The sequence below is a fragment of the Microcaecilia unicolor genome, chromosome 10, assembly GCF_901765095.1.
Source record: "Microcaecilia unicolor chromosome 10, aMicUni1.1, whole genome shotgun sequence".
NCBI lineage: Eukaryota > Metazoa > Chordata > Amphibia > Gymnophiona > Siphonopidae > Microcaecilia > Microcaecilia unicolor.
In genome coordinates, this window is record NC_044040.1 from 64,329,833 (window position 1) to 64,618,190 (window position 288,358).

The 288,358-nt window shown below is 40.9% G+C and overlaps 1 protein-coding gene across 3 annotated transcripts; it reads left to right on the top strand.

The window, feature by feature from the left end:
- Positions 1-7,995: 7,995 nt before the first annotated feature.
- NRCAM (neuronal cell adhesion molecule) lies at positions 7,996-239,988 on the top strand. Of its 3 annotated transcripts, XM_030215841.1 has the most exons (31): positions 7,996-8,062; positions 45,982-46,172; positions 49,469-49,495; positions 57,234-57,339; positions 60,434-60,630; positions 63,761-63,883; positions 86,149-86,319; positions 88,266-88,322; positions 95,181-95,292; positions 98,754-98,938; positions 101,333-101,464; positions 107,856-107,999; positions 111,339-111,450; positions 116,639-116,805; positions 116,897-117,044; positions 124,042-124,166; positions 134,843-134,944; positions 137,525-137,722; positions 138,668-138,738; positions 145,082-145,307; positions 153,656-153,771; positions 165,392-165,599; positions 165,701-165,823; positions 169,101-169,277; positions 171,969-172,004; positions 201,079-201,132; positions 203,928-204,044; positions 207,478-207,630; positions 221,891-222,022; positions 223,500-223,578; positions 238,781-239,988. In XM_030215841.1, exons 2-31 carry the CDS (start codon positions 46,079-46,081, stop codon positions 239,016-239,018), a joined length of 3,930 nt encoding a protein of 1,309 aa, XP_030071701.1. In that variant the 5' UTR covers positions 7,996-8,062; positions 45,982-46,078; the 3' UTR covers positions 239,019-239,988. The 3 variants fall into 3 exon arrangements, with proteins under 3 accessions (XP_030071701.1, XP_030071702.1, XP_030071703.1); XM_030215842.1 differs by lacking the exons at positions 7,996-8,062; positions 88,266-88,322; positions 171,969-172,004; positions 201,079-201,132 and having other exon boundaries at positions 45,996-46,172; XM_030215843.1 differs by lacking the exons at positions 7,996-8,062; positions 88,266-88,322; positions 171,969-172,004; ... (1 more) ...; positions 203,928-204,044; positions 207,478-207,630 and having other exon boundaries at positions 45,996-46,172.
- Positions 239,989-288,358: the final 48,370 nt, after the last annotated feature.

Sequence of the window (288,358 nt, forward strand, 5' to 3'; positions counted from 1 at the left end):
TTCCAAGTTAGCTGTTGAACATGGGAATTAGCATGTGCTAACAGCAAGGGTCTGTGCTGTTAGGTCATTTCAGCATTAAACGGTTAACACAAATTAGGAACTAGGCCCCTAAGAGAAAAATGAGACAGGGTTTATGTCTGACTATAAGTGAGGAACACTATGAGAACTTGTCTGGGGTATCAAAGAAACTAGAGCTAAGCTCATCCGGTTCAAAGCATGTAAGTATTTGTATTAGACCCCAAAGAAAATGCATGAAGTATAGCAGGAACCTGCTGGAGCTATCAGCCAGAATCTCAATCTTTCAGTCATCCATTATACTGTTTCTCAGACTTTTAATTAGTAAGAAACCTCTTACTTTTGAAAGTTGTAATAAAAATACAAAGCTTTTGTTAAGTATTCTCCTGATCCCATCCATCTCTCACTCCATCTTCTGCCCTTCATCCCCTAACCCCTTGTCTTCTGTATCCTCTGCCCAGCATCCCCGTGACCCTATTGCTCCTTTTAACTGTGTGTACCATGTACTAACTGCAGTGTGCAGTTCATGCCCATTTTCTGACTAGAACCCATTTAGTCCTCATTCTCTAATGGGGTATGCATGTAGAGGGTAATTCTGTAACAGAGTGCCAGCCACGAGATAAGTAACTGTTTCCAGCTCTTTCTTATAGAATCTACAGATGTCTGTTGCACCAGTTTTTTCAATGCTTCCTGTAAACCATCTTGTCCATAATCCACTGTCTTGGGCTGCCACTATCTATCACTCATCATTAGGGTTTAAATTCACCTCTATTTAACTATTCATGTATCCAGTGTTGATCCATTGGAATAACAATTTGTATTTCCCCACTGTACTTATGCATTTCCTATTTGTTGTTTTTCCCCTGCTGATGCAATTCCTTGAAGAGTTTTTTTCCCCCTCTTCCTTCACAAAATCTGTTCCTTCCCTTTTGGCACTGATGGATTTTCACCCATTCCTTCTACTCGTCAGAATGCTTGTCCAAGTTTAATGATGGAACTGAATTCTAGAAGTTTTCTTTCATATTTTAACACTTTTTGTGCATTGGTATCTGATGATGCTATTAGGTAAGCCTGGAGGCCTAAGTGTAATCTATTTCTGAGACCCATTCCTCCTTCAGATCTAGGAATGTACAATCCAGGCCTACACTGATTCTTATAGATGACTTCATGGGCATGGAGGAGTTTTCTTGTTTGTACATCTAATTTTTCTTTTAAGAAGGTTGTCTACAATACCAAAGCTATATGAAAGTGCAGGAAGATCAGTTGATTAACAGCCTGTGTCTTATACCGTAAAGTTAATACACTCTTAAATACCGATTTTAATCTCCTATAATATTCTTTACTGATTTTATTTTTCTCTCTGGGTTTTCTGCTTGATAGTTGTTCCTTCCTGCACTTCTGTGTATTTATATACACCTTTCCTGTTCAAGCTCCTTTATCTCATAGTCATCAGTTAATATTTCTTCCACTTGTTGATTTGAATATATTTATCTTTAATTACAAAAACTTTTAAATAAGCTAAACATTTTATACAAATACATGAAATGAATACACAATACATTCCCACATGACTCTTTAGAAAAGCTTATGTTAAGAAGAGAATCACCACACAAACAACATTCTCTAATAACCATCTTGCATAAAACACCATGTGGCGATCTCTCCATTTGAATTTCTACCACCTACTGCTTTACCCAAGTTGTCTACATTTATAATATCCATGAGTACATAAGTAATGCCACACTGGGAAAAGATCAAGGGTCCATCGAGCCCAGCATCCTGTCCACGACAGCAGCCAATCCAGGCCAAGGGCACCTGGCAAGCTTCCCAAACGTACAAACATTCTATACATGTTATTCCTGGAATTGTGGATTTTTCCCAAGTCCATTTAGTAGTGGTTTATGAAGCCAGAAAGTCTTTCCTCTCAAATGCATTACATTCAGTTCATGGTGAAAATAATTTCACTGCATGAGCAACTTCGAATACAAAATATGTGGGTAGATCTTGAAAACTGAAAGTCTAAAGTAGTAACCCAACTGTTAATACAATCTTTCCTAAAAATCCCCTTGATGATAACTAATGAGCAAGGTGTCCTTCCGACTCAGCTAGAATTCATGAATTAAAACATCTTGCGCTCAAATTATAGTCTCTGAAATGTAACATCTGGATTATTGGCATCTTTTGAAGTAAGGCTAAACCCATAACCCAAGGAATTAATAAGAGTACTCAGTGGATAAAGTGCCAAACAAAACAGATGCGGGGACAAAGAGTCTCTATGACATATGCCTCGCTTAATCTTGATGTTAGGAATGATAAATTGTCCATCTGCCTACTGCAGGTTGAGTGTGGTTTGCCACATTTTCATGGTAAACTTGATGTATTCAATCAATTTGGGGTTGATTTTATAAAATTCAAGGCAATTTATTATCCAGAATGCGGGACACTATCAAAGGCTTTCTTATAGTCAATCTATACTATACTAAGATTTCTGTTTTTCTTAGCACTGGTCATGATGACTTTATTCAGCATTAACTGGTCTTTTGTTCCATATGCTTCTCTTACTGTGTAGGGTTCTCTGTGTTTATCCTACGTATTTTTTAATTCTGTCACTTTCATATCCTCAATGGTGTGCTATAAATGCAGAGAAGACTTGTAATCCTCCATTATATGGGGATTACTGAGTGGTGTGGATCTTTCCCTGGAGTGACTGGGGAGAGCATGTGGGATGTCCCTGGGTGGGAGGGGAGCCCTGCCCAAGGGGTGTGTTTATGGAATAACTTGCATAGAAAAAATGGTTCTAGTTTATGATTGCTAGTAGAAGTGGAGTTTGAAGGTAATAAAATTTTCTGTTTGTTTATACACATGGTCTTTGGTTGCCTTCACCCCCGCCAGGTCTCTAGGAGGAGAGAGGGTATCCTGGAGATGGCAGAATAAACTGAGGCTGAAATAAGGAGGAGTTCCTACCCTTAAAAGAAATGACATTAAGGGTGAAAAGAACTGTAGGTGGGAAAGGGGAACCCAGCCTGGGAACTGGAGTTGGAGCAGGGGAAGCCTGTTTAAGGCCAGGGTGTACTCCAGAGAGATACATCGCTAGAAGGAGGACAGACAGAGGTCTGATCCTGAGGGAAACCGATGGTGAACAAAGACATCAGGAACAGCCTTGGACTATAAAGCCCGAAGGGATGGATGTTGGACTGGAAGAGCTGTATATTTGTACATAATTCTGGATTTTTATGAGGAATTGTTTAATAGTAGATAAGACTGTACCAAATAGTCTTGGCTGGAATTGAAAAAAAGAAAGTAACCGTTTAAGCCAAATGCTGACTATATATAAAGAGTTTTGAAGTTTAGATTTACTGTAGTTATAGAGTTCAGTAAAGTGTTGCAAAGAAATTACAAATTCTTGGTGTGTTGAGAGAGAGAGCACTACTCCTGGACTGCTGAGGGGTACTCATTATTAAGCTCAGCTTAACATCCTATGGCCTATGTGCCCAAGCTTGAATCCAGACTGGATAAGCTGTGAGGAGTGAGTTGAAAAAGGAGTAAAATGTGTTTCTGTTTGTGATGACCTGGGTCTATCGGACAGAACTGAGCTGGTCAGTGAAACCCGGATTACACATTTCTAGTTTGTTTAAGTCATCATTCTAGCTTTTTACAAAATGTCTTCTCATTATTTCTCTGGTATTATTATTTCAACAAGCACAGATAAGATCCCATTTTCTGCATCAGTTTTTAATTGTCATGCTCATTGCTCTCAACTAATTATATTCAGTCGTGTTCACACATTCCAAACACTTGTTGTGGATTTTCTAGTTCCTATATCCATAGGCATATCAATGTTTGCAGCTAGGAATATGTTCATTTTTTAAATGCTATACTGAGGTTGTCTCTGATTAAAATAATGATCTCATCAATGGAATCGAGATTGTCTCTGATTAAAATAATGATCTGAACAAAGGAATCTTTTACAAAGCAGCCATTCTTAACTTATAAAGCTAGCCACAATCAATCTCTTCTGTATTCACCACAGAATAAAGGGGGAACTCTTAAAAAAAAAAACCCCAAATTATAAACCATAAAGGGCCTCATGCATAAAGGTGTGAAGTGACTATGTAAAACTGCGCTTGTGTGAAAATGGTAGAAAACTTACAAAAATACCAAATTTCAGGCATTTTCTACTAATTTTCGCTTAAAATGCACTTCTGCATGGTCACTTCATAAAATATGTTTGCAGTAGTAAACTGTCAAGTGAAATCTGCTTCACATGAAAGTTTATTTGAAATTAGTCATTAATGAGTTTTTGCTTTTATTTTCCCAAAATTATGGAAACACACACACACACACACACACACACACACACACACAATACCTCTGGAGGTGTAGCTATTATTTTTAAAGCTAAATTTAAAAAAAGAGGACCTTTGCACTCCAGTGGCAAGATTTAAAAAGTCTGTTGGCCTGAATTGGAGGACCTCTGAGCTACTCCTAGGAAGCCTTTTATCCCAGGTGATCTAGGGGCTTTCACAACTTTCCCACCAGCCCTGATGTAGGGTACCAGTTAATTTTGAAAGGGTTCCCTTGGACCTATATTTCCTGGGGAGACCAAACACCTCTCGTGTCAGGTCTCTCTTCATCTCAATGTGAGCCACAAATACATGCAGACTAACTCAAAATAACCTGTTCCTTAGCTGGGCTCTAGTATATTGAAAATGTGACCATACCATGCATCTATGGTTATAATCCACTAATAAGTTAAATGATTAACTGGCTTTCTTGAAACAATTATATAACCTTTGGATGCATGGCTAGAAACAAAAACATTAACTTGTTTATTCAATATCACAATTCCTCATATGCAGCCATAAAAGAATCTTTTAGGGTGGCCAGTGTTCACATGGAGCTCCTTGTATTATTGACCAGAAAGAAGAGAGAGAATTTTCAGTTTTCAGTTTTGGCACAGTATAAGTAATCATAAGAACAAAATATAAGAAAGCCAATGGACTGCATTACGGGCTTATAGCACATTTAGTTATGTTTAAACGAAAGAAATCTGCATGAAACAAAATATTTATTTTTATTTTGACTTATAAAACCATTTGTCTGTGAAACTTGCTCAAAAACAGAATAATCCATTTCTATATCTAGAATGTAACCTTCTACAAAACAGATGAAGATGTAATTCCTTGAGCCCCAATAAAAGGAGTATTTAATTTTACTTCCATTTAATTTCAATATGTTCAATATATTCCATCATCTTTATAACACTAGGCTTCCCAAGGCAGATTACAACAACAATTAAGATGAACCCTTCAGGAAACAGCATATCCTCACTGAAATTTGACCATCTGTATTGTATAGAAAAATGATCACAAAATACAGAGTTCATTTTCTACCAGCCAGAATAATTTTTAAGCTGTTTTAGTATTATTCAATTTTTATTTCATATAATGGCTAGATAGGCTTACCCTGTCCCCTGTTGTCATCCAACCTCCTTGGCTGATACCGTCTCTTGTACTCAATCTAATTTCCTTGTTCCATCCTTCAAACCTGCTTTTCTTTAGCGCCACTTGCAGCGATAACAGGCTGCCTGAGACAGCGCCACCGAATGCTTCCCTCTGTCGCATCCCACCCTCATGTACACAAAAGTTGTGTCAGAGAAGCAGGGCAGAAGGAATCATCTGATGCTGGCTCAAGCACCCTGTGATCGCTGCAGGGTAGGGCCGCTAAGAAAGCAGGTTTCGGGGACCGAGGGGGAGACTCATAGACTCAGTTAAACTGTTAAATAATTACGGCGCTTATCTACTTTAACCAAGCTAGTGCAATACAAGAATGTAGATGTTTGTGCAGGAATAGACAACTATAATGTGTTATTTTGTTAGGGGAAAGTCTTATATAGTCACCGGGGCACTCTTTTATATTGTTTCTCTCACCGATAAGATGAACCCCTGCAGGTGACAGTTTTAATCATAGACAAAAAACCCTTCCTTCCTAAGTGTGTGGTGGCAATCCAAGTGTTTGTTTTTTGTCATTTTATGACTTTTTTTTACCATTTTTTGATTTTACTGCTGAATACTGCGTACTTATTGTGCGATTACTCACACACTCAAAACGTCAATCTACTGACAATGACTGGCTTAAGATAATCACTTATCTGGGTGTTCCAGTGTACATGCAAGTCTCTGAGCCCCGACAGGTGCCTGTTTCACTTTTCGAGCTTTGTCAAGGGATATACCTCAGCACCGGATCTGTTGAAAAAAAGACGCCTGTCAGCTGTTTCACTGGCTATGTCGTACCAGCACAATCTATCATCATCATGGCTCAGATAGTTTCAACCTCCTTCTCAGTACACCGCCACACTCGACTGATGGCAGCGGCGTCTTATCAACAATAACAGGACCGGAAGTGCCTCACATCTCCTAGCACTTCCAGATTCAGATTGTGTTCACATAAAACATCCCCAGTGCAAGTATGTATTCATCCCCCTGGGTTCCGAGGTACCTAAATCATAGATCCAGAAGGTTTATTGTTGCAATAGTTTTTCTGTTGCGATCACAACCCCTAGTGGAGGGGACAATGTTATCAATCACCATACATCTTAAGTCGCTCACTGTATGTTTGTACCGTATGCAGTTTTTAAAAAGTCAGAGATAACGCCAATCTGTGTGGCCTTCCAAAGGATGGTACTTTCCAAACTGATTCAGAATTGCAAAATAAGATATTAAACTGTTGATTTGTCAAAAAGGACAAACCATTTCCCTGCACACCTCCTGATACCACAAGAATACAGACAAGCTAAAAGTACTGTGTGGTCAACTATGTCAAAAGCAGCTGAAACCTTTAACATCACTGAAAGCATCTGACCACAATAATCAACATGATGACAAAGAGAAACTAGCAATCAAACCAATATGTTTTTAGTACTTATATTTACCCTTTCGAAAACCACACTGAAAATCATCTAGCAACCCATGAAGTCACTCCTTAAGTTTACTTCTGCATCTGGTGTCATGATTATTGCAGTTGTCCCAGTCTTGCCACATCTGAGTAAGTGGAACCGACGTTTCAGCCGTCGTGCTGTGGCTTTCTTGAAGGACGACACGGCATGATGTCTAATACATCAGTTCCACTTACTCAGACATAGCAAGACCTGGACAACTTCCAACAATCATTTGAGATTTTATTGGATAATCTGTGAGAGCAAACTTGCCAAAATGACATCTCTCCAGCATGGAGAGGAGATGTCCACCCAGGTTAACAATAGAAATCAAAGAAAATAAAACATGGAAAAGAAAATAAGATGATACCTTTTTTATTGGAAATAAGCAAATGTGCTAGCTGACAGTGTATAAGCACATTTGCTTATTTCCGATCTGGCAAAGAAGGGCAACCTTCGAAAGCTAATCAAGAAATGTATTAAGTTATGTCCAATAAAAAAGGTATCATCTTATTTTCTTTTCCATGTTTTATTTTGTTTGATTTCTATTGATAACCTTAAGAATGGACTAACACGGCTACCACACTCCTCCACCCAGGTTAACTAATTCTAGATTGTTTGAGCAAATATCTCAACATTCTGTAGAAGATGAACTTCAGCAAAGTGCACAGGATTTATCATATTTGAAGTTGAAGGCACGTAGAGTTTGTTGAACCTTTGCTTTTGTCCAAACATTGCCCAGATTTAGCAGTAAAAGTTGCCTTATAGTAGTTTTTGTCCTGAAGCAAACATATAAATATGGTCCAGCATCTCATGATTTATTAGGACAAAAAAAACTTACTAGAAAATAATTTTTACTCATGTACCACATGGCATGTTCTGATATTGCATCTTTTGGAAGTATTCAGACAGAACATGAGATTGTCCTAGCCTTCTGCAATTTCTGTTTTATGCCTATATCTATAAAATAACATTGTCCATAGCTATGCGATTATGAGACCTGTTTACACTTTTTTTTTCTTATTGCATTTCAGCTCTGTAGAGGGCATTCAACAACAAAAGACTAGGAAACGAAAGTGGACCAGCCAGGCTCCGGAAATTGCATAGCAAAAGGTACTTTTATTTATTTGTCATTACCATCACCGGGAAATAGAATTTTCTGCCATAAGATATCCAGATCACATTGTATTAGGAGCATGAGTTGCTGTATTAGTGACCTACAGTATCTGCACTTTAAAACATTAAAAACCAAGTAGTTTGAGATTAAGCCTTTGAATTTAAAATAGTGACTTCCAGTATTTGTCCGATAGTTCACTTCAAATCCAATGAAAGAGAAAATGCAGGGACTGATTCTCTTTGTTGGGAAGATACACATAAAAATATCCCTGCAATGCTCAAAGCGTGAGGAAAGCAGAAAGTGACTGCAAAGCACAACACTGAAAGACTGAACAAATGTTCCCCTGAGGAAACTGAATACAAAGGACTAAAGGAAAGTGGAAAAACAAAAAAGTGTAACAGCAAATAACATTTTGTACTAAGCACAGACTACTTCAAAAAGGGCACTTGTCAATCAGTGGGTGCTTCAGTCCCATGGTTCAGGTCACAAAGTTAAAAAGTCTCTTTGGAGTCCAAAACTTTAGCTTTCATTTAGTTCTCTGCCCCCTTTATTTGTGCTTGACATATCTGACTGTCTGAGACTGGAAACAGCCTTTTTAACTTTCTGCCATCGCTTGTGAATAAGTTATCTGTGAAGGAATGGATGATTTGTGTGGAGAAAATCATATTTTGAGGTTACGAGGACAGTATTTGGCACTATATCAGATTAGAAGATTTCTATCAGCTTTTGCTTAAGGGCGGAGGTGGCAGTTCAGGCATTTCATTGTTCTACTTGAGCATTTCTTTGATTTTTTTCCTGTTTTAAGAAATGTACCATACATTAAAAGAAGTGAAAATATGGGATGCAGTGAGAGTGGAAGGTTTTGAACACAGATCCCAACTTTGGCTGTTTCGCCAAATGGCTGCTTCAGGAGCTAAAATAAACACATCAGTGTGAAAACATGTTTGACAGGGAAAGACTACAATTGAGCCAGATCTGGTTCATGCCTGAGTGGTCAGTTAGGGCATCTAGATAAAAATTTGCTTCTCTTCTGCCCTGGACCTTTTTTTCTGTTCTATTATTGCAGAAAAACGTCCAGATTGTAAGCCCGTCCAAGTTCCAGCCAAAACTCGCTTCCAACATGCCCCCATGCTATTTGGATGCACTCACGCTGCCATTTGGAAAATCACGATTTACCCATTTTTGCAAGAAAAATGTCCAACTGGGGCTTAGCGCCACTTTTGAGACGCTCTTGAAAATGAGCACCACAGATGGCAACTTAATCTTAGTGCCCAGATGCTGGTATAGAATTAATGCCTGGTGTATTACATCTTGGCACTTTAACTTGTGGCATCCAGTTATAGCATTGTCTCCTATATGAAGAGAGAGATTATATAAGATTGAGAAAATATGGTTATTTTACTATAAATTCCATTCTGGAAAGGTGTCTATATTATAACATTGAAGAATATATGTTCAAGTAAGTGGTAGATGGGGATGGGGAGAGAGATCTTGGGGTGATAGTATCTGAGGATCTGAAGGCGACGAAACAGTGTGACAAGGCGGTGGCCTTAGCCAGAAGGTTGCTAGGCTGTATAGAGAGAGGTGTGACCAGCAGAAGAAAAGAGGTGTTGATGCCCCTGTATAAGTCGTTGGTGAGGCCCCACCTAGAGTATTGTGTTCAGTTCTGGAGGCCGTACCTTGGTAAGGATGTAAAAAAAATGGAAGCGGTGCAAAGAAAAGCTACGAGAATGGTATTTATTTATTGCATTTGTACCCCACATTATCCCACCTTTTTGCAGGCTCAATGTGGCTTACAGAGTGTTGTTATGATGTAGTCATTACAAGATCTTAAATACAATCGATGATAGGCTGAGGGATCTTAAGTACAATTGATAATAGGCTGAAGGTAAAAGGGGATTTAGATGGAAAGGTGGTAGGTAAGGTAGTGTGAGAGTTGTTTTTTGGTGCACATGAGTGGTTTAAGGAATGATTTGTTTCATTGAGGATTGCTTTTGTAGGCTTTGTTGAAGAGATGTGTCTTCAAAGATTTGCGAAAGTTGGTTAGATTATCCGTGGTTTTCAGGACCATGGGTAATGCGTTCCATATTTGTGTGCTTCTGTACGCAAAAGTAGTGGCATATGACTGTTTGTATTTAATTCCTTTACATCTGGGGAAGTTCAGGTTGAGGAATTTGCGGGCCGATCTTTTGGCGTTTCTGGGTGGTAGGTCCACTAGATTTAACATACATAGTGGGGCGTCTGTGTGGATGATTTTGTGAACGGTTGTGCAAATCTTGAACTCAATTCGTTCTTTCAGCGGGAGCCAGTGCAGTTTCTATCTTAGGGGCTTCGCACTATCATATTTAGTTTTTCCAAAAATGAGTCTGGCTGCGGTGTTCTGGGCTGTTTGGAGTTTTTTAATGGTCTGTTCTTTGCAGCCTGCGTACAGAGTGTTACAGTAGTCCAAGTGACTTATCACTAATGACTGTACTAGGGTGCGGAAGATGTTTCTTGGGAAAAAAGGTTTTATTCTTTTGAGTTTCCACATCGAGTAGAACATTTTTTTCATTGTATTTTTCACGTGGGTATCGAGTGTGAGGTTTCGATCAATGGTGACTCCAAGAATTTTGAGATTTTCTGAAATAGGAAGTGTGCAGTATGGTGTGGTTATAGTGGGGTAGTTGTTTGTGTTATATTGGGAAGTGAGGACTAGACATTGAGATTTTCTGCGTTAAGTTTTAACTGGAAAGAGTCCGCCCAAGAGTGCAAGTCCGCGGGAGGTGGTGGAGATGAAAACGGTAGCGGAATTCAAGCATGCGTGGGATAAACATAAAGGAATCCTGTGCAGAAGGAATGGATCCTCAGAAGCTTAGCCGAGATTGGGAGGTGGGGCTGGTGTTTGGGTGGTGGGGCTAGTTCTGGCAAGACTTCTACGGTCTGTGTCCTGAAAATGGCAGATACAAATCAAGGTAAGGTATACACAAGAAGTAGCACATATGAGTTTATCTTGTTGGGCAGGCTAGATGGACCATGCAGGTCTTTTTCTGCCGTCATCTACTATGTTACTATCCAGCTTATAATTGAAAGAGAAAAACGCCTATATTTCGACCCAAATTGGTATAATGGAAAGCCGATTTTGGGCGTTTCCAACTGCACTCCGTCGCGGAAACGAATAAAGTTGATGGGGACGTGTCGGAGGCGGGACTGGGGCGTGGTTATTAGCCGAGGAGTGATGGGCGTCTGTCGCTGATAATCGAAAAAAAAGGCATTTTTACCGCGATTTTGGGTCACTTTTTTTGGACCCTTTTTTTCATGAACAAGTCCCAAAAAAGTGCCCCAACTGCCCAGATGACCACTGGAGGGAATCGGAGTTGACGTCCCCGGACTCCCCCAGTGGTCACTAACCCCCTCCCACCAAAACCCCCCCCCCCCCCCACTTTAAAAACTTTTTTCCCAGCCTGTATGCCAGCCTCAAATGCCGTACCCACCTCCATGACAGCAGAATGTGTTCGATCCTCTCACAGCCTTTCCCTGGGTCAGATGTGGCTCTCGGGTGCACTACAGGTCACATCAGCATTGCATTGTGGTGGGTGTAGGGTATTGGGCTCCGTGATTTCATTGGCTTGTGTTACAGTCTCACGATGTTGGTAGTTGGTAGTTGGTAGGCTCTTCTCCCATGGTGCTTTTCCCCCCTGCCTACTGGGTCAGAGTGTGCCCTGTTGTGTTTCCTGTTGTAGTCCATGCGGTAGTGGCCATTTTTGTAAGCCAGTTTTAGTTCCCTTTCCTGTGTTAGCCACGTTAGACAACTTAGTTCTTAGCTTGAATGTGGCTGAAAGAGGGCATTGTACAGCACTCTGCCAGCTCTGACCTACTGCTCATCTCAGTACCAGGGAGACTCATTGCCAGTGGGGCACAACCTCTGACCTGCAGTTAACTGTAAGTAAGCGTGCTTATTCCAATTAAGGACGTTTTCGGAGAGATTAGTCTTCAGGTGTCAACTGGTGTGCCAGTGTTATACAGCAGCAACAAGTCCTAGAGGCCTGCGTGTATGCAGGTCCCTGGAGCACTTTTAGTGGGTACCGCAGTGCAGTTCAGCCAGGTGGACCCAGGCCCATCCCCCCTACCTGTAACACGTGCTGGTAAATGGAAGGCCTCCAAAACCCACTGTACCCACATGTAGGTGCCCCCTTCACCCCTAAGAGCTATGGTAGTGTTCTACATTTGTAGATAGTGGGTTTTGGGGGAGGGGGGTTGGGCGCTCAGCACCCGTGGTAAGGGAGCTATGCATGTGGCAGCTTTTTATGAAGTCCACCGCACTGACCTAGGGTGCCCAGTTGGTGTCCTGACATATCAGGGGGGCCAGTGTACTACGAATCCTGGCCCCTCCCACGACCAAATGGCTCGGATTAGGACATTTTTGAGCTGGACGTTTTTAGTTTCCATTATTGCTAAAAAAAACAAACGCCCAGCTCAAAAATGTCCATTTTTTCGAAAATACGGTTTGGCCCGCCCCTTCACGGACCCGTTCTCGGAGATAAAACTCCCATGGAGATAGGCGTTTGCGATCGATTATGCCCCTCCACGTTAAGTAAGTGGTAGATCTTCTTTTAACTTTAGTCAGCAGGGAAAAAAAAGTATCTCAGTAGTAAATGCAGCTTACGTTTCATTTAGTACCAAGATATTTTTTTCATGCTGACAATTACAAGGCCTATTTATGGAATTACAATAATTCACACGCATGTTAACAGTCCTTACTTGTAAACAGGTACTGATGCAAGGGGTAATGGTGGGGAGACACTCAGTGTTCATCAATGGAATGAAGACACAAAAAAACAAGGGAGACTGAAAATAAGTGGAAATTGTTTAGAAGAAAACTAAAAGGATCAATTGCCAGGGTCAAAAATTTGTATTGAGCATGAACATTATATAAATATAAAAGGACTATATTGGAAGATCAGATAAAATATATTCCATGTATCAAAAAAGTTTGATTAAAGGCCAAACAGCCAGCATGTTCTAATGGTAAGCTGAAAGAGGTAGTAAAAGCCAAAAGAGCATCTTTCAGATAATGGAAGTAGACTCTAGTGAAGAAAACTCAATGTATTGTTTTTTCTTCACAACACAACAAGTCAATTCCCAAAGCACTGGTTACTCCTGATTATACCCTCCCAGGAACCTTTGCTAGTGCCCTTTGAGAAACGGGCCTTTTTTACTAGTTAGAAATAAAGATCCTCATCATCCCCTTCCTATCTTTCTTTTTCATGGGTGGCACAAAATCCTCCCAATCTGCTGTTTATTATCTTGGAGTTATAGTTCACTCCTTTTGCCTTCATTCCTTGTATCTGCTTCTTTTTCCTCATTTTGGGGCCCTTTTACTAAGCCACGTTAGAGCTACTGCACAGGTAGTGTGTGCCAAATCGCTGGGGTAACACGGGCGCCGGGTGGTAGTTCTGAAGTTGGCATGCGCAGTTTCCCATGGTAGAAAATAATTTTATATTTTCTACTAAAGGAGAGGGGGGTTGTTTCCCAGCAGTGATCAGCAGCGTGGCCACATTGCCGCATGAGTAGCGTGTGAGCACTTACTGCCTTCTAAGTAGGTGGAGGTAAGGACTCAGGCAGCAAATAGCTGTAGGTTAATTTTAATACTAGCGCATGATCAGTTACTGCCCCATTTAAAAAAAGCCTTTTTCCCGCCGTGGTAAAAAATGGCCCAGGGTGTGCTAATTTCATACTCCAAAACTAGCGCAGGCCACTTTTTTACCGTGGCTTAGTAAAAGGGCCCCTTTATTAATTATTCTGTACTTTTTAAAATAGTTGATCTAGCAGTAGTCAAGGATAACGGGGGAGGAAAAGAACAGATCCCCCCATAATCTTTCAAGCTTTGCTCATTGGATTACAAAAACAACATCCCAAAAGTTGCTAGGAGGACAGGAAAACTTGCTGCTTATTTAGCTGTTTTGGCTGGACCACATCCAAGTGCTGTCCCGTACATGAGGTTGGCTGCACTCTTAATTTAACCATTACCCTTTCCTTGATTATAGTATTATTATACCATAACACTGAAATTGTGCTCTTCTCAGGAATAAACTTAGGAGTTGCCAAGGTCTAAAATGCTGAAAAGAACTCAGTGTGAGAAAAGCTCACAAAAACAAAAGGTCAATAATTGACATTAAAGAGGGCTAGGGGAGTGATCTGTGTACAATTTGGGGACAGTTTCTTTTCACAAAAGATAGTTTAAATGTGGAGAGGTTCCCAAAAGCTACAAAGGTTGCAGTCAGTATGTATCTTATTTAAGGATGATATTGGGAACCTTCTTGAAGGAAGAATGAGATATATATTAACTAAATTCTCTTGGATAGGTTTTCTAAGCTGAGATAGAGATTCACGATGATGCATAGGCTCATTTGTATTAATCCTGGGAAAAACACAATCCTCTTTTGGGAGAATGAAATCCAAGGGTTAATGAGGGGCAAGTTTTCTAGGTCATATGGTTTTATTCTGTTTGTTAAAAGTTCTTGTGTTCCCAACAATGGCCATTTACTTATGGATGAGAAGATAGGTAAAGGGCTATTTTGGAAGCTAAACACTGGAGCTAATCAGTATTTCCAAGGGAGATGTTGAAGAGGATTGCCACTGGGTGGGACACAGTATTATATTACATGGGCCATAGATCATTCATTTAGGGGTGGCAATGAAGAAATGAAGTTGACAGAATTCCCTATTATTTAAGGATGCATTGCCATTGATCTTTCTACCCCGTCTACTCGGCACATTGACAGATGCTTTGATATACTTTCAGTATTTCTAAGTCTCATGTGTAGAGTGGTTGCCATAGAGAGCTCCGGAAACCTTATTACTGAGGTATTCATGCGTAAGTCACCAATTTCCAATCTTTATTGTCTCCAGACCTTTATGTTGGAGCATCTATTAAAAATAAAATTCATCATTTCAGATTTCAGGCCTGTCATAGTGGGGGTAATCTTATAAAAATAGGTGCTAACATATACATGCCAGTTACCCATGTAAATATTTAGAATACCAGCATATATGTGTATGAATATATATATATATATATATATATATATATATATATATATATATATATATAAATGTTAAAAAAATGACTGAGTGCTATTCTTATCTTAGTGTGTATTTTACAGGTAGGTATGTACACAGGTGGATTCTGGGTGGGACTCACACTTAGATACATAAAATAAAATACTATAAGTTATGTGTGTATCTCTGGCATTTAGATATGAACACTTATACCAAGTGGCTGGCATAAGTGCATTCACCTAACTGCATCAGTACATATACACATGTGGGAGGGGCCTTTTTACAAAAGGGCATTAAGCCCTTAAAACACCTTAGTTCTCATTAACAGGCTACCACAGAATGCATGAAACGTTTTGCAATAATTTGCTTGTTTCTACGCTCTAATCCTTGAGTTACCGATTTTTTTAGAAATCTATTTTAGAGGGGACATGGCAAAGGTGGAGAATGTTATACGGCTAGCGTGTTACGATTAGTACACACCTAGCACAGAGCTAATTAATGTGAGACATTAATTTTTTACAAGTACTGCACACTAATGAGAATAACAGCACATGATCTACAATTAAAACAAAAGAAAATGCCCTAAAAATGCTTGGTTCAGTCTGGGTTTAGAGCATAGGAAAGTCCCATGCTAATCTGTGCTAGCCCAGATTTTACCACAGCTTAGTAAATCGACCCCATGGTTAGGCACCTACTTTCCTTTATAGAATAGGCACCTGACTGTAGATGAACTGTTAAAGATTTATCCCCAATATGGGTCTTCAGTATTTACAAGATTAAATACAGGTAGAGGAGCTCCATCACAAGCTGGGATGGAATTCTATAACTGGCACTAAAAATTTGGAAAAAATATTGCCACTAAACACAATTCTGTAAAGGATGCACGTTCTTTATAGAATCACACTTATTGCTGATTCCTGTGCCTAACTTTAGGTGCCAGACTTACACCTGTTGAAACCTGATGTAAATCAGGGGCGTAGCCAGACAACAGATTTTGGGTGGGCCTAGGCAAGAAGTGGGTGGGCACCCAAGTGTTCTCTGCCCCTCCCCCCCCAACCACCACCAAAATAATATCTCAACTGACGAGAAAACGCTTCTTTCCACCTTGGCAGGCTGCAGCAGGCATGTGCTGAAAAATGAGCATGCTCAGGTGCCGGTATCGTGGAGAGTAGCACTTTTGTTACCATCAGGGGGTAAGTCTTCAGCTGGCCAAGCTTGGGATCCCCACCAGCTACCGCTAAACATGTGCTACTGTTGGGTGGGCCCGAGCCCTAAATAGTGGGCCCACCTGTGGCTACGCCACTGATGTAAATACTTTCATCCTAGTTAGGCATGCTGAGGCTGTATTCTATAATTACATGTGCAACTTTCTGGAATGCCTCTGACAAGCCCATAGCCACCACCCTTTTGAGTTACACGCTAGTAAAGTTAAGCGCCGTGCCTTGTACAATAGCACGAAATAGATAAAAGCGCACATTTTAATGAGTGCCAATTAAGTTCAATAATCAGTTTTTAGCATCCAATTATTGACAGTTGCCCCAGATTCTATATAGTGCGCCTAGAGATTCATGCCCAAATCCAAGCATATTCTATAACATGCATAACTTAATTGGCTTAACAAACCAATCAGCGTTGATAACTGCTCTTAAGCAATAAGAGCACTAGTTGGCAATAATTACAATTTACATGCATAAGTCACTAACTCATGGGAATTGACTGAGCTTTAATCTATTTTGTACATTTCTATTGAAGTAAAGAGTTAGAAATATTGTTTTCTTAATTTAAAAATTTTCATATAATAAAAACCTATTTGATTATCTGATAAACATGATCAAATGCATCCCCATTCATTTCTGCAGTGGAGTTACCTCGTCTATAATCTCCATCTCTTCTGTAGATGACCGATGGCACAGGCAGTAGCACAGTGAGAAATAAATGAACTGGGCCTTATGAAAATTCCAAGTGAAAAATATTATAGGAAGAATTTATAAATAGTAAACCTTATTTTTTAAAACTGGTAACAAATGAGTGCTAGCCTAACAAACAGCTTGAGGTAATAAAACCTTGCTCAGCTAAATTAACAGCTTTATATTGTAAACGTCTAAAAATGAAAATTGTTTTCATCCAAACCTTGTTAGTTTCTATGAACGACAGCTGCACATGTTATCTGACTTCATCTGGTGCATTCTGCACAGTGTACAAAAGTCATTTTAAAAGGTCAGCTCCCATAGCAACTATAATAAAAGTCTTATCGATCATCTGTCATTCTGTTCCTACACAGTTGTAAAACAGAAAATGTTTGCCTTATAAAATCATTGTGGATCAAGTAAATATTTGTTAAAATCGCTTCAAATGTAGACGGTATCAGAAGTTAATGAACCTGTAGATTCAAAATCATAGCAAAAATGTAGGCCCCACATCTTCAATTCTGGACATCTGTAGGATGAAGAAGCTTTTGGGTCTTTTACAAAGGTGTGCTAGCATTTTTAGTGTGCGCTAAACACTAGAGACACCCATAAAAATATATGAGTGTCTCTAGTGTTTAATAAACGCTTAATTTTAGCACGCATTAAAACCACTAGCATACCTTTGTAAAAAAAAGACCCCTTTGTGAGTTATTTTATGATTCCATGTGGAGACTGGCCAGAGCTGTGTATCAAGGTTTGTAATATATACGAGGCTATTCTGTTTTCTACTTTCATCACAACTCGGGCATTCGGCACACACTCAGACGTATCAACCCCCGCCCCCTTCAATACCACACTACAAGCCGTATCTTCGATAGAATTGGATTTATTTTGGCCGCAGCCAGGAACATCAAAATTGTTACAACTTAAACAAATTACATTACATCTTCTACTAATCATTATGCCAGCATGCATTTCTACCCGGGTACACAGCTTCTACACGTAGTTGCATATTCTGGGCCACAGGCCAAGCCGTACCAAGCCCCTGTGGCCCCCTGTGCTGTTTTCCAAGCATCCAACGTCACTTGGTGTCTCCCGTTGAAGGAGGCACCTACCACATTTGCAAAATGACGTTCTAGGCCTCCCGGCCGCCCAAGCCAGGAGACAAGCTGTATACACGTTGTTTCCCGTTGAAGGAGGCACCTACCACATTTACAAAATGACGTTCTAGGCCTCCCAGCCGCCCAAGCAAGGAGACAAGCTGTATACACATTGTTTCCTTATAACAAGGCTGCTCACATGCAAGCCTACCATTTGCATCAACTTGATAATTTTCCACACAACTCTTTCTGCAGCAGTAGTTACCCCAAAATTCAAAAGGACTTCCTGTGCAGTTCAAATTCCTCTCTCCTCCTCCCTTGTTCCTCCCCTTCTTTCCTGCCCCCTCCCCTTGCTACCCCTTGTTTCCCTCCCACTACTACCTCTGCTCTCTAGCTAGGCCCTCCCTGTACCCTCCCCCACACTTCTGTCTTCGCTGGCCTTCAGCCCGGTTGTGGTCGGCCCCCTTTTAATGGGTGTGCCTGGTTCTTTCTTCTGCTCACAGTTAAGATTACTTTAAATTATCTTCTTTCTTGGATCACAAGCCTCAACATTGCTGGATGCAATCCACCTTTTCTTTTAAATCTGTCGAAAATATACTACTACTTTTGGAACTGGATAGGCAGCGTTTCTAGTCAGGCAGACAGTTATGTTTTCATCACTTGTTCTTTTTTTTTTTTTTTTTTTTTTTTTTTTTACAGTTTTAGTAAAACTGAGCTAGTATTTCCCTTACACAAACCATAATAAGAAAACAGTGAAAAGAGCACAAATATATCAGCAGTCTGATTTTCGAAGATTGCATCTATTTATTCTTCTTCTTCAGAAGGTCTGCTAATGAGAACAAAGGGGTAATGAGTTTTATGCATTGGAAAGTAGAGAAGGGATTTGGAGAACACAATTGTTTCTTGTAAATAAATGATCTGACTTGCATTTTGTATTTTACAAAAATATCACTGTACTAAACCAAGCATTAGTATTCTCAAATGCACTACCACGTTTTGTTGCTTGAAACTACTTAGGTTACGTGTATTTCTTATTTAGGGGGCAACTGCAAAGCTGTGATACAATAATGTGTTTTACTGCAGCAGTATTTACCATGGGAGTCATCAACCTGCAGTGCTGGTACTTGCTGCTATAAATACATATTTGCATTGCTGAAGCCAGGAACACATGATGTTCCTGGCTATAGTAAAGCAGACAGTGGACCTCAAGTCAGGACTGTTTAAGGGTTTGATAGTGGAATACATTATCCCACTCATCCCCCTGCTGTCCTCCACACCAGATCTCCCCATTCTCCCACCTTATAATACTCAAATCTTCACCTTCCTCCAGAATCTTCTGGCACTCAAAGTTCCATCTCCCTGAACCCCCAAAATGCTGAAAGATCAACCCCCCTACCCCATCCTCCCTCAACACCTTTCGGGAGTTTTCCTTGTGGTGTTTGTGTGTTGGGGGGCAGGGTGTGATTTCCAGTCTTCCTGAAGTGTGATGGTGAAATCCCTCCAACCTTTTCCCTTACCCAACCCCTTTATTTTCTTTTCTCAGATTGTTTTGGCCAAATACTTTTTGATGATTAGCCAAATTAAAGTGGTCCCGCGTTTAAATTTAACTCCCAACCTACCTTGCTGCATAAGTGCTTCTTTAATTATCCTTCCCACCCACCATGCTTAACTAGATGTGAAAAGACATCCAGCTGGGAGTTGGAAGCTGTTTCTCAGATGTATATCTGTTTCGTGATAACATGAAAAAATCTCTCAACCATTCCATGGATGTGTTTCCTCATATGAACACACACAGTGGAAAGTGACTTCTCAATAAGGGGAAAATGTCTCATCAATCTGTGACAAAGGAATAATTGTTCATATGCACACAGCACAAAAAGTAATCATTGACAACCCCCCCCCCCCCAAAAAAAAAATATATACAGTATATATTTTTTTAAATATCTTTTTTATGAATTTAAACAAAAATAAACTTCTCTGACTTTATGGTGATTACTGTGTTCCATAAACAACTTATCTTTGACGCGCTGTCCAGTTATGTGCAAAGTGGTGTACCCCAGCTTGCAAAATAGATGAATATGTGGTCACCCTGGAGATCAGCATCGGAATCCAAATTGGCAATGATGATGCTTGGTGATATTCTTGCAGTACTGCTACATGGGTAGTACTGTCACAGTACCACCAGGGGGTCATCAGTACCATTTGGGATTCTGGTGCTGACCTCCAGGGTGAGTCCTGGAGGGAAGGGGGTGAGGGAGAGTAGACCAGATAAAGGGCAAGGTTTTGTAGGCAGGGGATGTGGTTTTACAGGAATGGGCAGGGTTAGCATGTCAGGGAGGCTGGGTTGTTGGGGGGAAGGTGTTTTTCCTGTGATCGGAGGGAGGCGGGGGACTTATAGTTTGGATAGGATGTCTGTGTGGCCAGTCTACTAGGAACGGTGGCCCCCTCCAGACATCTCAATAGCTAGTTGTTGGATGTTTTTCTTGTGGACATTTTATTTTCCAAAATGGTCCCCAAAGAAAAATGCACTAAGCACAAAACTTCTTAAAAAAAAAAAAGGTAACTTTCAAACCAAAAAGTTGTTTTTCAGGTTTGAAAATGGCTATATTCACCACTTGATTTATGGACATTTCCAGAAAAACATCCAAAATTAGACATAGTCGTTTTATCGGCAATGCCCCTCCATACTAGGAAGCACGGAGAAGCAGTCATCTAATACACATATAATACCTACAAACTCAGTACAATACAAATGAGACTCCTTATTAGGCAAAACATTAGAACATTTATATAACAGATAAACACATGGTGTTAGTGCAATACAATGATGTAACAAAGAGAGGGAACCAAGTACAAAAAGACCAAACAAAAAAGAAGAGCACAAAGGGCCTTTAAAAATGGGAAGGAACACAGTTTTTTCATTAAAATAATCCTTTAATGGTGAACTTTGATTGAACAAAACAAAACACTAAGACCTGCTGTCAAAAAAATGACTAATAGCCAAATAATGCAATAGCGGAAAAAGCCTCAAAAAGCTTCTGGGTCTTGAATTGACTTAAAGAAGCTATAACGGGTCAAAGGACCTCACTTTCATCACAGGCATAAAAAACCTGATTGAAGCCTCCTTTGTCATTGGTGTGACCCCTGACGCAGGTGCGGCAGCACCGAAACACAGCCCGTGTCGGGTCTTTCTTCAATCAAAGTTCACCATTAAAGGATTATTTTAATGAAAAAAACTGTGTTCCTTCCCGTTTTTAAAGGCCCTTTGTGCTCTTCTTTTTTGTTAGTGCAATACAATGAAACATCTTAATAAGCAGCCTTTAGTTTCAAGGTGTGTGGCAAGCTGGTCCAGATGTGGAGTGAGCAGATAGTCAGTCACCACATGTATTAAAAGTTTGGGAGACAAGCCAGTCTTTCACCTGTTTCTTAAAGTAGAATATTCTTGAGTTAGGCATAGCCCCTCCAGTAGTGAGTTCCAGAGTGTGAGGCTACTCCTGAGAGAGCTCATTTTTGGGTATCCCATCCTGCAATTCCTTCTGATGTGTAGCGATATTGATGCTCCTTTTAATTTTAGTCTGTTATTTGTTTTTCTTCTGTACTTTGACTAGATTGTAAGCTTCAAGAAGCAGGGACCATATCTTATATGTTTCTGTAAAGTACTGTATACACCTTGTATCACTCTACAAATGATGACAGCAATACTGTGATTAACAAATTGAAGTAGGAAGGTTTTTGGAGGAAAACATGATAGTAATACCAGTTCTAACTGGAGCAATACTGCTTAGACTCCTGAAACTGTTTAAATTTAAAAAAAAGTAGAGGCATATTTTCAAAACGCTTTTACAAAGTTACAAAGAGGGGCATTTTCAAAAGAAACATCTAAATCAGAATTTGGAAGTTTTACAAAGATGTCCAAATTCCAAACTAGGAAAGAAGGTCATTTTCGAAAAGATGGACATCTATCTTTTGTGTTCGAAAATACAATGGACGTTCTGTGATTTGGATGTCCTTTTTTTGGTCCATTTTCGAACAAAAGACATCCAAAATGGAGGAGGAGTGGCTTAATGGTTAGTGGCTTTGATCCTGGCAAAATGGATTCAAGTCTCACTGCTGCTCCTTGCAACTTTGGGCAAGTCAAATGCACAAGGGGCATTTTTGGATATGACATCTAAGTTTGAATTTGGATGTTTTTTGTAGAATAGTGGAAAAGTGACATCCCAGGAAAGCAATAGGGCATCCTTGGGGGCACTGCAGTGGACTTTATAAAATGCTCCCAGGTTCACATCTCACCATTGCTCCCTTACCTTGTCTGCTGAACCACCCAAAACCTACTACCCCCAACTGTACACCACTACCATAGCCCTTATAGGTGAAAGGAGCACCAATATGTGGGTACATTGGGTTTCTGGTGGGTTTTGGAGGGCTCACAGTTTTCTCCACAAGTGTAACATGTAGGGAAAGGTAGAAGCCAGTGTCCACCTGTCTACAGTGCACTGCACCACTACTAGACTACTCCAGGGATCTGCTTGCTATTCTAATTGACCTGAGTATAACATCTGAGGCTGGCAAGTAATATTTTTTTAATCACATTTTTTTGGGGGTGGGAGGGGGATACTGACCACTGACGGAGTAAGGGGAGGTGATTCCCAAGTCCCTCCAGTGGTCATCTGGTCATTTGGGGCACCTCTTGTGTGGAGTAGAGGAGTAGCCTAGTGGTTAGTACAGCAGACTTTGATCCTGGGGAAGTGGGCTCAATTCCCACTGCAGCTGTTTGCTATAAAAACAGGTCTAGCTCAAAATGTCTAAGATTAGTCTTGGACGTCTTTGTTTTGTTCCATTATTGCTGAAAGACTTCTATGTCTTAGGAACGCCCAAGTACTGCCTTGAACGCATGCCCCTGGCATGCCCACTTGAGATTTGGACGTCCTTCTGATAGACATCAGAGAAAGACGTCCTAAAAGAGGTTTTGATAATACTGATTTGGACGTTTCTGTGAGATAAACGTCCAAATGCTGACGTCACTTTTTGGACGTTTTTCTCTTTTGAAAATGAGCCTGATAGTAACCTATGCAACTTTGTAAGTCATAGGGGCTCTTTTACTAAGTGGCGGTAAGCCAACCACGGGCTTACCTTGCACCAGTCTGGAGCTACCGCCAACCCAATGTGGGTGCTGGCGGTATTTCCACCCCCAGTGATCAGCATTTCTAGCGCTAGCAGAATTATTCAAAAAATATTTCTGAATGGTGTTACCCAGTGGTAATTGGGCAGCATTGTATGGGAGCCCTTACCGCTACCTCAGTACTTCCCCCACATGGCCATGTGTTAAGAGCAATCTTACCGCATGGTCATGTCTTTTTTTTTTTTTTTTGGCCTTTTTACTTATTGTAGTAAAAAGGGCCTCAGCACATGGCAAAAACAGTTCTTGCCGCTAGCAAAGGGCCCTTTTTACTGCAACTTTGAAAATGAGCCCCATAATCTCATCAGTATTGCAAAGACACTACCCTGCTTGGAACAGCATATGTCTTGTGCTGATACCACTATGATTATCAGGTCCTTGGACATTGGCTGTAATGTGCCACATATGCAGTCATACTACTATCATTATTACCATCATTATTGTCAGGGCCGTGCCTAGGGTCTCTGGCGCCCCCTGCAGACTATCAGTTGGCACGTGCGCACGCGCGCACACCCTCCCCAGACCTGCCTGGCTCCAAGGTACGTGAAGAGCTGGGCAGTGCCAAAGAGCCAAGCGCTGCTCCCCCAAGCTGCCTTCTGGGGCGTGATGGAGGAAATGGCTGGGTTTGGCCTGAGCCTCCTCCGCTCTATCTCCGATTCCCTGGCGCTTTAAATTTACCTCTCTCCGCCTCCGGCTCTGACGTCTGCGCAGCATCAGTGAAAGCGCTGCCTGTCTGACGTCTCTCCACCAGCCTTCCCTTCGCTCTTTCGTTCCCTCTGTGTCCCGCCTTCTTCTGACATCATTTCCTTGAGGGTGGGACACAGAGGGAACAAACGAATGAAGGGAAGGCTGGTGGAGAGACGTCAGGCAGTGCTTTCACTGACGCTGCGCAGACGTCGGAGGCGGAGCGAGGTAAATTTAAAGTGCTGGGGAATCGGGGATGGAGCGGAGGAGTAATTAAAAAAAATACAGCTCGACAGTGCGGCGTCCTTGAAAGCAGGCGCCCCCCCTGCGGCGCTTACCGTGCTTACTGTGTTGGCACGGCCCTGATTATTATTATTCCGGTCAATAATCAAAGCAAGTTAACTGTCCAGAAATGGCTCCTGGCTGTTTAAATTGCACGTCCCATTCTAACTGGTGTTTTTCAGTGGCACTTAACTGGTTAGCACAGTTGAAAATAACCGGTTAGTGCTAAAGTGCAAACCAGCTGTTTTAAGAGTGTTCCGGGAGTGGAGACGACATTTGACCCAGTTAAGTGTTGGAGTTTTGCACTTATCCAGCCAGGTTAACTGCATAAATAGGGCTGCATAAAAGTCAGTCCTATGTTTATGTGATAACCCATAACTGGTTAAGTGCTGAATATTGCTCTTTGGCCATAAGTTTAGCCAGCTCCCCAAACCCAGAAATTGGTGCCTGGACATGGCCCGGCATTGAATTTCTGGGTTCAGCACCAGCAGTAGTTACCAAAATGCTGATTGCTGCCAGCAGAATATCGGGCCATTGTTAATACTACTACTACTACTAATAATAATAATAATAATTTCCTCTTCAATTTGCATCATGATAGCAATTAATGGTAGCACACTCCACAATAAATATATCTCTACAAATACAAACTATTGCACTGTAGATTCCCATTAAGAGACTTGGCAGTAGTATTTTATTTGTACCTTTTCTATTTGTGCGTAGTCTTTATGTAATATCAGTTCAGTAAACAAACCTGTATGAAATGTAAAAACCAGGTTCTAATTTTTCCATTTGTGTATAATACATCCTAATAAAGGTTTGAAACGGTGCTCTTTAGTTCAGTGCCCATTGATTATATTTTAAAATATCTTTCTAAATATTATTCTAATAGTTAATGAATGTACTTTTTGTTATAGGTTTTCCAAAAGTAAGCCAACGTTTATAGCTAGGCTTTGTAATGTTGTTTGTCTGGCACAGGGAAACCTATTATACAGTAGCTAAATGTCTTTTTGTATTTGACATGGTCTTATAGTTCTGCAGACCATTCCTGCTTTACCAAATAGATGATGGCTTCAGCAGTTTGCAAAGCATCGTGGAGCCGCTGGAAGAATGAATAATGAGAACTTACAGTGTGGGAGAGACTAAACAGAGAACAGATTTAAATATTGACACTAGCTTCTGCAATGAAACATTTCATGCAGTTTTATTGTCTTTTAAGCTTTATTATTCAGGGGTAGGATTATAAGTCTTTCTGCACGCAAAGCAGCATTTTACACTCGAAGGCAACAATAAAATTGTCCAGCTCGACTGTGAAAAAGAATATCTACTAGCAGCCTCTTGCCATAAATGCGTTTATCTGGAATGAACCAAAATGTTCCTGGAGGTGGAGTTGTGACTTAGACTCATAATTTTTTTTTTTTTTTTTGGGGGGGGGGGGGGGGGGGGGGTTGCCGGGTTCATGAAGCCTGGATTGGCCACTGTCAGAGACAGGATGCTGGGCTTGATGGACCTTTGGTCTTTTCCCAGTATGGCGGTGCTTATGTACTTATGTAAATATGCAAAAGTGTATAATATTAGGGAGATGTGCAGGGCACTATCTGGGTATGTTTCTAAGTTTTGGGCTATTTGATTTGTTTTTAATATATTTATATAAATCTTTTTACACATAAAACTATTTTTATATGCATGAATCGACATTAAGCAACATGTTTACTGTTACTTTTGAGTTATAAGATTTTTTGCTGTGATTTGTTTCAATAAAGATAATGTTCCAAAAAAATAAATAAAGTGCAGTTTCTGCAGGACTTTTGTGCGTGGCCTCCGCTAATGACTACTGTGTGCTAAAGACAGCCAGTGTGCTAAAAATTCTATGCTAAGTGCTTAGCATGGGATAGGGCGGGGACAAGGCAGAGATTGGGCGTGGGCTGCACATTGCAATTGGAGCATGGAAATTAACATGCACTGTCACTTATGCAGTTAGTGCAGTTACATTAATGCTTCCTCAAGGCATTAATCACAAATATGCTTAACTAGGGGGTAACTCCATAACACTGCACCTATATTTAGGCATCTATTCTATGAAGGAAAGTAGATACATAAGTATTGCCATACTGGGAAAGACCAAAGGTCCATCAAGCCCAGCATCCTATTTCCAACAGTGGCCAATCCAGATCACAAATACCTGGCAAGATCCCAAAAAAGTACAAAGCATTTTATACTGCTTATCCCAGAAATAGTGGATTTTCCCCAAGTCCAATTTAATAATGGTCTGTGGACTTTTCCTTTGGGAAGCCGTCCAAACCTTTTTTAAACTCCGCTAAGCTAACCGCCTTTACCACATTCTCTGGCAACGAATTCCTGAGTTTAATTACAGGTTGAGTGAAGAAAGAATTTCTCCAATTTGTTTTAAATTTACTACATTGTAGCTTCATCGCATGCCCCCTAGTCCTAGTATTTTTGGAAAGCGTAAACAGATGTTTCACATCTACCTGTTCAACTCCACTCATTATTTTATAGACCTCTATCATATCTCCCCTCAGCTGCCTTTTCTCCAAGCTGAAGAGCCCTAGCCACTTTAGCCTTTCCTCATAGGGAAGTCATCCCATCCCCTTTATCATTTTCGTCGCCCTTCTCTGCACCTTTTCTAATTCCACTATATCTTTTTTGAGGTGCATCACTTTGCACTTGCTCACATTAAACATCATCTGCCATTTAGATGCCCAGTCTCCCATTCTCGTAAGGTCCTTTTGTAATTTTTCACAATCCTCCCGTGATTTAACAACCTTGAATAACTTCGTGTCATCAGCAAATTTAATTACCTCACTAGTTACTCCCATCTCTAGGTCATTTATAAATATGTTAAAAAGCAGCGGTCTGAGCACAGAGCCCTGGGGAACCCCACTAACTACCCTTCTTCATTGAGAATACTGACCATTTAACCCTACTCTCTGTTTTCTATCTTTTAACCAGTTTTTAATCCACAATAGAACAGTATCTCCTATCCCATGACTCTCCAATTTCCTCTGGAGTCTTCCATGAGGTACTTTGTCAAACACCTTCTGAAAATCCAGATACAGAATATCAACCAGCTCACCTTTACCCACATGTTTGTTCACCCCTTCAAAGAAATGTAGTAGATTGGTGAGATAAGATTTTCTTTCACTAAATCCATGTTGACTTTGTCTCATTACTCCATGCTTTTGAATATGCTCTGTAATTTTGTTCTTAATAATAGTCTCTACCATTTTGCCCGGTACTGACGTCAGACTCGCCGGTCTATAATTTCCTGGATCTCCTCTGGAACCTTTTAAAAAAATCGGCGTTACATTGGCCACCCTCCAATCTTCTAGTACCACGCTCGATTTTAAGGATAAATTACATATTTCTAACAATAGCTCCGCAAGCTCATTTTTCAGTTCTATCATTACTCTGGGATGAATACCATCTGGTCCAGGAGATTTGCTGCTCTTCAGTTTGTTAGAACTGCCCCATTACATCCTCCAGGTTTACAGAGAATTCATTACTGTGCTGGTAAAATATGGTCAAGGCAAAATCTTAATGTGCTTTAGTAAACAGGACCCAAATGTACATACCTGGTATATAGAAACAGTTGGGGCGTTTCAGCAAGCCTCAGAGCAGGTATACTGTACATACGTGACAATAAGTCAAAATTTAGGCTGAAAAATGCTTTAAAAAACAGGGTCAACTTATTTATGGGTAACACACATAGCACTACAAAAATGAAAGGTAATACCCCCCTCGCACCCCTTGCACTCTTGTCAGTGGCAGAGAGCTCTCTGCCATCTCAATTCTCCCCTCTCCCCACCCCCTCACACACACAGCCACTGCTGCAATGTGCCTTCAAATCTCTACTTCCATATAGTATCAAACCTCTGCTTCCATACAGCATCGACACTGCAAATGGTACAGCCATGCCCTCTGAGATTTGCTCTGGAGTGCACCTTCTGACTTGTCCTGCCCATGCGGCTACAGAAAGTAGAGTCAGAGGGCATTCTCTGGAGCAGATCGTAGGAAACCAAGCTATACTGCTGCAATGCTGGTGCTGTAAGAAAGCAGAGGTTTTGAAGGTACACAGTGGGTGGAAAGCTCAACAGGGCCAACGGAAAAAAAGACATGTTTGGAGGGTGCAGCAGACGGGGCATGGTGGATCTATTGTGGTGGGATGTGAGTGAGGCAGAGTGAAGGACATGCTGACTCTGGTGAGTGTGAGTGAGGCAGGGAGAAGAACCTGTGTGTGTGTATCATTCTTTCCTTTGTTTATGGTCTCAATCTATACACGGGTCTCAACAATTTTGGCCATTTTTAGTCCCAAGACTGCTCTCACTTTATAGTCAAGTACATTTGGTAATTGCATGGACATCTCCTGAAGTTGGATTTTGTGTTGGCAGACATCCAAAACAATTCCTTTTATAAAACAGCCATTACTTACATGAGTTCTTCCACACAATAAAATTATTCAACAAAAAGGATAAAATGTCCTCAAGGTTATGAAGCCAACAACAAGCAATGAGTGAGGAAAGAAGTTCAGGGAGAATATTTCTGAAACGTATTCTCTTTGGACAACTTATTTTTTCCTCACTCATTGCTTGCTGTAATAAAATCACCCTCTTTCCTCCTAATTGTATAAGCTTGCATGTATAATATTATGCTTAGCTTGCAAAATTATATAGAATACTAACATTTATGCACATAACTGCCTAGACTTAGGCATGTCCATTTGTGCCAGCTATTGAGCTAGTCTATGTGTTTGCACCTAAAGTTAGGTGTGTAAATACAGACTTATGCTAGTATTCTATAGCGGGTAAGAGCAGGATGCAGGCATGGCAGATGCGGATGAGTGGCTGGCTGTAATGTTTATTGTGCGGGCTGGTGTTGTGAGCAAGCTGTCATGACTGCCAATAAGTGCAGCCATGCTAAAGGCCACCTCATGAGATAGTGTTAGGTTCAGTCATGCTACTGACAGTCCAAAAGTATGACTCTCACCCCCTGATCTGATCCTCCAAGGACGTCTCCACCTCCAAGGAAACCCTCAGCACAATCCCCCCCCCCCCCCCCAGTATAGACTCCATCACCAAGCATAGACTCTGCCCATTAAGCAGACCACCCCAGCACAAACCCTACCCATCTCTCCACCTGCCTCCCATGGGACATACCTGATGGTCAACCTGGTAGTCAAGTGGGGGGTGGTTCCGTTCCATTCCTGCCTTGGGGCTGCATTGGATTCAAAATGGCCCTGATGACCCCTAGCACTAGTCTCATGGTACTACCATTAGGAGCGGCTCTTTAATAAAAGGGCCTCTTACAGCACAAAGATTTTGTGAAATGAGTGCTACTACTGTATTTGTTGTGTATAAAAATGATCTTCCTTAGTTAGAGTTGTGATAGCTTACCTTTGGAAATATATTGACCTGTCCATAAACAGTGACCTTTTTTGTGTCTCTGTGGGGGAAGTTTTAGAAAGCTTGTGGCCTTTTCCTTTGTGATAACTTGAGCGAGTTAGGATAGCTAAAAATAAGAGCAGTGATTGGGAACCTATTTAAGGTTTGAACAACAAATTGACAAGAATGAGTGGTAGTACATTTCAATTGTATTTGGTGGGTTGCATTCCTTGAGTACTCATAAACGTTAATAGTGTTACTTTGTGTAATTGTTTAAAACTATTGTACTGTGTTGACTTTGTAATAGAAACAAATTTCTGGAAACAAAACTTGCTCTGAGATCTTGCTATTGCTTGGAGCTTTTTTAGATTGGGCTGTATAAAATGATTGATTTCATGGTGTCCTAGTCTTCTTCATTGACCTTCACTGAAACAAGCAGACTTGGGAACTTTGGATTTTTCTACTTAATGATATGCTTTTAGGGAAGGATGTGGGGCAAGGGAGGGACAAGTTGGTACACATGATAGCAGAAATCGTGTAAGACATGATGCACCTTTTTTGCAGATATTTACATTAGCATCTACATCAACTTCCCAAACCTGCCCTGGGGGACCCCATGACCAGTTGAGTTTTCAGGATATCCACAATGAATATGGATGAGAGAAACTTGAACATATTTTAAACCTAGTGTATGCACATTTATCTCTTGCATATTGATTGTGGATTTCCTGAAAACGCGACTGGCCATGGGGTCCCCGAGATAGGTTTCAGAAGCCCTGATCTACTGGTGTACTTGAATTCCAATGCTTCACGTCCTAGATTTTTCCCCAACTTCTGGCCATCTTCTCCCCCTTCTCTCCTCTTGTCAACTTCTCTAGATCTGCGTGTGCCCCCAGCTTTTTCTCTCTGTCCCCCTGCCCTTCCCATCTCTTGTTTATTCCTACCCATTTTCCCTCTTTTTTTTTTTTAATTTAGAAAGCAAAAATGCAGGTGTGTAAAAAAGGGAGGGTCAGTTTCCTTCACTCATTGCCATGACAGCCACATACAAAGCTGCAGGGAGGGATAGAGATCATTGCTGAGTTATCCCAGGTATGAGAGAAGCTTCTTCATTTCTTGTATAAAGTAACAAACCATAAAATTGTTCTGCTTTGCCACCTTCTGATTACTCATCCACATCTCCCCATTTCACCTATCCCTCCCCCCCCAACCTTGACACTGTCATTGAAATGCCTTTCATGTTTCATCATAAATATTTTGATTTTGTCATGTTTTGCTCATAACCTGTAGAAGAAGGCTGTGCCTTTGAAAGCTTCTCAGGAAATTTATTGTTTGCCAGATAAAATGGCATTACCTTATGTTTCTTTCCTTTCTTTTATTTCTATTATTATTTCTTATTTTTATTTCTATTTATTTTTTTCCTTTAGTAATGTCAGGACACTATCACATTGTTTTTCTTTCGTTTTATTTTTATCTGTAATTTCTACATACAGTCAAATTATTTCCCTCAACCCCAATGATTTCTTCCCTCTAACCCAGTAATTAATCTGCCTGTTCATTTTCATTAGTTACTTTCTAATTTCTCACCTGCACCCCTTCTCTCTAGCTTCAGTGATTGTCTTCCCATGGTTATTTATTTGTCCTCCCTCCAGTGTAAATTTCTCTTCCTCTCTCCAAATGATTAAATTCTCTCTTCCCTACCATAATAATTAGAATCCGTCTTTCCAGATGATTTTTTTCATACCTAACCAATGATTTATGTTTTTCTCCCTGGCCAATGATTTATTTATTTATCTCCTTCTCTCTCGTGTATATGACTAATTGTTAATTCCTTTTTTTGCCATTTATTTTCTACTTTGAGCAGCTGGTCAAGGTATTTCCCTTCTCAACAGTAGTTAATTTCTCTCTTATGCATGGCTTTTTTTCTACTCTGCAATTGATTCTCCCTTTGTAGATTTCTACTCTTTGCAACTCCTTTTGTGGACAATTTCTGGTTCACCCCCCCCCCCCCCCCCCCGGTTTGCAGTGATTTAATTCTTCTGTATCCGTATCCATAGATTATATTTTTTTAACCTCTCTTTCCAAACTGAATTCTTCCCCTCTCTGAACCTTCACCTACTGGTAATTACTTTCTCCCATGCTTCTTGTGTTTCTTATCTTACCTATATCTTACTATCCCAGTAATTTTTCCTTATTTTCTTAGCATCACACTGGATTTTCATAGAATCTTTCTTTTTCAGCAAGGCCTGAGTATGTAATTTCCTAGATCTTTTAACAGCCTTCTCAACAGGGGTAGGATGTACCTAGGTTCTGCAATGTCTCCTTCCGGCGCTCAAACTGGATATTCAATGCTGGCCCATATCCGGTGACCGGCATTGAATATTCGGTTTCACTTTTGACCGCAGCAACTTAACCGGTTAAGCTGATATTCAATACTTAGAAATTAAAAAATAGGCCTGCTATTTATACAGCATTGGAAATCCACCACATCCACAAGGTGGTTCACTGGGATACTGCTGCATAAATTTTCTCCTATCTGAACTTTACAGCCAGCAATGAGATGAGTAACTATTTCTAGCTGATCCTTAAATAATTTTCTTTTGCCTGTTTATCAATTTTTTTTCTATGCTAGCTTGGAATCAACTTGTCCATAATCCACTGTCCTAGGTTGCAAATTCTCATCCTTAGGTTCCAGTTCACATTTCTTTTACTATTTATGTGTCCAGTTTTGGAGTAACACTTGTATTTCCAACTGTATTTGTAAATTTGCAACTTGCTTTCCCTTGTTTGGTGGTCAAATTCTTTGAAGAGTTTTTTTTTTTTTATTATTTTATTTTAATTTTTTAATCTAGTTTTGCAAATTCTGTTCCTATGCATTCTGTCTATTCATTGGAATGCTTCTCCAAATCTGATGACAGAGCCAGTCTCTGGATGTTTGCTTTGATACTGCAACAATTTTGGGTATTTGAGTCTGTTGATGCTGGAGGCCTCTAACAATGGCTCTATACATATAAAGCATTTCTCTGAGGCTCATTTCTGTGTCTGAGCATACACTGGTTCTTACAAATTACCTCAAGGGCATGGAGGGGTTTTCTTGTTTGCACATCAGTTTTTCAAGTTCTTCTGAGGTTAGTTTACAGTTCCAAAGCTGTATGAGAGAATGGGGATTGTAAGTTGATTAATTGCGTGTATCTTATTCCATGGTGTTCATTTCATCTCAGTATTGATTTTATTCTCCTGTAGTATTCTATGCTGGACTTTGTGATTTGTGCTATATTGTGGCTCTTTCTTTTTCTCATAGATGTTTATTTGCACCTTACTGTTCAAGTTCCTTTTTGTCAAAGTCATCAATCAGAAAGATGTTTTCAGGTTTTCTGAACTTTCCCCTAAGGAAAGTTTCCTTTGCACATTTGCCAAGGCCAAAATTCATCTTGATGTCATTGGAAAAGCTTTCACCATACAGATTTGGACCACTAAGGGGGGGCATTTATTAAGGTGCAGTAAAGGTTGGTCTTTTATCGCATCTTAATTTCCCATCAGAGTGACTAACTTATAGTAGTTTAGTATCATAAGTTAGTCATTCTTGCAGCATATGACCAATAGCAGCCCAGAGCATCGAGTAGTAAGCCTCAGCCTGATGCTCCAGGTTGCTTCTTAAAGATGCTGGTGCAAATTGAGCAGCTACCCCCACTTCTCCTTCCCTCCCCCCAGCGGCTCCCTCTGTACATGCTTTTTCTCAATTTCTCCCCATCAATTCTCCTCTCCTGAAGATCTTATATGGTAGCTTGACCCCCTAGCATTCATATTGTGAGACTATCGCTAGAGGTCACTGTCGAGCCATGGAATAACAACATTGTTTTATTCAATTTATATATTAATGAGGTGTTTTGCATGCTTTGCAGCTCCTTATTGTGTATCCAGCAGTACCATAAATTAATGTGGGCTATAGTTTGTTGACATTTAACACCTTTTAAGGGGCATATAATGCGTGTTTGGGCTGTAAAGCACCTTAATAACTACTTCCCTAAATATTAATCTCTGGACCTATAGGGCTTCAAGTGATCTACAGGAAAGTAAATGACATTTGGATTTAATAGGCAGGGAAGGCAGAGGCTGTGTTCACATCAGGCTCCTGCAATTCAGGCTAAATAATACACTATTTATTTACTGCTCAAATTTTTACATACTTCTGCTCAGTCTCTGTTGGGGTAGCAGCCCTAAGTTTATTTCCACTTTTCTTTCCTTCACTTAGTTAATTTCATTTTTTTGTTTGGATAAAAAGTAACTTTGTCTTCCTGCACTTACCAGCAAGCAACCTTTCTCTTTGCTTGTGATCTGAGCTGTAACAACAACAACAACAACAACAACAACAACAACAACAAAAGCCTCCAGTGATCTGCATCAATTAGAAACATAGAATCATGATAGCAGATAAGGGCCAAATAGTAACCATTAGCTCCTCCTTTTCCTAAGGGATTCCACGTGCCTGTCCCATGCTTTCTTAAATTCTGACACAGTCCTCATCTCCACGACCTCCACCGGGAGGCCATTCCATGCATCCACCACCTTTTCCGTGAAATATTATTTTCTTAGATTCTTCCTAAGCCTATTTCCTCTTAACGTCATCCTATGCCTTCTCATCCCAGAGTTTTTCTTCATTTGGAAAAGGCTCAACTCCTGTGCATTAATGCCACCAAGGTATTTAAACGTCTCTACCATATCCTCTCTCGCGCCTCTCTTTCAGAGTATACATATTGAGGTCCATGAGCCTGTCCCCATATGTTTTATGACGGAGACCATTTACCAGTTTGGTAGCTGCCCTCTGGACCGACTCCATCCTGTTTATAGATGCGGTCTCCAGAATTGGTTGCAGTACTGCAAGTGGGGCCTCACCAGAGACTTATACAAGGGCACTATCACCTCTTTTTTCCTGCTAGTCATCCTTCTCCTTATACACCCAAGCTTCCTTCTGGCTTTGACTGTTACCTTTTCTACCTGCTAGGCCACCTTAAGATCTTCATCTTTAAAGTTAATGGGCCCTTTTACTAAGCTATGGTAAAAAGGGTCCTGCGCTAGCAGCGGGTCTGTTTTTGCCATGCGCTGAGGCTCTTTATACCTTATCAGGTAAAAGGACATGGCCATGTGGTAAGATTGCTCTTACCATGTGGCCATGCAAGGAGGAGCACTTACCGCCACTCATTCAGGTGGCAGAAAGGGCTCCAGCGCTGCTAGTGCCAGAAATGCTGTGTGCCGGGGTGGAACTACTGCCGGTGCCCGTGTTGAGCCGGTGGTAGCTCCAGATCGGCGTGCGGTTTGTCTGTGTTGGGCTTACCGCCGCTTAGTAAAAGGGGCCCCTTAGTGCTTTTGCACTTGTTTTATTTATTTATCTGCTTTGATGTCACTGGGTAAAGGCAGTGTATCAGGTACAATTAAAACATAAACCATTCTGTCTACAGTGATAAGGCCAAATTTTATTGTCCACTGAGTAGATTGAAAATAACTCTTCTTCTTATCTGTTTATGACCAGCTGCTCCGAGAAGCAGTCATTTATACCATAAGGCAGTGATTCCCAAACTGTGTTTAGGGGATCCTGAAGAAATTAAATTGTAGAATCTGTTTGTAGGAACATATATATGTTTACATGAATCAAGGATTTCCACAGTGTATGAAAAAATATTTCAGAGGTTCCACCATAGTAAAATGTTTGAGAATCAGTGCCCTATGGAAACATTCACCCAATCAATATTTAGGTAATTAAAATCTCCCATTATTATTATTGTGTTTTCAGTTTCAGTGCCTGTTTAATGTCTGTTAGCATTTTCCAATTTGTTTCACTATCCCAGTAAGGTGAACAGTTATATACCTGTATGTTATAGTCTTCCCTGTAATATATAGAATTTCTATCCTTGGAAATATGCATTAAGGAGGGAATTCTATTTTTAAAAAATTTAGCGCTATTCTATAAAGGGCATAAATATTATATAGAGTAACGCTTAGTGCAGATCCAGTGCCTAACTTTTGACTGTCGGACTTAGCCTGATGTAAATGCTGGTGCCTAAGTTAGGCATGCTTAGGCATTTTTCTGTAATTCAGTGCCAACTTTTCAGAATACCCCCAACATTTCCATGGCCCTTCCCCCTTTTGATATACATGCTATGGGAGTTAGGTTTATAGAATAGCATGCAGCCGGATGCACGTGCAAATTTTATTCAGCACCAATTAATATCAATAATTAGTTGTTAACACCCAATTATTGATGGTTCAGAGCTCCGTTCACTGGGTAAATCTCTCTTATCTGCACCCTTCTCCTCCACCGCTAACTCCAGACTCTGTTCCTTTTATCTAGCTGCACCATATGCCTGGAATAGACTTCCTGAGCCGGTACGTCAAGCTCCATCTCTGGCCGTCTTCAAATCTAAGCTAAAGCCCACCTTTTGATGCTGCTTTTAACTCCTAACCCTTATTCACTTGTTCAGAGCCCTTATTTTATATCCTCACCTTAATATTCCCTTATCTCTTGTTTGTCCTGTTTGTCTGTCCTAATTAGATTGTAAGCTCTGTCGAGCAGGGACTGTCTCTTCATGTTCAAGTGTACAGTGCTGCGTATGTCTAGTAGCACTATAGAAATGATAAGTAGTAGTAGTAGCTCATTATCCAATTTATTTGCGCATGCATCTTGGGAGCATGCTCAAAGTTGGATGCATAACTTTGGGTGCCATATATAGAATCTGGGGGTATATTTTTAATTGCCTCCATCAGCATTGCATGCATTGCAGATTATGTGATGGAATAAGTGTTACCAGGGACATCATGGTCTGAATATATTACACCAGTCTTGAAATGTTTACCTTGGTTGACCAATATGGGGTTGATTCAAGAAATAGCACCAAAAATTAGGTGCAGAAAATATGGGGGCTAAATGTCAATTATATACTGGCAATTGCATGCAAAATTGTCATTCTAGAATAGAGCATAAGTTAACATGTGCATATCTAACTTTAGGCATGAGCACTTATATCAAAGGTTGGTGTCAATGGTTACACCTAAAGTTGGTAGTTGTGTATGTAAGTCATAGTATTCTATAACTTACACATGCAACTGCAAGACACACCCCTGACCCATCCATATGTGCGCTCCCTCTGTAGTTGCGTGCTCTAGCATTTAGGCACTTCCCAATATTCAGTACTAGTTACCTGGTCATAATGGCTGCTGACTAGTTAAATAGCACTTAACCGGCTATCCACAGATATTCAGCAGGAGATAACTGGTTATTACCCCCCCCCCCCCCCGCACTGAATATCCCTGGTCAGCGGCTTTTGCATAGCTGGTTATGTCAGCCAATTTAACTGTCTATCCACCAGTTTTTAAATCAAGTTTTGCAGCCATATTAGGCCACATGATAACCGGCTAAGTCGGCTTAGCTGGTTTTCTTTAAACCAGCCAAAAATAAACCGGATAATCAATGCTGGTCACCGGAAATGACCCAGCATTGAATATCCAGGCTTAGAGCTGACCATGGAAGTTAGCTGGTTTAACTCCCGCGGTCTGAATAGAATAGCACCTAACTGCAAATTAGTGCCAATTAGCACCGATTAATGCCACTTAAAAGCTATTATTAGTACTTAAGGTCAATTGGTACCCAATTGTACAATTAAGTTCAGTGTGCAACTGGTACTATTCTATAACTTGCTTGCCTAAATTTGTGTGCTAGTCAGGAATTTGGGCATACAGCTCTATAGAATCTGGGGTTATATGACTTATTCAGTTGAAGAGTTTGCTATTGATTCATAGAACCCTGAATGATGCATTGTCATTAAAGTTGCAAAGAGCAAGCAATATTCATCGGCCAATTTACTACTTTGTAGCTTCATTGTGTGCTCCATAGTCCTAGTATTTTTGAAAAGAGTAAACAATTGATTTACATCTACCCACCACCCCCAGTTATAGAATTGCCCCTCTAGAATCACTGTGCCTAGAGGTTGATGACTTACCCATGGATGCTTCTTGACTGATCTGCCTAGGAATAGGTGGTTTGTGTGCAGAAGAGGTCTATTTGTGCAATTTTTCTTGGAGCAGCTTCTTCTCAGATTCTAAATGTTTTCTTAGGGGTGATTTAGATAGTTTCTTCATGCTCTTGATGACACTTAAGCATAATATTTACTACCCTTATGATCGTGGTCTAGACTGAGATGCAAGAATCATTTAGTATATGTGCTGAAGTTTTGGATTTTTTTTCCACATTTGGTGACATAGTTATATTCCACAAAGGAGGAATATAAGGCAATTATGCATGCTGTAGATCGTGCAAGTACTTTAACTTCCATAATAGAGAGGAGGAGAAGGACAGAAATGAATATTCAAAGGGTTTTTTTTCTACATGAATTTACCCGTGCAAATCCCTTTGAAAGTTAATCCCATGTCCTTTCCTTCATTGGTGCCATGCATTCAGGCTCTCCAATTTTAGTACTTCCTGCATTTCCTGTGCCATTTGTACCCACATATACCATAACAAGATTCCCAGCACTATCTGAAGACCTATAAAGGTGATGTGAAGTTTACTGGTCTTTGTACCAGGCATGCAATCCTCATGTCCACCAGCAACCAGGTTATCTATATTTCTATGGCATGGCAGTCCTATTCCTATTCTCCTGTAAAATCATCCCTGGATATGCACCCTTGATATGAAGGAATAATGCATCTCCAAGATAGCACATCTCAGCTACAGTATCACTTTCTACAATTCCAAGCTGATGTCCTTTCAGGTGACCTAATTTTCTCAAAGTAATACTGTGGCTGCCAGAATGGAGGTTGGACTCATCTACTATGTCCAATGAATATTCTCTCTGTGTCTTTCTCAACTTCTTCAGGGTCCACCAAACTAGCCCCCCGAGACGATACTTGTTCTCTGAGAGCTAGAAGTTCTTTGCACTAGATAGATAACATAGTAGGATCTGTCCTGGACTGGTAGATAATATCCACTTCCTATTTCTGCACTGTTCTTGGCATCTTCTTTATTTTTTTTTTAATAGGCAAATAATGTCTTACATGATCTTATTCCTAGCCACATCTGCTAAACTAAACAGTAATCCTGAAAATGGTGGTTGCTGAAATTATGAATGAATTGAAATGGAGAGCTTTTGGCAAGAGGCATACATTTTTTTTGCAATATCCCCCATGGGTAGGAGGCCATCTCTTGGTTACACTTGTTAATACTTAAACCTATTTAACAGTGACTGCATTTTGAAGTGCTAAGTCTCATTGCTACTGCTGTGTTTCTAACCTCTTAGCTCTCTTGCTCATTACTACCTTCTGATATGCTTTCTCTGTACTACTTTGAACTTTTGCCTCTGCCACAACAGGAGCTGTGAACGAAATCCATGATCAAAGGTTTCAATTTTGAATTGTAATTGTAGTCTTTAAGGCATGTGCTTCCCTGTGGATAGTTTAAATTTGACATACAAAATACAGATAAAGCTTTTGATAATGAAAAATCTGTCACTGATTGTGATATTGCTGAAATGAATTAATGACATTCAAATACATATCTGTATACCAATCTCAGATATAAGTATTATATGTAACCCTCTCCCTATCTTCAAGTCAGGCACCAGAGTTCTTCAGGCAGCTTGGGGGGCAAAACTGCACTTGATGTTCCCTGGGTTCTTTCCTGATGAGCGGAAACTAAGTCTTTCAAGACCCTAGATTTCTGAAATGTACTCTTGCAGCTCACAATGAAATGCACACACTGTTACACAGTAAAGTGATGTTCCAATAGGGTATTTGACACATTGGGGCCCTTTTTCTAAAGCATATTAAGTTGTTGCACTTAACAGCAACATTTAATACATAGTAAGTACAAAGGTTGCACGGAAATTGTTAGGGCATGCTCCATTACTGCATGAAAAGGCTCATTAGCATACATTAACTCCCAGATTGTATACAGCACGCGTAGAGATCCGTGCTGAAATCCAAGCAGGTTCTATTACAGAGCACATAACTTAATTGTCTTAAGCTAATTAGCGTTGATAACATCACTTAACAAGCAATAATGAGCACTAATTGGCAATAATTAGAATTTACGCACACAATTCGCTAAGCATATTCTGTAATGCACTGCACTTAACTTCTAATGTGCCTAGACAAAAAGCGGTGTGATTATGGGCGGAGACATGAGCATTTCTTGGATGTTCTGAAATTTACGTGCTTAGTTATAGAATATGGCCCTCTGCATCAAAATCTATGCGCCGAGACTTACACCATGTTTTCGTTGGTGTAAATGGATGCATGAAGATTTAGGTGCTATGGGTCCCACATAATGGGGGGAGGTTGGTCCTTCTACCCTCTGATTCCAATATCCCCTCCCTTCCACCTCCCCTGCAGAGAGTTAGATCTCCCAGCAAGTGACCCACCCCCACCCCCGTTGGCTTCCCTGGTCCTACTGTTAAGATAGTTGGTTGTATAGGGGTCCAGTGGGCAGGAGAGATGCCCACTTACTCTTGCCTCTTGTGATCCAGCCTCAAAATGGCTGTCATGACCTCTATCATTATTAGTGGGCATTGCTTCTGTCAGTTGGACCCCTATACCACCAACTATCTAAAAGGTAGGCCCAGATCTTTCTGGGCTATCTAGATTTCAGTGGGGAGAATTGGGGGGAATTAGTATTGGGAGGGTTGGGAGGGAGAAGGGACTATGCCATACCTGGAGGTTGCCTGGAGAGCTAACCAAAAATTAGTCTGCTTTTTATGCTGTTCTATATACTCAGTTAGCTATCTAGTCACTGACACTGAATATAGCTGTTGTCCATATAAGTGATGGCTCTGCCCAGACTCTGCCCCGTAATGCCCTTCTTCATCCCAGATTTCAGATGAGCAGTTAGTGCTGTTATCCAGTGGCACTACTTGGTTGGATGCCGCTGAATATCAATGAATATTCCTGTATAGGCAATTTAACCTCTCATCTCCGGTTAAGTAGCTTTGAATATTGACTCCTAAAAGTATAAACTTTTAACTGCACATCGAATTACCAGTCCAAAACTGATCCAAAAGCTGGTACTGAAATTTAAAAGCAGCACTTATCCACTTAGCTTCGGGTATTGATGTTAGTGTAAAATAAATCAATTGTAAAACTTCTCCATCATCAAGTCACACAAAGATGTTACCGTAAATTGAATCTGTCTGAAGTAGTCCAATTGTTTTTCTTGCTAGCAGCAAAATAAAGTGATGCATTTGTGTTTTCCCATAGAATTCAATAACAAAAGTTCAGTAGTCTCCTCTCTCTCTCTCTCTCTCTGAACAAATCTACCTTGATGCAGAACTGAATTGAACAATGAATATTATCTGTATACATTTTTAAAAATATCCAGGACCTTACCAAGTTTCTGCAATGGTTTTGTGTATCTCTCCTTGATCAAATTAAGAGGTTCTTTTGCTAAAGTTTAGTGCGTGCTAACTGACATTAGTGTGCGATAAGTCCCACGTGGCCAATAGATATAAAATATAGGGATACAATATTTGCAGAGAGAAAAAGGACACAAAGAATAAAAATGGTTGGTGCATTTGCTAAAGAAATAATCATAGCAAATATGTAAATGGTTTTTAGACAGGTAATAAACACACTTCATTAACTGACTTACAGTACAACTGTAGATAATCTACTTTTCAAAATTTTCCAGATTTGAGATTAACTGAGTCTGAACCCAAGTTTACTTGTCAGAAGAGTGAATATCACTCAACTACTCTAGCTGGCTTCTAAGATACATGTGAAAGTCTTTAAAGTTGTGCTGCATGAATAAAATTCCTTTGACAGATTCAACCAGCAGGAAAACAGAGAGGAGATCGGCAATGCCTTTGTCTCTCTCTTTAGCACCCCCGTGTGTCCAGACTGACTAATAGGCCAGAAATAGTTTCTCTCATTATGTGGGTAGGTATGTTGTTCATAGGCACATTAAAAAGAGGACATTTTCCTAAAAATTAAAAAAAACCTGAAGGGCATATCTGAAGAAATTCAAAAAGAGGACTTGTCCTCTTAAGAGGATGCATGGCAATCCTATAAAATAGAATGTGCCCAAAATCTGGTAATGGTCGTGTTTCAGATTATAGTAGATAGATTGCAAAATAATATTTCCATTGTGTACTGCATCATGTTAATAACATGCATCATTATATACCTTTCCACTCCTATAAACTATGAAGTAAAGGAAGTGCATTCTTAGACAAAAAGGGGCTTGAAGGAGCCCCCCCTCCCCACCTCCAATTTTTGCTGGGCTATCTCCTGTCTGTTGTCTTCCACAGGTACTTAGAACCAGTTTATGCGCTAACAGCTAGGGAGCTCCTATCCAGATTCGACTCATATAACTATAGACCAGAGAGAAATACTGGATCGTAACAATAGATTATCTTCCTTGTCACTTCCCCCCTCCAAACCTGTGGGTTCTGAATTAGATTTATTGGCATTAGAATCCAGAGATAAGGCCTGGCTGTCAGGAATGTGGGGGAAGGGAGTCACTAGTGTGTGCCTGCTCTTTCTGTGCATGAGAATCTTGCTTTGTAAAGGCTGTTTCTGGCATTCTGGAAATGAATTGTGTCCATATTACAAAGGAGTTTCTTCTATTTAATGCTTGATAATGGCTGGTCAGGGTTGAAGGTAATTTGTTTTGAAAGAAGGCATGCAATTGTAGTAGTTGTATTGTAAAAGCGGGCAGAAGATTTTTTTTTTGTGTGCTGTACACCAAGGCTAATTACAACCAAACACACAAAATATCATATTTAAAATAATACTTAATTGAAATAATATCAACTATTTTAGACTTGAAGCGGTTCAAGAAAAGCACAAGCAATATGGGAAGAGACTTGGGGGTGATATACAGATGTTTAAATACTTGAAAGATATTAATATACAAACAAATATTTTGCAATGAAAGGGAAGCAGTAAGAATTAGAGGATATGAATTGTGGTTGCTGGGGGGGGGGGGGGGGACATAGGAGTAAGGTCAGGATGTAGTGTTTCATGGAGAGGGCAGTGGATGCCTGGAATGCCCTCTCATGGGACATGGTGGAGACAAAAATATTAAATTCATAATTCAAAAAGGACTCGTATATAGAAAGAGAATGGAATCAAAGCAAAACGTAGTGCTGCTTAGACAGTCACTTTAGTAATTGGGAAATAAGGCCAGTGCCGGGCAGACGTCTACAGTCTGTGCTCCAATTATGGCTAGATACATCTGGATAGGCTGGAGTGGGCTTCAACGGCAACCCCAGTAGTTGAGAAGTATGTCTGGTGCCAGGCAGACTTCTATGATCTGTGCCATTAAAATGGCAAGGACAGATCAGGATCAAGAATATATGAGTTTATCTTATTGGGCAGACTGTGGTGGACCTTTATCTGCCATCACCTACTGTTACTATATTACTATATAACTATATAAGCAAACTATGACGCATGTGCTTATCCAGCCTGAAGCAATTCCCTGCCATAAAATGCACTTTTTGTAGTGGTAGAATAATACAGTTTGTTCAGTGCACTGGAAAGAATGTGTGTCCCACACTATGGTCTTTATGGGGTGGTGGTGGGGTTGTGGCCCCCATCTGACATTGTATTTTAGATACAGATTGTTCTGATATATCAACTCATAGCATCGCCTGAAAGCAAAAGTACTGTATGTATGCTTTGATGCGAAAGAGAAAATGAGAAGTGATATTTAGGCATTTTCGAAAGGGACATCCATGTTTCGATTTGGACATCCTTGCAAAACGTCCCGAATGAGGGGCAGGGAAACCTGTATTTTCGAAACAAGATGGACGTCCATCTTTCGTTTCAAAAATACCCGTCAGGGATGTCCAAATCCTTAAATTTGGTCATCCTTAGAGATGGACGTCCTGAGACATGGACGTTTCTGATTTCAGCGATTTTCGAAACCAAGGACATCCATCTCAGAAACGACAATTGCAAAGCCATTTGGTCGTGGGAGAAGCCAGCATTTGTAGTGCACTGGTCCCCCTGACATTCCAGGACACCAACCAGGCACCCTAGGGGGCACTGCAGTGGATTTTATAAATTGCGTCCAGGTATATAACTCCCTTACCTTGTGTGCTGAGCCCCCCAACCCCCCCAAAACCCACTACCCCCAAATGTACACCCCTACCATAGCCCTTACAGGTGACAGGGGGGCACCTAGATGTGGGTACAGTGGGTTTCTGGTGGGTTTTGGAGGGCTCGCTGTTTCCTTCACAAATGTAACAGGTGGGGGGGGGGGGGGGATGGGCCTGGGTCCACCTGTCTGGTGCACTTCCCCACTAAAACTGCTCCAGGGACCTGCATACTGCTGTCATGGACCTGAGGCTGGCATAGAGGCTGGCATAAAATATTTTTAAAGATATTTTTTGAGGGTGGGAGGGGGTTAGTGACCACTTAGGGAGTAATGGGAGGCCATCCCCGATTCTCTCCGGTGGTCATCTGGTCATTTCAGGCACCTTTTTGTGCCTTAGTCGTAAGAAAAACAGGTCGGGGTGAAAACGTCCAAGTGTTCATAAGGGACGTCCTTGTTTTTTTCGATTATGAGTCAAGGATGTCCAAGTGTTAGGCACGCCCAAGTCCAACCTTCGCAATTCCTCCGACACGCCCCCTTGAACTTTGGCCGTCCTTGCGATCGAGTGCAGTTGGGAACGTCCAAAATCGGGTTTCGATTATACCCATTTCGACGACCCTGGTAGAAGGATGTCCATCTTCCAATTTATTTTGAAAGATGGCCGTCCTCTTTTGAAAATGATCCCACTGGTGCCCTGTTAATTTTTTAGTATGCTATAATACTAGACATCCTCATATATTCCTATGGGTGTCTTTAGCATTGGCGCCTCTACAGTGCAGCTTCGTAAACAGGACCCCTAGACTTAAAGAGGGTCTACCCCCATGACAGCTCAGATCCGCCTGCACCTGCCGCTTGTGCTCTACACTAGCACCCTCCTCCCACCGACTGGATCACAACCACCTCTGGGTAAGTCTCCCGCTCTCCAGTTATCCTCAGTGATTTCTAGGTTACTGAAGCCACACTCCCAATGGTCCCACAGTTCCCAGAAAGCACTCACAGACCCAACACACAAACTGCCAGGATTCTTTATCAGTCCATACAGAGAGGCAATAAACTAAATTATTTATTGTCTTAAAAATTGAACAATGAACAAAAAATGTGCAATCTGCAGAACAATAACAAGTAACTGAAATATGGATCAATTATAACATTAACTAGACATTTGTATACTGTCTCAACAGTACCTGGGAAGATCAGGATATATAACTGTTCACAGAGCCTTAGCAAAGAGATCTGTCTCTTCTCCCGGGCTAAGACTGAAGCAACAGACAGTACTACTGGGCAATTTTTCAAACTCCAGACCAATGAGAGCCCAGTCAGCAAGTTTTAAAAGTATACTGCTGTTTGCTTCCTGCTTGTGTTAAAGAAAAAGAACATTCAGGGGCCCTTTTACTAAGCCGCATAGCCATACACGTGTCCTACGCACGTCAATTTGTTACCACCTGGCTACTGCATGGCCCGGGCTTTAATTTAGTTTTTTACGTGGAGTCATCATCATTCTACACACATAGACGATTACCACATGGTCTCCGTGTGAGACCTTACCACTAAGTCAATGGGTGGCGGTAAGGTCTCAGACCCAAAATGGACCTGCGCCAATTTTTATTTTTCTGCACGTCCATTTTCGGCAAAAATAAATAAAGGCATTTTTTACAGGGGCACTGAAAAATGGATCTGTGTGCACCAAAACACACGCCTACACTAGTGTAGCACATTTTTCAGTGCACCTTAGTAAGAGGACTCAGTTCCCTATAACAGCTTTATAGCAAAGAATCACCTCCTGCTGGCCAAATAGGAGAAATACACTTCAAGGTTTAATAAAAGCAATTTTACATTTTTAAAACACACTGTTCTGTCACACCAACGTGCATCCATTTTCAGAGACTTTACCGTCACCCATTGACTTAGCGGTAAGGACTCACGCTGTGTTGGCATTAGCGCACAGCAGCCGCTAGAGCAGCTTAGTAAACGGAGGGGGGGGGGGGTAGCTGTTTATTTGCTATCCTGTTTTATTTTCTATTTGCTATTCTATTTTAGTTCTGTTTGTCTTTTCCCCCCCTTATACCAATATGGGCAGCCTCTTGAGACCTGGAAGGCAGTTTCTAATGCATTTAATAAATAAAAAATAAACCATGATGTGGTCCTAATTTTATAGCTAATAATGGCTTAGGTAAATTCAGTTTGTAGATATGTTATTCAGGTTTTCATCACCTCTGAATGTTACATTTTGTCTATTTTTTTTCTTTCAGTATTCTCATCTGGCCTTGGATTTCTAAACAAATCCTTTTTATCAAGAGAAAAGGCAGTCTGACTGTTAGTGGGTGTAAGCTCCTGCCACTTAAGATCATGCAACCAAGGAGGATGAGCTTATCTTCAAACGGAGCTCCTTTGATTCTCCTTCTGTGCCAGGTGATCACAGGACTGGAAGTACCCCTTGATTGTAAGTGCTGATGCTTTAATTCTAGTGTGCTATATGCAGCTGGAAAGTTGTAGGATCTGGAGTCCTGATGGGAGAAGCAAGGCTAAGTTAGTAAATAAAATGCATAAAAAGTGAAAGGCAAACAGTTTAACACTTAATGGGATATTAGTAAAACAATTCTTCACAGATTTCTTCATCACATGATGGGGTCTATTCACTATGGTGCATTATCTGTTAATGAAGAATGTCACACAGTACTGTAAATGAGGTCTTCATCAGAGACTAAAAGGCCCTTTTACTAACGTGTGGTAATTTTTTTTTTTCTTACATTTACCATGCATTAGTTGCAAAATCTAACACATGGTATGTTCAAAGCCTGTGCAGTAAATGCAAGGGATGTGTCAACATCTGTGCTGCATTTACCACATGGCACTGTGTTCCCTGCAGTGCCAGATAATGCGGGCACTCCCTCAGAGCAGGTAATGCAGTGCAGGGCCAAGCATAAATAAATAATTGCAAAAAGATCTGCGGCACTTTCACTCCCCACACACAGATCACTCCCCCCCCCCCCCCATCTGATTCTCCTCCTGGTCCCCACAATCCAATCCTTCCTCAGCCTTGCTAATCCCTCCCCCCCCAACACGCCAGATCACATCCACCAACCTACTACTACTACTACTTATCATTTCTATAGCGCTACAAGTCATACGCAGCGCTGTACACCATACACAAAAAGACAGTCCCTGCTCAAAGAGCTTACAATCTAGATTACAATCTAGATAAGACAGACAGACCACTTATTCCCCCAGCGATCACCAACCTCCTCCCACCCCCCAAAAAATGTGATGAAAAACATTACTTGCCAGGCTCTGTGCCACCCTCAGATGCTACACTCAGGTCCAACCCTCCCAACAACTCCCCAGATCCCATCAGTGGATAAGCTGAGATTTGGGGCAGCTGAGGGATCGGGGGGGGGGGGGGGGGTGATGAATATGATGAGGAACATTAGGTTGGTGGATGCAATCTGGGGTGTTGAGGAGTTGGAGGCTATGATTTGGGGATACAATATGAGGTATCAGATGGAGGGATTAGGAAGTTTTATGGATGGTTTAAAAAGAAATGCAATATGTATATTGGCACATTTTAAGATAATCCTCCATGAATTGTACTTTACCAAACAAATAAGAAATCGGGCTGCTCTATGTTTTGAATATTGTATCTAAGTATGTCTGAAGAAATTAGAAACTATGTCCTAATTGAACATTAAGGTCCCTAGTTACCGTAAAGTGCAGTATAGTTTTGCAGTTATCTCATGATAATTATAAAATTAACAAGTAGTGACAGCTAAACCTCCACATTAACAGTTGGTGGCATTACTAGCATTTTAGGGTGGGCCACCATGCAGTTAACTCAGTGACAGTCATTACCACGTAATGAAGCTTGGGTTTAATTTCTTGCCTTTCTAAATCTGTGTTCAAGGCAAATTGTAAAAATCTAAAGAGAATCCACGTACGTGGAGAACTGAGTAGATCCCACGAAGCATAAAGTGAAAATAAAAAGAGGTGGGAATATAAACCAAGCTATCCAAAGAAACTGGAACCAACCAAAGTCAATTGAATATTAAGACAAAAAATGTTTATTAATTTCACATTAAAAATGACTCGACACAACGTTGTGTTTCGGCCTGGTGGCCTACATCAGGAGTCTTATGTCTAAGATAAAAATTAAAGTAAGATCATAAATTGATGATATGAAGAAATCTTAAATCTCAAGTAAAAAATCAGTTTTTTTGCAGACTGCAGTGATAGACATTTCATTTTCCAAACGGTCTTTTTCAAGACCATTTTTATGTCTTTGTCTGCAGATTTTTTACTTGAGATTTGAGATTTCTTCAGGGCACAGACCGTATAAGTCTGCCTAGCACTACCCTCGCCTCCCAACCACCAGCCCCGCCTCCCACGACCGGCTCTGCCACCTAATCTCAGCTAAGCTTTTGAGGATCCATTCCCTTGGAACAGGATTCCTTTATGTTTATCCCATGCATGTTTGAATTCCGTTACCATTTTTCTCTCCAACACCTCCCTTGGGAGAGCATTCCAAGCATCCACCACTCTCTCCGTGAAAAAATACTTCCTGACATTTTTCTTGAGTCTGCCCCCCTTCAATCTCGTATCGTGCCCTCTAGTTCTACTATATATATATATATATATATATATATATATATATATATATAATCTGGCTTATTCAAATTCATTAGGAAAATCCTGAAAACTGGAGTGGATGGGTGTCCTTAGGGACTGGAGATAGCCTAACTCTGTGGAGAAAAAAAAAGTACACAGGGCCCTTAGAGCATATTTATAAAAAATAAACATTTTTTTAGTAAACTTGAATTTTGAGTGTTACACACGTAGCTCAGTGTCATTTCCATATGATCCAGTTTCATACATATTATTATGCCTGTTTTTATTTATATACACTTTCTATGCATAGACTGTTTTCTTTCCATAACCTCAGGAAAAGTCTGCATAGTCCATATTGTAGAAATATAAAATCAGAATTCTCCTAAATTAACAGCTCAACTTTTCAATCACTAGATAATATTGTCTTCCATAAGCAGCAAGACGTTATTTTAAGGCAGTGGCTTTAGACCCAGTCCCGGGGACCTATCAACCAGTCAGGCTTTCACAATATCCACAATGAATATGCATGAGGTAAATTTGTGTATGACTGACAAAGTGCATGCAAACCTGCCTCATGCATATTCGTTGTGGATATCCTAAAAACCAAACTGACCAGGTATATCCCGAAGTCTGGCTTGAGAAGCATCATTGCAAGGAATAGTAACCTGAATTGTAGATAGTTTTTCATAGTAAAGATCTTTGTATTTATCTTCAATGTTCAAACTACTATCATGGTCTCTATATAGATTACAGATTGTGGCCAATATACAGAGGCTTTTATTGTTGATGTTTCAGATAATCTGCCAGTTCTCAATGAAAATTAAATATATTTTAAAGCCTAACATAAATACATGTTCAATGTGATGTATGATCCAAAGAATGTGACATTCTTATCCTTGTAAGAGTACATTTAATCCCCAGCGTTTACTTTGTTGTTTTATATGATCATGTGTTGCAGCATGACAGCAATGCATTCCATTAGTTCAGATTTATTTCCTGCTCAGTACCTTGTATATTTCTCTATATACATTCCTCTATATACATTTCTATAAGTCATCCAATATTTGAGATCAGATCTTCTTTGTACTAACAATCAGTTTCTTTCATCTCTGCCTATTCACCTGCTGACTTTGATAGGGGAAAAAGCAAAACTTCTTGATGAACGTAAGTTTCTGCCAATTAGGCAGTATCTCTGAAAGAGAATTTGTGTGTCTTACTGATTTTTCTTGCTAAAAGTGTCAAAAATGTGTTTGTCGTGCAGTGGAGGAGTGGCCTAGTGGTTAGGGTGGTGGACTTTGGTCCTGGGGAACTGAGGAACTGAGTTTGATTCCTGGGACAGGCAGCTCCTTGTGACTCTGGGCAAGTCACTTAACCCTCCATTGCCCGCCGCATTGAGCCTGCCATGAGTGGGAAAGCGCGGGGTACAAATGTAACACAAATAAATAAATAAATACAATGTTTAATGCATGCAGTGTGGTGAAAGAAATGTTTTTTTTTTATTTCTTTCTTTCTCATTTTAAACTTGATAAACATAAATGAGTAAAGCATCCTGTTGTTCTCTATGAAAAATATCACCTTAAGGGGGTAATTTCTGTGTGTAAACTAAACATGTGGAGAATGGTAGATATATACATATAAATAGTAGATACGATTTTACCCACTTTTATATGATGTGCATGTAGTCATAGTTTGAGCGGAAGAGGTAAGGAACTTTGATTTATTGATTGATTTACATATTTGGGGCCCAATATTCAACTGTGAGGCCAGGTTCCTCAAGGGCAGCACATACTCCCTTGCTGGGTGCTGGACCCAGCAGCAGATCAGCTGACCTTGTGGATGTGGGGTAATAGTTGTGGGTTCTGGGAGCATCTAGAGGGAGGGAGTGTGTTGAAGGTTAGGAGAGGCTGAGGTATGGGTTTTGGGAAAGCCAGCTGCCAATGATCTCCCCTCTGTCAAACCTGCGGTAGATTCTTGAATGCTGGAGGATGTAGGCATCATGGGTGCAGCCTGGGTAGTGGATACACACATCCACAGTCTCTCCCTGGGCATCACACATGACCTGCATATTCATGGAGTGATACGATTTTCTATTCCTGTAAGTGTTCTCATGTGCCCGTGGGAAGGGGGGGGCTGAGTGTGACGTATGTGCAGTCCAGTGGCATAGCCACAGGTGGGCCTGGGTGGGCCAGGGCCCACCCAACAGTAGCACACGTTTAGTGGTAGCTGGTGGGATCCCAAGCTCGGCCAGCTGAAGCCTTCCTCCTGATAGTAACGAAAATTCTACTCTCCATGATACCTGCTTATGTTCCATTTTCAGCGCATGCCTGCTGCAGAGTGCGAAGGTGGAAAGAAGTGTTTTCCCTTACCAGCTGAGATATTTTTTGGGTGGTGGTTGGGGGAGGGGGAGAACAATTGGTGCCCACCCAGTTCTTCCCTAGGCCCACCCAAAATCTGTTGTCTGGCTATGCCCCTGGTGTAGTCAATGAGGCCTGAGGGGAAGCTATTTATCGTGTAGAACTGAGCAATGTTATCCTGGAGTGCCTGGGTGGTAGGGGGAAATGTAATATAGTGTGAGGAAGGCATTGAGGGTACTGAGCAAGACAGTTGGAGATGGGCTGGGTGAGGCCTTTGTTGACTGCTAGCGCTAACTGGAAAGTACTGGTGGCAAGAAAGTCGAGGGAAGCTGTGACCTTCAGGTGGACTGGTACAGGATTATTCCTGCATGTCTTGGGCTGAAGGAGGGGTTGTAGCTAGTCACAGAGGTGCTGTATGGCAGCCTTGTCAAAGCGGTACCTAGTAGGGCATTCCTAGTCAGGAAGTGGGTCCAGGCTTGAAGACTTTCTGATAGGCATATCTCCTCCTGGGCCTCCCCTCCAAACTCTCATCTACCTCTGGCAAGGCATGAACCACCAAAGCATTCAGAACATCCATAATTAAAATGTAGGTTTCCCACCACCACAGGTGCAACCCACTGACCCCAGAAACACCACTGTGCACACCTCCACTTACTGTACCTTGTGAGACTCAGCACCAGGATCTGTACCAGCTGCACAAAAACTCACTCTCCCATTACCAACTAACAGTCCTGACACACACAACTGCAGCACTAAGCACTCACTGTCCCACCACTCTCCTCCACTACCTGCAAATGTCGTCACACACAACTGCAGCACAGAGCACAGTGACAAACTGGAGTGGACAAACAGAGGAACAATGAGAGACAGAAGAAAAGCAGGTAGGAAGATTAATGGGAGGCATGGGGTTTTGGGGACATGGTTTGTGGGGATGGGACCAGATGCAGAGGAAGGGATGGGTGTGACTGGGAAGGGGGGCTAGCAGTTGAGGAGGTGAGTCACAGAGGAGGGAAGGCAAGAAATGCAAGGGTCAAAAGGTTCAGACTGGGGCAAGCACACAAAGGTACCAAAGCACTCAGCAATTCTCCACTATTTTTCACAAATGACTACTTCCACCTCTCCACTCTCTAACTCAGCAAATCACACATGGGTCCAAAGACAGGTTTAGCCATACCCTAGATGCTTTTAAAGCAGGTCTTATTCCAGACTATTTTTTCTGCCCCCGTTATTGCAAGAAAATGTTCATTACTTAACACCGCCCATGTCACGCCCACGAAACGCCTCCCTCTAGGAATGTCGTCTTTTTGGAGACTGTTTTTTTGTTTGTTTGATTATATGTTTTAGACATTTTTCTACGAGAAATACATATATATGCCAGTAATGCCATTTTGGGGACGTTGTTTTGCTTTGAATATATGTTCCTAAGTGCAATATTCAGTACTTAACCGGCTATGAATTACATTAAGATAGGACTGACTTTTATATGGTCCTATTTATGCTGGTCGGTTAAGTTCTGAATATCAGCACATAACTGGCCAAGTTCTGATTCCATCCCTGGAACACACCCAAAATAGCTGGTTTACAGTTCAATGCTAACTGGTTATTTTCAGTGAAGCTAACTGAAGTGCCACTGAAAATGAGTGGCTAGCCCTAACAATCGATTTAACTGGCCAGGAGCCCTTTCTGGCTGGTTTAATCATGTTGAATATTGACCCCCCCCCCCCCCCTGGTTTTTAGCCCATCCTCTTCACAGTACATGGAACAGTTTATAAGATAACATACATAAACAGATTGGGCCTGATGTTCAGCCGGCTGCGAGCAGCGCATTTTCTGTTCGCCGGCGGTGGTGGATATTCAATACCGGCCATATCTGGTGACCAGCATTGAATATCCGGGTTTATTTTGGCTGCTAAAAAGTTAAGAAGATATGCCGATATTCAGCACTAACCAGTTAACTTTTTAGCAGTCAAAAATAGGCCTGCTATTTAAGCGGCCTATTTTCACCAGTCAACATAGCCAGTTAGGTGCTGAATATTCATGCCTAACAGGCTATCAGGCTTATTTTAGAAAGAGAAGGGCGCCCATCTTTCTACACAAATTGGGAGATGGGCGTCCTTCTCTCGGGGTCGCCCAAATCGGCATAATCGAAAGCCGATTTTAGGCATTCCCCAACTGCTTCCCGTCACGGGGACGACCAAAGTTCCCGGGGGCGTGTCGGAGGCATAGCGAAGGTGGGACTGGGGTGTGCCTAACAGATGAGTGTCCTCGAGAGATAATGGAGAAAAAGAAGGGCGTCCCTGATGAGCACTTGGCTGACTTTACTTGGTCCATTTTTTCTTACAACCAAGCCTCAAAAAGGTGTCCGAACTGACCAGATGACCACCAGAGGGAATCGGGGATGACCTCCCCTGACTCCCCCAGTAGTGACTAACCCCTTCCCACTCTGAAAAAAACAACTTTAAAAACTTTTTTTGCCAGCCTTAAATATCATACTCAGGTCCATCGCAGCAGTATGCAGGTCCCTGGGGGGCGGGGGGGGCAGGTGTATGTGTGTCAGTGGAGGCATAGCGAAGGCATGGACGTCCTTCTTTCAAACATTTTGGATGTCCTGAACAGCCCCCCCACAGGGACGGCCAAATTTCAAGCGAGTGGAGTGGAAGAGTGGCCTAGTGGTTAGAGCACTGGTTTTGCAATCCAGAGGTGGCCAGTTCAAATCCCACTGCTGCTACTTGTGATCCAAAATCCAAATAAATAAGGGGGTGTCAGAGGCATAGCAAAAGCATGGGCATCCTTCTCACAGAAACATCCACATTTTGGATGTCCTCAACTGCCCGTCGCAGGAACGGAGGCATTGCGAAGGCGCCTAACACTTGGACGTCCTTCACCCATACTAAAAAAAAAAAAGACGTCCCTGACAAGCACTTGACGTTTTCACCTGGACTTGTGTTTTTTTAAGGTTGTAGACGGCTATTATACACGCAGCTTGTCTGCATGTATGAAGCCGTCTTTGGCATAATGCTTGGCTGCTCTGCACTGACTTCCCCTCCTTAGGAAGGAAATTGTGTGCAAATGAGCTAACAGCGAGCAGCTCATTTGCATGCGATTTCCTTCATGCATGCCCGTTCCTTTCCGAATCGCTAAGGGATCGGTAAGGGAAGGGCTTTTTCCGTTTAGTTAGTGCATCAGTTAGTCCACTGCATTGCCCCCTAGGGTGCCTGGTTGGTGTCCTGGCATGTCAGTGGAACCAGTGCACTATGAATGCTGGCTCCTCCCATGACCAAATTAGTTGGATTTGGTCATTTTTGAGATGGGTGTCCTTGGTTTCCATTATTGCCGAAAACTGGGGATGACCATCTGTAAGGACGACCATCTCTAAGGTCGATCTAAATGTTGAGATTTGGGCGTCCCCGACTGTATTATTGAAATGAAAGATGGACGTCCATCTTGTTTCAATAACGAGTTTCCCCACCCCTTCTTGGGATCGTCCAGTGAGGACGCCCTAAGGAAACCTTGGGTGCCCCGTTCAATTATGCCCCTCCAAGACATGCAATATTGCCAATTACCCCCGGATTCTATATAGTGTGCCTACATATCCACACCAAAATCAGCGCAGATTCTACAACAATGCGTGTAACTTAAGCTAATGAGCGCAGATAGCACTTAACAAGCCAAAATGAGTACTAAATGGCACTGATTAGAATTTAGGCACACAAGTCGCTATGCGTATTCTGTAATTATATGCACTGAACTTCTAACGCATGTAAGCAAAAAGGGGCATGGTTATGGGCAGGGAAATGGACATTTCATGGGTGTTCCAAAATTTACATGCTTAGTTATAGAATATGGCCCACTGCGCCTAAATCTACGTGCTGGGATTTGCATGTTTTCTTTGGTGTAAATGGATGCACGTAGATTTAGGCGCTGAAATATCAACTAAGTGTATTCTATAATTGACAACAAATCTAAGCACTGATTATGGAATATTTTTAGTCGGCAATGATTTCAGCTCCGATTTCTTTTCTTTTTTTTTAGGTGCTGTATATAGAATCTACCCCTTAGCGGCTAGCATCTGATCGGCATATTCAGCAGGAGCTAACTGGTTATCTCCCACTGAATATCCACGGTTAACTTCTTAAACACTATTTAACCAGCCAGGAGCTGTTCTTGTCGGTTAAATGGTTTTGAATATGAGGGGGATTATATACAAATAGAACAAACGTAACATCAATTAAAATAAATTCCAGGTCTCCCTCATATGAATATGCATATGTTAAAAACTATGCCTGTCTAGGCATAGAATACATGCACAAGTTTACACTTCCTTTGGAGCAGGTGTTCATTTGTGCAAGAGAATTTCTGTGCTACTTGGGTCACTCTAGGAGCCAGTATTAAAAAGGCACATGGGATCCCTTGTTGTCTTTTTGCCATAGGCAAGAAATAATAGGTAATGTAGTTGAAAATGTTTTAGATGCCCTGTCAAAAACAGCACCTATAAAATTGCACAGTGGAATACACATTGGAAGGTAATTTTAGAAGGAGGCAGCTAGTGTAAGTACATTTTCAGTTGCCAATTTTAAGTCAGTTTTATAAGACAAATGGGTGCCTACTTCTCTTTATAAGTGGCAGAAATCATACGTATATTGCAGACATGGACATTTACTCCTTCCCTGCAGCAGGAGTAAATATCAATAACTTACAGTATTGTGTAAGCTGCCTGTGTAACATTTGGCCATGCCTATGACACACCCATGCCCCTCCGCTGTGAACATGTAATTACAGAATAGCAGTTACACAAATGCTGCTTCTCTTTAGGTGACCCTTTACGGAATGAGGGGATAATGCCTCCTATAAAATTACACTGGGGATAATATTTAGTTAGTGGTTGTCAGTGTTTTTTAAATGCTGACTGTGGCCAGCTAAATTAGGCCTGCATGTTCAATGCCGGGCCATGTGCAGGCCCTCTCACTGAATACTGGGGGCTAATTGTCCCACTGTGAGCCACAAGCTCTTATGCAGGTTCCAGCCTGTTATGCGGGCCCTGACTGAATATTGACTATTTAAAAGCTTTCTGGAGGTGGCATTAGGGAGGAGCCAGTATTTATGCAGGTGCTGACAGTATTCAGTGCTGGCACCCGCATTGCTAACTGATGGGTAGATAATCAAAAGCCCTGCACTGTTCCAAACAGCGCTCTAAAAATAACGCTGGAACAGTGCGGGGCTTTACCGCCCCTATGATCAGAGATAATAGTATGCAAATTTAAACACACTATTCTTTCTGATCATAGGGAAGAAAACTCCCTTATATGGTATGAAGCTCTGTCCAGTGCATCCCAGGATGCACTGGACAGGGCTGGGCACTGCCATTTTCGAGGCGGCGCTGATAGAAGAGGAGGGAACTTCTTCATTGGGGGGAATGGGGCCTGTTAGCCTGCAAATGAATGCTGGACAGGGCTCACCATTCCTCCCCAATGGTCTGCAAACCCTAATGCCAGCTCCGAGCACTGGTTGCTGATCATTGGGGATGAATAGGCTTAGCTAAGAGCCCTGTTTTGCATGTATTTGCCTGCTAATTGCATGCAGAGCCCAAAAGCACATTGTTTCACACGCAAGGGGGCTCTAATCATGGAGCGGTAGCAAATGCAGGTGCTAGTAAGGCGCTAACAGCCTCTAGCGCCTGCGTTTGCTTTTGATCATTGGCCCATGAAAGCTTTCTAGAGCCCTTCAAGCTCCTTCCTGCTCCCCCCCTCCAAAACAGCTGCTCCTTCTTCCCAACTCCCCTAGTCTAGATTGTCCCCCCAGTCCTGCCTTAAATCCCTGGTACTCCACTGGGGGTGATGGGGACGGGCAAATCCCACTTGTTCCTGCCCCTAGCATCTCATCTTCAAAATAGCTGCCTCGACCTCTCATGGCAGCCTCGCAGTATTATACATCTAGAATTTGTAAAATGGGATGGCTACATGTACATGTCTTCATTTATGTGTGGAAGTTGTCTTATAACCACTTCCACATGGAAGTACCAACACTTCAACATAGAAGTTGTCATGTTCATGGCACTGAGTTTTTCCACGTACATATTTGTAAAATGGCTGTTCCCACCAATGGCTGTTGTGTGGAGGCAAACACAAGTATTCCTCTTCATATCTTCATGTTCAGCAGAGACTTTTGTAAAATACTGCCAGAACTGAACATGTCCTGACCTGGATGTTTGAATGCTGATCTCGAAGGTCTATGTAAAATGGGCCTTCACAAATATACTTAAAATAAATTATTCATGTTCAGGGTTGTTTTGTGATTAGGGCTTCTTTTAATTTTGAAGTAATGGCTAAGTTTAACTATTCAGGTGTCTTGTGCAAAAGTTTGTTTGACTTCTGAAATTAACATTGAGAATTTTCAGGAAAAAAATGCAACCATGCATTTTGAGATGCAAAATTGTCTCTCTCTTTGCTTGGTGCAACTCATTTTGGTGTGCAAGTACCTTATCAACAAAATACCTGAAAAGCTCTAATTTTATTTATATATATTTTTTTATTTTTATGCACATAATGAAGTGGTGCAGCCTCCGACGATCACACACCAGTCTCCTAAAAACTACATTGTAGATCCACGAGAGAATATTGTCATCCAATGTGAAGCGAAAGGAAAACCTCCCCCCAGGTTTGTGATATCCTGCTATATGGATAATAAAGTATTTGAAATATGTGCCTTTGTGTTTCTGTGTCAAAATGCTGAATTTCTTGTATCTCGTTCTATCCACTAGTGAATTGGAATGCACTATTTCTGTAGTGGTTCCTGAAAATAAAATATGGTACACTAGTAAAAAAGGCCCGTTTCTGACACAAATGAAATGGGCGCTAGCAAAGTTTTCCTCAGATTGTGTATGTTTGAGAGAGTGTATGTGAGAGTGACTATGTGAGTGTGTCTGTGAGAGAGACAGTGTGTGTGTGAGAATGAGAGTGTGTGCGTGAGAATGAGTGTGTATGCAAGTGCGTATGTGAGACACAGTGTGAGAGTGTGTTTCACACAGATACAGTGTGTGCGAGAGAGAGAGTGTGTGTGAGACACAGACTCTGTGAGACTGAGTGTATAAGACCAAGAGAGTGTGTGAGTGACTGTGTGACACATAGAGAGTGAATGTGATACAGTGTGAGACATAGAGTGTGTGAGAGTGAGAGAGAGAGTGTGTGTGTGACAGAGATAACTCTCCCCCTCTCTCTGGTGTCAGCCCCCCCCCTCCCTCTCTCTTGTTTCAGGCCCCCCTTCTCTCTCTCTGGTGTCTGAGTGTTACTGTGCAGGACACAGAGCTCTGGCTGTGCTTCAATGAACTGACCAATCCTATGTAATAGAATGCACCTCCAACATTCTGAAGCCGAGAAACCTCGTGTGGTTGGTCACTTCTGCTTGTGACGAACCCGGAAGTACGTGATGTCAATTCAGGAGATGTGGGTTTCACCACCATGCATTTAGAACGTTGGGAGTTGTGGAGGCTTCATAGAATGTTGGAGGTGCGTTTTATATAGAGAGATGTGCACATATGCATGTAAATGCTAAAATTCCACTAAGCGCTAGTCTGTAAATATAGCGCATATTTGCAAGGGGGTATACACATGGGCAGAGTCTGCATGGGATACTCACATACACATGTAAGTTATAGAATATTGTTTTTACATGTGTATCTGACATTTAGACACCAACCCCTGATATTAATCCGGCAGTTTTATAAAACGCTGATCGTCACCAACTAAATTATTCCTGATATTCAGTTCCGGGCCATGTCCAGGTACCGGCACTGAATATTGGGGATAATTTTGGATGGCCTGGCCCACCCGGAGCTTATTTAGATCCAGTCGCTATTTAGCCGGGGCCACATAAGAGTTATGTGACCAAGGCTGACTATTGGGACAGGACTTGCATAACCTTTTTCTGTTAAATAAATAAATAAATAAATAAAAAAGCCCCCAAGCCCCATTTTGCCCCCAGTGCCAATGTCTCTTCTTTCCTCCTTCCCTCCACCCAGCCCACATCAAGACCCCCCCATCCCCCCAACTGCAAATTAAGCCCCTGGGCTTACCTACATCCCTGGTGGTCCAATGGGGTTGCCGGGGACAGGAGCGCAGTCCCTGTGCTTCTGCCCCTTGTGGTGCCTCTCTAAAATGACTGCTGCGAGAGGTCACGCCAGGTATTTTACAGAGACGCCGCAAGGGGCAGGAACAAGGGGACTGCGCTTCTGCCCCCAATGACCTCGCTGAACCACTAGGGATGTAGGTAAGCCCAGGGGAAGGGGGGAAGGAAAGAGTGGATATTGTTGGGGGGCAGGGACTTTTATTTTGTTTAAACAAAAAATTATGCGGGTGCTGGGTCGATATTGAGAGCCAGCACCTGCATAGCTAAACAGCCTTATTTAGGACAGCTCTAAATATTGCCGGCACCCACATAATCTGGGGCTCCTCCTCAGCGCCGCCCCTGATGACCACTTTTTGTTTGGGCGGTCTCAGGGGATATTCAGTGGCACTGTCTGGTTAAGTTCTGCTGAATATACCTGGTTAGGCGGTGGGAAGCTATTTAAGCAGACAAGAAAGGCACCTGCCTGCTTAAATCGCTTTGAATATTGGCCTCCATATCTAATCGATTAGGCTGGTATTCTATATAGGAAAGTAGGTGCCTTTATTCTTTATAGAATAAGTTCCGACAGGCTCCTTTTTAAAGAATTGCCACATTAATGCACTTTAGTAATTAGATCCCTTTTCGTTTTAAAGGAATATTTTCCATCTGTGAATATGTGCCGTGACCCATAATTTGTGATATACCCCTTTTTGTTTCTTCATTAAATTATATTGCAACCTGAAAAATATTTTGGTGTCACTATTCAGCTAGTGCTGTCAGAGATATGCCTGGAAATTATGTTGAGCCATGTCTGGGAGCTAGCTAAACCATAGTTGGTAAAGTGTGATATTTTATGTTCAAAACTATACACAAAAAAGAGGTAATCCCCCTGTGTAGGTATAAAATATCAAGACAAAGTAGGGAGATTTATATATCTGGCATCACAAAGAATAATAATATACACAGTTTTCAACATTTGTGAAAAAATAGAGTGTTTAAGTAGAGGAAAGGCCTCAAGAAGCCTCCAGTAAATATTTTTGTATTTTTACATTTTTTTATAATTTACTTTGGAGGACTGGACTTCTTCATCATTGGCCTTGGAACCTCTTTAAATCGCCAATTCTATCTCAAAGTAACTGTTCTTTCTCTTAGTTACGAAAACTAAGTGTGATATTTAACCAGCTATGGGGCTCTGCATAAAGACAGGGCTGACTTTTATGTGGTCCTGTTTATGCGGATACCCTGGCCAGTTAAGTACTGAATATTGGCACTTAACCAGCTAAATGCTGACTCCACCTCTGGAATGTCCCCAAAATAGCTGGTTTTGGCTTAGACACTTACCAGATATTTTCAGCAGTTAAGTGCTGCTGAAAATGACTGGTTAGCTCCAAACAGGCGATTTAACCAGCCAGTTAAATTGCCTTGAATATCTACCCATTTGTGTTCAACTCATACATATATTTTTGTTTTCTGTAATGTTTATGCATGCCTTTAAACAATTATTCTTTGATACTAATATGAATCTTAAAATATTTTTCCTGTCTGTTATTATTTCTATGAATTTTAAAAAGATAGCTAGAATCAATTTAGTTTTAATTTCTTTTAGAAATAGTCTCATCAGTTTTCTCTTTTGGGTGTATTTTGATAGCTTTTCCTGGACACGTAACGGGACTCATTTCGATATAGATAAAGATCCACAGGTAAAAATGATGTCGAACTCAGGAACGTTGGTGATAAACATAATGACCAGTGGGAAGGCAGAAGCATATGAAGGAGAATATCAGTGTACTGCAAGAAATGATCGGGGGGCAGCAGTCTCCAACAATATTGTCGTACGTCAGTCCAGTAAGTAAAGCTTGAAAATCACCACTTTCTCCTGCATCACTGAATGTATACTTCATGATGTTTCTTCCAATACACTTAGGTGCCCTTTTAGAGAGTGGCAGTAAGTCCAGTGTGTGGGAAAAATGGCCCCCCCGCCACCAGCGCAGGACCCTCTTTCCCACTGCTTGGTAAAAGGGTCCCTTAGGGGCTCATTTTCGAAGGAGAAAAACATCTAAAAAGTGGCATAAAGCATTATTTGGATGTTTTTCTCACAAAAACGTCCAAATCAGTATTTTTGAAACCTGTTTCTATGCTGTTCTTCTGTAGTGCACCCAAATCTCAAGGGGGCATGACAGGGGTATATGTGAAGGGTGGGATTTGGGCATTCCTTAGATGTTTTTCAGCCATAATGGAACAAAACAAAACTGTCCATGAGTAAAACTAAGATGTTTTGAGCTAGACCTGTTTTAATAACGAATAAGGCTCAAAGATGTGCCCTAAATGACCAGATGACCACTGGAGGGAATCAGGGGTGACCCCCCCCCAATACCCCCTCAGTGGTCACTAACCCCCTCCCACCCCCAAACAATGTGAATAAAAATATGACTTACCAGCCTCTATGAGAGCCTCAGATGTTATAGTCAGAGCTATTAGAGCAGCATGCAGGTCCCTGGAATAATGTAAGGGTCGGTGCAGTGCACTGTGGAGTGGGGGACTTGGGTCCCTTTTATCCCTCTACCTGTCGTAGTTGTGGAAACTGAGACCCTTCCCAAAGTCACCAAAACTCTACTGTACCCACATATAGGTGCCCCTTCACCCGTAAGGGCTATTGTAGTGGTGTACAGTTGGGGGTAGTGGGTTTCGGATAGATTTTGGAGGGATCAGGGGACAAGATAAGGGAGCAAAGATGAGATGTGTACCTGGGAGCATTTTTATGAAGTGCACAGAAGTGCCCTCTAGGGTGCTCCATTGCTCTCCTGTGATGTCTGAGGGACCATTCTTCTAAAAATGCTGGCTTCTCCTACATCCCAATGGCATGAATCTCTCTACATTTTGCACCTATTTTGTTTTTTTGTTTTTGAAAATTGACCAAAAATAAAAACATCCAAAGCAAAAAACCTTGTTCAAAGCAGCATTTTCGGGGAAAAAAAATAGACATTTTTTTTTCAAAAATGACCTTCTTTCTTATTTGTATTTTGGACATACAAATCGAAAATGCTCCTCTTAGGAATCAGTTCAAGAAAGGTATCTGCAAGTTAGGTGCCAAAAAACTGGGCACAATGCTAGAATTCTGTAATGGCATATTTGCATACATAGGGCCAGATTCTATATAAGGTGGCTAAAAAATCCACGGCATACACATTTCCGCCTAAGCGTTTTCTATAAGCAGCGCCTAGATTTAGGCGTGGTATATAGAATATGCTTAATTGACATCCTAGTGCCTAAAACTACGCGCCTCTATTACACTAACAAAAATGTGTCATAAATCCCTGCGCATAAATTTAGGCACATTGGGCCATATTCTATAACTATGTATGTAAATTTTGGAATGCCCTTGAAATGCCCATTTCTCCACCCAAAGCCATGCCCCTTTTCAACTGCGTGCATTAGAATTTAGGTGCAGTTCATTACAGAATATGGTTAGCGATTTGTGTGCGTAAATTTTAATTATTACCAATTAATGCTTACTATTGCTTGTTAATTGTTGTTATCAATGCTGATTAGCTTGTTAAGCCTATTAAGTTACGCACCTAGATTTTGGCACTGATCTCTTGGTGCAGTATATAGAATCCGGGGGATAATCTATTACAGAATGCTAGAGTAAGTGCACAATAATGCACCCAACTGTAGGTGAACACTTATGCCATATCTATGACTGGTGTAAATGATGGCACCTAAATTTGGAAATTATTGGACCTGTAACAGCTTACAGAAATTATTTATAATAAATAAAAATCACATTATTTTTTTTCTCCTATACTAGTATAATATTTTCAATGATGTCTGTTTATATGTGCCATGGCTGGCATAAGGGGTGTGGCTAATGTGGGTGTGGCTATAATAGGGGTGGAGCCATAAGTGGTGACCCCCCGCCCACAATGAGTACCGGCACCTTTTTTCTACAAAAAAAGCACTGGTAGTACCAATCACTGGTACTTATCTCCAACTAATTGCTAATTACATTATTCACATAACTGACCCTATTCTATAACTAGGCATGCTATTTGGTCGTGGGAGGAGCCAGCATTTGTAGTGCACTGGTCCCCCTGACATGCTAGGACACCAACTGGGCACCCTAAGGGGCACTGCAGTGGACTTCATAAATTGCTCCCAGGTACATAGCTCCCTTACCTTGTGTGCTGAGCTCCCCAAAACCCACTCCCCACAACTGTACACCACTACCATAGCCCTTATGGGTGAAGTGGGGCACCTAGATGTGGGTACAGTAGGTTTTTGGTGGGTTTTGCAGAGCTCGCTGTTTACTTCACAAATGTAACAGGTGGGGGGGGGGATGGGCCTGGGTCCGCCTGTCTGAAATGCACTGCAGTACCCACTAAAACTGCTCCAGGGACCTGCATGCGCTGTCACGGACCTGAGTATGACATCTGAGGTTGGCATAGAGGCTGGCACAACATATTTTGAAAGATGTTTTTTGAGGGTGGGAAGGGGTTAGTGACCACTGGGGGAGTAACGGGAGGTCATCTCCGATTCTCTCCGTTGGTCATCTGGTCATTTCGGGCACCTTTTTGTGCCTTAGTCGTAAGAAAAACAGATCCGGGTGAAAACGTCTAAGTGTTCATCAGGGATGTCCTTGTTTTTTTCGATTATGGGTCAAGGACGCCCAAGTGTTAGGCACGCCCAAGTCCCGCCTTCGCTACGCCTCCAACATGCCCCCTTGAACTTTGGCCGTCCTTGTGATGGAGTGCATTTGGAGACGTCCTAAATTGGGTTTTGATTATATCAATTTGGACGTCCCTGGGAGAAGGACGTCCATCTTCTGATTTATGTCAAAAAATGGACGTTCTTCTCTTTTCGAAAATGAGCCCCAAAGAGTTTTATGGTTAAGAAAAACCTAATTTAACCCGTATTTAATGAATATAATGTAAACATGTCAAATCACAATTTAAGTGTGTAAATTTCATTTTTATAGGGTCACCCTTGTGGACTAAAGAGAAACTTGAGCCTAGAATAGTTCAAGAAGGCATGCCCCTTGTGTTGCCCTGTAGGCCTCCCATTGGATTACCATCACCTATAATATTTTGGATGGATAACTGTAAGTATATATAAAACCTGTATATCAGAATCTCAGTTTTGATTGCCAATCAGTTTATCTTAAAGGAATTTTTATTCACCATATCCAGATTTAACATTTGAAGCAATTTGTTGTTTGTGTCCTGCTTACTACTTCCAGGGATTCAAAGCTACAGAAAAATACAGTAGGAATTGTAAAGATAACAGGGTAAATATTCAGCAAATGACAGTCAACATTGTTTTGGCTGCCACTAGTGTTATGCCTGGATCCATGCCTGCCCAAGGCAAGATGCCACCTGAAGCAGAGCTAAGATGCCCCCCCCCCCCCCGGACTGAGATGCTGCTCTCCACCCCATGCTGAGATGCCTCCCCCTCCTGGGCTGAGATGCTGCCCCCCTTCCTACCTCCAGCCCATTCATGGCGTTTACATTTTTCGTCACGTTCCAAACCCGGCAGCAGCAGTGATTCCCATACGCTGCCCTGCTTCGGCACCCGCCTCTTCCCTTAACTGCGTCTGCCTGAGCCTCTGACAAAACAGGAAGTTACATCAGAGAGGCAGCTGCAATAAAGGGAAGAGGTGCGTGCCAGAAGCAGAGCAGCGTATGGGAATCATGATGAAACATGTAAATGCCGCGAACAGGGTGGAGGAAAGAAGGGGGAGATTCCGCTCCCCAAAGAGTGCCGCCTGAGGTCCTCGCCTCAGGTGGCCTAATGGTTTGGCCTCCCTTGGCCTGGATATTCAATGTCAGGTTATGTCTGGGCAACCACATTTAATGTCTGGCTTTGTGCAGCTGACTGTCCCTTATCTGGTTAAGTGTGATACACTATGTATTATGTGGTCTGACTTTTCTGGCTAACTTTGGCAGTTAAGTGCTGAACATTGGCACAACCACATAATTTATTTATTTTATTTATTGGGATTTATTAACAGTCTTTATGAAGAGATTCACCTAAGGCGGTGTATAGCATGTAAATAACCAAGAATAAACATAAATAAAATAAATGAGGAAAACTTAAACAGTAAATTGAAACCTAATACTAGAACTACCGTGAAACAGTATCAAAAATATACACATTTAAGAGCACTGGAATTCAAATAACGGAGATATAATACTAATGATATACCTAATAAGCATGCATTAGAACATTCAACTAACATAGGGACCCTTTTACAGAGCGACAGTAAACGCAGTGCAGGCTTACTGCTCGGTCTTCACCGGCCCAACGCGACCGCTGGCAGTAGTCCCACCCTGAGTGTATGCCATTTCCAGGGGAAAAAGAAAACCCCCAGAAATGACTTGCGCGGCAGTAACCCGACGGTAATCGGGCATTGCCATGCGCTGCCCGGTTACTGCCAGGTTAGCGCGGGAGCCCTTATCGCCACCTCACTGGGTGGTGTTAAGGGCTCCCTGTCGCATTGATAAGAGTTCTCCCATGTGTGCCTGGGGTCTTTTTACTCACTGCAGTTAAAAGGGCCATGGCATGCGGGAAAAACGGGCCACCATCACTAGCGTAGGACCCTTTTTCCTGCAGCTTGGTAAAAAGACCCCATAGATAAGAGGCTGAAGATTTTCTACAATACAGCTTAAAGCAAACAGAGAGGGAAATACAGCATACACAGAAAGTATACAAAGAAAAAAGCACAACTGGGGCTTCAAGACTGAGACAACAAGAGTCCCATATAGCTGAGGGACCAAGAGCAGATATATGATGAGAACAAGATGTGTGGTACAGAGTCCGTTGGGATAATTTGATGGTTAGCCTAATTCAAGGCAAGTTCTTTGTATAGTTAAGCAAGAGATAAGGAATTAATCTAAGTTACAGTACAGGTAGGAACAGTGGCGTTCCTAGGGGCGCTGACACCTGGGGCGGATTGCCGATGCGCCCCGCACCCCCGGGTGCAGCGCACCCCCGGAACAGCGCAACCCCCCCCCCCCGGGGGCACACCGCTGGGGGGGGGGGGGGGGGGTGTGCCGTGTGCCTGTCGGCTCTTCGTTTCCATGCTCCCTCTGCCCCGGAACAGGAAGTAACCTGTTCCGGGGCAGAGGGAGCATGAAAATGAAGAGCTGACAGGCGCGCGGCAACCCCCCCCCCAGCGGCGTGCACCCGGGGCAGACCGCCCCCACCGCCCCCCACTTGGTACGTCACTGGGTACGAAGCTTGTCCAGGTGCAGAATGGGTATATAGTAAGTACCGACTCCACTCCTGAACCGCCCACAAAATAGCTGGCTATGGCTTTAGCAATTAGGGCTGATATTCAGTGGCACTAATGATGAAGTGCTACTGAATATCAGCAGAGAGCCCCGCAGAAGCAATTGAACCGGCCATGTGCCTCTCCTGGATGGTTAAATCACTTTGAATATCCTCAGAAGCTTAGCTGAAATTGGGTGGTGGAGCAGTTGGGGGGAAGAGGGGGTTGGTTGGGAGGCGAGGATAGGGGAGGGCAGACTTATACGGTCTGTACCAGAGCCGGTGATGGGAGGCGGGACTGGTGGTTGGGAGGCGGGTAATACTGCTGGGCAGACTTATATGGTCTGTGCCCTGAAAAGGACAGGTACAAATTCAAGGTAATGTATACACATATGAGTTTGTCTTGGGCAGACTGGATGGACCATGCAGGTCTTTTTCTGCCGTCATCTACTATGTTACTATGTTACTATGTAACCCCAACAAGTGTAGCCACACGGCCCAGCATAACTAGTGTTCTCTACATGCTTGGAACATGCTTTGAACCCATATGGGGCTGATGTTATAAGAAGCTGCCTAATTTTAGCACTAAGAATGTTCTTAAATGCTATTATATCAGTCATTTGCATGTGTAAGTAGCCACTTAAGCACATAAATGACCTCATAGAATACTGACTAGTTGAAAGTACACACGTAAGTGTCATGGTGGGTGCTTTTCACTGTGAGCGTGCACGGAGGTGGAGTGTGGGCAGAGTCTGCACTTATGTGTTTAGATTATCAAGTTCCTTAATTTATGGGCATACCTGCAGAAAGTGCATGCTAACATTTACACCAGGTCTTGAGCTAGTGCCTGAATATACACACATTCCTTCTCACATACCCTAGTATTTTGTAAAGTCAAGTAGGTGCGTATTATGCATGTGAACTAGGCACATCTTTATGAAATTACCAGCTATCCCCCAGATTCTCTATTTATGGTGCCCAACTAAATTGACTAACGAGCATTAGTGCCAATAATTGGGTGCTAATTGGCACCAATTTGAATTTGCACGCACATCTTGCTATGCGCTATTCTATAACAATGTGTGCCCAAATCCAATAGTGTGCAACCCAAGAGGGAGCGTGGCTGTGGGAAGTGCATGGACCGGTCAGGGAAGTTCCTAAAATTTGCGTGCAGTGTTATAGAATACAGGGTATGTGCGCCTAAATTGGTCGCCAGGAATTACACCTGGTCTCAATAGGTGTAAGTCCTGGCGCCCAAATTTGGGTGATGAAATCAGCACTCCATGCTAATCTATAATGCATCTTAGAACAGCATTGAGCGCCAATTTTTTCCAGCACCGATTTTTGAGTGCCATTTGCTGAATCTAGCCCTATGAGGATAATTCCATGTAGGCACCAGAGGATGCTTGATTGATGCATATTCTACAAGGGAAAGTACATAAGTAATGCCATACTGGGAAAAGACCAAAGGTCCATCGAGCCCAGCATCCTGTCCCCGACAGCGGCCAATCCAAGTCAAGGGCACCTGGCAAGCTACTCAAGCATACAAACATTTTATACATTATTCCCGAAATTGTGGATTTTTCCCAAGTCCATTTAGTAGCGGCCTATGGACTTGTCCTTTAGGAAACCATCTAACCCCTTTTTAAACTCTTCAAGCTAACCGCCTTCACTACGTTCTCCGGCAACGAATTCCAGAGTTTAATTATGCATTGGGTGAAGAAACATTTTCTCCTATTTGTTTTAAATTTACTACACTGTAGTTTCATCGCATGCCCCCTAGTCCTAGTATTTTTGGAAAGCGTGAACAGACGCTTCACATCCATCTGTTCCACTCCACTCATTAGGTGCCTATTGTCCTTTATAGAATACTAGTGTAACCATATATGTATATGCACTTAGATACAAGTACTTATGCTTGCTGTAGAGCTGGCATGTGCGTGTCTATACTCCAAAGATACGTGTTTAACTTGTAGTATTCTGTAAATTCTGGGGTTGATATTCAAAATGATTTAGCTGGCAGGAGAACAAGGACAGTGCTGGGCAGACTTCTATGGTCTATGCCCTGAAAAGGGCAAGGACAAATCAAGAAGCAACAGGACAGCCGATCTGCAAGATCCAATGTGGAAGCAAACAAATCAGATCAGTAGAATACATAGCTTAGTTGATACATATAAATCTTTATTGTAGAACTTCAAACAGCTGTATGACTGTGTGCACGCTGCCATCTTCTGGACAACGTTTTGACATCTGTGTAGCAATTGTGCTCTTTTTTAAAATCTGCTATGGTGTCCTGTTCAAAACACATAGCAGACTAGCTGGACCATACAGGTCTTTATCTGCCATCATCTACTATGTTACCATGCTTCTATGAGAGCTGCCTGCCCGGTTAAATCACTTCTGCCTGCTTATCCACTGATATTCAAACACGTAACCAAATAGTGTCACTGAATATCAGCACTAACTTCCTCTGCACTGTCTGGTTAGTGTAGGGGCAGTCTGTGGGTGGAGCTTTGGTAGACCCATTACTTAACACTGGTTAATGATGGTATTCAGCCCACTAATGGGCTAAGTAAAGAGATAAATTTAGGACATCTAAAAGGCTGTCCTTAATTTATCCGCTAAGCTAACAAGGAACTGGTCTGAATATCATCTGATGTCCAGTTAACTTCCAGATAGTCAATGCTGGAGCCCTGACATGGCGCCATATTGAATATCCAGACTCAATGGTGTCTATGGCTATCAGCGGCGTAAAAACCATTGATTGCCAAGGGCTGAATTTTTCCCTCTATGGGCTAGATTCTATATATATCGCCTTAAAATCTGTAGCCGAAAAAAAAATATGCCTGGGTGTATTCTATAAACTACGCCTTAAGTTAGTCATGCTTTATAGAACATAGTAACATAGTAGATGACGGCAGAAAAAGACCTGCATGGTCCATCCAGTCTGCCCAACAAGATAAACTCATATGTGTATACCTTACCTTGATTTGTACCTGCCTTTTTCAGGACACAGACCGTACAAGTCTGCAATCAGTATTTCCCGCCTCCCAACCACCAGTCCCACCTCCCATCACCGGCTCTGGCACAGACCGTATAAGTCTGCCCTCCACTATCCTTGCCTCCCAACCACCAACCTCTCTTCCCCCACCTGCTCCGCCACCCAATTTTGGCTAAGCTTCTGAGGATCCATATGCCTAGCACCTGCCCACGTGACTAAATTTAGTCACGGACATTTACGCCAAGTAAAACTTGGCATAAATGCCTATCCCTAAGTTAGGCGTGGAGCGGGTGTATTTTATAACAGTGTGCATAGTGGTTAGAACTGCGCATGACCTGTCCATTCCTCGCCCATGACAATGCCCCCTTTTCCAACCTGTGCCTTAGAATTTACACACATCACTTTTCAGAATACACTTAGTAAGTTGTGTGTGTAAATTCTAATTAATGCTAATTAGTGTCTAATTGTTTAAGTGGCAATTATTGGTGCTGATTGGCTTGATAATTAAGTTGCACACGCTAATCAGAATATGACTTGATTTTGTGCGCGTAACTGAAGTCACACTATAGAGTAACTGGGGTTATGTGCATAAATTTGCACCCTGTCTATGCTCTAGACAGATGCTACCCATGTGTACACCCACTTACAAATGATGCATTATTGTAGATAAGTGCATAATTATAGAATAGCACTTCGGCATGTATACACTGATATTTTAATGTTTTATGTGCATAAGTGGCACCTAAATATAGGAGCCCACATTATAGAATTACCCTGTATATCTGCACCTTTAAGCACCTGTCTAGCAGTTTATGAAATCCTAGTTAGTATAAGCCCTTTAGACCATGTTTGTTTATGGTTCAGTGGGATTTGCAGAAGGAAGCTGAGTGGTGAATTCATTCCCTGTACAACGCCTGTACTGTCATGGAAGATTCAAGTCACTGAACAGTCTTTTAGCCAGGACTTTTCAAATGCCCCTAGGAAATTCATGCAAAACAGCTTGGATACCTCTCCTCTTTTCTGAAGTTTGAGAGATAAGTTATGACCTTTGAGAACTGTGTGTAACCAATTTTCCTGGGGCACTGGGTTGATCAGGAATTCCTAAGAGATTTTATTTATCTTGAACCTAGAGTTATATAAAGTTAGTCCTTAGTTCATGGAGGTGAGGACTTCAGCTATCCACTATAACTACCCTGATTGGAATGACAGTCTACATTATTAGGCTGGCGTAGCTTAACTCCAAGACATGGAGGGGCATTTTTGAAAGGGACGTCCAAATTTTGATGAGGACATCCTTGCAAAACATCCCGATCCAGGGGCGGGGAAACCCGTATTTCTGAAACAAGATGGACGTCCACCTTTTGTTTCGATAATATGGTCAGGGACACCCAAATCCTGAAATTTGGTCATCCTTAGAGATGGTCGTCCCTAGACTTGGTCGTTTCTGATTTTCGGTGATAATGGAAACCAAGAATGTCCATCTCAAAAACGACCAAATGCAAGCCATTTGGTCATGGGAGGAGTCAGCATTTGCACTGCACTGGTCCCCCTCACATGCCAGGACACCAACCGGGCACCCTAGGGGGCACTGCAGTGGACTTCATAAATTGCTCCCAGGTACATAGCTCCCTTACTTTGTGTGCTGATCCCCCCAAAACCCCCCTAAAACCCACTACCCCAACTGTACACTACTACCTTAGCCCTCACGGGTGATGGGGGCACCTAGATGTGCATACAGTGGGTTTCTGGTGGGTTTTGGAGGGCTCGCTGTTTCCTCCACAAACGTAACAGGTAGGGGGGTATGGGCCTGGGTCCACCTGCCTGAAGTGCACTGCACCCACTAAACCTGCTCCAGGGACCTGCATACTGCTGTGATGGACCTGAGTATGACATCTGAGGCTGGCATAGAGGCTGGCAATCAATATTTTTTAAAGATATTTGTTGAGGGTGGGAGGGGGTTGGTGACTACTGGGGGAGTAAGGGGAGGTCATCCCTGATTCTCTCCAGTGGTTATCTGGTCATTTCGGGCACCTTTTTGTGCCTTGGTCGTTAGAAAAACACGACCAGGTAAGTGTTAGTCAGGGACGTCCTTGTTTCTTTCAATTATGGGTCGAGGACGTCCTAGTGTTAGGCACGCCCAAGTCCCGCCTTTGCTACGTCTCCGATATGCCCCCTTGAACTTTGGCCATCCCTGCGACGGAAAGCAGTTGGGGACATCCTAAATCGGATTTCGATTATACTGATTTGGATGACCTTATGAAGACACCAATCTTCTGATTTATGTCGAAAGATGGGCGTCCTTCTCTTTCGAAAATGAGCCCAATGGTAACTGAGAAGCAACTGTCTTAGAGCAAGTGTGGAGAAGCATTCACTGTCATTTCACCTGTGAATCTAGACTTGGATAAATATCCTCTTTTGTAGACAGTAAATAAACTTGACCTTTGTGGGAAAAGACCACAGAGTACTGCAAATATTTCACAGTATCTCAGTTTGCCCATGATAGAATTCTGTTAGACCCCCTGAGTCATTTTCTAGTAGGATTCTAAAAGAGGAGTGAAAACCCAAACACAGAGGCCTGCTCAGCTTTATTTAGTGAGGCATCTCACTGGCCCACTACACCATCTGTTTGATCTCCAGCTGTTAAGAACCAATAAACCTAAGCTCTGGACTAATATCCCTTTAAAATAGCTATGGGACTCATTTTCAAAAGAGAAAAGTGTCTAAAAAGTGGCATAAAGAAGCATTTGGATGTTTTTCTCACCAAAACGTCCAAATTGATATTTTCAAAACCCACTTTACAGATGTCTTTCTATGAAGTTTGTCTGCAATGTGTCCATATCTCAAGGGAGTGTGTTAAGGGCATGGTTTGGGTGTTCCTAACATCTGGACGTTTTTCAGCCGTAATGGAACAAAGCAAAAATATCCAGGACTAAAAGTAAGATGTTTTGAGCTAGACCTGCTTTAACGACTAAGCCATAAAAAAGTGCCCTAAATGTCCAGTGGAGGAATAAAGGATTGACCTCCTCCCACTCCCCACCCCCCAAAGATGTAAAAGAAACAGTATATACCAGCCTTTATGACAACCTCAGATGTTATAGCCAGTCCTATTAGAGCAGCAAGCAGGTCCCTGGAGTAGCTTAGCGGTTGGTGCAGTGCACTATAGAGAAGGGCACCCAGGCCCATAATCCACTCTGTTACACTTGTGATGGAAAGTGTAAACCCTGCAAAACCCACCAAAAACCTTACTGTACTCACATGTGGATGATACCTGTAGGCTTGATTTTTGTGTGTTTTTTCACTTGGCTGTTTTTTGTTGTTGTTGTTTTTAAATGGACCAAAAAGATAAACGCACAGAGCATAAAAGCATCTAGCAAGTGGCCATTTTCGTGAAAAAAAAAAAGACATTTTGCTGTTTTCAAAATGGCTGTGGGGCCCTTTTACTTAAGGGTTGGTGCGCGGCGATTGCTTTGCTGTGCACCAATCTGGAAATATCGTCACTCTACAGCAGTAGCCCAGTGGTAATTTCACCTCCAGCGCTTGCCATTTCTAGTGCTATGGAAATTATTTTCCATATTTCTACTACCGGGTTAGCGCGGAGCCCTTACCGCCACCTCAATGGGTGATGGGTCAGTGCTCCCCCTCCCCCCAAATAGCCACGTAGCAAGTGGGAACTTACTGCACAGCCATTTTTTTTTCGGTCTTTTTACCCTCTGCTGCGAAAGGGGCTCAGTGCTCGGCTGCTGCTAGCACAGGGCCACTTTTATCACAGCTTAGTAAAAGGGCCCCGATAGTTGCTATTCAAATTCTGGATGCTTTGAGCAAAACTTCCAAAGTTGGACTTAGACATCATATCAAAAATGCCCCTCCATGTAAGTTAAATCAATATTACATTTGTTTGTACAATATACAATGAGCACACTTTTAAAAAAAAGGTTATGCAACCTACCGTTGTAGGTTTCTGATAACAGAATGTCTCAACTCAGCAAGAAACCAACTGGGATTCTCAGCCCTCCAAAGAAAATCCATTAATACAGTTCTAGGAATGACTGTTTGACTCAGCATAAATTAGAAGGCTAAGAAATGATTGTGTATTGAATTGCACCAGGCTGAGATAATTGGACGAAACTTCATCACAGATACTAGTCATGAATCTCCATAATGTACTGTTATTGCTAACAACCTCAGTTTTGCAAATTCCCTGCGTCACAGAAATGGTTTGCTAACTACAGAGATTTGACACCTGCAATATGTTTTCACATACTGCAAAAATGATATTCTCGCAAGTTTACAGGCTGTTTCAATTTGCTGTGCTGAGACTGACTTAATGTGTATGCTTTTGCAAATCTTTGAATTTTACAATATAGAGATATTATTATTATTATTATTATTATTATAATATATAGCATATAACACAAAGATTTGTCTGGTATCACTGGAGAATTGAAGCTCCATCCAGCAACTTAGAAATTATCCAGGTATCTTTATAAAATATAACTTGACCCAAGTAAACTGTTTTCTGTTGTCAAATCTGAAATTTTTGTGTTTTGTGGAAATTTGTCCAGGCTTGGTGTAATGCTGCAGAAGGCTCCCACAACAATAAGGACAGCCCGATATGGCTTGTTCCAGAGTCTTGCCATTTCTATTGTCAGGTCTTGATACTTTGTTAAGTTTTCCAATTCTTTATCTTTAATTTTTATGTCTCCTGGTACCGCAATGCCAATGAAAATTATTATTATTCTTCAGTTGAACAGTACAGTTTTAGACTGATTTTTCTCCTGTAATTTGGATCCTAACCAAAGACCTAAGAATCATGGAGGTATTGCCATAATATATACAGGAAATACTTCCAAGTAGGGTGTTTTTTTTTTTTGCAAAATCAGTGGTGTCAAATCTAGTAGATTTAAAATTTCCAAATATTTGGTGAATTCCTTCAGTATAACTCCCAGAGCTCTAATTACAATTAGTATTAGAGTTGTTTTTTCTTCCATAATCTCTCAACATCAATCACCAAATCCCAATACTTTGTTATGTTATCCAGTTGTTTTTCATTAATTCTGGCATCTCCTGATATTGCCTCATCTGTGAACCATACATTTTTCTTTTCAGTAACTAATATCTTGTGTATTATGTTCAACATGTCTACCTGTTTGTATCTTAATGCAAGATGTTTTTTAATCTTTAATTTTATTTATTTTCTGTCAAGGTACAAAAGAAACCTGCTAATTTTAAAGACTTTCTAAAATTGTTTGGTCACAGTAGTGTTGGATGATAGCGAAGCCAGTTTTTCTACACAGATTCTGATGTTTGATCTTTGCGTGTTGCTTGTATTCTGTTGGGTGATTTTACTACAGACACTAATCAGATAATCTACAGTTTCATCCTTGATTTTACACAGCCGGCATTTGTTGTTGTCTGAAATATGTTCAGTTTTGGCTTTTATAGCATTTGCTTTCAGGCCCTATTCTTGAACTGCCATGATTTTTCCCTCTTTATTTTTTTTTTAATTGATTTAACCAGTGCCGTTTCCTTCAGTACTATGCAGATATTGACCATGGAGTAGTTTATTTTTCCAGGATTCCTGTTTAGTTCTTGTTGTTTTTCAAGAGCTTACTTCTTTCAATAGGCAGTGCTTCTTTACTTTTCTGGATGGAAGTATTCAGACTATGGGGCCCTTTTACTAAACTGCGTAGGTGCCTACGCGTCCAATGCACGCCAATTTGGAAATGCCGCCTGGCTACTGCGTGGCCCAGCGATAATTTAATTTTTTATACACGCCCACTACACGCGCCGGATAATATATTTTATTTTCTGGCTGGCAGCACTAACCAGACGGTAATTCGCATTGTACATACGCTGACGATTACCACCCTGTTAATGTGTGAGACATTACCGCTAAGTGAATGGGTGGCGGTAAGGTCTCAGGCCCAAAATGGACACACGCCGATTTTTCATTTTGCCACACTTCCATTTTCTGCCCCCTCCCCACAAAGCCTTTTTTGCAGGTGTGCTGAAAAATGGACCTGCGTGCGACTGATACACAAATCTACACCAGTGCAGGCCACTTTTTGGCGCATCTTAGTAAAAGGAACCTCTATGTTTTTCTTCTACAGTCTGATTTATTTGCAATAGCTCTACCTCATCTGTTTTTGGGTAACTATAATCTGTCAATACCACTTTCTGCCCAAACCCGCCTCGGCGCTAAAAAAAATTATTTTTTAGTTCCTGGGTAGTATGCGCACATCCCCAAATTACCACAGGTCACCTCAGCACACCCCAGAGTAAGCCATTTTTTGCTGCAGTAAGCACGCATTAATGCTTACCACAGTTTTGCAAAAGGGCCCCAAAGTTTTCATGATAAAAAATGACCCTTTTATTAGAAGTATATAATTCCTTCAGCCTTTTTCTTGTCAGATAATTCTTCATAAGTACATAAGTGTTGCCGTACTGGGAAAGACCAAAAGTCCATTGAGCCCAGCATCCTGTTTCCAACAGTGGCCAATCCAGGTCACAAATACCCGGCAAGATCTCAAAAATGTACAAAACACTTTATACTGCTTATCCCAGAAATAGTGGATTTTCCCCAAGTCCATTTAATAATGGTCTATGGACTTTTCCTTTAGGAAGCCGTCCAAACCTTTTTTAAACTCCGCTAAGCTAACCGCCTTTACCACATTCTCTGGCAACAAATTCCAGAGTTTAATTACACGTTGAGTGAAGAAATATTTTCTCCGATTTGTTTTAAATTTACTACATTGTAGCTTCATCGCATGCCCCCTAGTCCTAATATTTTTGGAAAGCGTGAACAGACCTCTATCATATCTACTACTACTGAGTGGAGGAGTGGCCTAGTGGTTAGGGTGGTGGACTTTGGTCCTGGGGAACTGAGGAACTGAGTTTGATTCCCACTTCAGGCACAGGCAGCTCCTTGTGACTCTGGGCAAGTCACTTAACTCTCCATTGCCCCATGTAAGCTGCATTGTGCCTGCCATGAGTGGGAAAGCGCGGGGTACAAATCCCCGATTCCCTCCGGTGGTCATCTGGTCAGTTCGGGCACCTTTTCGAGGCTTGGTCATGAAAAAAATTGGGCCAAGTAGAGTCGTAAGGGACGCCCTTCTTTTTCCATTATCAGCCGAGGACGCCCATCTTTTAACCATGCCCCTGTCCCGCCTTCAGTACACTGCTGACACACCACCCTTAAATTTTGGTGGTCCCCGCGATGGAAAGCAGTTGAGGATGCCCAAAATCGGCTTTTGATTATGCTGATTTGGGAGACCTTGAGAGAGAAGGACGCCCATCTCCCGATTTGTGTCGGAAGATGGGCATCCTTCTCTTTCGATTATGCCCCTGAAAGTCTGTGTTGGATCCATTTCTGCATATGCTTCAATAAACATACTTTACCATTATGATAAATCTGCACTGTTTTCTCCATAGCTTATTCCATTGCTTAGATGTGTGTCTATCACCTCCATTAACAGTTAACAGAGTGCATTAATTTTTAACATGTACTAACTGCTGTTTCAAAGGTACCATATAATAGATGGGAAATGGGCAGGAGCTGCATTTTACAAAAAGCCAAAAGGATGTTACTGTGCATTAACTACAATTAATGCCAACTCAAGAAATGTAGTAAGCCAAATAGTGCATTAAGAGCTGTGTATTAATTATATGGCTTCCATCCAGAATATGCTGGGAATGCCCCCAACATTTAACATAGGAAGATTTTACTTTAGCTACTACTGCACAGTAACTGTAAAAGCTTAGCTTAGTTTTTAAAATAGTGACTAAAGGGCCCTTTTTCTAAGTTGCAGTAAAAAGTGGTTTGCGGTAGTGTAGGCACGTGTATTGGGCACGCACCAGGCCAGTTTTTACCACATCTATAAAAAAATGGCTATTGTTTAATGGGATGGGAAAAGTGCCTGCGGTAAAAATGTAACCAGCGGTGCCCAAAACCAGCCTGAACCCTTAATGTCACCCAGTGATCTAGCAGTAAAGGCTCACACGCTAAGAGCATAAAACACCATAATATGACCTGGCTTTTCATCCATATTATGGACAGGCTTTAGCGTCCTGAATCAACTTTTCATCAGTTTAGGAGGGCTGGGACCACTGAGCCGCTGCCACTCATGACTCAGACAGGGTAACGAAAAAAGTAACTCCCTACAGTGTTTTTGCAGTTTTCCCAGCAACCACTTTGAATTTCAAAGAGAAATTTTGCATACTTATTTAGTATTATTATTGTTTAATATATTAAACAACATTTAATTATCTTAAGCTATGTTGATGTTACTGACATTTTAGCTTTACTACCTAGTGATTTTTACGCATTAAAAATGTTCACAGTACAATAACATCATTCAAACGATACAATTAACAAAGTGCCCTGTTTACTAAGCCGTGCTGTAGGTGCACAAAGTTTTTAGTGCATGCACTAATGCTAAAGACACCCATAGGCATATAATGGGTGTCTATTTTTAGTGCGCTCTAAAACGTTAGTGCGCCTATAGAGCGGCTTATTAAACAGGGCCCAATTTGTCAGAATTTTGCAGTCAATGTGACTGATCAAAGTGTCCACCCTCGCTTTAAGACAGGCCTTAGTCACTTTGGGAAGTTCTTAACAGACTTGGTGATGATTCCTATGGCAGGCTGTCCCAGATCATCTGCCGACACCTTGCCCATGATTGCTGTTCCAATCTGAAATACTTTAAAATAAATTTATCTGTAATATAAGTCTGTCACTGTGGCTTCATTAACAGTAAGCTGGTACCCTGTTTTTTTTTTTAATAATGGTTTTACAGTGCAAACATTTTTGAATGCAAACAAAAAAAAAACACTGGATGGTTGTGCTAAAAATTCTGTAACTTCTCCTTGTTTAAAGATAATCTCATGCCACTGAGCACGTAAACATAGTAACAAGAAATAAAGCTGTAAAATTTGACGTTGAAATTCCAAGCACTTGCTGAGAAAGCAGCAAAAAACTCTAGAGGGGTAACTTTTTTTTTTTTTTACTTCATCCAGCGGACAGTAAAGATTTTACTCCCTTTATTTTCTTCCTTAGCTCTCACTGAATCTTGTTTCTTTTATATATTTTCAGCCGCTAACTGATTATGCTACCTAGGGCACCTTTTACAAAGCCTCGATAGCGATTCCGGCACAGCAAATGCGATGTAGCCCATTCAATTCCTATGATCTTCATTGCATAAAAAAAGCCTTAAATCTTCTTTTATTTCCTTTTATAAGCTGCCTTGGTGGTTAATTTCAAAAGATAGTCTAGCAGATAATTAACTAAATTAAATAAATGTAACAGAGTACAAGCATTAAAATAGACAGGAAACTCGTTATCATTCAAAATAGGTAAATATGATTAACTTCACAATAATTCAGTGGCACCATCTAGTTGTGTTTGTATTTTGCTTCAATGGATTTGATTCACAAGAGTTAAATAATAAAGATATGTATTTGCTATTCTTGTATTGGGTACCATGAATGAATTTTTAAAATAATAGCAAAACAGTTCATTTTTGCCTTCTTTTTCCTTTCTGTTATTTACATTCATAAGTATTCATGCTGAGCAACAATTTTATGCCTGTAGAGCTGCATAATAGCTTATCTAAATTACTGCTGAGTGAATAGGCCTTCTAAGGATGGTCCGTCATATTTTAATAATGGTACTCTTAATTTATTTCCCATGTGCAAAAATCACATAAGAACATAACATGAGAATAGCCATACTAGGTCAGACCAATGATCCATCTAACCCAGTATTCTCTTTCCAACAGTGGCCAATCTAAGTCACAAGTACCTGGCAGAAACCCAAATAGTGGCAACATTCCATGCTACCAATCCCAGGGCAAACAGTGGTTTCCCCCATACCCATCTCAATAAGAGACTCTGGACTTTTCCTCCAGGAAATTGTCCAAACCTTTTTAAAACTCAGTTATGCTAACTGCTGTTACCACATTTTCTGGCAACAAGTTCCACAGCTTAACTAGTCATTGGATGAAGAAAAATATTTCCTCCCATTTGTTTTGAAAGTATTTCCAAGTAATTTCATTGAGTGTCCCCTGGTCTTTGTACTTTTTGAAAGAGCGAAAAATCAATTCACTTTTACCCATTCTACACCATTCAAGATTTTATAGACTTCAATCATATCCCCCCCTCAGCCATCAATTTTCCAAACTGAAGAGACTAACCTATTTAGCCCTTCCTTAAATGAGAGGAGTTCCATCTCCTTTATCTTTTTGTTTGTTCTTCACTAGAGTGATGATTTGTCCTGTGCTTCCCCAAATGTTCCTTGTAGGTAACTGTACACACCGCACTTCGTTCATCCTATGAAATCAAAAGCAACAGGCTCTGTGTGTTCACTTTACTAAGATTTCACTGGTACTGAGCATTTATTCTGTCTACTGCAGGCTTCAAGTATTTTTCGCCTTAGGATTCCACCCAGCTGGTAAACAAGAACATATATATTTATGATGTTGAAGTTGTGCTACTCTACAAAACATCCCCTACATAATTCTATATAGTGCACCACAAGTAGGTACCAATTAGGTGCCTAAGTTTAAGCTCTCAAATAGACGTTAAGTGCTTAAATTGGGGGGAGGGGGGATAAACTGCAGGTAGGTACTATTCTATAAGTTAGCGCCTAAGTGCTTCAGGATATAACTGCAAGGGGGCGTGCATGTGGATGGGGCATGAGTAGGTCACAATGGACCCATTTTACCAAGCTGTGGCAAAAGGAGGCCTGTGCTGGTGTCAGCGCATTTTTCACACATATTGAGGCCCCCTTTTACCACAGCTGGTAAAAGGAAATTCTCTCTTTCCTATACCAAATGGCCGTGCAGCAAGTAAAGCACTGCCACGCAACCATTTTGGGGGGGAGCCCTTACCGCCACCCATTGAGGTGGCGGTAAGGGCTCCTGTGCTAATCTGGCGGTAAACGGGCAGCACACAGCACTGCCCATTTACTTCTGGGTACACTCCGGCACTAGAAAAATAAAATGCATTTTTGTAGTGATGGAAATAACAGTGCACTAGGGGTGGGAAGTACTGCCGGGTTGCTAAGTTAGCCTGGCGGTACTTCCTGTATAGCAAGCAGTAAGCCCACGTTGGGCTTACTGCCACTTAGAAAAAGGAGCCCACACTTAGCTGCCAAACTTAGGCCCCTGTTTATTAAGGTGCGCTAGCATTTTTTGCACATGCACAAAATTAGCGCCCGCTGTGTAGGCACACGTAGAAATATTGTGGGCACCTACACAGCATGCGCTAATGGTTAGCACCTGCTAAAAATGCTAACATGCCTCTAGCACAGCTTAGTAAACATGGCCCTTAGACTATTGTAAGTTGTACAACTAGGTACCAACATTTAAGTGCCAACATTTAGACCTTCCTTTTACACGGTGTAAGTGTTGGTGTCTAAGTTGTGGCACTCAAACACCAACTTAGGCTGTATTCTATAATAGAATCTGGGTGCCCAGATGCCTTATAGAATACTATCTTAACATATAGATTTTGAACTCCTGATTGTTAGCGCCCTTTATAGAACTGTCCCCTATGGGAGAGATTGATTTTGTAAATCTTGAAAGTTTAAATAAATAAATATAGGAATCCTTTGCCATGCTAGAAAATATGATCATATAACTCGCCTTCTCATGCACTACTGCTGGCTTCTGATTCAATATTATTATTATTATTAGTTGCATTTGTGTCCCACATTTTCCCACCTATTTGCAGGCTCAATGTGGCTTACATAATGCTGTAATGGCGATTGCCATTTCCGGATTGAGAAATACAAAATGGTTGTTAAGTCAGAGTAGATTAAGCAATCAAGTGTAGCGAGTTCATTTCTGGCGTGAGAAATAGAGTGGTATTTCTAAAGAGTTCATGAGTGACAGGGAAAGTTAAGCAATCAAATGTACAGAGTTCATTCCTGGAACGAGAAGTAGAGAGGTATAACGATATATGTTATAGAATATTAGCACATACATATGTATAAGGCGCAAATATAAGGTCTAATTCCAAATTCCTACTCCTATATATAGGAATCTCCCATTATCTTTCATCCTTGATCATCCCTACATACTGGCTAGAGCTCTATGTTTTCAGAATGACGGTCGGCTGCACATTCCTCCAGTTTCCAGAGCAAGGCTAGATTCTACTCGATCTAGTGCATTCTATTATACTTCACCACTCCTCTAGAACTCTTTACTGACATATATGCACAAAGCACACACTTTAAGAAATTTAAAACTGCCTTAAAAACATATCTATTTACCATTGCCTTTGATTACCAAGAGGCAGGGAGTGCCAGCTGCAGAAAACCTGTATCTGACCTATTCTTCTCCTTTTCTGTTTTTTTTTTTCATTTTATACATTGCAAACTGCTTTGCTATTACTTAAAAGCAGTATATGGAATCTAATACACCATATACCATAAACCATTGCATATTCATGAACCACTGCACATGTATGAATAGTTCTCACATGTGTGCACTGCTGGGAAAAGAGTGTGAACTCTTTCTCAAAGTATAGAGTTAACGTGACTGGGATTTTTGTTTTATTAAATATATGTTTCTGACCTGTGGTCTGTTGATACTTGATTTCCTTCCACTCTCATGGCTGTTTCTTCCGGATTCCTTTGTGGAAGTCTTTGATTTTCTCTTTGAGTTTTTGGATGTTTGGCATATGTATGGGAATAAAGCAGATACCCTGTTGTTTAGGTTAATCTATCCCTGGTTAGGTCCAAAGTTGATTAGCTCCATTTTTGATGGTGAAGGCAATCTGTATACAGACCCTAAGAACATGGCTTCCTGTTTTCAAATTCTTTTTCAACAATTCTATTCTGAACCCCAGCCCAGAACTACTCCCCCTAAGTTTGGGCTTGATGCTTTGAGATTCCCAGACTTACTGATGCTGATTTGGATTTGTTTAATGTTCCTCTTACAGACAGCGAGATATGGGTGATGATCTGCTCCTTGGCCCAGAATAAGTCTGTGGACCCTGATGGTTACACATTGGAGTTCTGTCACTTGATGGAGTCTCAAGTGGCTCCTGTGTTGGAATCCTATTTTGATCAGGTTCTGCAGGTGGGGGATTTTCCAGGAGGCTAATGATGCATTGATTACTTTAATCCTCATACCAGGCAAAGATCCCAATTCTTTTACATCTTATAGACCAATGTCGTTATTGAATGTTGATTATAAAATTTTAGCTAAGCTTATAGCCTTTTGGCTTAGTACTATTCTGCCCTGCCTGATTCACAAATATCAGGTTGGCTTTGTCTGAGCTTGACAGCCTATTTATAATGTTAGGAAAATTCTCTCGGCTTGGGAATATGGTAATCTGCATGGCCTGGAGGCCATGGCCTTGAGTTGTGATGCTGAAAAAAACTTCAATTTGGTCTCCTGGTCTTTTCTTTTTTGGGTTCTTGATGTTTTGGGGTTTGGGAATTATTTTTTGAAGGTACTTCGAGCGCTTTATTATCATTCTACTGCTGCACTTTTGGTAAATGGTGTGGTTTTTACCTATCCACCAGGGGAACCGTCAGTGCTCTACTCTTCTCTGTTTGTCTTGTTTTTAGAACCTTTGTTGAGTAGTATTCACCAATAGCCTGGTATCCATGGGGGTTCAGCTTGGGGGCCCGGTTTTGAAAACAGTGGTGTTTGCAGACAACATCTTTATTATTTTTTTTTTTTTACTAGACCCTTGGAGTTGGTCTCAACTCTTCTTCAGCTTATTGAGGATTTTGGAGTGAAGATGGCATTCTGGCTTATTTATCATAAAATGGTGGCCATACCAATTAATGTTGCCAAGGAGGCCTTTGCTCAGGCTCATTTCCCCTTACAGTGGGGAAGTGCCTGTACCAGATATTTGGGTGTTCCGTTACCAGCTTCCTTAGATAAGTTGCATGAGGTTAATATCAAGCCCCTCATGCATTTTATCACAACATTGTTGACAAATTGGTCTTCTCTGCCTTTGTCCCTTTTGGACCGATTGGCACTTTTCCACATGGTCATTCTCCCAAAATGACTCTATGATTTCCATAATGTTCCACTGGCATTGCACAGGAGGGACAAAGTGCAGCTTCAGCTGTTGGCACAGAAGTTTTTTAGGAAAGGCAATAAAGCTAGATTTACTTATGAGCAGTGGACTTATGCACCTTGGTAGGGGGGCTTGGGTCTCCCATAACTTGACTTTTGTAATTGAGCATGTCATCTCAGGCAGATCACTGATTACTGACCTTAAATGCATCCACTCTGCAGCCCCCATTACATCTCCACTCTCATCTCTCCCTACATTCCTCCCCGTGAACTCCGCTCGCTTGACAAATCTCTCTTGTCGTCCTCCTTCTCCTCCACTGCTAACTCTAGGCTTCGCTCCTTTTCTCTCGCGTCACCTTATGCCTGGAATAGACTTCCTGGACCTATACGTCTAGCTCCATCTCTACCTGTTTTCAAATCTATGCTGAAAACCCACCTTTTCACTGCTGCTTTTAGCTCCTAGCCACAATTGCCCTCCCCTTGTCCCTTCCTCCCTTCTCACCCATTACTTCCCTCACCTGTAACTGTCTTGTTTGTCTGTATTACTTAGATTGTAAGCTCTTTTGAGCAGGGACTGTCTCTTTGTATCAGATGTTCAGCACTGCTTGTGTCTGGTAATGCTATACAAATGCTAATAATAATAATGGTTGAAGGATACTGACTACTATACTCCCCTTAGTTATGAGAAAGGGCTTATAGCCCCCCTTGTCTCCCCATTCTGTACTACATACAGCTCCAGCTATGTTGTCCAAGCCTATCAAGAGTAGTTGTCTTATTGCTCCACTGTGCAAACTTTGGGTTTGGTTATGTAAATTAAAGGAGCTGAACCTTTGAGTGACAGCTTGGTTGCCTTTGCAGGGTAGTTGCGACTTTCCTGTAGGCTTGACCAAATAGATCATTCAGTATTTGGGTGGATAAAGGGCTCCATTTGTTACAACAATGTCTTGATGATGATGATGGAAAAAATGCTCTCTTTAATCACTTGTGTACTCATTATGGGCTCTTCCCAGCAGATTCTTTTTCTTATTTACAATTGAGACGTGTTTCTTCTTTGCATACTCCTGCTTTGACAAGGGATGCAACTGAACGTGTGCAAGAGACCTTTTTATTAGGTGGTACTACCACAACATCTGTTTCCTTTTACTACAAAGTTTTAAGTGTTGATCTTCCACCTTTATCTTTTCAGAAATAGGTGGAAGCGTGGATTTGAGATTTGGCTGTTGAGGTCTCAGAGAGTTTGCTTAAGAAACTGGTGTGTAAGCCCTTAGTTAAGTTGACATCTGCCATCCATCGGGAGCAGCAATACAAATTTTTATTTCACACATAAATTTCAGTTAAGCAAGCTTTTTGGATGGGACTTGCACAAATTAGCCATTGCTTGAAATGCTCACAATCTGATGTCAGTTTGGGACATACGTTCTGGTCTTGTCCGCTTATACAACGCTTCTGGCAGGATATATCTTCTAAGTTGCATCATATTTTTTGTTTCCATTTACCTTTATAGCCTAACATTTTCTTGTTTGATGACTATGCTACCAATGCTATTAAACCCAACAAACTTAAACATACTTTATTGTTCTACTTCTTTCTCTTAGTAAGACATGCTATCATAGTGAATGGCTGAGCCAGGACACTCCTAACTTGATACAATGGCTTAATTTGATTTATGCTCTCCTGATTCTGGAATGTTACAAAGAGGGCTGGGACCACCCAAGCTGATGGAAGACATTTTAACTGATTTGGGAGCCTTTTTTGCTTGTCATGCCACACAGAGTTTGGAGTTGGACCTTGAACGGTTGATGTTGCTTGGACCCACTCTCTGGGTGTTCTTTAGATCTGGATAAGAGACCAACAGATCTAGAACTATTGTATTGCACTTGTTTTTCGGAGGAGGAAGGTTGGGGAGAGTGGGGTGGGAGGTTTTTTTTAATTTCAAAACCCAAATAATTATTCTTGTATTAGTGGTTTTCTGTGCATTTATTAAAGATGATTAAAAAATAAAAAGATAAAAACATAAACCTAAAATCACCTCAATAATATATCATAAAAGAAATATTCACATACATGACAACACAGGCACTCATATCAAACTATAATGTAGTATCCATCTTCCCTGTTCAAATCCATCAATTTAATATTTAATATTAATGTTTAATATTATCCAAAACAGGGCTATTGAAATGTTATGTTGGACAGGAGTTGTTGGGAACTAAGGCCAGTGCTGCTCAGACTTCTACAGTCTGTGTCGAGCAAATGGCAAAAGACAGATGAAGTTCAAGTGTGTATATTTTTTGTTCAGCAAAGTGCTTTTTGAATTGTCTTTTAGAAATGATAATTGTACGTTATCAGTAGTTTATATGGGATATTGCACTTCATATGGATCAATGAGGAATGCGTTGATTGGTTAACACAAAAGTTGGTGTAGCTCACTTTTATTTTCTTTATCAATATTCTGTAATCCCTATTACTATGTAAGCCACATTGAACCTGCTTTGAGTGGGAAGGCGCGGGGTACAAATGTAATAATAAATAAATAAATCTGAGGATCCATTTCACCAATAATTAGATTGGAAGGATAAGGATTTCAATTTATTATTGACTTTTCCCTTCATTTTGAGAATTTAAGGATTTGTACCACATATTTTAGGGCATTTTATAATATGGTCCTTCCTGTGCTGCCTCATTCATAGTATGGACGTTTCAGTTTGTAAAATGGATAATCATACTGGACTAGCCAGCATCTGGACATCCATTTCTGATGTATTTTGAACAGTCGGCATGTGGGCAGATGCTAATCTAAAATACATGAAAAAAATGGATGTCCATATGAGATACAGAGACTTGGAGGTCCATATTCTGAGTTGGTCATCCTTTCTAAATTGCCGCTGTTATGTGCTTGGCATGATGGCAGTTTGCCAGCCGGTGTTTAATCATGAATGACTACAACCTACATAGAGTGATGGGTGCAGCTCTGGCAGATTGGATGGACTGTGCACTTCTTTATTTGCCATCATTTACTGAGTGTGGAGGTGAAAACAACATTTGTTCTTATTTCTTTAGCATTTCAGAGATTGCCACAAAATGAAAGAGTTTCTCAAGGTCTAAATGGAGACCTCTATTTCTCCAACGTGCAAGCAGAGGACACCCGGGATGATTATATTTGTTATGCAAGATTTAATCATACCCAGACTATCCAGCAGAAGCAACCCATTTCTGTCAAAGTTTTATCAAGTAAGTACTGATTTCTTCAATTTAATATTCTCATGTCTTTTGTAAAACTCGCTTTTGATCAATAGTTTGATATTGGACTAGATAGGTTTCTAATGTGTATCACATTAAAAGTATGCAAAAATATCTTACTTACACATGTACATGACAACTTAATTATAAACATATGCACATTAAAATTCTGAATATTTTTGACATGGCCAGTTTAATAAACATTTTTTTAGTGAATACTCAGCACTGTAAGAATTTATACCCCTGTTGAAAAGCACCAGTTTGGGTTCTGTTAATTATTGCCCCAATATTCAGCAGTACTTATTCAGCTATCAACATCTGCTCTCCGGATACATGACACTGTCTGTGTCTATCTAGATAGTGCTGCTAAAATCATTACTAATTTGCCCTGGCACCGGAGAGCGATTCTATAAAGTAGCACCTCTTTTTAGGTATAGAAGGAGCCTGTTCTGTAGAGGAAAGTAGATGCTGATTTGCCTTTATATAATACAGCAGTGTAAATGCATCTGTATAATGTACCTCAGCCAGAGAGCTGGTGTAAATGCTTGCACACAAAATGCTAAAAATGTACATAAATTATAGTATTTTAAATTTATTCTTATAAATGTATGCCCTTCCCACACTCCATCCAGACTCCACACATTTAAACTATGTGCTATCGTGTTTAGGCACTGTCTTATAGAAAATTGGCCTTTCCACCTTTATGTGCACACAGACATGCACATGTACTGGTATTCTGGTCATTTACATGCATTCCTGGTGCCCAAAGGTTGACTTCCTGTTTATAGAATTATCCCCTAAATGGACATTGATGAAGCAGAGCACGGGCAGTCCCCAAAATTATCCAGATAACCCTTCTAAAGTTATCCAGTTGGCAGTCTCAAAATTATCTATATTATCCAGATAGTGGTAACACTGACCTCAATCTGGATAGCGGTTCTAAATATTCAGGGCCTGATATTCAGCAGGCAGTGATTGTCACCATCATAATCCACGGAACTTCAATGCCAGGCCATGCCCATTCTCTGGCACTGAATTTCTGGGTATATGGAGTCAGTGAAAACATAACCAGTTAAGTTTGATATTCGGCACCTAACAGGCTATGAAGAACCGTATAAAGATATGACTGCATTTTATACAGCCATGTTTATGAGATTATCTTAGCTAGTTAAGTACTAGAAATATCAGCATTTAAGTAGCTAAGTGCTGATGCTGCCCCTGGAATACCCCCAAAATAGCTGGTTTCAACTTGAGCACTAATCGGGCATTTCAGCGGCACTGTCTGATTGATTAAGTGCCACTGAAAATGCCCAGTTAGCCTCACACAGGTGATTTACATTGTTATGAATACCAGGCCCTCAGATTATATTTAAATACTGATTCTGGCATTTAAAAATATACCAACGTGGTATTTCAATTAGGGCTGTACCGAATAGTCGAATTCGATTAGATTCGGCCCCAAATAGTGTCCTGAATACGTCTTTCATCTTCAGCCAAATACTGATTTAAATTCAAATTTGAATAATCCGGGACTGTACTGTATGAAATCCTACTTAACACTTGGGGGGGGGTTGCATTTTTAGCTCACGGTAGAAATCAGCTGGCGGTAAACGCCGAGATGGACGTCTTGACGTTTACCGCCAGCTGATTTCTACCACGAGCTAAAAACGCTACCGTGTTGATCTCCTTTTATTATTTGTTATGTTAAAGCTCAATGTCCATTATTCATATTCATATTTGGCCGAATAATATTTTTCATTATTCGTATTCGGTACATCTCTAGTTTAAATATTGACCTAAGTAAGTTTAAATACCCATACTCAATAATGCCCTAACCTGGATTAGACTACACATTTTCTTTTCTGCATTCAAATTTGCCTCATTGGCAGTTAAGTGTTGTGTTCATGCATTTTTAAAAAATATTTTGTTTATTTCAGTGGATGCAGTGAATGAAACTATTGCAGCTAATTTGAGTGACATTGATTTTTATGGTGGTGAGTTCTGGTAATCAGCAGTGACTTTTCCCTTTAACTCTAGAATAAAACTAACTTAACCCTTGTAGCTACCTAACCTATAGATACTAAGCATAGTCTCTAATATAGGTGTTAGTTCTGGAGATAATATACAAGTAGGGCTTATATGCTAAAACTTTTCTTTCATTCTGTGTTTATGAGAAAATATATTATATCTTAAAATTAGGAACTAGAATTAGGAATTCAGGGGGAATTTAGGCTTGGGGTGAGGGGTAGAAGGAACCAGCTCCAATTGAAGAATCTGCAAGTGTTGGTAGCCCGAGCTGCTGAAAGATAAGTTTTCTTTCAGTTTCAAATAACTGTTTTTACGTAGATAAAATTTTTTCACATGGATAGAACTGTTGAGCATTTTGTGCAAAGACATTTAATTGAAAGCTAATTGATTCAAAATTAGGAACTTTTGAATGTTAATTGATTCAAGTTGAGGAACTAGTGTTATAATATCAACATTGAAGGTTTATTTTGGCCAATGATGAACAGAGGATTTCATAAGATCCGTTTAAGCTCTAGTAGATCGTGACAATCTAGGAGCTCTGTGAGGCCTTTTTTCCTTCAACATATAGAAATATATAGAAAGTTTATTTGGATACATTTTCATCACATGGGAAGTAATTGTTGTCTTTTATCTAGCAATTGTTTATTTCCACACCTTAAATTTAATTACATAGATGTATAACCTGTAGAAAAAAAGAAGACAATAATGACTCTGTACAGGATGTCAGTGAGACCTCACCTATAACATTGTGTCCAATAATGGTGACCATGTCTACGAAAAGATGTAGACAAGCTAGAGGTCTAGAAAAAAAATAGCTAGAATGCTTCATGAGATAGGACAGAAAGACCAACATATGTATAGTATACTCTGGAAGATAGAAGAGAAGGACATGATATGATAGAGATATTCAAATATCTCAAAATCATAAGTAGCAATCCTTTTTCAAAGGAAAGAATGTTTAAAAGAATTAGACGCAGGTGCAACATTACAAAATAGTTCTTTGTGGAAAGGGAGATGAGGTGGACATATGACGGCCTCCCAGGGGAAGTGGTGGATGTAGAGACTGTAACTTAGAGGATCCCTAGATTCAAGGAAGTGAAGGTAAAATGAGAGACAAACCAGCAATGAAACTGAGCAAACTAAATGGACTTTGTGGTCCCTTATTTCTCATCTTTTCTGGATTTCAATGTGTCTGAGTGGCCCTTTAACCAAAGTGTGTGTGTAGTATGATTACGCATATAGATATGCACCGTGTTTCAAAATAATAGGACTCCTTTTATTTTTCTGTATTACAAATGGCTGGATGTACAATTAGAAAACTTGATTAAACAAATAGGCCTATTATAGAGCTATAAAATGATCATGCAACAAATATGTAGCAAGATACGTATTCTTTGCAAATCATGACATAATTGTATGACCAGTGATAATAACAGAGTCAAGCTTATGCTGACATATGGTTGACACAATGCAATAATTAAAATGTTGAAGTAGACCTTTGAGAGCTTTTTTCTCCTTCTTATATATATTAGATTTTTAATAATGTGCTGTTAAGTTCTTCAATTGATTTTCAGCTTTGTTTTGTGATTTATATTTAGTTAGATGGATTTGAACATGAGAACAAATGAAAAGCCATACTGAGTCAGACCAATGGTCCATCTAGTCCAGTATTCTGCTTCCAAAAGTAGCCAATCCAGGTCACAAGTACGTGGCAGAAACCCATTTAGTAGCAACATTCCATGCTACTAATCCCGGGTTAGCTTTGGCTTCCCCCATTTCCATCTCAATAACAGGCTCCTTTTAGAAGATATATATAATACCCGTCAATATTCAGCCCCACCTACCAATCAATATTTGGGGGGAGAACCGTGATATCTAGTGAAATGGGGCTGGACTGGTTCCCTTTCTGCTTCTGTCCTGTTGATTTTGGCTCTGAAAATGACTCTAGTGGTAGAATCTCCCCCAGGTAAGTCCTTTATGGAATAGGGTTTACAGAGAGGTCTAGGGGGCATGGAGTGGGGTTGAGATGTAGGTGGGGCTTCCACTATGGAAAGGGGGGATGCTAAGGGGATTGGGGAGGATCGGAACCTTGAAGGTGTGGGAGGGACCCAAGGGGGGGATTGAAGGAGGGATCAGAAAAGAGAGCTCAACTGTAGGGAACGGGGATGACTGCAATGGGGACAATTAGAATGGGGGGAGGATATACTGATGAGCATGGATGGATTGGGAGGCTGGGAAGGGCAGGAGATAGGACTGGTAACCTGGAAGTTATGTGGGTGGTGGCACCCACACAGCTAAGTGGGCATAGTTAGGGTTGCCTTTTCTGCTGCCCTATCAGCCCATTTAGCTTTTTGGGCACCTGCACTGAATATTGCCAGTACCCAAATAATTGCTGGCTCCTCCCTGACTCCACCCTTGTAATGCCCCTCTCCTGCCCAGTTCCAACTTGGCCAGTTAGTGCCAATATTCCCCTCTTCTGTCCGGTTAGGTGTCGCTGAATATTGGCAACTGGCCTGCTGAGCACGAGTTGAGCCATCAGGAGCTCCTCTTACCTGCTTTAATTGTTTTGAATATCAAGCCCATAAATTATTATGGAGTGAAAACGTTTCTTAAAATGTTTCTTGAAAAACAGTGGTCACTTGGGAAACTAAAGAAAATTGATATTATAGGCAATTTTAAATACTGCCCTGATAGCGGTTGAGCCCGAAGTGCATGCACCACTAATATCATTGATGGAATTGAAGATGTGGTATTAAATCAGGAGGGCACTCTGCAGACTGACTCCATACAAAAACATTTTGAACATGCACTTTAAAATTGACAGGTAGCGTGCCAATAGTAACATAGTAAATGTCGACAGATAAAGACCTGTATGGTCCATCCAGTCTGCCCAACAGGATAAACTCATTTTACATGGTATGTGATAGTTTATATGAATACCTGAGTTTAATTTCTACTTGCCACTCTCAGAGCACAGACCATAGAAGTCTGCCCAGCATTTTTCTTGTACTAAAAGTTCTGAAGCTAACGTCGAAGCCCCTTAAAATTTACACTCCAGCTCATCCATATCTATTCAGTCACGATCAGGGCATAGACCATAGAAGTCTACCTAACACTGGTTTTGCTTCACAGTTACCGGTGTTGCCACCCAATCTCCACTAAGATTCTGTGGATTCATTCCTTCTGGACAGGATTCCTTTGCATTTATCCCAAGCATTTTTGAATTCTATTACCGTTTTCATCTCCAGCACCTCCCGCAGGAGGGCATTTCATGTATCCACCACCCTTTCTGTGAAAATTACCACCCGGTGGTAAGCTGGTGCACACTGTATCCCATGGTAGAAAATATTTTTTCTATTTTCTACCACAGGGGGTATTCCTGGTGGTAATCGGCAACCTGCCCACATTGGCACGTGCTGCTTGAGTACCGCATGTGTAGTGCATGAGCCCTTACCGCTTGGTCAATGGCTGATGGTAAGGGCTTAGGCAGTAAATAGTTGTGTGCTACGTTTAATTTTAGTGCATGGCCATTTACTGCCCTAATAAAAAAAAGCTTTTTTCCCAGCCGCAGTAAAAAATGGCCCAGTGAGCGCCCAAAACACCTGCTGACACTACCGCAGGCCAATGTTTACCATGGCTTAGTAAAAGGACCCCAGAATGTGCTCCTTGCCAATTTTTTTCCAGTACTGAGTTTTCTACACCACTTATAGAATGCCCCTCAATGTTCTTAGCATTCGTATTTATTGCTTTCATTTGTTCATATGTCATTTCAAAGTATCTTTATTATGTGAAGTTTACAAAGATAATGATCATGCTGCATATTTGTTGCATGATCATTTTATAGCTGTTTCATAAGTGTATCAAGTTTTGTTATTGTATATGCATCTGTTTATTTATTATAGAGAAAAAAATGGGTCCCATAATTTTGAAACACAGAATATATCTATGTACATACTCGTACAACAAATACACTTTAGTAGATGGCTATATACATTCAATAGAGTTATATAGTACCATATTTTTAATTTTACAGTGTAATTATATCTGTTGTTTTTTTGAATTTTGCCTTTAGTTTTACCCTGTAAGTGTAAACATACTGTATATTATCACCAGAACTAAAAAAAAAAAAGTTGCATTAATATAAAACAGCAAAAGTAAATGTAATAGTAATGTCCTGTAAATATGATCCTTCTTTGATATTGAGGATTGTATTCATTAAATGCATGTAATAAACACCAAATATAAAAATACAAAAACAAGCTGGCTTTCTACTAAAATACTTTATAGTCATTAGAGCAGTGGGACAACACCCTTTTTAATTTTCTGCTGGTCTAAATTGCTTACTGGAAACCAGCATCCAAGAATTATTTCATGTTACTCTCATCCCATCCTCCGTCATTTCCCCTGCTTTTCTAACCTCTATCCTATATTCCATCTAGCTGCTCTCATCCCTTTCCTAAATTATTGTCTGTCTGATGTTTTTCTTGCCTTCATCCTCCACCCTTTGTGTCTTCTTTATCTGTGATTCTCTTTTGCAATATTTTTCTTCTCTTTGTGTTCCACCTTCCAATTCCTTTCCTCTAGTTCATCTTCCGTACTTCCCTTTCATTCTTCTCTTTTCTCTCCATTCACCTGATTTTCCTGCACCATATATAACTTTTCTTTGGTTGATTCATCTTTCTCTGTTGATTCTTTTTTTTTTTTTAATTAACAATCTTTTCTCTCCTCCTTTTCTAATCTGATCCTATGCTCTTATATATGTAATAGCACACAGTTAGCATATCTCTAGCCACAGCTAGGAAAATTGATAGCCACACAAGCCTCAGACAGAGAAATGTTCTGCTATTATAGTTCCTTTGTCTGCAGTGGAAGCTATGTAATCGTGGCTCAACAGACTACAATAATTACAAGAACTGCTAGTTTACCAATAATTTACAGCTTGCCAATTTATCCAGGAGCTATACAGCTGGTAGTGGCTTGACTCAAAGATGATGACCTCAAGTCTTCTAAGTCAACCAATTGATTTATTTATTTATAGCATTTATATCCCACACTTTCCCACCCATGGGCAGGCTCAATGTGGCTTACATTAGTTCAAAAAGGCTAACATCAGTGTAAAGAGCCTTACATCAATCTAGTAACAAACAGGTACATTAAGGGTGAAGTAGTTGGTGAGTAATGACAGAGGGGAAGAAAGGAGAAAGGTGCAGAAGAATTCAATACGGCCGCATAACAGTAACAGTTCAGGAGTCACTAATGCAATGTGGGACTGTAGTGTAAGCTTTTCTAAATAAGGTGGTCTTCAGTGATATTCTGAAAGCCTGTTGTTCGGGAGTAGTTTTAACTGATTTCGGTAAACCATTCCACAATCGTGGGCTGATATAGGGAATAAAAGCCCTTAATATATCTGCCGCTAACTTTGAATATGCTCTATACCTGTCAGAATAGAACATTTATTAGTAATATTTTTAATTCTGCTGGTCTCAGGATTGTAAGTCTGCTTCTTACCTTTATTAGGATTGTTTAAAAAAAGGAATTAGAATAAAAATTGGATTGCTGGAACCAAAGAATCCATACATTTTCCATTCAATAGGTGGTACACTATTATTAAATAAACATTTTATTAAATTGATGGAATAATTATAAGAACACATTTTTCACAAGTAAATAATGTTTTATATGTAGTAAATGGCTCTCTTAAAATTGATTGGCAAAGTATGTGCACATATATCAACATGACAGGATGTAGTTATAAGCAAGCTTTGCATTGGCATGATCGGGAGTAGTTTTTATGAGGGAAGGGGGTGGGGAATGGATGTGGAAGTGTTATCCAGCTGGTGTGTTCGCATTAACATGAACGAACTGGATAATGCTGACTTAGGGGCCCTTTTAATAAAGCTTAGTGCAAGGTTAGTGCATGCTAACATTAGCATGCACTAAATGCTAAGAAGTCTATTATATACCTACCTATGGGCTTCTTGGCACTTCCTGAGGCAGTAAATGCTGCCATGTTAATACTAATGGAAAAATTAGGATGAAACCTTTAAAAAAGCCCTGTTTTACAGACATGTTAGAGATGGGCTTAGCTGGCAGTACAGTCCCACGTTAAAATGCGTTAAACCCATTTCTTAGTGTATCTTAGTAAAAGGACCCTTAAAGGTTTTAAGGTGCATTAGTGAATACAGTGGGCCTGATATTCAGACCGTGGGAGGCAACCTGCATAAGTGTCACGATTGGAGCTAACCCTGGGATGCAATATAGCTGGTTAGCAACTATGCACTAACTTCAAATATTTGGTGGAGATAACGGGCTATCTCCTGCTGAATATTGGCGGTTAGCCGGTTAAATAGAGCTGAATATCGGCCAGAATATGTGCTAACAAATGTATATCCCCAGCAGGTTACCTAAGTGCCAGCATAAGAATGTTTTCTTTGCATTTTGTCATAGAAAGTTTTTGTGTTGTAACCTTGTCTACCTGAAACATTTTCTGTATTAGTGGATACTTTTGCTTTTATGAACTGAGCCTGCTTCACTGATCCTAAGTGCATGAAATGGGATTTTTCTCTTTCTTATAACTATTTGAAACTTAACATGATCTTTTTAGGAACAGCTATTGTGAATGATGTGTAAGAATATAACTTTTCATGCCAATAGAAATCTGTACATTATAAACTTATAATGTTATGCATTATTGTTCATATTTTTAATTTAGATGGAAATTATATTTACTTTCAATGTTTTGAAAATGTGCTAAGTAGGACAAGGAGAAAATATTCACATTAATGGTACATTCTTGGATTTGATTTATTTTATTGTAATTTCAGACGGTCCATCAGAAAAGAGACGTCCAAGTCTTTTAACACCCACAGGTGCCACAAGTGCTAAATCGGTACTAAGAGGAAAAGTACTTTTGCTGGAATGTATAGCAGAAGGATTGTGAGTCAGTTTTGTGCTTTTATGCATGCTAATGTAGAAATGACATATATGTTATGGATTGTTAATACTAAAAAATATGAAGAAAATTTCATGTTCTGTATCATCATCCCTCCAGGAACAATTTTTGCTTAGATGAAAAAATACAGCAACTATGCACAAATGTAAAGTGGTAATGCTTCATTTGGTGTCAATTAAATATTTTACTGCTGAAAAGTTAGTACGGACATTTTTGAACATGTACACTGCTATTCCTCTGAATTCTCAGAACAATCTTGTCAGGACCATGTCACAAATTACACTGATCACTTGATCTCATGTTGCCCCCTACCACAATCTTAGGGGTCCTTTTACTAAGGTGTGCTGAAAAATGGCCTGTGGTAGTGTAGGCATGTGTTTTGGCCATGCACAGAATCATTTTTCAGTGCACAAGGTAAAACAGGAAGACATGATCAAAGTGATGGGCATGGTGAAGAAGCTTTACTGCTGTGGACTGAACGAGATGAAGGTGTTTAAGTGAGGAAAGAAGAAGAGCAGTGTATGAGGATTACAAAGACAAGGAGCATATGAGGGGGATGAAAGAAGAGAGTAGACAGCACGGATGTGCTGCTGTGCAAAGAAAGAGGAAAGTACAGCAGAGTTGATCTGAGGTGTGAAGGAGAGTTTGATGTCAAACATGACACCTAGGATTTTTATCAAGTACTTGAATGATAGAGATGACCATTGATGCAGGGTGGGTGGATTTGGAAAAATAGCCTCACATTTAGAGCTATTCTGAAAAGGAGGTTCTTTCTAAGTCAATTTGAAATGTGAGGCCAGAATTGAGGGAATTAAGAGAAGATAAAGAAGTAGAAATATGGCACAGGATTTGAATATCATCTGAGTAGCACAATGGAGTACAGGCTTGCTGCAGTGGGGCAAGAAGAGGTCACATGACATTCCATGTTTTTCTTTTGGGATCACAGAAGTGATCCATTGACTAGCTGTTTTCTGAACTAGATAGCAATAAAATATGATAGACATATGTTTACCACTAATTTTTGTTCTTTCTGGGAAAGGTTATCCCCTAAGGTATGATCTTGCCTCCTTTTTTCTATCTTCTATGTTGAGATAGTTCAATGACTTCAACCTCCTAATTCTATGTCATTAAAAATTGCATGTGCAAATTTGGGTGTATGCAACTTGAATAATCGGCTAATTATTACCAGTAATTGGCTTTTAACAAGCAATTATTGGCACTAGTTAGATTTAATTGAAATCTACGCAAGATCCATGACTAAATTTTACGCACGAGTTAAAAAAGGGGGTGTGGAAATGGGAGGGTTATGGGTGGGTCAAGGGCAGACTGGGGGCATTCCTTTAAGTTACACACGTAGTTAGAGAATAAGAGCATCCATGCCTAAATTTAGTCATGGGTATTTGCTCCACATTTTAGTTGGTGCAGCATGATTCCCAGTTGTAAGTGCTATTCTATAAACTGTCCCTAACTTTAAGCTCATTTTGTAGAATAGTGTGTGTGTGTGTGGGGGGGGGGGGGGGGGGGGGGGTTGTCACAGATTTTTTAAATGTTTACAAATTTTCCTTGTTTTTCTCTCATTCTAATTGATTTTATTTTTATTTTTGCTTTGATTTTCTTTCCTTGGCATTTTCCTTCCCCGTACCCTGAGTTAATAAACCTTAATAAACATGTGTGACTCATATTTCACCATACTGAATAAAATTTGTAAGAAAGAGTTCAAGCATGTAAACTATGACAGTTAATCAAATTGTAATTTTCAGTCTGATATATGGCACAATCTGCTCTGTGACTCTAATAGTCTTCTATCACATTTTATATCTGGAGTTTGGCAAGATGCTCCAGACTAAGTCAGAGTGGCTATGGCAAGTAATTAATCTTGAAGGGCCAGTAGTAAGGTAGGAAAGAACCAAGCAAGGCATGAAACAAGCTAAAAAAAATGTAGGAAGAGTATTAGCGTCAGGAGATAGGGTGTGAGGGGAACGGCAGACAGGAAGCAAAAAAGATTTGTATGTTTTGAGTGTCATCAATGATGAATGAATAGGACATTTCAGAACTGAATGTCACAGCTTCCAGAATTATGTTGATCATTCTTTAGAGCCCACAGGAGGATAGTTTACCACTTTTACTCTGGTGCTGTCTTCATTTTCATCTGTGTTTTATAACTTGACCAGTGAATTGAATTACTCTAAACAGTTGTAAAATATGTGTTTTTTCATCAGTAGATGTGTTTATTAAAAATTAAGTGCTGGCCTGTTGGCTAAGGGGATGACAAGGGTCTGTATAGTTGACATATAAATAAACTGAATGCCTTGGAATGGGCCTTAAAGATTAGAAAATGGTTGAGTGGAAGATGACAAAGGGTAGTGGCATTCATTTTGAGGACAAGGGTATTACCAGTGTTGTGCCACATGTGCCCTTTGTCCAGTTCTTTGTAACGTTTTGGTGAGCAATATTGTGGAAGGGATGTTTGATAATATTTGTTTCTTTGTGGATGATACCAAAATAGGTAGGTACCCTGGAAAATGTGGATAACATGAGGAGGGATGAAATAAAAGAATGATCTTGAATTTGGTAGCTAAGATTTAATGCTAAAAAGCAGGGTCATGTATTTGGGCTGTAGAAAAAGTGATGGCAAAAGCCAGTAGGATGCATAGTGCTTAGGGGGTCCTTTTACTAAGCTGTGGCAAAGGGGGGCCTGCACCATTGAGGTGCTGGTAAAGGCTCCTGTGTTAACTGGGCAGTATGCAGTGCTGCCTGATTACCACTGGGTAACCCCTTATGGAAATAGTTTTTGAGCATTTCCTCCAGCACCGGTAATGCCAAATGCTGGGGGCAGAACTACAACCGGCACCCAATCCCAATCCTAGGCAGATTTAATTGGTTTCAATTTCCTACTGTCACAGAACTAGTCTTACAGTAAGAGCTGCTTGGTTCCACAGCTCATACTGGAAGACTAGCCTGGTGGTAGCAGGAGATGACGTCCAGTGAAATGCTTCCCCTGCTGCCAACGGGGAGTTCTACAATAGGGAGGGGCATTGGTGAGAAGTCTAGAATTGCACACCATTGGATCAGCAGGGTTTGGTTTACCCTGGCTCCCATCCAACGGCTGAAATGGGGTTGGCAAAGAGATGACAAGCCACTTTTCCCTTTACCATCCCATAGTGATGACTATGTGCTTAGGGTATTTTTTTAATCAGCCAATTTAGAGAATATTAAATAAGCACATATACTGTAGGCAAATTAAGCTTGCTGTCAAGTGGAATGACACTGTAATTTTCAGGTGTTGGCAAGATGCCATTATAAAACAAGTCATTAGCTTGCATGATAATAGGTCTATTTCTATGGAAATTAGTTCATTTTATTTTAATTGGGCATGTTTATCAGCAATTTATGGACCATTTACCCTTTTTAGTTTTACTCAGTAGTTTGTTTTCTTGTTTCTAAGACCTACACCAGAGATCCACTGGAGTAAAGAGGGTGGCGAGTTACCCAGCAAGAGGACATTTTATGAAAATTTTAAGAAAACTCAGAAAATTGTTGATGTTTCAGAAGCAGACTCTGGGAAATATAAATGTACAGCAAAAAATGAAATAGGAGTCACGTACCATGTCATTACTGTTACAGTGAAAGGTAATACGTTATCAGTAAATATGTAGTCATGATCCCTTTACAGATGTGACACTTCAGTAGTAAACGGATGTGTGGTCATTCGCCCCATTCTGCGCCCAAGTTGTCATGGTCTGTTGATATTGAAAAGGATTCATCTTCCACCCTTGGACCCACCGATAGGAGAGTCATGGAAGATGTTCTTCCCATACTTAGAGGGATTGCCAAAGATGTTGATAGTAAATAATTCCTCAAATGATAAAATTGATCTTCAAATACAGTCTTAAGAATATTACCATCTAAGGGGCCCTTTTTACAAAGCTGCATTAAGCTGCACTAAAGTGTTCTGCATTAGTTTTGACATTTGCACATGCTAAGCATAGGGTATTTATCTATTTTTAAAGGTTTTTTGGGAGGGGGCATGTTAGGGGTGGAGAACGCGTATGGAAGCACCATTCAACTAGCATGTTGACATTAACGGTGTGTTAACTGGTTAACTCAGCCATAACGCAGGAGTCCTTAGCGTGTCCTAAATAGGAGGTGGTAAATGCTCCCGTGTTAATTTTTTTTTAATGCCTATGCATTATTGCTAGCATTAGTGCATGGCCAGATAGGTACAATACTTAGATTGTAAGCCCACTAGGGACAGTGAAGTACCTGCAAATAATAAATATAAACAGTTTTGATTGTACCACAGAAAGGTAGTATATCAAATTTGATTACCCTTACTCTTTCCCTTAAAAATAAAATGCCTTTTTTATGGCCATACTGGAATTAGGCCATGCCAAGTGCAATTCCTAGTGCAGCTTAGTAAAACAGCCCTCTAAATGTGAAACTCGGCTTACAAGCAAGATAACTGATTGATTGAAAATCAAGGTGCTGTGTTTCCTTGATAAGCTCCTTCTTCAAAATGTTAACAGTACAGATGATTCTGTTCTTGATCTAAAAATATGTAAGATAAAAAACAACTAAGATATAGTTAATAGTAAATTAAATAAAATATGTGGTTAATGTGTTATTTCAATTTGAAACTCATCTTTCTTTTAGACTGTCTGTGCTTCCAAGTAAGGCATTTAATGACCAGAGAATATTCTGCTCTCCAGGGATTATTGCTTAATTAACCTTATCTAATGTATGTGATTTCATAGTTGAGCTCATTTAGATATGAAAGAAAATTTTGCTAAGGGCTAAGCTGGAGATTAGCTATATTTTACAAGAATCATTTAAATAAAACATTTTCTGGGGGTAAGTGAAAAATGTTAGGGGCCCTTTTACTAAAAAGCTTTGCGTGCACTATCAGACAGTGCTGATTAAGGACCAAATTCTATAAATAGCACTGAAAAGAAAAAAACAGTGCTAAGTGTTATTCTAAAAATGGCGCGGAAAGTTAGGAACTGTTTATAGAATATGCTTTGTGCTGGGGTCGACACCTAACTTTAGACACGAGGATTTACACCAAGTAAACCGCGAAGTAAATCCTCATGTCTAAATTAGGCATGGATCCTTCTCATTCTATAACAGCATGCATAATTTGTAGGAATGTCCCTGATCTACCTATGACCCTCCCATGGCCAAGCCTCCTTTTTGGAGTCACACGTAAAATTTATGCACATATCCCCATGACTAAAAATGCATGCGTTAATTTCAATCAATGCCAATTAGTATTGATACTTGATTATTAGCACCCAATTATCAGTGGTAATTGGCTCCTTCAATTAAATTGTATGCGCAAATTGGGTGCACCCCAAATTTCCATGTGCAATTTTAAGCTCCATTTTTATGCTAAGAAGCCCGTTTTATATCTATGGGCTTCTTAGCATTGAGGGGTCCTTTTTTTAAGCTGAGGTAAAAAGTAGCCTATGGTAGTGTAGGCGTGTGTATTGGGCATTCACCGGGCCAGATTTTACCATGTCTACAAAAAAGGTGTTTTTTTAATGGAACGGGAAAAGGGCATGCAGTAAAACTGAAACTGGTGCGTGTCCAAAACCGGCCTGAGCCCTTAACGCTACCCATTGATCTAGCAGTAAGAGCTCACGCGCTACATGCGTGTTGACCGGTCGGTGCATGCCAACTTCCAATTACTGCCAGAAATGACACATGTGGGAGGAAATAAATAAATAAATCATCCAGGCGTTATGGGCACGCCAAATCTAAAATTACCACCGGGGGGGGGGGGGTTGGTAGCCTAGTGGTAGCTCGTTTAGATGGGTGCATGCGCATAGTGTCTAATGTGCTTTTGTAAAAGGGCCCCTTAGCACGCAAAACTTTAGTAAAATGGTTCCTTAGTTTGTTGAAAATTCTAATTTTTCAATGATTAAATGAATGATGGCTTTCTTATACCACATTTATCTCGAGAATACTGTACTGTATCATGGACTAAATAATATGGTTTTTAAATTTTTCTTTTCCAATATAAAGCTGCACCATACTGGATAACAGAGCCAAGGAATCGTGTGATGTCTCCAGGAGAAGATGGGGTTTTGACATGCAGAGCTCAAGGGAATCCTCCCCCCCAAATCACCTGGCTGACAAATGGGGTGGAAATAAATCGTGCGTAGAAAATCCATAATAAGCTGTTACCCTTTGGCAAGTCAGCGCTGCAACTTTTCCTATAAGTGATCTTGTTGCCTGTCTTTAGAGGCACTGTCTAAAAGGAGAAATTAAAAACAAATCTACTAAAGAAGGTGTATGTTTACTAAAGGGCATTAAGCTCTTAGGGCCTTATTCTGTAAAGGCTATGCTCCTAAATTTACACTGCTAAAATTTATGCTCTTAAATTGCAAGCATACTTTATGCTCCAAAATAAATTATGCTTGTAATTTAGGAGCATGATTTAAGCTCATATATTAGGAGTATACATTGTAGGAGCGTACATTTAGGAGCATAACCTTTACAGAATAAGGCCCTTAGTACCTCATGGTTGTGTTAAGGCATTCTTTGGTAATATTCCTGGTAGTGCGTGCACTAAGGAATATTTCTGGAACTACTTTAGCGCATGACCTGCATAAAACATGCCCTAAAAAATAGCATTAGATTTGCAGTTAGCATGCCACATTAACTCCAAATCCTATGCCTTTAGTAAATATAACCCTGAGGTTGTTAGTTGTGAGGATATGTGTGATAAAGTGTGTTGTGGCTACAGGATGGTGCCTGAGATCACAAGCTTGTCAGATTTGATAGACCAAATAAATGAATATTCTGGACCTATGCAGTAAACTTTAACATAAATATTAATGTCATTTTGTACATGCTAAAAACTAGCATACTATGGGGCATGTTTACTAAAACATGTTAAGTGTTCGCATTTACCTTCCTTTAGCAGCACACAGTAATGTGCTGTAAACACAAAGGCTTTGTGGAAATTGTTGGGAGCATAACCAGCATGTCCTTTCCAGATACTGTATGGTAACGATCCTCAATAACACATTTTAAATCTGGTTGCTATAAGCATGGATGCACTTACGCCCAAATTCTGTAGAGGTCAAGCAATTTGGGGCATGGATCTGCAATCTGCACCTAAGGTAATTAGCTAAATTGGTGATTCTCATTAATTGACCTTAACAAGCGTTAATTGGCACTAATTATCAGTTAAATGCGGGTTTGTGATCTGTGCCTAATCTATAACCTGCACACCATATTTATCTTGGCGCAGCTCCAAAAGGGGCATGGCTAAGAGAGGGCCTTGGGTGGATCAAGGTCATTCCAAGGAGTTAGGCATGGAGTTATAGAATACATCCCATTTCCAAGCATAACTGACAGTAGTTGAGCATGATCATTTACACTAGTATTTTATAAAGACTGTTCTGTACGGAATGGATTTTATGACTTTTAGCACAGGTCATCCTGGCACCTGACTTTGGGTGACCTATACAGAATCTATACCTTAGTGCTTTGTCTTGAGGAGGAGGTAAGTGAACCTACGTTAACTTCAGAATTGATAGCACACTGTACCTACCACACACTAACTGCAGTATGTTCTCCACGTTCATTCGCTGCCCATGACCACCCCCAGTTCCTACCCCAACACCACATGCTCTTAATGCGTGAATTAGCATGCACTGACATGCCACTGTAGTAGCAATTACCATACACTAATTTGCTGGTTAACTGCTTATCAAGATACAGTAAACATATTCCTATGCTAGGAATGTGTATTCTTTTGAAACATGTTTCATGCCAGTTTTGTGCATTATTAATGGTATTGCCTCTTCCCAGAAACAAAAATTAAACAAAACAAAAAAAATCCTACAAAATAACACAGGAAACTAACCAGAGCAAAATATTTACTCTGCACTCCCTTGTTCTATATGATGTGATAGTTTTCCTCTATATGTTCAGATTGCCTCCCATCATATTAATGTTAGCACTTACCCATAAGCAAATGAGGAGGTGTCATATGAAAACAAGGCTTATGCCAGGCTCATGAAAAGACATTTAACACTTGCTTCTGGTCAGATGAGCCCAATAAAGTCTTGACTTGAAAGAGCCAGTTAGGGAGAATGTTATCTTCCTAACATCAATCTGGAAGGTGCCATTATCCCTCAGTTCTTATGCCTTCTTCTTTCCTCATTCTTCCTGGTGCCATTTATAAGTTTCAGGACACCTACTGGTTCTCCTCATTTCCATCACTGACCCCCTCTACTGGAGTCACTATTCAGGTGCCCTGGCCCCATTCCTTCCTTTCCACCACTCTTTTTAGAGTTACTTGCATGCCACCCTATGCAGTCACCCACAAGATCCCAATTGATGATATAGAGGGGAGACGTCAGCCATGCTGACCTTAATTGTGATTCTGGCAGTGGCAGATGGCAGGTGATGGCAAGCAAGCTGGACCTTAAGTTTGACCATGGAGTATGTTGGGAGGGAGGAAGGGGGGCACTAGATGTGTAGCTCCTTGCAGGTGATTCTGTGGCATAGCAGGGGAAAGAGAGTGAGGGGTGCAACATACATAATAGATCTTTTATATTATTCTTAGGAGAAACCATTAGATCATGCTAGCCCCTTTATATATGTAGCTGGTGAAGGAGATGAATTCCTCATTTCTCTCCCCCCCCCCCCCCCCCCCCCATAACTAGCCATTTCACTTTAGGATAATTAGCATGGTCTGTAAACCTTTTGAGGGTTATCATTCACTTTTTTAAAGAGAACATGCTACTAAGTTCAGATTTCAGCATGCACTCAAAATCTATTACATATCATATCAAGTGTGGTTCTAATGTAAATGGAAAATTTTTATGGAGTCATAGCTAAAACTTGCAGCATGAGTTTTATTGCATCGGCTTCTCAGTAGCAATACTTCACTACATCTAAAAGGACAGCAATTCTTTCTCACCGATTTTCAATTTGTCTTTGACCTTTTCAGTGGTATAATGTAGATTGTCACCGCTTCTGTGGAGATGCAGAGTCTTGCCTTCATTCTTTATTTCTTGATGATAGTGTCTCTTCTCTTTAAGTCTTTCACACTTGCCAGATCTCTCATCTTTTATGTGTAGAATGTTATATCCTGTGTCCTCAACTGTTCTAGAAAAGGAGATGAACTACTTTTATCCCAGTCACCAAAGAAGTACATTAGTTTCCGTTCTGTAGAGCAATTACATTTACAATTATGTAGCTCATTTTCAAAATCACCCTCTACTGCTTTTGCCTAACTTTTATATAAGACGGAAGACAACACAGCAGATCAGTAGAAAATCAAAAATAGATTTTATTGATAAAAAACGTCTAAAATATCTAAAATAAAATACCCGACACAGGCCGTGTTTCGCCCAGCAGGGCTGCATCAGGGGCTATAAAACAAATGAGACAACGAATAAATCAAAGACAATAAATTAAATAACTGTCATAGTCATGTGCATAAGCCCTAGTACTTTATAAATTGTGCAAACACTCCATAGGCGTAGTTTGACTGTTTCATTTGGGGGGGCAAAGGATGGGGCGGAGCATATTAGCATATTCATTTGCATATATACATATGCAAATAAATATGCTAATATGGAGGAAGGAAGGGAAAAAGAGCTGGCTATTTTTGGGAATAACCATAATGAATATGTGTGATATATCAAGCCAGCTCTTTCTCCCTCCCTTCCTTCCTTCCTTCCTTCCTTCTTTCCTTCCTTCCTTCCTTCCTCCTTACCCAGCACTCCCTCTTCATCTCCAGTAGTATTTCCCCACCCCCTTTCCCATACCATACCAGTGTTTACCTTAGAAATGCATAGACTCTATATGTAGATCCTTCAAGAGGTAGTGTGTCATGATTTAGGCTTTACACCCTTTCTGATGTTTTGGTGCCACCTCAGTAAGGCCAACACACAATCTCTCCACTGCAAAATGCTATACACAAACTTGTGCAAAAACACACTCATATTCTTACTAAACCATAACAGCATTAATTCCAAGGACAGACTCAGCATGCAGCAATACTAGAAAAATTGAAACTTAAATGCAAAATATCACAGATGCACATTTCCAAAAGCTGACATATTCCAATTAATAAATTCTGAATAAAATACTTTTTTCTACCTTTGTTGTCTCATCATTTAGTTTTTCTATTCGCTTTGGTCCCAAGTGTCTTCTGTTTTATGCAGTGCCTTCTTTATGCAGTAGCCCTGTCCCTACCCTTCCTCGAGTTTCAGTATCTGCCCTCAACGTGTCCCTGACCCCAATCTTCATCCTGTTATTCCTGGGTTTTTTTTGCTAATTCTCCCCTCTTCCAGCACCCTCTCTTTCTATCTCCTCTCTTCTATACAGCACCCTCTCTCCCTATTTTCACTCCTCTGACCAGTATATTCTCTTTCTCTCACCCTCTTCTGTCCAGCATATCCTCCTTCCCTTACTTCAATCCAGCATCCCTCCATGTCCCCTTCCCTTCCATGTCAGCTTCTCCATTATATAATTATTTCTCCTGTGTCCAGCATATCCTCTCTTTGTCCCCATCCTCATACAATGTCTACCACCCCCCATCATTTTCTTACCGCCCCATTTCCAGCATCTCCTCTATCTTCTTACTCACCCTATGTCCAGCATCTTCCAATATCCCTTTTTCCCTCCCAGCATTGTCCCTGTATGCCCTTATCCCCTCTCTGTCCAGCATTGTCCCTTTGTATCCCTGTCTCTATGCTCCCTCAATGACCAGAATCTCGCTTCTCTGTCTCCCTGACACTCTCTTTTCTCTTCCCTTCCTCTTACCATCCATTCTCCCTTCTTCCCTCTTACCAGCTAATCCACATCTAACAATCCCTTCTCCCCCAATCCATCACCTCTTCCTCTCTGTTCATCATCCCCCCCCAAAAAAAAATATCCAGCACAGCAGACCTGCACCTCTCTCCCTCCATCCTGTAGATCCTCCTCCTGCCCTCCATTCACCCCTACCCACATGGTTCCATCACCTCGCTCCTCCCAAAGGTGCAGCTGAACAGTACCTCCATTTTTCTCACCTCCCCCCCATCCCGTTTCCAGCGTCTCTCCCTTTTCCTTCCTCCTCACTCACTTGCATTGATCGCTGCCGGTAGCGACACTGAAGCCAGCAAGCAATAACAGCAGTCTGCTTCGGACTTCCCTGCTACATGTCCTGCCTCCTCTGGTACAACTTCCTGTTCCGCATAGGCGGGACGTGTGGCAGGGAAGGCCGAGGCTCTGAGGCAGACTGTTGTAATTGCTGCAGCGCTGCTACCAACAGCCCCTGGTACTGAAGTTGAAGCGGCGAATGGGTGGCCAGCAGTAGTAAAGGCAGCAAGCAGCAGACAGGCTCGACTCTGCTTCCCTGCCCTCTCTGCGTCCCGCCCGAAAGAAAATGACATCAGAGGAAGGCGGGCCGCAGAGAGGGCAGGGAAGCGGAGTCGAGCCTGTCTGCTGCTTGCTGCTTTCACTACTGCCGGCTGCCCGTTCGCCGCTGCGGGTCGTCGTCATCATCGTTTGGGGGGGCAACGCCCCCTCGCCCCCCAAGTCTACATCCATGATACACTCAGTACATAAATGTAGGTACCAAGTTATAGAATGGGGAAAGGTTTTTAAAGAGCCTGTTTGGGCTATTTTCCTCCCCCCCCCCCAAACTAAACACATCCTTTAGAAGACCGTTTTATAACCCAGCTGACATAATAACTGCTATAAGTTCTCAACCCTACTTTTAGCTAAACAGAAGAGGGCATTTTTCAGCCAAGCCATTTTATTGAGGCACACTACTATTTACCCAGGTATGTGGCCTATGATAGCTATCCGCTTTGTGTCTGTATGAAACTGCTTGGTGTGTTTGATCCTTACATAGCGGGTTGATTGTTGATCGTGACTTGGTTCTTTTGCTTTCTGATGCAACTATAATTAGCATCAATTAATGCATGTTAAACATACTCAAAACATGTAGAACGTATTCAGTAGGCATATAATAAGATTAATGTGCTAAAGTTTGTGTGCTTTTCTAGACACTCATATGAAGGTCCACAAAAGAAACTAAAATGAGCTGATAAAATGCATAAATATGTTAGTTAACTCATGCATATGTAGCACATTGGCAATATATAAAGAGAGAAGATATTCTCAAGTACATCAACAAAGAAAATGAAAAAAGAACAACAAATGATATATCGTTTGAGTTTATTTGATTTACTGTTTACTAGAGTCTATTTTGCTTTTATTATTGTTAATAAACCAGTAACCCTTAAGTTGGAATTTCATTGGTCTTCCTCCATTTATTGTTCTTTTTTTATGCATGTCTGCAATAACAATGTCTTCTTACTTTTATCCAGATAGCAAGAGGGAAATTATCAGGCTTGTTAATCATGGTATACTCTAATAAATGACTTGAAAGTCTAACCTGAAAACCCTTTAGATTCACACAGTTTGTTAATCACCCTACCATGAAAAATCTGATTGTTTCTTGAGAGAAAGTTGCATTATGATTGAAAACATGTGGTTTTTTTTTTTTGTTTAAATATTTTTATTCTTATAGTTGCTCCCACTGATCCTAGCAGAGAAGTAGATGGAGACACAATTATATTCACGAATGTACAGGAAAGATCTAGTGCCGTCTTTCAATGCAATGCTTCTAATGAATATGGCTATTTGCTGGCAAATGCATTTGTGAATGTTTTGGGTAAGAGACAATTGTGAAATTTGTTCATATGTGAAGGGCAGTTCTATAACTGCAATGTATATTCTTCGGATACAGATCAGCTAGGATATAACTCAATTTACAAAAAATCTGCTGCAGCAAAATGACAATTATCTGTCTGCAACTAGTGAAGTGTACTGAACAGCAGGAAAAATGGCCTCATAGAGCTTCCAGATCATGAATTTATCTGTTGAAGCTAAAATGGGTCAAAACAGACCCTGCCTTCATCATTGGCCTAAAAAACCTTTTGATGTTCTCCAATTCCTGCTGGTTAGATTAGTCTCTTAGAAAATCTATGATAAATTTACAGTAATAGAGACTAATCTAACCAGCAGGAATTGGAGAACATCAAAAGGTTTTTTAGGCCAATGATGAAGGCAGGGTCTGTTTTGACCCATTTTAGCTTCAACAGATAAATTCATGATCTGGAAGCTCTTTGAGGCCGTTTTTCCTGCTGTTCAGTACACTTCACTAGTTGCAGACAGATAATTGTCATTTTGCTGCAGCAGATTTTTTGTAAATTCAGTTCTATAATTGTACATAATTAGTTAACATGCACCATATCATATGTACCTAGTGCCAAGATAATGTTGTTATGTTATAATGGACTTATAACCCGCCAACTCTCTCAATTGAGGTTCTAAATGGGATACAAAAGAATACAAATACATTTTATCAGGAATTACACGTTGTTCTGTATATGTCTTCAGCATTTTACGAAAAGAGAACTAACTTCTCAAAGAATGAATTTCACTGGGAAGATCATTCCATAACTGCACAGCAAAATAATGAGGAAAAAAGTGCTTTAAATCTAATTGGCAATTATGCACAAATGTGCATTACGTGCTATTCTGTGAAATAGTGCACGGTTGCATTAGTGCGTAACTGCGAGGGTGGGTCATAGATGTGTCTCACACATAGGTGCATAACTCACAGAATGGGGTAAGTGTGTACACCTAACTTTGAGGCCCTTTTACTAAACTGCAGTACGCACTACCGCATGCTTACCGCATCTTAACATGGTGTACCATAGGATGCGCACAGACAAAATTGCCAAATTGGTACATCCTGTGTGCTAAAAAATGTTTTATTTTTTCTTTGAGGGGGTGTGTTGGGACAGATAGTGGACATATCTGCGCTAATCAGTTAGCATGGCTACATTATCATATGCTCACTGGTTAGCACAGGATTACTGTGTGAGTCCTCACCTCACAGTAAGAGCTCACATGGTAATTTTTTTTAAATGGCTGCGTGCTAATGGCTGCATGAACACATGGCCATTAATGCAAAAAATAGAAAATTGGCCATTCTACTACTGTGGTAAAATTGGCCTTAGTGCACGGGAAAAGCCTGTGCAAGAGCATGCTAAAGTCACTTTCTACCACAGCTCAGTAAAAGGACCCCAGTGTGCACACAACTGCAGGCTATTCACACAGATGCTTTATAGAATTGGTGCTCAGTGCGTGTCTTTGGGGAGCCTAACTAGGGGGGTGCACAGTTATAGAATTGCCCCTTTTCCCCAGATTCTATATAGCGTGCCCAGAGTTCCACGCAGTTCCGCATGTAAATCTAGGCATATTCTATAACTATGCACATAGATTAATTGTTTTAACAAGCAATAACGAGCACTAATTGGCAAAAATTAAAATTTACATGCGTACATTGCTAAGCGCATTCTGTAATGTACTGCGCCTAAATTCTAATGCGTGCAGGCAAAAAGGATCATGCTTTGTGGCTTGGAAATGGGCATTTCATGGGTGTTACAAAATCTATGCACGTTGTTATAAAATACAGGCCAGTGTGTGTAAATCTACATGCATGGATTTACAACAGCTTTTCGTTGGTGTAAATGGACACACGTAGATTTAGATGCATGAACTAAGCCTAAGCATGTTCTAAATACCGGTGTTTAGAATACGCTTAGGTGTAATTGCCTAACGCGCATTAATTTTAGACACCATATATAGAATCGAGCCCTTAGTGTCTTAGGGGCCCTTTTACTAAGTCGTGTAAGTGTCTACATGCATCCAACATGCGCTGAAGTGGAGTTACCGCATGGCTCGTGCAGTAATTTCATTTGTGCATGTCCGATACGCGCAGCCGAAAAATAATTTTTATTTTCAGCTGCGCATATCGGACGTGTTCCAAGTGCCATTTGGTGAGCGTAGGTCATAACCACCCAGTTACCGTGTGAGACTTTACCGCTAGGTCAATGACTGGCGGTAAGGTCACAGATCCAAAATGGACGCGCAGCAATTTTGATTTTCCCGCACGTCCATTTTGGCAAAAATTTTAAAAAGGCCTTTTTTACAAAATTTTTAATGGATTGGTTTGCACCCAAAACCCGTGCCTACACTACCAGAAGGCAACTTAGTAAAAGGACCCCATAGTTGCTTATTAAAAGGAAATATTGGATGATGTCTGGAATTTTTTCTTATTTTGGCCATTATCTGTGCTTCTTCTGACTTCATTTTGCATACAGTTCTTATCATAAACAACTTTTTGTGTTAGAGTTCGGTTCCTTTCTCTGTTTCCAGTCAGCTCACACTAAAGACTTATTGTCTTTCATGCCAAACTGGAAATGCGCCGAGTCTGTAATAGAATAAAAAGATATTTTTTTGTAGCCAACTCCCCCACAGTGAAATCCTTACATGTCAATAGTGAATACTGAAGGGCACAGGTCTCAGTATCATGTCAAAGAAATTGAAATGGTGAAAGGCTATTCAGAAAGTTCTAGTTAAAACCAACTCCTGAATAGAATGTTCTGGTTATTTCAGTATTACATACAAAATGTTGTAAATTATTTCATGTAGCTCTAAACATAGGGCTCCCATCGGTGGGTAGCTCGTTTGCTGTCAAACCCGACTATTCAATGCCGGGCCGTATCCAGCGATCGGCATTGAATATCTAGTTTTATTTTGGCTGCTAGAAAGTTAACTGACTGTGCCGATATTCAGTGCTAACCAATTAACTTTTTAGCAGTCAAAGGTAGACTCACTGTTTAAGCAAAATCTTTGACAACTCAACATAGCTGGTTTGGCGCTGAATATCCATGCCTAACTGGCTATGTCACGCGATATAGTTGGTTAGTGGCTAGCCGCTAACTGGGATATTCAACAGGAGATAACCGGTTATCTCCTACTAAATAACCTTGGTTAGATGCTTAAATGCTATTTAACTGTCCAAGAGCCGTTCCTGGCTGATTAAATAGTTTTGAATACCAGGGGATAGAATTTAGCATCATAACAACTGTCAATATTTTTAATAGAACTTCTCTACATACCAGCTGTCAAATTTATTTGTTGTATATTTTTTTTGTAGTTGAGCCACCGAGAATTCTTACTGCTGGTAGTAAGGTGTTCCAAGTCATTGCCAATAGAGCTGCTTTGCTGTCATGTGACTTTTTTGGTTCGCCAGTACCTACTGTTGAATGGTAAATCATACCTTGTATATTGAATATGTGATTTCATATTTGCGTATATATGAGAAGAATGTCTACCGTACTTACCTTAAAAGAAAAAGGAATCCTCTGTTCACTCTGTAGAGGGCAATTTTTAACATCATTTACCTGACTAAATTGTCTGAAAATTGACTACTGTTGATAAAAACTGAAAGTATGCACAATGGTGGGCATCATGTGGACAGATGGTAGCTCTCATTGGCTCTTGCATTGTCACCACCATAGTCTGTGCCTCATCTTCACTAGTGAGGTATGAATGCCCACTGCAGGTTTGATGTGTCTCTTAATATCAAGCTGTGCCATGGATGAGGTGTTCCTGCCCATACAAACATATAAATATAGCAGCAAACAAGCATACAGCCAAATGGTTCTCACGGTGGCAACTGGCACTATAACATATGAAGAGCAATTCTATAACCTTCCACTCAGTTGGGCAGTTACCCCTGGATTATATATGGTGCTCAAAGTTGTTCGTACACATTTGGATATGCGCAATTTGAGTAACGAGCCAATTAGCACCAATAAGTGGGAGCTAACAATCAATTATTGGTGCTAATTGGCAACAATTTGGATTTATGCACCCTTCTTACTAGGCACTCTTCTTTAAGGATGCACGCATAAATCTTTTAGCGTACAACTGAAAAGAGGGCGTGGCTATGGGAGAGGCATGGCCAGGTTAGGGGCGTTCATTAAAGATGCACACACTGTTGTAGAATTTGGAGGATCTGTACATAATTTACACCCAAGGATTTACACCAGGTTTTATTTGGTGTAAATCCTTGTGCCCAAAGTTGGACACGGATCCCAGCAATACGCAGTATTCTATAACTGGCGCCCAATTCAGAGTGTCATTTATGGAATAGTGCTCAGTGCTATTTACTGAATCTAATCCCATATATGCAAATGATTAGAATGCAAGCATTTATACACATACTAGTAAAGAAGGCCCGTTTCTGACACAAATGAAACGGGCGCTAGCAAGGTTTTCCTCGGAGTGTGCATGTTTGAGAGAGTGTATGTGAGAGTGACTGTGTGTGAGAGAGAGAGTGAATGTGCGAGTGTGTTTGTGTGAGAGAGAGAGAGTGAGTCTGGCTGCGAGTGTGTCTGTGAGAGAGAGAGTGTGTGTGTGTGAGAATGAGAGTGTGTGCAAGTGTGTATGTGAGACACAGTGAGAGAGAGTGTGTTTCACACAGATACAGTGTGTGCGAGAGAGAGAGTGTGTGTGTGAGAGACACAGACTCTCTGTGAGACTGAGTGTATGAGACCAAGAGAGTGTGTGAGTGACTGTGTGACACATAGAGAGTGAATGTGATACAGTGTGAGACATAGAATGTGTGAGAGACAGTGTGTGAGAGTGAGAGAGAGAACGACGTTGACTGTGTGTGAGAGAGAGAGTGTGTGTGTGACAGAGATACCTGTCCCCCCTCTCTGGTGCCAGGCCCCCCCTCTCTCTCTGGTGTCTGTCTGAGTGTTACTGTGCAGGACGCTGAGCTCTGGCTGTGCTTCAAGGAACTGACCAATCCTATTTAATAGAATGCACCTCCAACATTCTGAAGCTGAGAAACCTCGTGTGGTTGGTCACTTCTGCTTGTGACGAACCCGGAAGTATGTGATGTCAATTCAGGAGATGGATACAGAGAGCAGGAATGCCTCAGCCATGCAGTCAGCTTCAGAATGTTGGAGGTGCGTTTTATTATATAGGATGTTTAACTTACATAGCATGTATTTGCAATGGAGACCATACACAGGGGTGGAGCATGGGTGGGACATAGGCAGGGCTCACACTTACATATATAACTAAAGAATTCTCTAACTTACACATGTCCCTGCCTTGTTTAGGTACCTGCCTCGTTTAGGTACCTACGTACACCAAAGATCTACAGCTGGTGTATGTCTGAGTGCCTAAATGTTAGATGTATCGATACTGAGTTTCTCTAGTATTCTATAACAGAACCTAGGTGCCAAGGTTATATTATAGAATGAACTCCTACCATACAGCCTCAGAGTACCTAAATGGATGAGCCCAGTTTTAGAATTGCTCCCTTATAAGAGGGCAGTTTTATAACAGGGCACTTGGTAGGAGCCTGTTCTCTAACCCCCAAATTCTATGTATGGAGCCTTAAGTTGATTAACATGCCAATCAGTGCCTATAATTGATACTTAACCAATTAGCAGCACTAATTGGCTTTAATTAGAATTTGTGTGCACAACTTTCTAGGTGTATTCTACAATGCGATGCGTGTAAATTCTCATGTGTGCCATCAAAAATGGAACATGGCCATGGACGGGTTGTGTGCATTTCAAAAAACTATGCGCACTATTTATAGAATACACTCAATCTGTGCCTAACTTAGGCACCGGTATTTAGGCCTGGTTTTAGGTGGCCTAAATGGGTGTGCCTAAATTTTAGTCGCAAGAACAGCGCATAAGCATATTCTGTAAACTACACCTAACTTTAGGCATAGTTTATAGAATCAAGCTAAATGCATGGTTTTTCAGCACCAATTTTAAGGCACCATTTATAAAATTTGGCCCTAAGGCGCCTACTTTCCTTTATAGAATACTACCCTGATCAGGTATTTAAGCACTTACTATTAAAGCATAGCACGTAATGCCAGCCATAGAGCTGGTGTGTTAGCACCTAAGTTCTGTAGACATGTGTGTAACTTACGGTATTTTATAAGTTACACATGTACATTTGAGCCCCACCCACGTGTACACCCTCCTTGCAAATATACAATATGGGGGTCTTTTACTAAGTGGCGGTAAACCGCTGGCTAAACTGTAAGTACTGCCGGGCTACCGCAGTAGTTCCCAACCCCAGCGTATGCCATTTCTGGCGCTACAAAAATTTTATTTTATTTATTTATTTTATTTTTGTAGTGCCAGTGTTTACCTGGCGGTATTCGGGCAGTGCTGTGCACTACCCAGTTACCTCTAGGTTAGCATGGGAGCCCTTAGGTGGCGGTAAGTGCTCCCCCCAAAATGGTCGCATGGCAAGTTCTTTACTTGCCGTACAGCCATTTCTTAAAAAACAAAAAAACAGCCCTTTACCCGCTATGAAAAAAAGAGGGACTTAGCCTGCGTCAAAAACACTTTTGCTGCAGCTTAGTAAAAGGACCACTATCAGGCTTATTTTCGAAAGAGAAGGGCGCTCATCTTCCGACACAAATCGGGAGAGGGGCGTCCTTCTCTCAGGGTTGCCCAAATTGGCATAATCGAAAGCCGATTTTGGGCGTCCTCAACTGCTTCCCATCATGGGGACAACCAAAGTTCACGGGGGCGTGTCGGCACTGTAATGAAGGCGAGACTGGGGCGTGATTAAGAGATGGGTGTCTTCAGCTGATAATGGAAAAAAGAAGGGTGTCCCTGATGTGAGCACTTGTTTGACTTTACTTGGTCCATTTTTTCTTGTGACCAAGCCGTGAAAAGGTACCCGAACTGACCAGATGACCACCGGAGGGAATCTGGGATGACCTCCCCTTACTCCCCCAGTGGTCACCAACCCCCTCCCACCCTAAAAAAAAAACTTAAAACTTTTTTTGCCAGCCTCTATGCCAGCCTTAAATGTTATACCTAGTTCCATGAAAGCAGTATGCAGGTCCCTGGAGCAGTTTTAGTGGGTGCAGTACACTTCAGGCAGGCACACCCAGGCCCATCCCCCCCCCCACCTGTTACACTTGTGGTGGTAAATGTGAGCTCTCCAAAACCCACCCGAAACCCACTGTACCCACATATAGGTGCCCCCTTCATCCCTTAGGGCTATGGTAGTGGTGTACAGTTGTGGGGAGTGGGTTTTGGGGGGCTCAGCACCCAAGGTAAGGGAGCTATGCACCTGGGAGCAATTTGTGAAGTCCACTGCAGTGCCTCTTAGGGTGCCCGGTTGGTGTCCTGGCATGTCAGGGGACCAGTGCACTACAAATGCTGGCTCCTCCCATGACCAAAGGGCTTGGATTTGGTCGTTTTTGAGATGGGCGTTCTCGATTTCCATTATGGCTAAAAACCGGGGACGTGGTCATGAGTGGAGAAATGAGTGTTTCATGGGCATTCAAAAATGTATGCACATAGTTTTAGAATATGACCCAGTGTGTGTAAATCTACAAGCATGGATTTACACCACATTTGTGTTGGTGTAAATGGAGACATTTAGTTTTTATGCACTGGCATATCAGCTAAGCATATATACCATGCCTAAATCTTATAGAATACTCTTAGACAGAAATGTTTTCAGCATGGATTTTTTAAGCACCATATATAGAATCTACCCTATGTGTGCAAATGTCAAACTTACCACAGGACGCCTGCGCACGTCCTGCTGTAAGCCCTTTTAAACTGTGTTAGCAGTGTGTTAGTATCTAACACAGCTTAGTAAAAGGGCCCCATAATCTGTTACATATTAATTTAAGAAATTCTTCAAAAATGACAGCCCAGATTAACAGTGGCAGTAGAGAAAACCAACAACAAAAAGAAAAAAAGGGAGAGATGTGGAATTATCCTTATTCAAAGATACCTAAATGATCAAAAGAGAACTTGAATTACTTAAAACCAGTCAGCCAGTAACACAAGATTACTATCCATGTTCCTGTAAAAATTTCTTCTGATGTGAAGAATTATAAAAAGTATATTGAGTCCCCTGATATGTAATATAATATTTAAAGGAAAAATGTAGGGAAAAAAGTAGCTCCCATAGCCAAAACAGAATTCTTTAATGCCAAAAATACTTTTCTTGACATTTCAGATTTGCGAACTGCATCTGGGGAAAAAAGTATACATTTTATATTTTGTCTACATCCAATTTTTCAAATTTTTGGTTTGCTCGTAAAATTTCAAAAATTGACCTTAGAAAATAGACTTAAAATATATACTATCCAATTATGGTATTATCTGAAGAAGAAAAAATAAAAGCAACCTTAAAGAAAAAAAAAGTCACAAATTTTTCCATCTGGGTGAAATAAAAATATTTAAAAAGGGAAATTAATGAAAATGAGTTGACGTAAGGGTAAAATAATGAATTTTATCAAATATGCACAGGACGTGATGAGCAGAATACATGTGTTGGTACTTAGCCACGATCTCTATTTAGCATATTTGAACTTTAGTTTTGTTTTTTTTTAATTATTAAACTTTTTTTTAAATAATTGAATAATGTCTTTTCATGAAGGTTTAAGGAAGCTCATGCAAGTGTTCTTCATGGAGATGAATATATTTTACATTCTAATGGGACATTGGAAATTCCTATAGTCCAAAAGGACGATAGTGGCACATACACATGTATAGTGCGGAATAAAGAAGGGAAGGCACAGAACGAGGTGCTGTTAGAAGTCAAAGGTAACCTTGAATACATTTAGAGAATTTCAATTTTAATAATATAATAATGGAGTTTGTAATTCTGTGAAATGTCTAATCTGTGAAATTTCAGATCCAACAATAATAATCAGGCAGCCAGAATACAAAGTCACACAGAGGTTTGGGAGAACTTCATTTGAGTGCAAAGTGAAGCATGATCCTACGTTACTACCCACAATTGTATGGCTGAAGGATGATGATGAGCTGCCTATCAGTGAAAGGTATTCTTCCTCTTACATGTTCCTTTTATAATTCACTGATTTAGGAGCTTGTGTAATAAAGAAAACATTAAAGTTTTTCATAGTTATTTTATGGGTGTTTTTCTTCCCATGCATGGTACTTCAAGTTTTAACCCCCAGTGTACAAAAATAATGATATATATTTACTGATAAGACCATTACAATATGCACACAATAGAAACCCTTCAGGGTCTCTACATTAACAGCCCAGAAGTTAGAACTTTTCAGTAAGTACAAACTAACTTTACACATGGTAAGGATGTGCATGTGTTGGTGCATTTTTGGTGCCCTTTTACTAAGCTTCATTGGACACTAACAAGTGCCTGACACACCAAAACTGGCCTAAATTCTGTGTTAGTTTTGCCATGTGCATGCACTAACCATGCGCTAAATAGGAAATGTCCCTTGTTTTCCCCATTCATAATTTGGACATTGCAGTTTGTAAAATGGATGTTCATGCTGGATGTTTCCAGCACATGGATGTCCATCTCACATGTACTTTAGAACATGTGAGATGGACATGTATCCTGTTCTAAAATACATATCGGATGAACATCCATTTGCGACATTCTGAATTCTCAATGGAGAAGGGTAGATAGTGGGGTTCCCCAGTGGTCTGTTCTGGGACTGCTGCTTTTTAACATATTTATAAATGATCTAGAGATGGGAGTAACTAGTGAAGTAATTAAATTTTCTGATGACACAAATTTATTCAAAGTTGTTAAATCTCAAGAGGATTGTGAAAATTTACACGAGAACCTTACGAGACTGGGAGACTGGATGTCTAAATGGCAGATGACGTTTAATGTAAGCAAGTGCAAAGTGATGCATATGGGAAAGAGGAACCCGAATTTTAGCTATGTAATGCAAGGTTCCACATTAGGAATCACCGACCAAGAAAGGGATCTAGGCATCATCGTTGATGAGACGTTGAAACCCTCTTGTCAGTGTGCTGCGGCAGCTAAGAAAGCAAATAGAAGGTTAGGTATTATTATTAGGAAATGAATGGAAAACAAAAATGAGGACATTATAATGCCTTTGTATCTGTCCATGGTGCGACCGCACCTTGAATATTGTGTTCAATTCTGGTCACCGCATCTCAAAAAAGATACAGTGGAATTAGAAAAGGTACAGAGAAGGGTGATGAAAATGATAAAGGGGATGGGATGACTTCCCTATGAGGAAATGCTGAAGCAGCTAGGGCTCTTCAACTTGGAGAAAAGATGGCTGAGGGGAGATATGATAGAGGTCTATAAAATAATGAGTGGAGTGGAATGGGTACACGTGAATCGTTTGTTTACTCTTTCCAAAAATACTAGGACTAGGGGGCATGCGTTGAAGCTACAATGTAGTAAATTTAAAATGAATCGGAGAAAAAGTTTCTTCACTCAACGTGTAATTAAACTCTGAAATTCATTGCCAGAGAATGTGGTAAAGGCGGTTAGCTTAGCAGGGTTTAAAAATGTTTGAACAGCTCCCCAAAGGAAAAGTCCATAGTCCATTATTAAAATGACTTGGGGAAAATCCACTGCTTATTTCTGGGATAATGTGTTGAACTTTTTTGGGATCTTGCTAGGTATTGTGACCTGGATTGGCCACTGTTGGAAATAGAATGCTGGGCTTGATGGACCTTTGGTCTGTCCCAGTGTGGCGATATTTATGTACTTATGACTTGGACGTCCATATTCTGAGTTGGACGTCCTTTCTAAAATGCCCCTTCACGTGTGCAAGTACCATTAATTAAATTGTGACATTGCAAGGTTTTTTTGTTTTGTTTTGTTTTTTAACATTTTGAGGCAGAAATAACAATTGTGCGATTAAGCGGAATTATACCCTTGAGTAAATCCATGGCTGACATGAACTTAAAAAAAAATCCATGCACATTTTGCAAAACTAGAAGGTGAAATTTGTTTGAATTTTCATGTAATGTGAAATACTTGTATAAAATTTGGCCCACCTAAACCATGCTTATATAATTTCCCCTGATAAAATGTTGCATTCCTGGGATCTACACATGGAAATACTGTAGTGGCGTTTTGAAAACACCAATTTCACATGTCTAGAACATATAGATATTTCTAAAATGATCTCCTAAGTGTAGGAGAGCTCACAGTATTAAAACTGGGGCCCTTTTACAAAGGTGTGGGGACTAACGTGCGGGTAGCGCATACCTAATCGCACTACCACCGCGGTAATTCCAAGTGTGGCACATGCCGAATCCTGTGGTAGAAAATTTTCTATTTTTTACCGCGGGGGGGGGGGGGGGCGATTCCGGCAGTAACCGGCAGCATGCCCATGTTGGCGCACGCTGCTTGGTTACCGCATGGGTAGCGTGTGAGCCCATACCGCTAGATCAATGGATGGCGGTAAGGGCTCAGGTCATAAATTGGTGTGCGCTAGTCTTAATATTAGTTCACGCCCATTTCCTGGCCCATTGAAAAATTGCCTTTTCCCAGCTGCAGTAAAAAATGACCCAGTGTGCGCCTAAAAGATGCGTCCACACTACCGCAGGCCACTTTTTACTGCAGCTTTGTAAAAGGACCCCACTGTGAGCAACATAACATTGGCTTAGCCTCAGAGTGAGGCTTAGTTTTGAAGTATGGGAAAGGGGGGTTGGATTTTGTAGGGGTTGGTGGGATGATAGGGTGCTAGCATCAGGAGAAGGGGGGTAGGCTTGGTGATCGGTGGGTGAGGAATGCTTTGGCGATTAGTTAGCGGAATGAAGTGATTTTTGGCAAGCTCAGGTAGAGTGTGAGGGTGGATATGGGGATGGTGAGCTACACTTATCTGTTGAATTGTTAAAAGTTTAAAGGACATCATTTGTTGTTAATATATTTTACTGTGATAAAGCTGCGGCCCTTGTTTTTTGCCACATATTGGTGTGTCAGGATTGTTATTTTTGTAATGTGTAATTGAGTTAGGTGTTTTCCATGATGAGTGTGCGAACGTCAGTATTATGTAATTATTCATTATACTAAGTGTGCATTACACTGAGGAGGTCATTAAGGCATTGACTTTTGTATTCAGTACTTCTAACATTCCCTTGTACTTCAGTTTTTGATTTATTTCATGCTATTTGTCCATATTTTTTATGAAATATGGGAAAATGTTGAAATCCACCATGTTCTGATTCCCAAAATCATCAAAAAATAGGGTGGGTTGCTTTTATGACAAATGTAATTCACTAATTGATTTGTTGTTTAATTATGTGTAAAGAAGGGGGGGCGTGTCTTAAGATGGCGGCATGCTGAGTTCTGTGAGCGCGTCTCTGCCATGGTTTTCTGAATTTACTCTTTTTTCTTCGTGACAAGATGCCCCATACCAAACGTAAGGGGATTGTAAGAGCAGCTGCCTCGACTGTTCTGACATCTTCCCCGGTACAGCAAACTATGGAGAGATACGCTACAAAACTACCTACCCTAAGCACCGAGAGGGGCTCCGCTGTCTCGGTGGGTGAAGAATCCCTGGGAGACTTGGGGCTGGAAATTTCACTCTCCCCTCCGGATCTCAATCCCCCGCCGCTCCCCGAAGCATGCCTATCCCGACGCGATCGACCTGACCCGGAAGTGGTTGGAGGTATGACGGCGTCTCGAGGAAAGGGAGAAGCAGTGCATGAGGGAGGCCCGATTCAGAGTGAGTCAACGGCTGAGCGTTTTCCTCCGATAAAACAAATAGCGGCTGTGTCACTGGAGAGCATTTGGAGTGCTCTCCAGCGGGTAGAAACGACGGTTGCCAATTCAGCGAAAGAAATAAAAGAATTAGTAAGTACAGTCGAAAATCTTTCCCTATCATTTAATGCTGCAAAACAAGAAACATTAGAGCAAATGGGTGCTCTTAAGCAAGATGTTGTTAAGTTGAAGGATATTTCAACCTCAATTGTAAAAGATAATTTATCTACACAACGCAGATTAGAACAATTAGAGAACTTTAACCGTAGGCTGAATTTAAGACTCTTGAATTTTCCGAAGGAACTGGGAATTAATCCTCAAGATGCCTTTAAAGCATATTTGCTGGAAGTTTTAAAATTTTCCCCGGAAACTATACCACCATTGAATAAGGTTTATTATATTCCAACAAAAAAATCACCTGAAATTTCTGCTGAAGCTATCCCAGATGAAAATCAAGAAGAACTTCTGAATGTATCTGAACTTTTAGATTTAACATTGAATGTGAACTCTGAAAGAACTACCTTAATAGCATCCTTTATTTTCCAACAAGATGTAGATGCGGTAATGCGTATTTACTTTAAAAAAATGCAAACTTTGTTTAGAGGTAAAAAAGTCTGGATTTATCCTGATATTACTAAACAGACTCAGGAAAGGAGGAAACTGTTTCTACTTATGCGAACAGATGTAATATCTTTAGGTGCCTCTTTTTACCTTAATTATCCATGTAAATGTGTTATTAAGTATATGAGTTTAAAATATATTTTCTACCAGCCAGAACAGCTGAAAACATTTATAAATATGAAAAAAATTGGTCAACCGCCGATCTAGATGAGATATATGGAATAATTGGATAGGTAGCATGCTAAGCATATTACTACTTTTGAGTTTTTCCTCTTTTTGTTTTAGTAGTTTTTCTAAATTAGACTAGCCCCTTGCTTTAGTGGTCTAAAGAAGAGTAAAAGATATAATTTCCTTGAATTTTTTTTTTGTTAATGGAGAATTTATCTCTGTATAAAATATACATGTCTGTATTTCCTGTTCAAATGTAACGGATTGTTTAATTTGATTTAAAATGAATAAATATATATAAAAAAAAAAAAAAAAAATTATGTGTAAAGAACATTCGAAGTCTGCCTCATAAAGATTCAGAATGTGAAATCAATTCTTATGAGTACATTTAACTTTATTTCCTCTCAAGCTACACTGCTCTAGTTTCCTGGAGTTCATTTTATAATTCATTTGCCGTAAAAGTGCTTTCTCTGAAGGGTACCCTGTCTTTTCATCGTAATATGTTAGAGATCAAATATAACAGCAATTTAAGGAGTTCTTTTACTAAACTGCTGTGTAAAGTGACCATCGTGCACACTTACATGGGTCTTTCCCATGTGCTAAAGATCATTTTTACCACAGCTGGAAAATGGTTTATTTTCCATTTTCCCAATTAATGACCATGTGCTAATGTTGCCATTAGCATACAGCCATTAACAAAAATTAGCATGTGAGCCCTTACCGCCACCCATTTTTGTAGGCGGTAAGGACTCATTTAATAATCCTGTGCTAATCAGTTAGTGTGAGGTAATGTGGCTGTACTAAATGATTTGCTCTGTCACACCCAGACATGCCCCCTCCAACAAAAATTCAGGATTTTTTTTTAAGTGCTTGGTTTGCGTGCACATTGGTATTTTTTTTAACCAGAGGATACCTCAGCACATCCCACTGTAAACCCTTTTAAGATGCTATAAGCGCACGCTAGCGCTTACTGTATCTTAGTAAAAGGACCCCTAATGGAAAATATCTTCTGAGAGAAAAATCTGCTGGGGCAATATTGTAAGACCCAGATTCTACCTAGGGTGCAGTGAGTTACGCATGTTAAATTGGTGAGTGCCCAATTTAAGCATGCAAATTAATTGATTAATGAGCCAATCAGTGCAGATAATTGGGTGATAACTAATTATCAGCACTAATTGGCCCTAATTAGAATTCACACACATATCATATTCTATAACGATCTGCATGTAAATCCTAATGCGCGTCAATATTTGGGGGCTAGGCTTTGAGGCATTAGCATATAGAATTGAGCCTAACTGTAGGCGCCCGCAATTAGGCCAACTCATAGCAAGCCTAATTGCAGGTACCTACAATTAGGTGCCGTTATGCCCAAAGCATGATCCTATGAAGGACACATACCCTGTATAAAATCGCACTAAGTGCGTTAAATTTTCATCACCAATTTTTAGGTACTATTTATAGAATTTGGCACTAAGTGGATGCCTCTTTTAGGCGCCCCAATGCTGCACAGTAAGAGCATTGGGGCACCTAATGCTGCACCAATAAGAATATCTGGGTGTCTAGATTCTGGACATATTGCAGTGCTGGATGTCCAGTCCCTTTGCAAAATTGGTGCATCCATTTCAACCTTTCAGACATCCATATGCTTTGAAAATAAGTGCCACAATGTCAGTGGGTGTGCCTAAATTGTGACGGGTAAATGCTGACTCACACTAGTATTCTATAACGGAATCTAAACACCCAGATACCATAATAGAATTTGTGCTCAATGTGCTGCATTTTGGTGCCCTTTATAGAATTGCCTCCCCCCCCCCCCCCCATTAACTCTTGTAGTTCTACCACCATTGTCTCTGTTTCATTTTTATCTGCAGGGGTGGAAACCCTCACTGGCTCTTACACAGGTGTCCACGGCAACTTTCAGATGTCGGTTTAATATTAGGCATGTGTTTTATTTCTAAGGTCCATGTGGCAGATAGCACACTCTAAAGGGTCCTTAAGGTGCACTAATGGATTTAGTGTGCACTAAATAAGATGCCCTTAGGAATATAATGGGCTTCTTATCACTTACAGCTAAATCCATTAGCACACCTTAGTAAAAGGACCCCTAAGGGAGGGAAGTTAGTGAGCTACCATTAAGATATGTTATTATTGGTAACTAAGTCTCATTGCGTAAAATGGATCTGTGCTAAAATAGCATGAGTTAGTCGTAAAATAACATAACTACACTCCTTACACTATTAATGCTAACAATTAGTAAATGGCCCTTAGATTTGACCATCTTGACTTTATGCAAATTTTAGAATATAAAATCAGTTCATAAAGAACCACATAATAATATAATACTTTCCCCAAATGTCCTGGCAGCATACTTTATTCTCTGATCTAAACGTTTTGGTGGAAAGGTCTGAGGCATTGGTCTGTTTATTGCATGAGAAGTGGTAATTCTGACTTTGGGATGGAAAAAATGTTGATAAAATCCATTCTATGCAGTGAAGAACTTTGAATGTTTTGTTTATTGACAGGTTTATTGTTGGTAAAGACCATTTGATGATCACTAACACAACGGATACAGATGAAGGCACCTATACTTGTGTAGCAAATACTTCTCTAGACAGTGTTTTTGCTAGTGCAGTGCTCACTGTTGTTGGTAAGTACATTTTTATAGAACAAAAACACAAAAAGGGTTACATTTTCTAGATGAAACAGAAGTATGTTAGAAATCCTATGACCCTAGAGAAAAATAGATGCTTTTCAGGTTTTGTTAGCGTTTGATGAATTAATGTGAAACTTGTGCAAATGATTAAAAAATTGACTTTACGAATATTTGTTCTTTTTATGCTTGAAAAAAATAATATATAGTATTTGCCATGGAGCTCATTGCATTTAAGGGCATAGTTATCAATGTGGGCTACCATTAACTTTAAAATAACACATTTTAACAGTAGCCTATTTAGGTAATGTTCCCCTTTAGAAATGTAATACCCACTTGTGGATGTCCCTGGAGTCTCCATTGGGTAGGTTCCATTGGGCCATGGAATAGTTGGTGCCTGGTGCCTCCGCCTGGGGAAGAAAGATGTTAGTGGATAGGATTTCCCTCTTTCCCCCTGAAGAAATTCAAAAAGACTGCTATGAACAAGCATTAAAAAGTTTGCTGAGAAGTATTTGTGATAATCAACTTATATAAGTCTTCTGAATGCAGGGTTCAATAAACAAACCACAAACAACCTTTGAACCCTCTTGCCAATGTGGCAGCTTTAAACAAATCTCCCTGGTCCTTTATTAAATCTTTTTATTGGAGTGGCAATATTACCTGTGTTCCCCCATACTCCATTCCTGAGTCTTTTCCCTCATGCATCCCCACCAGTTCCCCCACATCTCACCCTCCTGCTAGATATCCAACAAGGGGTTGAGTCAGTCTGGCTCGGCCAGTCTATGGTGCTGGGCTCCAAGTGCCAGTTGCACTTCCAGGAGCCTCCACCCCCTCCTCCTCCTCCTTCCAGTGCTGCTTCCAAAATGGCGGCGCCCTGCCCAGTGCATCCTGCAAATGATGGTAAAAAATGTCAGAGCTCCATACTGCTTTTCAAAGTACTACTACTAATCATTTCTATATCACTACTAGACATACTCAGCACTGTACACATTATGTGAAGGTACTTTTTTCTGTCCCTAGAGGGCTCACAATCTTAAGTTTTTATACATGGGGCAATAGAAGGTTAGGTTACTTGCCCAAGTTCACAGGAAGCTGTACAGGGAATTGAAACCAGGTTGCCAAGATCAAAGTCTGTTGCACTAACCATGAGTCTACTCCTCCACTCTCTTTAAGTGCTTTAAAACACCCTTCTGTGCATTAAAACCCCTTTCCTTTAGGAGGGGTTTTAGAAATAATACAGAACTTTTTTTAATGAGGTATGTGGCTTAACTTTAAAAGGTTGGCAGGTGGGTGGAAATTAATTAAGATGAAAGTTCATCAGAACTTTTAAATGAGAAACTTTTTAAATCAACCTTCTCCTGAATTAAAAAATGCAACACAGTGGACGGTGTCAAATATTGCTTTAAAGGGGTAATTTTACAATGTTTTTTCCCCCATGTAAAGACAGTCGTAGGCATGGAAATGACCTTTTATAAAATTGTGTACAGCCTATAATGACACATTTCTACAAATCATATTCAAGAATTCAGTTGCTAAAGACAATTCTGTAAGCTGGTGCCTAAAGTTAGGAGCCAATAGTGGGCCTATTTTATAGAAAATTAGTTCTTACGCATGTGATTGGCACCATTAATTAACAGTTACACACATAAATATTAGGTGCTATTCTATAAACAGTGCACCCATATAGTTTAGTGTTCAATTGTCAGGGTGAGTGTATATATGGATGGGACATAGGCTGTCATGGGTGTGTTGTCAAATGACACAAAAAAAGGAGAAGTGTCCCCCTAACAACAAACCACAAAACTGTAAAAAAAAAAAAAAAGTATGGGGTAAACCAATGTATTTCCAAAACAATAGGTTTATTCAAAACAGAGTTGATGCAGTCCTGCGTTTCGGCGCCAACCGCACCTGCTTCAGGAGTCAAAGAAATTTTCTCAGTCCACTGATGATTATATTAAACAGATGGCATAAAAAATCCAATGCTACAGCATTCAAATCACTGAAGAACAGGATATTGCTAAACAAAAGCGTGCCAAACATAGATCATGCCGCAGCATAGCGCGTGCTTGTCCTCTGTGGCATGCTCTGTTTGGCACACTTTCGCTTAGCGATATCCTATTCTTCAGTGATTTGTATGCTGTAGCATTGGATTTTTTATGCCATCTGTTTAATATAATCATCAGTGGACTGAGAAAATTTCTTTGACTCCTGAAGCAGGTGCGGTTGGCGCTGAAACGCAGGACTGCATTGAGTCTGTTTTTAATAAACCTACTGTTTTGGAAATACATTGATCTGTCCCCTACTTTTTTTTTCTTCTTTCTTTTTTTTGCAGTTTTGTGTTAAATGATGTACACAGGTTATGCAATGTCAGTTGTGTGCGTAGCATGGCACATTTAGACAAGCCTATTTACGCCAGTCACTGACCTGTCATATGTGGGTACACCTACCTTTTGCTGCACTGATGCAGCTTTGTAGTATTCTGTAACAGCTTAGGCATGCACTTAGGTGTCCTTTTACGAAGGTGCACTAGCATTTTTAGCACGCACTAAATGCTAGAGACGCCATAGGAATATATGGGCATCTCTAACATTTAGCACATGCATATTTAACGCTTGCGCTAGAAAAGCTAGTGCAACTTTGTAAAAGGACCCCTTAAGCCATTATAGAATTAGCACTAACCGTGCTCTTTTTTTTTTCTGCACCAATTTATAGAATTGCTGCCATATTTTATAAAATGCATGGGTACATGCATAAAATACATAAATACATCAGCCTCGGAGTAGCTATAAATTTGTGGGCTTCAATTTGCACACCATTGGGGCTGGTTCTAAGAGCCTATTTTATAAACATAATTAAGCACCTAGGTTGTGGCTTTAGACGCAGCATCCTATTATAAAATTAGCCCCAAACCCCTGGATTCTATATATGGTGCCCCGATTTGGGCACCATCCTTAGATGCACATACAATTTAATTGGCTAACAAGCTATTAGCAAGCAATAATTGACCACCAATAACCAATTATTGACAATTGGCACCAAATAGGATTTGCTCACGTATCTGGCTGTGTGCTACTCTATAACGCTTAGTGCCCAAGTTGCACGTCTTGTTACAAAATAATGGTTCAGCGCACCCAACTTGGGTGCCAGTATTTTCACCATGTTTCAGCAGGCGTAAGTCTGGCACCCAAAGTTAAAGGTGCGGGAATCAGTGCTAAGCACAATTCTGTAAAGGGCACGTGCACTTTATGGAATTGTGCATAGCGTCAATTTTTTCCAGCGCTCATTTTTGAACATTTATAGAAACCAGCCCAATGTGGGCATGCTTTTAGGGTAGTTATTGCCGCCTTTTGCATGGGAAATATAATAGCTTTCAAATCCTGGTTACCTGCTTGTCTTGCTTACTGTCTTTTTATTAAATCTTATATATTAACATTCTTTCCAGCTGCTACCCCAACTCCAGCCATCATTTACGGTAAAATAATACCAATTTCTCTTTCAAACATTTGCATGCTGCTCTGTTGTAAAACTTTAACCTTTCTGTCCATTTTTCTCAGAGTAACACCTTTGCCTGTTTTGTTGATTGTGCTTCTGTTTAGAGCTATGTAATGCTGACGTTATGATTTTATAAAACACTGGTATAAACTAGTTCAGTTAACTATAAGCTAAAAGTGTTTTATGTTAGATATTTTATAATTGACATATTTCAAATAACATTCACATACAAAGTCTCAGCTGTGGATTAGGACTTTTAGGCTTATTTTCGAAAGTAATTGCCAGCCATCTTCTGACATAAATCGGGAGATGGCCGGCGATTTTGCAAAAGCGGTGAAATCGGTATAATCGAAAGCGGCGTTTTTGACACCATTGCTACTTTCCCGTCACCGCGCCAGCAAAAGTGCAAGGGGGCATGTCGACGGCGAAGCAAAGGTGGGACATGGGCAGGCATGGGCGTGGCTACCAGATGGGCGGCTTTCACGGATAATGGAAAAAAAGCGGTGTTCATCAGTATTTCGCTGGGTTTACTTGGTCCTTTAATTTTCATGACCAAGCCTCAAAAAGGTGCCCCAATTGACCAGATGACCACCGGAGGGAATGAGGGATGACCTCCCCATACCCCCCCAGTGGTCACCAACCCCCTCCCACACTAAAAAAAATAAAAATAAAACACTTTTTTGCCAGCCTCTATGCCAGCCTCAAATGTCATACCCAGCGCCCTGACAGCAGTATGCAGGTCCCTGGAGCAGTTTTTAATGGGTGCAGTGCACTTCAGACAGGCAGACCCAGGTCCATCCCCCCCCCCCCTACCTGTTACACTTGTGGTGCTGTTGAGCCCTCCAAACCCCCCCAAAACCCACTGTACCCACATGTAGGTGCCCCCCTTCACCCATAAAGGCTATGGTAATGGTGTAGAGTTGTGGGGAGTGGGTTTTGGGGGGATTTTGGGGGGCTCAGCACCCAAGGTAAGGGAGCGATGGACCTAGGAGCTATTTGTATATATTTTTTTAATTTTTAGAAGTGCCCCCTAGGGTACCCGTTTGGTGTCCTGGCATGTCAAGGGGACCAGTGCACTACAAATGCTGGCTCCTCCCACGACCAAATGCCTTGGATTTCGCCGGGTTTGAGATGGCCGGCATTTTTTTCCATTATCACTGAAAAACAAAACCGGCGATCTCAAACCCGGCATAATCCAAGGCATTTGGCCGGGCTAAACCGTATTATCGAAAAAAAAAGATGGCCGGCCATCTTTTTCGAAAATATGGTTCCGGCCAGCTGTTGCGCCGCCACCAAAATAGATTGCCGGTGACCTATTTCACCGGCGATGTTCGATTATGCCCCTCCATGTTACATAAAAAAGCAACATAGTCTAATTGTATAATCAATATAATTTGCAGAGCAACTCGGTAATATTTATAATGGAAAATCCTGGTTTTCATGAAAAACTGTTTAAAACAAAGGTGATCCAGGAGTCTGAAAGAGTCAGAATTTTTGATTTTGCTCAAATTTGTCATCAAATTTTGAAGTGTACTCAAGGGGCATGTTTATTAATGGGCATTAGGATTTGGAGTTAATATGGATTTTAGCATGTGTTAATAACAAATTAAATGCTTTTCCTTTTGAGGGTATGTTTTAATCAGGTCGTGTGCCAGTGTAGTCATTATTGTGCAGAAACTGCTAAGATCTAATGCAGGAGCAATTTAGCCACTCCCTATGTAGGAGACATTAAGTGATTCAGTGCTAACTGAACTGTTATCTACTTACCCCTGGATTCTATATAATGTGATGCGGGTAGCATGCATTTTGTTGGGCACACACCCAATTTACGCATAAGTCAATTAGTGTTGATAATTGGCCAGTAACAACCAATTATCCACCACTAATTGGAAATAATTGGAATTTACACACTCTTCTTTTTAGGTGTATTCTAAAAAGAGGAGCATGTAAATCCAAGCAAGTGTAGCTGAAAAGGAGGTATGGCCATGGGAGGGGTGTGGGCCTGTTGGGGGTGTTACTCAAATTTATGTGTATGGTTATAGAATTTGGGAGAACTCATCTACATTTAGGCGCGGTATTTATATCAGGTTTTCAGTGGTATAAATGGCCATGCCTAAATGTAGATGTGTTCCCTGTTTATAGAATAGTGCTGTGTGTGGCCAGCGTTTCGCAAGGCTGCTTCAGGGTCTCGGTGTCACATGGGAGAATGGGCAGCACGGTTTCCCAACGTTCTTACTGTTAGGAACGCTCTTAGCATTGGGAAGCCGTGCTGTCCATTCTCCCATGTGACACCGAGACCCTGAAGCAGCCTTGCGAAACGCTGGCCACCGTCGGCTCGGCACATGAGCAGAGGAGAGTGCAGCACAGCACTAATTCGGACAACGCGGTCCAGAAGCACCAACTTGAAAGATAAGTGATGGTGCTAATTACGTTATTGTATATTGAAAGAATTGTTCATATAATTGAACAGTAGAACTGAAACATGCTACACTAGCAGGAAATACGTTACATCAGAAGGTTTTGGCCGATGATGAAGGCAGGATCCTTTGATCCGTTCTAGCTTTAACAGATATATTAAAGATCTGTAAGCTCTTTGAGGCCTTTTTCCTGTTAAACATTAGACTGTATTGCATGCAGTTTAATTATAGTCATTTTTTGGCAGCGGATTTTTGGATGTTGAATATAGATTCTAGCTTATCCGCACCCGAGTGGTATATATTTTAGTTGTTCCAAAATTTACACACACTGTTATAGAATATGCCCCTCTGTACCTAAATCTACACACTGGTATTTACACCACGTTATCCTTGATGTAAATGGATGCAGGTAGTTCTAGCACTGGGATATCAACTAAGCCACTTACAGAATACACTTAGGTGGAAATTTGTTCTGCGTGGAATTTTCAGGTGCCATTTATTGAATCTGGACCTAAGTGCTTAATGCCCTTTATTAAACATAACTCAAATGTATTTGTATGTGTCAATATTTAATATTACCATTGGAATAATGACTATTATATCACTCTTTACCTTGATTTTTGTTTTATTTTTGGTCAAGATAAAATTATTTCCATACTTTCTAGTTATTTTATTTTTTTTCTGTAGATGGGTACTGTCCTTGCCTCATGAGTAAGCTACCCCAGAATTCCCTAGAGTTTTTCTTCCCTGTAGCCTGCTGTTTTCCAAAGCAGAAAGAATCCGATGCACATTTTATGGTGGCTTAAGAAACCCCAGAAATATAGTTTGATGTCTTCTCTATTCAAAGAGAAAGTAGAGCATCTCTTAAACATGATTTGACAATTCCTTTGTAAAAAGTAAGGCATATTCCTAAATGCAAAACTGCACACTGTAGCATATAATTCCAAGATACTGGAGGACCACATGCATGTTAGGGGTCTTCTTGCATTGTAAAAACAGTGTGCTATGCAGGAAGAAAAAGGTCAAAATTCATCTAATTTGGATAACATTTGATCAGCTAAATTAAGTTGGTTGCCAGATTTAGGATTTAGTCTTGGCTACCTAACTCCCAGTTTGGTGTGCAGCATTGCTTTGACACCAGAGCATGCAGTACATTGTCAAGGCAATGCTGGATGCCAAACTGGGAGGTAGTAGGTCTGTATACATCTCCCAACTTGGCTTAGCAAGGTTTTAGGGAGCTTTTTATTGGGGGAGGGAAGTGTCAGTGTTTGATACATAGAAAATGAAAGCATTCCATAAATTCACTACCCTTTCCATGAAGAAGTATTTCCTTAGATTACTCCTGAATCTGTCCTCTTTCACTTTCATCCTCTTTTTTTGGTCTGCTCATCTTTAGTTAGCTCCTCACAAACACAGTCTTCTGAATGTAGTTCATGGCCTACCACACTTCCATTCCTATTTTGTTTTGTATTCTGCAGTCCTTCTCCCAGCCCTTCATCTGTGAACACAGAAGCAGAAATATTTGTTAAGCAATTCTACCTTATCAGCTAATGCATATTCCTTTCCTTCACCCTTGAGTCTAACAATGTCATGTTTGAACCCCCCCCCCCCCCCCATTTTAATATATTGGCTATTTTTCTTCCATTTCTTCCGTGCTTTTCTTACTCATTTATTAGTTTTTCTTTGCTTTTCCAGATATCGTTGCCTGTGTTATGTCATAAGGATATCATTGTTGTGGTATGCCATAAGGATCCACTTTCTGTAATCTCTTGAAAGTTGTGAAGGCTAACTTCTTTTTTCGTACCTCTTCAGCTACTACTTTTGAGAACCCAAGCAGCAAGTTTAGAACCTCCACTTTTGAGTGAACTCTCTCCATATCTGGCTTAATATTGAACCACACCATCTGATGGTCACTGGATGCCAGATAATTACCCACTATAACATCAGAAACACTCTTCGCATTTGTAAGCACTAAGTCCAGTATGGCCCCATTCTGTGTAAGTTGTATTGCAAACTGCTGGTACAGTTCTCCACGTATAGAATTCAGGATCTTCCTACTACTAGACAACCAAAAAAAAAAGAATACCCCAATCAACATCTGCCATATTAAAATCACCTGTTATCCTTACTCCTTGAGTATCAGAATTCTGTCGCTTTAATATTATCTTTAACACATAATACCACTGCTCCTCCCTTTCTTCCTACCCTGTCCTTCCTGAACAGATTATAGCTCTGTATAATTATATTTTAGTCATGGCTCTCCACATCTCTGTGACAGCTATTAAAATCAAGTCAGCCTCTATAATAACAGCAGTGCATTTTTTCTAGCAAAAAAGGTGCCAGGACTCAAATTCTATGCCACCCTTTATGGGTGGGATGATCACTGAGGGACCCACCTCACAATAGCCAGGCCCCCTGCAACCTATCATAGAATTTATGACAATGGAAAAGATGCTGGTACTCAGTACCCCCTCAAAAAAGCCCTGAATAACAGTCTCTATATCCAGAGCCTTATTCCCCATATTGCAGGCATTAGTGTACACTGCCTGCCCTTTCCCCCATTTCTATAGAGATGTTTCATTTACAGGGCTTTTACTTACCTGATTTTAGTTTAAAGCTATCTTCAGTAGGTTAGCCAGTCTATTGCTGAAGACAGTTCTCCCCTTCTTTGATAGATGAACACCATCTCTGCTCAGCGGGCTTTGAAAAATCATCCCATGGTCCAGGAAGCCAAAAAGCTTTTGATGACACCATCCGCACAGCCATGTATTCATTTCCAGGCTGTGAAGTTCTTTGTCTTGGACTTACCCTCAACAAGGAAGATGGATCAGAGCACCACTTGAATACCTATCTTCTTTACCCTCTCTTCAGAGCCATGAATCATTTTTTATTCTGAGAAGTATCTAGCAGTATTATGCTAAGTAGATAATAGTGAGTAGGCTAAATGAATCTCAGCAAACTCTCTGTAACATCTTGAATCTTGGCATCTGGCAGACAACACACATTCCAGAACACCATGTCCGGTTGGCAGATGAGATACCTCTGTACCCTTCAGAAGAGACTCATCAACTTCCATTAATGTTTCGCTTCCTAGTGGTTACTGATCTAGCGACTCTGGGTATTTTGGACTTCAGTTCCTCTAGTTTCTGGGATGCTCTCAGCTCCTCCTTCTTTTCCAGTGCTGCATACTGGTTCTTCTGTTTAAGGGCAGGTGAAACAGGGCATTGATCACGCAGGGTGTTGTGATCTGGTTCCAGCTGTCATCTTTCAGCACAGCTTCTTCACCTCTGGTAGTTATCTTTGGTGTCTCATGAAAGATTTCACCAATTTATTTCTTCCTGTCATGGATACTTCTAGTCCTTGCCACCTCCTCTTTCAATTTCTCCACTTCTTTCATGAGGGATTCAAGCTGGAGACATCTTGCACATGGAACCAGTCCTTCATTCTGGATCACACTTTCCATCTGAACAGAGGCAGAGTCTGTAATTGGGGCAACAGCTTTGCTGATGTGTTGTTTTCCAGCCATACTGCAGTTGCAGACGTTTTTTCACCTACCCTACCAAAGCCCCTACCTTTTCCTTAGCTATTTTGTAAATCAAGAGAAGCAGCAAGCCTCTTTATAAACAGGAAAATGTTTAATGAATTGGATGGGAAAAAAGGGAGATCATGGGATACTGTCTTTGATCCCCCCCCCCCCAAACACACACACATACATTGACATTTTTTTTTCTTTAAGTGACAAGGAAGGGTGATCATTGGGGTGGGAAGGGTTACTTCTTTGTCACATTTTGGCTGTGGGCAGGAGGAGGAAGAATCATGGGGAAAATATTGGTCCTCCCTACTATACTTTTAGATTCAGGCATAAAGGAGGGAGGATTGGAGGGAGGGGAGTCTATTTACAAGGAAGAGAGCGAGAGAGAAGCTCTATCTATTCAGATTTAGTCCTGCTATGCCACTCCCTAGATCTTCTAGTCAAGTTGGGAAGCTGGTGATGAAAATTAGATTTAGCCTCCTAATTTTCTCTTCCCTAACCTAACCCCACCTCAGGTGCATCCAGAATTCAACCAACTAAATTTAGCCATACAACCTAACTAGCTGGCTAGATCTGTTTGAAAATCCTCTTTTAAGGTTTTAAGGTGCACATGATAAAACCATTTCGCAGCATTGTGGGAAAGTTTTATCATACCCTAGGAAAAAAATATATAACATAGCATATGAAATGAGGGTTTGATGTGCATATAAAATGTTGTGTATTCTTCTTTATATCACATAGAATACACCTACAGAAATTAAACATGTTGAACTGAAGACATACAGTGAAAGTTCATCTCAGTTGTGGTCAGACTATTGTGGTGTCCATGCATTTGACTGAAATAAGCTTGTTTACTGATTGCTGCTATTTGTTTTTCTTTCTTGTTGAGATAAATGATAGTTTGTTTTTTTTTAGTTTATTGTTCATCTTCTATCCATAATATTATACAGGCCTTTTGTTTAAGACAATAAAGGTTTCTGTAACCTCATTGAAAGAAGAAACAAACATTATTATTGTTTCAATATACTGTACTGATTTGGGTTGTGAGTTCTCAGCAACATCAGTTATTAGGTTTCATTTCTGCTGCATGCAAATGACCTTGGAACCCTGTTAGTATAAATCAAGTATAAACACGTTCTGATGACTGCATCTACTCTTTATTGAAATGTGATAGTCGCCACAACTAATGCATGAATATAGCATTTATTTACAAATGTATATCTGACTTGCAGATTATCCAAATCCACCTATTGATTTAGAGCTAACTGGTCATCTTGACAGAAGTGTGCAGCTCTCATGGGTACCAGGAAGTGATAACAACAGCCCTATTACAAGTATGTTAACTTTGGTTTATTAAAACTGGATTAAACCGATAATCTAGATAATTTATATATTATTAATAAAAAAAATAATCTCAGAATGGTAGGTTGAAATTGCATTAAACATTAATCAGACCTAAGCTATTACTGCATATTAGTATTTAAATAATCACACACCCTTCATTTAACTGAAATCCCAGATTAGTTCTGCCATTTAGAAATTTCTCATCATTTTAGCATTTTCAGACCTCCGGATAAAATCAGAAAAAGATGTAGGGAACAGCCTAGCAATTCCATAGCTGACATTTCTATTTAATTTTTCAGTTTCTGTTTTTAATGTATGACCTCAGTTGTGTGTATCATTATTTTACCTTGTAGCCACAAAAAGCTGTTAACCCTGTATGAACAGTTAAAAACAGCAGATGCATTTCTATGAGTTAAGTGTAGTGTAGCATTTTGATAACTATATTAGTTCTGGAGAAAACTGAAATCTTTGTTTGTTGTGATAGTCCATTCTCCAGCCTAGTAAAGAAAAATAAAAAAGGCAAAAAGGCTGCTTACTTATGTCAGATATACAAACACAAAAGCAGACTAAAATAAAAACAAAATAAATAACAAATCTTTATTGAAAACAATACCCGACGTGGCCACGTTTCGCCCTCAGGCTGCGTCAGGGGTAAAGGTCTATGAAAAAACTGAGCAGGAAGTTCCAGTGATGACAAACTAAGTGTCAAGCCATGATGAAAGGTATATTTTTTTAAAAAAAAGGAAAATAGGGGTACATTGTGAACCCCTTTTTCATAGACCTTTACCCCTGACTCAGCCTGAGGGTGAAACGTGGCCACGTCGGGTATTGTTTTCAATAAAGATTTGTTCTTTATTTTGTTTTTATTTTTATTTTAGTCTGATTTTGTGTTTGTATATCATTCTCCAGCCTAGACATTCTGGGTCTTATGCTATAAAGGTTATGCTCCTAAATGTACGCTCCAAAATTTCGAGCGTAACCTAACAAGCACAGTATCCACCCATTTATATGTTTCTCTGTTTATTTGCAACAAAAAGAGACCCAAAACAGGGCTGTGTTTTGAGGGAAAGACCCACCTGCCTCAGGGGTCAAGGATTACAAACAGTGTCCACCCACATATAAATGGGTGGACACTGTGCTTGTAATCTTTGACCCCTGAGGCAGGCGGGTCTTCCCGCTGAAACACGGCCCCATGTCGGGTCTCTTTTTGTTGCAGATAAACAGAGGAACATATAAATGGGTGGATACTGTGCTTGTAATCCTTGACTCCTGAAGCAGGCCAGTCTTCCTGCCTAAACATGGCCCCGTGTCAGGTCTGTCTTTGGTGCTAATAAACACTCCCTGCGTTGAACCTCGTGCTGCATTCTCTACTCTTTTGCTTACTTGCTTTTCGTAGAAGTGTTTTCCTGTTTGTTTGTTGTATTTACTGCAGCCTAGTAAAATGGCCTCGAAGTTTTTTAATGGCTACATGCTAATGGCAACATTAGCACATGGCCATTTATACAAAAACACAAAAAGGTCATTTTTGCAACTGTGATAAAAATGGCCTTAGTGCATGGGAAAAACCAGCGTAAGGGCATGCTAAGGCCACTTTTGTCCCAATTTAGTAAAAGGACTCCTAAATTTTAGAAATGTTGAGCCAATTTAAAAAGTCAGAATGGAAGGGTAGAATCCATGAGAGGATAGGACCACTAACACAAATAAAAAATTCTGGATTTAAATGATTTGGACCTGTGAGCTTTGCAGCCTTAAGTTAGCTTACTACCTCAATTACTTCTGGGAGATGGAAGACAGTATTGAGATCTATGTCTGCTGAGGGGGAGTTCCAAGCTTCCTTCAACTTAGTGCTGACAGTTCTAGAAAAGCCCTAATCTAGTTCTAGAATTTGATTGTCAATAATCTGTCTGGCTATGTCCCTGGCTTTTACTAGGGCTGGTATAGATCACTGGCTATTACCTGTTTGGTGGTTAATGATGGCACCACGTTTTCTTGCTGCATTCTTTTAAACTGAGCTTCTTCAGCATATGTACATTTGATACCAATACAACAACTTCCAGTTGTCGGCTGAATCATTCCTCCAGTCATTCATCATAATCAGCAATATCTTTGCTTGATGCAAAGTGGTACTTAAAAACTTAGTCGTTGTTTACATTAGACAATCCACTTAAAGACTCTAGACAGACAAGCATGCTGGGTGCTCCTTAACCAAAAATCTCTGTGTTCTGAGCTTGGTGTCTGTAGATCATTCTCCTGAATTTTGTGCTATGCACCAGTGGTAAATGTAATGGTACATTTAGGAATGTAGGCTGAAAGAATCTCTTCCAAGGCACTCCTTGAGACCATTTGGTTGTAAATGTGATAGATTGCGCTTGTTCTGCCTTAATTGCCTCTTTAATCCCATGGTTGCTTCTAAACAAATATGTTTAATTTGATCTGTCTTCGGAAGATCACGTACCATAATTTATAACATTCATTACATATTTATTTTGCTGTTTTGGTAAATTACTATTTGCTTGGGTACTTTTGCATTGAAATTGTGAAATATAATCAAATTTATGGTTTGTTGGTAGGCTTCATCATTGAATATGAAGATGGATTGCATGAACCAGGAACATGGCACTATCAGACAGAAGTCCCTGCAACTCAGACAACAGCTGTGTTACAACTGTCCCCATATGTGAACTATTCATTCCGTGTTGTTGCTGTCAATAAGATTGGAAGAAGCAGACCTAGTGAAAGATCTGAGCAACATATGACAAAAGCAGCAAGTAAGTCAATACCACTTCTTCCAAGCAGATGCTTTTGGTCTTCAGGATGCAGATAAATACTGCAAAGTATGCAAACGTATACATGCACAAAATAAGGACCCAGCATACAATCAAGAGATTAAGGGGGTCTTTTACCAAAGTGAGGGCGCACATTTTAGCCCCCCCCCCGGCGCCGCCCCCCCAGCCATTGCCGCCCCCCGCCACCATCACCAACAACTTCAACCCCCCCCTATTGCTGACGACCCTCTCGACCCCCCCTCCCGCCGCCAACCCTCCCCCGCTGTCGCCTACCTTTGCTGGCGGGGGACCCCCAACCCCCGCCAGCCGAGGTTCTCTTCTTCCGGTGCAAGGCAGGATGTCAGACTCACAGAAACAGAAGGAAGCCTTGCGCCAGAAGAAGAGGACCTTGGCTGGCGGAGGTTGGGGGTCCCCCGCCAGCAAAGGTAGCCGACGGCGACAGCGGAGGGTTGGCGGCAGGAGAGGGGGTTGAGAGGGTCGGTGGCGGGGGGGGGGCAAAGTTGTTGTTGGTGGTGTCGGCAGCGGGGTCAACAATGGCAGGTGGGGGGGTCGGCGACACTGGGGGGGGTAAAATGTGCCCCCTCACCTCGGGCTCTGGACCCCCCTCCCACCAAAGTCTGGCTATGCCCCTGCCCCCAACCCCAATCACAGCCCCTTGATCATTGAACCTCCCATTGCCAAACCCTGTCCCTACGGTGAAGCCCTATCTCATAATCAGGGACCCCAATTCTCTCCTTCCATACTGCAGCTCCTGCCCTACCCCAGCCCCTCTTGCTGCGTGTATGGGGCAGGAGTGTTTTCCCTCTGTTCTTGCTCTGGCTGGACCCTGGGGGTATACACACGCACACACAAACACACACACACACACTCAAACTATAAACAAGACCATAATGGGATCAAACTTTAACATAAGTGTTTCATTTTTAGACCCAGATGGCAATCCATCAGGTGTTAAAGGGATAGGATCAGAACCTCACAATTTGGTGATTAGTTGGGAGGTAAGTTAACTTACTGCAATTTTTTTTTATATAACAAATAATAATACCTACAATAAAGTAAGTTATTGACATTTTCAATTGGGGGGGGGGGGGGGGGATTTAACCTTTTCTTAAACCAGCACTGTGGGCCTCTACCCAGATTTTCAGAGATGTAGGAATTTTAAAGCTGCTTCTAAATTTAAATTTTCAGCAGTATAGAGTCAGTATAGAACTGAGTTTGTTTGCGGATTAATACCGTTCAAATATCTGAAAGGTATTAATCCGCAAACAAACCTTTTCCGTAGATGGGAAGGCGGTAGAACTAGAGAACATGAAATGAGATTGAAGGGGGAGCAGACTCAAGAAATATGTCAGGAAGTATTTTTTCATGGAGAGAGTGGTGGATACTTGGAATGCCCTCCTGCGGGAGGTGGTGGAGATGAAAACGGTAACAGAATTCAAAAATGCGTGGGATAAACATAAAGGAATCCTGTTCAGAAGGAATGGATCCTCAGAAGCTTAGCGGAGATTGGGTGGCAGAGCCAGTGCTGGGAGGCGGGGCTAGTGCTGGGCAGACTTCTATGGTCTGTGCCCTGAAAATGGCAGATACAAATCAAGGTCAGGTATACAAATAAAGTAGCACATATGAATTTATCTTGTTGGGCAGACTGGATGGACCATACAGGTCTTTCTCTGCCGTCATCTACTATGTAACTATCAGGCTTATTTTTGAAAGTGATCGCCGGCGATCTTCCGACATAAATCGGGAGATGGCCGACGATCTCTCAAAAGCGGCGAAATCGGTATAATCGAAAGCTGTTTTTTTTACACCATCGCCGCTTTCTCGTCGCCAAGCCGGCAAAAGTTTGAAGGGGCATGTCAGCGCCATAGTGAAGGCGGGACATGGGCGGGCATGGGCGTGGCTACCAGATGGCCGGCTTTCGTGGATAATGGAAAAAAAAAGCGGCGTTCATCAGTATTTTGCCGGGTTTACTTGGTTCTTTTATTTTCACGACCAAGCCTCAAAAAGGTTCCCCAGCTGACCAGATGACCACCGGAGGGAATGGGGGATGACTCCCCCATACTCCCCCAGTGGTCACCAACCCCCTCCCACACTAAAAAAATAAAAACCTTTTTTGCCAGCCTGTAAGCCAGCCTCAAATGTCACACCCAGCTCCCTGACAGCAGTATGCAAGTCCCTGGTGCAGTTTTTAATGGGTGCAGTGCACTTCAGGCAGGCAGACCCAGGTCCCCCCCCCATCTGTTACACTTGTGGTGCTAATTGTTGAGCCCTCCAAACCCCCCCAAAACCCATTGTACCCACATGTAGGTGCCCCCCTTCACCCATAAGGGCTATGGCAATGGTGTAGAGTTGTGGGAAGTGGGTTTGGGGGAGATTTGGGGGGCTCAGCACCCAAGGTAAGGGAGCTATGCACCTGGGAGCTATTTGTGTATTTTAAAAAATTTTTTAGAAGTGCCCCCTAGGGTGCCCGGTTGGTGTCCTGGCATGTGAGGGGGACCAGTGCACTACAAATGCTGGCTCCTCCCATGACCAAATGCCTTTGATTTCGCTGGGTTTGAGATGGCTGGCATTTTTTTCCATTATCGCTGAAAAACAAAACCGGTCATCTCAAACCCGGCAAACTCTGGCATTTGGCCGGGCTAAACCGTATTATCGAAAAAAAAGATGGCCGGCCATCTTTTTCGATAATACAGTTCCGGCCAACTGTTGCGCCGCCGCCAAAATAGATCGCTGGCGATCTATTTCACCAGCAACGTTCGATTATGCCCCTCTATCTGTCCTACATGAATATATGGTAAACATGATAGTAGATGACTTACTGATAAACTACTATTTTTATAGGGCTAACCTGGTGGCTTAGGGGGAGTGGTGTGACCTACATTCAATTTTCAGATCACGTCTTTCCTCCCCAGGCCAATCAATACAGGTGATGCCATAAAGACATACTCACACCCCATTGTGAAGGGAGACCTAGTGGTCATACAACAACACTGAGTGGCCATATTTAAGATACGGGATTCCAAAAGAAATCAGCTGACTGTCATTGTAATGGCTGGACTAGGCGACCTAGTTGGGGGGGGGGGGGAAGGATATAAAGTATGGGCTCGATATTCAAAGCTTCTTAAATGACCAGGAGAGGCTGCTTAACTGATTAGTGCTGCTGAATATCCTTTCTAACTGGTCATCCCCTAACTGGCTAGGAAAGGGATGGACTGAGCGGAGCATGAACTTAGTTGGTTATTGGTGAATTTCAACCCACTAGCCAGCTAAGTAATCACATAAAGTTAGGACAGCAAATAAAGGGTCCTAACTTTTATGCGGTGAAGTTAACCGCACACCTGGTCTGAGTACAGGGTGGCACCAGGTTAACTTACGGGTGACCGGTGAGACACAGATATTCAATGCTGGAGATCTGCACATGGCACGGCATTGAATATCTGGGGTCAGGTCATCCCGCAGTTGAGTGGCTCAGACCCCTCTTACCACTGCAGGCCGAACATCAGGTGGTATGGGTAAATGTTCCTGGGTAGTTTCAAAATGCAGCTCAGTTTTGACTGAAAAGGAGTATAAGGAAACTGTCTTCCCTCCAACCCCCTACCAAAAAAAGAGAAAAATATATAGGTGCAAATTAAGGAAAACCTTTTTTATACAGTAGGTGCTAGATTGGTTATAATCAAACATAGCTTTAGATTTAGGGACACCGTAAAATTTACATCCTTTTCATATTAGCTGAAAAAAATATTCCTCTGAAATATCTGTGTTAAATATTGGTAAAACTGACATGTTTTTGGAAAACAATTTAAACAAATTGAATTTCCTAGTGATACTATAGGGCATATGCACAGAAAACAAGCTGTCTATGCAGCCGTTAACTGATTGGCAGGTAGAAAAATTTTCAAGTTTAGGTCTGTATGATTAACCCACACAGTTAAGTGGACAAATATCAGACCCCTGGTATTTCACTGACATTGTGAGTATCATATCTATGTTATATGATTTGTTCTTCCATGCTGTCTATTATGTTGTTATTTGTATTGTACTGATATTGTACTGACATTTATCATATTTGTTATATGATTGTTCTATAATGCTGTTAAATAGATATATTTCTAACACTATTTCATGTTAAGTCCTTTTATTAGGTTTCAATCTGCCATTTCCAAGTTTACCTCATTGATTGTATTTATGCTTATATTTGGTAATTTTACTATTGTTATGCTATTAACAAAATTGTAAGTTTTATGTTAAACTGTATCCGTTGTACACCAGCTTGGGATAATCTCTTAACAAAAGTGGTTGAACTAAATGCCAATAAAGGAGGAACACCCAGAGACACTGACCGGTGCATGTAGGCACTGAGCTGGGCGCCCTTGGACAGCTGGTGTCATCAAATGGAGGCCTTTATTCCATCTATTTCTGGCCCTACCGTGGAACGCAGGCACATGACCAAAGGGGCAGGTCCTGCCCCTTTGGCACTACTGAGGAGTGTGGGACTTTGCTCCACTCTAATGAGGAAGATAAAAGCGGGGAAACAGAATGTCTGGCACCAATTGTTGTTAAAGGACCCATGGACTTACATCTGCAAGCAGCAAAGATGCTGGATCAACTCCTATTTCTAATGTTAGTACTTTTTATCTTCTTTTAGCTAGACTTTATTTCTCCTTTCCTCTCCATATACTTACTTCTCTAGTCGTTCCATTTCCACTTGTCTCTGATTCCTGTCTTTCAACCACCCTCTAGTTCCTTATTTCCACTCAATATTCGTAGCCTACTCAGCCTCATCTACCTCCACCTCTCATCACCTCACCAACCCTGTTCCTTCACTGTCACTTATCTCCTCTGCACCTCCAGTTCCTTTCTTATATCTTAGCCCCTTAAAAAGGCTTCCATTTCCCCTTTTACTTCCCCATTTCCATCTTCTCTCTTTCTTCAAACACTTGCCCCCTTCCTTTGTATTTCACCCTCTTCATAGCCCTCTGCCTCTTTATTCTTTTTGCCCCAACATCTGTCCCTTATCCTTTCTTGTTCCCCCTCCTGTGGTGATCCACCCCCTTCTTCTCTCAATCTTACCCTCCTCCTGCAGCTCCTTCCTGCCTCCTTACTCTCAACAACATGAAAAAACAAACAAACAATGCAAGCAAAGGGCAGCTAGGTCAGCTGGCACTCAGTCCCTCCCCCACAGCAACAGAAAGTATTCATCAGAGGGGGCAGAGCTTCACAACAGCCTTTGTACCGGCTGCCCTTTATTGCAATATTTGGTTTTGTTTTGGGGGGTTTTCACAGTCCTGAGAGTCCTGGAGCAGGAAGGAGCTGTGGGAAGAGGGCTAAGAAACATTGAAACATAGAACATGAAGGCAGATAAGGGCCAAATGGCCCATCCAGTCTACCCATCCTCAGTAACCACCAGCTCTTCCTTTCCTAAGGAATCCCCTTCCCAAGGGAAGGGAGCAGACCACTGGGAGTGCAAAGGGGGTGCAACTAAGATTTTGGGGGAGGCAATTGCCCCCCCCCCCCCTGTACCCCTATAGTGAAGTCTATGGCCAACAGCCAATTACTAATGTTAATTGGTACTCATTAAAATTGGAGTGCATCTAGCTGCATGCTTTTCTATAAGGCAGGCCACCTAACTCCCATAGTGTATATCTTAAAAGAGGATGTGGCCACAGGAGGGGCATGTGCAAGTCAGGGGTATTCAGAAAAGTTACACACATAATTGTAGAATACAGGATAAGTGTACCCAACTTGGACATAGAAGAAAGTGGGATGTTTGACCACGGCAATACAAGACCTGGAGAAATGGATCTTAAAAATACTTGTTTATTGATGAAAAAAGGACTCAACACAAACATTGTGTTTCAGCAATTAGGCCTGCATCAGGAGTCTACAAAACGCATATATACAAATAAACATTGAATAAAAACAAACCTTATATAATCAAAAACTCAAATACTAGAATACTAAAAGCAATTGGTAATGGAAAATATTACAAGATAAAAACTAATAAGATATTACAATAGCCAATTTGGGCACCAGCATTTTCACCAGGTTTCAGCAGGCATATGTCTGGTGCCCTAAGTTTGGCATGGGAGTTGTGCATCCATTTATCAGTGCTATTTATAGAATCCTCACACACACCCACACACATTGTTTTTCACATTTTAAATTGTCCATTCGGGAACATAGTTTATGGATACTTTTTACACGTGTAGTTTGGGTTGAGTGTCAAGAAGAAAGTATACACCTATTTTCCTTTTGAAACTTGCAATGAATAAGGGTGGATTTCACTTTGAAACTTGCTGCCTTTTGTACCGGTAGATTGTTTACAAAAAAAAGTTACAATGCAATGAGATTTGGAAAGGCAATCCAATGCACATTGCTTATCAATCCTGCCCAAAATGTGCCCCCAGAAACATTTCACCTGATTGCAGCTAAAAATACGTATTTAGATCATCTCATATACTTTAACCATATTGAGTGAAGGCAGTTTTCAACAGCCAGTTTACTTCTCTAAATTGTTATTTTTCCATGTATATAAGTTCATTGTCCTTCCCATCCCAGCTAGTTAATGTTATACAAGTGATTTTCACAGGTCAAAAATATTCATTTATTTACTACTTATTTATTGGGATTTATAAATTGCCTTTATGAAGAGATTCACCAAGGCAGAGTACAACAGGTACAGCTTGACATAAACTATTTATATTTGTTAAAAGCATAACAATAGTAAAATGGCCAAGTGTAAGCATAAAATAAAATTAATGAGATAAACATGGATACAGGTAAGTTAAATCCCAGGAATGGCAATGATTTGAGACAGTATCAGAAATATACATATTAAAACAGCACAGTAGAACATTAATTTAACAGAAATATGACAAATGTCTGCAGAATACAAAAAATATACCATAATAGGCAGCATGGAAGAACATTCGTATAACACAGATATGATTCTCACAACAGCAGTGCAATAGAAATGAAACACCTTAATAATGAATTTTTATATGGAATCTGTATAACATGATCAGATTCTGCAGCTTCAAAGTGGCACAGTCTATGTGAGCCTAATTTGATTGAATTATTCTTAGTTTTGGAATTATTCATGTCTTTTGCTTATTTGAATTAAGGTGATATATGTGTTCCAAATGTTACTTGGCGTATTTTGATCTGGGCTTTATGTTTTTTGTAGACAAAGCAGTTATACAGATAATACAATGGAGTGTCCATACTTCACATGTTCCATATTAACGCATAATAGATTTTATTGGAAGTAAAGTATGTTCAATGTTATCACCATATGTATCTTTTTTAATAACCAAATACTGTATTTTCATTTCATTGTAGCCAATGAGAGGGTTCCTGGCCAATGGACCTGGTCTTCAATATAAAGTCAGTTGGCGTCAGAAAGATTCTGATGATGAATGGACATCTGTTATTGTTGCAAGTGTTTCTAAATATGTTGTATCTGCAACACCAACCTTTGTTCCTTATGAAATAAAAGTTCAGGCTTTGAATGATATTGGATATGCAGAAGAACCAGCAGTAGTTATTGGACATTCTGGGGAAGACTGTAAGTGTGTTACAAAGATTCAGTAATAATAGTTGGGGGGAGGGGACATGTAGAGGCTAATATTTAGCCATATAGAGAATATCTGAGATGTCTAACTTAGATGGTTTCAAAGCACATTTAGACATTCAGGACCAGATTCAATGTATGGCGCCTAAAACATTGGCACCAAAAAAAAAAAACCTCGCCTAAAGTTAGATGTGGTTTATAGAATATGTGTAGTGCCCATCCCTGAGACTAAAATTTAGGCACCACCATTTACGCCAACTAAAACCTGGGGTAAATGCACGTGCCTAAGTTAAGCGAGGATCGGGCATATTCTATAACAGTGCATGTAATTTTTCAGAATGCCCACAACCCATCCATGCCCCTCCAATGGCCATCCCCCCATTTGAGATCCGCACTCCACTTTACAGAATACACTTAAGGCCCTGTTTACTAATTCACGCTAGAGGCATGTTAACGTTGTTAGAGTGTGCTAACTGTGTAGGGGCCCACAATATTCCTATGTGTGCTTACACAACGCACGCTAATTGTGTGCACATTCTAAAAACGATAGTGCACTTTAGTAAACATGGGCCTTAGAAAGTTGCATGCATAAATTCTAATTAGTGCTGATAATTTCTTGTTAGTGGCCAATTATCAGCACTGATTGGTTTGTTAAACAAGTTGAATGCGCAAATTGGCTTTGCGGCCAATTTGCACGCACAACTTTAGTCGCCATATATATAGAATCCAGGGGTTACAGTGCAATTCTATAACAACATAGGCACTAACATTTGCATATGCATTACACACAAACATTTAGAATACTAGCATTAACATGCATACGTGCACACTTTCACGTATAAATGCTAGCATGCTACCTAAGTTGTATTCTACAAATACTTGTTTAACTTACACAGCGCATATTTGCATGGGTGCGTACACAGAAGTGAAGACTGGGAAGGACAGGTAGGACTTTCTTACAGAATTCTGTAAGTTACACACATACCTGAAGCACTTAGATGATCAAATTTGCTGATGACACAAAATTATTTGAAGTTGTTAAATCATAAGAGGATCGTGAAAAATTGCACAAAGACCTTATAAGACTGGACATCCAATTGGCACATGAAATTTAATGTGAGAACGTGCAAAATGATGCATGTAGGGGAGAGCAACCCAAAGTATAGTTACATAATGTATCATCCAGGAGAAGGGTCTAGGTGTCATCACTGATGATAACATTGAAGTCCTCAGCAAAGAAATGGAAAATACAACAGAGAATATCATTATGCTTCTATATTGCTCTATGATGGGACCACACCTTGAATATTGTATATAATTCTGGTCATTGCATCACAAAAGAGATATAGCTGAATTAGAAAAGGTACAGAGAAGGGCGACTCCCCTATGAGGAAAGGCTAAAGCAGTTCAGGCTCTTCAGCTTGGAGATGACTGATGGAAGACATGATAGTTGTTTATAAAATAATGTGTGGGCAGGAACGGGTATTCATGAATCATTTGTTCACTCTTTCCAAAAGACTCTGGGGTGCATATGATGAAGTTGCTAAGTAGTACATTTAAAACAAATTGGAGAAAATATGTCTTAACTCAATGTATAATTAAGCTCTAGAATGTGTAGTCAAAGAATGTGGTAAAAGCTGTTAACATAGCAGAATTTAAAAGGCTTGGATAAGTTCCTGGAAGAAAAGGCCATAAACTGTTATTGAAGTGGACTTGGGGACATTCACTGCTTATCCTTGGGATTAAGCAGCATGTAATCTAATACTCTCTTAGGATCCTGCCAGGTACTTGTAACCTGGTCACTGTTGGAAACAGGATACTGGGGTTGATAGACGTTTGGTATGTCCCGGTATGGCAATTCTTATCTACATATGTACAAGCTCTATGGCTGGCTAAGTGTTTGGAATTACATTCCTTTATAAAAAAAAATGAGTGCAACTAGGTATTAACAAATGATTGGGTAGTCCGAATATTTTCATTTCATTTGTTCCCTTTTTATTATTTTGAAATTTAATTTCATTCATATTATGCATTGTTTGCATATAGTGCACACTTTTCTTAAAGAGCATGTGCTACATGCACCTGCCCCCTAATTCTATAAATTTGGGCACACAATTTTGGTGAATGTGAATCACTGCTGCCAGTGACAATCTCTAGACAGAAGGACAGCACATGAAGTTAGAGGAAGAGAGATGCCGGACCAGGTCGGGGGAGGGGGGTGGAAGAAAGATGCTGGGTTGGGTGTGCATGCTCTGAAGCAGCTGGGGGAAGTACTTACAGGGCAGCAGTCTCTTCGGCTGCGGGAAATTCAGAATGTGCCACTTCCTAAAAGTTACCACCTAATGCCTCCACCTCAGTTGGCCTAATTATAGGGCTGCCCCTGCCAAGAGTTCAGATATGTCTCCATTCCTCTGTCTAATTCCTGTGCTCTTCATCCCAATGTTATGGCAGATTATTATGAATCCAGATCCTCAGCACCAAATGTGGGCAGCAGGGTGATTCTTGACTCCTCTTTGTGTACTTCAGCACAATGGACAGAGTTTACTTGTCCTGGAAAAGAGAGCATGCTATGCAAAAAAAAAAAAACTGTATCTCTAGAAAATCACATTTCAAGGAAAGTGAACTTCTTTAAACTTACTGCAGATACAGTAGGGCAGTATTGTAGCCTTACATACTACCACTTTGGCTCTGAATCCCTGCCCTACTAGCTGGATAAAGATTGTTCATTAAGATCTTGCAGAATTTCTTGTTAGGATTGTTCATCTCTCCTTATCTACAGGTATACTGTTCTATCAGCTTAAAAGGAAAAATGTCTGGCCTGTCTTGAAAAGCTTAGCTTTGGACACCTCACATCCTACCTTTTATTGACCAGTCTTATCTTCCTTTGCTTGCAATGTTTCTTAAGCATTTGGTTCTCCGTCAACTTCTGGCTTATTATGATGATCTTGTTATTCTTGATTCTCAATAACATGGCTTTCATCCATCTCATTGTGTTGTTGGATACCTTATTTAAGGGCTTGGAACCACTTGGTACAGCATTTGTTTAGTCTTTCTTGGTGTCACTGTAGTCTTTGATTCTGTTAGTCATGATATGTTGTTACATCAACTTAGTTCTATGGACTTGTGCAGAACTTTTTACTGTTGGTTGCCTTCTTCCTTGACTGATCGCCAACAGCATATTTCTTAAAGGACATTAGTATCTTCATGGCACTCTATCAAATGTGGCATACTTCAGGGCTCAGCTCTCTTGAAATTCATTCTTGATGTTTACTTACGCACTTTATGTCATGTTATTAGGGCTCATGGTCTTTTTTATAATTTTTATGGCAAAATGACATTTTATTATATGTACCTGTTGCCCTGGGGGATGGTCCTTATAGTGATCAGCTCTCTGTTGGTTTTGGTGCTGTTGTTTCTTGCTGGTTGACCATGGTCTGATGGCAAATTGTCATAAAACTAAGGCATTCTTGTGACATGAGATATAATTTTTGTTCCTCCTCCTGTTGTCCGCATAGCTGATGTGGATATTTCTATGTGTGTGGAATTCCAGCATCTTGGTGTTTTGTTGGATACATACTTACCACAGCAATCGGGAACTCTTTTCAAAAGCTGAAGATACATAGGTACTTGCAGATACCTTAGCAGAATCTGATTTCCATACTGTAGTTCAAATGTTTATTATGTCCTGTGTGAATTTAGGGAATATAGTGTTGAATGGCTTGGCTGCTTTGACACTTCACTTTGTGCAGCTGGTTCTGCATATGGTTGCACGACTTATATTGGGCATGACTCCCTCTGACCATATCACCACAGCTGTGATACAGCTTCACTGGTTGCTCATTGAGCAACGTATGTAATATATAATGGTGTTCATGTCTTGATTGTTTACTCTCACTTCTTCAGCCATACATAATGAGTCAGCTATCATGTGTATGTTCCCAGTCTACATACACTTTGGCTCCATTGGTTGATGGTAGGCTTACTTCTAACCCAGTAGTTCCCAAACCTGGTTCTGGAGACACCCCATCCAATTAGGTTTTCAGGATATCCACAATGAATATTGCATGCAAATCTCTGTCATGAATATTCATTGTGGATATCCTGAAAACCTGACTGACTGGGTGCCTCCAAACCCAGGTTTGAGAACTACTGCTCTAACCCATGCATGAGCCTTTTCTTGTTATGCACATCCCCTGTGGAACATGCTACCAGTCACATTACATAAAGCAGGTGATGGTGAAGATTTTTGTAGGTTTTTAAAGGCATATTTATTCAGAAGTACTTTTTTTGTTAGCCTTTTATTTTCTGTCTGTTTCTTCTGAGTTTCTGTATTATGTTTTTCTGGGCTTGACCCAAGGTGATTTGGCAGGCTATACACTTTGCAAATAAATAAATATAGAGGAAAATTTAAATTCAACAAAAAGATTTCTGATAATGCACTAAAGTCCACAAATTAGGGAGAAGAAACCAAATCAAAGAAAATAAAAATCAGATAAAAAAAAAGAAGGCAGACACTCGACTCCATCACTGAGGCATATCTGATGCCCCTGGGGAGCAGAAGACACATTGATCAGAGGCCAATTAGCAGCTAAAAAAAGAAGTTAATAGAGCTAGTAATGGAGTTAGTTGAAATTAGATCATAGTATATTTATACTTTATAATATATTTACAGGAGTATTTAAGAAAAAAGAGAGCTCCTAGCTGAAGCACCCCTGGGAGGAAATCTCTCTGATTCTTCTGCGGTTCTTTAGAAATATCAGGAAACTAATCTTCTAATTAAATCTTCAGATTCAAAAATAAGTCATCTCTGTGTTTGTATAATATACCTAGAAGCAATCTCTGCCAGATTTCAGTGCAAAAGAAACAACCAAAGTTTCAGATGTCATCAAATCAGCAGTAAATAGTAAATCTTGGTCAATAGTTCAACTTGCTTATAAGGTATATGCAGTATCTTGGTCAAATATTGCAGAAATATTTCCCTTGGGGATCTCAACAAGAGCTGAGGAAAATGATTTAATCTCAAATGATCTAGATTCATTTTCCAAGGCTTTAACTTTAGCTTTTAATACTATATTGTCCTTCAGCAAGAAAACATTCAAATTGTTAATAACCTTCACAATAGTGGTACAGTTTTGTTTTGTTTTTTTACAAATTGCTTCAAAGGGAAGACATCTGAAGCACAGAGTTTCAATGTATTTCCCTGCTCATTAATTTTTAAGGCCAAACCATTCATCTGTGGAACCAGAACTTGTCCCAACTCCAAGATCATTTGCCAAATAGACTCCAAAATAAACTGTGCAGGGGGAACTGGGGTAAATTACAGTTGAGGAGGAAACAAAGCAAGTAATTGACCTTGGTGTTCCAGCGAGGGAGTTCCCAAAGTTGCAGTGTCTCTATACTGACTTCAGCTCTCCCCGACATGAATCATAGACCTCCACCAACCAGAAATCCTGCTTGGCTCACTACCCCTCAGGCTGGCAGAAGGCCAGCACCAAATGTATGCATCTGCCTGGCTCCTGCTATACAAGGTCCAAGGTTCATTTATTTGATTAACTTCCTAAAGCCAAGCCATCAAAATGATGTACAATACAATAATATAAGAGGATGATTCACAGGGTTGTACAGGGGGGTCCTCAGCTCTGGACTCCAGATGATATCTAGACCAAGGCAGCTAGCAAGTACACATATCTGTGGGACAGCCGCCATCTATGTCTATTCACCACAGCTTTAAACCTGAGAGTCCCAGCATTCTACAAACTAGTCTATTGGACCAAAAACAGATGGGACTAATGTCTCCAATGGAGTGAAAATAAATGTAATTGCATTGTTTTGGATAAGCTGAAGCCATTTCAGTTGATAGAGAGGAAGGCCAGTCAACACAGAATTGTAATAAACAAGATGACTTTATTTCTATAAACTGGCATATCAGTTTAGATGTCCCAGTGCCATGTGCCTAGCGCCAATTGTGTAGCAGCATCTTGGTGCCATGATTCCATTATAAAATACTAATATAAGGTTGGCGTTGGTATGCCCATATGTAGACATGCCTTCTTATGCTATATCAATGTCAAGCAAAAGTCAGTGCACCAAGTGACACATAGTTAATAATACACATAACTGTCACTGTGAGGCACCACTTTATATAATTGCACTCTTAGGGCCTAATATTCAGACTACAAGAGTTTGCCCGGCTAATTCTCATGGTTGGCACTGAGTCTGGATATTCAATTCTGGGCCGTTACCTGCAATTAGCATTGAATATCCAGTTTATTTTTAGATGGTTTGAATTCAACTGGCCAAGCCGATATTCAGTTCTGGTCTGTTAAGTTGGAACTAGCTAAAGATAAACCACCTGTTCACATGGCCATATTTGGTCGCCAAACATAGCCAGCCAGACACTGAATATTGGCGCTGACCAGCTATGTCACATGACATAGCTGGTCATCTAGCTAGCCGCTAAGCGCTAATATTCAGCTGAGATAGCTGGCCGTCTCACTTTGAATATTCATGCTTAGCCAGCTAAGTACCATTTAACCGGCCAGGTGCCATTTCCTGGCCGGTTAAATGGTTTTGAATATGAGGGCGGGTGGGGGGGTTAGTATCTTAGTACAGTTTTAGTGAAGAACATGAAACAACTTTTGTACTAATTTGGAAATATGAGAAACAAAAGAAAGGGATGAGTCAAAAAGAACACCCCAAAATAGAACTGAATCCGTAAATTAAGTAGGGTAGCCTTGGATGCATGGCTGAAAAGGAATCCTTTTATTCCTGCAGATCCATAATGCTTTCTGCCTCTGCTCTGTCCAAATTATGCTCCTGGGAATGCTTATACACAGATCATCTACTTTAGTGTAGTTTATTGCCTCATTTTTATAAGGGGGGAGGAAAGTAAGGAGATACAAAAAGGAAAACTATATTAAACTAAAAAGGCTGTAACATGGTCAAAAAGTCCCGTCCAACCTCAAAGCTTGAATCTTAACTATGTTGAGCAGATCCTTTTATGATCTTCAAGTTTATAAAGGCTCACAACTGCTCTGGATTGTAATAGACATATTTAACCCCCAAATACTTAACAAGATATTTACAAGGATAGACCTGTAAAAATGATGCACCTAATGACAAAGCTTCCTGTCTTAAGGCCAAACAGTCATTCCTTCTTTTCTGAGTTTGTCTCATGACATCTAGTGTTAGCTTAGTTTTAATAAAAATTTGAGTTACTCCCCCTGATATTCAACTGGTGGCGGTCAGCGTTTTCTTAAACTCTGATAGTTGCAAGCTAAAGTACCTCAGAAATTCAATGTCGGGCCATGTCCGGGTACTGGCACTTAATATCAGGGGATAATTTTTTGCAGGCTGGGTGCCGGCAGTTATGCAGGCCTGGCTCAATATCAGGCTGGGCCTACATAACTTTTTGTTATGTTTATAAAAAAATTAATATAAGCCCTCTTGCCCCCCCCCCCCCCCCCTGGTGACCTGCTGCAAGAGGTTGCTGCAGCCATTTTAGACTGGCACTGCAAGGAGCAGGAGTGAGAGGGCTGTGCTCCTGCCTCCAATGACTCTTCTGGGCCACCAGGGATATAAGTAGGCCTGGGGAGAGGACCTACTTCCACAGTTGGGAGAGTGGGGTCTTCCGGGGGGGGGGGTCTTGATGCAGGCTGGGAGGAAGAGGAAGGAAAGAGGGGACATTGGGGTGAGAGGGGGCTTGGGGGCTTTTTTTAAAGGAAAAAAATGTTATGCGGGTGCCAGTCCGATATTCAGAGTTCGCATAGCTTGAGCTGTCCTAAATTAAGCTACTTAGCTATGCAGGTGCTGGCACTAAATATTGCCGGCACCCGCATAACCTGGCGCTCCTCCCTAGTGCCACCCACTTTTTAGTTGGGCGGTCTGAGGGGATTTTCAGTGGGACTCTCCAGTTAAGTGCTGCTGAAAATCCCCATTTAGGCAGCAGAAAGCAATTTAAGGGGGCAGGAGAGGCTCCTGCCTGCTTAAATCACTTTGAATATCAGCCCCACTGTGTACTGACGTTTCAGGGCATTATTGTGCAGTAAGGTAAGTATTGCTCAGTAGTGCTCACTGTTGCTCAATAGTGCACCCTATTGCTCAGTGTACCTCTCTGCTCAATAGTGCACCCTGTTGCTCAAGTGTGCACCAATCATCAGTACTGTTGACATTTCCCATTTTAATGAGTGCCCTCTGTATTAAATACATGATGATGATGGTGATGATGATGTACCCTATGTAGTTTTTTTGTTAATTGTTGGATAAATTTAGCAAGTCTTTATGGTTTGCAGTAATTCTTGTATTATGCTTACCCAAGATTTCTTACACTTAATCTTATTTAGTACCTATGGCAGCTCCAAGCAACGTACAAGTGCATGTTGTTAACAGCACATTAGTAAAAGTTCACTGGGAAGCTGTTCCACCAGCCACCATCCAAGGACATCTTCAAGGATACAGAGTATGTAGTCAAATTAATGTTTGTTGGTCCAGTAATAATTCATGCTAAATTATTCTGTTGTATTAATTTGTTTTAATGTATTAGGTTGTCCATTTAAGTATTCTGATAATCATGTTATTTTGATGATATTTAGTGATGGCAACATAAAGCAGCGGCTGCAGCCGGTTCATTGTTAGGAAGCTGCAGTGGATTCTTCTGCATACAGCTTAGATCAGTGATCTTTGCTACTTTGACAAAAGAAATCTCATTGTGAAAGTCAAGGTCATCATCAGACCACATGAACAGCACACTGGGCATGGGAGGTGCACAGCTAGCCTGATGGCTTCCCTCCCCCTCTCATGATTTACTCAGTCTCATTGCTTACATATATTTGGAGTAGCTCCTGTAAATAACTCTCTCTCTCTCAGCACATCACGTTCCTTGCCAAAATATTTTACCCAGCTCCTCTCTATTACACATACTTCTCTATCCAATCAGTCTCAGTTCCCTTTCCCACCAATCAACTATCCTGTTTCTACCCTCAACCCCTTCAGGCAGGCCTCAGTTAAGTTTTTTTAATCACCCCTATATTTCCTTCAGAGGCTTATTGACCTTTGATATAACTATTCTATTTTCATCTAGCATCAAATGACTCTTGAATTTGTACTGCATGGTGCCCTTAATTCCTTCACTACTAATTCAGTCTTGTGAGAAAATGGAGAGAGTTTGGAAAGTACACGTTTCAAAGTTACAGAGAGCTGTATGTCATGCGTAGGAAACAGAACAGTTGTTATGGATGTAGTGCCAGCAGCAGATCTCAGGACAAGCTGGTGGGAGAATGTATATGGGGGAAAAATCAGGAGACCCCACTTAGGGTCAATGGGTCCACCCTGGCCCCCAGGCCTTGCAGTGAAGAACAGTGGCTTAGATCACCAGTTATTACTGATACCATGAGAAAATTACTGTCAGTTCTGATTTTATCCCATTCATTGTGTGATCTTCTTATGTGCAGTATGTCACAATTAGGACTGTTGTAGCCTGTAAATTCCATGGTGTTACTTTGAAATTTCACACATTTGTATCACACCTTTAACATTTATTTACAGATATTTATTATACTTCAGTTACAGACAACCCTAAACCAAACTCTGTACTTTGAGCTAATTTGTGGTAATATAATAGTACAACTGTCCAGTAAAAGTTTGCTTTTATACTTCAGTTACAGACATCCCTAAACCAAACTCTGTACTTTGAGCTAATTTGTGGTAATATAATAGTACAACTGTCCAGTAAAAGTTTGCTGAGACCACAAAATTATTTCACTTGAGGCCGAAGCCAAAATACTAACCCAACTCCTAAAAGAATCGTGACCTAGAGGTACCACAAGCCATGGGGTGACTGGATTGATACCAGCAACTTACAACTCCCTATAAACTAATGGGGTCAGCACATTAGTCATGGTTAGGAACTTTCCAGAAAGGCCATAGGGACCTAGGAGGTGAGCAGCTCAAGCAACAGCCTCACTATTTTGGCAGCTGTTAAGATCATTACACAACTTGGTGGAAAACTAAGTACCCTTTTTCTTTCTAGTAGGGAAAGTGTGTTAAGTAGTTAACTTGGGAATCAGCATCTGCATGGCACAATGGGAGTTAAGGCTTGACACTATTTATAGAAGAGCACTTATTTTTAAGAAACCAAAAAGATGCCTATATGGAGCCTATTGTGTGAAGGAAAGTAGGCACCTATTTTTGTTTTATAAAGTACTAGCCTAACAGGTCAGAAACACTCCTATATTTTAGGCTCAAGCACATACATCAGTCATAGAGTTGGTATAAATATTCATACCTAGACAGCTAAACATGCAGTGGCGTTCCTAGGGGGGGGGCGGTGGGTGTGGTCTGCCCCGGGTGCACGCCGCTGTGGGGGGTGCCGTGCGCGCCTGACCTTAGTTCGTTCCATGCTCCCTCTGCCCCCCCAGCGGCGTGCACCCGGGGGGGGTTCTTGTTGGATTATTTGTAGTAAATAATTAGCAGATTTTAGTACACACAGCTTCAGCTTTAGAAATGTTAATTTCTTTCTTCATCTCTCTCTCATTCACCCCTGAATAATTCACTGCTGAGTCACTTTAAAGTTGAAGTAACAAAACATCTGTTTACTCACAGTTTGTAGTTAGATTATAATCAGACAGGCTTATATATACATATTATTATACATTTGTATTATCAGCTCTTTCCATGTGCTTAGATGGTAATGGATGCTCACACCACCATAGATCCTCTCAGGTTAGGAGAGATCATGAGCTCCATGTGCTCCATGTGCTGCATGTGCTGCATCTAATCCCCACAGGAAGTTGCATAGCTATGTGACCTCTCTAAGTAATTCACATCAGAGGTCACAGAGTAATCACAGAGAAATAATAGGTGACAGGCAATGCATGTAAAATACAATTACATTCCAACAAACCCCTTCTCATGCATAACTGTCATGCAATTATTTATTCATACAAAGTCCAAGCTTTATACGCAGATTCACAAAATGTTCTCTGGGTAACGGTTTGGTCATGATGTCAGCTGTCATCTCACTGGTGTGACAATAGTGTAGACTGATGACCCCTTCTTTCGCCAACTCTCGCACGTTGTGGTATTTCGTTGCGATGTGCTTGGTGCGTGACTGAACCTTGTCATTCTGTGACAGTCGGATGCAGCTCTGATTATCTTCCATTAACTGGATTGGTCTCTGTTCAGCTATTCCAAAATCCAGCAAAAGTTTTTCAATCCACATCAGTTCTCTGCACGCTTCCGATACAGCCACATATTCAGCTTCTGTAGAAGACAAACTCACAATACTTTGTTTATGACTGGCCCATGAAATTTGTACATTTCCATACATAAACACATATCCACTTGTGGATTTATAATCAGAATGATCCCCTGCCCAATCTGAATCACAGTAACATATTAGTTTTGGATTACTATTGGCTGAAATCTTTAATTTACAATCAATGGTACCCTTTAAATACCTTACCATCCTTTTAACTGCAGTCCAATCTGATTTGGTAGGTGAGCTGACCCTTCTGCTCAAAATTCCTACTGCATTTGCTATATCAGCCCTGTATGTGGTAGCTAGATATAAAAGCTTACCTATGACTGATCTATATTGGATGTTATCTGGTAAAGGTTCTCTTACTGTTTCATCCTTCAGAAAATCAGTGATCATGGGAGTGCTTACAACTTGGGCATCTTGCATACCTAAACTTTCAATAAGCTCATTTATTTTTTGCTTCTGGCTTAGAAGATAAGAACCATCATTTTGTTTCTCAATTTCTATACCAAGATAGTATGACACATTACCAAGTTCTTTTATCTCAACATTCTGGTTTAAACACTTTACAATGCCCTTGTACTCTTGCTCACTTTTGCTTGCAATGAGCAGATCATCAACAAAAGCTAAAATGTATGCATATTGTCCATTTGTGCACCTAGTGTACAAGCATTTATCTGCTTCACCTTGCTTAAATCCTAAATTTGTCAATATTTCATGCAATTTTTCATTCCAACATTTTGCACTTTGCTTTAATCCATAAAGACCTTTGTTTAATTTACACACTAGCTGTCTTTGTTTTGTATTTATGAAACCTGTTGGCTGTTCCATGTACAAGTCTTCAGTTATTTCTCCGTGAAGAAATGCTGTTTTCACATCAATGTGGTTGACTTGCATGCCTTTTGAGACTGCAATGCTCAGAAGTGTTCTGATTGTCGTGTGTTTCACTACAGGTGCAAACACTTCATCAAAATCTTCTCCATATTTTTGAAGATATCCCTTTGCGACTAATCTGGCTTTATACCTTTCCACTTTTCCTTGTGCATTCCTTTTTAACTTGAATACCCATTTGCATCCTATAGCTTTCTTGCCAGGAGGTAATTTTGTAAGAATCCAAGTATTATTTTTATCCAATGCATCAATTTCTTCTTGTGCAGCTTTACGCCATTCAGCAGCTTCTTCTGCTGGCATTTTCTCAATCTCATCCCATGTTAAGGGCTCTTGAGCTTCTGCTGACTTTGTTAGGTAAGACAGTCTTGGGGGTGGAACACCTTTGTTTTCCCTGGATGAGCGTCTGACAACAGGTTGGTCTGACCTTTCTGCATCCTCTAAATCTGAGAGTTCTTCTCCAATTGATTCCCCTTCTCCAACTGTACTGTCTTCTTCAATGATCCTTTCTGTGTCTGCTTCCTCTGCCTGTTCCTCGTTAGATACAGGTGAGTTGCTTTCAGACATCTGCCTTGGTATGGCATTTATATACACTGGCATGTCTATTATGGTTCTAGTTTCATATTCTGGATGATAAGGCTCATCTGGGATAATCCAGCCTTTATCAACCCTTTTGTTTTCATCAAAATATGTAACATGTCTTATGCCAACAATGCCAGTTTTCAGATTCAAAATTCTATATCCTTTGTGTCCTGGAGCATAGCCAACTAAAATGCCCCTTTCTGTTGTGGAATCCAGCTTATGCCTTCTTTGCTTTGGTACATGAGTATATGCTGTACTTCCAAATGTTCTTATGTGTGACAGGTTTGGCTTCCTACCATGCCATGTCTCATGTGGTGTGCGCTCAGCGCCTTTAGTTGGCATTCTGTTTTGTAGGTACACTGCTGTGAGAATGGCTTCCCCCCATAGTCTTTTAGGGAGATTGCTATCTGACAGCATACATCTGGTCATTTCCACAAGTGACCTAAATTTTCTCTCTGCAACAGAATTTTGCTCTGGTGTATAAGCTACTGTTGTGATATGCTGAATGCCTTCTTGTTCTAGAAATGTGCGCATGCTTTGCGAAGTGAACTCACCACCATTGTCGGTCTGAAGAACCTTTGGTTTTCTTTCAAATTTATTGCTCACCATGGCTACGTATTTCTTCAGCATGTCTGTGACTTGACTTTTCTCTTTCAGCAATAGGCCACACAATATCTAGAGAAATCATCCAAGAATATTAGCACAAATCTGTTATTTCCCAATGATGGGATATTAAACGGTCCACATAAGTCACTGTGTATTAAGTCCAGTACTTTATTACTCCTATTTCCTGTGTATGCAGGAAATGAGGGTCTCACACCTTTTTGAGTAACACAGTCTATGCATTTCTCAATTTTACCAGCATCTGCACTTATCTGAATGCCGGTGGCCAGTTGCTTACTGTAAAGATCCTGGATCACCTTAGAATCACGATGTCCCAGGCGGCGATGCCAGATTTCCAGACTACATTTACCATCATTCTTCCTTACTTGCGCCATATGTGAGGCTTCACCTGAAATGCTCAGTTTATAAACATCATTATGCATAAAAGCTTCAGCATACACTTCATCATTTTTAGAGATTGTGCACTTACTGTTTTCAAAATGAATCGCAATCCCTTCTTATCTAATGTAGATACACTAAGCATATTGCAAACTGCTTGGGGAATATACAAGACATCACTCACAGGAATTTCTTTAACTTCATTAGACACTTTGCATTTTAAGAATCCAATACCTTTTGCTTGGATCTTAGCAGTCCCTGCGTTTGCAGTTTTAAGAATACCTTCCTCTGGACACATTTCCTGAAAGAAATCCTTACAATTGGTTAAATGGCATGTGCTCCCCGAATCCAAAATCCAAGTACTTTCATTTGAATTATTATTTACCATAGTCAAAGATTTTTCTGCCATTAGAAAACCCTTGTGTTTATCTTTGTCCTTCATACATTTCCTGGTTTGAAAATTCTTTAGTTCCATTGGCTTAGGTGAGCTAGAGGGAGTGTTTTGTGTTTCCTCACACCATTTAGATACATGTCCCTCCTTTCCACATGAGTAGCAAATCAGCTTGCCCTTGGGTGGAGTTTTCCCATAGCTCCGCCTTCCTCTGTTCTTTGCCAAGAAATTTGTTTCATTTCTCTCTGACTGACTTTGAGAACACATCTCCTCAGAATCATTTATTATGCATTCCTGCCTTAGTTTTGATGTTGCCTGTTCAAAAGATTGCCCTTCAATGGCCTCATTTACAGACCTAAAAACATCAAACTTCTTTGATAGTGAGGTAAAAAGAAATGCTCTTTTCAATGCATCACACATGGGAATTCCAGAAAGTTCTAACTTTTGAAATGAAGACATAAGATGCATGATGTGATCATTACATTTACTTTTATCCCTTAATTTGGTTTCATTCAACTCTGCCAACCAAATTGGTTGCTGCTTTGCATATGTAGTTGCATACATAGTTCTCAGTTTATATAAAATGTCCTTTGGTGTATCTTTCCCTCCACTAATATGGCTTGTTTCTCTGAGAGAGCTTCCAAAAGCATGCACTTCACATAATAGTTTGCATTGTCCCATTCAGCCATATTTTCAGCTGTTCTGTCTTGGTCTAAGCATATATTTAATCTTTTTGCTCGAAGGAGACATATGAATCTTAGTTCCCACTGCCGATAATTAAACTCAGTTAATCTAGGCACCTTGAGAGAATAGAACAATGGTGAATTTCTTCCCTCAGCCATTTTCTTAGCCTTCTGTCTGCTGTGTGGGGGGAGAGAGAGACAGACTGAATCTTTCCTTTAAAACTTAAGAGAAAAAATGTGGCCTTTTTTTCTGCCTGGTAATATTTCTCTTCTTTTTCAATTCCTGGCCCTGGGCCCATAACCCTTTTGTTGGATTATTTGTAGTAAATAATTAGCAGATTTTAGTACACACAGCTTCAGCTTTAGAAATGTTAATTTCTTTCTTCATCTCTCTCTCATTCACCCCTGAATAATTCACTGCTGAGTCACTTTAAAGTTGAAGTAACAAAACATCTGTTTACTCACAGTTTGTAGTTAGATTATAATCAGACAGGCTTATATATACATATTATTATACATTTGTATTATCAGCTCTTTCCATGTGCTTAGATGGTAATGGATGCTCACACCACCATAGATCCTCTCAGGTTAGGAGAGATCATGAGCTCCATGTGCTCCATGTGCTGCATGTGCTGCATCTAATCCCCACAGGAAGTTGCATAGCTATGTGACCTCTCTAAGTAATTCACATCAGAGGTCACAGAGTAATCACAGAGAAATAATAGGTGACAGGCAATGCATGTAAAATACAATTACATTCCAACAGTTCTTTCACGGGGGGTGTCCTTTCACTGGGGGGGGGGGTCACGCTGCATCCAGGGGGGCGCTGCACCCGGGGGGCGGGGCGCATCGGCGATCCGTCCCGGGTGTCAGCCCCCCTAGGAATGCCACTGTAAACATGTGTATAAATTATAATATTCTACAATTTACACATGTATCTGTGTGCCTGCCTACAATCTGCCCAAACTTCACCCGTGTGTATTCTCGTCTTCCAAGGATGTGCCATTGTATTTAGGCACCATGTTATAGAATTGCATGTAGCTAGAATATTGGAATTTACACAGGGCATAGTCATGGGTGGGCACAGAAACACCCCACAGCGGCACACTGCTGTGGTAATTGGAGGGAATCCCCAAGTCTCGCTAGTTGAAGAACTTCCCAGAAATTCCTGTACACAGCTCGGCAGTCAGCAGCTGCATCCTGATCTGCCATCGCCAGTACTCTGTGTATTCTCATTTTTTTGTGCATGCTGCACAAAGTCCTAATGGCAGCAGCTCAGGAAGCAGCTGCTGACTGCCAAACTGCAGAGTTTCTGGGCACCTTCGGGACACATACTCAACTCCAGGATTTTCTAGAAAAAACAGCCTTCACCCAAATGAGGCAGGTTTTAGATGCTATCATAGTACCTAGTCTGCATTGCTGGGATTACTACATATATTGTGATGATCCCCTCAGCCTTCAGACCACTGTACTCCTCAGGCAACCGGGCAGCAGCCTGTGCTCCCAGTTCAGGTTTTCTCTTTTATTTGCATCCAAAATATTTCCATACTTTTAGGCAACAACACAATAAGTCAAAGCCAAAAACATAATCCAATAAACAAAAAGGTTAACTTCTATGGTTCCAAAACATTTCAGAGAAAACCTCATTAAACGATACCTTCTTGGGGTCTCACTCAGACCCCTCCGTTTCAGGCTGGGTCTTTCCCCACCTTTTCTATAAGGCGGGGCTTAGCCACAATCCTTGCTTCCAACCTGCCTTTAGGGAATACATGATCCTGGTCCATTCTGTACTTGGGGTTCTCACTACCCCGGGTTAGGTAGCCTGCTTACTCTTTCCCAGCTGGCCTGGTCCTAGGGAATACTTGACTCTTGTCTAGCTTGTACTTTGGGGTCCTCGCTGTCCCAGGTTGGGTAGCTTGTTTACGCTCTCCTAGCTGGCCAGGTCTTAGGGAGTTCCCTCCTCCCTTCTCTTCTCACATCCTCTTCCTTCCCTTCTTTTCCTGTTTGTCTGCAAAATCTTTTTCTAGAGCAGAGGACTGTCAGGTGCTTCTAGAACTTCATCCTTCTCCTCCCCCAGGGGATGACATCAACAGCCTTCTTACTTTCTAATGGAGTATAGGGCTGGACTACAATTCCCAGAAGACCTAGCCACATTCCCTATGCTCTAGCTACTGTGGAATCAGGAAGTCTATTCACTCCTACCCCACTGATCACAGACATACAACTTTCTCCTATTACACGAGCACTCCCTTGCATTTCCCAGGAAGGAATCCTTTACAAAGCATTTTCTGAGGCTCACCTGATAGACCTGGAGATTAGCTTCTCTCCCTTTCCATGGAGAGCACGTAGATCCTACACTGTGCTTGGGCAAAAGGCACACAGCCCCAGAACTTCCCACTCTTGGTCATTCTTTCCAGGTAAGAGCTTGTTTGCTGACTGTATCCTTATGGCTCCCCTCCTACTTAGTGTTGAGGTTTCCTTTAGAGATTCTGAGTGAAACCACACAGTTCCATTAAGGCAGCATCACTCCAGGTTTTGAGCTGGTGCACCCAATGCCTTCTGGGACCTGTATTAGGGCTTTTCCCCACTCTTGTGACAAGCCTTTGCTACTGCCTTGTCACAATATATACTACCATCTGGATCAGGCAAAATCAGTGCTACTCTTTTCTATCGATCTTATAGCAGCATTTGACCTTATTGACCAACCACTTTGCGGACTCTGTCAGATAGGGTTAAGAGACTCGGCTTTAGCCTGGTTCACCTCCTATCTAAAATATTATTCTTACACAGTTCAGACAAGACACAACACGTCCCTGCCTTACTCCCCAACCTCAGGAGTCCTACAAGGCTCTATACTTGCTCCCACCCTTTTCAATATATTTTTGGCACCACTACTAACCCTGTTGCAAATCATGGAACTTACAGCTTACATTTATGCGATATATTCAGGTTCAATGTACTTTAGATCCCACTGACGATACACAAATTTAGATTATAAATAACAAGCTGGCACAATTAACAGAATTGCTTCAGAATAATAAATTCATTCTCAATCCAAACAAATTGAAGACTTTTCAAGAAATCAGGATAAATCACACACCACTCCAGTTCTACTCTGTTCAGCTCCTGTTCTTCTACTGTCTATAATTCGTGTTCTGAGGGCAATTCTAGATACTACTCTTACATTCATTCCACAGATTTCAGTGGTTATCAAATGATCCTTGTTCAAACTTCATATGATTCGCTCTATCTGTCCACTGTTACCTCCCCCCTCCCCCCGGCTCTAAACACTCATACATTCTCTTGTTATCAGTCATCTGGACTATTGCAATTTGTTGTATAAAAGAATCATAGTTAAAGATTGCAAACAGATACAAGTCATTCAGAACACAGGTATCAAATTGATCACAGACAATTGCTAAATCGTTAGCTCACCTTAGTAAAAGGACCACAACATAATTAGTGTTCATATATATATATATTTATATATAAATTCCTCTCCCAAAGAGCTTTCAATCTAAGTGGGTACCTGAGGTAAAAGATATAAGGGATTAATTAAGAAACATCTCTGTGTGTAAATAGCACTAATTTTAAAAAAGACTATGCGTGAAGATCTACACAACTTACAGATTTGAAGGGGGTGTGGATAAGGTGCGGTTTGAGCAGGCTGAAAATCTAGACGTGTATTTCCCATTTTACAATGAGAGTACAGGTAGTGGCCAAAATGTTTTCACATTGGCTTTTAAACCTGCCCCAAGGCACATAAAAGTGCCAGCTTGAAGGTGCAGATGCAAAGGGTGACACCCCACAACCCCCTGATAGCACTACTTGTTCCCCACCCTCCCTCAACAACCCCAACAGCATTACATTTTCTATAGCATCCCTGCCCAAACAGTCCCCCAACAGTATCAAAGTTCCCCCCCCCCCCCACCACCAGCACCATGACCAACCCCTGCCTCTTATCAGAAGCAGGAATGATCTAAAGTTGATCCTGTTCTATTTGAGTCTGAGTTTAAAATGGCACCCTTGACCCATTAGCAGTAGTCTTGTGATAGTCTCATCTATTTTCCAATTGGCAGTAAAATGCAGATATTCTCTAGGTCTTCTAAAAAAAAATCTCTACATTTACTAAAACAAGGAAATCCATAGCAGATTTCCTTGAACCAACTTCATAATTTGCCATAGATGTAGCTTGTCCTTTAAATAATGTTTCTTGAGCTGACTTTTTAAACTCATTAGTTTTTCACAAATTTATAAAATTGAGTGGTGAAACTCTATTAAAGACATATCCATATCCCTTTTGGTAAGGTAAGTATATTTTTCTGCGTGTAGCATATTGGTTAATCTTAAAGTGAAAAAAAGTCCCTTATTCGACCATAAAAACACTGCCAAAATCCAGACCATTCGTTTTGATCAAATTACCCCCCTCCCGTTTTTGTGCTCTATTTGCTTTTTCTGTAATTTAAAATAATGTTGTGCTCCATCTTATTGGTCTCACAAGAGTACTCAAAATGGTATATAAGTATGATATATTAGTTAAAGCAATAAAATGCAATTAGGTTACTGAAATCTTTTCATCATGAGTTTTTCACAGAAGTATCCATCTGCAGTATTAATTATTTGAAACGCAGCTACAAGACTTACCTTCCTCTATGATGTTGTGATCACAGAATCCCTCCTTCTTAAATCTCTTCATTGGATCCTCATCCATCTCCTCAAACAATTCAAGCTTCTACTTGCCTACAAGTGCTTTCACATTTTAGACCCTCTATGCCTCTCCTAACGATCTTTGTTCATCAGGTTAAGCTATTCTTATTTCTTCTCTTTTCTATTGCCAACTCACAACGCTAGCTATATTCAAGCAATACATTAAATACCTCCTTTTGAAGTTTTTTTAGATTCTTAAACACTGGTTCTTCCAGATACTTTTCTCAATTTCATTCATGTTCACTGTAAAAGTTTCTGAAATCTCTGCGTTTTCTGTCTGCCTTGACTAGATTTTAAGCTCCATGGAATAGGGATTGTCTCATGTTTGTATGTCTATGTATAGTCTATAAATAATAGCAAGACAGAAATCATAAATACTTTAGAAGTAGTTCTACTCTTATTCTTTTCCAATTTCTTATGGAGCTGAGTAATATGCTTATATGATGTGTTTTCCCAACATGCGTTACAAATGTAGTTCACATTATTTTCTTTGAAAGTAGTATTGGGTTGGGGAAATAGTGCTAGAAAAACGATATCATCAGTGTTGAAAAATGTGTTTAATTGGAAGGTTTACTACTGGAAACTACATCATTCCACTAAGAACAGCAGACGACATGATGTGGAGAAAAAGATCTTGATGTTCAGTGGAAACAGGACCCATGGAATGCTGCCAGGACTGGAGCCATATAGTCATTACATGTTGAATGTGCGAGTTGTTAATGGTAAAGGAGAAGGTCCTGCTAGCCCTGATAAACCTTTCTCTACTCCCGAAGGAGGTATGTCATGGCATGCAAAGTTTCTTACAGTAAATAGCATTGTAGCTGATAGAAAACTCTGGATTACAATTTGCTTTTTTTCACTTTTTTATTATTAAAAGTTCCTAATATGCCAACATTTTTGAAGATTGGCGATCCATCGCTTGACTCATTGACTTTGGAATGGGGGCCCCCTGTCCATCCAAATGGCATTCTGACAGAATACACTTTAAAATTTCAGCCAAGTAAGTTGCAGTCTTCTTAAACTGTTTATACATGACTCTTGCATTCATTTGACATTTAAGGATTTCCTTGAGATCTCTGGTGGGGGGGGGGGGGGGGGAGGAGTTAAGAACAGTATGAAAATGCATATCTTTGCATGAATATTTTCCTTTTTTAAAATACATTTTAATAACAAATGGTTTTGATAGTTCAAAATGGAGTACCCCCCAGAAAGACACACCTTAAACTTTTTTCTCTATCGAAAACAATAGTTGGATTTTCCACCATTCATATACATTGCACGTTTATAGACAAAACCATTGTCGTTTTTCTCAGTAACTAAGAAAATGTTTATAAAATGCCAGCTGTAGGATCAAAATACTTAAATTATTTGTTTCATTTTTTTTTCTTTTATAGATGTCATTTTGTAAAACAATCTAGTTGCATTAAGAGGACCGATGTAATAAGACATTGGTAAAAATATGTGCTAAACTTTTATTTGTTATTTATATACTACCTTTCTGTGATATCATCAGTGCAGTTTACATATTGCATTTAGGACTAACCTTTTGACTACAACAATACATTTTTCTTTTATTTCTGATGTGACAAGTAAATGGGATGAATAGCACAAAATAGTTAAAAGTATACACTAAATCAGAACTAAAGTAAGAAAAATTGTGCTAAAATGGAAGTAAAATAACTTAGAACTTGATATTCAAAGTCATGTTTCTGGATAATAGCAGCCATTAGCTAGAAAATGCTTTAGTTGGTGCTGGCCATGGATATTCAGCCAATAGAGAATCCACAAAGCATGGAGAACTCAAAGAAGACCCACGGATACTTTGTTTTACATGGATATTCAGCAGCACTATGGGGCTAGAGTCACCAAATATCATTACAGGCCACCTCAGTACTATCCAGACAGTGCCAGGGAGTGACTGTATTTAGACTACTAGCTAGAAAACTACCCAGGTAAAGCCAGAAAAATTACTATCCTAACGTTACTGTATTAGCTATCCAGATAGCAGTTTGGATATCTCCACTATCTGGATAGTTGTGGCACTCCATGCTCTGCAGAAATATTCAGCACTGCTTGTCATCCATGAATAATTTATATGCTATGGCTATCATTAAAACAAGCACTGACTGTAGAGTTCAGATATGGACCCGCAAGAAGTCCATGTTAACTTCACTGGTTAGAAGTAGAAGTTGGATTAAGTGCAACCTCTAACCATTGAGTGGATGAAGGTAGGTAAGCAGGGAATAGGGAAGGGGATGGGATATGGACCCAAAGGGTAGAGATTGGTGGGCCAACCAACTTAGAGGGATGGGAGAAATGTCACAAGGAAATATGGGAAGAGTATGCATAGTAGGGGATAGGTTATAGACTGAAGGGCTCTTTTACTGAACTGTGACCTAACACGGGACTTTATCACATGGAAGTTGCAAATTTAATGTGGTACCCCCAATATTTTCCATTGGAGGTTGTGTGTTATGCATGTTAATGCGTGGCAGATGCTCCTGGTTAATACACAAGGCAGTAGGAACAGAGGAAGTCTAGACAACACTCAGGAACAATATAGTTAAAAATTAAAATTTAATTGCTTAAAATATGCATAAAATAATTGCTCCAAAATAGCATTTATAAAACAATATACAATAAAATAAATGAGTGTTCAAAATTCACTAAAATTTCAGGAATACATACTGACTAATATACAAGACTCGAAACAGCACCATGTTTCGGCATGTGACATGCCTGCCTCAGGAGTCTGACAATGGATTGTGGCAAAAAAATTTACTGTGTGTAAAAACAAAAGGGGTCTTTAAAAAGACCATGCATGTGTGCTAATGCACTATATGAAGAACAGAAGTCTCAAAAGAAGACAAATACTCTGGAATTGCGAAGTGGCAGCATTTAAAGCAACTTTATACACTGTCACTTCGCACTTCCAGAGTATTTATCTTTTTTTTAGACTTCCGTGGGACTTTTTTTGTTCGGTTACCTTCTGGTACCTTGTTGAAAAGCCAATTATTAGGGCTAATTAGCTTACTATTCCAATGAAATACATGCACAAATTGGGCACAAGCTCAAATCTGAGTGCACATTTTTAGGGCTTTGTATACAATTAGGGGATATGGACTAGATTCTATATATCATGCCTAAAATAATTGGCACCTAAGCATATTCTATAAAGTACGTCTAAATTTAGGCATGCTTTGTAGAATAAGGTTAAATTTCTGTATGGTTTATAGAATATGCTGAGCACACAGCCGCGTGACTAAATTTAGTTGCGGGCAGTTGCACCAAGTAAAATTTGGTGTACATGACGGTACCTAAATCACGCACAGACCAGGTAGATTGTATAACAATGTGCTTAGATTTTAGAAATGCCCATGGTCCGCCCATTCCATACCCTTTTATGTGACTCAGAATTTACGCATAGTTCTGCGCGTATGTTCTAATTATTGCTCATTAGTGTCAATAATTGCTTATTAAATGGCAATTCTCAGTGCTGATTGGCTTGTTAAGTAATTAAGTTGTGTGCACATGTCCAGAATATGACTGGATTTGCACACGCAACTTAAGTCACGCTATATAGAATCCGGGGTGTATGTGTTATTTCAAATGAAATAGTACCTATGGAAGAAGAGCTGCTGATCTGTGGAGCATTTTCATGGTTTTGGACAGGCATGGCTCACAGAAGGAAAGAGGATGGGCTTTGATATACCACCTTTCTGTGGTTACAGTCAAAGCAGTTTACAAATTATATACAGGTACTTATTTTGTACCTGGGACAACGAAGGGTTAAATGACTTGCCCAGAGTCACAAGGAGCTGCAGTGGGAATTGAACCTAGTAGTTTATAAGCAGTAGGAAATAAAATCAAAGGGAAAGTATATTTGTACTTTACCTTTGAAAACTGGTGAAAAGTAAAAGTGCCTGTAAATTTTGCATCTCTGCATGCACAGTATTCTTTTCTGTTTGCCGTTTTGCACTATAGTCATGTATTGATGGTTATTTTGCTTATGATTCAAGGTAGAAAATATATGTAGCATATTTTCCAACCAAAAATTTTAGTAAGTCTTAAACATGAATGTAATTAATAACAATTATCCATTGCTCAATTTTGTTATCTTTAGGCCCTCCCATTTTCACATAGACAGTGCTGCATACTTGTTTTTTCATGTTTGAATTGCAGAAATTGTGCACTATACTCCACTAGTTAGCACAAATGTTTCATCGTTGATTGTGAAAATATAGTGTTTCTGATGCCATATTATTTTCTCCTGACAGTAAATAGCACTCATGAATTAGGCCCCCTGCAGGAGATCAGAATTCCTGCGAACGAGACCAGCTTGATTTTGAGAAATTTAAACTACAGCACACGGTACAAGTTTTACTTTTATGCACATACTTCAGTGGGACCTGGAAGTCAAATAACGGAGGAATCAGTAACAATTATGGATGAAGGTAAGAGAAAGGAAATCTATACAATTAGAAATATTCATAGGCCTGATTTTCAGTCAAGGGGACCACTGTTTAAGTGCTGGCCGTGGCTCTCAACATAATACATAGTGCTATCCATTTAAGAATGTTACTGAATATGTATGGGCAGTGACCACATTAAGGCCTTTCCTTCAGCAGGGTAGACAACAAAACAGCAGATACAAAATGGAAGAATGTTCAAAAGTTTATTGATGATGTCAAATACCAGACTTATTGCCCAACACAGGCCGTGTTTCGCCCAAGAAGGGCTGCGTCAGGGGCAAAAATCTCAGAGATATCATTCATCGTAATAAATGTTATTCACATGAACCTTGAAATGCTAGGTTCTTGATAGAATAATGAGTTCTTGAAAAAACAGCGGGAAGGATGTACTAATGACGATCATCACATGCCTTTCCTCCAGTGATGATCATCATTAGTACATCCTTCCCGCTGTTTTTTCAAGAACTCATTATTCTATCAAGAACCTAGCATTTCAAGGTTCATGTGAATAACATTTATTACGATGAATGATATCTCTGAGATTTTTGCCCCTGACGCAGCCCTTCTTGGGCGAAACACGGCCTGTGTTGGGCAATAAGTCTGGTATTTGACATCATCAATAAACTTTTGAACATTCTTCCGTTTTGCATCTGCTGTTTTGTTGTCTACGTTGGAGTTTGCAGATCGCTTTCCTTCAGCAGACCTAAATTAAATGGATAGAATATCTTTTAGAAGGCACTTCTATAATGGAGCGCCACCATTTTGATACCATATTACCACAGATTTTGAGCCTATACATATGTAAGTGTCCTTATAGAATACTAGTGTCAAACTGCATTAACGTAGTCAAAAGAAACAGTAGGGCAAGCGATCCACAAGATCCAAAACAGCGGTATGGAAAGGGCAGATCACACAGGAAAAGGTCCTTTGAGAAATGCTTTATTCATGTGAGGTCTATGAAAAAGCTTGTTTCTGGCCTTGCTTTGCCCACACAAGGGCTGTGTCAGGGGCTAAAGCAACCAAGCGGTGTTTACAAACCACTTCACCTTCTTGCTGAAAAGCAGTCTGTGCCAAAAGATGGCAGCCTCACACAGCGTTTCAGTAATGCAACTAGCAGCATTAACATGTCATAATCGAGGCATGCATATTTATGACAGCTCTGTGGCTCTCATAAAAGTTATTGCCTAAATGCGACAATTACGCATGTAATGCCACAGTATTCTGTAAATTACATATGTAAATGTCAGCCCTTCCCATGCCCTCCCTTGTGAATTACTCCTAAAAATTACACACTGTCTTTGATGTGTATAAGTGTGCACCTACCTGCTTGGATGGCAGTATTCTATAAATTTGAATTCACAGAAAGCACTTAAATTTAAACAACCTATTACAGAATGAGGGTATTAGTAGCTGAATGTCACCACGAGACAGACAATTGCTGGCTCTACTTCATTCTGTACCTCTCTCTCCTTATTAAACAGGTAAGATAAAATCTGGCCATTTAACAGATAAGCAAACTGTACACCGCCTGCCAGCAGACACATACCTTACTTTGACTATCGGGACGCATATTTTTAAATCAACAAGGTCTAGTTTTTGTGTTCGTCTCTTAGTCCTATAGAACAGAAAGGAGCAAGCAGTCAATTACGAATGTTCTCTCCTTTGAACTTTACTACTACTACTACTTAACATTTTTAAAGCGCTACTAGGGTTACGCAGCGCTGTACAATTTAACATGGAAGGACAACTTTAGTCATTCATTTTTATTGGCAAAGATTGATAAGGAATTTTCAGCCTATTTGTTGTATTGGTGATTACTCTCTCTACAGGATGGAATGGTATGTAGCTACTCCAATCCCATGGAATGGGGAAATGGGCCACATTTAAGTGGTTTTGTAGGTGTTGAAATAGGGCAAGCAGCGAAAGGGAACACTGATCACTGTACAAAGTGTGTTGCTGGTGGTTTGATAAATTAAAGAAACAGTTTAGGTGCAGTCACTGTTTCTCATTGTGGTGAATAGGCATTTCCTCTCTCCTGCACCTGGAATAAGCTACAGTAAACTAATCTTGCCTTGGTGAAGGAAATGAATCACATAGCTGAAAAATGATGAAAAAAATGGACTGATTGAGTTTTGGAAAAGTGCTCTTCAATTAGGATTTGTGTGCACACTGTTCTATAACACTGGGCATCCAAATCCCATGGCGTGCAACCCAAAAGGGGATGAGGCCATGGGAGGGGCATGAGCAGATAAGGGACATCCTGAACATTTGTGCACAGTGTTTTATAGAGTACTGGGGATGCACACCCAAATTGGACTCCTTGAATTGCACCCAATATCAGCAGGTGTAAGACCTGGCACTCAAATCTGAGCCCAAGAATCAGCGCTATGCGCAATTCTATAAAGGACGCTCAGCACAGAGCAATCTTTATAGGACATCACAGAGCGACAATTTTTTTCTGGCACTGATTTTTGAGCTTCATTTATTGAATCCAGCCCTAAGTGCTTAATGTGGTTTAATAAAAAGGACCGCTTAATGTCTTGCCATCTTTTTCTAATTAATTTCATTTTGGTTGCACATCTTTGTGTTCCTAATGAAATCAATGTGCATTCTCTTCTGCTGTGTTGATCTAATTATGCAGTGTTCTTCTGTTTTCATTTTCCTTTGTGAAAGGTGGTATTCCACAACCTGCTCTAGGTGCAGGAAAAGGTAAACCAAAACTCTGCATGATTTTGTTGCATTTGACTGTTTGCAGTGTTGTGCTAGTATGCATCTGTTAATGGCAGAAGCATTGGTATGTTCATGAAAATAAAAACTTGCATTTGTACCATGCCTTTTATCTAAACAGTATCCAAACACGCACACCACGTTTAAAACATGCATGTAATAATCTCTAAGGAAGCTGGTTTACACTTTCTTTTGTAGTCTTCAGTGTAAATAACAGTTTCCTTAATAAAAGGAGAGTCGTACCACTATATTGTAAATCAGTGGCCTTCTCTTATTTTTAAGTTGATGCCACTCTGGATCTAAATGAGCTGAAGGAAAGCCACCAAATATCTTCCTATATGGGGCATCGACACTGCTGACCTGTGTTTGTCAATGACAGCCATCATCTTCAGACTTTTCGTTGGTGGTATCCTCAAGAAGGTGTGCATTTCCAAATGCATTCTCTTCATCTATTCAGAAATACCTTGTCCTTCAAGCATATGGCTCTTCCTACCATCCATAAGTACTTAAGTAACACCATACTGAGAAAAGACCAAAGGCCCATCAAGCCCAGCACCTGTCCCTGACAGCGGCCAGAAAATCAAATACTTGTTTCTAGGATAAGCAGCATAAAATCTGTTTTACTCTTTTGGTATGTTGCCAAGTACTTCTGACCTGGATTGCCCACTGTTGGAAACAGGATACTGGGCTTGATGGGCCTTTGGTCTGTCTCAGCATGGCAAGGCTCATGTTCTTATATTATGTCCTGAACTTGGTAGAGAGGCAGAGTAGCCATTGGCCCCCGGGCCTTGTATTGAACACTGCAGTAAATAGTAGATATAATTAGTCATAGAGAGTCCATGGAAAACTGAATATTGCTTTGATTTTCAAGTTTGCACTTTATTTGATATTCAGCCTTCAAAGCGATTCACATTATTACAAATAATAATAGAATTTAAATGAAGACAGAACATAAAGGAAAGATTTTGATTCTGTTGCCCTCTACTACCCACACTCTTCATTACAAGACCATAGTGGTTTTGCTATACATTTAGGAGATTTGATTAAAGTGGTGTGGTAGCTGTATTTTTAAGAAAGACTATCTAAATTAACTACCGTATAACACAAATTCTTGTGACCTAGCTTTGGTGGGTTAGGGTGGAAGGTGAGGAAGGAGACGTATGATCATCCCTGACATTTTCGACCTCTCCGACTAGGGTATGCATTTGGGGGGGGGGGGGGGTCTTTTACTAAGCTTCGGTAGCATTTTTAGCTCAAGGTAGAAATCAGCTGGAGGTAAAACCTAGATACCCATTATATTCCTATGGGTGTCTCTGCATTTACCGCCAAATGATTTCTACTGCAAGCTAAAAACGCTACCACAGTTTAGTAAAAGACCTCCTTGGTTTGGAAAATTTTATGTGCACTAATAAATCTCTGTAATTTGGAAAAAAAAATCTGAAATATTTTCCTTACACACCCCTCCTGATAGTGTATAACATGGCCACTGACTTATATTTCTTCCAAGCAACTAGGAAAATGTAAGGGTAGAAGAGACCATACATATGCAGAGAACTTAGGGATGAAAAATAGTTTCAAAAAGTGAAGAAAAATGTTGATACGACAACTCTAGTTTCCTGTATTTTATAAGTTAGTTCTGCACATTCTTTAGAAACTTACAAAAAAAAGTGACTGGTAGTTTACTGTCATGGGATTGGCTCATTTTCATGTACAAACATAGTCCACAAGCTAATCTAAGAAAATAATAGAAAGAGTTGGTGCCGGGCAGAAAGATGAGGATGTAAAGTGCATATGGAATTTTCGCCAGCTGAGTCGAGTTAGAGGACTTTGTAAGACAGACATATTCATCTATATATACTCTGAAAATGTGTCAAGCAAGAAAGAAGATTGTGGAAAGCCCCATTACAGCTACAGTCAAACTTTCAGTGAGACCTTGAAATGGAGAAGTAACTTTTTGTGCATATAGCACAGGGAAAAACTATATAACCCAAGCTAAATTTGGAAATATTTTTGGCTTCTCATAGCTGTGTCTGGATAGCACCAGAATATATATATATATATATATATATATATATATTTTTTTTTTTTTTCAGCACTCTCCTTTTCCCGTCTGTCTGAGGAAGAGAGTGGGAAATTAAATGCACCTTTCTCTGGATAGGAGATCCTGGATGTTATCAAGGCATTAAAGCTTCATAAGTCACCAGGGCCTGACTGCTTCAGTGGAGAATTTTAAAAAATTTTCAATCCTCATATAGTGGGGCTTTTACTATCTTTTATGAGCAGGCTGTTAGTGTACACGGATTCCAGCCTTAATAAGCCAGGCACTTATAACTGTGCTACCAAAGCCTGGGAAGGACCCCTGTATTCTGAATCATACAGACCTATTTTGTGACAATATTGGCCAAATGGATGTTGCTGGGGAGCAGGTGAGCTTTGTGCAAAGAAGGCATGCTGTGCTAAACGTGTGCAAGCTACTTTTAGCTATTGAACAGTGTTGCAGAACAACTACTCCAGCTTTCATCATCAGTTTTAATTCTGAGAAGGCTTTTGATAGGGTGGAGTGGTCATTCTTATTTTCTCTGCTCCAAGTCCAGCAGCTAATTGCGTCTTTCTTTTATTCACACAGGCAATAATATTGCCTCTTAGGACAGCCATAGGAGTAGCCCAAAACAAGAAAGCATTCAAAATGTGTGCTTCATTAAAATGGGCAAAATCCTTCCATTTCTGAGTGAAATATTTATGAAAGGTCACATCAGAATACAGGACAGCAAGAAACCTCCATCTTCCTCCACTTCCATCACACAAACCCCCCACCACCCAATCCACCCTGACTGGAAATGGTCCGTCACTGCTAGAACACCTAGTTCCACTGCAGTAACCAGAGGAAAAAGAGACTTGGATACAAAAACATAATCTATTCTAGAAAAAGCATTATGAACTTTGGAGAGATGTGTAAAATATTTTTCCTAAGGTTATAATACCCTCCACGTATCTACTAAGTCCAAATACCTAAGCCAGATCACTAACCCATAGTCCGAGCAAGGGTGAGCCTAGCTAGGACCTGCCGTGGAGTCTAGCTGTGGATCTAGGACAGAATTTAAATCCCCCAATAAACTCTTATGCAAATGCAGAGCCTGGAAATTTCCTATAAATTTGGCCAGCAGGGATTTAAAAAACATATGAAAAGACTCATTTGGAACATATATAGAAGCCACCACTACAGGCATAGCGTGGAGGGTACCTCTATTATAATATACCACCCATCTGGATCCTTGAGCTATCCAACCACCCTGGAGGATTCATTTAAAAATACAGCAAAATACCATCCACCCATCAGGGTGCCCAGCCCCCACCCAAACAAGCCACTAACTCACGCAAATACTAACCAACCCCCCACCACATTCCTAGACTCACCCACTCTCAATTCCATTAGTGCCCCCCGAAAAACCCCAACAACCCCCTTCCCCTAACCTTCCCCCTGCACCCACTGCTCCCAAATACACACCCCACACTCTCCTTCTACAGTCATTGCTTTATTCACCCAGCAATACTGTCCCACTCCCACGATCCAAGCACACACACATACACACATCAGTCCAATAATAAGTCCATTACTGTCCAGGGCCAGCCGTGCTAGCCACCAAGTACTGGCAAATCTCCAACATGAAAAACCAGTACATGCAACTCAAGTCCACACTCCACTCCATGGCCCTGCAGGAAAATCCGGACACTCATTCAGGAAGAAGTCAATCTGCTTGCAGAAACAAAGCTAGTCTAAGGGTCAGCAGCAGCACCAGTAGGCCACTCATCAAACCACTGCGCTACCTGCACTTGAGCCTCCTCCACCGTGACAAAAACATGAGCTTTTCCCTCATGAAACACCAGGGTAGGGTAAAGCATTGGTTTAGTGTTGCCAATTTTGTACAGATGTCAGCAAAGCGTCTCCTCTGTGCCGCCACGTGCATCGAATAATCTTGAAATAACAGAATGCACTGATTTCGGTAAACCAACTCCTTCTTAAAGCGATATGTGCACATAATGTGTTCTGTCACAACAAAGTTAAAAATGCGAGTGATCACAATACCAGACCTCATGGTGCCCTCCGTCCTCCGGCCCACGCAATACACCTGCTCAATATGTATGGGGCCTAGCTGGTCATTCTGGCAAATTTCTCTCACTGTCTTTTAAGAATTTTGGAATGCCAACAATGCGTATACTATTTCTCCTTGATCTGTTTTCCAGGTCATTTAATTTATACATTGTAACCAGGCGCCTCTCTTGTGCAGCCAGGGATAGAACAATCTCCTCTAACCACAGGCTCCCGGTACAATGAAGAAACAAATATCCACCAGTAACTTCAAACTCAAGGACATTATTCCATGCAGGTTTCTAGTACACAGTTCCAACAGCAGCATTCCCCTTAAATCCTAAGCACCTATAAGCCACCTGAAAGTGTGTGGCCAGTAGTCCCCTTTAAGCAGAACGCTCTTAGCACATGTCAGGATTCAATATAGGCTACAGTCAGCTTGAGTCTAGGCTCTTTATCCAGTGCACCATAAATATTAGTTCAATTCCAAACAGCAGCAGTCCATTCAATTCATCATCATAGTTAACTCACAAAGCAGCAGTTATACTTCTATTCTCTTCACCCTCATAATGAGCTCCATATTTTAGGGACTTCTCACACCCAAGGGATTCCCCCTGCAACAGCTTCACTAGTAGGGTCAATACTTGAGGGACTTCTTCTTACCCAAGGATTTTCAGCCTGCAAATACTTCCAAGACTTCAGTACTTTAGGGACCTCCCTGCCCAAGGGTTTTCAGCCTGCAACTGCCTCTCAGACTTCAGTACTTTAGGGACCTCCATGCACAAGGGTTTTCAGCCTGCCAATACTTCCAAGACTTTAGGGACCTCCCTGCCCAAGGGTTTTCAGCCTGCAACTGCCTCTCAAACTTCAGTACTTTAGGGACATCCCTGCCCAAGGGTTTCCAGCCTGCAACTGCTTCGCGCCTTCCTTGCTGCTCTCCCTGAACTGAACTCTGAGACTCCTTCCCAGTCCCACCTGCCTAATCAATCCCTGGCTTTTGCACTCACAACCAATCATTCTCCTTTCATTAGCTTCTCTACACACCCATACCAGCTGAGTTAAGCATGAGCCTAATGAGGAGCTCCTGCACACAGGGTTTCCTAGCTCTCTTGCCCCCTAGCAGCAGCCAATCTACACATCCTGTCAGCTTATTCCCTTGTCTTCCCCTATTGCAGCTAGAAGTCCAGTCCGGGTTCCTCATCTCACCCCCTGGCTCCTTGCCTGCAATGCCTTCTGGGACTTGTAGTTCAGACTGAAACTGCCTTAACCCAACTATCCTGGATGTGACTTTATCACAACATGCAGGTAGTTATAGCAGCCCGAAGCTTAGCCAGTACTGCTGTCACAGGTATAAATGTATCTTCCATCTCGCCCACCCTTTGTTCAACCGCTGTAATTCTGGTATTAGATTTCGCCACCAAGGACTGCAGTGTAGCATTCATAATGTCCAGTCGGGAGCCCAGAACCAAGACCACAGCATCAGTGAGCTTTTGAAGAAGGGCATCAGTCACCCTCGATGGCTCTTCTGGGACCTCTGCTATCTTAGGCTCCCCCACCACTGGGGAACTGATTTTCTCCTTGTCCTTTTTGCCGCCTTCCAAGACATATCCGCTGCAGTTTTCAGCACAAATGTGTCCACTCACTTGCACAGAAGCTCGATGTGTGGTGTAAATCCCTTAGAAATGTAGAATATCACTTGATGGATCTGGTGGGAGGTAAGCTAAGAAGCTCAGCTTAGGAGAAACTCAGCTTCCTCACTTACTACATCACATGACTCCCCTGTGTTCCTTTTTAAGACTTGTTCCTGCTGCTCTATGCAAGTTACACTCTTCTGTGTCTTTGTTAGCAGTTTTAAAGTTTATAAGGGGCTAGCAAAAGGTCACAGGGAGTTGGAATCACTAAATGTGTTGACAGTGGTGGTCCAAAGAGCATGTGGCCACTGTTTAGCACTCCTTATATTGACGTATTCAATATCTTTAGGTGCTTACCACCCTCTATAAAACCAAAGATTTGAGAAGGAGCAATCCAATCAAGGAATAGCAAAAGAGGAAAACCTAAGAATATAAGTTTCTGCATTTTTACATATTATCAAGTGCAACTTGTAGCACTGAGAAAGGTTGCTTGTTAAGTATACTGATTGAATTTACAGTGTAGGCACCCATAGGAAATGTGAGGAGAAGCAAGGTTAACCCTCTCCCCACCCTAGATTGCCCCTGCCTACATCTTCCCTTCTCTGAGCCCCTGCCCTGCTTCTCTTTTAGAGCAGCAGAAGCCAGCAAAAATGCTGGTATTGCCTGTGAGCTATCATGTGTTTACAGGCCCTGCAGCACCCAAACCCTCTCTCTTACATGGAAATCCATGTGAGGTGCAAGGTCCCACCAGATTTGCTGCAGCAGATTTACACCTATCTAGAAGACATGTAGCACTGAGGTAACAGGCTTAAATTGAGGCATGGCAGTGATAATCTAGCATCTCTGACAACTGGGTGCCAGAGGCAGTTCTGTACATTGCCTATGTCTAAATCTGGACCTGGGCAAGATATCTCAGTTTTCCAAAATCTGTGGTAGCTGGGCATTGGCTCCTCTATGAGGGACTGACAATTATAAGGTTTTTTTTGTTTCAGTAAACTGAGAGCAAGTTTCAAAGCCATTTACATGAGCAAACACTGACTTATTCTGAGTAAATTAGCATGTATGAAAACTGACCTCCTCTGAGCAGCTAAAATGTGGGATATGGAGATCACAGCATGCATGTTTTTATTTCCACTACAAAGGGTCATTGCTTTCAGCGTGATTAAGTCAGGGTGTAAAGCAGCAAACATAATTTTTGAGTGAGGCATACATTTGTGAGTGTTTTGTGTGTAGGCCATTTTTAAAAGGATATATGTGTTATTTAATCCTCATTTACTGCCTGCACAATCAACAGGTGCTGTGAATCAGAATGCTTTTAATGCATGTCCTTCACCACTGCTAATTTTTAAAGAGGAACAACACATGTTGTTCCCTTTTGAAAAGTGATTGCAATGCATGTCAGCTAGAAAGTACCTGGGCATGCTATATATAAGGCAAGCTGTTCAGAATTACTCCCTATCTTGGTTTGTGATCACAACTGACCTCATTGTTGATTGCTTTTGCCTGTTTAAAAGTCACAGTATAGGATTTGACTTATTTTTCCAAGTGTTTTTTTCAAAACCAGGTTTCAAAGGTGCATCATACTGATGATGTCAAACAATCAATGTCAGTAGCTTACTCCAAATAATCTCTAATGAGTATTTAAGGGTTTTAGAACACTATATCCCTGAGGTTTTTATTATATTTTCTTTCACATTCCTTGATATACTTTCAAATTATGACAGCTGGTGTCAAGTAATTTTGAGGAGCTGAACAATCTGATACAAATCATTTTTTCTTTTATATTGAAGAATGTATATAATAGAGGTTATATTTACTTGAAGTAAGTTAGTTGCAAATACTGTTTGAGGATAAGGAACCTTCTCAGTGTGAAAAGAGCAAATGATTTTCCTAAGTCCTTTGCACCAGTTTATGCTCCACAATCCAAACATATGTCATGTTAAAACTCTCACCATATGCTGAGTTTGCAAGCCATATGTCCAACTGTGAACTGGGTCAAAGGGAACATATTTCTAGATATTTAATGAAATGGTAATCCTGAATGCATTTGTGACATATATGATATTGAATGAGAATGGAAACTAAACAAGATTTTTAATTCAGTTCAGGAAACATGGAAGATTTAAAAAATCATAATAGGAAACCATGCCCATAGTTTTGAAAATTCATTAATTCCAGAGGCTTGGACTTCCACTAGTTGAATAGTGGGTAAATGCTTTCATTTGGAGGAATAATGTCATGGCTAGAGCAGCAGAGTTTGAATCCCTTTGACATCTTTTGTGCTACTGGGCAAGGCCTCCATTGTCTCAGATAGTAACTTCGATAGTAAGCCCTCTGGGAAATACCCTACAGTACCTGAATGTAACTCACTTAAACTGCTTAAAACGTTTGAGCTAAATCGAAATCCACTGGCTTCTTTTCTGTTTGTTGTTATAAGAGGACACTCAGTTCCTCTTTTACCAAAGCACACAAGGGGTCCTTGTGTGGTAATGCCAACAAAGCCCATTCACTTTGAATGGACTTTGTCAGCATTGCTGCGCAGGAACTGCTAGAGTAGCTTGATAAAAGAGACCCCCAGTCATCAGATTCCAATTATACTTTCTATTTTCAAGCTCCTCTTGTTACTACTAAGGGCCACCCTAGCGCCTGCTTCCTGCTCTCCATGTTCGTTCCAGCATAGAGGACCTTGAGGGAGATAGCTTGGATCTGGCTGACACTGCAATGGGTTCTATCTACAGTCTACAGCATTGCATCGTACTCCGAGTTCCATAAATTCAGTATAGCCCAGTGGCGTACCAAGGCGGTGGGGGTGGTCTGCCCCGAGTGCACGCCGCTGGGGGGGGTGGGGTGCTGCACGCGCCTGTCCTTCATTCATTCCATGCTCCCTCTGCCCCGGAACAGGTTACTTCCTGTTCTGGGGCAGAGGGAGCATGGAACGAACGAAGGACTGGTATAGCCTAACCATATGTGTGGCTTTCCCAAGTAAAACCCCAAGCACAGTATAGCAATGCAGATACTACTGAGGAGGAACAGAAAAAAAAACACCTGCCTTTTCTTTACAGACACAGAGGACCCCCATTCATGCCATAAAAAAAAAGAATATGCAGACAGAAATGTTATAATAGGACTGTAATGTCCTCTCACTGGGGGTTGATTGGTATGCATTTTAAACCAAAGTAGAGAACATCACTATGAGAAGACTCGGAACTCTTGAATAAAAATCTTGTTTAATACAGTAATTAAACAAGGAAAAATAACTTACAGTTTAGATGTGCTGGACAACAGTTTTGTTTTGCAAACTGGGAGTCTGTTCTCAACCAGCTCTCCCTCTCAAGCAAAAGAAGCTGGGAGATTTTCGGTCACACACCAAATAGCAGTTGTGTTTATACTTTATATTGGTGAAATCTTGATAGTCATAGTAACTTGAAAGGATCATACAACAAAATACAGCATAGGCAGTTTAAGTTCAAAGAGGAGATATGCTGCAGACTAACTCTTACAGACCCGATGGAGAGAGTAGGGGGGGCACCTTGCCCAGCAAGCTTAGAGAACAAAACAAGCTACTAGAAAGAGTTCCATAAGACATAGAGAACTGGACTTGTGCTCTGAAATAGCCTATTAAGGGAACTACAGGATTACAGGGATTTGTAGTCTTATTGTATATCCTATCATCTGCCTCCATGCAAATAGAGGACAGAACAAGGACACAAAACAAAATTGACAAAGGCACCTGTTTTTGCTTATTTTATAAAGACAACATCGGTGCTTATTTGCCTTTAGAAAATAAGCAAAGAGAATGCACACAAATGCAATTATACAAATTTACACCTGTCCTGAGGCAGGCATAAATTTATAAGTATCTTGTGGATAAGCACATCCCTACTATAATAAAAGGCACCTTTAACATTCTGAAGCAGACTCCGTGGCTTCAAGTGAAGGGTTCGTTAGGATCGTTAGATTCGTCGCTGTGTCACCATCTCTCTCGGCCCAGCCCTCGCGCCTCTGATAGGTCCACCGCCCTCGACGTCATCACGTTTTGACGTTGAGGGCGGAGAACCTATCTGAGGGTGGGGCCGACAGAGAGGGTTACAGAGCAACGAACATGAAGAAAAAGAACCCCTTCACTTCAGCCATGGAGTCAGCTTCACGTTGCAGGTGGGTGGCTGGAGGGGAGGGAAAGAGAGGGGGCAACTACCCTGGAACAAAGAGGGAGGGAGAGAGGGGGGGGGGGCAACGATGCTGGAACTAACTTGGAGGGGGGCCAGACGGACACAGAAACTGGGATGGATGGAGGGAGGGAGGGAGGGAGGGGGAGAGGTGGGGGAAACGACCCTGGAACAGGGTGGGTGGGAGGGAGGGACAGCGGACCCTGGAACTTGGAGGGGGGCCAGGTGGACCCAGAAACTGGGATAGAGGGAGGGAGGGGGGACCCAAAAACTGGGGGAGGGGGTGGGAGACGACCCTGGAACTGGGTGGGTGGGAGGGAGGGAGAGCGGACACTGGACCTTGCAGGGGGGGGGGCGGACCCTGAAACTGGGGGGGAGTGGGCCCCTGGCACACACTCTCATTCTCACACACACATACACTCTCTCGCACACAGTCTCACTCTCTCTGTCACACACACTCCCACATTCACTCTTGCTCTGTCACACACACTCACACATTCACTCTTTCTGTATCACATACTCACTCTCACACACACTCTGTAAAACACACACAGTCCAAGGAAAACCTTGCTAGCGCCCGTTTCCTGTCAGAAACGGGCCTTTTTTTCTAGTATTTTATAAAGCAAGCATGTATATTATAAATCCATCCTAATTTCAATGCCTTCACACAGCAAGCATATAAGTACACTTGTTCTTGGTATGCATTGTTTTAAAACATGTATGTAGCCATATAATTTTAGAAAAAATACCTTTTTGTCAAGTACAAGAAGCTTTACACCCAGAAAACACTTTCTAAACTGACCTCCATAATTTCAAGTCTACATACATTATTTTCTGAAGAAAGCCTGCCCACAGCTAAGCAGGTGCAAAAGTCTGCGGGTACTTTGTACTTGTGGCACATGCACATATGTTATTTTCTTGGAGCCTGTGAACCTAGGATTAGTGAAGCCTGTAAAGAAAAGAGCCCAATCTCTCTCTGGTACGCCACTGTAGCCACTTATTTGTAGCTTTATCAGAAAGCTCCTCCAAATGTCTTACACTATAATGACAAATAACACAATCTATAAAGTCACCAATCACATTACAACACAATAAAAATAATATATTAAAATCATCAATAAAATATCAAATTTACATTGTGATATTAAAGAACATATCAGAACATCCATCACTATCAAAACCCAAAGAAAATAACAACATATCAAAATAATACAGCACAATCTAATCATTATCATAAAACAATGAGCTCTCTCATATTGGCTCCCTGATAAATAAAACTTTGACTGTAAGAGTTACATCAGTCTTAAAATCAAAGGACATTCACCTATCATGTTCCAAATTCTTTATTAAATATTAAATGATACAACACAAAGACATAAAACAATAAATCCCATCACCAGATCAACAAAACAGAAAACAGTGCGGCAGCAATGAGAAAAAGATAAACACAGCAATACCTCACTAGTGGTTGGGTCATGTAGATGCAGTGCTTTTTTTGTAGAAAAAAAGGTGCCGGTACTCATTATGGGCGGGGTCACCACATATGGCTCCACCCCTATGATAGCCACACCCACATTAACCACACCCCCTACACCAGCCATGGCGCATATAAACAGACATCATTGAAAATATTACAGTACTATAGGAGAAAAAAAATATCGTATACCCAGTGCAAAATAAGACAGCCAATGTAAATTCTCAAATTGGACATATTACAAACACTAAAATGAAAATAAAATTATTTTTTTTCTACCTTTGTTGTCTGGTGACTGTTTTTCTTTCCATATTGGTCCCAGTCTGTGATTCTGCTTTCCTTTGTTTTCGCTTAACTCTTCTGTGCCATTTGTCATTTTTGTCTACTTTTTCTTTGCTTTCTTCAATATTTTTCAGGCTCTCTCTGTCCAGATTTAATTCATTCTTACTATCCATTCTTTAATTTCCTTCATCTACCTGTGGCTTTTCATCTTTTCCTCACCCTTGTTCTCCCCATGCCCTTCCTTTTATTCTCCAGTCTTTCTCTATTCCCCTTTTCCATCCAGCAGCTCTGCTTTCTCTCCCCTATTTCTTTCTGCATTCTTCCATCCAGCGTCTTCCCTCTTTCTCTCCCCATCTTTCCGTTTTCCCTCTCTCTCTCCCCATCCTTCCATCTGTTTTTCCCCCTCTCTCCCCATCCTTCCATCTGTTTTTCCCTCTCTCCCCAATCCTTCCATCTGTGTTTTTCCCTCTCTCTCCCCATCCTTCCATCTGTTTTCCCCTCTCTCCCCAATCCTTCCATCTGTTTTTCCCCTCTCTCTTTCCCCATCCTTCCATCTGTTTTCCCTCTCTCTCCCCATCCTTCCATCTGTTTTCTCCTCTCTCCCCAATCCTCCCTCTCTCTTTCCCAATCCTTCCATCTGTGTTTTTCCCTCTCTCCCCAATCCTTCCATCTGTTTTTCCCCTCTCTCCCCAATCCTTCCATCTGTTTTTCCCCTCTCTCCCCCCAATCCTTCCCTGTTGTTTTCCCTCTCTCTCCCCAATCCTTCCCTCTGTTGGTTTCCCTCTTTTTCTCTCTCCCCAATCCTTCCCTCTGTTGGTTTCCCTCTTTCTCTCTCCCCCCCAATCCTTCCCTCTTTCTCTCTCTCCCCAATCCTTCCCTCTGTTGGTTTCCCTCTTTCTCTCTCTCCCCAATCCTTCCCTCTGTTGGATTCCCTCGTTTTCTCTCTCCCCAATCCTTCCCTCTGTTGTTTTCCCCTCTCTCTCCCCAATCCTTCCCTGTTGTTTTCCCTCTCTCTCCCCAATCCTTCCCTCTGTTGGTTTCCCTCGTTTTCTCTCTCCCCAATCCTTCCCTCTGTTGGTTTCCCTCGTTTTCTCTCTCCCCAATCCTTCCCTCTGTTGGTTTCCCTCTTTCTCTCTCTCCACAATCCTTCCCTCTGTTGGTTTCCCTCTTTCTCTCTCTCCCCAATCCTTCCCTCTGTTGGTTTCCCTCTCCCTGCCAAGTTTCCCGCGAACGGCGCGAAGTCGCGACGCACGCGGCACCAGCCCCTATTTCCGGCCGCTGCTGCTTCTCCTGTTGAGCAGCAGCGGCCGCTACACAAAGAAAAAGTTAAAAAAAATTGAAACCTGGCTGAAACGCGGCACCCCGGCACTGTAGACAGCCATTAGGCATTGGCTGTTGCCCCGCAGCCGCTCCTCCTCTTGCCTCTACGTCACTGCCCCTGGAGGAAGACCCCGGAGGAGCGCAGTGACGTAGAGGCAAGAGGAGGAGCGGCTGCGGGGGGCAACAGCCAATGCCTAATGGCTGTCTACAGTGCCGGGGTGCCGCGTTTCAGCCAGGTTTGAAGTTTTTTTAAAATCTTTTTTTTGTGTGTAGTGGCCGCTGCTGCTCAACAGGAGAAGCAGCAGCGGCCGGAAATGGGGGTTGGCACTGCGTCCGTCACGGGGCGGGGGGGAGCAAAAAAAAAGGTGCCGGTACGCCGTACCGTTGCGTACCGGCACAAAAAAAGCACTGTGTAGATGGACCAGTCAAGTAAACACAAATGACAAAAATTAAGTGCTTTCCAAAAATGCATCAAGAGGTTTACATATGGATCAGAATGGGAGCATTTGCAAACACTTCTGAACTACGATCTCCTCAAATTTATGACTTCAAAACAATATTCCACCAAAATACAGCACTGTTGCTTTTCCAGTTGCTAAGTATTTGCTTTATTGCCAAGGAAAACAGGCGGCTTTGCTGAGGGGAAAACTGCAGAGATTTCAAAGAGGGACGCAAAATAATAAGAGTTAAGGTAGGGGGAGCGGTGCGCTTCTATCCTTCCAAACATCACATCAAAATGGAAGAAGTTGTGGACAGAAAAAAATCATATGGCCAAATGAGCCAAGGCTTAGATTACGGTGCCAGCATTGAGGAGCAGAAAGTAAATCCACTCAGTTTTTTTTCCAATTTTTGATCTGTCTCAACTAACTCATTTTGCTGGTGACCAACTTACTTGTAGACCCATCACTCTCTAGCTAAGAGAAAACCTTCAGATATTTTAGCATCAGCCTGAATATTAAGAGGGCTTATCATCAAAGCATTAGGATAATCAATAACTGTAGCAATAAGATAAATCATTTCCCCTCTCATTTGATAACTTGGTGCCTACTACTACTACTACTTAACATTTCTAGAGCGCTACTAGGGTTACGCAGCGCTGTACAATTTAACAAAGAAGGACGGTCCCTGCTCAGCTGAGCTTACAATCTAAAGGACAAAATGTCAAGTTGGTGTAGTCTAGATTTCTGAGTATAGGTGTGGTGGTTAGGTGCCGAAGGCGACATTGAAGAGGTGGGCTTTGAGCAGTGATTTGAAGATGGGCAGGGAGGGGGCTTGGCGTATGGGCTCAGGGAGTTTGTTCCACGCTTGAGGTGAGGCGAGGCAGAAAGTGCGGAGCCTGGAGATGGCGGTGGTGGAGAAGGGTACTGAAAGGAGGGATTTGTCTAGAGAGCGGAGGTTACGGATAAGAACGTAAGGGGAGATGAGGGTAGAGAGGTAAGGAGGGGCTGCAGATCGAGTGCATTTGTAGGTTAGTAGGAGAAGCTTGAACTGTATGCTGTACCTGATCGGAAGCCAGTGAAGTGACTTGAGGAGAGGGGTGATATGAGTATATCGGTCCAGGGGGAAGATAAGACGTGCAGCTGAGTTCTGAATGGACTAAAGGGGGGATAGATGGCTAAGTGGGAGGCCAGTGAGGAGTAGGTTGCAGTAGTCGAGGTAATGAGAGAGTGGATGAGAGTTTGGGTGGTGTGCTCAGAGAGGAAAGGGCGAATTTTGCTAATGTTATAGAGGAAGAAGCGACAGGTCTTGGCTATCTGCTGGATATGTGCAGAGAAGGAGAGGGAGGAGTCGAAGATGACACCGAGGTTGTGGGCAGATGAGACGGGGACGATTAGGGTGTTATCAACTGAAATAGAGAGTGGAGGGAGAGGAGAAGTGGGTTTGGGTGAGAAGACAAGAAGTTCGGTCTTGGCCATGTTCAGTTTCAGGTGGCGATTGGACATCCATGCAGCAATGTCGGATAAGCAGGCCGATACTTTGGCCTGGGTTTCCGCAGTGATGTCTGGTGTGGAGAGATAAAGTTGGGTGTCGTCGGCATAGATATGGTAGTGGAAGCCATGAGATGAGATCAGGGAGCCCAGGGAAGAGGTGTAGATTGAAAAAAGGAGGGGTCCAAGGACAGATCCCTGGGGGACTCCGACAGAGAGCGGGATAGGGGAGGAGGACGAACCATGAGAGTGCACTCTGAAGGTACGATGGGAGAGATAAGAGAAGAACCAGGAGAGGACAGAGCCCTGGAATCCAAAGGAGGACAGAGTGTCAAGAAGTAAGTTATGATTGGCAGTGTCAAAGGCAGCGGATAGGTCGAGGAGGATGAGGATGGAGTAGTGACTTTTGAATTTGGCGAGGAGTAGGTCATTGCAGACTTTAGATAGTGCCGTTTCTGTCGAGTACAGGGGGCGAAAGCCGGATTGAAGCGGATCGAGGATGGCATGAGAGGAGAGAAAATCGAGGCAACGGCTGTGGACGGCGCATTCAAGTATCTTGGAGAGGAAAGGTAGGAGGGAAATGGGGCGGTAGTTGGAGGGACAGGTAGGGTCAAGTGATGGTTTTTTGAGGAGGGGTGTGAGTACGGCATGCTTGAAGGTGTCCGGGACAGTTGCAGTGGAAAGAGAGAGGTTAAGGATATGACAGATAGGGGGGGGGGGGGGGGGATAGTAGGAGAGGTGGTTTTCAGTAAGTTGGTGGGGATGGGGTCTGAGGAACAGGTGGTGCATTTCGAGGAGGAGAGGAGATGGGCGGTTTCCTCTTCGGTGATATCAGGAAAAGAGGAGAAGGAGGCCTGGGTTGGTTGGTTGAGGGAGTGGGTAATGGGATGAAGAGGAGGGGAGGGTTTGGTGGTGAATTCAAGGTTGATCTTCTGGACCTTGTCACGGAAGTAGTCAGCCAGTGATTGAGGAGAGAGCGGGGGGGGGGGAGCGGAGGGCACTTTGAGGAGGGAATTGAGGGTGGCGAAGAGACGACGAGGGTTAGAGCTGAGGGAATTGGTCAATTGGGTGTAATAGTCCTGTTTGGAGAGGAATAGGGAGGACTGGAAGGAGGATAACATGAATTTGTAGTGAATGAAATCAGTATGGGTGCGAGATTTCCTCCATAGGCGTTCAGCCAATTGGGTGCAGGAGCGAAGGTATCGGGTGCCAGGGGTCAGCCAGGGCTGGGGATTAGTACGCCTTGTGGGGTTGGAGACAGATGGTGCAAGGGTGTCTAGAGCAGAGGAGAGAGTGGCATTGTAAGTGGAGACAGCCTTGTCAACAGACTCTGTGGACATGATGGAAGGGAGGTGATCAGAGATAATAGAGGATAAGGTGGGGGGGGGGGGGGTCAACAGCCAGGAGATTCCTGAAAGTGGTGGTTAGAGTTGGGCGGGGACTGAGGGGGAGGGTGATGAAGTGTGAATGTGATCAGGTGATGATCAGAGATAGGAAGAACTGATGTACAGAAATTGGAGGGTGAGCAGGTAGAAGAGAGAACGAGATCAAGACAGTGACCAGATTGGTGAGCAGGGGTGGTGGTGGAGCTCACCTGGAGGTTGAAGGAGGAGGTTAGAGTGAGGAATTGAGAAGCGTATGAGTTGGATGGGTTATCAGTGTGTATGTTGAAGTCACCAAGAATGAGGGATGGGGATGAGGGCTCAAGAAAAACGGAGAGCCAGGCATCGAAGTCGGTAAGGAAGGAAGGAAGGGAGGGACTTATCAGGGGGGCGGGCATCAAAGCATTAGGATAATCAATAACTGTAGCAATAAGATAAATCATTTCCCCTCTCATTTGATAACTTGGTGCCTAAATATAAGCACTGATTGCACATGTAAATTAATAGAATATGAGCACTTACACAGGTTAAGTGCTAGTGAGTGCTCAGCAGTATTGCATAAATGACACATGCAGCTCGCTTAATGGTTAAATGTAAGGGGGCATTCGTGGAATACTGTAAGTTCTGCGCTAAAAGTTTGCCACACAGGCACACACACTTATCCCTGCTATTTTATGGAATAAGTGAGAATACCCAAATATATTTATATTACTATTCTATAATGAAATGTTGTTGCTCAGATTCTATTATAAAATTAGCAACCAGCACTCAGTATCTAGGCCAGTGGCATAGCCCGGCTCAGACCCACCCAAAATTGGCACCCTTGTTATGGCTGGCTGGGATCCCTAAGCCCCACCAAATGAAGAGGTCTTCCAGCAGCCAGCTGTCCACACACTGCTGCCAAGCCTGTCTTCCCCTGCGCATGCTCAGTTTTCATGGACGTGCAAAAACTGAGGATACATGGGAGGGAGGAGACCAGCATGACAGCAGCACATGGACAGTGGTGATGACTTTAGCAAGTAGGAGAGTGACTTGTTCTGGCCACCAGAAGTCCTCTTCAGCTGGGGGGCTTGGGAATGCGTGCCAGCTCAGGTATTTATTATTTGTTGGGGATGCTGGGGCAGGGTCGGGGATGGGGACAAGGGGCAAATTGTGTGCCCACTCACTTTGGGCCTAGGCTCACCCGAAATAGCTTGTCTGGTGTTTTGCCATCTAATCATCACTAAGCTTGTTTGCTTCCATGCCTTCTATATAGGATTCCTTTGTGTTTATCTCACACATTTTTGAATTCCATCACCATTTTCATCTCCACCGCCTCCTGCGGGAGGGTATTCCAGGTATCTACTACCCTCTTCTTGAAAAAGTACTTCCTGACATTATTCCTGAGTCAGCCTCCCCCCCACACACACACACATTTCCTCTAGTTCTGCCACCTTCCTGTCTCTGGAATAGGTTTATTTTTATGTTAATACCTTTCAAATATTTGAATGTCTATATCATCTCCAGGGAATTAGCAGAATTAGCACATGCTAAATGCTGAGAAGCCATAGGTATAAAATGGGCTTCTTAGCATTTAGCGCTCACTAAGCTTTAGTAAAAGGGTCCTGGTGTTAACTGTAACATGCCACTATGCTATTAACACTGTATACTGATAATAGTTATTCAGGTACAATAAATCCATTTTCCAAAATGGGTACCTGAGGCAGTGGGAGATGTGGAGGGGCATAATCGAACGAAAACGTCTATCTCCATGGGCGTTTATCTCCGAGAACGGGTCCGTGAAGGGGCGGACCGAACCGTATTTTCGAAAAAAAATAGACGTCCATGTTTTATTCGACAATTTGTGAGCTGGGCGTTTTTGCTTTTCAGCGATAATGAAAAATGAAAGCGCCCAGCTCAAAAACGACTAAATCCAAGGCATTTGTTCGTGGGAGGGGCCAGGATTCGTAGTGCATTGGTCCCCCTCACATGCCAGGACACCAACCGGGCACCCTAGGGGGCACTTTTACAAAAACAAAAAAAAAGGTAAAAGAGCTCCCAGGTGCATAGCACCCTTCCCTTGTGCGTTGAGCCCCCCCAAATCCCCCTCAAAACCCACTGCCCACAAGTCTACACCATTACTATAGCCCTAAGGGGTGAAGGGGGGCACCTACATGTGGGTACAGTGGGTTGGGGGGGGGTTGGACGACTAAGCATTAAGCAGCACAATTGTAACAGGTAGGGGGGGATGTGCCTGAAGTCCACTGCACCCCCTAACAACTGCTCCAGGGACCTGCATACTGCTGCCAGGGAGGTGGGTATGACATTTGAGGGTGAAAATAAAAAGTTGTGAAACATCATTTTTTGTGGTGGGAGGGGGTTAGTGACCACTGGGTGAGTCAGGGGAGGTCATCCCTGATTCCCTCTGGTGGTAATCTGGTCATTTAGGGCACTTTTTGGGGCCTTATTCGTGAAAAAACAGGGTCCAGGAAAAGTGCCCTAAATTCTAGCTACAAACGCATACTTTTTTTCCATTATCGGCGAAAGGCGCCCATCTCTGTTCGGGTGATAACCATGCCCCAGTCCCGCCTTCACCACGCCTCCGACCACACCCCGTCAACTTTGTACGCTTCCGCGATGAAGTGCAGTTGAAAATGTCCAGGTTCGGCTTTCGATTATACCGTGTTATTCGTTTTTGTGAGATAAACGTCCATCTCCCGATTTAGGTCGGAACTTGGGCGTTTTTCTCGTTCGATTATAAGCAGGAAAGTATCCCTTTTACGAAAGCTCATATGCAAAATTCTGCACATCTCATTTTATACTTATGGGCCATATAGTACTTAGTGCATACTAATTTCCAATTAAAAGGGTCTCAAAGTGACACCTAAAATGTACCGAGGACAGAATTTGGTTTAAAACCTTGGTTTCTCTGGTTCTCAGCACTTTGCTCTAAGCACCAAGCTACATCTTCATTTAGAATCCCTGGTTCACAAAATCATTTACGGAGAAGCCCCAAGTTACATGACAGACTTGATTGACTTACCAATTAGAAATACATCTGAATCAACACGATCTTATCTAGCACAAACACATCATCACCTTGGAAACCAGACTGCGGAGTACCGCAAGGATCACCACTATCACCGATCCTTTTCAACCTCATGATGACCCCACTAGCCAAGTCCTTATCCATTCAAGGCCTTAACCCATTAATATATATGCTGACAACGTCACAATATATATCCCCTACAAACACGATCTGGCAGAAATCACCAATGAAATCAAGCTCAATTTGAACAACATGGACTCATGGGCAAATGCATTCCAATTAAAAGTTAACACAAAAAAACACACTGTCTCATCATCTCATCCCAATACAGCACACACAAACCCATAAACATAAGCACCCCAGGTTATACCCTTCCTATCACAGACAGCCTGAAAATCCTCGGAGTAACAATCGACCGGAACCTCTCACTAGAGAACCAAGTGAAATCTACCATAAAGAAAATGTTTCACTCAATGTGGAAACTCCAATGCGTGAAACCATTCTTCCTGAGGGAAATATTTCGCAACTTGATACAATCAATGGTACTAAGCCATGCAGACTACTGCAATGGAATTTATGCGGGTTGCAAAGAACAAATTACAAAGAAACTTCAGACCGCTCAAAACACAGCAGCCAGGCTTATATTTGGAAAAACGCGTTTTGAAAACCCCTCCGAGAAAAACTGCACTGGCTCCCAATCAAAGAATGTATTGCTTTCAAAATCTGCACCCTGGTCCATAGAATTATCTACAGCGAAGCCCCAGGATACATAACAGACCTCATAGACCTGCCAACCAGAAATACAAGATCAGCACGAACATACCTAAATCTCCATTACCCAAGCTGCAAAGGACTCAAATACAAATCAACGTATGCATCCAGCTTCTCCTATTTAAGTGCACAACTATGGAACACAATGCCAAAAATTATAAAAACAATGTATGACCACCTAAATTTCCAGAACTAAAAACGAACCTGTTCAGAAAGGCATATCCCACGACCCAACATAAGAACCTGAGTACCTGCAACACAACAAAGCCAAAGATAGTAATGGACACACTCCAACTCTCCCTATTCCTCTTTAATGTTCCCCCAATATATCTGAGAGAATCAAGGAGGAGATGATCCACCAAGGTGGATGAACACTAACTCCCATGAGAAATCAACAGATAAGGGGAAGTGGAAAGTGGACCAATGACTCCAGGGAAACGGGATACTGGTGTACAAAGTACCACTTTATTCACAGACTCGACACAGTACCGTGTTTCGGCCACAGGCTTGCTTCAGGAGTCTTAAATGATTCTGGTACTAAGAATCGATCTGGAAATAAGGATCAGTTTACAACTGACCAACAGTTAACAAACTACAAAACTTCAAGGGTCTTTCTAAAGACCATTTTACCTTCCCACTGATCCTTATTTCCTTATCTCCAGATCGGTTCTTAGTACCAGAATCATTTAAGATTCCTGAAGCAGGCCTGTGGCCGAAACACGGTACTGTGTCGAGTCTGTGAATAAAGTGGTACTTTGTACACCAGTATCCCGTTTCCCTGGAGTCATTGGTCCACTTCCCCTTATCTATCTATCTATCTATCTATCTATCTATCTATCTATCTATCTATCTATCTATCTATCTATCTATCTATCTATCTATCTATCTATCTATCTACCATACATGAACCTTATTCTACCACAATTACAACTTGTATTTGTTCATGCCACATTGAGCCTGCAAATAAGTGGGAAAATGTGGGCTACAAATGTAACAAATAAATAAATTTGCACTACCCAAGCTACAAAGGACTTAAATACAAAACAACTTATGCATCTAGTTTTTCCTACATAAGCACACAACTGTGGCATTGCCAAAAGCCTTGAAAATGACGTATGGCCACCTAAACTTCCGGAAAACACTAAAAACCAACCTTTTTAAAAAGGCATACCTTACCGATCCAACTTAAATGCCTGATCTCTGCAACACAACAAAACTAAAGAACGTAATGGACATAACACAACTCTTCCGTTGTACGATTCCCTAATGTGGCTGTGCCTCATGAACTTGATCTTACCACAGAAAAGAAACAGGTGGAAAAAACAACTTCAAGAGATCAATCCAAGGCAAGAGGTGAGATGCTCCAGAAAAACTTTATTAAGGACCCAACACGGTCCGTGTTTCGGTTTTTAAAAAAAACCTTCATCAGGGGTCTTGAATGAATTAGGAATGGTTGCCTCGTACTGACAAATTCAATATGAGATAGTGTCGGTTCTTGATCTTACCACAACATCACCCTGTATTTGTTCAAAATGGAGCCTGCAAAGGCCTCTCCGGTACTATGTAAGCCACATTGAGCCTACAAATAGGTGGGGAAATGTGGGATACAAATGTAACAAATAAATCCCAGAATTTCATTCTACTTTTAAAATCCAAATATGAAAGCAACCTTGCAAAAAACATGGTCGTGTGGTGGGGGGTCCTTTTACTAAGCTGAGTTAGATGCTAACGCACTCCTAACACAGCAAAAATGGCCTACTGTGGGTCACACTAAAGTGGTCCACATTAGTTTTGGCATCGGCATGTGCTAAGCATGTTATAATTATATTTTCTTTATTTTTTAGAGGGGGGGTGTCGGTGTCAGAGATTCGACATTCCTGCACTATCTAGTTAGTGCATCTATATTACCTTGCGCTAACTGGTTAGCACACGGTTAACGCAGGAGCTCTTACCACTTCCAAAAAAGGTGGTGGTAAGTTCTCCTGCAATAGTTTTTGTAAGTGGCCATGTGCCAATGGTAACATTAGCACATGGCTATATATTGAAAAAAATGGAAAATGTCCCTTTTTCACAGCTTCAAAAAAATGGCCTAAGAACAAGGGAAAGACTTTCTTAAGGGCGCACTAAGGCCATTTCTTACCACAGCTTAGTAAAAGAATCCTATTGTGCTTTAACTTGCAGGTCTGATTCATTGCACACGTTTCACTGCATTGATTTTGATCTGCAGTAATCAGAAGTTCACACTTGTTAAACAGATGTCAGCATCACTGATACTTTGCTCTTAATGATTCATACCCTCTTAAATTTCTCATTTTTTAAATTAAGTACATAAGCAATGCCATACTGGGAAAAGACCAAGGGTCCATCGAGCCCAGCATCCTGTCCACGACAGCGGCCAATCCAGGCCAAGGGCACCTGGCAAGCTTCCCAAACGTACAAACATTCTATACATGTTATTCCTGGAATTTTGGATTTTTCCAAGTCCGTTTAGTAGCGGTTTATGGACTTGTCCTTTAGGAAACCGTCCAACCCCTTTTTAAACTCTGCTAAGCTAACCGCCTTCACCACTTTCTCCGGCAACGAATTCCAGAGTTTAATTACACATTGGGTGAAGAAAAATTTTCTCCGATTTGTTTTAAATTTACTACACTGTAGTTTCATCGCATGCCCCCTAGTCCTAGTATTTTTGGAAAGCGTGAACAGAAGCTTCACATCCACCTGTTCCACTCCACTCATTATTTTATATACCTCTATCATGTCTCCCCTCAGCCGTCTCTTCTCCAAGCTGTATAGCCCTAGCCTCCTTAGTCTTTCTTCATAGGGAAGTCGTCCCATCCCCGCTATCATTTTAGTCGCCCTTCGCTGCACATTTTCCAATTCTACTATATCTTTCTTGAGATGCGGCGACCAGAATTGAACACAATACTCAAGGTGCGGTCGCACCATGGAGAGATACAACGGCATTATAACATCCTCACACCTGTTTTCCATACCTTTCCTAATAATACCCAACATTCTATTCGCTTTCTTAGCCGCAGCAGCATACTGAGCAGAAGGTTTCAGTGTGTTATCGACGACGACACCCAGATCCCTTTCTTGGTCCGTAACTCCTAACGTGGAACCTTGCATGACGTAGCTATAATTCGGGTTCTTTTTTCCCACATGCATCACCTTGCACTTGCTCACATTAAACATCATCTGCCATTTAGCCGCCCAGTCTCCCAGTCTTGTAAGGTCCTCTTGTAATTTTTTCACAATCCTGTCGTGATTTAACGACTTTGAATAACTTTGTGTCATCAGCAAATTTAATTACCTCGCTAGTTACTCCCATCTCTAAATCATTTATAAATATATTAAAAAGCAGTGGTCCTAGCACGGACCCTTGAGGAACCCCACTAACTACCCTTCTCCATTGTGAATACTGCCCATTTAACCCCACTCTCTGTTTCCTATCCTTCAACCAGTTTTTAATCCACAATAGGACATTTCCTCCTATCCCATGACCCTCCAATTTCCTCTGTAGCCTTTCATGAGGTACCTTGTCAAACGCCTTTTGAAAATCCAGATACACAATATCAACCGACTCCCCTTTGTCCACATGTTTGTTCACTCCTTCAAAGAATTGAAGTAAATTGGTCAGGCAAGATTTCCCCACACAAAAGCCATGCTGACTTGGTCTCAGTAATCCATGTCCTCGGATGTGCTCTGTAATTTTGTTTATCTCTTGGAATGTCGCCTTTCTTCCTTCTGAAGTGTAAAAATAATCTTCAGCACATTATAAACCTTTATAATGTGTTTTGGATCTGCCACCAGATGGCATCACAAATACATTACACTCCAAAAGTCGGAACACTTCTGAACTGCAATCTCCTCAAATTTATGGCTCTGCAAAACAGTATGCTTTCCAGTTCGGAACAATTTTCTAATGATTGATCTGGTGACTTTTTATGGGGATTTAGATTATCCTGCATTGCAACTGAACAAGAAAGAGGAAACAAAGGTATAGGATTGAGGATTTTTCAGTAACAATCAGAAAAGAAAATGAATGCTCAGGTAGCAAAATGTTCAACATTTTTTGCACAACCACAGGAGTGGAAAGAACAACAATGTCCCACGGAAAGTCTCAGGAGCAGAAAAGTGGTAAAAGAATCAGCCTGTTCAAGAAACAGACCGAGGACATCTCAATAAAATTTTATTTCAATTTGGATGTCGGTCTGTTTCTTGAAGAGCCCGATTCTGTTCTCACCCTTCACCTGCTCCAACATTTTTTACACACCATTTAAGCATATGAGGTAATGTTAGAAAGGCTTTCTGTATGTAACACTGGGCTCTACACAAGGAAAGTGGTTTATAAAATAATACATTAGATATGTGTGAGCAGTAATTCTATGCCTACTTTTAAACTTTTTTTTATTTATGTAAATATTTTGGCAGCAGAGTTGGATGACTTATATGGCAGTTTGATGTCTAGTAGTAGTACCGCAAAACTAACACCTAAGGATCACCAGTGCCATTTTGAACCTGGCCCCAGCAAGGACAGGGGCTACTAGGGATGCTCCTGCCCCAACCCTACAAGACCTCAGGGATTTTGCAAGATAGGCTGGGGAGAGGAGGCTATGGAGGTGTGAGGCAGCTTTTGGGGAAGGGAGTTTTTGGGATGGGGTGGAGTGGGGCGGGGCATTTGGGAGGTCTTCAAAGGGGAGGGATATTGATTAGGGGATACATCGAGAGGGATGATGTTGTTGGGGGTTCATCACCTGGAAAGGGGAACTTCTGTGCAGTGTAGCTAAGAAGAATTCAGAAGCATCAAGCTGCAGCTTTGTAGTCTGATGCACCTGGACTGGAAAAATAATGCCATCATTTTTCTTGGAATAATGTAGCTTTCAGTGATCACCTCATAGTAATGAGGTACTTTGTACTCTATCCCAAGGTACCTTAAATAAATGTGCATTACAGTAATATAATGCACATCATTGCCTTTTAAAGTATGTTAGGGGCAAATAATGCATGTTATGGCCATAATGTATCCTAATATCTAGTCCCCCTCCAGATATTTGATGTTTATTGATCTTATGATTCTCTCCTATTTAGGCATAGTTACTAACATGTGGCAACCTCTGTGATGCCATGGAGGAGAAAGGTCACCTGAAGGGAAAGCATCACCATGGAGAAGGGAGGAAGTGATCCTGTAGCCAGGACCTGCCCTCCAGGGGATGCAGTATCCTCTTGCACTGAGGGCATGTCTCCAGGGACTTCTGCCCAGGAGGAAAGGATTAGGATGGCCATTTTGGGAGATTTGATCATTAGACATGTTAACAGCTGGAAGACTGGTAGATGTGAGGATCTCTACGGCACTTGCCAGCCTGGCTTGCAAATAAGATTATAGACAGTACTGGGGAGGAACCTCTGCTGTCTTGGTACATCTGGGTATCAGTGACATAGAAAAATATGGGAGGGAGTTTCTGGAAGCCAAATTTAGGTTCTTAGGTAGAAAGCTGAAATCCAGAACCTCCAGGGTAGCATTTTCAAAAGTGGGTTGCATTTGCAGAAGTGCTCCCCATTTCAAAAGCAGGGTCTAAGTAACAGGCAGAGCTCTGGAATCTCAATGCATGGATGAGACAATGGTGCAGAAAGGAAGGTTTTAGATTTGTTAGGAACTGGGCAACCTTCTGGAAAGATAGAGGCTGTACCTTAACCAGGGTGGAACCAGGCTGCCAAATGGAGACAGAGCATATTTTAAGCTAGAAACTTGGGGAAGGCCGACAGTTGTTCAAAAGCGCATGGTTTGGAACAGGTTATCTTAAAAAGATGGCACCAAAACAGGGAAGATAGGGCATCTAAATAGCGAGATTGCAATAAAGGCCATAGTAGATCAGGAGGCATATTTTCAAAGCACTTAGACTTACAATGTTCCATAGTAACCTGTGGAACTTTGTAAGTCTAGGTGGTTTGAAAATGAGCCCCCAGGTGTCTTTAAATATAGAGCAAACAGATTTTAAAGACTGCAGATTATCACTGTCAACTGAACAAGTTGTAAATAGGAATAACATAGTTTGAAATGTCTATGTGCAAATGCTAGAGCCTAAGAAATAAAATAGGAGAGAATATATTGCACTAAATTAATAGATAGATAAAATAGGCATCTCTGAGGCCTGGTAGAAGAAATATAACCAATGGGACAATGTCATACCAGGGTACAAATTATATTTCAGTGATAGGGTGGACCAAATTGGTAGAGGGGTAGCACTATATGTTAGAGAGGGCTTTAAATCAATAATAAATAGACTAAATATTCTGCAGGACACAAAGCACATCTTGGAATTCCTATGGATAGAAATTCCATGTGTAGTAAGTACACATAGGAAATCCAATATGTTAGTATTTACCTTTCAAAAATGAGACTATGATAAAATGAGGAAAATGTTTAAAAGCAATTTAGAGGAGCAGCTGCAAAGGTGAACAATTTATATCATGTGTTGATATTATTCAAAAATACCACCCTGGAAGCCCAGACCAGATATATTCCATGTATTAAAAAAAGGAGGAAGGAAGGCCAAATGACAGCTGGCATAGTTAAAAAGTGAGGAGAAGGAAGCTGTTAGAGCTAAAAGAAAATCCTTCAGAAAATAGAAGAAAGATTTGACTGAAAATAACAGGAAACAGCATAAGGAATGATAAGTCAAATGCAAAGCGCTGATAAGGAAGGCAAAAAGAGACTTCGAAAAGGAGATTGTGTTGCAGGAAAAACATATAGTAAAAACTTTAATAGGAATATTAGAAGCAAGAAGCCAGTAAAAGAATCAGTTGGACCTCTAGATGACCGAGGAGTAAAAGGGAAGAAAAGGCCATAGCAGAGAGATTAAATGAATTCTTTGCTTCAGTCATCACCAAGGAAGATGTAGGGGAGATACCAATGCCAGAAATGGTATTCAATGCTGATGAGTCAGAGAAACTGAAACAAATCTCTGTAAACCTGGAAGATGTAATGAGTAATTTAACAAATTGAAGAGTAGCAAATTGCCTGGACCAGATGGTATACATCCCAGAGTACTGATAGGACTGAAAAATGAACTTGCAGGGCAATTGTTAGTAATATGTAATCTATCTATTAAATCAAACATTGTACCAGAAGATTGGAGGGTGCCCAATGTAATGCCAATTTTTTAAAAGGGTTTCAGAGGTGATCCAGGAAATTATAGCCCAGTGAGCCTGACGTCAGTGCAGGGCAAAATGGTAGAAACTATTATGAAGAACAAAATTACAGAGCATATACAAAGGCATGGATTAATGAGACAAAGTAAACATAGATTTAGTCAAGGGAAATCTTGCCTCACCAATCTACTTCATTTCTTTGAAGGGGTGAATAAACATGTGGATAAAGGTGAGCCGGGCAATGATGTGTATCTGGATTTTCAAAAGGCATTTGACAAAGGTACCTCATGAACAACTCCTGAGAAAATTAGAAAGTCATGGGATAGGAGGTAATGTCCTTTTGTGGATTAAGAACTGGTTAAAAGATACAAAACAAAGAGTAGGGTTAAATGGTCAGTATTTTCAATGGAGAAGGGTAGAGAGTGGGATTCCCCAGGGATCTGTGCTGGGACCGCTGCTTTTTAACATATTTATAAATGATCTAGAGATGACACAAGGTTATCCAAAGTTGTTAAATCACAAGAGGATTGTGAAAAATTACAGGAGGACCTTACGAGACTGGGAGACTGGGCATCTAAATGGTAGATGACATTTAATTTGCGCAAGTGCAAAGTGATGCATGTGGGAAATAGGAACCTAAATTATAGCTATGTGATGCAAGGTTCCACATTAGGAGTCACCTCCCAGGAAAAGGATCTAGGTGTCATCATTGATAATATGTTAAAATCCTCTGCGCAGCGGCGGCGGCTAATAAAGCAAATAGAACGTTAGGAATTATTAGAAAAGGAATAAAAAAAACTAAACTAACCACACCTAAAATACTGTGTGCAATTCTGGTCACCACATCTCAAAAAAGATATAGTGAAATTAGAAAAGGTACAGAAAAGGGTGAAAAAATGATAAAGGGAATGGGATGACTTCCCTATAAGGAAAGGCTAAAGCGGCTAGGGCTCTTCAGCTTGGAGAAGCGACAGCTGAAGGGAGATGATAGAGGTCTATAAAATACTGAGTAGAGTGGGTAGACGTGAATCACTTGTTTACCCTTTCCAAAAATACTAGGACTAGGGGGCATGCAATGAAGCTACTAAGTAGTAAATTTAAAATAAAGCAGAGAAAATATTTCTTCACTCAACTTATAATTAATCTCAGGAATTCATTGCCAGAGAATGTGGTGAAAAGAAGTCAACTTAGCAGGGTTTAAAAAAAGGTTTGGATAATTTCCTAAAAGAAAAGTCCATAGGCCATTATTAAGATGGACTTGGGAAAATCCACTGCTTATTTCTAAGATAAGCAGCATAAAATCTGTTTTACTCTTTTGGGATCTTGCCAGGTACTTGTGACCTGGATTGGCCACTGTTAGAAACAGAATAGTGGGCTTGATGGACCATCGGTCTCTCCCAATATGGCAACACTTATGTTCTTATGTAACATGATTATTACCTGTTGTTTTATCATCAGTCTCATTTTATGTAATGGGACCTAGTTGGTAGTGACGTGTTAATGGTATTAATGCACCCTAATACGGTAAAGAATTATAAAAAGCACTTCATTCTTAGATGAATGTTATCACTTTTCTATCCTTAGGTTATTAAAAGAATACTTTTTTCCCCTATAGTCTCGACGTTTAATAATCTGCTTGAAAAATTAAATAAGATACTTATTCTATAATATGCATTCCTGTATTAACCTGTTAACTGCTTGCCAAAAGTTTGCATGCATATGAATGTGAGTTATGCATTGAACAGGTAAGACTGTACTGTTTGTTGCCTTATGCTTAGACATCTTTTTAACTATATAAATGTTTTGTCTGCTTCTCTTTCTTCTCTAACTTTCAGAAATCTTTTTTGCAACTTCTCCTGTCATGCATATCTTCCCAACGATGTATAAGGGTACTGTGATTCTCTTTCTCATTGTAACGACTATATTAAGCAAAGTAAATATTAACTTTATATAGGGTATTATACTGTGAGGCGTATTTTCAAAGCACGTAGACCTACAAAGTTACTTAGAGGGGCATTTTCGATATGACGTCTAAATCTGACTTTGGACATTTTGCTGAAAATACCCAAAAATGAAGTAGGAAAGAATAGAAAGCAGATCTAGTGAATTAAAAGAGAAGTGGTTTATTGAAACAGGTACCTGACAAGGCCACGTTTTGCCCTCGGTTAAATATTTTGATTATATTTTTAATTGTGTTTTTCATATATGTTTATTTATTTATTTATTTTTAATTATGTTAATAAGGAGATTTATTATGTATGTTTTTATTTTGTAGTTTTTACCCCTGACACAGCCTGAGGGTGAAACGTGGCCATGTGGGGTAACTGTTTCAATAAACCACTTTTCTTTTAATTCACTAGATCTGCTTTCTGTTCTTTAATATTTTTATTTAAGCAGGCAGATTGGTGCCTCTTGTTTTGTTTTTCCAAAAAGTCAAGTAGTGCACATGGCCATTTTCGAACCTGGAAAAATAGCCATTTTCCAGACGTTTCCCCCCAGATTCTATATATCACGTTGAGATTTTCACATGGAAATCGAAGCATATTCCATATCAATGCGCATAAATTAATTGATTAACAAGCCAATCAGCACTAATTGCCAGTTAACAAGCAATTATTGAGACTAATGATCATTAATTAGAATTTATGCGCAGAACTGTCTAAGCAAATGTTAGAACGTACTGTGCGTAAATTCTAAGTCACATAGTTGAAAAGTGGGCATGGTCATGAGTGTGGAATAAGTGGGTTGTGGGTGTTTCCAAAATCTATGTGCATTGTTATAGAATACACCCGGTCTGCACCTAATTTAGGGGCCCTTTTACAGAGCAGAAGTAAGCCCAACGCGGGCTTACCATTCATTCTTTTGGGACTACCGCCGGCCCAACATGGCTGCTGGCGGTTGTCCTGCCTCGAACGTGCACCATTTCCGGGGGAAAAAGAAACCTCCCAGAAATGTCTAGCACAGCGGTAACCTGGCAGTAATTGGGTTAGCGCTGGAGCCCTTATTGCCACTTCAGTGCATGGCAGTAAGAGTTCCCTGCCGCATGGCCACGCGGTGAGAATTATCTCACCATGTGGCCATTTTTTTTTGGGGGGGGGGGGGTTTACTAGCTGCGGGGAAAAAGGACCCTGGCGCACAGTAAAAATGGCCCCCGCCACCAGCGCATGGCTCTTTTTCCTGCAGTTTAGTAAAAGGACCCCTTAGGCACTGCATGTAAACCAAGTTTTACTTGGCTAACTGCCCGTGACTAAATGTAGTCGCATGGACTGGCAATCAGCGTATTCTATGAATCACACAGAAATTTAGGCTTGTTCTATAATGTTCATCTAAATTAAGGCGCACTTTATAGAATGTGCTTAGGTGAATTTCATTTCAGCATCATATTTTTAGGCGTGATATATATAGAATCTATTCCTTTGTGCTTAGTGCATCAATCTTTCTGGACCATTTTTGAAAAAAAAAATGTCCAAGTGAAAATTGCACAAAATCAAGTCATTGGGATTTAGGAGGAGCCTGCATTCTTAGTAGACTGGCCACACAAATATTCCAGCAGAGCAGTGGACTTCACATAAAAGGTGCCAGGTACGCAGCTCACCCTTACCCCCTTATATTGTATGGTAAGCCCTCCAAACCCCACCAAAAACTTACTGTAACCAACTATACACTACTACAATAGCCCTTATGCCTGTAGGTGTCACCTATGTGTGAATAAAGTAGGTTTTTGGTGGGTTTTGGGGAACTGACACTTTCCACTACAAATGTAACAGAGTGGATTATGGATCACTTTCTCTACAGTGCACTGCACCAACCACTAGGCTACTCCAGGAACTTGCATGCAGTTCTAATAGGACTGGCTATAACATCTGAAGCTGTCACAGAGGCTGGTATATACTGTTTCACTCACATCTTTGGGGGTGGGGTGGGAGGGGGGTCGGTGACTACTGGGGGAGTAAGTGGATATCATTTTTTTTATTCATCCAGTAGTCATCTTGTCGTTTAGTGCACTGTTTTGTGGCATTATTAAAACATGTCTAGACCAAAACACCCAACTATAAGCCCTGGATGTTTTTGCTTTTTGTCCATAATGGCAGGAAAACGTCAAAGTGTTAGGCGTTCCCAAATCCCACCCTTAACATGCCCTCAGTTTGCCTCCTTGTGATTAAGATGCACTGTAGATGATCAGCATAGAAATACATCTAAAAAAGTAGATTTCAAAAATAGTAATTTGGATGTTATTGTGTGGTTTATGTCACATTTGGGACATTTACTCTTTCAAAAATGAGCCCCATAGTAACGTATGGAACTTTGTAAGTATAAGTGGTATGAAAATGAGCCCCTTAGTGACATATTTAGAGATATCTAGCATGCTCCATAGGTTTACATTTTAGATCACTGCTTTTTATATATAGTATAATTGACTATGGAACTCATTTTCAAAGCACTTAACATTTCAAAGTTCCATAAATTACTATGCAACTTTGTAAATCTAAGTGCTTTGAAAATACGCCTCTAAGCTAACACTAATGTAGCTATTAATGTACACTATAGAATCAATTAAATTATGAATAAAATGTGTCTTCCAAAATTGTTTCAATGAAAATTTAGGGTTTTATAACAGTATCCTATATGTGATTCTGACCTTACGTAGTCTCACAATTTCATTTTCTTTTTGTTGTGCCTTCAGTGCGACCACTTTATCCAAGGATCAGAAATATTACCACAGCTGAGACCTATGCAACTGTCACTTGGGATTATGAGGGACCAGATGTGAACTTATATGTTGAATATGGTGTAGCATTCAGTAAGAAGTTGCTTGTTTAAAATATTTGAAACATTAAGATGTTTTTCAAGTGGTTTTGCCCATCCAGAATAGTGCATGTGTTACACTAACATCAAGGGCTAGAATTACTGAAGTGTGTTACTGTGTGACAGTGTAATTAGGGAGTAATTCATAAATGGATGTTTAGTAGGAGCTGACATTCCTTCATATCATACTAATGCAAAAGGGTATATATATGCTTAGGTGTAAGCATTTACATCAGTCATATAGTTAGTGTGAGTATACACGCCTCTGGAGACAACTTGCAAAACCTACTGTATTCTTTAAGCTACACATGTAATTATACATCCTGCCCACACTCCAGACAAACTGCACCCATGTGAATGTTCACCTGTAAACTACACACAAAGATATGCATGTAGATACAGAATAATGCTCAGAGGCAGCCCTACTATTAGGCCACCTGAGGTAGGGGGCCTCAGGCAGCACTCTTCAGGGAGCGCCATATCCCCTCACACCGGCTGCAGTATAGCATCTCCCCCCTTCCTTTTTCAATCCCCTCCCCCAATTCTATCTTTACTTATTAAAAATTGACAGCAGCAGCCACTCCCATTGGCTGCCCTGCCACCGGCACCAGCCTCTTCTCTCTACTATGGCCCGCCTCTGCCATCTTTTAGAAAACAAAGATAGGCATGAGGAAGGGGGTTGAAGAAGGAAGGGGGGAGATGCTAGACTACGGCCGGGGGTGTGTGTGGGGGGGGGGGGCGGGGTGCCAACTCAGCTCTCGCCTCAGGTGGCAGATTGCCTTGGGTCACCCCTGATAGTGCTTAGCCAGCATTTGGGCACATATGCGCTTTTATTCTGATCATTTACTTGCATAACTGGCACATAAATGTTAGTGTCTACTTTATAGAATTACCCCTTTAGGTGCTCAGGTTAGAAGTGCTACTTAGGTTTTAGACATGCATAAATCAGCATTTAGATGCTGCTACTCAGAAGTAAATGTTGGCACAAAAGGCCATTAGCACTGGACTAGCACAAGCGTTTACCGGTACACAATGCTCAAAAGGCCTTACCATGGGAAACAACGAGCTCTGCGGACAACAATGCAAATAGCATACAAATGTAGGCAAACAAGCCCATTTCTTATCCCCCCCCCCACCCCGATGCTCAGACAACAGCACAGTCGACAAGCGCACCCTTCCCGCCGAAAACCTAATTCCAGCTCAGAGCAGGCGTTAGGGTGGCTGAAGAGCAATTTTTCATGGATACCCAGATCTGGAGAGGAGGGGAGGGGGCTCAGGATCACAAGGAAGGCACACTATTTCAGACACAGGAAAAAAAATGTCAGATTTTTGCCTGTTGTTTTGGGCCCGAAACAACATAAAAGGAATCCCTAGTTCAAGTTTGCTGACCAAGGCAAATGTGAGCCTGAGTGAGTCCACTCCTGTGAAAGACAGGACACTAGAATTGCCAATTTTATAATAGAGTTACAATATTAAAATATTTTTTTTAATGATTTCACTTTAGAGTTCGCTCCAGTCACTCCATCTCTATGCCTCGGCACAGGGGCATGCACACAAGAGCTGCTTGACACACAACTCTTGAGTGCATGTGTCAAGCACAATCCTGCACCTAAATTCCCTAATGCTCAACAATAACATGCCTATATTTGCATGTCATTAGCATTGAGCATTTGGGAGTTTTCTGACGCACTGTTCCGGCGCTGTTTCTCTGGCACTATTCAGTACAATGCTGGAGTTTTGAGCATCGGGGCATTAGAGGTTTATATTTTATAAACCGTCTAAATCTTGATTTTACAAAGCTAGGATATACACATCTAAAACAGTGCTTCCTAAACTTGGTCCTGGAGGCCCCTCAGCCAGTCAGGTTTTTAGGATAGCCACAATGAATACTCATGAGAGAGATTTGCATGCACCACACACTGCATGTAAAATCTCTCTCATGAATATTCATTGTGGATATCTTGAAAACCTGACTAGCTGGAGAGCCTCCAGGACCAGGTTTAGGAACCACTGCTCTAAAACATGCAGATGGCAAGGGGGCATGTTCTCAGTATGTTCTGGTGGGGGGGGGGGGTGGGAGGGGAGGACTAGGGTAGGCCTAAAAGATGGATTGTCCATTTCCCAAAAGATAAATGTTAGAATTATCGCCTGCTATCCAGGAGATCTAGCTTTCAGAAAAGTGCTCCTATCAAACAGTGCTCCATGGAGGCATTGGGGAAGGTTGCCCCCTTAATCCCACAGTGGTTGATTTCCCCACCTCCCACCCCCGAAAGCTAAACTAGGAAGGGATCCCAGTCTCTGATAGCTTGGAGAAAATAAATGTTTGTTTCTAAAATGGGTGACATAAATGTTTGTGTTTTTTTGCATTAATCGTTTATATTGCTACTTCTTCACATAGATGTTTCTGTGCCCATTTTGGCCCAATTCATATTTTAGATGTCTATAATTCTTAAATGGATACTCCTGCCATATGACTGGCACAGAAATGTCTATTTCACCATGTATTTTACAGCAGGTTCTGTGCTGGCAAATTCCGTTCTAAATATTAGCGGAACTTAATATCCTGACCTGGACATCTCAGTTCCAATTTAAAATACTGCTGTTAATATGCATTATTAGTAAATAAGCCCCACTGCCTACAACGGGACCTGTAGTTAGTGTGTGATAACACAGTAGTGCATTTTCATAAATCTATCCCTTGATGTTAGAGTTTCTGTTAAAAATTGAGCATGATGGAAATCTATGTGAAAGGGAAGGGTAATAAGGGAATGGGTTTGGCCGAGATGGTTAAAATGATAGGATTCTTCTGCTAGCTTAACTAATGGAGAGGCTAGTTTAACCTATGTACAGAGTCTTTGGGTTAGAAATAAAAGGTTACTGTTTCAAATTCCAAAAATGCCAGTAGGATTAATAAATGTTGGCATGTAACATGCATAGTGAATATAGATCCTTCATAGACCAAAAAGATGTTTCATTCATAATTCTTTAATATTAGAGTCAAAAGTAAAACTATAATACTTAATAAAACTAGAAGCATGGTCATTACCTTCATTAGTAATAATTGTATTAGTAATATAATTTTGCAGATGTACCTGCCTTACAGTAGAGATGTTAGTGTTAATTGGATTGTCGGAAGTCCCCTGTGCTGGCAGATATTGTTACATGTTTTTACTTTTTCTTGGAACACAGCAATTGGCCTGCTAATTGAAAGCTATCTGATCAGTTTTGGCTGTAGACTGTACCATTTTTGTATTTTATATTTGATTAAAACCCTACTCTAAGCTCACAGGTGACAGAGTAGCTGTACCTTGTCTCTCAGTTCAAAGTGTGTCCTCAGAGTTTAACCAAAAGTGCACTGTCTATGAACACCGAGAAATTAGAAATAACTGGAAACTTTCAAATTTGTTGTTTTCTTAAAATTATTTTAGGCAAAGAAGATTGGAAAAAAGAATCTGTAAATGGGTCTCGGAGCTTCTTTATATTAGAGGGTTTAACACCAGGAACAGCATATAAAGTCCGAGTTGGTATTGAGGGTGTCTCTGATTTTGTGAGTTCAGAGGAAACATTTCAGACAGGTCCAGGTGAGGCATGTTATGTAAAACAATGCAAGAAAAAAAGGGGGGTGCTCACAAATTTCACAAACAGTCAAGCAGTGTAAAACCATGATCATTTTGTCTTACAGTTTCAACTATGTTCTGTGGCAGCATTTGAATACATGCCTTTCATAGGAGCCAGCTTTGTGGGTGCCAGTGGGTACCAAGCACCCCCAATATTGAGCGAGCACCTTCATTGTGCCCAGAGGGGGGTAAATTATATTGTGTTTGTTACCCCACGTCATTTTGAAATGCTGGCACCTAGCCATTGTAACTGTATTGTGACCACTGGGGGATGAGGTTTTTTTTTTTTTTTTGGGGGGGGGGGTCATAGGAAACTGTTGGCTGCTGAATTTGTCACATTTGTGTTATCTACTCTAACAAACAGCTCTTTAACCCTGCTCCTTGGTGTGGCTGTCTGCCATGGATAATATGGACTGACTATGCACATCAATTTTTCATAGTTATTTCAGTATGCATTATAGTATAATGTGCCTCTTTAAATCATGTTGCATCATGGTTTGATTTAATATATATATTAATATATATATATTTATATATATATATATTAATATATATATTATATATATATATATATATATATTATATATATATATATAGCAAAAACAAAATGGCTGTCTATAGCTTTTGACAGAGAATCTGAATTGAAATTTTCATACATTAGTATCAGTGCTCACATACCATATGCATATAGGTCTCAAGAACTCTCCAAATTTTGTATCTAGGGGCAGGGGTAAATGCTTAATGCATATGAGATCAGCTGTGATTCATAATAAAAGGGACATTTTAAATCAACCATGGCCAACATGAATCAATATTTCTCCAATGATTTGCACATCTCTAATATTTATTTATTTATTTATTAGTGTATTTATACCCCATATTATCCCCACAATCAAGCAGGCTCAATGTGGCTTACATTAGCCAGAGAGAGAACTCTGGGCGATAACAGATACAAATGAGAATAATAGAGTAGTAGTATAAAGTCATCAACAGCCAGGCATTGGATTTCCTTAACCTGTACACTATGCTTATATTTTTTAAATATATTATCCTATATAATAATTCTCACCTCCAACGTTCTGTGCTTGGGACCGTGGCTCCTTGGCTGGAGGTGGTCTGTGAGGCAGACACGCACTGACGTCACTGACGTCAAAACAGCTGATTGCAAGGCAAGGGGAGGAGTAGGGAAACACGCGCAGCGTGTTTCCCTACTCCTCCTACTGCCTCGGAATCAGCTGTCACCCCCCCCCCCCGCACTATGACCCCCTCGAAACCCACCCCCTCCCGCGAACCTGTCGATCCCCCCCCCCCCCGCCGGAACGCCGAAAACTGCCGCCGCCGTTGTTGTACTACCTTCCCTTCCCTTCGGTTGTTCAATCATCTTCTTAGAAAGTTTAACTCCATGCGTCTGACGTCAGACGCACGGAGTTAAACTTTCTAAGATGATTCAACAACCTACGGGAAGGGAAGGTAGTACAACAACGGCGGCGGCAGTTTTCGGCGTTCCGGCGGGGGGGGGGGGATCGACAGGTTCGCGGGAGGGGGTGGGAGAAGAGGGTGGCCAACAACAGCATGGATGCGAGCGGGGGGGGGGGGGGGGAAGAGGCCGGCCCAGGCTGGCACATGGGAGAGAGAGGAGCACGGATGCGAGGGGGGGGGTCATGGAAGGGAGAGAGGGGACTTGCTGGAAAAGGATGAATGGAGGCGGCAGGGGACAGAGGAGCATGGATGGCAATGGATTGGGAGGGCAGGCCTCAGGGAGAGAGGGCAATTGCTGGATAGGGAAAATGGAGGGGCCAGGTGACAGATGAGCATGGATGGGCATGGATTGGAAGGGCAGGACTCAGGGAGAGGGGAATTGCTGGATAGGGATGAATGGAGGGGACAGATGGGCATGGATGGATATGGATTGCAGGGCAGGCCTCAGGCAGAGAGGGGAAATGCTGGATAGGGAAAAATGGAGGGGCCAGGTGACAGATGAGCATGGATGAGCATGGATTGGAAGGGCAGGACTCAGGGAGAGGGGAATTGCTGGATAGGGATGAATGGAGGGGACAGATGGGCATGGATGGATATGGATTGCAGGGCAGGCCTCAGGCAGAGAGGGGAAATGCTGGATAGGGAAAAATGGAGGGGCCAGGTGACAGATGAGCATGGATGGGCATGGATTGGAAGGGCAGGACTCAGGGAGAGGGGAATTGCTGGATAGGGATGAATGGAGGGGACAGATGGGCATGGATGGATATGGATTGCAGGGCAGGCCTCAGGCAGAGAGGGGAAATGCTGGATAGGGAAAAATGGAGGGGCCAGGTGACAGATGAGCATGGATTGGAAGGGCAGGACTCAGGGAGAGGGGAATTGCTGGATAGGGATGAATGGAGGGGACAGATGGGCATGGATGGATATGGATTGCAGGGCAGGCCTCAGGCAGAGAGGGGAAATGCTGGATAGGGAAAAATTGAGGGGCCAGGTGACAGAGGAGCATGGATGGGCATGGATTGGAAGGGCAGGACTCAGGGAGAGGGGAATTGCTGGATAGGGATGAATGGAGGGGACAGATGGGCATGGATGGATATGGATTGCAGGGCAGGCCTCAGGCAGAGAGGGGAAATGCTGGATAGGGAAAAATGGAGGGGCCAGGTGACAGAGGAGCATGGATGGGCATGGATTGGAAGGGCAGGACTCAGGGAGAGGGGAATTGCTGGATAGGGATGAATGGAGGGGACAGATGGGCATGGATGGATATGGATTGCAGGGCAGGCCTCAGGCAGAGAGGGGAATTGCTGGATAGGGATGAATGGAGGGGCCAGGTGACAGAGGAGCATGGATTGGACTCACACTTTCACTCTGACTCTCAAACAGTCACTCTCACATACACTCTCCCAAACATACACACTCCGAGGAAAACCTTGCTAGCGCCCGTTTCATTTGAGTCAGAAACGGGCCTTTTTTACTAGTATATAATAAACTACACAGTGGTTAAGGTCAGCATCAACCTTCTTTGGTTTATAGTTTAGTGCAACATTTCCTTTCCTAGGCTTTGGAGGAATGTCAGTTTCCTTATAAAAAAGTGCAAGAAAGTGTTTGTAGGTATCCCAGGAGGAAGTAACAAATTAGTCATTGACTGTGCTCAGGGTGACTTATTAGTCCATGTGAGTTAATGGTAGAAAGTTGTAGCTTTTGCTATTTGTTACTTTACTCCAGTGCCCATCACACCCAGATCTTGAGAGCTGCCAACAGGTGAGGTTTTCAGGATATCGCTCATGAATATGCATGAGTAAGATTTACACACACTAGAGGTAGTAGGCATGAAAATCTCTCGCATAATGCAATAAAGATATCCTGAAAACCTGACTCATTGGTTCCCCTTGAGGACTAAGAATGAATACCAAGTCACTACTCTTCATTTCAAGCAAAGTGTACCATGGAGTGCCACGAAGATTATACTTTTCTTGCTTAATATTATGAATTACAAAAATACAAACATGTATCAAGAAGCCCAAAATGATGATTAAAATAATGTGTTTATGAAACAGTATAGCAAAGAAAAGAAGATGCTTTATTGGAGAAGTATGGTAAGATTCTAGATTGCTTTCCACATTTTGAAATGTTTTTTTTTAATGTACATGTGTTCAAAATATTATTGAACATATTGTTAGATTTCCTGTAAGTTTTTATAAAATAAAAATATATCTGTACATTCAGTGTTGGTTTGGAAAAGGATTTTGCCACAAGGTGGTCTTGTACTAATAGATCTTCAGAAAACAAAATAGTGAGAGTAGTGTACTTGTGAATTAGTGATAGAACAGTTTACATAGCTTGGTGTGCTTATATTCTATTGCAGAGGTTGGCAACTCCGATCCTAAAGTGTTACTAGCCAGTTTGATTTTTGAGATATCTGCTCTGAATATGCATAAGATGTATTATGCTTGCATTTCCTCCATTGGATGCAAATGCATCTTATGTATATTCATTGTAAATATTCTGTAAATCACAACTGACCTATTGCAGCAGTCAAGGATCAGATTTACCTACTTGTGCTCTGTTGTGAATTTTGGCTACTTTGACGTTTTTTTCCCAGCTTTGTCAGGGAATGACCTTAATTTGCAGAAGTCTTTTCCATGCTGTGTGAAAGTCTGGCTGCTTAGAGAGGGGGATAAGAGATGGGGGTGATAGAGACCAAAGATATCTTACTAGACAGTGCCCTTGTATAATGCATGATGTTACCATTTGGACGAAAATAGTCCCTCAAGCATGATACCTGAGCACCAGACGTTTGCTTCTTAATTTGTGGTTTTCAATCAGTCTAATTAATTAGCACACTATTAGCAGCTTCGATATGCAGCCGGATTTAAAAAGCTTTGCAGCATGAAATGTTTAAAGTAAACAGGAACTGTGGTGTGAAGTTAAGTAATACACTTTAGAAATAAGACAGAGAATCCAAGAAACTGCTGGCTTTCATCTATACCTTTGTGACTATGTACTCTGTGGCATGTGCTTGTTTTCTGTCTAGTTTTACATGCTATACTTATTATGTGTGTCTTATTATATGCTAATGAAATGTTTAATACTTAACTATTTTGGATTGTTTCCAAAACATGAATTGATTCTAACAATCATGCTGGTAAAAATAATTGATATAAAATTACATGTAGCTATTACACAAGTACTTTTGTTCAGATTTGCTAATTAAAAATGCAAGCTGTTTACCCACACGTTCCTACCAGTTTGACAGTTAAAGGGCATAGTTATCAACGAGGGCTACTGTTATGTTGTTTTACCATTAACCCTAGTTATTAGTTACTAGGTCTTATTGCATAAAACGGGACCTGTGGTGAATAGCACGAGTTAAGGTTAAATAACATGTCTTAATGATAGCCTGCATTGATAAATACACCCTAAGTCTGTGTTATCACCAAGTTAAGCTGTATGTTAAAGTCCTTGTTGTGTTGTTTTGTTTTGTTTTGTTTTCCTTTCCGTAAAGGCAGCAGTGTAGAATTGTAATAATTCTACTGGTCCCTCAAAAACTACATTTTATTGGGCCAAAAATAAAAACAAAAAAACAATTTATTGTGGCTTGAAGATCACGTAGGACCCTTCCTCAGATATGATGCAACACATGAGTTATATCTGAAAAAAAGATGTGTGTGGTCTTGAAAAGTCTCTCCCCCCCCCCCCCCCCCCCCCCCCCCCCCAATATTCAAAAGCATTTAACTGCCAGGATCGCCACCTGACTGGTTAAATGTCTCATAACTGGCTATATGCAAATTTTCAATAGGACATGGCCAGCCATGACCCGCTGAAAATTCACGCCGATTTTTAAATTGAGTTTGGCAGCCATATTTGACTGCAGGAATGCCAGGCCTATCTTTGGCTGATTCAAACTTCACCGGCTAGTGCTGAATATTGGCTCGGCTGGTTATGTTTGAACCGGCCAAAAATAATATTCAACGCCTGTCAATGGAAATGGCCCGGCATTGAATATTCGGGCTCAATGCCAACTGCGGGAGTTAGCCGGGCTAACTACTGAGGTCTAAATATTGGGCTCCTATACTACATCTTTGTGTTTGTCCAATGAAAAGAATTATTACATGGCAAATTGCAAATGGCCTGCTGTATAATTTGTTATATGAATCATCATAGAAAGCACTGCACTTCACTTTGCATAGTACAGAGATATGCATTTTGTATGCACAGGTTCAAATCAGACAAAACCTTTGCAACAGAGAAATGTAGGAGAAGAATACCATGGTTTTAAATATTTTTAGAAAAAATATTCTTCATAAACCTCTTCATTTCCTCTCAGGGTAGAATTAAAGTGAGGAAACTGAAGTCCTTCTTGTGGTTTCTACTGGATTTTCACTAGCTTTTATTCATATGGGATAATTCTCTAACTAGGAGCCTCAATATAGGTACTAAAGGCTGAATTCAGTTAATGCTGCCTAAAGTTAGGCACTGAACATATCCGTGCTAAGCTAGTATTCTGTAAAGCCTTTGCAGAATACTAGCTTTGCACAGATCTCACAAGTAATGTTGGGTGCTGGATTTACACCTGCTAAAACCTGGTGTAAAGCCAGCACCCAACTTAGGCACAGATATAATATTATTCTATAACATGAAGCCTAATAATTTATTAAGATTATTAGTTCCTTACCCCTTAATTCTATAAAGTTGCACACCCAAATTTGTGACTAGTGTACAAATTTCTATGTTCAATTTATGGAATGAAGTCCGTTAATAATCATACAATGTAATAAAATAATGAAATTGATTTCTAACTTGCATTATGTAAAAATTCTAAATGGGGAACAAAAGTACATACTAATTAAAATAAAACAATACAAGTCATACAACATGAAGCATAACAACACAATCAACAATAATAATATAATTCAGTTGCACGTGCAACTTAATAATGAAATGCAAATTAGTGTTAAATTATTGTCTACAATTGGTTCTAATTGGCTTTAAATGTCACTAACTGGTACTAACCTCTGGGAACGCCCCTTGATCTACCCATCTCCCATAGCTATGCCCCTTTTGAGTTGAATGCTGTGAAGATTAGGCTCAGATGTTATAGAATAGTGCACAGGGTAAATGCACATGTAATTCTTAATTACTGCCCAATTAAGTGCCAGTCAACTCCAAATTGATTATTAGTGCCAAATTGACAAATTAGTTTATGCATGCATCTGGGATCTGCGCCTAACATTGAGCAACCTATATAGAATCTGGGGATAAGGGCACTAAAAGTTTTGTTCCCAAAATCTAGGTATACGTAAGTACATAAGTATTGCCACACTGGGACAGACAAAGGGTCCATCAAGTCCAGCATCCTGTTTCCAACAGTGGCCTATCCAGGTCACAAATACCTGGCAAGATCCCAAAAAAGTTCAATGCATTTTATGCTGCTTATCTCAGAAATAAGCAGTGTATTTTCCCCAAATCATTTTAATAATAGTCTATGGACTTTTCCTTTAGGAAGCCGTCCAAACCTTTTTTAAACCCAGCTAAGCTAACTGCTCTAACCACATTCTCCGGCAACAAATTCTAGAGTTTAATTACACGTTGAGTGAAGAAAAATTTCCCCAATTCATTTTAAATTTACTACTTTGTAGCTTCATCGCATGCCCCCTAGTCCTAGTATTTTTGGAAAGAGTAAACAAGCAATTCACATCTACCTGTTCCACTCCACTCATTATTTTATAGACCTCTATCATATCTCCCCTCAGCAGTCTTTTCTCCAAGCTGAAGAGCCCTAGATGCTTCAGCCTTTCCTCATAGGGAAGTCGTCCCATCCCCTTTAACATTTTTGTCGCCCTTCTCTGTACCTTTTCTAATTCCACTATATCGTTTTTGAGATGCGGCGACCAGAATTGAACACAGTATTTGAGGTGCAGTCACACCATGGAGCGATACAAAGGCATTATAACATCCTCATTTTTGTTTTCCATTCCATTACCCACTACCTTGAAAACTATTGACGAAATAACCAACTTTCGTAAATCTCTGAAGACACATCTCTTCAACAAGGCCTGCAAAGAGAACCCATAACCTTATTAAATCACCTCGCCAGCCCACCCAGTTATGAAAGTCTACTTTCTATACCTATCCGCCTAAATATTTTCTTCTTTCCCTTTTTTAATAGTTTTACATCACTAACTGTATCTGACATCCTGAAATGACAAAGCCATAACAAGACTCTGTAAGCCACATTGAGCCTGCAAATAGGTGGGAAAATGTGGGATACAAATGCAATAAATAAATAAAATCTATATATATAAAACTCACCCTCAACGTTCTATTGTCTGACGTCACTGAAGCCAAGGTTTGTAAGTTCGAAGCTCTGAAGCCACGAAAAACACAGTCTCGGGGCCCCGCCCTCACGTCAAACGTTATGGCGTTGAGGGCGGAGCAATTCACTCACATCGACGGCGGCCAGGGCGGCGCAATGGCGTCACTGATGACAAAGGTGCGTTGGGTGGGGGGCCAGAGTCACAAATAGATGGCGACCACGGCGGCACAATGCCGTCACTAACAACGAAGGTGCATTGGGTGGGGGGGCCAGAGGAAAGCCTTGCTAGCGCCCGTTTCATTGGCTCCAGAAACGGGCCTTTTTTTACTAGTAAATAAATAAAATTCCTAATAATACCTAACATTCTATTTGCTTTCTTAGCTGCCACAGCACAATGAGCAGAGGGTTTTAATGCATTATCAATAATGACGCCTAGATCCCTTTCTTGGACGGTGACTCCTAACGTGGAACCTTGCATTACGTAGTTATAATTCAGGTTCCTCTTTCCCACATGCATCACTTTGCACTTGCTCACATTAAACATAATCTGCCATTTAGACGCCCAGTCTCCCAGTCTCGTGATGTACTAAGTTGATATTTTTTAACAGCAAATGTGTGCACTTACCCAGGATTCTATATATCGCACTGAGATTTCTGCATTGAATCGAACCATATTCTATAACAATGCGCATAAACTAATTGGTTAACAAGCTAATCAGTGCTGACAGTTGGATGTTAACAACCAATTAGCACTAGTTGGCATTAATGAGAATTTACATGCAGAATTAAGCGTATTCTGTAACATGGTGCATGTAAATTCTAAGTCACTTAGTTGAAAAGTGGGCGTGGTCATGGGCATGGAATGGGCGAGTCCTGGACATTTCTAAAATCTATGTGCATTGTTATAGAATACACAAGCTCCACTCATAATTTAGGCATTGGGATTTACCACCTAGGTTTACTTGGCGTAACTATCCTTGACTAAATTTAGTCGCGCGGAGCAGCACTCGGCGTGTTCTATGTACCACATAGAAATTTAGGCTTATTCTATAAAGCACACTTAAATTAAGATGTACTTTATGTACTTTATAGAATATGCTTAGGCAAATTTCATTTTGGCGCCGATTTGTTAGGCATGATATATAGAACCTAGTCCTTTATGCATTATAGAATACTAGCATACATCAGCAATTAGGTACCTAAATTAGGCATCATGACATATGCTTGCTTTATGGCAGGTATAATGGGTGCACCTAAATGTTGCAGTTGACACGTAATTGACAGTATTAAATAAAGTACACACTTAAATAGTCAGATCTCCCATGACCTGCCCATATCCTTTCCATGTGAATGCCCCTTTTGCAGTTATGCACTAGAACACTTGGGGCCCCATTTACTAAGGCACACTAGTGGATTTAGCATGCGCTAATGATTAGTGCACATTAAACACTAAAACGTCCATAGGAATATAATGGGCGTCTTATTGTTTAGCATGAAAATATCCCAGAATGGAAGTTTCAATTTGAGTGGCCCCAGAAACCACCATGCGTAACATATGGAAAACCCATGTGGATGAGTAAAGTCTCCATGATTTCTCCACAGGTTCAGTTCGCCCATCCCTATAGGTTAAATTTGCCAGACTTCATTGTAAAGCTTTATTTTAATTTGGGAATGTGTGTCCTATGAAACAATGACTACAGCCATAAGTAGGTTAGCATCTTTGCACAGTTTGAGTAAGTTATTAAAATACTAATGATTGTCAGTACTGGCCAGGAGAAAATGGATTTTTCATAGCTAGACAGACTCCTGAATATCTAAGTAACCAGATTTTATCATGTTGTGTTTCTCCCTTGAATGCCTAATAGTGTGCCTGAGGTTTCAAGGAATTTCCTGAACAAGTATTCTCAGAGTGCAAACAAGTAATGCGTTTATTCTTTTTTTATTCAGACTTGCAGTTAACTGCCCTAATTTCATGCCATCTAATATTGTAACTTTCTACAGTCATGCATCTGTTTCATTAATTATACTCCTTTTAAGTGAAGTTCAGGCTTATTTTCGAAAGTGATCGTCTGCCATTTCCCAACATAAATCGGGAGATGGCTGGCAATCTCTCAAAAGCGGCGAAATCGGTATAATCGAAAGCGGCTTTTTTGACAGCATCGCTGCTTTCCCGTCGCCTCGCCGGCGAAAGTTCAAGGTGCGTGTCGGCGGCGTAGCGAAGGCGGGACATGGGCGGGCATGAGCGTGGCCATCAGATGGCCGGCTTTCGCTGATAATGGAAAAAAAGTGGCGTTAAGCAGTATTTTGTCGGGTTTACTTGGTCCTTTTATTTTCACGGCCAAGCCTCAAAAAGGTGCCCCAACTGACCAGATGACCACCGGAGGGAATGGGGGATGAGCTCCCCGTACTCCCCCAGTGGTCACCAACCCCCTCCCACACTAAAAAAATACAAATCAAAACCTTTTTTTACCAGCCTGTATGCCAGCCTCAAATGTCATACCCAGCTCTCTGAGAGCAGTATGCAAGTCCCTGGAGCAGTTTTTAATGGGTGCAGTGCACTTCAGGCAGGCAGACCCACGTCCATCCCCCCCTACCTGTTACATTTGTGGTGGTAAATGTTAAGCCTTCCAAACCCCCCCCCAACACCCACTGTACCCACATGTAGGTGCCCTCCTTCACCCATAAGTGCTATGGTAATGGTGTAGAGATGTGGGGAGTGGGTTTGGGGGGGATTTAGGGGGGCTCAGCACCCAAGGTAAGGGAGCTATGCACCTGGGAGCTTTTTTTTGTATTTTTTAAACATTTTTAGAAGTGCCCCCTAGGGTGCCCCGGTTGGTGTCCTGGCATGTCAGGGGGACCAGTGCATTACAAATGCTGGCTCCTCCCATGACCAAATGCCTTGTATTTCGCCGGGTTTGAGATGGCTGGCATTTTTTTCCATTATGGCTGAAAAACAAAACCGGCGATCTCAAACCTGGCGAACTCTGGCATTTAGCCGGGCTAAACCGTATTATCGGAAAAAAAGATGGCCGGCCATCTTTTTCGATAATACGGTTCCGCCCAGCTATTGTGCCACCGCCAAGATCTATTTCTCTGGCAACGTTCGATTATGCCCCTCCACGTGTATTTTGTGACCTTTATTGCAATAGCCACTATTGGGTTGATATTCAAAGTGATTTAACCAGTTAAATCGCCTGTTTGGGGCTAACCAGTCATTTTCAGAGGTACTTAACTAGTTAGTGCTGCTGAAACTGGAGTCAGCACCGGGCTGGTTAGGGTGCCAATATTCAGCATTTAACTAGCCAGGTTAACCGCATAGATAGGACCACATAAACGTTAGTCCAGTCTTTATGTGGTAATCTGTAGCCAGTTATATGCTGATTATCACACTTAACCAGCTATGCTTAGCTGGCTTCACGATCCCAGAAATTTAATGCCACTGCCCAGACATGGCCTGGCATGAAGTTCCAGGTTTAACACCAGCAGCAAACAGCAAAACGCTGATCGCTGGCAGCTGAATAAAGAACCCATATCTTTTTTTTGTAGTAGATCATCTAGTTGTGTGCTGAATTGATAGAAGTTATTGATATGCTGACAGTCCATGACTTCAGCCTAGAATTTCAGAATCAAAGCGGTTTAGTTTTTGTGGGTGGGGTTGGGGGAAGGAATTGATTTTTGAATATGATACGAGCGGATGTGGTCCCTCTTCACAAAAGTGGAGACAGAGAAGAAGTGGGAAACTACAGACCGGTAAGCCTCAAGTCGGTGGTAGGAAAAATAATGGAGTCGCTGAAAGAAAGGCTAGTTAACTTTCTAGAAGCCGACGGGTTACAGGACCTGAGGCAACATGGCTTTACCAAAGGAAAATCCTGCCAAACGAATCTTCTTGACTTCTTTGACTGGGTGACCAAGGAACTGGATGAAGGATGTGCGCTAGATGTAATCTACTTGGAATTCAGCAAAGCCTTTGATGCGGTCCCCCAGAGAAGACTCGTGAATAAGCTGAAAGGGTTGAACTTAGGACCGAAAGTGGTGAACTGGATAAGAAACTGGTTGACCAACAGGCAGCAGAGGGTGGTGGTAAATGGAATCCGCTCGGAGGAAAGAAAGGTGAGCAGTGGAGTTTCTCAGGGGTCGGTGCTGGGGCCTATTTTGTTTAATGTATTTGTGGGAGATATTGCTGAAGGGTTGGAAAGAAAGGTGTGCTTTTTTGCGGATGACACAAAAATAGCCAATAGAGTGGATACCCTGGAGGGAGTAGAAATGATGAGAAGGGACCTCCGAACCTTAGAAGAATGGTCGAGGACCTGGCAGTTAAAATTTAATAACTGTACAGTTAACACCAGTATAGGCTGATATCTGTTCCTAAATAATCTAAAAAAAAATATGTTATATATGCAGTGCTCAGTGTGCGTCAATGTGCCTTTAAACCAGATAGTTTGGAAACTATATTAAGCACATCAACTAATTGCCATCATCGCCCTGACCCTTCCTGACCTGCCTATATAGATAGTAGATGGACAAACTATCTTCAATACTAAAAGTCCAGTTCAGTGCTGCTTGATGTGTGCTGCTGAAATCTGTGTCTTTTGTGCTCTATACGTGCTATAAAAGGGAATAAAAACAAGAAGAGAAAATAAGATGTTTAATTTGCTTTTATAGCACATATAGAGCACAAAAGACACAGATATAGTGTAGAGTGATGCACTTGGGGTGCAGAAACCCAAAAGAGAAATACTGAACAGGAGAGGAGAAATTAGTAAGCTTGAATCAGGAGAGAGGCCTTGGGGTGTTGGTGTCTGAGGATCTGAAGGTGAAGAAACAGTGTAACAAGGCGATGGCCATGGCTAGAAGGATGCTAGGCTGCAGAGAGAGGGGCATAACCAACAGAAGAAAGGAGTTGTTGATGCCCCTCTACAAGTCATTGGTGAGGTCCCACTTGGAGTATTGTGTTCAGTTTTGGAGGCCGTATCTTGCTAAAGATGTAAAAAGACTGGAAGCAGTGCAAAGAAAAGAGGTTAGGGCTCTTCAACTTGGAAACAATGGGAGATATGATTGGGTTCTACAAAATCCTGAGTGGTGTAGAACAAGTAGAAGAAAATTGATTTTTTTACTCGTTCCAAAACTACAAAGACTAGGGGACACTTGAGGAAGTTACATGGAAATACTTTTAAAACAAATAGGAGGAAATATTTTTTCATTCAATGAATAGTTAAGCTCTGGAACTCTTTGCCAGAGGAGGTGGTGACAGCAGTTAGGGTATCTGGGTTTAAAAATGGTTTGGACAAATTCCTAGAGGAAAAGTCCATACTCTGCTATTGAGACAGAAATGGGAAGCAACTGCTTGCCCTGGGATTTGTAGTATGGAGTGTTGTCACAATTTGGGTTTCTGCCAGGTACTTGTGACCTTGTTTGGCCACTGTTTGGAAAACAGGATACTGGGGCTAGATAGACCATTGGTCTGACCCCATATGGCTACTCTTATGTTCTTATGTTCATTATTGCTTGCAGCTGTCAAAACTTAAATATTGTGACCACGACAACCTCTTGAGTACAGGGAGTGTCTAATGTCTCAGTGAAAAAGTGAAAACTAAAATCCATATAAATCATGGAGTCACAGCAGCCCGTAGAGGAGATGTATTTGATTCCAGACAAGCAAAATAGACCTCAAACAAATGGCACTAAAAAGTGCTAAGTTCAGTCACATCTCCATAGTCTTGCCAGACAGCAAAGTCCTCCTCGTATAATAATTCAGAGCAGTCACAAGGAAATCCCACACAACTTAAAACACCATATATAGGATTTGGGGGTAAAGACATTTGAGCTGTTATAGATTGATTTAACATTAGGTCATGACCATATATTGAAAAAAAAAGCCACTTAATTCTGCAGCTTAGTAAAACAACTCCTTAATTAGTGGTACTAATTTCTGAATTAAGTCAGTTTCAACTATCTAAATGCCAGAAAATCTGTTCTGTAGCTGATTTCAATTCTAAAACTTAATGTGATTGATATTAAGAAGATGACAAATTGTCAATTCCTGTTTTACAAGTAAAAACTTGAATTTAGAAGTATTTACATAGCTGGGATTTATTTGCCAACCAAATGAGTGGCAAATTATTTTAAATCATTTCTCCTTTTCATAGGACTAACTTAAAATATATTTGACAAGCTTTCAAGAGTTATCCTGTCTTCATCAAGCAGCAGCAATTATTGGTACAGTCAACCAGATTTTAGAGAAACCTTTCTTTTATATTTATGAATTTGAGATTTACATGGTTGCTTCTCTACTCAGCACCCATGATTGATAAATACCATATTTTTTATGTATTGCAGTGTATTTCTTACCACTCTTTAAGCAAGGAAAAGAAACAAATTGTAATTTTATTCCTGCATTCTGATTTTCCCTTTTCTCGTTTTATTTTGCAGCTATGGCAAGCCGACAGGTTGACATTGCCACTCAAGGATGGTTCATTGGTCTAATGTGCGCTGTGGCACTTCTTATCTTAGTCTTGCTGGTTGTTTGTTTCGTCAGAAGGAATAAAGGTGGCAAATATCCAGGTATGATGTGCATGCACTCAGGAATAAAATTAGAAATGTAAGTGGGGTTTTTTTTAAAGTTAAATCTATTTTAGTTTGATGGATTTATTATATGACTTGAAAAGAAATTTCTGTTGCCTGGACAGGTTCATACTAAGGTGCGCTAACAGATTTAGTATGCGCTAACAATTAGCATGTGCTAAATGATAAGACACCCACTATATTCCTTTGGGCATTTTGTCATTTAGCACATGCAATATCTGTTATCGAGCCTTAGTAAAAGGACCCCTAATTTACAACTGTGTCCTGAAGTGAAGGGAACCTACATAATTTTACCATTTTACAGTACTCGGGATGGCTGCCATGATTTCTTGTGATCATCTTGCATTGCTGAGGTAGTATTGCAAGATGACCACTAGGGGTCATGGTGGCCATTTTGTTTCCCTGGTGCTGTCCTAGGCAGCAGCAGAGGAGTTCAGCTGTGCTTGGGAACCACTGAGCCACCAGGGAGACCCAGGGTAGGTCCCAGGGGGAGTGGGGAAGGGTCAAGCACTTGGGAGGTGGGGCTTTATCTCATGGGGGGATGGGGGATCAGAAGCCAGTGTCACTGTCGGGAGGAGGGATGGGGGAATCTAAAGCTGGTATCACAGGACAGTATCGGCAATCCTGACAGTGTATGTTAATGATCTATTACTAGCTGTCATTGCCAGCCACTTCTTTGCCCACCCATATCACGGCCACTCTCCCGTTGTGTAGCTAATGTGGGATTCTTACCACAGTGAAGTCAGGAGACAGTAGTGTGGTCTTATGCCACTGTTCACTAAGTGGTAAACACTGCATTCACTGCTTAACACAGCTTAGAAAAGGGCCCTTATGTTTCATATATACAAGGGTAATTTTTATAACAGGGCACTAAGGTTAATAGGGCAGGGAATGTCCTATTTAAAATCTATTTTATAAAGACACATAAGCATCAAATCCTACAAAAATTGTGCATACATTTTTTAACTGTACCTGCTAACGTGGAGGAGTGGCCTAGTGGTTAGGGTGGTGGACTCTGGTCCTGAGGATCTGAGTTTGATTCCCACTTCAGGCACAGGCAGCTCCTTGTGACTCTGAGCAAGTCACTTAACCCTCCATTGCCCCAGGTACAAATAAGTACCTGTTTATAATATGTAAGCCGCATTGAGCCTGCCATGAGTGGGAAAGCGCGGGGTACAAATGTAACAAAAAAATAAATAAATAAAAAATACACCGCCTTGGGTGAATCTCTTCAAAAAGGTGGTTAATAAATCCAAATTAATTAATTAATAAACATAAATACAAGGTAAGAGGTGTATTATAAACTGATGTGTGCCACATCCATAATCTCAAACTATACTAGGCATATATAAAATGATCTTATGCTGTCTTAAATATGTGGAAACAAATATCATGCTTCTCTTAATTGGGAGGATTAAAAGGCCCTTATGTTAATCTTTCAACATTCCACTTTTAGTAAAAGAAAAAGAAGATGCACATGCTGATCCAGAAATACAGCCTATGAAGGAGGATGATGGAACTTTTGGTGAATACAGGTGAGTACCTGCCATGAACCTTCTTGTCCACTTGTAGATGGCACAATGAAGATTTGCACCCAGAGCAACTCGTTTCCTAGTTTACAGCTTTATTAAATTTATTCACATAATGCAAAAGAGCGATGTTCAGAAATATAGGGCCGAATATTCAGAAAAACACTGAGCTCCTTAATTTTATTTGATAGGATTTATTTACCCCCTTTTGAAGGAATTCACTTAAGGCAGTGTACAGTAAGAATAAATCAAACATAAACAATATACAAGTACAGCAGTAAAAATATTAAAATAGCAATACAAAGGATGACATGGTATACTACTTACAATGTCAACAATGTTGCTTTATGGGGGATATGAAAGTATAAAGCATTCACATAAAGAGTAATCAAAGTTACTGTATGAGTTTCCTCTATTCTAATGTTTTGCAAAATTTGTAGTAAATGAGTAGAATCTTTTACACATGAAGGAATTTTAACTACTTCTGACTAAATGGTAATCTAGAAACTGCGGTAAGGGCTCCAATAGAGATCTCCATCCATTTACAATCAGATGTCCTGGGGGTTCTTTTACATTTTTATGAATCTTGGGTATGAAATACAATTGAGGGACAGCTGGAAATTGTCTACTAAGATATTTATACTCTTTACTATTGATAATACCTTGTTGATTTGCTTTTTGTAATATCACATGCACCTCAACTTGAAAATCATTTGTAGGATCTTCTTCTATAGGTTGATAGAACCCAATATCTCCTAATTGTCTTTCCACTTCTCTTAAATATTGGACCTTATCTTGGACCACTGTACTACCTCCCTTGTCAGCATGGAATATCACAGAAGTCTTACCTGTTTGTAAATCTTTTAAGGCCTTCTGCCATATTTTTGGAAAATTACCTTGTATGTATTGTTTATGTTGCTCAAACCTAACTGTTGGCAACTCTAATTGGCGCCAATTATTAAATAAAATTGCACTTGCAACTGACTTTATTCTATAAATATTTTTTGTTGTTACATTTGTACCCCGCGCTTTCCCACTCATGGCAGACTCAATGCGGCTTACATGGGGCAATGGAGGGTTGTGAAATAATATCTATAGTGGCATGTACCATCGAAGGAAGATCCTTAATACTGTTATGTATATATTAACAACTACAAATTAGAAGATATGTCGAGGGGTATCCATTGAAGTTTTATGAACTGCACTATAGGGCTTCATAAAGTACAAGTGTCTATTTATTACAACAGCTGGATTGTGAAATTCTAGGGATAGAGGGATATTAATATATGGTTTTATTAGATTGGTGTGAATGAGAGGAGTGTGTGATTAAGATTGTGGAAAGGTATTTTTATGTAAATTTGAGATTTTGATACATCAAGCAGAGAGTAATACTTACTATATTGATTGATACCAGTTGTAACTAAAACAAGATATTTACTTAGTAGATGATTATATGTAGTGCATATTCATTGGGGATTACCTGAATTCTCAATCAGTTTGAGATCCTTGTTCCAAATGGTCCCTCTAGGAAAGTTTCATGGCATATACTGAGTCCCCTGTCAACTATCAGTACCCATTTCAGTGAGTAACAATTCTGTTGGCTTTCCATTTGTCTAAACATTTTATATAATTGTAATAATTTTGGGTAGTTGATTTGTCCTATCTCTTCAAGGGGATGTTGGAAACTGGATTTTTATGTAGTAATGTAATAAATCTGTTGTCTTTCCACATTTTTCTTACTGATACAAGTAAAGCCATCATCATGATGTGGGGCATCTGTGGAGACTCTTCTTACCAAAATGAAGAGAATTTATTACAGGATGGGAAGAACTCATTTTAGCTACCTGTGTGACCAGGGGACAATTATGCCTCAGGTGGACATGTGGAAGGTAACTTATAACAAGGTGCCTAAATATGGGCGTCCAATTCCTAACTGTGATCTTATTTGAGTAGTGTTGATGTAATCATTATCCACAGTGCAACCACTGGGCACTAATGCTTCTTACTTGTAATATTCTTCTGATAGTAACTATATTTTCCTTTTTTTCAGCTACAAAATGACATGTTCATGGACAGGAAAGAAGAACATGAAAATCACCCACTCCATTGTGAACAAGCAATACATTGGAGCACCCTGCTCTAGAGATACCAAGTTACTCAGTTCCTGGAGGGAGACTGCTTGGCCTGTCCTGTTTCAAACTTATATCCCAAAGCACTGTGGTATTTGTAATCCCTAATTCCATGCATTGAAATCAGTGCTGCTGGTCCCATAATGCCTCAGAATAGGATTATCGAAAATCCATGACTAATTAGAAATCTCCCTCCTAGAACTGGGCAACTTGGAAGCTCTGCTATTCTTCCCCCACAGAGTCACTGGAATAATAAAGCAGCTTTCTTATATATACCTGTTAGTATTCTGTTCCATTCTCTGGCATTGTAAATGGTGTGTGTTAAAATGAAAATGTGAATCGTAGCATAGTAACTGTGATGGTTGATAGGAAAGTATGATTGTAAGTAAAATTAGTGTTAGTTAGCTGGTGTGGTAGTTGCGTATTGGATGGTAGCTTGTTACCTAGAGTGGTGATTGTGTAGTCTCTGTGCTGTGGCATAAGTTGCTAACTTCTATATGACTATTTGATGGCGTGTACTAGTTCAGGAAGGCTTCAAAAACAGGTTTGTTTTCACTGATAAATTAGATTGGATGAAATGATGGTTACCTGGGTATTGCTTTCTTGATTGATTGAACTTGACATACCACCATTGGCATTTGCACTAAGCATAATAAATAACAACATATATAACAGAAAGACAGGACAAGGATGGAGATCGAAAGAGACATGGGGGAAAGATGGGTAACTGCAGGGGAAGGAAAGGGAAACATGTTAATGTTGCTTGAAGGCCATCTGGAATAACTAGGTTTTTAATGCTCTCTTGAATTTGGGAAAATAGGGTTCAGATCATAAGAGAGGGGAAAATAATTCCACAGAAGGGATCCCAGATAGTAGAAATCAGTATCCATAGAGATGTCTAAATGGAGATGAGAAGGGGTGGGAGTGGAGGAGTTTGGCCTAAAATGACTAAAGGCAAGGACTAAGTATGTAGGGGTTAGATTATCTGCAAGATAGACCAAAGAAGGATTATGGGGGGAGCCTTGTGAACCAGGCTAAGGGCTTTAAAGTTTAAGTGAACCAAAACAGGAAGCCAGTGTGAGATAACCAATGAGAGAAGGAGAACCCATAATAAATCAAAAGGAATGATAGACTTAACTAATCTAATTTGACAAAAGTTGAATGAGGAGGACTGGAGGATAACTCCAAGAACTTGTAGAGAGTCTTGAAAGAACTAGCGGGGAGGACATTGATAAGGGGGGAGATGGGCATAATGATCAAGAGCCAGGAAATAGATAGCCTCACATTTGGCATAGTTGAGAAATAAACCATTGTCTAAGCCAGAGTGCAACTGCCTATGCACTGCCTATGCTCAGGTATTAATGGGGAAAAAAATCTGAAGAGGAAATGGTAAATAACATTTGAACATCATCTGCATAAACTGTAGGGAATACAACATAGAGATTGGATTAGCAATGGAAGGGGAGTGAGAAAGATATTCAAAAGTGTAGAGGCCAAAATAGAACCCTGAGGAACACTGCAGTTTATATAGAAGGTAGTATGTATTATTCAGTGCAGAAAATGAGAAGAAGGGAACTATATTGGAAAGATGGGCCAGATGCTAATGACAAGAATTAACTCGCACAGGTACCCGTAACACTCTTGTGGGTGAGCATTCTTTGGGACCAGAGCACTGTATCAATGACCATGTGGTCAGATTACTATAAGGTAATTTTAAAACAATCCAGGAACATAAGACTAATGAAGTTAAGATGATAAAATACTTCAATACCAAAAAGTTAGAACATCACAAAGGTTTGGGTTTCCTATCACATTACAAACCACAAAATTATACTGTTTTGTCCCCTTCTGATCACCCATCCATCTCTTCCTGTTTCTCACTTCCCCTCCTCCTCCACCCCATCTTTGTCTTGGGATTGCTTTTTTGTTTCACTTCTGTATTCTGTTGTTGTTATCTTGTACTCATATTGTCCTGAGGAGCAGTGGCGTACCAAGGGGGGGGGGGGGCGGTGGGGGCGGTCCGCCCCAGGTGCATGCCGCTGGGGGGGGGGGGGTGCCGTGCGCCGGTCAGCTTCATTCGTTTCCATGCTCCCTCTGCTTCGGAACAGGTTACTTCCTGTTCCGGGGCAGAGGGAGCATGGAAATGAACGAAGCTGACCGGCGCGCGGCACCCCCCCCCCCCCCCACAGCAGCGTGCACCCAGGGGGGTTCTTTTGCTGGGGTGGGGGGTGTCCTTTTGCCGGGAGGGGTCATGCTGCACCCAGGGGGCGGGGCGCATCGGCGATCCGCCCCAGGTGTCAGCCCCCCTAAGAACACCACTGCTAAGGAGGAAGGTTCTGGCCTTCAAAAGCTAATCAAAAAATGTATTGAATTAGTCCAATAGAAAAAGTTATCTTATTTTCCTTTTTAAAAATTTCTATGTATTACCTTAGACATCACACGCTAACCCCCCTGTTTACTAAGGTGCGCTAGCAGCTGCCATGTGCTAATGCTAGGGTTACCATATGTCCGGATTTATCCGGGCATGTCCTCTTTTTGAGGACATGTCTGGGCAACCGGGCGGGTTTTGCCAATCTGCCTGTTTGTCCAGAAATCTGGACAAACGGGCAGATTGCTAGCCTTCCCTCCCCTTACTATTGCCCTGGTGGTCTAGTGACCTCTTCCACCTTCGGGGCAGAAAGAGCCCCCTCTTTCCTGACTGGAGCGCTGCCCTGCAAGCATCCTTTCTGTTCGTGATCTCGGTGCCGATTCAAAATGACCGCTGAGATCACGAACAGGAAGGATGCTTGCAAGGCAGCGCTCCGGGCAGGAAAGAGGGGGCTCTTTCCTGCCCCGAAGAGGTCACTAGACCACCAGGGCAGTGGTAAGGTAAGGGGAGGGGGAGTGATGGGGTGTGTGACAGGGGGGAGTGGAAAATGTAACAGGGGACGGAGCGAGGGCGTGAAAGGGGGTGGGGTGGAGCGTGAAAGGGGCGGGGCATGTGTCCTCCTTTTTGGGGGATAAAATATGGTAACCCTAGCTAATGCCAACACCGCTCATTCACTTTGAATGGACTCTGTTGGCATTGCCACGCAGCTTAGTAAACAGGGAGTAAGAATTTACTTTCTTACAAACTGCACACAGTATTCTGCTGTACTGGAGAATGCTTCACCTAGTACTTTTGAACAGCTTTTGGTCTGATGTTTTATTCCTCCCAGACCGCCTGTTGGCTGCTCTGTGCCAGAAAATATATTACTCTGAAACCCTTTGTCCTTTCTGGATCTCTCAGGTACAGTTTTAAAATTTTCTCTTTTGTGTCTATCCAAAAGGGGCCCTTTTACTAAAGCATGTTAAGCACATACCCCCAGATTGTATATAGTGTGCCTAGAGATCCGTGTCAAAATCCAAGCATATTCTATAACAACGCACGTAATTCAATTGGCTTAACAATCCAATCAGTGTTTTTAACAGCTCTTAACAAGCAATAATGAGCACTAATTGGCAATAATTAGAATTTACATGCACAATTCGCTTAGCATATTCTGTAATGAACTGTGCCTAAATTCTAATGCACACAATTCAAAAGGGGTGGGGAAATGGGTATTCCATGGGTATTCCCAAATTTACATGCATTGTTAAAGAATATGGGCCAGTGTGCATAAATCTACATACAGACATTTATGCCATGTTTTCATTGGTGTAAATGGATGCGTATGGTTTTTAGATGCTGGGATATCAACTAAGCGTATTCTATATACCGTGCCTAAATCCAAGCTCCGCTTATAGAATATGCTTAGTTGGAAATGATTTTTTAGGTGCATTATATAGAATCTGGCCCTTAATGCCCAATTTACACTGTATTAACTGCTAGCACAGAGCCACATTGATGTGCAGTATTTCACAGTTAACATGCACTAAACTAGGCATTAAGAAGGAAATTCAATAAAAAGCGCTGAAAGTTAGGCACCCAAAACTTCAGCACTAAGTGCTAGTTTATAAAGGGTGTGTGCCTTCTATAGAATAGTGTTTAGTGTGGATTCCGCACCTAACTTTTGGGCATTGGACTACACCTACTGAAACCTGGTATTAATGCCGATGCCCAAGCTAGACGCAGTCAGGCAGTATTTTGTAATTCTGCACACAACTTTTCAGAAGGTCCCCAACATGCCCAGGCCGTAACCCCTTTTGAGATATGCACCATGAGAGTTAAGTGCCATGCCTTAATGAGTTCTAATTAACATCTATAATTGGTTGTTAGCACCAAGGAGCTGCATGGGAATGAGGATTGTGGGAATTCTGAGGAACCCATGGTTTTCCTGCAGGTATGGAAGAAGTTGTTGTGGGATTCTCAAGAGAGTGTAGTCAAAATCTCTGGTGACTCCAGAATGAGGCTTGGCATGTACTGAGAGAGGCAATTGGAGCACCAGAATGAGGCTTGCAATGTATGGAGAGAGTCATTTGGAGCACCAGAATGAGGTTTGGAATGCACAGAGAGGTAGTTGGAACACCACCAAACTGAGGCTTGGAACACTCATTGGTTGAATAGTGAATACCGTCCATAAAACTACAGGAGGTTATTGGGCTTGGGAGGAAACAGAGGGCTAAAAGCAAGTAAATAATAGCATCGACTCCTGCGGGTATGGGTAAGGATGGAGGAGATTAATTTTGGGGATGGTGTGGATGGAATGGATCTTAGCAGGTATGGGTTAGATTCCATTGGGATTGGGTGGGGATGGGTGAAATTTCTGTCCCTGTGCAACTCTCTAGTTAGCACCCAATTATTGATGGTTCAGAGCTCATTATCCAATTTACTGGCATGCACTTCTCAGTAGCATGCCCAAAGTTGGGCACACAACTTTAGGTGCCATATATAGAATCCAGAGATAAGTGTTTTTTTGTGTGTTGGGGTTGTGGCATGGGTGGAAAGTGGATGTGGAATGTGTTTGGCAGTTAGCACAGTGCACTTATCTCATGCTAACTGCCTGGAGTGGAGGAGTGGCCTAGTGGTTAGGGTGGTGTACTTTGGTCCTGGGGAACTGAGGAACTGAGTTCGATTCCCACAGGCAGCTCCTTGTGACTCTGGGCAAGTCACTTAACCCTCCATTGCCCCATGTAAGCCGCATTGAGCCTGCCATGAGTGGGAAACCATGGGGAACAAATGTAACAAAAAAAAAATACAGAATGAATAGAAAAATGTAGGCAGATAAAGACCATATGGCCTATCCAGTCTGCCCATCCATGCCATCTACTCTCCCTATCACTCCTGTGTACTTGTCCTTAAACAGGAGGCACTTAGTGCTTCTGCGTTAGCCACAATCAAGCACGGTATGTTAATCTAAATGTTAATGCACTAAAAACGCTAGCCCGCCTATAACATGGCTTAGTAAACAGGGCCCTAAATTTGCAGCTACCATGCACTAAAATCCTGCCTTAGCTGAGGATTTTACCATGCTTCAATAAAAGGGCCCCTAAAATCTCATATAGTTTTCTAATGCTTTTTCATTTATTTTGCTTTTCCAAAGTCTGTTTTACAGATGTCTTTTTACAGATCTGGCTCAGAATTTCTGCTTCCCAGGCAGCGAACACCTTTCTAACATACAAGTTTCTTTTCCCCAAACAAGTTTTAAAAACTGATGTGTCCACTGGTTGACACAGCACTTACTTCTGTAGAGCTCTGGCATTGTGTCTTTGCATAGCTCAGCTCTCCCTAGTTCTGTAAACCAACCCTAGTGATTTTCTGTTGATAGCATCACTTTTTATCGGCCACAGGCTGCCCGTCTCTCTCTGTGTGTGTAGGTTCCTATGAGAAACTGCATACTACTGGGTTTGCTTAAAACTCAGAATGCTATAAAGTGCTGTTAAGTGTCTGTCTCTACTCCATTTCCATTACTGGAATATTCTGAAATCTGCTGATTGCCACTGAGGTCATCTGCAGCCTTAACTAATAATTAAACAAACAAATCCTGAAGAACAATATTCAGCAGAAGGTAACCAGGGAGGAAAGATTCCTGCCTTGTAGCGCTATAGAAATAAGTAGTAGTAGTACTAAGTTATCTCCTGCTGACCGGGTGATTCTCCTGTTTTCAGTGGCACGTAGCCAGATAAGCCACTGACAGTTTGGGGAGAGTGCTGTTGTACTATCAGTTTAGTGGCGGGGCGGTTGGGATGGAGTCAGGTTAGTGGCCGGAATTTACCTGGTCACTGCTGCTATTCAGTGGCAATATCCTGACATCTCTCTGTTAACTCAGGACTGCCAAAATGCTGTCCTGTTAACTTGGTAGCTATCCGGGTACCACCATCCCTGAGTAACTCCCAGCAGGCTGCTAACTGCCCAGATATTCAGTTCTGACATCTGGATAGGTGCTGGCACTGAGGGCCCCTTTTACCAAGCTGCGGTAAAAGACAGGGCCGCCGAGATGGGGGGGGGGGGGCACCCACCTCTTCTCTTTCTCAGACCAGTAACAAACAACACAAGCAGTCATCCTTACAGCCATAACCAGTCCACTCTTTCCCACCTCCTTAAGGATGCAGCTGGAGGCCAGAATCAACCATGTAGCCTGTTCCTTTCCAATGTAAGGGGAACCCAAATTAGTCAACATAGCACCTTTCTCTGCCTATGAGATGGGAAGGACACAAATATATGGCAGGTCCACTCCTGGAAAGGTGGGGCCCTCACAACATACTCTTCTCCAGGTGGAGAAGCTCCAGTGTATGTATTACCTTATCACCTGTGCTGCAAGAGGTTGAATACACATGGATTACTCTTTTCTTTGAAGAGTGAGGGGTGTACAAATATGACAGGATCTCATTCCTTGAGGAGCAGGGGGACCATGTGGCTTGCTCTTCACTGGTTGGATGGTAGGAGCATGGCATGATGTCACATCTTTGCTGTCTTTTGTTACTCTGCTTACACCCAGTGCACCAAGTGAAGTGCACTGTTTTAGGTGGACCCTGGTGCTGACAGCAGTGCTCCTTTCCCCCACATTTGTTATGCCCCAGAATCTCACTCATAATTTAAGCACAGATACAACCAGTAATAAGGCTGTGAACAGGAAAGGTGAATTCCGTTTTCTGTCCCAAATTTTGACTTCATTTGCTCAAAGCTTTTTGTGTACAGGCAGTTGAAAATGCAGACTAAAGTGATAATCATTTCATACATTCTTTAATTCAATATCCAGCTCATTTTCAAAAGAGATCACCGGCGATCTCCCGACACAAATCGGAAGATAGCCGGCGATCTCCTGAAACCGGCCAAACCGGTTTAATCGAAAGCCAATTTTGGCCGGCTTCAACTGCTTTCCGTCATGGAGCCGGCAAAATTTCAAAGGGGCGTGTCAGTAGGGTAGTGAAGGCAGGACGGGGGTGTGCTCACAAGATGGCCGGCTTCGCTCGATAATGGAAAAAAGGAAGCTGGCCTTGACGAGCATTTCGCCGTTTTACTTGATCCCTTTTTTTTCACGACCAAGCTTCAAAAAGGAGCCCCAACTGACCAAATGACCACCGGAGGGTATCGGGGATGACCTCCCCTTACTCCCCCAGTGGTCACTAACCCCCTCCCATCCACAAAAAAATTGAACTGCTCGTCAGGGATGTTCTAAATCAAAACTATTTTTGCTCGGCTTTTTCAGTAGTACCAGTGGGATTTGAACACCAGTACTCTAACCACTTGGCCACAGCTCCACTTATTTGGGTGTCCCTCCCTTTTGATTATGCCCCTTCAGGTCTCTCACAGTCTGTGATTGGCTGAGAGAGACTCCTGTCTGTGATTGGCTGACAGAGACCTGAAGGGGCATAATCAAAAGGGAGGGATATTCAAGTAAGTGGAGCTGTGGCCAAGTGGTTAGAGCACCGGTCTTGTAATCCAGAGGTGGCCGGTTCAAATCCCACTGGTAGTACTGAAAAAGCCTGAGCACTTGGATTTTTTTCCACTTTTTTGAAGCCGGCCATCTGTAAACCCGGCGATCTCAACATTTGAACTACATGATGAGATTTAGCCGGCCCCAACCGTATTATTGAAAGAAAAGATGGCCGGCCATCTTTTTCGATAATACGGTTGGCACCGCCCCTTTGCGGAGCTGGCCCCGAAGATGGCCGGCGCTGTTCGATTATGCCTTCTTTGTATCCATTTTGTGATGAATAGAGGACAGTGATTGGGTAAGCAGGTTGGAAATACCTGGATCTACATAGACAATCACACCAGTTGAACGGTATGAGATTTTTTTAAAGATGTAGAGAATGATTTTGGAATGATCTTTTACTGTCGATTTCCAAAATGAGCAGGATTAATTGGGAGAAGTTTGTCTGCAGTTTTGCTGTCAGAGTGTAACCATGCAGAGTATCCTGTTATACCTGTCATGTCAGGCATATCTTATTGAAAGTTTTGTTCTTCATACAGTAAATTGAATGAACCAACTTCAAATGGGTGCTTTCTTTCTTGGCATCTGCAACATTTTCTCTGGGATAATGTCTCCAAATGGGTTAGTTTTGCATATACTATGACAGCAGTGAATCTCACTTCTAAGCCAGGGTACATGGAGCATGATCTTGATCTCTTAAATTACTGCTAATGCTCACCATATTTCTTGCATCATACCAAAGAGAGCATCCTTCTGGAGTTCATAAGATATTTTGGACTAAATTCTATTAATGGTGCCTAAAAAATCATTGTCAAAAAATAGCGCATAGTTCTATTCGCATAAAAGTTAAGCACTGTTTATAGAATAGCTCTTGTCACTGGGAACCATGACTACATTTAGGCCCAACCGTTTACACTAAGAAACTTTGTAAATCACTACGCCTACATTAGGAAGGATCCCCTTTATTCTATAACAACGCACATAAATTAAAGGAATGCCCCCAATCTGCCCATGGCCACGCCCCATTTTTGGACCCACAAGTTATGTACATATGTAAATTTTAATTAAATCCAATTAGTACCAATAATTGCTTGTTAAATTTTTCAATTAGTGCTATTTGGCTTGTTATTCAATTAAATTGAACACACAAATTGGGCACGTGCTCAAATTTGCGCATGCAATTTTTAATGACTTTTATAGAAATTGGGGGATTATGTGTAGGCAACTTATCCACGTGTGTGGACATTTCTTTTAATCTACCTATGGCACCCAGCATGATGGGAAATATTTCTGTATCTTTCTCTTTTTGGTGCCATTCAATGCATCTCCAACACGAATATTCCTATATGCCTAGGCAGGCAGGAATTTTTAAATGAGTCTTTAGTGAAAAGGAAGTACCTTCTGCTACGATGGTTACACAAATAACAACTCCTGGGTTCCTAATCAGGACTTCTCGCTCCATTGGCGAATCAACACCAAGACCTTCAGAAGCACTGGAAAGAAATGAAACTTTCTGTTGCTAACAAGTTAACTGAATACTGCCTTCTATCTCCAATTCTGTGAAGCGAATGTGGCACAAATTCTCCTACTCTGTTTATGTATTCACAAAGAAGTAAGAATGGCTGAGGTGGTGATGTCATAGGGGGAGAGTTCCTCAGTTTTCTGCATGAGATGGCAGCAGTGAGGAGCCATGAATCTGAATCTGCAGAGATATACCATACCCATAGTATAAACTGGTATGGGTGTTTAATAACTGTATTGAACATACATGAGATAATGTGCATGTACCGTATTGGTAACAGCGGTTAGCGTATCTGGGTCTGCTATAGAGACAGACATGGGAAGCAACTGCTTGCCCTGGGATTTGTAGTATGGAGTGTTGCCACGATTTGTGTTTCTGCCAGGTACTTGTGACCTGGCTTGGCCACTGTTTGGAAAACAGAATACTGGGCTAGATGGACCATTGGTGTGACCTAGTATGGCTACTCTTATGGTTCTCCAATGTTTGCAAATATATACGGTACCGTCCTGAAAGCCAGACTTGTATTGTGTGCCTCAAAGACTATGTTGGGAAATACTGATATAGAAGTCTTTGGTAAGGCTAACCCCAAAATTCTATATATTGCTCCTTAATTTCTATCAGGAAATCGAAGCATATTCTATAACAGTGCACATAACAATTGTTTAACTAGCTAATCAGCACTGTTAATTGGATGTTAAGCAATTATCAGGACTGATTGACATTAACTGATATTTACACGCACAACATGCTAAGCATATTCTGCAATGCGGTGCACGTAAATTCTAAATTGCATAGTTGAAAAGGGGGTGTGGCCATGGACGGGGTGTGGGCGTTTGTGAAATATATTCACATTATTATAGAATCCACCCACTCTGCACCTAATTTAAGTGTTGGGATTTATGCCAAGTAAAACATGGCCTAAATGGATGCGACCCCAAATTTGGTCACATGGAGAATCGCTCGGCGTATTCTACATACCGTGCGGAAATTTAAAAATCTATTCTATAAAATTTAGGCATACTTTAGAGAATACACCTAGGCTTGTTTTTTTTACTGCGTGGACTTTTCAGGTGCCATATATAGAATTTAGCCCTAAGTGAACAAGCAGTCTTCACACCTAAGTATCTTAATGAGCATCTAGATTCTGACACACAGGCAATTAACTCATACACTGTCAAGCTCCATGGGGCCTCTGTACTAGCAATGTTCCTCTACAAACAATGGCAAATAGCCTTTAGCATATCAGACCCCTATCTGTAGTTATATAAGGGTTTGGAATGAGAACGTGGAACTGTGCGCCTGCCATTAATTTTTCTATTGTCAGTCACTATATTCCTGCATCACGGCATATTATTGCATTGCAATTTTTTCTATTTAAGTCAATCTGCAGATATATTCCTCTGTCTTTAAATCTTGTAAAAAAAAAAAAAGCATTCTTAAACTGCTATCAAGATATAGATTCTGCCTCTCTTCTTAGGCAATTTTTATTTGTTTCTTCTGCACACTGTTAATGGAATATGTAGGTCTCTTGAAAGGTAAGGTTTAAAACTGACAGCCTGCTCTGCATAGTATGCAAGTGACCTGCCATGCAACATTTTGCTTACTTTTATTTCTCATTTAACTAAATGCATTCTTCATGTCCAAAGAATCCAAAAGATTGAAACATTTAACAGGCTAGCTTCAGAATACAGCATAAACCTCAATGCATCTATCCATTAATGTTTGCAGTTGCTTACAGAGTACTTCCATTCTGAAGTCCAGACCATAATGTAAAACAAAAATAATCCATGCATGGTAGAAAACACATTGCTCAACTGACATCACTGTTGTATACTGTCGGATAAATTTTCAATAAGCTATCTAACAAAGTGTGCATATATTTTCAGCCCACTCAAAAACTTATCTGATCTTCACATTCAATCTATTGGCATAGTTTCTGTTTGAAGTTCAAGTAGTTATGCAGATAAAAATTCAGGGGTCAATATTCAAAGTGATTTAACCAGCCAGAAATGGCTCCTGGCCAGTTAAGTTACTTGTTCAGGACTAACTGTGCATTTTCAACAGCATTTAACTAGTTAGTGCTGCTGAAAATGTCCGTACTCAAAATCAGCTATTTTGGGGGTGTGCTGGGAGCACTTGGCTGGTTAAGTGCCAATATTCAGCATTTAACCGTCCAATGTAACCATATAAATAGGACCACATAAAAGCCAGCACCATAAACCCAGAAATTCAAGACAGAGCCAACACGTGGACTGGCATTGACTTTCCGGGCATAATGCAAGCGGCAATCAACAAAATGCTGAACGCCGCCGGCTGAATATCGACCCCATAAATTTTAGTCAGTGAGAATATAAAGTATGAAGATTGTCTATGCCTTCTACATTTCTTAAACTAAGGGGCCTGTTTACAAAAGGCAGTAAGCAGTGAGCTTGGAATTTAGCATGCACTAACTCTCTAATTTGATAATCTGTCATGCAAAACTGTGTTCGCTATTGGCTCACAATTAGGTGTGATAGAAACATGATGGCAGATGAAGGCCAAATGGCCCATCCAGTCTGTCTATCCTCAGTAACCACTAACTCCTTTTCCTAAGAGATCCCATGTGCCTGTCCCACGCTTTCTTAAATTCTGACACAGTCCTTGTCTCCACAACCTCCACCGGGAGGCCATTCCATGCATCCACCACTCTTTCCCGTGAAAAAGTATTTTCTTAGATTACTCCTAAGCCTATTTCCTTTTAACTTCATTCTGTGCTCTCTCATTCCAGAGTTATCCTTCATTTTAGAAAAGCTCACCTCTTATACATTAACGCCACTGAGACATTTAAATGTGATGGATGCAGTTATGCACCACATGGCACCTATGTTTGCACTTGTGCACTTAACTGTACTTAGGTGCTATTCTATAAGATGCCATCTAAGTGGTATAGCTCATAACTGCAAGGGGTGTTTGCACGTGAGCAGTGCATTGGCGGGCCATGGGCAGGTCACACACTTATAATCAAAACTTATAGAATACTCTAACTTGTGCACATATGTGCCTACATTTAAGCGCATGTATTTATGCCAAGACCAAGCTTAAGTAGTCAAGCCTAAATGTTGGTGCATAAATGCAGACTTATGCTAATATTCTAGAACCATGCAGATTCTGTATATAGAATAGCACTTGATACCCACATTTTGGCAACTAAGTTTTGGCAAATTATACAGAATTTGACATCTGGGGGAGCAGAGCTTTTGTAAAAACAGGTGCCCAATTTATATAGGCACCATTTTATTCAAAATCCATTTAGGAGAGCAGCTCCTCCCCTTGCACCCCACCTAGCTACGCATCTCCTGCAAAGGACATGCTGGGCATATCCCCAACAGTTAGTGCACAGGCTTTGCATTTACTGAGCATTAATTTTTGTTGTTAAAGTGCATTAAGTGCAAAAACATACTGCACTTTAGTTAACAGACCCCTTACTGTATCTATTTAATGGAAAATGTATTTAGGTGGATTCATTCTTTCTATGCATATAATCTCTGAACATACCTGAGCAGTTCCAGACAAAGGCTTTGAAAATTTACCGCTGTATTCCAATCAACTACATCATTGTAATTTGTACTTGGCATTTAGGATTACCAACAACATGTATTTTTATAAATTTGCATGTACATAGAAGGGGCAGGATTTCACTCATAGTATGTTTTACATTCCTGATTCATTTCTCATTTTTCCAGTGACGCTGAGGACCATAAACCTCTTAAAAAGGGAAGCCGAACTCCTTCAGACAGGACTGTGAAAAAGGAAGACAGTGATGATAGCCTGGTTGACTATGGAGAAGGTGTAAATGGTCAATTCAATGAGGATGGCTCCTTCATTGGACAGTATAGCGGTAAAAAGGAGAAAGAACCTGTGGAAGGGAATGAAAGCTCTGAAGCACCTTCACCTGTCAATGCAATGAACTCCTTTGTTTAACCTAGGAGCTCATATTTAGCACTCTTATATTCTCCATTGTTTGAAGCATTTGTACACCCCCCATCTCATGCCATGAAGGTACAGGTGATTAAAACTTAGTATAATTCTGGTATGAGAACATGTACTGTAGTTCAGTCGGTGATCCAGTAAAATATGTTTCTTTTAAGTAATATGTTAGTGTGAATCAAAGTCTAAAAGTTGTCCTTTTATGTTCAAAGACATAAGTATCTTTATTGTTTCAAGGAACCGACCGCAAAACATATAACAATATAACATCATCCAAACATGCTATCGCTCCCATTAAAAAAATGCTATGCATGAAAAATGCATTTTACAAACATGCCAGTATGTTAATACCACACGGTTTGACATTTGGGTATGTAGTCCTCACAAAACCCTGGATATGAATTCCGTTCTCATTGTCAGAGTGTTATAGTAGTACTGTATTATATAGAACTGCAATGTCTTTGTGGACATTGTTGTGAAATTGGTGATTATATGTATAGCTATGTCTTTTTTGCAAGACAGTTTGGTACAGTATGTATATTTTGCTGAATAATTTAAGTATGAGAAGCTTCCATTTGCTGATGCTTCCTGAAAGCCAGTTATCTGCAGTTTGCTACTATTATTTGAGAACCTTATTAGGGTCCGATTCACTAAGGCTTTTCCGCCATTCATTGTCTGTGTGAGAAAGCTTAGTGAATTAGGCCCGTGATCTAGCAAGTATTACAGCAGTACAGTGTTAACGTGTTCTACCATATGTTCAATACATTGCTGCTAGCAATCAAAACATTATGAATTGCAATGCATTTTGGAAACTTTACAGCCGCTGAAGTAAAATCGACAGGAGAAAGACTTTGGGGAAAATGAAATGAGATGCCTTTATGTATGTTTTCCATAATGCACTGCATTTTTAAACCTGTTATCATAAACTGTGATTTGATGGTCTACTGCCATTGTCAAAAAAAAAGAGTAACTTAACGTGCTAAAAGCAGAAAATGTGTAACAAGTTTTAAAACTATTGTGCTGCAGTATAGAAGAGGGTTTTTAATTGATGTGATTGGGCATAAGAAACAATAGGAAAACATGCTTTCCTGGCTTTACACAGTTTATAGATATAGTTGAATCACGATTCAGAATGCAGAGCTTGGTTCCAGAATATATTCCTGTGAAAGGCTTTGCTAACAATGGGGCATGTTTACTAAAGAACACTAGGTTCTTGAACCTAATCCATGTTAACAGCCTAAAGCAAGGCACCTTTTCACTAATTCTATACAAGTCGCCAAAACTTATGTGTTCAAATTTGGGCTCGCACCCAATTTGTGCATGCAATTTAATTGAACGAGCTAATTAGTACCAAGAATTGTTTAATTATTGGCAGTAATTAGATTTAATTGGCGTTTACACGTGTAAATTTAGGCATGAGATCTGTGCATAAAATTTACAAGTGATTTGAAAAAGAGGGGCATGAAAATGGGAGGGTCATGTGTGGAAAAGGGGGCATTTCTAAAATTAACATGTGTTATAGAATAATGGGGATACGCACCTAATGTTGATGCATACATTTGCAATGATTGTGCCTAAAGTTAGGCATGATTCCCAGGTGTAAATGCTATTCTATAAACTGCACCTAACTTTAAGCGTGGCTTATAGACTAGCACTTTTTTGGCACCATATATAGAATCTAGCCTTGTGGTAATTGTTGGGGGTGTGTCTAGTATTCCCCCTGCAGTTTCTGCCCAGACATGTTCCCTAATGTGCCTTACATTCAGGTGCTATGAGTATGGATGCACCTAACACCACCTGCCCAATCTCCACCCATACCCTGCCCAGTCTCCGCCCCATCCAGCACTAGGAGTTAATATCCGCTAAAACCTATGCTAACTGCTTACCACACCTTAGTAAACATGCCCTACTAGCACTCCAACCTCCAAATTACAACTTGACCAACCTCATGAATGAAGTTTTCTGGAAATAAGGTCACGTTATGCAAACTTGTCACTCAGCATCACAAAAGTCAAGAAAATTGACCAGTGTCGCCACAGCTTAAAGGTAAAGGTCACTATGACAATAAATTCTCTGGTATAAAAAAGCTATTCAAATAAAATGGTCTGCCTTTAATTTAGAAATTATATAACAACCTATGGTTGAAAGAATACTGAATTTCATTTGCCAATAAATTGGTTTTCATAACTTGCATCAAGTTTAATTTTAAGTAAGCTTTTATATGTAGATATTTTGTTGAATGTGTAAATACACTTAACATGCAGATGCGACAGAATATGCTTTTACATGTTACAATGATTTGTGTTATATTGTGTAAAAATAACACCACAACCAACAGAGTGCATGGTATTTTTAAAACAGCTGCATACTGAAAAGTGCATTTATTTTGCTGTCAAAATGAAATACTTATCTATTGTACTTACTGCAGATTTCCAAGCTTGTGTATTACATCATGCAGTTGTACATGTAACTAAAGCACAAACTGAAGTAAAACAAAGTGAAACTGGACCACTGTACAAACAGCTGCATTTATTATAACAGTTCTTATTGCCGGCACCAAAGTCAAATATTTGACAAACTAAGAAAGATCCTCAATGAGATTTGCAAAACTGTTTGGTGGAAAAATAGAATCCTTGTAATTCTATGATAATGATAGATGCTGAATCTATCTCTGCATGTAAAGGTAACAAATACAAAGTCATTTCTGCAAAAGTGCAGCAGATTGTATATAATAAATGTGGTTTTGAAATCGGAATTATCATTCTACGGTGGACTGTGTACATGCATGCCTCATTGAAAAGGACTTAATGTTGGGGATATTCTATTAATTAGCACCTCTGTCTAGGCAACTCAATACTGTGTGCTTAGTGCCAATTCTATAATGGCATCTTGCTGCCAAGATTCTGTTATGGAATACTAGTGTAAAACTGGCATTGGTATACATATGTGTAGGTATGCCCTCTTACACTATGTGAATGGCAGGCATAAGTTGGCGCACCTAGTTATAGGAGACAGGACCATGGCCCACCCATGTTCTGCCCACATGTATCCCCCTTGCAGTTACATGCTATGGCACTTACACCCTAATTCTGTAACAGTTGCCAAAAATTGTGCATGCAAATTTGGGTGTGCACCCAGTTTGCACACACAATTTAATTAAATTAAATAACAATCTTTTAAACAAGCAATTATTAGCACTAATTAAATGTAATTGAAATTTATATGCGTACATTTAGGTGCAGGATCCACGTCTAAATTTTACGCGGTAATGAAAATGGGAGCACATGGACGGAATAGAGGGAGTTCCTAAAATTAACATGCATTGTTATAGAATAATGGCAATATCCCCTAGATTCTATATAGCACGCCTAGAGATTTGTGCTGAAATCCAAGCATATTCTGTGACAATGCACGTCACTTGATAGCAGCACTTAACAAGCAATAATGAGCACCTATTGGCAATAATTAGAATTTCCGTGCACAACTCATTAAACATATTCTGTAATGCACTGCGCCTAACTTCTAAAGCACGCAGCTAGAAAAGGGGTATGGGTATGGGTGGGAAAATGGGTATTTAATGGGCGTTCCAAAATGTAAGCATGTAGTTACAGAATACGGCCCTCTGCACCTAAATCTATGAGCCTGGATTTACACTATGTTTTTGTTGGTGTAAATGGATGTGTATAGTTTTAGGCACTGGGATATCAACTATGCATATTCTATCTACCGTGCCTAAATCTAGGTGCCACTTACAGAATATGCTTACACGGAAATGTTTTCCATGCAAATTTTTTAGGTGCCATATATAGAATCCCCATCATGTGCCTAATGTAGGTGCGTATATTTGCACTACATTTCAGTCAGTGCAAATGGTCATGCCTAAAGCTTAGGCATGATTCCTGGGCATAAGTGCTATTCTATAAAACACACCTAATTTGGGTGACTTATAGAATATTAAGCACTGATTTTTTTGCACCATATATAGACTCTAGCCCTTAGTGCACAAAGGTGCCCACTTGCCAATTAATGGCACCTTTGACGTGCCTAAGTGGCGCTTACCTCTAGACACCATTTTATAGAATTGTCCCCTTTCCCCCAGATTCTATAAATGGTGCACAAGTTTCCATGAGCAAATTTGTGTGCTAGCCTATTGTGCAACTAAGTTGGCTAACAAGCCAATTAGCACCAATAATTGGGCACTAACAATTATTGATGTTAATTGGCCACAGTTTGAATTTCTGTGTGCATCTTGCTAAGCGCTTTTCTATAAAAATTTACACGCAAATACCCATAGAAAAAGCAGGTGCAGGGGCAGGAATCTGTGGTTACATTTTCCCCAGGGCAGTTTTCAAAGACACAATATGCACTTTCTCTATGAGAACTGCTGCAAAGCCCACAGGTAAAAAGTATCCATAGACTACACCTCCATTTGGATCGTTTGCAAATCAACCCCTAATGGGAAGCCTTGACAGACTGTGCCCCATCTTTGCCCATGCCCTTTTTTGGACCCTCAAACCCAATATTAGGACTTCGACCATAATTTTGTACCCCTAAGTGTGCATAAGCGCTTAACATGATTTAGTAAAAAGGGACCTTTGGAATTTGTGAACACAAGGCATGAGATTTCTAAAGGAGCAGCTATCAGAACAACCAACATGTTCAAACACAGAGAAAAATTGTTTTACAATATGATCCTTCGTTTTGTTTCCATTACCTTTTATCTTTGCCTACAGGTCTCTCTTCTTTGATATATCCCACTGCTTGTTCCTTGGTCAAACCAGATCTCCATATGATTCCTCCCTCTTGGATAATGCAGCTTCTAATAAACAGCAATCAGTTACACTGAGTGTCATTTACATAAAATCAGTATCTTTCAGTTCCTTTAAGCATTTGTGCTTTGAATAGGTAAATGCTTTCATTGAATCTAAAAGTCATTCTATGGAGTCTGAAATTACTGATTGCTCAATTGCTTCTTTTGTATTCATTAGCACACCTTAAAAATTTAGTATGTGCTAAAGTGAATTAATGCTTATTAACCTATGAATTAACATTTGGGTTCTACAAGTTAAAAAGTTCTAATGTGATTTAAAATTGTTATTAAAGTGAAAGTGTGACATTAACTAAAAAATCCAAAAATTGGGGGGGGGGGGGGGTGCACACCTCTCTGATCTAACCTATGGATCAGGGCATAATAGCCAATTCCAAACAACATTATCGGGCTCTTGCTGACGAAATTCAACAACCTCCTGTCACTTTTGCAAGAGCGCTGGAGAGTCTCAACACCATGCAGGCCTATCTGGAGGCCACTGGATGTCAGTGCTATGACAGTTTTTACCGTCTGGCAGACGTAATCTATGGAACTCACAGACACAAGAGTGTACAGAGGACTATGACTGATTACTTCAAGTAAGCCTAACGTCAGTTAACGGAGACTCTATAACATCAGTTAACAGAGACTGTATACTGTAGTATAATAAACAGTACTGTGCATATGTTTATCAGATGTCAAGCTTCTTTGGGTCACAACGGTTAAGTGCACGCTCCGGTTAACTGCATGTATTTCTTTGGTCCCAGTCCCTTGCACTTAAGCGGATTGCACTGTATATACACAGATATGACCATATACTCTTAACGACATTAAATCAAAATAATAGCGTGGAGGGGCATAATCGAACAGGGATGACCATCTCTAAGGGTGACCATCTCTAAGGACGTCCCGGCGAAGGGGCGGGGAAACCCATATTATCAAAACAAGATGGGCGTCCATCTTTCATTTCAATAATACGGTCGGGGACGCCCAAATCTCAACATTTAGGTCGACCTTAGAGATGATTGACCTAAATGTTGAGATGGTCGACCTTAGAAATGGTCATCCCCGGTTTTCGGCAATAATGGAAACCGAGGACGCCCATCTCAAAAACGACCAAATCCAAGGCATCTGGTTGTGGGAGGAGATAGGGGGGATGGGCCTGGGTCCGCCTGCCTGAAGTGCACTGCAGTACCCACTAAAACTGCTCCAGGGACCTGCATACTGCTGTCATGGAGCTAGGTATGACATTTGAGACTGGCAAAAAAACTTTTTTAATTTTTTTTTAGGTTGGGAGGTGGTTGGTGACCACTGGGGGAGTAAGGGGAGGTCATCTCCAATTCCCTCCGGTGGTCATCTGGTCAGTTCGGGCCTTTTTGTGCCTTGGTCATAAGAAAAACTAGACCAGGTAAAGTTGTCCAAATGTTTGTCAGGGACGCCCTTTTTTTCCATTATGGGTAGAGGATGCCCATGTGTTAGGCATGCCCAAGTCCCGCCTTTGCTACGCCTTCGACACCCCCCCCCCCCCCCCCCGTGAACTTTGGTCGTTCCTGTGACAGAAAGCAGTTGGGGATGCCCAAAATCGGCTTTCGATTATGCCGATTTGGGCGACCCTGAGAGAAGGACGCCCATCTCCCGATTTGTGTCGGAAGATGGGCGCCCTTCTCTTTCGAAAATGCCCTGATAGTGTTTCAAAAAAGAAAAAAATATAAAAAATGGAGGCAGGAGGTTTTTAAAGGTGATGAAGAAGCCTGCCTGGCATAAGCAAAGTATATTTTGCAAAAGTAAACCGAGCAATCTGAAGCCTTTTTTCCTCCTTTTAAGAAAGAGCTCCATGTACAGCACAACATATTCAAGCGACTTATTGACCAGTATTCTTATTAGAGCTTTCTGCAAATAGACAATATATGAACAATATATATGATATTTCAATAGGTTTCTGTGTGCATGATGAAAGTATGGAGTATAAGGAGGCTTTTTATGACCAATGATTTGAATTGAGTCCATATGGCTAGATGCTAAGATTGAAAAGTATATATCAAGTGTGGGACAACCGAGGTCTTTTTCCTCCTATTAATAAGTGACAGGATCTTGGTTTAATATCACAAAGTATTAAACAGGTTTGTAGATGATGGTGCTTTTTTAAAAAAAATTTGTTAGGCGATCCTTCAGCTATATATTTGTGGGTTCACACGCTAATGTTGCCATTAGCGCAAGGCCATTACCAAAAATTAGTGTGTGAGCCCTTACTGCCACTTATTTTGTAGGCAGTAAGAGCTCACATGCTAATCCTGTGCTAATAATTTGGGGGGAAATTCTATATATGGCACCTTTAAAAATCAGCGCTGTAAAACCATGATGTTACATGTAATTTATAGAATACGCTCACACACCATTCTTGCAGCTATTAATTTAAGTGCACCCATTAAGACCACCTAAAACCAGGCCTAAATAGCTGCACCTAAGTTACGAGCAGATTGGGTGTATTCCATAATAATGCACATAGTTTTTTGAAACACCCACAACCCTCCCATTCCATGCCTGTGGCCATGCCCCCTTTTCAACTGAGTGCATTAGAATTTAGGTGTACTGTGTTATAGCATACATCTAGAAAGTTGTGCATGTTAATTCTAATTAAAGCCAATTAGTGCCACTAATTGGTTAAGTACAAATTATCAGCACTGATTGGCTTGTTAATCAATTAAGTTGTCAACACATGGCCAAATTAGTGCACACAACTTATGGCACGATATATAGAATTTGGGGGTTAGTGAACGGCAGTGTAGACATACTAGCTGATGCCCACGCTTCACCCCCAAACACACCTTCTCCCAGAAATTTTTAAAAATAATTTTTAGCACATGGTTTGCATGTGCTCATTTGGAACTTACTGTGGGAAACCTCGGCGCATCCTGCAATAAGCCCTTTTATGCTGCGGTAAGCACATGCTTTCCACAGCTTAGTAACTGGATCCCTTAAAATGTAAGGAAATTATGAAAAGCACATATAATCAGGGGATGGAGTTATAATGGGTTAAAGGTTATAAAAGTGTTGTGTGGGTTGTCTGGAGACTAGAAACAGGAACGGTATGTAATTACCAGCAAAAAACCTCCTTTTATATAGAACACAGAGATCAGAATTGAGACATGATACTGCACCTTTTCTAAACTACATGCAGGATTGCACATGCAGTGGCAGCTTCCACATAGAGGTCTCAGCAATTATACATGGAAGTAGTGAATTCACCCATGAGTAGCTGCCTCATTTTACAAATGTACACTTTTTAAGTGCTTCCAATTGAGTAATAAGGCTGCAAAGTAAACTCCCAGAAGCAGACTATGATTCTCTGGCACTTGCTTGAAGTAGATATTTCTCATTTGAAATAATAGGTAACCATTTGAAGACTTGTCTGTGAGGGGCATGTACTACATCTAAAAATGTTACCCATTGGGAACTACAATACAAATTTCTCTTAAGACTCTATATCATGGCTTATAACACCTTCAAGATGACAATCAGGGAGAATGATCTTTGTCTCAAATAGTCTCAAGCTCAGGCTAATATGGCTCACATGTTTTGGTCATGCCCTACAATTTTGGCCTTTTGGAGTTCTATTTACATGCAAATTTCACAAACTCACCCTTGGTGGATCAATCCATCTCCCAAATTTTTATTTGATAGGCCAGTTGTGATTAGGCATTTACCAAGGGAACACATGCTTTTCTGAAGTGTGCTTTCCTGATGGCTAAGAAATGTATCCTGCTTAGGTGGATGTCATCAGAGGCGCCCTCCCTTCTACAATGGAGATCCTTGATGATAATTGCTCATGTATGAGAAATTAGATGTTGGCGATCTGAATTCAGTGAAAGTCAAACTGTTTCAATGCACATGGGAACCCTTTCGGAACTCTTTGTCATCACATGCATGTAGAAGAGTTTTGAATCTTTAAAGGTTGATATGTACCCTATCTTGATGACACCTTGGGTATGATTACTAAAGGGGGGGGGGGAGTGGGAAATTCAAAAGATCATGCAGTTATTTGGCATGTTAATTCAGGTTTGTGCTTTACCTACTCTGTTATATTTGCCACTGCAAGTTTTTTTCTGCTGTTATATTGCATAATTCTAATAAAAATATTTGACCATAAAACAGCATGCAAGTAGTAGAGTGCTGAAAGTTTGACTATCATATGGAAGAAGATAAGTTAAATATGTTTTTGCATAATCCTAATCCTATATGTTATGCCAATTAGGAAAACAGGAGTGTAACCTTTGCAGTAACAGAAATCTAATATTGATAGCAGAAGTGTTCCAAAGAAGGAGGAACAACCAATGTAACATAAATAGTTTATTGATGAAAGACCCGACTTGGCCAAGTTTTGGCAACTATCTGCATCAGGGATCTGCAAACATATAGTATAAACAAATATTAATAACAAAATTATAATAAATAACTAAAAACCACATAAAAATTCAACAAGAATATATACTTTGAATTTCTGTTCTCAGTTAAAGCAAATTCCGTTTTGTAACACCGGTGCTGGAAGAGGAAAAATTGACAAGGTTTCCTACTGGTCTTCAGTTATTCCATTATTGGATATAGCTGAAACTGATCCAGGTACTTTACTCTCCAACTGGAAGTTTTCCACTCTGAAAGTTTTAGATGTTATTGCCCCTGAGTGTATGGTTAAACCCAACAGACATATTAGCTCTACGTGGTTCTCTGCAGAGATATTGGAGCTAAAGAGATGCTGTCACAGACTTGAATGTTGCTGGCATAAATCCAAGGAGGAGTCAGTCATGAACAATTGGAAACAGATGTTAAAACAGTATAAGCATGATTTGAATTTGACTGGAAAAACTTATTGTTCGACACTAGTAGCTTTATACAGGCTTAATCTTAGGAAGCTGTTTGGTTTACTGCACCATAATTTAATGTTGCTTCTTTTATCTAACATCACTCAACCCTCTGCTGAAACATTGGCTACTTACTTTTCTCTTTAAAGTAAGTACCATTTATCATTTGTTTGATGGTAATTTGGTGACTAGGCATAATCATTTTGGCTGCATAATGGATTCTAATAATATCCCAGCTGATAGAATATGGTCTACTTTTAGTTCTGTCTCTGCATCTGCTATGCTTCTTTTGATTAATAGATTATCTTGTTCAAACTGCCCCTTAGATAGAATGTCTTTTTTGCTGAAAGATCCTTCTTCTGATTTACTGAGCTGGCTGGTTTCCATTGTTAATATTACTCTCACTTTGGGTTGGTTTTCTCAGCATATGGGGAATATTGTATTGACGCCAATCCTCAAACAGGTGGATGGTGACTTGTCCCAGGTTTCTAACTTTAGACCTATTGCTAATATTCCATTTCTTACAAAAAGGTTGAATTTGTGGTTGGATCTAAGCTATCAAATTATATTGATAGATTTAACTTCATGGTTTTCAACATGGGTTCCGTCCTTTCCACAGTACAGAAAATTTGTTGCTGTCTCTGACCGCGGAGGTTAGGCAAGTTCTGTATCGAGGCAACGAGATGATGCTGTTACAGTTGATTTCTCTGTGCCTTTGACACAGTCAGTCACAAAATACTATTAAATCTGTTAGCTGGGAATGGATTCTGTCCTTCTTTGATTTAAATCTTTTCTTTCTAATAGACAGTATTTTGTCTTGAAGGATGGCAGCTTTTCAACTCCCTGGACCTCACCTTGCAGGGTGCCTCAGGGCTCCTCTATTTCGCCATTATTATACAATCTTTATATGAGTACTCTGGGACAGATTATTCTTGAGCCTGGAGAGTTGCTATTATCTTATGTTGATGATATCTTTCTTTTAATCCCGGTTAGGCAGAATGCAGATTCAATTTCATCTGCTATCTGGAAATGTATTAGCAAAATTGTAGACTGGTCTACCAATAAGCAATTCAAGTTGAATGCAGACAAAACCAAGATTCTGTGGTTCAGTCTGCATCAATTTGACATTCCTTACTCTATTCTAAAGGTGAAAAGGGAGTCTAGAGTTTGGGATGTGCTTCATAATTCCTCCTTGTCTATGGAATCAAAAATTAATAGTGTTATCCAGAAGGCCAACTTTAAGCTTAAACAACTTCAGCAGTTTTTTAAGCTTAAAGTTGCGTTCTTATTTTTTTCTAAAATTATTTGTACCTTAAGTTGTTTTATGTAATTCTTTATGAGTGGAGTTATTTTTCTAATGGAGGAAAAAGGCTTCAGATGCTCGATTTGCTGCTTGATATATCAAGCGAACTTCCTCACTAACCTTATAAAAACCTCCTATTTATAATATTTATTTATTTATATTTTTATTTGCTTGTTTTTGTATTGTAATGTTTCAAGTTGACAAATTTACTGTCTTAGCTATTGTTCATTATCTCAAGTAAAGACTTAGCTTTGTTCTTTGTAGTGGCCTGGGTCTGCTCAGCAGAGCGCCTCCGTTTCAGTCCTTTCTCAGGAGTCAAACCAAGCCTCACAAGATTCTCAAAGTCCTGTAGGTAATGAAACACATCATAAGAATTTCAAACTTTATCCCGTTATGTTCAACAGCCAAATATTCCAGCATTACCTTTTACTTTCATTGCATAACTAAATGCATCCTGTCCCAGGATGGGGCAGAGAATTTTAGAAATCATGGATTATAAACTGCCAAAGGTTACTTAGTGCGGTTCTCACCCCTGTGCTATTCTTGTGAGCAGACTGAAGATGTAATGTGCTGTTAATGAGAGACTGACAGAGACCTAGGGCAGAGATTACCACAATGCAGTTCCCTGACAGTAAAGAGAAAGGCGTTTCACATAAGAATTACTGGGGACATGAGAGTTTAATCATGAGGAGAAATTACCAAGTACTGTTTTCTGGTTTAACAAATAGAGTAAGAAATGAGCTGTGATCCAAAATATGCCCTGATATCATTGAGACTTTGTTTTGCACTGTGCTGACCATCTGAACACCCTAATTGTACAGACCAAGTTGGCTAATTTATGAACTGTGTTTCAGGTTACTGTTAGTAAAGCAAGTTGAAGTTTCTGCAACTGAGACTGCTGCCTAATTATTGAGTGAATGCCCAGAGAAAGAGTGCCCTCGGCTTACCGGAGTAAGTCTGGTCATGGCCTTCGCCCAGCATGAATGATCCAGCAGTGGGAGCAGCGAGTGTGTGAGCAGAAATCAGTGTGATTTGTTTGTGTGGTAGTGTCCAGGGTTACACATACCTTATGACCTGATGACCATTTATAACAAAATAACTTTACTATACCTATATTGCACCCCTGTAAACACTTCAGGGTTGCTGCTCAGGAGTACAAACACTAAGGACTGGATTTTATATATCACACCTAAAAAAAATATGCCTAGGCATATTCTATACTATACGCCCAAATTTAGGCATACTTTATAGAATACGCCTGAATTTCCGTGCAGTTTATACAATATGCCGAGCGCCCATCCATGTGACTAAATTTAGTCATGGGTAGTTACGTCAAGTAAAACTTGGTGCAAATGTTGACGCCTAAATTAGGTGCAGACCAGGTGTATGGGTTTTAGAAACACCCATGACCCGCCCATTCCACACCCATGGCCATGCCCCCTTTTCAACTACAGAACTTCGAATTTACACACATTATGTTACAGAATACGCTTAGATAGTTGTGCGTGTAAATTCTAATTAGTGTCAATAGCTTGCTAATTGGCTTGTTAACTAATTAAGTTCTGTGCACAAATCCAGAATATGACTGGATTTGCGCGCAGCTTAATGACCATCCAAAAAATTCACCTCTACGAGCTATAGGATCCAGAACTATGGGTGCCAGCGGATGCTGAGCACCCCCAATATTGGGAAGCTCCTTTATTGTGTCCGGGGATAGTAATTTGTAATGTTTGGCACCTCCAAATGTTTTGAAATGTTGGCACCTGTACTATGAGCTACCTCCTGTTTTAGAGAAAAGTGGCATCCATTGGAGGAAGGCCAGAATCCACAGATTCTGGAGAGGAAAGTACCTTAGCCAAGCACATTGATCCAGGACTTGTAGTCAGGTTGTGACCAAAAATATCTGGCAACTTTGCTAACATGGATGTACCTGATTGCCCTGTACAACTTCCACCATGAAGCAGAAAACTATACATTAGATCTACAAAGACACAACATTTCTATATATATCGGTATAAAAAAGGAAATAAAAATCAGGTCATTCTAGCAGCAAACAATATAATACCTCCATTACTTTACCAGCCTACTTTGCAATTTAGTACATTGCAAACATACATTTCTGCAGAAAATACATTTTTGTAAAACTGATGTTCATACATAATTTCCAGGAAATTATTTGAGTTCTGATAAGGTTTTAAAAAGGGGGCTGGGATTGTTATGGCAAATGCTTACTTTTTTTTCCTGAAAAAGGTGAACTGGACATCTTGACAGAATTGGTGTAAGTATATAGTGATTAAAGGACAGTTTTCAAAAAGCCTACATCTCTGCAGAAAGATATAGAAGTGCTTTTAGCACCTGTACCTATGACAAATTTTTCAAAGCAAAACTGCCCACGTTTCTCTTTGAAAATTTGAGATTACAAACTGTTAATGTTAAAAGCATTGGCATAATTTCTGTGTCATTAACGTTAGCAAAGTAGCACACAAGTAAATGGCCATGTCATGTTGGGCATTTTGCTCACACCTTTTTTAGTAGTAGCTCAAGGTGAGTTACATTCAGGTAGACTGGATATTTCTCTGTCCCAGGAGGACTCACAATCTAAGTTTGTACCTGAGGCAATGGAGGGTTAAGTGACTTGCCCAAGATCACAAGGAGCAGCAGTGGGATTTGAATCAGCCACCTCTGGATTGCAAGACCAGTGCTCTAACCACTAGGCCACTCCTCCACTCAGATTTAGGCACCAGAAAAATCCTCATAAGTGCTATTCTGAAAGACATCTAGGCTTTATAGGATAGCGCTCAGAGTAGATTCCTGTGCCCAACTTTAGTGTGAAGACTTATAAATCCTGGCATGCAAGTTGGCGCATAACCATGGTATTCTATAACACTGCGCCTAAATATTTGGAATGCCCCTGACCCTCCCATGGCCATGCCCCCCTTTAGAGTTATGTACTAGACACTTTAGGTGTACAGCATTATAACATAATACCCAATTGAATAATTTGTGCGTAAATCTGGGCTCTGCCTCCAAATTTGGGCAACCTATATGGAATCTAGGGAACTGTTTTCATCTCCCAACCAGAGCATGGGCAAAGAAACACAGGAGAACCTTGGATCAGCCAGTTCCAGTGTGAACTATGACACCTGTGGGGTAGAGACCATTGGTGATCAGTCTTGTCATATTATCACCCAGATCTCCAGTAACAAGAGGATCCATATGTACATATAAGTACATAAGTATTGCCATACTGGGACAGACCAAAGGTCCATCAAGCCCAGCATCCTGTTTCCAACAGTGGCCAATCCAGGTCACAAATAACTGGCAAGAAAGTACAAGACATTTTATACTGCTTAACCCCAGAAATAGTGGATTTTCCCCAAGTCCAATTTAATAATGGTCTATAGACTTTTCCTTTAGGAAGCCGTCCAAACCTTTTTTAAACTCCTAAGCTAACTGTCTTTACCACATTCTCTGGCAACGAATTCCGGAGTTTAATTACACATTGAGTGAAGAAACATTTTCTCCGATTCATTTTAAATTTACTACTTTGTAGCTATATCGCATTCCCCCTTGTCCTAGTGTAATATATGGTAACCTATATTAAATGATTTTTTTTCCTGGGGCTCTGGGGGGGCTGTTCCAGGGTTTTGATGGATGCTGCTGGTTGGAAAAGGTTTAAAGTTTAGTTTGGGAATTGTTAATAGAGTTAGCTGAAGAAAGTGTGAGATGTTTCTTAAATATGGTTTTATTTTTCAAGAAATAAACCATGATTAAGTGGAGATTGTACTATAAAGGTTTTCTTGCTGTTTTGGGTACACGTCAGGTTAAAATTAACTTTGAAATTCTCTGTGTAGTAAGTTTTGCAGTAACGTCTATGGGGGAGGGAGATTCTAAACAGATCAGAGAAAAAAAAACTGTCTTTCTCTGACAAGCTGATTGGTTGAGTGATGTCAGATCCTCTAGGGGGGGTGAGTTGCTAGGGAGACTGGGGGAGCAGAAAAAAAGGCTGGCTGAACATGGAGAGTGAGACAGAGAAAGGTATGCTGAGTGTGTGAAAAGTAAGAATTAAGGCATGGATTTTATGAGTTTAAAGTGAAATGTGACTTGGAAAAGGGTACTTGGATAGTAAAAGTGAGTGAAAATAAGATGATTTGAGCTGAGAAGTGAGTACTTAAATGAACCAGACTGCCTTTTCCATGGTTGTGTTTCTGAATACATGTGAGGTAAACTGATGTTCTGGGTGAGAAAGCAGTACTAATAGAAAGGTGTCAGAAAGTTTAAACCCTATTTAAATTGGTTTTGAGTAGAGGAAAGGTATGTTTCTGCATGCAGTGAATGGAATGGTTAAGTTATAGGGAATTTAAGGTCATGGAAGGTGGAATGAAAGTCTGTATGCAGATACTAAGTGGACACACATGGCTGTCTACCCTGGTAAGACTGAGAGAGGCTGTGCTTAGTGTCTCTATGTCAGGTGTGTTTTGTGCTCATATTCTGATTGCAGTACAAGGGTTGTCAGGTGGCAGATTAAGCCCTGCTTTTGTATGAGTATGCTATATTCTCCAGATTTCTCTGTTAGCTATGCAGAGTAATGTTATCTATTTGAGTGGGGCTTGTGAGATGAAATGTTGAAACATCATTGGAATAGGGACTGTGTACCGTGTGATGGTTCTGAATGCAGTGCTAAAGTCTGCTGGAGCATTTAGAACAGGGAATTTACAGTGAGAAATAGGCTGTGAAGTGAGGTTTAGGGAGAAGAAATCTGGGGGAGGCATCCTCTGAAGGGTTCCAGATGAGCTCCAACGCAAGAAAGACATCACCTAAATAAATTCAACTACAGCTAAGTGGCATTGCCAAGGGTGTTGAAAGAAATATATTATTTTTTCACAACATTTTAAGGGAAAACTAAAGAACAGAACAGCATCAAATATAAAAAAAATTTCATGTTTTCCTGACTTGCTAAGTGTTCTGGGTTCAAGTGAGATCCTTGCACAAACATATATAATACCCATAAAGACTCAAATTCTCACATCAATAGCAAGGAAAGAGTATTCAAACAAATATCTGATTTTGATAAAAGACAATTTAAATACTTATCTGAAAAGGTTCTTTTCTGCCTTTTTAGGTGAAACAGACAAAGTTAAAGGGTATACATGTAGTTCTACATTTGAATGTTGAATATGTTATTGCAATTCTATTAAGCTTCACACTAATTGTGAATTTGAGTTTATTTGAATGAAAATTTGCTTGCATTTGTATTCAATAAAGAAAATGATCATTTGTAAATCTGAAGGTGCGGTTCTTCCAGTTCAGGAACAAATCCTAAATTTAGCTTATTTTCCTCCTTTATTCTTTGAGAGTAAAGGACGAGGTTAGTTTATTTGTTCCACTCCCTCAGCTGTGAGTGTATGTTCCCTGGATATTCGCCACGACTACAACCATCAGGTATCTGGGAGCACATCACTACAGTCCAGCCGAGAGAGGTGACAACACTAGTATTTTTGGAAAGCGTAAACAGACGCTTCACGTCTACCCGTTCAACTCCACTCATTATTTTATAGATCTCTATCATATCTCCCCTCAGCTGCCTTTTCTCCAAGCTGAAGAGCCCTAGCTGCTTTAGCCTTTCCTCATAGGGAAGTTGTCCCATCCCCTTTATCATTTTCGTCGCCCTTCACTGCACCTTTTCTAATTCCACTATATCTTTTTTGAGATGCGGAGATGAGAATTGAACACAATATTTGAGGTGCAGTCGCACCATGGAGCGATACAAATGCATTATAATATCCTCCCTTTTGTTTTCCATTCCTTTCCTAATAATATCTAACATTCTATTTGCTTTCTTAGCCACAGCAGCATGCTGAGCAGAAGGGGAAATTGGGTGAGCAGGATTAAAAGGCATAATCTGTTTATTATAGGCAGGGGGTGACGTTTACAGCTAGGACAGATTTTGGAGTCAGGTACATGCCTACTGCAGGGGTAGCTGTGGGGATAAATCTGCCTGGAGTGATATTTGCAAAGGACTGCAATGAGGGGCATTTCTTTTGTTTCTAGCAATGTTTTGAAGATCAGAGTTCCAGACCACAATCCTATGTTACCACCAGTAGGAATGTGTATCCCTGCAGCTGAGAACATGCACACTTTCTTGGATGTAGCCTTCCCAACATGAATGTGGGATTTACTAGATGGAGGTATTCATGCACAGTAGTTGCAGTGCATAAGAGTTAACACCTGATTGTGTCTGGTTTTTATTTAGTTGCATATACAGTATTACACAGGGAACTGAAAAAAATCTTTTCTCAAACAATGAATACATTTTGGAAACAATATTAATCAGTGCTTCTCAGTCTGTTTCCAATTATCCTTCAGTTTTTATCTATGAAGAAGTGGGAGAGAAACTGTTGGCACCAGTCATTCTCTTCTTTTTCAGGACTGACTGAGAAAGTCAGTTCTGGACCAACATCGTCTGTTCTGCTTTTACCATTGTTAGCACGTTAAAATTGCAGAAACGACAATCAGACTGATTAGCTCATCTCTCAGATCAATCCATCTGGTGTGCCTCTCTAGAGAAATGCATACATTATGTTTAATGCAGAACATCTTGAATAAGCAAACAAAAGTGTCAGAATTGTCAGGGTTTATGCATCATTTTCCTAAGGTGGAGGATTAGTATCTTCAAGTACTGTTTTTCCAGCACGGCTTTGATAAATGTTCATGTTTATTAAAAATGTAGTATATTGCATAACTTCAATAGACCAAAGCGGTTCACAATTCTATTTAATAAAACCATAAAAAGACAAACATGAAAATTCATAACTGAGGAACTCCATAATAGTGATAGGGAAGACCTATATCCATTCACACCAAGAGCATATACATTATACACCAAATTGCATGAGCCTTATCCTTCACAAAAACATCAGTAAAATATTAAGGGCACTGTTTACTAAGCTGCGCTATAGGCGTACTAGCTTTTTTAGTGCGTGCTAAAAATTAGCTTGTGCTAACGCTAGAGATATGTTAGCGCGCGCTACAAATGCTAGAGCACTAGTAAAAAGGGCCCAAAGTGAATAAAGGTACATTATGGATCAATGCTCTTCATATAACAAAAAATATGGAAACATTAATATTTAAAACATATAACTTGTCTCGTTTGAGCTATTAATTATTAGTCATAATGTTGCAAGTGAGCACTAATTAACCCCTGAGGACCAATGTTGCACATCAAACAAAGCTAAGATTCTTATCTTTGTTTGATGTACCATTTTGAAAGTCAGTAATCAGATCTGTATTTATTTATTTAGATTTTGCTCACACGTTTTTAGTAGCAGCTCAAGGTGAGTTACATTCAGGTACTCTGGATATTTGTCCCAGGAGGGCTCACAATCTAAGTTTGTACCTGAGGCAATGGAGGGTTAAGTGACTTGCCCAAGATCACAAGGAGCAGCAGTGGGATTTAAACTGGCCACCTCTGGATTGCAAGACCAGTGCTCTAACCACTAGGCCACTCCTCCACTCCAATCCACTGTAGTCAGTGCTATTTTTAAAAGCAATTAGTAACTGGATATTACTTAAGATAGACTTTGGGAGAAGGTGTCTTCGAGGTAGAGGGCATTGGGAGGGGGATTGTATTTGTTGGCATCAGGGATGTCTTAGGGCGGGGGGGGGGCATCAGAAGTAGGTAGTATTCAAGGAGACATTGGTAGGGGATATTCAGGGTGGGGGCATCAGGAGGTGGTGTCTTCAAGGCAGGGGGCATCAGGAGTGGGGTTTCAATTCTGGGGCTGGAGGACATTGGAAGGGGGAATGGCCCCTTTAAGAAGTAGCCTGGGAGGATTGGGTTGTGGCTTCGTGGCCCAATGCCCCCAGACAGTATGAATAATGCTGCTTTCAAGGTTGATCACAAGCAGTGTTAGTGATATTGGATTTTGTTCAGCTTTGATAAGTATAAATAAGGGAATACACTGCTTTTATTATTGTAGCTCCCTCTTCTGGAGAAGAGTTTTTAAGTTTTAATTTGTACACTGCCATGAAGTCCATTTTGGATAACTGTGTGGTATATAAAACATATAGGGGGTCTTTTACAAAATGTCAGTAAGCCCAATGCGGGCTTACCAAATGCTAAATCAGGACTACCACCGGCTCAACGCAGTTCTGCCCAAAGGGCAAGCCATTTCCGGCAGAAAAAGAAACCCCCAAGAAATGGCTTGTGCGGTGGTAACCCGGCAGTAATCGGGCATTGCCACACACTGCTAGTTACCACCGAGTTACCACAGGAGCCCTTATCGTCACCTCAATGGGTGGCAGTAAGGGCTTCCTGCCACATGGCCACACGGTAAGAGTTCTTTTACTGCATGTCCATGATTGTCTGGGGGCTTTTTACCCACTGTGGTAAAAAGGCCCCTGGTGCCCAGGAAAAATGGCCCCTGCTGCTAGCACAGGGTCCTTTTTCCTGCAGCTTGGAAAAAGGACCCCATATAACATAGCATAGCATAGCAACATTATTCATATACCACAGGAGTGACTAAGCTGTAGTACTGAGTTACCACGAGGTGTGGTAAAAGCTACACCTTAATTATTATGTCCCTGAATATCCAAGTATAGTGGCAGCTAAGGGCAATATCCAGAAAATAGTGGCAGTTATCCAAATGTTTCCCCTTAAATGTTTAGTCCTTGATTTTAGAGGTTGATTAGTGTTAGTGTACATCAATGTGATTTGTAAGGTGGGGGGAGGGGGGTTGAGTATGCTTTATTAATACTTTTATTAAGATCAGTTTCTAGGCACTTTTGATCAAAAAAAGCAAAAGAGTCTCCTGAGAAGTGTCCGCCCTTCTGTCTGTTTGTTGGTCTGTCTGGATGCATAGGTTTGCACACATATATAAAGACAGGAAGAGAGGACTCAAGATGGTGCCAGGCTACTGAACTAGCTCTCCATGCTGTTTCCTTCTTTTACTTTTCTATGGGTAAAGGGAAGTGGAAGTTGCAGGTCTTGTCCCTTCAGAGACCCTGTAACTGCTCCCCTTGGTCCGATGGATTCCTTTGTAGGACTTGGAGAATCTCAGACATTAGATTCTGGAGCACAGCTGCTGGGAGTTAAGTTGGAAATGGGTGGACCAGCAACCTCTCTTGGCTTTGAAATAAACTTAGTCCAGAGTTGTGAATGCCACCCAAGTAGCCTTGAGGGTCTTCTCCCCTGTCCATGGAGGCCAAACAGGTGCTTACTGAAGCTGTTAACAAGTTTCATGCGCGAAGTGTTGAGACCTGAATTGATTCTCCCAGAAGTAGAACTTGGCATTTGTTGGCCTGGGAAAGAGACGCCATCAGAAAGGCAGCCGTCACTCTCAGAGCCCTTTAATTTAGGCTGATAAGTGAGAATGGAGATCAACTACCTGCTGCTTCAGGTCAGACTATGATTCAATTTACCATACTGTGTCCAGAACACTTGTTACTAGAAACCATTTGCAAGCTATTTTTGAACTGGGTCAATCTATGGTTCCACAAGTTAATTTGTTAACACAGAAAGTGCATGAGGATGAAAAAAAAAAAAATAAGTTGTACCTTAGAATTGAAAGGCTTGGAAAAAAGTAACTGGCTTAGTTAGAGATCATATTTTGAGAATGTAAACATGCAAAGCTTCTTTGATAAAAAAAATAATATGATTCTTAAAACTAAAATTGAAGCTCTAGAAAATGAAGCAAGATCTTCTAACCTCAGATTGATTTATTTTCCTCATCTTCCATTAAGATCAACAAGAGAGACAAATATTTGACCAAAATCTTGAAAATACCATCTGAAATACTTCCACTAACAGTACAGATTTTCTTTGTCGATAGCTAATTAGAATCCACCTGATATTATGCCTGAACATGTTCCACCTTTAGGTTCTGAAGTTCAGATATATCGAAGACATCTGATGTGGACCTTGCAACCTCAGCTACTGTAGTGGCTGCTTTAGCTCTCAAATCTGATAGAGATAGGTTACTGTCTCCTAGATATTCAGCTGCATTTGACTGGCCAGGAGTGGCACCTGGTCAGTTAGACGAAGGATAACCGGATATTCAGTGGTATTCAGTGGTACATGGCTGGCCAGCACTGAATATTGGCTTGGCCAGTTAAAATTTGACAGCCAAAGTTAAACTGGACATTCAATGTGAGTCACCAGAAACAGCGCAACATTGAATATCAGCTCTCAGCGCCAACCGCAGGAGTTAGCCGGTTTAACTCCCACAGTCTGAAAATCGGCCTCTCTGTCTTTTCTTTAAACACAAATATGATTTGTATTTGAATTGTAAAATTCAGGATGCTTCCTAACGTTACTAAAGAGATTCACAAATGCCATAGGGAATTTTTGCTTCTGCATCTTGGTCTTTTTCAGTTAGGAGCTCTCTTTTTTTTATCAATTCCCATGTAAATGTATTGTGAAGTATAAATCTACTAAGTATATGTGACCCGCTGAGCAAAAAGTTACCAAAAGTTGGATATCTGATTTATTTATACCACAAGATAGAGGGATATCAACTGTATAATCCTGCACAATTTCAGCCTTAGGTATGGCTGTAGAACATAAAACAAAGTTGTTAAAAATTGTATAGTCCCTTACTACCTCTCCAAAATTGTATAGCTTTTATCTGTTATTTGTAACCCCACTTTTGGTACCTTTTCACTTAGTGGATCACAATATTTTTTTCAACCTTCTTAAGTTTCATCTTTCTTGATTGCTAATTAGCTTATTATATCTGTGGGCACAAACAGATAACAACCATTTTTGGGGTGTTATTAGGGATCCTGACAGCATAAATGTTACAAGGAATAGGTCTCTGATAAAACTAGCCTTAGTGAGTGAAGGTTTCTTTATCATTTTGATCACTGATACTGTAGGAAGATTGTATCTATGACAATAAAGGGGATTTTTTTGGCCTATGATGAAGAGAAGACCTTATTGGTCTGTTTAAGCTCCGGGAGATCGTATTTGGTCTTGGAGCTCTTTGAGGCCCTTTTTTTCCCTTTAAAATCGAGTCATTTGTGAACAAGTGGATTTTCAAAATTGGAGTTAGACATCATTTCAAAAATGCCCCTCCATATTTTCCATTTATGTAATATTCCATGATTACAATGAAAAAAAATAATATAATGCTAATGAAAAAAGCAGACAGAAAATATTAAATACTAGGGACAAAGGTAGCCTGAAATATGAAACGGAGACCTAAAGTTGAGTTTAACAAAAATATATAAACAATATTTTAATAAAAAGAAAGAAAAAACAGAAAAATTGTATGTCTACAAACTAGTGTGTAATGCCCCTGGAACAGTTGAGGTCTTACATTATGTAATAGAGAGTTTAATCATGACATACCTAATAAAACCTTTTCCATATTAATTGTTAATGCATCAGAGGTTATTATTATTATTTATTATGTCTTCTTGAGCCAGTTGGCATATAAAGCAGACAGACACGTCTTTCACACTTGTCGATCTTGTGTTTCTTTAACTACTTAAACTACTTCTGACCAATCGATATCCAGCTCAATGAGGTTATTTTCAACTGTTTGATGCACCATATGTTTTGGCCTTCCTGGACCTCTTTTCCATTCTGTTCTGATTTCCAGTTCATGGCTTGTCTTGTTATGTGGTGTGCATTCATTCTTTGTAGATGCTGGTTCAGGGATGAATATATTTTAAAATAGCCTGTATGAGTTTTAAAAATATTGCAATACATGGCTCCAGTACATGTAGAAACATGACTGCAGATAAGGGCCAAATAGCTCATCCAGTCTGCCCATCCTCAGCAACCACTAGCTCCCTCTTTCCCTAAGAGATCCCATATGCCTGTCCCATGCTTACTGCAACCAGTTGTAGAAATTGGTTTAATTTGTTTACCTTACTGCTGGGAGAGCAGGGGGGTTGGCTGGAGGTGTCCTGGGTTGTCAGGGAGATATTTAGCTAGGATGAATTCCTGCACATGAGCAATTCATACGAAGGAGACCTGCACTGACACCTGAAATTTTAAAAGTGCTAAAAATAAGTTTTAAAAGTATTTGCATTAAATCTAATTGCAGAATTTAGGTGCTAGGAAATGGGATTGGTATGCTATGTACTCAAATTTGCTCAAGCCATATGCAAATTAGTCCGTTTTTGGGAGGTTCTCATTTGCATAGTTGTGAGTGAAAATTGATAGGAATGTTTACAGCCTTAATGTTAGGGCATGGCTCTGATCCAAAAATGTGAAGTTTGATCCAAAAATGAAGGGTTTAGCTAGTGTTTTTGATTAAAAATGCCCATGAGTGTCTGTATGTTAATCTGCATTCAAATAGAGCTCTCTGGATGATCAGCTCCTGTTAGAAAATCTGCCCCGTAACAAGAAGGGAGAGCAACTGAAGATTTGACCAAGACAAGACCTGCATCTGTGAACTCGGTGTGTAAGGATTGAAAGAAAGAATTGTTGTTTGATCTACGTTGACTGAAATTATAAAAGAGTGCCTGATTATGTGGTAAATGAGAAAATATGAGTGAAAAGAGATTGGTGGAAATTTACAAGTTTGAGGCTTCTCTACTGAGAAAAGGATCTGAATATTTCAGGATTACTTGAAACTTATGAAAAATAGAAAAGGGAGAATTTCAGTTTAAGAGTACTTAAATCCTATAAGCTATATAAAGGCTAAGTAGATTTAAGTGCCTGTAAGCAAGGAAACCTTAATATTTGATCTGAAATTAATATTTGATCTGAAATAAATAGTTGATCTGAGATAAATGTTTGATCTGAATTATATTCTTTGGTGAAAAGGAGATAAGTTAGAAAAAGAATCTTTGGAAACTAAGAGGACTTTGCTCACATTTTGAATTAGCCAGATCAGTAAACTTACTGAGTAGAGAGGGGAGATGATCTATGAGTGTGTGAGTGAGAGAGAGAGAGAGAGAGAGAGTTTGATTCAGTTGTGAATCCTACATTTTAGGACCTTCAAAAGGGAAGAAGAAGGAGTGCTCTCCATCTACATAGATAGGGCTATAAATTTTCGGTTTAATAATTTGAGTCAGGAAAATTAGAGAGTAGGAAGTTTGGTTATTTTATTTTCTTTAGCTTGGTATAGTCCAGGTTCCTGCTGTAGGTAGGCAATCATTAATTCCACACACTGCAGGAAGGCAGTATTTCTCCTTTTATTTTATGTTAGATTAAGTTTAGGGAGAAGAATCAATGGAAGACAACTTCTAAAGGACAGATCTCTTGAAGACTGCAACTGGAAGTTTTCCTTCAGCTAAGTACTGTGAAAGAAAAGTAAACCAACTGAATACAGGAAATTGAGGAAGAGAGAGAGGCAATTCACACACTTTTTCTGTAACTCCTGTTTATCACACAAGTGAACTGAGATTTAATTTTGAAAATAAAGGAAGAAGGAGAAATCCAATTAGAATAATTATACCACTATAAGACTAAGATTTGAGAGATTTTGGATAGTTACTTACCTGATAAGTAAGCCCTGTAGAAAAGAAGTTTATAAAAATGTTTAAATGAGATACACCTAAGAAACATTCCTATTTTGAGTTGGAAATCTTTGAAGTGTTATACTTACTTGTAACTTGGTCAGGAAACTAAATGTTTGGTTAGTAAAGAAATTAGAGTGTATACTGGATCCAGTAGGGAGTCAGCAGTTCTACTAGTCTAATCCTGTACAGTCTAACTGAAGAGTATTTCTTTCTGTTTACCAGTACAGTCAAATAATTCCATTCCACTTAAATAAATAATTTATTGTTATATATAAGGGAGTAGTATCTGGATTTATTGTAAATCAAATTGATTTCATTCACAGGAATTCATAGTCACCTTTATGCATTCATCCGGTATTATCTTTTAAGGATGATGTTTTATTTTATGTTCACTCTGTCTCTTGTGAGCTGAGCACAGTTAGTTCCTCGGCTGACGCGACTACATATTAGAGGCATTTTGATACTGTGTAAAGTCTTACCACAGACAGGGTGACATTACCTACATTCAGACATCATCCTTGTCTCCATCACCTTCACCCAGGGCCACCAAGGGGAGGGGAGGGGGGAGATTCCCCAGGCCTGGCATCCAAGGGGGGCCCGGTGCCAGAAGGTTCTGCTCCTTCAGTCTTTCTCTTTTCTGCTCCTGTGTGTCGGGGCCCGGGTGATTGCATTAATGCAATAACCTGTGTCCTGGCACACTGGAGCAGGAGCATGACAGACTGAGGGAGGAGCAGATGCAGGAAGGTAAGGGGACAAGGGATGGTGGTGATGGCCCAAGTAGGAGGGGGGGGGGTGGCAGCTACGGCAGCCCTGCCCCGGCTCTGTCTCTTGGCGGCCCTGCCTCCACTGGGAGGCTATTCCATGTGTCCATCACTTTCTGTGAAAAAGTATTTCCTTAGATAATCCTGTGCCTATAACCTCTTAACTTCATCCTATGCCCTCTCATTCCAGAGTTTTCCTTCATTTGAAAAAGGCTCGCCTCTCTCCCGCCTTTCTTCCAGAGTATACATATTGAGGTCTATAAGTCTGTCCCCATATACTTTATGATAGAGACCACTGACCAATTTTGTAGCCAACCTCTAGACCGACTCCATCTTGTTTATCTCATTTTGTAGCTGCAGTCTCCAGAATTGCATACAGTATTCTAAATGGGACATCACCAGAGACTTATACAAGGGCACTATCACCTCTTTTTTTCCTGCTGGCAATTCCTCTCCCTATGCACCTGAGCATCCTTCTGGTTTTGTGGAATGTCACCTTGCCCCTGCAAACCCAAAGGAAGGCCACCACTCCCAAGAACATTCCACTTCAATAAGTAGGAAAACTCCAGTGCATAATAGGTTCACCAGTAAGGACAGGAGTACCAGTCTGAGCATCTTGGTTCTCCTTTGTTGGTGTTGGATTAAATAGAAACTTGGGAAGGGGGGGGGGGGGGGGGGAGAATAGCTCCATGAATCTGAGGCAATGTTAAATTGGCTTTGCTCCCTGATTTTGTTATGAACATAATTTTGTAGGGCATTTCTGCTCATAAAGCAGCATACAGAAATCACTGTATATACATTTGCTCTGGGTATTGGAGCATATATATCCCTTGTTTATGCATTGGTTTGGCCAACCTGGCTGGTCGGAGGAGTTCCTGGGGGTGGGGTTTGCACTTATTCACATATTTTATAAAACACAAACATAAGCACATAAAATAAACCAGCAGATTTGTCTGTGCTTGAGATTAGGTGCAAATCTACCTGTGTTATGTTCCCTTTTAAAACTTGTAAGTGCATTCTTGCTGCACAAGTTAGGCAGCCTGTTATAAAATTAGATTATGGTCCTGAAGTGTAGAAAAAGAGACACATTTTAGATATAATTATTGAAAGATTATTTCATCATAAACAATGTTTTTGTTCGCCATCCACCTGGCAGGGCAAACAAAGATGAGCATTGAAAACCTATGAATATTCACACTGCATTCAAGTTTCTTTACAGAGTTTTAAGCTGAGGTTTGCTGAAAAAAAGGCCTTTTGATGCAAAACCTAAAAAAAAAAAGAAAAAAAAATCATCCAAGCTGGTCCATTCAAAGGGGGAAAAAGATTAGTTCACCAAAAAGACCCGTGACTTATAGCTGATGGGGCAAGAATGGGGAACAGAGGGAAGAAAAAGGTGCTACTTTAGGGAGCACAGTGAGAGTACAGAAATCAAAGCACAGAAGAGTACAAAGAGGAAAAAAAACAACAGAAAAAAACTGTATATAAAACTTGAAAAAAGCCACAAAGGTCTAATAAAACATTCTTTTAGCCTAAGTGCAACAAGCAAATGTTAACAAGGGAAGTCATTTGTTTTGTTTACGAGAAGTATAAAACAAAAAGTGTATGTTTCAAAGGGCCAAGAGAGCAAGATGCTGAGTATCAGGCTTATTTTCGAAAGAGAAGGGCGCCCATCTTTTGACACAAATCGGGAGATGGGCGTCCTCTCAGGGTCGCCCAAATCAGCATAATCGTAAGCCAATTTTGGGCGTCCCCAACTGCTTCCTATCGTGGGGACGACCAAAGTTCCCGGGGGCATGTCGGAGGCGTAGCGAAGGCAGGACTGGGGCATGCCTAACAGATAGGCATCCTCAAGCGATAATGGAAAAAAGAAGGGCGTCTCTGATGAGCACTTGGCCGACTTTACTTTGTCCATTTTTTGTTACGGTCAAGCTGTGAAAAGGTGCCCGAACTGACCAGATGACCCCAGTGGTGACTAACCCCCTCCCACCCTGAAAAAAACAACTTTAAAAACTTTTTTTGCCAGCCTCAAATATCATACTCAGGTCCATCACAACAGTATGCAGGTCACTGGGGGGGGGGGGGGGGGGAGGTGTGTGTGTGTGTCAGCGGCGGCATAGCGAACTCGTGGAAGTCCTTCTTTCAAACATGTTGGACGTCCTGAACTGCCCTGGACGGCCAAATTTCAACGGAGTGGAGTGGAGGAGTGGCCTAGTGGTTAGAGCACTGGTCTTGCAATCCAGAGGTGGCCAGTTCAAATACCACTGCTGCTACTTGTGATCCAAAATCACAAATAAATAAATAAAGGGGGTGTTGGAGGCATAGCAAAGGCATGGACATCCTTCTCACAGAAACATCCATATTTTGGACATCCTCAACTGCCCGTCGCAGGGACAGAGGCATAGCGAAGGCACCTAACACTTGGACGTCCTTCACCCATATTAAAAAAAAAAAAAAAAGATGTCCCTGATGAGTACTTGGATGTTTTCACCTGAACTTGTGTATTTTTAAGGTTGTAGGTGGTCCTTGGAACAGCAAGGTTGGTTGCCGTGCTCTGTACTCGTTAATAAATTAGTGTGATCTCTGCATGAATTTCTTAGAAGAACTGGCATTGGTGAGGATCTTGGAGCTTTGAGAGAGAATAGTAGGAACCAGAGGGTATTGAGAAGGAGAGTGACTAATGGGAACAGGGGTAGGGAAGGGATGAGCTAGAAAGAATGCCTTGAAATGGGGAATTGAGGATAAGGTGAGGGATGAAAGTGAGAGAGAGACTGGGTGTGGAGAAAGAGTGGAAGGAGAGAGAGGGAGAGGTGAGAGACTGGATTAGGAGTGTGACCCCTCAAGATGATGAGGAGAATTGAATTGAATTTTTAATTTTTAGGGTCATAAAAAAATGAAATCCACCTAAAATTTAATTTCACAATACAAAGACACTGATCTACATGAAACTCAGTACTGCTGGTCAGAAACTTCTGAATAATGCAACTTGCAAGCATTATTCTGTCCAGCTAGTTCTCTTAAAGGAGCTGCTAAAGTATTACTTTTAAGTATAGATCCCCTCCCCCTCTCCTCCTTCCCCCTCCTCCAGAAAAGATATCCTGAACAGATATTGTAGGTGCGTACACGGTTAATGAGCGTACATAGATAATGCACGTTAAAAGAGCTAATGCGCCTATAAAGTGGCTTAGTAAACAAGGCCCATAATTTGGTTCCTCTGTTTTCTTCATTAGTCTGGTGTCATGTTTATTCACTGTCTACCACAGGCACTGTATCTTTCAATCATAGTCTCACGATACTCATTTTATAGGTTTGTTTTATACGACTTCTTGTGTTTAGTTTTCATATTATGGGGTATGTTTACTAAGGTTTGTTAGCATTTCTATCGTGCCTATAAAATTAAGGTGCATTAAACGCTAACATGCCTATACATTTCTATGGGCGTATTAGCATTTAACATGTGTAAACTGTTATGCACGTTAAAACTGCTAACGCACCCATAGCGCCCCTTAGTAAACATAGAGGGGCATAATCGAACGCGAACGCCCATCTCCATGGGCGACTATTTCCGAAAATGGGTACGTGAAGGGGCGAACCAGACCATATTTTCGAAAAAAATGGGTGTCCATCTTTTGGTTCGAAAATACGGTTTGTACGGGCCAAATGTGCCATGGATTTAGTCGTTTGTGAGCTGGGCGTTTGTTTTCTTTAGCGATAATGGAAACAAAAAACGCCCAGCTCACAAACGTCCTAATCCAAGCCATTTGGTCATGGGAGGGGCCAGGATTCATAGTACACTGGCCCCCCCCTGACATGCCAGGACAACAACTGGGCACCCTAGAGGTCAGTGCGGTGGACTTCAGAAACTGCTCCCACATGCATAACTCCCTTACCACGGGTGCAGAGCCCCCAACCCCCTCCCCCAAAACCCACTACCTACAAATGTACAACACTACCATAGCTCTTAGGGGTGAAGGGGGCACCTACATGTGGGTACAGTGGGTTTTGGAGGGCTCCCATTTACCAGTACAAGTATTACAGGTGGGAGGGGGATGGGCCTGGGTCCGCCTGCCTGAAGTGCACTGCAGTACCCACTAAAAGTGCTCCAGGGACCTGCATACACGCAGGCCTCTAGGGCTTGCTGCTGCTTTATAACCTTGGCACTCCAGTTGACACCTGAAGACTAATCTCTCCGAAAAAGTCATTTATTGGAATAAGCACGTTTACTCACAGTTAACTGCAGATCAGAGGTTGTGCCCCACTGGCAACGAGTCTCCCTGGTACTGAGATTAGCAGTAGGTCAGAACTGTACAATGCCCTCTTTCAGCAACATTCAAGGTAAGAACTAAGTTCTGTAACGTGGCTACACATGAAAGGGATCTAAAACTGGCTTACAAAAATGACCACTACCTCATGGACTACCGGAAACAAAACAGGGCACACTCTGACCCAGTAGGCAGGGGGAAAAGCACCATGGGAGTAGAGCCTACCACCTACCAACATCATGAGCATTTAACACAAGCTAGTGGAATCATGGAGCCCAATACCCTACACCCACCACAATGCATTGCTGATGTGACTCTGCAGTGCACATAACAGAAAAGGTGTCACACTCACCCGAGAGCCACATCAGAACCAGGGAAAGGCTGTCACAGGATACAACACATTTTGCTGTCATGGAGGTGGGTATGGCATTTGAGGCTGGCATAGAGGCTGGCAAAAAAGGTATTTCAAGTGGGTTCTTTTTGGTGGGAGGGGGTTAATGACCACTGGGGAGGTGATCCCCGATTCCCTCCGGTGGTCATCTGGGCAGTTGGGCCACTTTTTGGGGACTTGTTTGTGAAAAAACAGGGTCCAAAAAAAGTGACCCAAATTCGCGCTAAAAACGCCTTTCTTTTTTCGATTATCAGCCGAGGAAGCCCATCTCTCCTCGGCTGATAACCACGCCCCAGTTCCGCCTTCACGCCTCCAACACGCCCCCGTCAACGTTGGTCATTTCCGCGACAGATTGCAGTTAAAGCCGCCCAAAATCGGCTTTCGATTATACCGATTTGGGCACCCACGGGAGAAAGACACCTATCTCCCGATTTGGTTCGAAATATGGGTGTCTTTCTCTTTCGAAAATAAGCTGGATAGGCATATATTATTTGTGGCCACTCTCACTTATACCACAATTAGTGTTTTTATCTTGGTTCATTATTTTTGATTGACGTTCTGTGTACTACACAGTTTACTTTTACTTATGTAGTTCCCGCCAATATTCTTGTGCTTACATTTTTTCACATTTTTTTTTTAAATTTTCTTGTGATTCTAATCTCAATCCAGTATCTTGTAAACCCATATAATATCTGTTTTATTATTATATATAAAAAAAATTACATAGTGACAATACAACAGTTATTACTTCATGCTCACATGTAGTTCATCTGGTTTTAATTGCTTAGTCACTAAAACATAGAGTCTGTCACCATTCTCTGCTGTTTACACAATATGGTTTACATTTTTTTAGTGATGTTCTTTCTTTCTTTTTATTTATTTTATTTGTATATTGTTTTCAACATGATATCAGCTACATATTTTTTCAACCATTTAGGTTTCAATATGAGACTATTTTTGTTTTTTACTGGCACCCCTCTTTTAGTTGAAAAATTATTTGCTGTTACTGCTTTTCTAGCCAGTCTCATTATACATTTTTTTCTAGTAGCAGTATGGTCATTTTATAGACCACATGTATACATTGATCAGTAGGGTACAATATTTGTACTTGCCAATATTTTTCTTTATCACAAAACCATTGTTATTTATAATTCTTATTGATTTTATTCTGTATATATATATATATATATATATATATAAAATAAAAAGCAACTCCAACGTTCTGAAGCTGACTCCGTGGCAGTGAAAGTTTGAAGGGTTCGTGCTGGCTCTATCGCTGTATCCATCTCCTGAATTGACGTCACATACTTCCGGGTTTGTCACAAACTGCACTGACCAATCACAGGATAGCAGCACGAGGCACATCCTCAACGTCTATAGCTTTCCCTTTCAAGTTCATTCCCTCAGAGTCCTGCCCTCACGGAAAGAGGAAATGACATCAGCAGGCGGGACTCAGAGGGAACGAAGTCGAAGGGAAGGCTACAGACGGGCAGGGCTTTCAAAGACGTGGCCACTTCAACTGAGGTAAACAGAGGAACGAGGAGAATTGATGGGTGGCTGGAGGGGGGCAGGGGAGAGAGGAGAATCACTGGTTGGCTGGAGGGGGGGCAGGAGAGAGAGAGGGGAGAAAAGAGCATCAGTGGGTGGCGGGAGGGGGGCAAGGGAAAAAGGAGAATCGCTGGGTGGCTGGAGGGGGGGCAGGGGAGAGAGGAGAATCGCTGGGTGGCTGGAGGGGGGCAGGGGATACACTCGCACTCAGCGGTCTCACTCTCTCTCTGTCACACACACACACTCGCACATTCACTCTCTCTCTCTCTCACACACACAGTCACTCTCACACACACTCTCTCAAACATACACACTCCGAGAAAAACCTTGATAGCGCCCGTTTCATTTGTGTCAGAAACGGGCCTGTTTTACTAGTATATATATATATATATATATATATATATATATATATATATATATATATATATATATATATTGTATATATATATATATATATATATATATATTGTAGACTTCTGAAGAAAGCCTTTTCATGCCAAAACATGACTCATATCGAATCTCTGGATGTTACAACAAAAGCAATTGTTTGGACATCGTCTACTGCTCTTTCCTTTGTCACCCTCACTGTGGTTAATCCATCTATTTCTTTTCTGCAAATGCTATATATGCCAGATATACACCTAAGCATTTCTTATAATTATGTGCATATCTCTGATAGCATATAGTTTGCAGGTAGGTATATACTTGGGGAAAGTCTGGGCAAAGCATGGCACAAAGCATAGAATTATGCACATAACTTATAGAATGCTATGAGTTACACTTATGTCTTTACAAAATAACTTCAAAGACTCCTCAGGCTTCCACCCTATGTAAATTGTCATTAAATTACCCTCCACCTCTCTTCCTAATATTGAGAGTAATTTTAGTGCACAAGGGTATGTGCACTAAAACAGAATTATAGTACACCAAGCCTTAGCACAACTTCAGGCTGATATGCAGAACAAAACCAGAGTGAGAGAGCCTGGGATTGGTTCCCAATTAAAATATTCCTTCTTTACTACATTTAGAAAACAGGTCAATTCATCATGTGAAAGGTTTAACTTAGCTCTGTCAAGGAGGATGTTTTCTGGTGACTTGAGTATAACTAAAATACATACTGTATAAACAAACTTCTAAAGTACATTTTAAAGTGCTTAAGTTATCAGTGCATATTTTTAAACTTATAAGGAACTTAAGCCAGAACCACAAATGGCTAAAATGATTCTTTAAAACTGACATGGGAATGGGTAGCACACTAATGGACGACTGGTGTGCTTCCCTGCAGAAAGGAGTTTCTGAGACCAGCATCAATAACTTATGAGCAGCCATTAGTTCACTTTCAAATGTAGAACAGAGATTTTCACTGAAAGTAAAATACCTATTCAGCAGAAAGTTCAGTTTACAAGGAGGATTTCAGTGATTCCTCTGATAAAGACCTTTTAACCCTAGAACGCATGACGTTAAAAATATACATATTAACGTCATGGGGGCCTTTTAGGCCCCCATGCACATAATGTAGAAAAACACACTTAAATAACTTTCACAAGTTTATTTCAAAATTGCTCAATAAAATATGAATAGTGGACAACATTTTAATTATAATTTTTCACAGAAAACACCAAAAAATCTTTTTTTTCCCAAATTTCACGCAAAGACATGAAAACACACAAAAATGCATAGAAATCTATAGCAAACTAGCTGCAGCTACATTTTTATTCTAACTTTCTTTTCTATTATATTAGTCTTCCAAACAATTCTGACGTTATTTTTTCAGAAGAGTGTTCTTTGCAAACAGTTTCCTTACAAGTGGAACAATATCGCTCAGTTTTCCTCTCTATGTTTCTTGGACACATGAAACAACGCTTTCGTTTTCTTTCTCCTGGCTCTGGAGTAATCTGAAACTGTACGCCACACCGTTTCATTGCTTCTTTAGTTTTCTTTGGCAAGCATTTCAAGTCGCTTCGCTCTATCATGTGAGGTATTACAAGTTCATGACAAAGGTCCTTCAAGAATAAGCGTCTCCTGTCCTTCCTCTGTGCATGAAATTCAGGATGAGTTTCTGTATAAATAATGAATGAATTTAGGGCTGCTACATCAAGCATATTTGAAAATAGTACTACAGGCCATCGTTTTGTTTGCCTCTTACACGAATATTCTCCCACCATCTCATCCATTTTATCTACACCTCCTTTTGTTGCATTGTAATGCAGGATGATTTCTGGTTTCAATTTTTGGTTATTGCTGTCAACACTGCAATCGTGATGCATGGTACTGAGTAAAATTACAGATTTCTCCTTCTTTGCCTTGTAAGATACCAAAGTCGCTTTGTTATTGAATCCAAAGACACTCTCATAAAGTGCTCGCTGACGATTGTGTTTGAGTGCTGCTGGAATTTCTCGTCTGTTTTGCTTTATAGTACCAACAAGTGTAATAGCTTTTGCAAGCAGAAAATTGCCTAGTTCAACATTGGTGAAATAATTGTCCATGGTGATGTTTCTACCTGAATTGAATATTGGAACAGCAAGAGTTTTTACTATTTCAGACCCCAGATCCTTCTGTACTGGTGCACCAACCTCTTTGCCACAGTAGATTACGCCATTTATGCCATAATAATTTGCAGAATCACACATCCAGAAGATTTTTATACCGTACTTGGCTGGCTTGCTGGGCATGTATTGTATGAATTTGCAGCGTCCTCTGAACGGTACAAGTTGCTCATCTACAGTAACATTAGTACTAGGATTGTAAAGTTTTGTGCAATTTTTGATAAATATGTTCCAGATATAACTGATAGGGGCTAATTTGTCTGTTTCAAACCTCGCTGCACGAGTTCGCTTATCATCAAAGCGAATGATCCTTCTAATTTCCTCATATCTGCCCACTGACATTGTCGCCTTATAGTGTGGATCAGAAAGTGGGTCCAGAAATAATTCTCGTATTGGGACATCATACGATTTTTGACTCCCTGCCAGCAGGAAAAGTCCAATATATGCATAAAGTTCCTCTTTTGAGATATTTTTCCAGGACTTATTTTTTGCTGAAGCGATACGTCTTCCTTCTAGGTTTGAACATAATAGGACCTCTTCTGCAATATTGTCAGAAAAATAAGTACAGAATACATCTTTAGGGGTAAAGTAACTGGGACTTCCCACAGCTCCTTGAGCCTGTCTCACAATATTGTGTATTGGAGTACGTCCGACTAATGTAGGATTACTGTCCCAAAAAACATTCGTTTTGGATGTTCTACTTATCACTTCTTGAGGATCCACTAGATTCACTTCTTCATCATCAGAAGAATCACTGGATGAGGATGTTTGATTAGCTGGTGGCAGATATTCTTCATCAGACAAAGATAGTTCACTTTCATCATCGCTTTGAAACATAATCGCTTCAATCTCTTGGTCAGTCAGACACTTGGAGGAAGACTGTGCCATTGCTGACTAGATGTTAGAAAATGAAACAGATTTCCTCTCAACAGCTTATCTTATCACAGGTCCTTCAGCAATTAGCTCACAGTGTATACTGTCCTCAGTGTTCAGAGGACCTGAGGTGATGTCATGGCCTTATCACTCCCTCCAAAAATCACATGACATCCTCACATGTTATTATCCATACCCTGGCCCCTCCACCAGCATTACTGAGTACAAATAAAGTAACTTGAGACACAAACACTTCTGAGAACATGATAAAAACAGCGGGGGCCTAAAAGGCCCCCAATTCGTACAGATGTAGTTTTCACCAAACAAGCATTGTTACACCATAATGCCTATGAAAAAAAATTATATGAACAACTGGATATTATCAACAATGACATACTTGAGTAATACCTTGAGTTTCAAAATTCTAACTAACGTAATTTTGCAGATAATAGCAAAAATGTAAGCATGGGGGCCTAAAAGGCCCCCAATATGCGTTCTAGGGTTAAAGACATGAAAAAGAGCTTTTTGTCTAGAACTTCCACATTTCTGTCCCAGTTGTTTTAAGTTAACGCATTTGTTTCTTATTTATATTCAGGAATAAAAGCTTTTATCTGGGTTTAATGAGTGCTTTTGGTCTACAACGGATAGCAGAAATCAAAGAAAATATAAAACCCCATTTTGCATAGGGTGTTGAGGTACAGACAGAAGAGCATAAGAATAGCCATACTGGGTCAGCCCAATGGTTCATCCAGCCCAGTATCCTGTTTCCAACAGTGGCCAATCTGACTGAGGGGGAGACATAAAATGGCTGGTGGAGATAGATGCAGAATTGCACAGGTAGGAATTGGGATTTCCAGGTCGGGACAGTTACAGTATTTTCCAAAAGGCTCTGCTGAACATTGAGCCTTTTGGAAAATAGGTATAACATTGCTGGAAATTCACACATATTTGCCAGCACTTCTAGCGACATCAGCGATTTCAAGAACCTGTGGGGTAGATATAAAAACCATGGTGCACCATTATAGAATAGGGCCAGTTGCACACATTACATAATTAATTGGCACAAAATTAGCGTTAACAAGCACTAACTGACACTAATAGTATGCAACAGACTCATACCCCTATTCTATATACAACACACCTAACTTCTCTAACATGCAAATACAAAGGGGGTATTAACATGGGAAGGGCATGCACTTTATAGAATGGTTGCATTTATACACCCAACTGCCGCATTTCAGTGCAGACTTACGCAAGTATTCAATAACAGATTTGTTGTGGAACTCTGCTGTTACAGAATACTAGCATAGTGCCCAGGTTGTTTGGTGTCTAATCTTTAGTGACCTATATTGAATTTATCCCAAATTGCGTAAACTCTCAAAATTTGTGTTAATTCAGATGTAGTTATATTTTCACGTTAACTGCTGGTAGCTAATGCAAACCTTCATGCAGGCTCTGATCTTCTCCTTACGCTCCAATGCAGTCAAGGTTCTACCAGAGCTTAAGCCACATTGAGCCTGCAAAGAGGTGGGAAAATGTGTGATATAAATGCAGAAAATAAATAAAATAAATCCTACCACTTCTGAGTGGGACCCCCATGGGGCTGATTTGCCTCCCCTGCCCTCCTAACTGCTGAAGTGGCTGTCCTAGATTCACTCCTCCCATCCCTTCAAGTCAGTAAGGAGGCTCTAGATTTTAGTCTTTATTCTCATGGTACATGCTTCCAAGAAAGCTTTTCAATGTGTGATTACCTAACTGTCATGATCATTTCAGATCAATCTGGATAAGAGAGGTTGTGTTCAATTTATACTTCTTTGGCGGTGAAGGAGGGTATGATAGACAGAAAGGGAAAGGCAAAATAAGGTAATTACTTTTGTTCCCTCAAGGAAAATGAACGAGTAATTTTGAGAGAGGTCATTACTGAGATACCTAGCCCCTGACTAACTACTGTGAGAAAATGATCTAGGATTTTTGATTCTCCAAATGACATGTTTATAAGATGATCTTTCTTCACATCTGTGTTTACAATTCCCTGTGATCTGTACAAATTGTCACTTCTCATCTGTATAAAAATAGTCATTTTCAATTTATCACCACCCATATTACCACTGCGGGTATAGACAATCATGGCAAGGTTTGGGGGGGAACTTTGCCTCCCTCGATTTTGATCACATATTGCTCTTCTAACTCTCAGCCCTCATGCACTCTCCAATTACTGATAACAAGAGGGCAGTATGTCATGCCATGTCCCTTCTGCTGCTGTCTGGGGCCACTATGGCAGCACAAATGCATAAAGGTTCATGGACTTGTGAGACCTTCTGATGTCACACAGTAAAACCGTCAGACTGAACATCAAGATCAAGTATACATATGTAGTATCACATCATACCTTATGCTATGAATTTATCTTGTTGTGCAGACTGGATGAACTGTGCAGGTCTTTATCAGCTGTCATCTACTACATATATCTGGATGAGGGGGAGACATAACATGGCTAGTGGGGATAGATGCAGGATTGCACATGGTACAGTTGGCAGGGGAGATAGAAAAAAGAGCATGGAAGGGGTGGGGGAATACAGAGAGAAAATCTAATCTGAGTGGAGGAGTGAGTACCTTTAAAAATATGGTGATGCCCCCTCAAAGTCTTCTTGCTTTAGCCAGCTCTCGGTGAAAAAATATATTTGGTACCAGAGACACAGGAGCAAATATGGATGATTAATACTAGTAAATGGATGTGGCAGCTATTAGTATAGTACTAATAACATTCTGGCTACATGAATATCAACAGCATTAATGATGAAATAAGCAAAGCTAAATTCTATTTTCCCTTCGAGTCAGAATATCTTCCAACACCAGCTCTTGCATGCCCTTTAGCATTAACCACAGCTGCTTCCTTCATACTCATATAATCGTGGTAGCAGGTGGTTCTCCAGCAGTGACTCTCCAAAAATCATCATTACAGCAACCCACTGGCATAGGTGGCAAAGCTCTTCATTTTGCCAAGAAATGAATGAACAGCAGCTTTAGAAACAACTAAACTTGTAACATTAGTGCAAAAAAACCCAAGTGTTTATACTATCCATTGTAGTAAGGAAAGAGCCCCCAATTTTATAGCCAACAAACTCCCAAACTGCAGATGGGAAAAACCAATGGTAGGCAAAGAGAATGCGAACATTTAGGGGCCAAGAATGTGCATAAGTGACCAGAATACCAGCATACATGTATGTGCATACATGTAAGTGCTAATATTCTGGCTATGCAGTATTCTAAAACTCTCTGCCCATTTTTCAATTCTATTTAAACAGCCAGGAATAGCTCCTGGCCGGTTCAGTAGCCTTAATCCAGCTAAGTGATAATCTTCATCAAGAGATACCTGATGACCTCAGCTGAATATTAGTGCTTAACAGCTAGCCTGGTCACCCACCGGCTATATCATGCAACATAGTGAGTTAGCGCCAATAATCTTTGGCTGGCCAGCTAAGTTTAGTGGCCTGATAGACCCATATAAATAGCAAGTCTATCTTTGGCTTCTATAACTTAGCAGGTCAGCCAATGAATATTGTCGCTAACAGGCTATGTACATAGCAGTCAAAAAACCCCCCAGAAATTCAAGGCTGGTCGCTGCTTCCGTGAACGGTAAAAGCAGTGCTAAAACCAGTTTAAATGAAACATTGCAAGCCTGGTTAACTTGAGCATTGGGGCCTCAATGCAGTAGTTGGGGAGCTCAAGGAATTCACAGTCCCAGAAGGGGTATTTATTCCCCAAGAGGACTCACCATTAAATTAGTTCAAAGGGGGAGAGAAGGAGTCCTGCCTCCAGAGCTAAGGGAAATATCCTCAGCTACCAGTACTGCTGAGCCTTCAATCATTGGACTTCTTGAAAAGATCCCCAACAAGATGTCTATTTATAAACCCAAAGGTTTAGATGTAGAAACAGCCAGAGTCTTACTCAACTTCTGTTTGACCATTGTACCCTACCCTGTATGAGGCATGGGCAGACACAAAATCCACAATTCAAGATGTATGCTGAAAGACTCCCAGCACCTCAATGTCCGTAGGTTCTCAGAAGGGGTTCCAAAGGGGAAAGACATGCCCTTTTGGTCACACTCCTGTGGATGCATATACTACAGCACTAGCACGGTGCCTGCTCTTCAAAGCTATCCTACCTCAGCGCTGCATTGACCCAGACACAACAGTAGGCAGGCTCTGTAGCTCAATTGTCTCTCTCCCCTAATATTCTATATGCATATAATTGTGTGCTCCACCCATGCTCTATCCATGGGAACACATTTACATGTGTTCTTGCCATCTAACTCTAGTCGACTCTTTATAGAATTATCCTCTTGGTACTAATTTCCTTATCTGAATCAATAACTGGTGTAGATTTAGGAACCTCAATTTTAAGAAGCTAAATTTACAGAAGAACATAAGAATAGCCATACTCGGTCAGAACAATGGTCCATCTAGTCCAGTATCCTGTGTGCAACAGTGGCTAATCCAGGTCACAAGTACCTGACAGAAATTCAATTAGTAGCAACATTCCAAGCTACCAATCCCAGGGCAAGGAGTGGCTTCCCCATGTCCATATCAGTAACAGACTATGGACTTTTCCTCAAGGAACTTGTCCAAACTTTTCTTAAATCCAGATATGCTAACAGCTTTTACCATGTCCTCCAGCAATGAATTCCAGAGCTTAACTATTCGTGGAGCGAAAAAATATTTCTTTCTATTTGTTTTAAAAGTATTTCCATATAATTTCATTGAGTGTCCCCTAGTCTTTATACTTTTTGAAAGAGTGAAAAATCGATTCAATTTTACTTGTTCTATTCCACTCTGGATTTTCTAAACCTCTCGATCATATTGACCCCTCAGCCGTCTCTTTTCCAATCTGAAAAGCCCTAACTAGATTGGCTGAAAATAGACATCAAACTTAAGAAACTAAATTAAGGAACAAAATTGATGTGCTCAGCAATTTTTAAATATCAGTCTTGCAGTGGATAGTTTACGATTCTATGTGTGCACTAAACAGTTTTAAAATTATGTGCTAAGTTTTAGCAGATAGGCTTCGGATGGGCGCATTTTTTATCTCTTCTGGCATAAACATTTCCATGCCTCTTCAAAAATGAGGATGCCTAGTAGACTGATTCAGATCTTTCTTTTGAAGATGTATCTATTGCAGCAAAGCCTGTGTCATCTCAACTTAAGTATGTAACTTCTGGCAATTGAATTTTGATCCTAGGCAGGTTTGATTTAGACAGGTTTATAACATATTGACAATGACATTTCTATGATCAATTACTTAGAAGTTGCAGGAAAATAAACATCAGAAAGAGTTCCTTGATCTACTGTTAGAAGGAAAGTCCCATCTTAGCTTCCATATATATTAGCTAAGTTGTTCAGCTCCAGTTCCTATTCCCAGAGGTTATAAAGCAACAGTTCCCATGACTGAAGCAGGCATAGGAACCAACTTTTCAAAATTATTGGGGGCGCTAAGCCCAATGGAAATGACCCCTCCCTGGACACATACAAGGAATTTTCTCAATATTGGGGGTGCTCAAGCACCCACAGAGTCAGCTCCAATGGAAGCAGGTGCTGTTAATAGTGTAGAAAAGCTCAGTCAACTGCTCTATCTATGCTGGATACTTTGGGGCTGTTTGGAAAGATTATTGTTATTGCAAGGCTAATCTGCTCCTAATTGTCACTGACAAAGTGGGTACCATTTGAAGCACTAGTGACTGACATAATTCTAGCGCTGTTACTTTTGATTGAACTACAATTAATACTGAAAGCAGTGAGAACTTGACTAACAGATTCAAAATATTCTTCATTTCTAAGTGGTATCAATATCTGTTGTTTATATGTATGTACAGTGGCACCCCATAACTATTACTACTACTACTACTTAACATTTCTAAAGCGCTACTAGGGTTACGCAGCACTGTACAATTTAACATGGAAGGACAGTCCCTGCTCGAAGAGCTTACAATCTAAAAGTGGGTAGTGCAGCTGAATATACAAAGAAAGTACCAATGCCAGTGCTATGCTTTGGGGTTCTTTTACTAAGTTGCGTTCAGCACTAGCACATGCTTCATACAGCAAAACAATGGCTTACTGTGGGATCAGCATGCACTACCCACATGCTGAAAAATAAAATTTATTGTGTTCAGTTGCTAAAGATGTAAAAAGATTGGAAGCGATGCAAAGAAAAGCTACAAAAATGGTATGGGATTTGCATTGCAAACCGTACGAGGAGAGACTTGCCAACCTGAACATATATACCTTGGAGGAAAGGAGAAACATGGGTGACATGATATTTGAAAGGTATCAATCCACAAACAAACTTTTTCCAGAGACAGGAAGGCAGTAGAACTAGAGGACATGAATTGAGGTTGAAGGGGGGCAGACTCAGGAGTAATGCCAGAAAGTATTTTTTTACGGAATGCCCTCCTTTGGGAGGTGGTGGAGATGAAAATGGTAATGGAATTCAAACATGCATTGGATAAACACAAAGAAATCCTGTTTAGAAGGAATGGATCCATGGAAGCTTAGCGGAAATTGGGTGGCAACACCAGTAACTGGGAAGCAAAATCAGTGCTGGGCAGACTTCTACGGTCTACTCCCTGATCGTGACTGAATAGATATGGATGGACTGGGCTATAAATTTTAAGGGCCTTCAATATTAGATTCAGAACTTTTAGTACAAGAACAGTGCTGGGCAGACTTCTATGGTCTGTGCCCTGAGAATGGCAAAGACAAATTAAACTCGGGTATACATATAAAGTATCACATACCATGTAAAATGAGTTTATCTTGCTGGGCAGACTGGATGGACCGTACAGGTCTTTATCTGCCATCATTTACTATGTTACTATATTTTAGTGCTGGGGCAGGGCTGGGGGCTGAGAGTGGGCATTTAGATTGGTTCATTGCACAAAATCAAAATCATGGTAGGTATAGAACAAGCCAAAATCCTTTGGTTCTTTACAATACATACTGACAATCACTTGCCAGACAATACCCCTGATATTAATGTGGTTGAAAAGACGCAAGCATTGACCATAGATATGGCAAATACCAGGAGACAGCCTTGTGGTCCCTGTAGTAACTGGCACCCTTGGAGGAATATCAAAACACCTGGAATATTTAAACACACTGGGCATTGACAAAATTACTGTATGTCAGCTACAGAAGGCTGCAATGCTTGCCCACGTCCTGCGCTGATATCTCTGAATATTCAAGGTTCTTGGGAAGGACTGGAAACTCAGGGTCCTGTTTACTAAACAGCACTACAGGCACGCTAGTGTTTTTAGCACATGCTAAAAATTAGTGTGTGCTAACACTAGAGACGCCCATAGGAATATATGAGTAGCTCTAGAGAAAAACTGCATTGGCTCCCTCTTAAAGAACGCATCACGTTCAAAATATGTACCTTGGTCCACAACATCATTCATGGAGATGCCCCAGCCTACATGTGAGGCCTGATAGACTTACCAATGAGGAATGCTAAGACATCGTCCCGCACATTCCTTAACCTTCATTTCCCCAACTGTAAAGGGCTAAAATACAAACTAATGCACGTGTCAACCTTTTCCTACTTGAGCACACATTTTTGGAATGCACTACCGCGTAACTTAAAATCGATCCATGAACTAACCAGCTTCCGCAAACTATTGAAGACCCATATCTTTAACAAGACATACCACAAAGACCAACAAATATGAACTCCTTCACACATACCCAGAATTGTCCTTACTATCTGCTTGTTATATTAATATCATGCTTTAACATTATCATGTTACCCAAGATCCTTCTATAATACTAAATGTTTATTGCTCATATCTCCATTATTCATGATATATTGTAAGCCACATTGAGCCTGCAAAAAGGTGGGAAAATGTGGGATACAAATGCAATAAATAAATAAATAAACATGTGCTAAAATTAGCACACGCTAAAAATGCTAGCGCACCTTAGTAAAAAGGGCCCTTAGAGTGCCAAACCGAGCCAAAAACATCTGGCAAGCTTATATCTGTCTGAGCTTATATCCCACATTAATTGTTTTACTGCCAGGCCTGGATTTAGGAATAAACAACGTGATAGGCACCTGCGTCCAGCACCAAATTTTGAAAGGCACTGGAATGTTGCCTCAATGCCTACATTTGGGCCTGACATTTTTTTTTAGTGCCGGCTGCAGCTATAGCAGTATCCTGAAATTGACGGTTGAGCATTTTTGCAAGCCTCACCTCTCTTGTGGATTTCTGCCTAGACCCGTATTGACCCCTTCCTCCAGTATGGAAACGAACAAAGCAGATCAGTATTAGGTATCATGATGCTGAAGTGTGTGGTAGCATGCTGCTTTTCTCTGGAGAACATTCCAACTTTTGAGAAATAAAATTTGCTGTCTTTTTCCATGTTATTGTACCATAGTCATTTGTCCATCAACTGTGCATGGTAGAAACTAGTGCACACCCCATTTAACGTCTTGGTGATTAAGACCACAGAATAGCTCCTGACGCAGGCCCTCTGGACAAAACAGGGCCTGTATCGCTCATTTGAGTAGGTTGATACTGTACAATAAAAATTTATCAATACCTACTACTGATCTGCTTTGTTTGTTTCCACATTGGAGTTTGCAGATTGTCTGCTTTCTTGTTTTCTGGGTCCTTCCTCCAGTATACAGCAAAAAGCCCACACAGACCCCAATACCTCTGATAATCTTCCATTGTAAATAAAAAGCTATCCAGATCTCCTGAAGGCCTAGTTGATCTCTCCCCCCCCTCCCACCAAGGTCTCTATGGTCCCTCTACCCCCATGAAGCCAGATAGAGAGATGATTATCTTCTACTGCTGTAAAAAAAAAAAAACAATTAAAAAATCATGCCAGTTCTGAATCAACTTATACTTTGTCCAGATGCAGGCCAGTGTTAAAGCTGAGCCAAGGCCATTTTGACAATGATGAGTAAGACAGAAGGATATACTCATCTCTATCCCCCCCACAAATGCCCCTCTTTCCTTACCCCTCCCTCAGCCTGAGTCAGGACACCCCGGAGGACCCCTGCCCCAGATGTGCAAGTAGGCCCTCCCCACCAGACGTATTTGAATCCCTGGTGGTCCAGCGGGGCCGGTGGGGGCAGGAGCGCAGCCCCCTTGGACATGCCCCTTGTGGCATATCTCTAATATAGCTGCCGTAACCACTCACGGCAGCTTGCAGTACTGCATGAAGTACTGTGAGCTGCCACAAGAGGTTGTGGGAGCCATTTTAGACCAGCATCGCAAGGGGCAGGAGCAAGGGGGCTGCGCTCCTGCTCCCAATGATCCCACTGGACCACCAGGGATACAGGTAGGCCCACTGATGTCACTTCCATTTTCCTGCATGCAGCAGAGGAAAACCTGTGAAATTGGCGTAAGCAAAGAAGGTGTGTTGCTGTTGCAGCAGCGAAGATGTTGAGATAGACTGGGAGGCCTGTCAGGCCACAGGCAGGGGGCTAATGCTGGATCTGGGGTCAGAGGAGAGGGAAAGAGATACAGGACAAAGGGTGGGGGAAAGTTTTGGAAGGCCCACCCCTCCTAACTGTGGGTCCGCCCAAAATGATAGGGTCTGGATATACCACTGCCCCTTGCATTTATGCACTATGCAAGTTGTGCCTACGATTATAGAATACTGCCAAGTGCCCAACTAGCACTTAAAAGTGAATCTGTAACATTCACATGCATAACTGCTAATATTCTACAACCTGAGCATGCAAATGGTATATACATTTAGGTTTTCACATTATAGAAAACTGTGCATATAGCACACATACACTTTAAGAAAAATGTACACTATATTCAAATAGTGCACACTCTTACCAGTGAACGACATTCATTTCAAACTACAGCCCATCCCTAAGACTGTAGCAGTTTTTCATTCTCTCCCATCCCTCTTTAGTTGACTCACACCCTCTCTGTAGCTGTGTCTCATCCGAGTAGCCATTGCCCCAGGTACAAAATAAGTACCTGTATATATGTAAACTGCTTTGAATGTAGTTGCAAAATACCACAGAAAGGTGGTATATCAAGTCCCATTTCCCTTTCTCTAGCTGCTTCAAACCTTCCCCTAGCCCTAGGCCATACTTGTTTGGGGGAATGGTACAGTTTAGGGGTGAAGAACTCTTTTACACAAAAGAGGAGTAGGACTTGGGTGTGATCATATGTGATCATCCTAAGGTGGGCACACATGACAGAAAAAGCAATGGTGAAAGCTAGAAGGAGGTAATGATGCCTCTGTATAAGACTCTGGTGAGACTTCATTTAGAATATGGTGTACCATTCTGGAGACCATACCTTCAAAAGATATAAACAGGATGGAGTTGGTCTAGAGGATGGCCACTAAAATGCTCAGTGGTCTTCATCATAAAGTGTATTGGGACAGACTTAATGATCTCAATATGTATACTGTAGAAGAAAGGTGGGTGAAGGGAGATGTTTAAATATCTATGTGGCATAAATGTACAGAAAGCAAGTCTCTTTCAATTGAAAAGAAGTTCTAGAACAAGGGGGCATAGGATGAAGGTGAAAGGGAATAGACTCAGAAGTATCCTGAGGAAATATTTCTTCACAGAAAGGGTGGTGAATTCTTGGAATGACCTATAGTGGAGGTGGTGGAGATGAGAAGAGTATCTGAATTCAAGAAAGCTTGAGACAAGTAAATAGGATCTCTAAGAGAGAGAAAGGGAGAGTAGATGGTATGGATGGGCAGACTGGATGGATCATTTGGTCTTTACCTGCCTTTATTTTTCTATGTTTCTATATAACATCTGCACATCTCAACAGGCAAAAATGCAATGCATGAAAGATTGAATGTTTTAAGTACTAGCTTGACAGTCATAGTTTTGAGAGGAAAGAAACTATTTAATTATCAGAACATGTTCTTTGAGGTCAATTTCATATTCATACACATAATCAAAATAGTAATTTGTATTCTACAGTTGGATTAAAATTTCTGATTAGCTGTGTTGCTGCAAGGAATACAAGCACCTGATGAATACCATTCCAATTTTGAGATCTTTATGAAACTCAACAAGGATTAATTAGATGATTTATTTGGATTATTTTATGTTTACATAATGGCCATCCCACCTCCTGACCTTTTTAGATTAGAACAAATTGAGCGTGACGCTAACTGGTATGGACGCTTAAACTGTTCTCCCTGCCGGCATCACTAATAACGGATCTGTAGCAGCTGATTTTTACTTTCGTTTTGGGGTTTTTTCTAACAGTTACGGACTTGTGATCTGACAGCTAGCATAATGGCATCCAAAACTAGCAGAAATGACAGCTCTTACCCCCCAGCATCCAAGCGAAACAAATCGAACATTGCCGCTGACAAGGAGCTTCAAACGCCATTGCCTTCCGGCAGCAGTGAGTCTCTCGCTGGCAACATCAAAGCACTACGGGACCTGATGCAGCAAAATCTAACCTCAACAGCTGAAATTAAATCGGAGTTAGTCACGATTTCTACCCAGCTTGTCCAGTTCAATGCTCACATTGAATTCTTAGAAGATCGTATGGCTGCCCATGACGCGGCTCAGCAGGAAACCTCACGAAAGCTGAATAAAATTGTACTGATGCAGAGAGAGATAGAAGATCTCTCTAATCGTCTGAAAAGGAATAACATTCGGCTTCTTGGACTCCCTGAGCAGTCTGAGGGTAAGAACTTGATCCAGTTTTTAAAGACCCTCTTCATAAATATTGCAGCCCTCCTAGCTGACTCTGACATTGATATTGAAAGTGCTTACTGTATTTCAATACGGCCTGTGCAGGGAAAAAGCTACCTGCGACCAATCATTGTTAGATTTTTGCGGCATGACCAAATGATGTCAATCCTGGTGGCTGTCAGAACCAAATCCCCGACCCGGTGTTTCACGGAGGGGAAAAACTCCTGCTAGTTACTGATTTCTCCAAAGCCACTGCTAAAAAGATAAAACTGTTCTTGGCAATGCGTCCGAAGCTGAAAGCTGTGGGAGCTCTGTATAGCCTACTGTGTCCTGCAACTATGCATGTAACCCTTCATAACATTACTAAGTATTACTTTACATAGTAACATAGTAGATGACGGCAGAAAACGACCTGCACGGTCCATCCAGTCTGCCCAAGAAGATAAATTCCTATGTGCTACTATTTTATTTGTACTGTCCTCTTCAGGGCACAGACCATATAAGTCTGGCCAGCCCTATCCCCACCTCCCAACCACCAACCCCGCCTCCCACCACCAGCTCTGGCACAGACTGTATAAGTCTGCCCAGCACTATCCTCGTCTCCCAGCTACCAGTCCCGCCTCCCACCACCAGCTCTGGCACAGACTGTATAAGTCTGCCCAGCACTATCCCCGCCTCCCAACTACCAGTCCCGCCTCCCACCACCAGCTCTGGCACAGACCGTATAAGTCTGCCCAGCACTATCCCTGCCTCCCACCACCGGCTCTGGCACAGACCGTATAAGTCTGCCCAGCACCATCCCCACCGCCCAACCACCAGCCCCGGCACAGACCGTATAAGTCTGCCCAGCACTAGCCCCGCCTCCCAACCACCAGCTGTGCCACCCATTCTAGGCTAAGCTCCTGAGGATTCCTTCCTTCTGCACAGGATTCCTTTATGTTTATCCCACGCATGTTTGAATTCCGTTACCGTTTTCATCTCCACCACCTCCCACGGGAGGGCATTCCAAGCATCCACCACCCTCTCCGTGAAAAAATACTTCCTGACATTCTTCTTGAGTCTGCCCCCCTTCAATCTCATTTCACGCCCTCTCGTTCTACCGCCTTCCCATCTCCGGAAAAGGTTTGTTTGCGGATTAATACCGTTCAAATATTTGAACGTCTGTATCATATCACCCCTGTTTCTCCTTTCCTCCAGGGTATTCATGTTCAGGTCCGCAAGTCTCTCCTCATACGTCTTGTATCGCAAATCCCATATCATCCTTGTAGCTTTTCTTTGCACCGCTTCAATTCTTTTCACATCCTTAGCAAGATACGGCCTCCAAAACTGAACACAATACTCCAGGTGAGGCCTCACCAACGACTTGTACAGGGGCATCAACACCTCTTTTCTTCTGCTGGTCACACCTCTCTCTATACAGCCTAGTAACCTTCTAGCTACGGCCACCGCCTTGTCACACTGTTTCATCGCCTTCAGATCCTCAGATACTATCACCCCAAGATCCCTCTCCCCATCCGTACCTGCTTTGATCCGGATGTTCTGCAGAACTTTCTTGAAAGTGAGTCCTACCCCACAGCTTGACTTCCTGTAATTGAATATGATCACAGCTTCTCTCCTTCTCATATATTTTATTCTTATGGCTGCTACGTGATCTCCCTCTTGACATAAATAAATTATAAGCTGGCTAAAGATACCCTGAGTGTCCATTCTGGGTTCATGTGCCTTGGATCAGTTTTCTGTATTATTACTATTATTCTCCTTTGTCTTCAATGGAGCTTGTTTACTATTTTTGTTATTTTTCTTATATTTTTATTTTTATGGAGGATCTTATCCTAGCATGATATTTCCAATATTTTTTGTATGCATATACCCTTTGGCACATCACGCTGATTTCATCTCTCATTATTCTTATGAAGAATCTGCAAATTCTTTCCCTTAATGTTAAGAGAATCTCAAATCCCATTAAGAGGAAAAAGCTCATGTTATATCTGAGGAATAAAAAAAGCGGATATTTCTTTACTGCAGGAATCCCATCTTGATGCACAAGAAAGCTCTAAATTTGTGAGTAAATGGTTTGATAAGTGTTTTTTTTAGCCCTGCAAAAGGTCAGTCAAGTGGTGTTATTACCCTTCTTGCAAAGTCATTGTCTTTCCAGCTAATCTCTCATGCCAGCGACAAAGAAGGGAGATGGTCCCACCTAGAAGGGTTTCTTGAGGACAAGCCTATTACACTCGTAAATGTCTATGCTCCTAATGCTGATGAACCCAACTTTTTTCACATCATTAATACATCTGGCCCGAATGCGCTTACTTGCCTTGCTATAATTGGGGGCGATTTCAACTTCCCAATAGATCCCTGCCTGGATAGATCTTCAGACTGCAGGCCAGCTAAGCTCAAAGTTAGGAGTATAGTAAATAATCTTATGCAATCCAATGGCTGGTCAGATCTTTGGAGACTGTTATACCCGGAATCTAGAGAATATACTTTTTTTTTCAGCCCCTCATCATACTTACTCCAGAATAGACTATGTGTTGGGAACTAAGGATCTGATCCCCATGCTGTCTGATGCAAAAATTCATGAAATCTCAATCTCTGACCATGCAGCTATAACATATGATTTTGTCTGGCTGCCCAATAAGTCTAATTCTTCTCTCTGGAGATTCAATACTACTCTACTGTCAGATGCGTCATTTATACAACACATCTCTCAAAAGTCTGCTGAATTCTTTGACAATAACAAGGACTCTGTGCTTTCTTACATATCAGTTTGGGAAGCGTTTAAGTCATGGCTAAGAGGTGAAATAATCAGCTATTCGTCTC

Coding starts and splice junctions, on each gene's coding strand:
- NRCAM (XM_030215841.1), top strand. CDS start 46,079: ATGCAACCAAGGAGGATGAGCTTATCTTCAAACGGAGCTCCTTTGATT. Junction 88,323..95,180: donor TGACATTGATTTTTATGGTG/GTGAGTTCTGGT, acceptor TTGTAATTTCAG/ACGGTCCATCAGAAAAGAGA. Junction 108,000..111,338: donor TGCATTTGTGAATGTTTTGG/GTAAGAGACAAT, acceptor TTTTTTTTGTAG/TTGAGCCACCGAGAATTCTT.